At 41.7% G+C, this 288,358-nt stretch overlaps 2 protein-coding genes, 1 long non-coding RNA gene and 1 pseudogene across 9 annotated transcripts; 2 read left to right on the top strand and 2 right to left on the bottom strand.

The window, feature by feature from the left end:
* Nucleotides 1-60,826: 60,826 nt before the first annotated feature.
* EXD2 (exonuclease 3'-5' domain containing 2) lies at nt 60,827-166,852 on the top strand. 7 transcript variants are annotated; one of them, XM_037832448.1, is made up of 10 exons: nt 60,827-60,931; nt 95,123-95,488; nt 119,581-119,837; nt 123,393-123,519; nt 138,479-138,810; nt 141,077-141,183; nt 141,438-141,573; nt 142,594-142,950; nt 153,059-153,241; nt 166,110-166,852. In XM_037832448.1, exons 2-10 carry the CDS (start codon nt 95,138-95,140, stop codon nt 166,117-166,119), a joined length of 1,860 nt encoding a protein of 619 aa, XP_037688376.1. In that variant the 5' UTR covers nt 60,827-60,931; nt 95,123-95,137; the 3' UTR covers nt 166,120-166,852. The 7 variants fall into 7 exon arrangements, with proteins under 7 accessions (XP_037688376.1, XP_037688375.1, XP_037688374.1 ...); XM_037832447.1 differs by having other exon boundaries at nt 153,059-153,288; XM_037832446.1 differs by lacking the exon at nt 166,110-166,852 and adding an exon at nt 162,626-166,042 and having other exon boundaries at nt 153,059-153,288.
* On the bottom strand, nt 75,338-75,921 carry LOC119532610 (annotated as a pseudogene).
* LOC119531309 lies at nt 164,028-169,446 on the bottom strand. The gene is made up of 3 exons (XR_005216300.1): nt 169,069-169,446; nt 166,647-166,763; nt 164,028-166,518 (listed from the first exon to the last, which is right to left on the bottom strand). It is a non-coding gene; the product is annotated as an uncharacterized LOC119531309 (long non-coding RNA).
* A 6,230-nt stretch (nt 169,447-175,676) lies between these two features.
* GALNT16 (polypeptide N-acetylgalactosaminyltransferase 16) lies at nt 175,677-284,016 on the top strand. The gene is made up of 16 exons (XM_037832452.1): nt 175,677-175,848; nt 176,291-176,580; nt 253,698-253,855; nt 257,343-257,441; nt 258,158-258,225; nt 258,811-258,876; nt 261,036-261,157; nt 263,289-263,376; nt 264,803-264,887; nt 265,170-265,273; nt 269,634-269,760; nt 271,127-271,219; nt 272,553-272,636; nt 277,204-277,345; nt 278,059-278,181; nt 281,678-284,016. The coding sequence occupies exons 2-16, from the start codon at nt 176,404-176,406 to the stop codon at nt 281,813-281,815; spliced, it is 1,674 nt and encodes a 557-aa protein (XP_037688380.1). The 5' UTR covers nt 175,677-175,848; nt 176,291-176,403; the 3' UTR covers nt 281,816-284,016.
* Nucleotides 284,017-288,358: the final 4,342 nt, after the last annotated feature.

Here is a 288,358-nt window from a genome sequence, read left to right as displayed (position 1 = left end):
AAAAAGCCATATTCTTTGATGCAGTCTTGTGGGGGCAGATGTATTAGTGTTGATTAAGTTGGAACCTTTGGATTAGGTTGTTTCCATGGAGATGTGACCCACCCAACTGTAGGTGCTAACTCTGGTTGGGATAATTTCCATGGAGGCATCGCCCTGCTCATTCAGATTGGGCCTTGATTGGTTTGCTGGAGCCCTATAAAAGCTCAGACAGGAGCTTATAGCTAGCTGGAGCTGAGACAGATATTTTGAAGATGGCCATTGGAAGGTGATTCAGACATTTTGGAGGATGCCATTTTGAAACAATGTGGGAGCAAGCAGATGCCAGCCACATGCCTTGCTAGCTAAGAGAGTTTTCCAGATGCCATTGGCCATCCTTCAGTGAAGGTACCCAATTGCCGATGTGTTACCTTGGACACTTATGGCCTTAAGACTGTAACTGTGTAACCAAATATAACCCCTTTTATAAAAGCCAATCCATTTCTGATGCTTTGCATTCTGGCAGCACTAGCAAACTGGAACAGATTTTGGTACCAGAGAAGTGGGGTTCTGGTGCTGCTGAGCTTGCAGATAACAAACATGTTGAAACAGCTTTTTAAATGGATAAGGGGAAGATACTGGAAGAATTGTGAGGAGCTTGATAGAAAAGGCCTAACTGCTTTGAAGAGACTGTTTGTGGAAATATGGACTCTAAAAGATACTTTTGATGAGGCCTTGAGCAGAAATGATGAATGTGTTGTTCCAAACTAGAAGAACAGTGATCCTTGTTTTAAAGTGACAGAGAATTTGGCAAAATTGAGTCCTGGTGTTGGATGGAAGGAAGAATTTGAGAGTGATTTGGGATACTTGGCTGATGAGATTTCAAAACTAAAAGTTGTGGATATAGCATGGCTTCTCCTTGCAGCTTATAGTAAAATGCGAGTGGAGAGAGATAAACTTAGAACTGAACTCTTGGGTTTAAAGAAACCGGAAACTGATGGTTTGGAAAATTCAGGGCTTCCAGAGGGTTGAACCCCAGAAGCTACAGCCCGACATGAGGATTTAACCAAACATGGAACCCAACCACCATTTCAGTACAAGCCAGGATTGAAGATGGAGTTATCCAGAAAGGGTTTGTGGAAAATCCTATTGTTTGACAGCTTTGACCCCTGTGTACTTCATGCAAAGCCAACAGAATTTTTGCCAGATCTTTATGGATGGAGCCACTGCCAGTCTGGACTGGAGGATACAGACAAGGAACAAAATGAAGGAAAAATTTCTTCAAAGACAGAGCCATGGAGGTTGAGGTCTGGAGTCAAGATGTTTCAGCCTGGGAGAGCAGAGTGGCCCACATGCATGGAAAGGGTGAGTTTGCTCCAGAGGTCAAGGGTGGGCCTTCCACATTAATGATGAGGAAGATTTCTGCCACCCCAGGCTCCAGAGAGGGTGGGGCAGATTCCCAGGGGATTGGGGATAGTCTGGCTGCCACCCTACTGTTCTGAAAAGGTTGAGCATGTGCCCTGGAGATGGAAGAGAATCCGGGTGTTGCCCCAATGTTTGAGGAGGGTGGGGCCGAGAAGGTGGTCTCCCCAATGTGTGGATATGTTGGAGCACTCATCTCAGCATTTGGAGAGAAAAGGGTTGCCACAAAGGCCCTTAGGAAGGGTTAGACTTCCACTCTCTCAAGCCCCAAGGATAAATCATTATTCAGTAAATGACTCTCAGACTTTGAAATCTAATGGTTTGCTCTGCGGGTTTTAGGAATTGTTTTGATCCCTTAAACCCTCTATTCCTTTCAGCTTCTCCTTATGGCAATGAGAATGTTTATCCTATGAATGTCCTTCCTTTGTATATTGGCAGCAGATAACATGTTCTAAGTTTCACAGATCCACAGCTAGAAGGGGAATTTTGCCTCAGGACAGACTATGCCTGTAACTGATTTTGATGGGGTCTTGTACTTAACTATTGTTACTGAAATTATATAAATTTTGTGATATTGTGATGGGATGAAGGTATTTTGTATTTGGAAAGAATACGTTTTTCTGGGGCTCAGGGGTGGAACGTGCCAGTTTGTATATATTATGTCCCCCAGAAAAAGCCATATTCTTTGATTCAGTCTTGTGGGGGCAGATATATTAGTGTTGATTAAGTTGGAACCTTTGGATTAGGTTGTTTCCATGGAGATGTGACCCACCCAACTGTAGGTGCTAACTCTGGTTGGGATAATTTCCATGGAGGCATGGCACCACCCATTTGGCTTGGGCCTTGATTGGTTCACTGGAGCTCTATAAAAGCTCAGACAGAAGGGGCTCACAGCTAGCTGGAGCTGAGACAGACATTTTGAAGATGGCTATTGGAAGGTGATGCAGACATTTTGGAGGATGCCATTTTGAAACACAACCTGGGAGGAAGCAGATGCCAGCCACATGCCTTCCTAGCTAAGAGAGTTTTCCAGATGCCATTGTCTGTCCTCCAGTGAAGGTACCCAATTGTTGATGTGTTATCTTGGGCACTTTATGACCTTAAGACTGTAGCTGTGTAACCAAATAAACCCCCTTTTATAAAAGCCAATCCATTACTTGTTTTTGCATTCTGGCAGCATTAGCAAACTGAAACATTTGGTTACAAATTTACAGTCCTAAGGCCATAAAAGCATCCAAACTAAGGTATCAACAGGAAGATATCTTCACAAAAGAATGGCCAATGTTGTCCAGAACACCTCTGTTAACTGGGAAGGCACATGGCTGGCTTCTGATGGTCTTTTGTTCCCAAGTTGCATTTCAAAATGGCTTTCTCCAAAATGTCTCTGGGCTTTTGTCTCTCTTAGTTTCCCTCAGCTCTTTGCTTGGTTCTCCTGGGGCATTTCTCTCTATGCATCTGGGGGTCCTCTCTTAACTTTTCTATGGCAAACTCTATGCCTTATCTCTTAGCTTAACATCTCCAAACGTCCTTCTGTCTGCATCTCCAAGCATCAGCATCAGCATCAGCTCTTAATTTCTCTCCAAAATGTCCCTCTCAGCTTCTCTGAGCTCCTTCTGTTTGTGAGCTTGTTTATATAACTCCACCAATTAAATCAAGACCCACCCTGAATTGTCAGTGTCCATATCTCCATGGAAATAATTCAACCAAATGTTTTGTCCACAGTTTATTGAGTCACATCTCCATGGAAACACTCAATCAAAAGATACCAACCTAATCAACACTAATATGTCTGCCCCCACAAGACTGCATTAAAGAATATGGCTTTGGAGGGTCATAATATATCCAAACTGGCACACTTGTGTACAAAGAAACCAGAAATTGATGGTCTGGAAAACTCTGGGCTTCCAGAAAGTGAGACCCCAGAGGCTACAGCCCCACATGTGGATTTAATGAAACCTGAAATCAGCCAGCCATTTCACTACAAGCCAGGATTGGAGATGGAGTCATCCAGAAGGGGTTTGTGGAAAGTCTATTGTCTGATGGTTTTGACCCCTGTGTGCTGCATGTCAAGCCAACAAATTTTTTGTGAGATCTGTATAAATGGAACCACAGCCAGTATGGACTGGAGGGGATGGAGAAGGGACAAATTGAGAGAAGATGACTTCAAAGGGAGAACCATGGAAGCTAAGTTCTGAAGCCAAGAAATCTTGGTCAAGGAGAACTGAGCAACCCATGCACGTGGAAAGAGTGAGTGTACCCTGGAGGCAGAGGGCAGGCCTTCTGCCTTGGTGCTCAGGAAGAGTGCTGCCACCCCAGGCCTCAGAGAGGGTGGAACACATCCCCAGAGAAGGGGGAGAGACTGGCCACCACCCCACTGTTGAGAGAGGAGAGAGCCTTTGCCCTGGAGATGCAGTATCCGGGTGGCACCCTGATGCTTGAGGAGGATGTGGCTGAGAAGAACATGATCTCCCCAATCTGTGGATATGTTGGAGTACTAACCCCACATTTGGAGAGAAAATGACAGCCATGATGGCCCGTGAAAAGTGCTGGACTCCTGCTCTCCCAAGCCTCAAAGATAAAACATCATTCTATAAATGACTCTCAGACTTTGAAATTTAATGAAGTTTGACCTGAAGGTTTTAGGAATTGTTTTGTCCTGTGACCCCTGTTTTCCTTTCAATTTCTCCCTATGGCAATAGGAATGTTTATCCTATGACTGCCCCTCCTTTGTATATTGGAAGCAGATAACTTATTCTGATTTTCACAAGTTCACAGTCAGAGGCAAATATTAGGACTTTGTACTTACTTATCTATATTGTGATGGAATGAATGTAATTTTGCATTTGGAAAGAGCATGTCTTTTTGGGGTCCAGGAGCTGGAATACACCACTTTGGATATATCGTGTCCCCCAGAAAAAGCCATGTTTGTTGATGCAATCTTATGGGGGCAGGCTTATCAGTCTTTTTTACTTGAGTGGAAACTTTTGATTTGATGTTTCCATGGAGATGTAACTCACCCAACTGTGGATGAGAACTTTGATTGGATTATTTCCATTGTGCCAGCTTGGATGTATTATGGCCCCCAAAACACCATTATCTTTGATGCAATCTTGTGGGGACAGATCGGTTACTTTTTGATTAAGGTGTGACCTTTTGATTGGGTGTTTACATGGAGATATGTAACCCAACTGTGGATGATGACTTTGATTGGATAATTTCCATGGAGGTGTGGCCCTGCCTATTCAGTGTGGGCTTTAATTAGTTTACTAAAGCACTATATAAGCTCAGACAGAAGGAGTGAGCTTGCTACAGCCAAGAGGGACACTGAAGAATGCACAGAAGCTGAGAGAGTAGCTGCAGATGAGAGACAGTTTGAAGATGGCTGTTGAAAGCAGACTCTTACTCTGGAGAAGCTAAGAGAGGACAAACACCCCAAGAGGAACTAAGAGTGACATTTTTGAGGAACTACAGTCTAGAGAGGAATGTCCTGGGAGATAGCCATTTTGAAACCAGAACTCTGGAGCAGATGCGAAGGTACCTGATTGCTGATGTGTTACCTTGAACACTTTATGGCCTTAAGACCGTAACTGTGCATCCAAATAAATCCCCTTTTATAAAAGCCAATCCATTTCTGGTGTTTTACATTCTGGCAGAATTACCAAACTAGAACATCCATGGAGGTGTAGACCCTGCCCATTCAGGATGGGTCTTGATTAGTTCACTGGACTGCTTAAGAGCAATCAAGAGCAGAACCAGGTCTTGCTGAAGCTTAGAGATGCTTGGAGATGCTGACAGATGGATGTTTGGAGATGCTAATCTAAGAGATGAAGTCCAGAGTTGGTCCCAGAGAAGCTAAGGGAAGACCCCCCAGATGCTTAGAGAGACATGCCCTGGGAGAAAAAAGCAGGGATGCATAGGAACTGAGAGAGAGGAGCTGAAGCACAACCCAGGAGCAAAGGACCAGCAGACACCAGCCATGTGTCTACCAGCCACATGCCTTCCCAGCTGACAGAGGTGTTCTGGATGCCATTGGTTGTTCTTCAGTGAACTATCCTCTTGTTGATGCCTTAGTTTGGACACTTTTATGGCCTTAGGACTGTAAATTTGTACCAAATAAACACGCTTTATAAAAACCAATCCATTTCTGGTATTTTGCATTCCAACAACATTAGCACACTGGAACAATTATATTATTCATTAATTGTTTTCCTGATATCCTGTAGTTCTTTCTCTTTGTTTTCTTTTATTTCCTCAAGAATATTGGGGTCATTTAAAAAAGATCTTTGTCCAGTATTCCAAAATGTTCTTTGTTTGAGTTTTATCTTGTTACCTTATGGACCATCATTCCTGTTTCTTTGTCTTGGAGTCTCTTGTTGCTTATTGTACATTTTGTCCAGTGTATGGGCAGATAAGTATAAAATAAGGACAAAAAATAGGGTGGGTAAGAGGTATGGGATGTTTTGGGCGTTCTTCTTTACTTTAACTTTTTTGGGAGTAATTAAAATGTTCTAAAATTAATTGTGGTGATGAATGCATAAGTATATGATGATACTGTGAGCCATTGATTGTATACTCTGGATGTATTATATGGTCTGTGAAAATATCTCAATAAAACTGCATAAAAAAGATATAAAAAAGCAAACATATGACAATGACAGCACAAAGGATAGGCAGGAGGAAGAGAAAGTTTACTGTTGTAAAGGTTTTCTACCTTATGTAAAGCCATGTAATATTATTTGAAGATAGATTGTGATGAATTAAAGATGCATATTTTAAACCCTACAGATACCAAGGGAAATTTGGAAGTTGGTATAGCTAATGAGCCAATAGTGGGGTTGAAGTGAAATTTTAAAAATTACTCAATGCAAATGAAGAAAAAAAAAAGGAAAAAAAAAGATAAGTGGAAGAATTGATGGAACAAACAGAAAACAACTAGCAAGATGATAGATTTAAATCAAACTATATAAATAATTATATGTAGATGGTCTAAATGCACCATTTAAAAGACAAACATTGTCAGATTGGATAAAAATGTAAGACTCGAACATATGCCATGCGCAAGAAACCCACTTTAAATCTAAAGATATAAATAGGTTAAAAGTAAAAATATGGAAAATAGTATACCATGAAAACATTAATCTTAAGAAAGTTGGAGTGACCATATTAATATCAGACAAAGTAGACTACAGAACCAAGAAATAATCATGAATCTCACAAACAAAATGTTGAGTGAAAGAAGCTGGGTACAAACAAGTACCTACTGTGTGATTCCATTTTTATAAGGTACAGAAGCAGGCAAAACTATGTTGTTTGAATTCAAGACAATGTTCACTCTTTGGCAGGGGATGGTGATGTCTGGAAAGGAACACAAGGGGACTTTCGGAGTACTGATAATGTTCTCTTTCTTGATCTGGATGTGGGCTACACAGATGTGTTCAGTTTGAGAAAATTCAGTTAATCAAAATTTTTGATATGTGGAATTTTCTGCATGTATATTATACTTTGAGAAAAAATTTTAATGATGGAATTAAAATACACAATAACAATGTCATGTCAGTCAGGGGTAGGGGGATAAATGTGTTCTAAGGTACTTTTTAAAAAAAAAATTCATTTTATTGAGGTATATTCACATACCATGCAGCCATACAAAACAAAGCATACATTCGATTGTTCCCAGTACCATTACATAGTTGTGCATTCATCACCAAAATCCATCCCTGACACCTTCATTACCACACACACAAAAGTAACAAGAATAAAAATTAAAGTGAAAAAGAGCAATTAAAGTAAAAAAAGAACACTGGGTGCCTTTGTTTGTTTGTTTGTTTCCGCCCCCCATTTTTCTACTCATCCATCCATAAACTAGACAAAGGGGAGTGTGGCCGATATGGCTTTCCCAATCCCATTGTCACCCTTCATAAGCTACATTTTTTTTCTTTTTTTTTTTATATATACAATAAATTTTATTTTGAAATAAGTTCAATCTTACAGGAACAGTTGTAAAAACAGTACAAACCCCATACATAGAACTCCATCATACCCCGACCCCCTCCCCCTCCCCAATCCATCACCTTTAAGATCCTGTCACACCACTGTCTCTTTCTTTCCCTCCCTCTCTCCCTCCCTCCCTTCCTAACACCCATCATCTATTGCTCTGTCCTCTGAACGTATGAGAGCAAGCTGCACAAATCTTTGAACAAACAATATAATTCACATATACCTTTCCCATGGACAAGAACTTTATTTTATGCAATCTCATTAAACGCAGCTAAGAAGTTCAAGAAATTCAACATTGATATAAAGCTTAGATTTTATATTTCCTTTTTTTTTTTTTCTTGTGTCCCGTCTGTGTCCCTTTGAGCCTCCTCTCCTCTGACCTCAGATCCCATCCAGGATCATTCTTGGCATTTAATTGTCATCTATTTAGACTGTCTTATTTTTTTTTTCCATTGTGGAAAGATATATATAGCCTAAATCTTCCTATTCCACCCCTCCCTAGCATTCCATTAGTGGGATTAATCACCTTTAGAATGTTGCAATGCTATCACCTTCCAACCGTCCATTTCTAGAAGTTTCCCTTCACCCCAAACAAAAACCCTACTCTCATTTCTTAACTCCCCATTGCCCCTTCCCCCACTTCTTGGAACCCGTACTCTACTTTTCATCTCTTTGGTCATATTCTCTGATACTTTCTCTGTGTTTACCATGGGGCTTAAATTTGACATCTTAAATCTGTAACAATCTTGTTTTTCTTTGATACCAACTTAACTTCAATAGGACATGTAGACTGTGTTCCTATACTCCTCCATTCCCCCGCCTTTATGTAGTTCTTGTCAAAAATTACATATTTTACATTGAGTCCAAAACCACCAATTTATCATTACAGTTTACGTATTTTAGATCCTCTAGGAAGTAAATAGTGGAATTATAAATAAAAAATACAGTAGTATTGGTCTTTATATTTACCATGTGAACTTTACTGGAAATCTTTACTTCTTCATGTGGTTTCAGTCAATTATTTACTGTCCCTTCCTTTCAGCCTGCTTAGGACTTATCTACTGGTGATGAAGTCCCTCAGCTTTTGATTATCCAGGAATGTTTTCATCTCCCCCTCATTTTTATCCTTCAGGTGTTTGTGAATTCTCCAAGTCTCTGATGGTTATTGACTTCTATTTGTATTCCATTGTGGTCAGAAAATGTGCTTTGAACAAATTCATTTTCTTATTTGTTATTTTATTGAGGCTTGTTTTTATGTCCCTCATACAGTCCATTCTGGAGAAAGATCCATGATCACTAGTGAAGAACGTGTGTTCCAGTGACCTGGGATGTAATATTCTATTTATGTCTGTTGAAAGTCTCTATACCTCTCTCTCATTTCTTTGTTTCTCTGTCGGTAGGGCTTGCTTTAGTATCTGAAGTAGGGCATGTCTTTTATTAGCAAACTCTCTCAGCATTTGTTTGTGAAAAATTTAAGCTCTCCCTCAAATTTGAAGGAGAGTTTTGCTGGATAAAGTATTCTTGGTTGGAAATTTTTCTCTCTCAGCATTTTAAATATGTCATGCCACTGCCTTCTTGCCTCCATGGTGGCCGCTGAGTAGTCATTACTTAGTCTTATGTTGTTTCCTTTGTATGTGGTGAATTGCTTTTCTCTTGCTGCTTTCAGAACTTGCTCCTTCTCTTCAGTATTTGACAGTCTGATCAGAATATGTCTTGGAGTGGGTTTGTTTGAATTTATTCTATTTGGAGTTCACTGGGCATTTATGTTTTGTGTATTTATATTGTGTAGAAGGTTTGGGAAGTTTTCCCCAACAATTTATTTTAATACTCTTTCTAGACCTTTACCCTTCTCTTCCCCTTCCGGGACACCAATGAGTCCTAAATTTGGATGTTTTATTTTATCTATCATATCCCTGAGATCCATTTCAATTTTTTCATTTTTTTCCCCATTCTTTCTTTTGTTCTTTCATTTTCTGTTCTGTGCTCCTAGAGGAAGCTGAGTTGTTGTTCAGCTTCCTCTAATCTTGTATTATGAGTATTCAGAGTCTTTTTAATTTGACCTACAGTTTCTTTAATTTCCATAAGATCTTCTATTAGTTTATTTGCTCTTGCAATGTCTTCTTTATGCTCTTCTAGGGTCTTCTTTATGTCTTTTATATTCTGTGCCATGCTCTTCTTCAAGTCTTTTATATCCGGTGCCATGCTCTCATTGCCTGTCTGTAGTTCTTTGATTAATTCTGCCAGGAACTGTGTGTCTTCGGATCTTTTGATTTGAGTGTTTGGGTTCGGGTTCTCCATGTCGTCTGGTTTTATTATATGCTTTAAGATTTTCTGTTGTTTTTGGCCTCTTGGCATTTGCTTTACTTGATCTTTAATTTGTTAGAATTGCAGCTTGGTGACATACACTTTCTCTAACCAGCAGATGGCATCTGTGAGTCACTTATTCCCCTCAAGTCAGTTCTCCCCAACTTTGTGGTGTGTGGGGATCTGATTCTTTTGGGGTCCAATTGGTGCACTTAATTTGGATGTGTTGTCAGTGCTGTCTGCCCTCAATGAGGGGCGTGTGCCTGAGCAGTTAGGGAGGAAGGGCAGGTTTAATAATCAAACCTCCCAGGTGTTCCCAGAGATTTAAGGCTGTTCTCTGCCACTAACACAAAAGTCCTTGGTATTGGCGTAGGTTCCCTGGGATTTCCGAGTGGTTCCCCCCTCCCTGCTGTGCTTTTCCAGGAACTCTGCTGAAGGGGGGAGAGTCATGCCACGTCACAAGTGAGCGCCGGCCTCCAGGGAAGCCCTGGGCCGCCGGGCTGTGTAGGGGCATTCCCAGCCCGCTTCAAAGATGGTTGAGTGGGACACGTTAACTTCCCCCTTTCCACACGCTCCACTCTCCCAGCTCCAGGAGAATCAGCCATGGGTGTATTCAAGGCCACTGTCTACGGCCAATATTGTGTTGTGTGAGCGGTGCTGCGGGAAAGACTCCCTGTCAGGCTGGGTTTCTTGGCTCGGCTCTGTACTGTGTGTTCGGCCCCGGGCAGGAGTAGCCCCGCCCACTGGGGAGACAGCTGCAAGTCGTGCATCTCCCCTTTGCTCCCCTGGACCCGAGACAATCAGCAGTGGGTGTGGGAAGGGGTATCCTCCACCCCAGACACCGAGGCATTAGTCCAGACTGCTCCCGTCTTATCTGCAGCTATTCCCGGGCTTCCTTCTTTTTTTTTAAATGTCAACCCACTGTTTCCCCACACTGCAGCGTGGCCAAGGGATTCAGCCGACTCACTCACTCATTTCAGAATGCAGACTCCTGGTTTCACCAAACGCACATTCCCTGTGGCTTTGGCAGAACTTGTCCGGCTGGTGCTACTCTGGAAGTGGTGTTCTGGGTAACTTTCTGGTTTTTTATCTAGTGTTTTCCATGGAGGTGTTTTTTTCTCTGTCTCACCTAGCCACCATCTTAGGTTAGCTCTCCCATAAGCTACATTTTTATACAATCATCTTCAAGATTCATGGGTTCTGGGTTGTAGTTGTAGATAGTTTTGGGTATTTACTGCTAGCTACTCCAATTCACTAGAACCTAAAAAGTGTTGTCTATATTGTGCGTAAGAGTGCCCACCAGAGTGACCTCTTGGTTCCTTTTGGAATCTCTCTGCCACTGTAGCTAATTTCATTTCCTTTCACATCCCCCTTTTGGTCCAGAAGATGTTCTCCATCCCACAATGCTGGGTCTACATTCTCTAAGTTCCTTTTAATAAAGAAATTAACAACAACAAAAAATATTAACTGTGGGGTTTAGTCCCTGAGCTCTCTGGTTTTAAACTTTGTATGTAGCAAATGATATGAATGAAATTTACTTTATTGTCAGGGGGTAACAGAAACAAATAAACCAATGCAGAAAACACCTTTCAGTCTTTGCAAATTGGCTCTGTTTTGGCTGGTGCTTTCCTTCAGAGTTTAGCTGTCCTATCAGGAAGATAAGCCTGAGGCAAATGTGATTCTTTAAGTTGCCACTGTAGATGGAATTTTTTCTTGATCTCCTCCTCAGATTGTTCATTACTAGTATATAAAAACACCACTGAGTTTTGCATGTTGATCTTGTATCCCATCACTTTGTTGAACTCATTTATTAGCTCTAGTACCTTTGTTGTATATTTTTCAAATCTTTCTAAATATAGGATCATGTCATCTGCAAACAGTGAGTTTTAATTCTTCCTTTCTGTTTGGGTGCCTTTTATTTCTTTTTCTTGCCTAATTGCTCTAGCTAGGACTTCTAGCACAACCTTGACAGTGAGCATTCTTATCTTGTTCCCAATCTTAGAGGGAAAGATTTCAGTCTCTTACAGTTGAGTACAATGTTAGATGGAGGTTTTTCCTGTGTGCTCTTTATTGTATTGAGGAAGTTTCCTTCAGTTCCTACCTTTTGAAATGTTTCTATCAAGAAAGGATGCTGTATTTTGCCAAAAGCCTTTTCTGCATTGATCAAGATGATCATTTCCCCTTCCACTTGTTAATGTGGTGTATTACATTAATTGAATTTCTTGTGTTGAACTACCCTTGCATACCTGGAATAAAACCCACTTGGTCATGGTGTATAATTCTTTTAGTGTACTGTTGGATTTGATTTGCAAGTATTTTTTTTAAATTTTTATTTTATTGAGATTGTTCATATACCATACAATTATCCAAAGACCCAAAGTGTACAATCAATTGCCCCTGGTACCCTCATACAGCTGTGCATCCATCACCACAATTAATTTTTGTTCAGTTTTTAGAAAATTTTCATTACTCCAGACAACAAATAAAGATGAAGCAAAGGAAAAAAAAAAAAAAAAAAGGAAACTCAAATCCTCCCATTCCCCTAACCACCCCCCCTCCATTGTTGACTCATAGTATTGGTATAGTACATTTGTTACTGTTTATAGAAGAATGTTGAAATACTACTGACAATAGTATATAGTTTGCAGTAGGTATATATTTTTTCCCTGTATGTCCCTCTATTATTAACTTCTAGTTGTATTGTCATACATTTGTTCTGCTTCATGGAAGAGATTTCTAATATTTGTACAGGTAATCAACCCCCCCCCCTTTTTTTAAAGATGGTTTTGTTCACATGCCATACATTCCATCCTAAGTAAACAATCGATGGTTCCCTGTATAGTCACGTATTTACATGTTCACCACCCTCACCACTATCTATATAAGGGCATCTACATTTCTTCCACAAAGCAGGAGGAAGAGTCAAAGAAGGTAGAGAGGCAAAAGAAAAAGAAAAAAGAAAGAGGAAATGAAAAGAAAAGAAAACAAACAAACAAAACATGACAGCTAGGAAGCAGCAAAAGGAAAGATAAACTTAAATCAAAGTAGAATAAAGAGTCAGACAACATCACCAATATCAAATGTCTCACACCCCTCCCCTATCCCCTCCTCTTATCTGCATTTACTTTGGTATATCACCTTTGTTACATTAAAGGGAGCATTACACAATGATTCTGTTAATTACAATCTCTAGTTTACATTGATTTCATCCCTCTCCCAATGCCTCCCCATTTTTAATACCTTGCAAGGTTGACATTCGCTGGTTCTCCCTCATGAAAGAACATATTTGTGCATTTTATCACAATTGTTAAACACTCTAGGTTTCACTGAGTTACACAGTCCCAGTCTTTGTCTTTCCTCCTTTCTTCTGGTGTCCTACATGCTCCCAACCCTCCTCTCTCAACCATATTCATAGTTATCTTTGTTCAGTGTACTTACATTGCTGTGCTACCATTTCCCAAAATTGTGTTCCAAACCTCTCACTCCCGTCTTCTCCTATCACTCTGTAGTGCTCCCCTTAGTATTTCCTGTAGGGCGGGTGTCTTGTTCACAAAGTCTGTCATTGTCTGTTTGTCAGAAAATATTTTAAACTCTCCCTCATATTCGAAGGACAGTTTTGCTGGATATAGGATTCTTGGTTGGCGATTTTTCTCTTTCAGTATCTTAAATATACCACACCACTTTCTGCTTGTCTCCATGGTTTCTGCTGAGAGATCTGCACACAGTCTTGTTAAGCTTCCTTTGTGTGTGATGGATCACTTTTCTCTTGCTGCTTTCAGGATTCTCTCTTTGACTTTGATGTTTGATAATCTGATTATTAAGTGTCTTGGCATAGGCCTATTCAGATTTATTCTGTTTGGAGTACACTGAGTTCTTAGATCTGTAATTTTATGTCTTTCATAAGAGATGGGAAATTTTCATTGATTATTTCCTCTATTATTGCTTCTACCCCTTTTCCCTTCTCTTCTCCTTCTGGAACACTGATGATATGTACATTCTTATATTTCATTTCATCCTTAAGTTCCTGGAGACATTGCTCATATTTTTCCATTCTTTTTCCATCTGCTCCTTTGCTTGTAGGCTTTCAGGTGTTTTGTTCCCCAGTTCCTGAGTGTTTTCTTCTGCCTCTTGAGATCTGCTATTGTATGTTTCCATTGTGTCTTTCATCTCTTGTGTTGTGCCTTTCATTTCCATAGATTCTGCCAGTTGTTTTTTTGAACTTTTCATTTCTGCCTTGTGTACACACAGTGTTTTCTTTATAGGCTTTATCTCTTTTGCCGTATCTTCTCTAAACTTTTTTAATTGATTTAGCATTAGTTGTTTAAATTCGTGTATCTCAGTTGAAGTGTAAGTTTGTTCCTTTGACTGGGCCATAGGTTCATTTTTCTTAGTGTAGGTTGTAGTTTTCTGTTATCTAGGCATCTGACCTCCCAGGCCACCCCAATCTGGTTTTCCCAGACAAAGACAAGCTCAGGTCACAGAAGGAGGAAATATTCAGTATCCAGTTTCCTTGATGGTGCATCTTAGAGGATTGACACACCCGATGCTTGGTAACTGTCAGCCTGTCAAGGGCTGGTATAAGGGGGTGTGACCCATGGCACTCCTCCCCCAGGCTCTGGGGTCTGGTTCCAAATGTAAGGCAGGTAATAGAGCTGGGTCCCTCCTCTTTCCTCTTGGGAAGCTCTGCCCCCTAGAGAGAGGTCATTTGCATATAAATAGATTCTTTGTTTCTCTGACTCTGCTACCTCCACCCTTGTCTGGGTCAGAGTGCTGCAATTTTAAAATGGCTGAGGCTTTCTTTACTGCAAAGCACTGCGAGCTGAAAATGACTGAGACTTTCTCCACTGAGCTGCCCAGGTTGACAGAGAAAGAAAAGGACAGAAAGCTCCCAGATTCACCTGTCAGCCAGAGATAGCACCCAATCCTCTGGGCTCCCCGTCCTGAGACAGATATGTCCCCTGACTCTCCGAAGGTCAGTAGTCACCAAAAGCCTCTGTCTGCTTTTTGGGGATTCACAGTCTGTATTGAGCAGTTAACATTAAAAGTCCAGATGGAGCTGGGCTGAGGTACACTCGCTTGTTTGGAGAGTGCTCCTCTCTAGCACTGTGAGGCTTCCATGAGGGAGGGGCTCTCAGCTCTTGGTGAGGGTCTGCAGTCTTTACTTATAGATTTTATGCTGCGATCTCAGACATTTCTCTCAATTCAGGTTGGTGTGTGATGAGTGGACAGTCATGTTTGTCTCCCCATAGTTATTCCAGGTTATTTAGTAATTTTTTGATCATTTGTGAATTGTTCCAGGGGGGAGTAACTAGCTTCCACTCCTCTCTATGCTGCCATCTTAGCTCCTCCTCGATTTGCAAGTATTTTGTTGAAGGTTTTCATGTTTGTATTCCTTAGAGATTGATGTGTAATTTTCTTTTTTTCTAGTATCTTTATCTTGCTTTGGTATTTGGGTGATGTTAGTTTCATATAATGAATTAGGTAATGTTCCCTCTTCTTCAATTTTTTGGAAGAGTTTGAGCAGGATCGGTATTAATTCTTCTTGGAATGATTGGTAGAATTCACCTGTGAGGCCATCTGGTTCTGGTCTTTTCTTTTTTGGTAGGTATTGATGACTGATTAAATCTCTTTATTTGTGATCGGTTTGTTGAAGTCTTCTATTTCTTCTAGAGACAGTGTAGGCTGTTCATGTGTTTCTAGGTAATTGTCCTTTTGTTGAAGTTTTCTAATTTGTTGGCATACAGTTGTTCATAGTATCCTCTTATGATTATTTTTATTTCTGTGGGCTGAGTAGTAATGTCCCCATCCTATTTCTGATTTTATTTATTTGCATCTTCTCTCTTTTTTGTGTCAGATTAGCTAAATGTTTGTCAACTTTATTCTTCTCAAAAAACCAACTTTTGATTTTATTGAGTCTATTGGGTTTTTTGTTGTTGTTGTTGTTCTCAATTTCATTTATTTTTCTTTTTTAATCTTTGTTATTTGTTTCCTTCTGCTTGCTTTGGGATTCGTTTGCTATTCTTTCTCTAATTCCTCCATGTTTTAAGTTAGGTCTTTGATTTTACCTCTTTCTTCCTTTTTAATGTAGGTGTTTAGGGCTATAAATTTCCCTCTCCACACTGCCTTCATTGCATCCCATAAGACATGATGTGCCAGTTTGGATGAACTATGTACCCCCAAAATGACATTATCTTTGATACAATCTTGTGGGGGCAGGCTTATTAGTGTTGATTAGGTTGAAACCTATTGGTTCAGTGTTTCCATGGAGATGTGACTCAATCAACTAGGGGCAAGAACTTTCACTGGATTATTTCCGTGGAGGTGTTGCCCCATCTATTCAGGGTGGGTCTTTATTGGACCACTGGAGTACTTTAAAAAGAGCCACACAGGCCCAGATGAAGAGCAGCTGTGAGTGACATTTTGAAAAGCAGCTAAAGCTAAGAGAGGACAAAATGCCCCAAAAGAAACACTTTGGAGACTGTCATTTTGAAACACAGCCTGGAAGCAAGCAGATGCCAGCCATGTGCCTTCCCAGCTAACAGAGGTTTTCTGGATGCCAACAGCCCTTCTCCAGTGAAGGTACCTTTTGTTGATGCCTTATCTTGGACACTTTATGGCCTTAAGACTGTAACTTTGTAACCAAATAAACTCCCTTTATAAAAGCCAATACATTTATGGTGTTTTGCAAAAGGGTAGCATTAGCAAACCAGAATATCAGATATGGTTGTGTTCTCATTTTCATTAATCTTGAGATATTTAATAATTTCTCTTGCAATTTCTTCTTTGACCCACTGATTGTTTGAGTGTGTTGTTTAACCTCCATATATTTGTGATTTTTCCAGTTCTTCATCTGTTATTCTTCCCAGCTTCATCTCATTATGATCAGAGAAAGTGCTCTGTATAATTTCAATCTTTTAAAATTTATTGAGAGGACATGGACAGGGGAGGGGCAATATGGTGGCATAGAAAGGGGTGGAATTTAGTTAGTTCCCTGCAACAATTAATAAACAACCAGGAACAACTACTAAATAATCTGGAACAACTGCTGGGGGACAACTGTGACTGTCTACATATCGTACACCAACCTGGATTGTGTGGAATGGCTGAGATCGCAGCATAAAATCTGTAAGTAAAAACTGTGGAACCATGCTGGGAGCCCCCTTCCCCCATGGCAGGCTGAGATGCAAGACCTCGCTGTGGGAGAAAGCAGCATTCCTGGAGCAAGTGAATATAGCTCAGTCTAGCTCCAACTGGGTTTTTTTTTTAAATTCAGTTTTATTGAAATATATTCACATACCATACAATCATCCATGGTGTACAATCAACTGTCCACAGTACCATCATATAGTTGTGCATTCATCACCTCAATCTATTTTTGAACATTTTCCTTACACCAGAAAGAATCAGAAAAAAAATTAAAAATAAAAGTAACAAAGAACACCCAAATCATCCCCTGTCCCACCCTATTTTTCATTTAGTTTTTTGTCCCCATTTTTCTACCCACCCATCCATACACTGGATAAAGGGAGTGCGCTCCGCAAGGTTTTCACAATCACACTGTCACCCTTGTAATCTACATTGTTATACAATCATCTTCAAGAGTCAAGGCTACTGGGTTGGAGTTTGATAGTTTCAGATATTTACTTCTAGCATTCCAATACATTAAAACCTAAAAAGTGTTATCTATATAGTGTGTAAGAATGTCCACCAGAGTGACCTCTCAACTCCATTTGAAATCTCTCAGCCACTGAAGCTTTATTTTGTTTAATTTCACATCCCCCTTTTGGTCAAGAAGATGTTCTCAATCCCATGAGGCTGGGTCAAGATTCATTCCTGGGAGTCATATCCTGTATTGCCAGGGAGATTTACACCCCTGGGAATCAGGTCTCACATAGCAGGGAGGGCAATGAGATTACCTGCCAAGGTGGCTTAGTTAGAGAGAGAGGGCCACATCTGAGCAACAGAGAGGCACTCAGGGGGAGACTCTTAGGCACAATCATAAGCAGGTTTAGCCTCTCCTTTGCACTAACAAGCTTCATAGGGGCAAGCCCCAAGACAGAGGGCTCAGCGTATCAAGCTGTCAATCCCCAATGTTTGTGAGAACATCAGCAACAATCCAGGTGAGGAAGTCCAACACCTCCACATCCTCCCCCAGGTCCTCAGGGGGGGCACCAAATATATATTTTTATTCTCCACCCAAATTACTTTGGAATGTTTTGCTATTTCACTCTAACATATACAGACCCACCATATCGCACTTCCTATTCAAGGTTCCATGTAATTGTGGTGTTTGAACAAACTGACTGTAGAAGTTATATTGTTTAGAAAATATAGATCCTACACCAAATAAACATTTCTTCCCATGGTCTCACATGGATCCAACTGGGGTTTTAATTAGCAAATGTGGGCTGCTGAATACAAGCTACAAACATAGACAAAGTACGCTGAGGTCACTCCCAGTGGAGAGGAGGTGGGGCTGATGGGAAAAAAATTAGTTAAAAAAATAAGGAAAAACATAGAGGCTTTTAAAGATGACTGACCTTAGTGAGCCAGAAAATGCCTGTGTCCCAGGAAAGGGAGCCCAGAAGACCAGGTGCTCTCTCTGACCGATAGGTAAAACTGGGAGGCCATGGACTGGCTTCAAAGGTGTATTTCTTTCCCTTTTTCTCTCTCTCAACCTTAGTGGCTCAGTGGAGAGAGCCTCAACCATTTTCAGTTCACAGCACTCTGATCCTGTCAGGAGTGGAGTTAAGTGAGTCAGAGGGACAAAGGAGTAATTTAAATGCAGAAGATAGCTCCCTAGGGGGTGTATCTTCCCTAAGAGAAAGGAGGTGGGGCCCAGCTCTAGTGCCAGCCCTCCCTTCAGAACTCAGACCCCAGGGCCTGGGGCAAAACAGTCAAAACAGAAACAACCTAAATGGAGAATTAAAGGGGCCACAACTCCTTACTTCAGTTGGGAGAGACAAGCTGACAGGTGCCACATGCTGGGCAGGTTAGGAAAAGCACAGTGGCTAGAGACCTCACAGGAAAGTCTGTCAATCTCTAAGGCACACCTTCATGGAAACTTGACACTGAATATATCCCCATTCTGAGACCTGAACCCATTCTGTTCTGGAAAAATCTGATTGGGGTAACCAAGGAAATGTGATGCCTAGACAACTACGAATTACACTTGGAAAAATTAAGATATGACCCAGTCAAAGGAAAAAACTTAAACCTCAATTAAGATACAGCTGAGATACTGTTTCACTTTAATGAAACAATCAATTTAATAGTTTCAAAGAAATATGCTAAATCAATTCAAAAACCAAGTCAACAAGTTCAGGGAAGGCATAGCAAAAGAGATGAAGGATATAAAGAAAACATTGGGTAAACATAAGATAGAAATTGAAAGTTTGAAAAACAACTGGCAGAATCTATGGAAATGAAAGACACAACACAAGAGATGAAAGACAGAATGGAGACCTACAACAGATTTCAAGAGGAATAAGAAAACACTCAGGAACTGGAGAACAAGACACTTGATCCTACACACAAAAGAACAGTTAGGGAAAAGAATGGGAAAATATGAGCAATGTCTCCAGGAACTGAATGACAACATGAAACACATGAATGTTTGTGTCATGGGTGTCCCAGAAGGAGAAGAGAAGGGAAAGGGGGCAGAAGCAATAATAGAGAAAATAGTCAATGAAAATTTCCCATCTCTTATGAAAGACATAAGATTACAGATCCAAGAATCACACCATACCCCAAACAGAATAGATCTAAATAGACCTATGCCAAGACACTTAATAATCAGGTTATCAAACATCAAAGACAAAGAGAGAATCCTGAAAGCAGCAGCTGGAAAGTGATCCATCACATAAAAGGATGCTTGATAAGATTATGTGTGGATTTCTCAGTAGAAACTATGGAGGCAAGAAGGAAGTGGTGTGATATATTTAAGATACTGAAAGAGAAAAACTGCCAACCAAGAACCCTATATCCAGTGAAACTGTCCTGCAAATATGAAGGAGAGTTTAAAATATTCTCTGACAAACAGACAATGACAGAGTTTGTGAACAAGGTACCTGCTCTACAAGAAATACTAAAGGGAGCACTACAAACAGATAGGAAAAGACAGGAGTGAGAGGTTTGGAACACAATTTTGGGTGATGGTAGCACAACAATGTAAGTACACTGAACAAAGGTAACTGTGAATATGGCTGAAAAAGGAAGGCTAGGAGCATGTGGGACACCAGAAGAAAAGAGGAAAGATAAAGACTGGGACTGTATAACTCAGTGAAACTAGAGTGCTCAACAATCGTGATGAAATGTACAAACACATTTTTATATGGGGAATATCAATCTTGCAAAGTGTTAAAAATGGAGTAGTATTGGAGAAAAAATACAATCAATGCAAACTAGAGACTATAGTTAACAGAAACATTGTATTATGCTTCCTTTAATGTAACAAAGACAATATACCAAAGCTAAATGCCTATAAAGGGGGATATAAGGGAGGGATATATGACTGTTGGCATTGGTGATGTTGTCTGACTCTTTTTTTGTTCTTTAGTTTAATTCTATCTTTCCTTTTGTTGCTTTTTAGGTGTCATTTTTTCCTTTTCCTTTTCATTTTCTTTTGACTCTCTGCCTTCTTTGACTCTTCCTCCTCCTTTGTGGAAGAAATGGAGATGTCCTTATACAGATAATGGTGATGGTGGTGTGTGCATAAATATGTGATTATACAGGGAACCATCAATTGTTTACTTAGGATGGAATGTATGGTGGGTGAACAAAACTGTCTTAAAGGAAGAAAAAAACAGAAATGGGTTGATGAAGAAATCTTGAGGGCACTATACTGAGTGAAATAAGTCAGATACAAAAGGACAAATATTGTATGGTCTTACTGATATGAACTAATTATAATATTGAAAGTCATAGACATGAAATATGTTGCCAGAACATAGAACAAGGATAAAGAATGGGGAGTGGTTGCTTATTATGAGTAGAATGTTTAACTAGGTTGACCTTAAGTGTTTGGAAGTGGACAGAGGTGATGGTAGCATGTTACTGTGAGAATAACTAACAGTGCTTAGTGGTGTGTGAATGTGGTGGAAAGGGGAAGCTTAGAGTCATGTATGTCACCAGAAGGAAAGTTGGAGGTTAAAATATGGGAATGTGTAAAATAATGAATCTTGTGGTGGACAATCTCTGTGATTAACTGTAGAAATATTAGAAACCTCTTTCATGAACTAGAACAAATGTATGACACTATAAACTAGAAGTTAATAATAGAGGGTTATATAAGGAAAAATATACCTATTGCAAACTATGTACTATACTTAGTAGTATTTTAACATTCTTTCATCAACAGTAACAAATGTACTATACAAATACTATGAGTCAATAATGGAGGGGTGGTAATTAGGGGTGTGGGAGGATTTGAGTTTTCTTTTTGTTATTTCTTTTCTGGAGTAATGAAAATGTCCTAAAAATTGAAAAAAAATTAGTTGTGATGGATGCACAGCTGTATGATGGTACCATGGGCAATTGATTGTGCACTTTGGGTGATTGTATGGTATGTGAACAATCTCAATAAAATTGAGTTAAAAAAATTTATTGAGACCTGCTTTTTGACCCAGCTTGTGGCCTGTTCTGGAGAGTTATCCATGAGCCCCTGAGAAGAATGTATATCCTGCTGTTTTTTTGTATCAAGTTTCTATATCTATCTACCTATCTACCTATCTATCTATCTATCTACCTATCTATCTATCTATCTATCTATCTATCTCTAGTTTATTTATATTATTTAGGTTTTATGTTTCCTTATTGATCCTCTGTTTAGACGTTCTATCTATTGATGAGAGTGGTGTACTGAGATCTCCAACTAATATTGTAGAGACATCTATTACTCCCTACAATTTTTCTTATGTTTGCATCTGTAATTTGGGGCACCTCTGTTAGGTACATAGATATCTTTTTTTATTTAATAAAGTTTTATTCTTCAAAATGTACAGTTGGTTGGACCTGTTCACACATCTTCACCGGCAGCTGGGGCATCTCCACCCTTGGTGTTTCTGGTGTAAATTAGTTGAGCTCTGTGTTTTGAAACCAGCTTGAGAAATCCTTTACTAAGCAGCTCCTGAAGGGCTGCCCTGGCCAGGAAACCTCAAATCTTCAGTCTCTCAGAGACAACAACAGGAGTTATAAGCTTGTAGTTCGGAACTTCCTTACAGAGTTTGTCATAAGTGGCTTTGTCAAACTAGACTAGGTTATTGAGCTTGTCTCGAACTTTGCCTTTGGACCGCTTTTTTTTTTTTTTGCTTTGCCCCTGGATTTGTTCAATGGGTCTTTGTCTTTCTTGGCCAACTTTCTGGCATCTTTCTTCTTCTTGTCATCCTTGGGTGGCATGGCAAAGTTCAAAGAACAGTTGCTGCTACTGCAGCCTTGAAAAGATGTCAGACAAAAAAAACGGTACATGGATATTTATGATTGTTATTTCTTCTTGGTGAATTGCCCCTTTTATTAATATACAACATCCTTCTTTGCCTCATAACATTTTTGCATTTAAAGTCAATTTTTTTCTGACATTAGTATAGCTACCCTAGCTCTGTTTTCGGTACTGTTTGCATGGAATATCCTTTTTCAGCCTTTCACTTTCAACCTATTTGTATCTTTGGATCTAAAATGAGTCTCTTGTAGACAGCATATTGAAGAATAATATTTTTTTATCACTTCTGTCTGTTTTTGTCTTTTGATTGGGGAGTTTAATCCATTACATTCAATGTTATTACTGTAGAGGCAGTACTTACTTATTTGTCACATATTATTTTTTCTTTTTATCCTTTTAGTTACCCTTACTGATAATCTCATTTCTATACTCTCCTCCAAGCCTCTCTCTTCTCTTTTCTTTTCAGCCTGCAGAATTCCCTTTAGTATTTTTTGTATGGCATGTCTCTTGTTAACAAATTCTCTCAGCTTCTGTTTATCTGTGAATATTTTAAGTTCTCCCTCTTTTTGAAGGACAGCTGTGCTGGATAAAGAATTCTTGGCTTGCAATTTTTGTCTTTCAGTCTTTTAAATATATGGTGACACTGTCTTCTTGCCTCTGTGGTTTCTGATGAGAATTTAACTCTTAGTCCTATTTGGCTTCCTTTGTATGTGGTGATCACTTTCCTTTGCTGCATTCAGAAGTCTCTTTTTCTTTGACCTTTGACAGTCTTAATAATATATGTCTTGGAATGAGTCTATTCAGATTTATTCTGTTTGGAGTATGTTGTACTTCTTGGCTTTGCATGTTTATGTCTTTTATGAGTTGGGAAATCTTCAGCCACTAAACCTCAAATATTCTTTCTGCCCCTTTCCCCTCTCTTCTCCTTCTGGGAAACCCATGACATGTATGTTTGTGCACTTTGTGTTGTCATTTACTTCCCTGAGATCGTTTTCAAATTTTTCCATTCTTTTGCTATTTGTTCTTTTGTCTGTTCATATTCAGATGCTTTGTCTTCTGGTCACTAATCCTTTTTCTGCCTGTTCAAACTGGCTGTTGTATGCCTCAGTGTATTTTTAATTTCATCTATTTTGCCTATCATTTCCATAAGATCTGTTACTTTTCTTTGCATGCTTTCAAATTCTTCTTTATTCTAAACAAGTGTCTTCTTAATATCTTTTATCTCTTTAGCTATCTCCTTGAATTGATTTAGGAGATTTGTTTAAACATCTTTGATTAGTTGTTCCAAATTCTGTATCTCCTCCAACTTTTTAATTTGTTCCTTTGACTGGGCCATATCTTTCTGTTTCTTAATATGGCATGTGAATTTTTTGCTGAAATTTGGGCATCTAATTATCTTGATGGGTTTATTCTGAAAAGTCAGTTTCTCTCTTGTCTAGGATTTTGTTGTTGACAGGGTTTGTGTTAAAGCTCTTCTTTGACAATTGGTTCCTCAGTATTTCCGAGACAAAACAGGCCTAAGTACCTATGCAGGGGTTGCATACCAGTTCCAAAGGACCCTGAGGAGACCGTCAGGAAAGACTCCAAAAAGCCTTTTTCCCTTCCACTTACCCAAATTGCATATTCTTGGTCTGCCTAGCAGATGGCGATTTTTGGCAACCTATTCCTCTCAGCCCTATTAAGGCAGGTTTTTTGGCCTTTTGCCAGTGCCACCTCTGATGTGGTCAAATCAATGGTGCAGCTGCACCTGACTGGGATGGACTTGAAGAGCAGGATCCAGCAGTTTAAATTTGCCAGCAAATAGCTGTTTCAATACCAGGCTGTGTCCTCCTCTGTACTTGGGGCTGAGGACTCCTGTGGTTGTTCTAATCTGCAGCAGCCCACCAGGGCAGGATTGGACTGCCCAACACTGCTTGCCTCGAGGCTGAGCGATGGGTGCCTGGAGCTATGGATGGAAGCACTCACAGTCTCTGACTACAGTTTTTCAGTCTCTTCATCCTGCATTTCCCTGGATGCTGCTCAGAACTCCCCTGGTTTTAGGTGCCCCAGAACAGTTGATTTGGACAATTTCTGCCTTTCTATCCACTGCTTTTGGGAAAGAAGTGAACTCTGCAGCTCCCTCCCTATTCCTCTATTTTCCCAGAAGTCAGTCTATTGACTTTATAGCTCTACCTATTTGAAATACATTTTTGGCATTACTCCATGTGTTGCAATGTACATCCTTAACTTTTCACAGTCTACCTAGAGTTAATATTGAGCCATTTTCATACAGAATGTAGAAATCTTGCAAGTCTACATGTAAGTTTACCACTTCCCAACCTTTTTCCATAGTTATCATATGTGTTTTATCTACATGTGTGTTAAAGCCTACAAATAAATATTTGCTTTAAAATCATATATATTTTTTATTATGATGAGAAAAAAAAGTCTTGTGTATTTACCCAGATCATACCATTTAGAATGCTCTTCATTCCTTCTTGAGGATCCAGTTTTCCATCTGGAGTCGTTTCTTTTAGCACACAGAACTTTAGTATTGCCATACCTCAGAGATAGTGCTGGTTCAGTTCCATGCCACCACAATAAAACATATATTGCAATAAAGCAAGTCACACAAGTTTTTTGGTTTCCCAGTCCATATAAAAGGTATGTTTACACTACAGCATAGTCTATTAAATGCACATAGTATTACATCTAAAAAATAATGTACATATCTTAATTAAAATGTGACACAGAGACATGAAGTGAGCGTATGCTGTTGGAAAAATGGTATCGATAGACTTGCTCAAAACCACAGACCTTCAATGTGTAGAAAAACATAATGCAGGCATACCTCAGAGGTATTCTAGATATGGCCCAGACCATGGCAAAAAAGAGAATATCACAGAAAAGCAAGTAACATGAATTTTTGGTTTCCCAAGGCATATAAAAGTTATGTTTAGGCTATACTGTAGCCTATTTAGTGTGCAATAGCATTATGTCTGAAAAAAATAATGTACATACCTTAATTAAACATACTTTATTGCTAAAAAAAATGCTAACCATCATCTGAGTCTTCTACAAGTCATAATCCTTTGAATGGTGGAAGGGTCTTGCTTTGATGTTGATGGCTGCTGACTGATCAGGATGGTGGTTCCTGAAGGTTAGGATGGTGGTGGCAATTTCTTAAAATAAGACAACAATGAAGTCTGTCACATTGAGTGACTCTTCCCATCACAAAAGATTTCTCTGTGGCATGTGATGCTGTTTGGTAGCCTTTTACTCAGTGTAGAACTTCTTTCAAAATTGGAGTCAATCCTCTTAAATCCTGCTGTTGTTTTATCAACTGTTTGTGTAATATTCTAAATATTTTGTTGTCATTTCAACAATGCTCACAGCTTCCTCACCAAAAATAGATTCAATCTCAAGAAACCATTTTCTTGGCTCATCCACAAGAAGCAACTCCACATCCTTTAAAGTTTTATCATGCTATTGCAGCAGTTCAGTCATGGCTTCAGGCTCCACTTCCAATTCTCATTCTCTTGCTATTTTCACCACATCTGCAGTTACTTCCTCCACTGAAGTCTTTAACCCCTCAAAGTAATCCATAACAGTTGGAATCAACTTTTTCCAAACTCCTGTTAATGCTGATATTTTGACCTCCTCCCATGAATCACAAATCTTCTTAATAGCATCTAGAATATTGAATCCTTTTTAGAAGGTTTTCAATTTACTTTGCCCAGATCCATCAGAGGAATCATTATATATGACAGCTATACCCATACAAAATATAATTCTTCAAATAGTAAAACTTGAAACTCAAAATTACCCCTTGATCCATGGGCTGCAGAATGGATGTTGTATTGGCTGGCATGAAAACAGCATTCAACTCATTATACATCTCCATCAGAGCACTTGGGTGACCAGGCACATTGTGAACAAGCATTAATATTTTTAAAGGAATCTTTTCCTCTGAGCAGTAGGTCTAAATGATGGGCTTAAAATATTCTCTAAACCATGTTGTAAGCTGATGGGCTGTCATGCAGGCTTTGTTTTCCATTAGAAGAGCACAGATGGAGTAGATTTAGCATAATTCTTAAGGGCCCTAAGATTTCCAGAGTGGTAAATGAGCATTGGCTTCAACTTCAAGTCACAAGCTGCATTAGTCTCCAACAAGAGAGTCAGCCAGTCTTTGAAACTTTGAAGTCAGGCATTGACTTCTCTCTAGCTATGAAAGTCCTAGATGGCATTTTCTTCCAACACCAGGCTGTTTTTTTTTTACATTAAATATCTTTTGTTTAGTGTAGCAACCTTCATCAATTATCTACTACATCTTCTGGATAACTTGCTGCAGCTTCTACACCAGCACTTGCTGTTTCACCTTGCACTTTTACATTATAGAGATGGCTTCTTTCCTTAAACCTCATGAACCAACCTCTGCTAGGTTCAAACTTTTCTTTAGCAGCTTCCTCACATAACCTCTCTCAGCCTTCTTAGAATTGAAGGAAGTTAGGGCTTTGGTCTGGATTAAGCTGTGGCCCAAAGGAATGTCATGGGTGGTTTAATCTTCTATTCCAGACCACTAAAACTTTCTCCACATTAGCAATATGGCTGTTTCACTTTCTTAGCATTCATATGTTCACTGGAGTAGCACTTTTAATTTCCTTCAAGAACTTTTCCTTTGCATTCACAACTTGGCTAATTGGTTCAAGATACCTGGCTTTCAGCCTGTCTTGGCTTGTGACATGCCTTCCTCACCAAACTTAATCATTACAAGCTTTTGATTTAAAGTGAGAGATGTGTGACTCTTTCTTTCCCTTGAACTCTTCCTTTCACTTAGAAACTATTTTAGGGTTATTAGTTGGCCTAATTTTAATATGGTTGTGTCTCAGGGAGTAGCAAGGTCTGAGGATAGGGAGACAGACAGGAATGGCATTGATCTGTGGAGCAGTCAGAAGACATGCAACGTTTATCAGTTAAGTTCACTATTTTATATTGGTGGAGTTTGTGGCACTCCAAAACAATTACAATACTAACATCAAAGATCACTGATCACAGATTATCATAACAGATATAATAATAATGAAAAAGTTTGAATATTTTTGAGAATTACCAAAATGTGACACAGAGACATGAAGTGAGTACATGGTACTGGAAAAAGAGTGCCAATAGACTTTCTCAGTGCAGGGTTGCCACAAATTTTCAATTTGTTAAAAAAACAAAAACAAAACACAGTATTTGTGAAGCATAGTAAAGCAAAATGCAAAAAAAAAAAAAATGCAATAAAATAAGGTTTACCTATATTTCTCATGGAGCAGTTTTTCCGGTGATGAATTCTTACAGCTTTTTTGTTCTTGTTTAATATGAATTGTCTTTATTTTGCATTCATTCTTAAGAATGTTTAAGAATTTTGGGTTGTCAGTGTCTACTTTTAGCATTTCAAATTTTGGTCCACTGTTGTCTGCTATCCATTGTTTTTGATGAAATATCGGTAGTATTAGATTCATTGTTTCCCTATATGTAATGAATCATTTTTCTCTTACTGCTTTCAAGGTGATCTCTTCATCTCACTTTTAGCAATTTGTGTATTCTGTGCCTCATCATGATTTTCTTTAAATTTATCCTGCTTGGGAAAGCTTTGATTATAAAAATTTATGTCTATTAATGAATTTGGGAAAATTTTGACCATTGTGTCTTCAAATATCTTTTTCTACCCCATTCTCTCTCTCCTCTTATTTTGGGACTCCAGCTTCATGTACTTTAGATTTTTGTATATTGCCCAATATATCTATGAGGCCCTGTTCATTTTATTTTATTTTCAGTAATTTTTATTTTGATTCTTCTTTTGGATCATTTCTATTAATCCACCTTCAAGTTTGACTCATTCCTTTTTTCCAATGCAATAGATCAGAGGTGCATGAAGAAATAAAGATCTTCAGTAAGGGTGATTACATGAGTATATATAAAAGTAAGTACTATTTTATTTTTGGTTTGTAGTTCTTCTATTTACTGTCTACAGGTCTAAATGTCAAATGTATAAAATGTAAGGATAATTCATACATTTTATTATAATATAGAAATGTAATTTGTGACAGAAAATACATAAAAGTGAAGGGACAGAGGAGAATAGGAACATAGTTTGTGTGCACTATTGAAGTTAACTTGGTATCAAAGCAGAGAAGATTGTTATAAATTTATGATTTTAAATTTAAACCCCATGGTAACTACATGGAAAATATCAGAGAATATGCAAGCTCATAAAGACTGAAAGTAGAGTACAGATTACCAGGGTCAGGGTCAGGGGAAATGAGATATTAATGTATAATAGATGTGGGATTTCTGTTTGATGAGACGGAAACTTTCAGTAATGGGAGGTGGTGAGGGTACCACAACATAGTGAATATAATTAATCCCAGTGAATGGTGTGCTTGGGAGTAGCTGAGATTGGAAAGTATTATTGTATATATGTTCTCACAATTTTTTAAAAAAAAAAGAGGAACTAATGAGACAATGACAATTAAATACACCAAGTGACCTTGGACAAGATTCAGTAGGGGAGGAGAGAAGGCTCAGAAGGACATTACTGGGACAAATGAACAATTTAGAATATAGGCTATAAGCTTTATATGAATGTAAATTTTTTGAACTTGATAGCTGTAGTTATAATGGTATTATACCACTGTAGTAGGCCAAGTCCTCTATCTCAGGGCTTGTCCTTATGAAGCTTGTTACTGCAAAGGAGAGGCTAAGCCTACTTATAACATTGCCTAAAAAGTCACCCCCAGAGATCCTCTTTTGTTGCTCAGATGTGGCCTGTCTCTCTCTAAGCCCACTTGGCAGGTGAACTCACTGCCTTCCCCACTATGTGGACATGACTCTCAGGGGTATAAATCTCCCTGGCAACTTGGGACATGACTCCCGGGGATGAGTCTAGACCTGGCATTGTGGGATTGAGAAAGCCTTCCTGACCAAAAAGGGGAAGAGAAATTAAACAAAGTAAAGTTTCAGTGCTGAGAGATCTCAAATGGGGTTGAGATGTCATTCTGGAGGTTATTCTTATGCATTATATAGATATTCCTTTTTAGTTTTTAGTGTACTAGAATAGCTAGAAGGAAATACCTGAAACTGTGAACTGCAATCCAGTATCCTTGATTCTTGAAGATGATTGTAGAACTATATAACTCATATGGTGTGACTGTGTGATTGTGAAAACCTTGTGGCTCATAGTCCTTTTATCCAGTGTATGGACAAATGATCAAAAAAAGGGGGACAAAAAATTAATAATGAGGGGGAATGAGTATGAGATGTTTTGGGTGTTCTTTTTTACTTTTATTTTTATTTTTATTCTTATTCTTATTTTTTTGAGTTAATGAAAATGTTCAAAAATTGATTGTGGTGATGAATGCACAATTTTGTGATGATGCTGTGAACAATTGATTGCACACTTTGGATGATCATATGGTATATGAACATATCTCAATAAAATTGCATTTAAAAAGAAAAATTAAAAAAATGAAGCTATTCCATCCCACTGTCCTTGTAGTTACCATTACCATCAAATGGTTAAATATGGCAGCCACCTGGTGCTCCAAAGCACTTGCTTTAGTAGGTATTTCAACTTTACCCATTAAAGGTGATAATTTGATTATTTGTGATGCCATTTCATCCCATTTCCCATTGACAAGTTGTTCAAAATTGCATTTGTGTTTAAGGATGTGATGAAGTCAACCCCAAATCCTCTCTATCTGAAAGTCAGTTTCCTGTAACCACTTCTGGACCATTTTCTGCATTAGTCAATGCAGAAGTCAATGAAGAAACAGAAACCATAGCAGTTATCTTAACAGAGAAAATTAATAAAGATAATTATTTATCAGGTATTGGAGAATTGAAAAGGGAAAGAGGTAGTAACCCAAAGAAGTAGCTGAGGAATAAAGGGGCAAGTTTGGGATTCTTGGGACCCAACACTTGAAGGAGAGGCTTAGAGGCTGAGACCCAGACTTGGAGGACAACATACTGCCTGACTTACACGGGTACCTCAGCAACTGAGAGCAAGGCCCCTGCAGGGTTGGCATTCAGAATTCTGTGGTGTGTCGGAGGCTGGTTAGTGCTGGTGTCTCCTGAGGGAATGTGATGAGGCTCATTCTAGGAATATAGAAGGAAATCCAAAGCTGGAACCAACTGTTGCTGCTAGGTGAACAGCTGTTGCTGGGGTGGCACTGATGGAAACAGGAAACAAACAGGAAGGAGCAAGCGTCTTCTCCCTTCTCTTGGCCTTCTCATCTCCCTCCAGTGGTAGAACCCAACAGTGAGCCAGACTGGCAAAAGAAAAATGTGATTTGCAGTGTCCCAGCCCGAACACTACAGACTATAGAAAGATGGGTCTGAAGCTGAGAAAGAATTATTGTTCAGATTACATACAAAAGGATGAAGAAGAGGCAGGAGTCTAGGACATTTCACAGATTTCTAACTTTAGTAAGTAAATGGATAGTGGAGAAAGAGGTAGAATATATGTGGAGTGAGGAGTAGGGAGGAGCTAGGTGGTATGTGGAAAGATCTGTTGGGGTTGATAAATCTAACTTCAGAAGCCTGGAGTCTAATACAGTATTATTCTAAGAGCGGTCTGTGGATGGACAGGCTGGAATAAGTTTTTATCAGTCCACAATAAAAAGCTTGTGCCAAATGTAAAACAGCTATGTCATTAAGCACCTGTTTAGTTCCCTTGACATCTTTTTTTGACAAAAATTTCCCGTTACATTTTGTATGAAGATTTTTTCAATGAAGGAAGCAGAATACTGGTTTACATGGTGGAGTAAGGTCCTTATCTTGCCCTAGTTCTGCACTTTGAGTAGCACTAGTGTAGAAGGTATTTAGAGATACATTTTGGACTGGAGATTTAGGAGTCATCATGCTGTTAAAAACAAACAAACCAACCCACACCTGGACTAGAACATAATCTTTTTGCATTATGTAATTCACAGCCTTCTTCTAGGAAGATGTTTAGAATTTCTTATAAAATGCTTAAGAATATTTATAGTAAGCTAATGGATTAAAGTTTCTGTGAAATCAGTCATCCACCCACTCACATTTCAGTCCAGAGTATAGTGACTTTTATAAAGTATTCTATTCTTTCTTGAAGTATCTAACAATGGTTTTCTAACCAGTCTCTTTCCTCTAAAATATCCCTACCAAAAGTGAATCTTTGAATTGTACATGTTGAAGGATAATAGACCAAAAAAAGTATGACTCATATAGGTATGAAATGACTATGTGTCAAAGATTTTATTTAACTTATTAGTTGATGAGGGATCTGGACAAGGTAATAGTTTGTTCAAAGGAAACTCAAATATCTGACAAATATATATGCCCATCAGAAACACTGAAATAAACTTTCTTAGATGCAAAACTGGCTTCTTCCACAGGGGAGAAGGGAGGTCAATTGAAACTTCAATGAGCAGAATTTATTTTCATGTCTAAAGGCAATAATTGTTTGCATTACCCATTTTCTACAAATAAACTTCTCTCTCTATAGTGTTGTAACATATTTTAAAGACAATGAAAGGCATAAATTCTGTGGAATTTGATAAGCAGGAAGGGAATATTTTATGTGATGCATAGTTTTCCACTGAAGACACAATATTCCTTTTAAATTATTGTGGTAACATATATATAACATAAAATTTGCTGTTTTAACCATTTCAGTGGCATTAATTACTTTTATAATGTTGTACTATCATCATCATCATCTTCCATTACTAACATTTTTCATCACCCAAAACAGAAACTCTACCCTGTAAGCAATAATTCCCCATTTCCCTTTCCTCCAGCCCCTGATAATATTAATCTACTTTCTGTCTCTATGAATTTGCTTATTCTAGATATTTCATGTAAGTGGAATCATATAATATTTGTCCTTTTGTATTCTGGCTTATTTCACTCAACATAATGTCCTCAAGGTTCATCCATGTTGTAGCATATTTCAGAACTTGATTCCTTTTTATGGTTGAATAGTAGATATACCACATTTTGTTTATCCACTCATCTGTCAATGGACATTTGGGTTGCTGCCTCCTTTTGGCTACTGTGAATAATGCTGCTATGATCATTGGTGTTCAAGTATCTGAGTTCCTGCTTTTATTTTTTTGGAGTATATTACAATGGAATTTCTGAGCCATATGGTAATTCTATGTTAACTTTTTGAGGAACCACCAAACTGTTTTCCAGAGTGGCTGCACTATTTTACATTCCCAATAGCAATTCAGAAGAGTTCTAATTTCTCTACATCCTAACCAACACATGTTATTTTTTTTAAATAATAACCATCCTAGTAGGTATCTCCATGTGGTTTTGCCTGCATTTCTCAAATGGCTAATGATTCTGAGTACCTTTATATGTGCTTATTGGCCATTTGTGTATCTTCCTTGAAGAAATATCTATTTAAGTCCATTGCCCATTTAAAATTGGGTTGTGTGTCTTTTTGTTGTTGTGTTGTAAGAGTTCTTTATATATTCTGCACCCAATAATCTTTAGGTCCATTTAAACGGCTTTCACACTTCTCCCCTACTACTACTATAGGCCTTCTCCCTTGCTGCAATATGGTAGTGAAATTTTTATTTATGCTAGTAATAAAATTATCTGAAAAAGTTTCTTTAAACATGTAGCATCTAACATTGACTGCTAATGTAGGGGAGTAAGACAGGAGTCTTGTCATTAAGTACTTAATTTTCATTAAATCATCATGATTATAATATGGCATCCCTTCTCCTAACTAGACAAGTACCCTCTACTTTACCCAGTCTAGAAAATCAATCCTAAATCTTCAGATTCAGGAGGGGCAGTTACTTGGGAGCTGGGGAGGAAGTATGGTGGTCTAAGTGCTTCTGAAAGAGCATTTTAGCCAACTCTTCTGCTTTTAGCCCCAACTTCAACCACACTCCTAGAGGTACCTAGTGCTGCCAATTCTTGAGCTTCTTAGAAATTCTTTGGGACAAATCAGGCTTATTCTTGGCCTTCCCCATTGATAAATGAGGATTCTTGGGTCTGATATGTCCATTCCCACATGGAAAGCAGTTCCTTCTGCTTTCCAGATCCCAAAATGTTAATTTTATCTCCTTTTCTATTTTCTAGGAGACTATACAAGCAGACAATGGCCACGCCCTATATGACTACAGAACTCTAACCCACAACTTCTGCAGCCACCAGCCTGGGAGGCCAAACGACAGACTGCAGCAAATCAACCCAGAAAGATTAGGACTTGGTCAATGAGTGCCAGCTTCCCTATTTCTTTTCCCCTACTTGCCACACTGTCCCAACCAGAGAAAACCAAAACAAACACATAAGAAGCCCTTCTAGTTGGCTCACATCCAGCTTCCCCATGAAAATGACCTCCAATCAGAGCAAACCTGAAACCTTCCTTTTTTTTGTCACTACAAAGCTTTCCCACTCCCCAGCCTTTGATTCTCTGCCAGACGTCAAGTGATGATGGCTGACTATTAAGAGCTATAGCAAGCTCTTAATAAATAGCCTCTGTTGGTGTTCCTTTGGGTGATCTTCATTTTTCTCATCTCTTTGACCTTGAAGTCTTATGTTTATAAAATGTTTTACCATTGTCTTACAGGGATTTCAGGTGAGGATGGAGTTAAATGTGGTTCAATCCATCATCTTTAACTGGTAGTCTCTCCCTTTGCATTTTCCTGTGAGACCCAGATGTCAGCTGTCTACCCTTTATACTCTAGCTCCAGCAGTCACCAAAATAACCTCCATATTTTCTTCTTGCAAACCTGAATGCAGAATGCAATACCTTTTCAAATTCTTCCAAAGAATCTACTGGTACTAAAACATTAGAGAAAGATATAGACATTTTATTAAACCTTTCCTTTGAGAGATAGAAGATGGAGCTATATCCCACAAACAAACCCCACAGTAAACAACTTAAACTACCCAACCACTTTAAACATTTCTTTCTCCTCCAAAATGATTTATTCTTTTTCTCCCAATTAATTCCTAGCCTTCTAACTCCTCCCACATCTCAGACTGATTCCCATACATTTCTAATCCCTCATCTCTTTTTCTTTATTTTAAACTTTTAATTTTGAAATATTTTTAAACTTACAAGACATTTACAAAAATAATACAAACCCCAAACAGAACCCAGATACCGAGATCCATCAACTTTAATGTTTTCCCACATTTGCAGTATCATTCTAACGGTCTCTCCATCTATCTGTCTGTCTATCCATTTTCTGAACACTGGAGTGTAGGTTGTATGCTCCTTGAACTTCATACTGCCATATACATTTCCTAAGAACAAGGATATTCATTTGTGTATCCACCTGAAGCACAGTTATCAAGTTCAAGAAATTTAATGTTCGTTTAGAGCTTATAGTCTATATTCCATTTTTCATATGTCCCAATAATGTCCTTTTTTCCCTTTATTAGAGAAGTTGTGAGTTTATAGAACAGTCGTGAATAAAATACAGGATTCCCATACACCATCCCACCACCAACACTTTGCATTGGTGTGGAACATATGTTATAATTGATGATAGCACATTTTTATAATTGTGCTATTAACCACAGTTCATGCTTATCTCAAGGTTCACTGTTTCAGTAGTGTGGTTCCATGGATTTTTTAAAAAAAATTTTATTCTGTTACCGTATATACAATATAACATTTTCTTTTTTAATCATGTTGAGATATATATTTCAGTGCTGTGAATTGTATTCACAATGTTGTGCCACCACCACCTCCACCCATTACCAAAACATTTCCAGCATCCCAAATAGGAACACTGTACATTATAAACCTCAACTTCCTATTCCCTATCCCCTTCCTGCCCCCTGGTAACCTATATTCTAGCTCCTGACTCAACGAGTTTGCTTATTCTAATTGTTTCATATCAGTGAGATAATAAAATATTTGTCTTTTTGTGTCTGGCTTATTTAACTCAATATGATGCCTTCAAGGTTAATCCATGTTGTTGCATATATCAGGACTTCATTCCTTTTTATGGCTGAACAATATTCCATCATATGTGTATACCACATTTCATTTATCCACTCTTTGGCTGATGGACACTTGGGTTGTTCCATCTTTTGGCAATTGTGAATAATGCCACTATGAACATCAGTGTGCAAATATCTGTTCAAGTCCCTGTTTTCAATTCTTTTGGGTATATACTGAGTAGGGGAATTGCCGGGTCATCTGGTAGATCCTTAGCTTTCTGAGGAACCACCACACTGCCTTCCACAGTGGCTGCACCATTTTACATTGCCACCGGCAAAGAATGAGTGTTCCCAAAACATGTCCTTTTGAGCCTTCTCTCCTCCCCTGTTAAATCCGGTCCAGAATCACTTCTTGAATTTAATTGTCATTGTCTCTTTAGTAGCTCTTTTTTTTTTCCAATTGTTGGAAAATACATTCAACATAAACTTTCCCATCTCAACCACTCTGAAGCATACTACTGAGTTGGATTAATCACATTTGCTATGTTGTGGTAACCTCACCACCTTCTTTTACCAAAACTTTCCCATCCCCACAAATAGAAACGTGACATCCATGAGGCATTAATACCCTGTACCCCCTACTCCCCACCTCTTGCAACCTGTACTCTACTTTAAATCTCTGTGAGCTTGCTTATTCTCTGATATTTTCCCTGTAGTTAGCATATTTAAATTTAACATCCTTAATCTACAACAATCTTGTGTGCTTTGAAACAAACATCAACAGTATACACAAATTATGTTCCTATACCCTTCTGTTCCCCCACCTTTATGTAATTCTTGTCACAAATTACGTTTATGCATTAAATCCAAAACCACTGATTTCTCATTACATCTTTTTTTTTAATTTCTAATTATAGAGTTTTTATTAGAGAAGTTGTAGGTTTACAGAAAAATCATGCATAAAATACAGGATTCCCTTATACCACCCTATTATTAATGCCTAGCATTGGTGTGGTACATTTGTTGCAACTGATGATAGCACATTTTTATAATTGTACCATTAACTATAGTCCGTGGTTTAACTAGGGTTCACTGTTTGGGTTATACAGTTCTGTGGATCTTTAAATTTTTTTTTATTCTAGTAACATATATACAACTATGATTTCCCCCTTTTAACCACATTCAAATGTATAATTCAGTGCTGTTAATTGAATTCACAATGTTGTGCTACCATTACCACCATCTTTTACTAAAACTTTTCCATCATCCCATATAGACACTTTGTATATTTTAAGGCTTAACTCCTTTTTCCCTACCCCCACCCCACCCCAGTAACCTTTATTCCAGATTCTGAGTCTATGAGTTTGCTAATTCTAATTATTTCATATCAGTGAGATCATACAATATTTGTCCTTTTGTGTCTGGCTTATTTCAATCAACATGATGTCTTCAAGTTTCATCCATGTTGTCACATGAATCAATCTTCATTCCTTTTCCTTTTTTATTCTTTTTTTTAATTTTGAAATAAATTCAAAGTTATAGGAACAGTTGCAAAAACAATACAAACCCCATACACAGAACTCCAGCATACCCTGACCCCCCTCCCCTGACACCCCACTCCACCAACTTTAACATCTCATTACATCTTAAACATTTGCCTTTTAGATCCTGTAGGAAGTAAAAAGGGGAGTAACAAACCAAAAATACAATAGTACTAGCATTTATATTTATCCCTGTCATTATCCTTACTAGAGATCATTGTTTTTTCATGTGGCTTCAATCTATTGTCTATTGTTTTTTCCTTTCAAACTGCAGAACTCTCCATAGCATCTGTTGTGGAGTCAGTCTAGTAGCGACAATCTCAGCTTTTGCTTTGCTGGGAATGTTTTAATCTTTCCCTCCTTTTTAAAAAGCAGTTTTATTGAGATATATTCACACACCATACAATCAATCCAAAGTATACAATCAATGGCTCACAGTATAATCACAGAGTTGTGCATTTACCACCACAATCAATTTTAGAACATTTTCATTAGTCCAAAAAGAAAAACCCTATACCCCTTATTTCCCTGTATTATTGACCCTTAGCAATGGTGTAGTTACATTTGTTACAGTTGACAAAAGAATATTAAAATATCACAGACAACTATAGTCCATAGTTTGCATTAGGTACATTTTTTTTTTTTTACCGTATGCCACTCTATTATTAACTCCAGGTAATAATGACGTACATTTGTTCTAGTTCATGAAATGACATTTTTATATTTGTATCATTAATCACAGTCATCATCCACTACAGGGTTCACTGTGTTATACAGTCCCACATTTTATCCTCCAGTTTTCCTTCTATTGACATACATGACCATAAACTTCCCCTTTCAAACATAATCACACAAATAATTTGAAGTTTTTAGTTACACTCACCATAATGTGCTAAAATCACCTCTATCCATTTCCAAACACTTAAATTCAACCTAGTCGAAAATTCTGCACACATTAATTATCTGCTTCCCATTCTCTACCCTCATTCTATATCCTGATAAACTATATTCTAGAGTTTAACTCTTTGAATGTATTTATTATAATTAGTTCATATTAGTGAGATCATACAATATTTGTCCTTTTGTGTATAACTTATTTCGCTCAACATAAGGTCCTCAAGGTTCATCCATTTTATCAAATGCATCCTTCTAACTGCTCAATAATATTCCATCATATGTATATATCACATTTTATCCATTCATTGATTGATGGACACTTGGGTTGCTTCCATCTTTTGGCAATTGTGAATAATGCTGCTATGAACATCAGTCTACAAATATCTGTTCACATCACTGCTTTCAATTCTTCAGAGGATATACCTAATAGCAGGATTGCCAGATCATATGGCAGTTCTATACTTATCTGCCCTGGGGAACTGCCAAACTATCTTCCACAGCAGCTATACCATTTTACGTTCCCACCAAATGTAAATAAATATTCCTATTTCTCCACATCCTCTCCAACACTTGTAATTTCCTGTTTGTTTAATAGTGTCTATTCTAGTAGGTGTGAAATGCTATCTCATTGTGGTTTGATTTGCATTTCCCTAGTAGCTAGTGATATTGAACATCTTTTTATGTGCTTTTTAGCCATTTGTATTTCCTCTTTGGAAAAATGTCTATTCAAATCTTTTGCCTATTTTTAAACTGGGTTGTCTTTTTATTGTTGAGTTGTAGGATTTATTTATATATTCTGGACATTATATATCCAGTGAATATTATGTATAATGCAGTGAAGTATTATTGGAAGTGTGGTTTCCAAATATTTTCTCCCATTGATTGGGCTGTCTTTTCACCTTTTTGACAAAGTCCTTTGATGCACGAAAGTATTTAATTTTGAGGAGGTCCCATTTATCTGTTTTTTCTCTTGTTGCTTGTGCTTTGAGTGTCAAGTCTAAGAAGCCACTGCTTACCACAAGATCTTGAAGATGCTTCACTACATTTTCATCTAGGAGCTTTATTGTCCTGTCTCTTATATTTAGGTCTTTGATCCATTTTGATTTTTTTTTTTGTAAAATTTTTGAATAAGAGATAGGGGTCATTCTTTTGGATATGGATATCCAGTTCTCCCAGCACCATTTGTTGATGAGACTTTTCTGTCCCAGTTTTGTGGATTTGGCAGCCTTGCAAAAATCAGTTGACAATAATGCGCGGGACTATTTCTGAACTCTAAGTTTGGTTCCTTGATCAATATATCTATTTTTATGCCAGTATCACACTGTTTTGACTACTGTAGCTTTGCAATATGCTTTAAAGTCAGGCAGTCTGAATCCTCCAACTTCATTCTTCTTTTTCAAAATGTTTTTGGCTATTCTGGGCCACATAAACTTCCAAATAACTTTGATAATTGGCTTTTCCATTTCTTCAAAGTAGTGCATTGGAATTTTGGTTGGGATTGCATTGCATCTGTAAATCAATTTGGATAGAGTTGACATCTTAAAGACATTTAATCTTCCAGTCTATGAAAATGGAATGTCCTTCCATTTATTTTGGTCTTCTTTGATTTGTTTTAGAAGTGTTTTGTAGTTTTCTGAATACAGGTCCTTACATTCTTGGATAAATTTATTCCTAGAAATGTGATTCTTTTGTTGGCCATGGTTAACAGAATTTTTTTCTTGAGTTCATCCTCAGATTGCTCATTACTAGTGTATAGAAACACTACTGATTTTTGCACGTTGATCTTGTTTCCTGTCACAATGATGAACTTATTTTTTTAGGTCTAATAGCTTTGCCGTAGATTTTTCAGGACTTTCAAGACATAGAATCATATCATCTGCAAACAGTGAAAGTTTTAGTTCTTTCTTTTGATTTGGATGCCTTTTATTTCTTTTTCTTGCCTAATTGCTCTAGCTAGAACTTCTAGTGCAATGTTAAATTGGAGTAGTAACAGTGGGCATCTGTGCCAGTTTGAATGTGTTATGTCCCCTGTTCTAGTTTGCTAATGCTGCCGGAATGCAAAACACCAGAGACGGATTGGCTTTCATAAAAGGGGGCTTATTTGGTTACACAGTTACAGTCTTAAGACCATCAAGTGTCCAAGGTAACACATCAGCAATTGGGTACCTTCACTGGAGGATGGCCAATGGTGTCCAGAAACCTTTGTTAGCTGGGAAGGCATGTAGCTGGCGTCTGCTCCAAAGTTCTGGTTTCAAAATGGCTTTCTCCCAGGACATTCCTCTCTAGGCTGCAGTTCCTCAAAAATGTCACTCTTAGTTGCACTTGGGATATTTGTCCTCTCTCAGCTTCTCCAGAGCAAAAGTCTGCCTTCAATGGCCGTCTTCAAACTGTCTCTCATCTGCAGCTCCTTGTACTTTCTTTAAAGTGTCCCTCTTGGCTGTGGCTCCTCTTCAAAAGCCCATTCTCAGCTGTACTGAGTTCCCTCTGCCCGTCAGCTCATTTATATGGCTCCACTGATCAAGGCCCACCCTGAATGGGTGGGGCCACGCCTCCATGGAAATATCTCATGAGAGTTATCACCTACAGTTGGGTGGGGCTCATTTCCACAGAAACACTCAAAGAATTACAATCTAATCAACACTCATAACGTCTGCCCACACAAGATTACATCAAAGATAATGGCATTTGGGGGACACAATATATTCAAACTGGCACATCCCCCAAAACACCATTATCTTTGATGTAATCTTGTGTGGGCAGATGTATTAGTGTTGATTCAATTGTTATTCTTTGTGTGTCTCTGCAGAGATGTGATCATTCAATTGTGGGCAAGATCTTTCATTGGACAATTTCCATGGAGGTGTGGCCCCACCCATTCAGCATGGACCTTGATTAGTTTATTAGAGCACTATATAAGCTCAGACAGAAGGAGCGAGTTTGCTACAGCCAAGAGGGACACTTTGAAGAATGCACATAAGCAGAGAGAGGAGCTGAAGCTTACAGAGACATTTTGGAGATGGCCTTTGAAACAGACTTTTGCTCTGGAGAAGCTAAGAAAGGATAAATGCCCCAAGATCAATTGAGAGTGACATTTTGGAGAGAAGCTGAAGCTTAGAGAGGAACATCCCAGGAGAACATCCAGAACTCTGGAGCAGATGCCAGCCATGTGCCTTCCCAGCTGAGGTTTTCCGGGCACCATTGGCCATCTTCCAGTGAAGGTACCTGATTGTTGATGACTTTCCTTGGACACTTTATGGCCTTAAGACTGTAACTTTGTGAACAAATAAACCCCCTTTAAAAAAGCCAATCCATTTCTGGTGTTTTGCATTCCAGCAGCATTAGCAAACTAGACAGCATCCTTGTCTAGTTACTGATCTTAGAGGGAAAGCTTTCAATCTGACCATTGTGTACGATGTTAGCTGTCTGTTTTTCATGGATGCTCTTTTTCATGTTCAGGAGGTCTCCTTCTATTCCTATCTTTCAAAAAGTTTTTATTAAGAAAGGATGCTGGATTTTGTCAAATGCTTTTTCTGCATCAATCAATATAATCATATGGTTTTCCCCTTTGATTTGTTAATGTGCTGTATTACATTAACTGATTTTCTTGTGTTGAACCACTCACACATGCCTTAATAAAACTCACTTGATCATGGTATACAATTCTTTCAATGTGCTGGATTCAATTTGCAAGTATTTTGTTGAGAATTTTTGCATCTATATTCATTAGAGAAATTATCTGTAATGTTTTTTTCTTGTAGTATCTTTATCTGGCTTTGATAATTAGGGAGATGTTAGCCTCATAGAATGAATTAGGTAGTGTTCCTTCCTCTTCAATGTTTTGCAAGAGTTTGAGCAGGATTGATATTAATTCTTCTTGGAAAGATTGGTAGAATTCACATGTGAGGCCATCTGGTCTTGAGCTTTTCTTTATTGGAAGATTTTTAATGAATAATTCAATCTCTTTATTTGTGAGTGGTTTGTTGAAGGCTTCTATTTCTTCTGAAGACAGTATAGGTTGTGTCTTTCTAGGAATTGTCCATTTTATCTAAGTTGTCTAATTTGTTGGCATACAGATGTTCATTTTTATTTCTGTGGTGTCAGAAAGTCTTGTTTATGACTTTATTTATTTGCATCTTCTTTTTTTTCTGTGCCAGTCTACCTATGGGTTTAACAATTTTATTAATATTCTCAGAAAGCCAAGTTTTGGCTTTGTTGATTCTCTCTATTGTTTTGTTGTTGTTGTTGCTGTTGTTGTTGTGTTGTTCTTAGTTTCATTTATTTCTGCTCTAATCTGTGTTATTTCTTTCCTTCTGCTTGTTTTGGGATTAGTTTACTGTTCTTTTTCTAATTCTTCCAAGTGTTCAGTTAGGTCTTTGATTTTAGCTCTTTGTTTTTTTTAATGTATTTGTTTAGGGCTATAAATTTCCCCTCTCTGCACTGACTTCACTGCATCCTATAAATTTTGATATGTTGTGTTCTTAATTTCTTTCATCTTGAGATATTTACTAATTTCTCTTGCAATTTCTTCTTCGACCTACTGATTGTTTAAAAGTGTTGCCTATTTGTGTATTTTCTTGTTCTCCACCTGTTATTGATTTCCAGCTTCACTGCATTATGAGCAGAGAAAGTGCCTTGTATAATTTCAACCTTTTAAAATACATTGAGACCTGTTTTGTGACCCAACATGTGGTTTGTCCTGAAAAATGATCCATGAGCCCTTGAGAATGAATATTCTGCTGTCTGGGGCTGCAATGTTCTGAATATATCTGTTAGCTGTAATTCATTTATCATTTTATTCAAGTTTCTGTTTCCTTATTGATCTGTGTAGATGTTCTATCTCTTGATGAGAATGGTTTATTGAAGTTTCCAACTATTTTTGTAAAGATGTCTATTTCTCCCTTCAGTTTTGCCAGTGTTTACCTCATGTATTTTGGGGCACCTTGGTTAGGTGCATAAATATTTATGATTGTTATTTCTCCTTGGTGAATTGCCCTGTTTATTAATATATAATGACCATCTTTGTCTCATAACATTTTGTCTATTTTTTCCAATATTAGCATAGCTATCCCAGCTCTTTTTTTTGTTTGTTTGTTTACTGTTTGCATGGGATATCTTTTTTTCAGCCTTTTACTTTCAACCTATTTGTATCCTTGGGTCTAAGATGAGTCTCTTGTAGACAGCATATAGATGGATAATATTTTTTAAATCCATTCTTCCAATCTGTGTCTTTTGATTGGAGAGATTAGTCCATTAATATTCAATGTTATTATTTTAGGGCAATGCTTACTTCAACAATTCTCCCTTTTGGCTTTTATTTGTCATATTTTATTTTGTCTCTCTTTTTACCCTTTTAGTTACTCTCACTGATAATCTTCACTTCTACACTCTCCTCCAAGCCTATCTCTCCTGTCTTTTCTTTTCTGCGTGCAGAACTCCATTTAGTATTTCTTGTAGGGCAGGACTCTTGTTAATGAATTCTCTCAACCTCTGCTTGTCTGTGAATATTTTTAACTGCCCTCATATTTGAAGGACAGTTTTTCTGGATAATGAATTTTTGGCTGGCAGTTTTTCTCTTTCAATGTCTTAAATATGTTATAACACTGCTTTCTTGTCTTCCTTGTTTCTTGTATATGATGGATTGCTTTTCTCTTGCTACATTCTTTATCTTTGGCAGTTGACATTCTGATTAGATGTGTCTTGGCAGTGGGTCTATTTGGATTTATTGTTTAGAGTACATTACACTTCTTGGATATGTGTATTTATGTCTTTCATAAAAGTTGGAAAGTTTTGGCCATTATCTCCTCAAATATTCTTTCTGCCCCTTTCCCTTCTCTTCTCCTTCTGGGACACCCATGACACATGTTTGTGTGTTTCATGCTGTCTTTCAATTCCCTGAGACCCTGCTCATTTTTTCCCCTATTCTTTTCTCTATCTGCTCTTTTCTCTGTTCTTTTCAGATGTCCTGTCTTCTAGGTCAGAGATCCTTTCGTCCACCTGTTCAACTCTGCAGTTGTATGCCTCTAGCATATTTTTAAGCTCATGCATTGTGCCTTTCATCCCCATAAGTTATGTTATTTTTCTTTATATGCTTTCAAATTCTTCTTTATGCTCACCCAGTGTTCTTAATATCCTTTATCTCTTTAACCATATTTTAATTCATCTCCTTGAATTGTTTTTTTTCTGTTTCATTCTATTGTTTTTTAATATTCATTTTTAAATTTATTTTTATTGAGATATAGTCACATATCATGTAGTCATACAAAGCATACATTCAATTGTTCACAGTACCATTACATAGTTGTGCATTCATCACCAAAATTAATTTTTGAACATTTTCATTACCACACACACAAAAATAATAAGAATAAAAACTAAAGTGAAAAAGAACAATTAAAGTAAAAAGGAACACTGGGTGCTTTTTTTTTTTTTTTTTTGCCCCCATTTTTCCTTGAATTGTTTTGAGGATTTGTTTGAACATCTTTGGTTAGTTGTTTCAAATTCTTATCTTCTCCAACATTTTAATTTATTCTTTTGACTGGGCCATATCTTCTTGTTTCTTAGTCTGGCTTGTAATTTTTTGCTGGTATCTGAGCATCTGGTTATCTTGATGAGATTATTCTGAAGGTAGGTTTCCTTCTCTTGTCTAGGATTCTGTTGTCAATCTGGTTTGTGTTAAAGCTCTTCTTTAGCACTTGGTTCGTAAGTATTTCTCAGCCAGAACAAGGCCAGGGACCCATGCAGCAGGTGCAGACCAGTTCCAAAGGGCCCTAGGGAGAAGTTCAGGAAAGGCACTTCCCAAGACTGCACTTTCCTAACCTGCCCAGCAGATGGCACTCTTCAGCAACCTATTCCCTGCAGCCCTACAAAGTCTGGGTATTTTTAGCCATCTGTCTGCTCCACTTCTGATGCTGGCTGAAGCAATGGTGTGGTGGATGCCTGTCCCAAAAGGGCAAAGGCTGTGGTACCCATCAGTCCACATTTTCTGGTGAACAGCTGGATCAGAACTGTGCTGCATTCCCCTCTGTTCACAGGAAGGATGGCTTCCCTGTCCCTCCAAGTCTGCAGCAGCCCACCAGGCAGGACCTGACCAACCAGAAGCTGCTTGCCTCGAGGGTGAGGAATGGGCACCCGGCTCCACAGCTGAGTGAGTCATTAACCACTGGTCTTTAGTCTCTTTGTCCTGGTCTTCCCTGGATTCTGCATGGTACTCTGCTGGTCTCTGGAGCTACAGAACCACTGCTTTGGACAGTTTCTGCCTGTCCTCTTGGTGTTTTTTGGTGGAGGAATGAGCCCTGCTTGTCCCTATTCTGCATCTTCCCAGAAGTCCCTCTCTCCATCATTTTAGAAAGACAGTTTTGTTAGATATAGAATTCTTTTTTTTCCATTTATTTATTTATTTTTATTGAGATTGTTCAGATACCATACAACTATCCAAAGATCCAAAGTGTACAATCAATTGCCCATGGCACCACCATACAGCTGTGCATCCATCAACACAATTCTTTTTTCAATTTTTAGAACATTTTCACTACTCCAGAAAAGAAACAAAGACAAAAAAAAGCAAACTCACATCCTCTCATACCCCTAACCACGTCTCCCCCTCCATTATTGATTCATAGTTTTGGTATAGTACATTTGTTACTGTTGATGAAAGAATGATAAAATACTACTAACTGTAGTATATAGTTTGTAATAGGTGTATAGTTTTTTCCCTATATGCCTCTCTATTATTAACCTCTAGTTAGAGTGACATACATTTGTTCTAGTTTGTGAGAGAGATTTCTAATATTTGTATAGTTAATCATGGACAGTGTCCACCACAAGATTCACTGTTTTATACATTCCCATCTTTTAACCTCCAACTTTCCTTCTGGTGACATGTGCGACTCTGAGCTTACCTTTTCCACCACCTTCACATACCTTTTAGCACTGTTAGTTATTCTCACAACATGCTACCATCACCCCTGTCCATTTCCAAATATTTAAGTTCACCCTAGTTGAACATTCTGCTCATAATAAGCAACCACTGCCCATTCTTTAGCATCATTCTATATCCTTGTAACTTATATTTCATGTCTATGAGTTTACATATTATAATTAGTTCATATCAGTGAGACCCTGCAATATTTGCCTTTACGTGTCTGTCTTATTCACTCAATATAGTGTCCCAAGGTTTCTTCATCAACCCATTTCTTTTAAGATGGTTTTGTTCAAACACTATACATTCCATCCTAAGTAAACAATTGTTGGTTCCTCATACAGTCACGTATTTATGTATTGAGCACCATCGCCACTCTCTACATAAGGATATTTCTCCACAAAGATGGAGGAAGAGTCAAAGAAGGCAGAGAGGCAAAAGAAAAAGGCAAGAGAAAGAGAGAAAAACAAACAAACAAAAAAGCTTGATAGCTAGAAGGTGACAAAAGAAAAGATAGCAGTAACCTAAAGTAGAATAAAGAGTCAGACAATATCACCAATGCCTGAAGTCCCATACCCTTCCCTATTCCCCACCCCCCCATATGCATTTAGATTTGGTATATTGCTTTTGTTACATTAAGGGAAGCATAATACAATGTTTCTGTTAATTCTAGCCTCTAGTTTGCATTGATTGTATTTTCCCCCCAATCCCACCCTATTTTTAACACCTTGCAATGTTGACATTCATTTGTTCTACCTCATGTAATAACATATTTGTACCTTTTATTACGATCGTTGAGCATCCTAGGCTTCCCTGAGTTACAGAGTCCCAGTCTTTATCATTCTTCTTTTGTTCTGGTGTCCCACACGATCCCAGCCTTCCTCTTTCAACCATAATCACAGTCATCTTTGTTCAGTGTACTTACATTGCTGTGCTACTATCTCCCCAAATTGTTTTCCAAACCTCTCACTCCTGTCTTTTCCTTTCTGTCTGCAGTGCTTCCTTCAGTGCTTCCTGTAGAGTAGGTTTCTTGTTCACAAACTTGGTCATTGTCTGTTTGTCAGAGAATATTTTAAGCTTTCCCTCATATCTGAAGGACAGTTTTGTTGGATATAGGATTCTTGGTTGGTGGTTTTTCTCTTTCAGTATCTTAAATATATCACACCACTTCCTTCTTGCCTCCATGATTTCTATTGAGAAATCCACACATAGTCTTATCAAGCTTCCTTTGTATGTGATAGATCATTTCTCTCTTGCTACTTTGAGGAGTCTCTCTTTATCTTTGATGTTTGATAATCTGATTATTAAGTGTCTTGGTGTAGGCCTATTCAGATCTTTTCTGTTTGGGGTATGCTGTGCTTCTTGGATCCGTAATTTTATGCCTTTCATAAGAGACGGGAAATTTTCATTGATTATTTCCTCTATTATTGCTTCTGCCCCTTTTCCCTTCTCTTCTTCTGGGACATCAATGACATGTAAATTCTTGCTTTTCATTTTGTCTTTAATTTCCTGGAAACATTGCTCATATTTTTCCATTCTTTTCTCTATATGTTCTTTTATGTGTAGGCTTTCAGGTGCCTTGTTCTCCAGTTCCTGAGTGTTTTCTTCTGCCTCTTGAGATCTGCTGTTGTATGTCTCCACTGTGTCTTTCATCTCTTGTGTTGTGCCTTTCATTTCCATAGATTCCACCAGTTGGTTTTTTGAACTTCCAATTTCTACCTTATATACGTCCTGTGTTTTCATTATATGGATCATCTCTTTTGCCATATCTTCCCTAAACTTTTTGAATTCAATTATTATTAGTTGTTTCAATTCCTGCATTACAATTGAAGTGCAAGTTTGTTCCCCTGACCGGGCCATAACCTCATTTTTCTTGGGGTAGATTGTAGTTTTCTGTTGTCTAGGCATGGTTTCCTTGGTTACCTCAATCAGGCCTCCCCAGACCAGAATGGGCTAAGGTCCCAGAAGGAAGAAATATTCGGTATCTGGTTTCCCTGAGGGGGTGCCTTAGAAAATTGGTACACCCTCTGATGCCTCAGGTCACTGTGCTTTTCTGCCCAGCAGGTAGCGCCTGTTAGCCTATAATTCTTGACTGGTGTAAGTTCTGAATGAAAGGCAGGTAGTAGAGCTGGACCCCACCCCTTTCCTCTTAGAGAAGATAGATGCCCTAGGGGGAGGTCATTAGCATTTCAGTGGTCTCTCTCTGCCTATACTATACCCTTGTCTGGGTCACAGAACTGGGAACTGAAAATGGCTGAGGCTTTCTCCACTGAGTCGAAAAAGGAACAGAGCTAGTCCAAGGTGACCCTCCAGCTCTCCAAGGTCAGCCATCACCCAAAGTCTCTGTCTACTTGTTGGGGATTCGTACCTCGTAGTGAGCAGTTCACTCTCGCTAATTAAAACCCCAGGTGGAGCTCAGCTGAGCTATATTTGCTTGCTGGGAGAAAGCTTCTCTCTGGCACCGTGAGACTTTGTAGCTTGGGCTGTGGGGGAGGGGTCTCCCGATTTGGATCCACAGTTTTTACTTAACAGATTTTATGCTGTGATCTCAGGCATTCCTCCCAATTCAGGTTGGTGTATGATGAGTGGACGTTCACGTTCGTCCCCCTGCAGTTATTCCAGATTATTTGCTAGTTGTTTCTGGTTTTTCTTAATTGTTCCAGGGGGACTACTTAGCTTCCACTCCTCTCTATGCCACCATCTTAGATCCTCTGGATATAGAATTCTTGAATGGCAGTTTCCTTTCAGCACATTAAATACATCATCTTGCTGCCTTCTTGCCTCCATAATTTCTGATCAGAAATTGGTACTTAATCTTATTGAGGTTCCCTTGTATGAGACATGTTGCTTCACTCTTGTGGCTTTCAGAATTCTCTCTTTGTCTTGACATTCAACAGTTTGATTATATGCCACATGTTATTTGGTTTTATCCTGTTTGGAGTTCATTGAGCATCTTGCATGTGTACATTTCTGTCTTTTGCTAAATTTGAGAAGTTTCCAGCCATTAGTTTTTGAATATTCTCTTGGTCCCTTTCTCTCTTTATCCTCCTTCTGGGGCTTCCACAATGTGTATATTGGTATTATTGATTGTGTCCCATGGGTTCCTCAGGCTCTATTCACTTTTTTTTTTTTTTTTCATTTTTTCTTCTTTCTGCTCCTCTGACTGATTTCTGTTGTCTTATTTTCAAGTTCACTGATTCTTTCCTCTGCTAACTGCAATCTGCTATTGAATCCTTTTTAGGGAATTTTTTTAATTCTGTTACTGTGGTCTTTAACTCTGTTTTGTGTCTTTTCATAATTTCCATCTCTATATTGATATTCTTTTTGTGGTCATCTGCCATTTTCCTGATTTCCTTTAGTTCTTCATCCATATTTTCCATTAGCTCTCTGAGCATATTTAGGAACAATTTATTAAATCTGTGTATGTCTCAGGTCTGGTCCTCCTCATTCATGGCTTTGATTGCTCTAATCTTCTCCTTTGCCTGGGTCATCACTTCTGTTTCTTTGTGTGTTTTGTAATCTTTTGTTGAGACCTGAACATTTTTATATTTTAATGTGTAATTGCCAGAATTTAGACTCTGAGCCATCTGTTCCTTAATCTTGTCTCCAGCTAGTGTTATGTCAGAGCTTTCCTTAAATGCCAGGAACTAACAAAAAATGGGGGGAGAAAAGAAAACTATCTTTCCTAGTCTTTGCAGATTGTCCTGTATAAAAGCTCTCCTTCAGACCTTGTCCACACAATGAGTGTAGAAAATAGCTGAAAGTCAAAGTATAGGGACTGCCCTGATTGTTTCTGTATATGTATCCTGTCTTAGGCATGCACATGTGGGCCTGGGAATTCCATTTACACAGATGTAAATGTCCCCTCTTCCCTAAGAAACATTTTCCCCACTGTCCCAGCTACTGTACTATATATCCTAAAGCCAGCAATCCCTTGCCATATGCTGCCACTCAACTGCTCTCCTGCAGCATAGTATATCAGTCCTGTGAGCTGCCTTCTACACACAGGGCAAGTTATGGGATGGCAACTCCTTCAGGCCACCACCAGATAGATTGGGTCAGAGATACTGCTCCCAGTATGTGCACGAGGCTTACTTTGCTCTCTCCAGAACTGGAATTAGGAACCTGTACTGGTAAAGAGGGCTAGTTCCACACAAAGCCAGAGTGCCATGAGATCCTACTGCTTCTAAGTAGTTTTTTCTTTGATTTGGTATTTGCTCTGTATTGTATTCCTTTAACTGTTTTCCAGAGCTTTGAGAAGGAACTTTTTGTCAATTCTTGCTGGTTGTCCAAAACTTCTGTGGGTGGATTGGATGAGGCCCTGAAGCCTCTCACTCTGCCATCTTGATGAGGGTGAGGCCGCCCTCATTCATTTTTTTACCACATAAAGCAATTCAACTCAGCCTAGGGTTCTGTCTCCAAGCACACACCCACCACAGAACAAAGAGAATGCTGATTCAACATCCTCTTAAGCCCTATTTTTCAGTAAGTATTCCCCATTGGGATGTATTCTAAGAGGACTGTTTGAATTTCTTTTAAATGAATACAAGTGTCTCCCCAAAGGGGGGGGGGGTGTTATCTCCTGAGCTGCCAAAAAAAGGATATCTCTTCTTACCTGTTAACAATTTCTTTTGTTTCCAACTAGCTTGTAAGCTTCTTAAGTACACAGAGAATAACTACACATTTTTTATAGTCTACAGAGTACTTCATAATATTATGAATTTATAGAAGAGAGAGAGCAGTGTAAAATCAGTCAATAAGGATGGAGAAGATATTGAGGGATGAAAAGAGGAGTAATTTTCAGAAACAGCCTATTTAGACAGTGGTTCATTTAAGTTTTGACCTGTATCTTCAACATATTAAGCAAACTCAATAAATGTTTTCCACCTTTATTTGTGCACCTTCAGTGCTGGGCACTGTATTAAATAGGTTTTAGTTGACTGGTGTGACATGAATTCATTATTTTTTTTCTCTGTTTATCTACATTCTGTTTTTCATTGCTGTGTACATACCTGTTAACAGTATATAAAAATTATGACACATCATCTTGGTTGTACATCTTTCAGTTAACATTCAAAGTTATTTTCTGATTTAACCTAGTCATCATAATTATGTTTAGAGTTGTATGAAAAAATAGAAGATTACTGATATCATAGAATTTTCAGCCACAGCTTTTACTTCATAAGTATTTACAAGTACCAATCCATTGAAAAGAAAACTAATTTCCTTGCCTACAACTCATTACAAAACTCTTAATTCAATAGTCCCAGATCACTTCACAATCCCATATTTTAACTGAGTTCTCATTAATAGGTTATTATGCAAAACTATGAATTCATGACTGAATTGTGGGTAAAGCATTCTTGTTAGATGTTTTTCCTAGTTGGATATTCCTGATATGAATTCCAGCTGAATACTTCTTCACTCTGATTTTAGGGTTGACATTTCCTCAGTATGAGAAATTTAACATTGGTGAATAAACCCAAAGCCACCGGAGTTTTCTTCATTCTATATATACAGAGAACGACTTATAAATGTGAAACTTCACATATATTCCACACATTGCTCTGTAAGTAAAGGATTTCTCACATTTTTTATTTATCTCTTGTTCTCCTAGAGTTTTCTCCTCCTGGTAAGGACTTTTCTATCCAGTTTTCTGATTTAAGAGTTATTCCTACTGTGAGCTATGCTTGTACACCCAAGGCTGGAGCTCAACTGAAATCTATTATAGGTAATTACAGATATAGGGTTCCTCCCAGGATAGTACGATCATGTTATTTAAGGATAGATTGTAAATAAAGGCATTTACATGTTGATTACATTGACAGAGAATTGCATTTTGTGAGTTCTCTCTTTTTAAGGTTAGAGCTGTGGCTGAGGTCTCTTCCATATGCAAAACATATTTAATGAGTTCTCTGATGTTGTCTAATGGTAAAACAATGTCTAAAGTTTTTCCCACCTAGATAGCAGACATGCTTTCTCCTCAGTGTTAGTTATCTCATGTTGTCTGAGGGTAGCACTATCAGTGAAGTCTTTCTCACACAGATGGCAGACATATGGTTTCTCCGCAGTATGAATTCTATCATGTTGCCTAAGGTGAAAACATTGACTGAATGATATCCCACATACATGACATATGGTTTCTCCTCATTGTGAGTTCTATCATGTTGCCTAAGGTTACCACATTGACTGAAGGATTTCCCACATAGATGACAGACATATGGTTTCTCTCCAGTGTCAGTTCTTTCATGTTGTCTGAGGGTAGACCTAACAGTGAAGTCTTTCCCACATACATGGCACACATATGGTTTCTCCCCAGTGTATGTGTTGTCTGTGGTTAGAACCATCAGTGAAGTCTTTCCCACATAGATGGGAGACATATGGTTTATCCCCAATGTGAGTTCTGTCATGTTGCCTAAGATGATAACACTGACTGAAGAATTTCACACATACATGGCAGACATATGGTTTCACCCCAGTGTGAGTTCTCTCATGTTGTTTAAGGTGAAAATGTTGACTGAAGGATTTCCCACATAAATGGCAGACATATGGTTTCTCTCCAGTGTGTGTTCTCACATGTCGTCTGAGGGTAGAACAATCAGTGATTTCCCACATAGATGGCAGCCATATGGCTTCTCTCCAGTGTGTGTTTTCTCATGTTGTCTAAGGACAGAACTACTTCTGAAGATTTTTCCACACAGATGACCATCATATGACTTATGTCCAGTATGAATTTGCTTATGTTGACTAAAGAATGACTGATAATTGAGAGCTTTTTGAAATTGTTTGTTCACATAGTGTTTCTTTCCCATGTCAGTTAATGTGGAGTGAATGAAATATCTCCCAAATCATTACTTTCAAAGGGATCCTTTCCAGTGTAAGAAATCTGCTGCTTTGGATGATAGATATGTCCTTCTTGCAGATATGTTGCATGGTTATCATTTCTTCTTTTTTATGGTCATTTTCCTTTCCTGGACTCTGTCCTTGAAGAAATCCTGATCCTTCTCTCCATAGTTCCTCTCCTTGTTCCAACTGGGAAACCACATGTGATTTGCAGAACTGATAACCCACAAACACCAGATGATTGATATTCTCCAGCACAACAGCTCTGAAAACCTTTCTCTTTGTTGTGTCCAGCAAGGCCCACTCTTCCCCAGCAAAGTCTGTAGCTACATCATTGAAAGTCACTGATTCCAGTGGTTGAATTGTCAATAGTTCTGCCACCAACTGTCTTCCTCTGTGTGGGAACCCCATGCACAGGGCATTCACCAAGGGCCTTGAAGATTGCACACAGCAGCTTGCATGACTTAGGTCAGTTGAGGTTTGACCTATTCTCCTTGTAATATCAGATGCTAACTATAATCTATACCCAAAACTAACTCCTCCCTGAGATTCCCTGAGATACTGTTATCTCTATAATCCTCTCCTCCTCCCTGTTGATTACAATCAACCCCACCCTATGTTGCATGACCCTGCTCCCTGCCTTATGCTCTCATACCCATTGGAATGTCCAGCCCTTATAAGCAGCTTATTCAGCCCCCCGAAGTGCAGACTATTTCCACATTGTGCTCTGAACTGGGCGCCATTCAGAGCAGCTCCTGAATCCATCCAGGGTAGCCCCTGAATTCTGGGCAATGGGCCAACTTCCATTTTTTTCCCTTGTAAGTAAGCCCTGAGTAAGAAGTTCATGCCTCTGAACATGCCTGGCATCTTCTTTGGCCTCTTGGCAGCAAAGGTCCACTTGGGCCATGACACTATGGTTTTTCACTCTCAGACAGTCTGAGCACTAAGCATCCAATGCAGAACCCAAACTTTAGGAGACACTGAGGTCAATTAGATTCTGAAGTGGATTCCATAGGAAAGCAGCACTTTGCTCTTCTCCCAAAGTTCTGTACTGTCAGCTTTTTCTTCTCTGGTGAAAATCACTTTCATTATTAATATCTTTAGTTTCCTGTATCAGTTAGGGATTGGGTTCAACCAACAGTAACCAAGACATGATGGCAGTGGTGTAAAAAAAAAAAAATTAGGGGTTTATTTTCTAATGTAAAAGAAGTACAGCAGTAGGTAATCCAGGGCTACTATGGGAACTACACAAAGGCCTCAGGGATCCAGACTTCTACCACTCCAATCTACTCTTCTAAGCACCTGACTTTTATCCTCAAGGTGCTACTATGATCTCAGGGAGTTGTTGGTGTTCCAGCCATCAGGTCTTAGTCTAAGCAAGAACAAATGGAAGGTCAAGAACAAAAGGGCAAAAGAGGCCTGTGCCAGCAGTGTGCACACTTTTTTTTGCCCACAGCCATTACCTTTATTACCTTTTTTACTGTAATTGTATTGAGATATATTCACACATCATATAATCCATCCAAACTATACAATTAATGGCTTACAGTATCATCACATAGTTGTGCATTTATCATGACAATCAATTTTAGAACATTTTCATTACTCAAACAAAAATTAAAATTAAAAAGAAAATCCAAAATATCTCATACCTCTTATCCTCCCTGTTCCAGTTTGCTAATGCTGCCATTACACAAAGTACCAGAAATGGATTGGCTTTTATAAAGGGGATTTATTGGATTACAAATTTACAGTTCTAAGGCCATAACAGTGTCCAAACTAAGGCATCAACAAGAGGATACCTTACTGAAGAACAGCCAATGGTGTCCAGAACATCTCTGTCAGCTGGGAAGGCACGTGGTTGGCATCTGCTTGTCCTCTGCTCCTCAGTTGTGTTTCAAAATGGCATTCTCCAAAATGTCTCTCTCAAGCTGCTCTGAGCTCCTTCTGTCTGCGAGCTCTCTTATAGGACTCCAGTGATTTAATTAAGACCCATCCTGAAAGGGCAGGGTCCACATCCCCATAGAAATAATTTAATCAAACATTTCAACCCTAATCAACAGACTGATTAGTCTGCCCCCATAAGATTGCATTAAAGAATATGGCTTTTGGGGGGACATAATATATCCAAACCAGCATATTCCCCATTATTATTTTTTAACAATTTTATTCACACACCATACTATCCATCATAAGTGTACAATCAGTGATTCTCGGTATAATTACATAGTTATTCATCCACCACTACAATTGATATGAGAACATTCTCATTTCCTCCAAAGAAAAAAATCCCATATCCTTTATATCCCCCTATTACTGACATTTAGCTTTGGTATAGTGCCTTCGTTACCATTAATGCAAGAATACTGCAATGTTATTGTTCACTATAGGCCTTTATTTACATTGTGTTTTTCCCCATATACCACCCTATTATTAATGCCTGTATTAGTGACATACATTTGTTCTAGTTTTCTAATATTTATACAATTAACCGCCACCATTGTCCACTCTAGGTTTCACTAAGTTATACAGTCCCAGTTTTTACCCTCTAGCTTTCTTTCGTTTGATATACATGACTCTTGCCTTCCTTTTTCAACTATACTCATACACAACTTGTTAATTACACTTACAATATCATGCTACCCTCACACAGTATTGTGCTATCCATTTCCGAACCTTTACAATCAACCTTATTGAACATTCTGTACTCCTTAAGCATTGATTGCTCAACCTCTGCCCTTTTTCTATCTCCTGATAACCTGTGCTTTTGACTTTAACTCTCAGAGTCTGTTCATTATAGTTAGTTTATATTAATGAGACCATACAATATCTGTCCTTTCATTTCTGGCTTATTTCACTCAACATAATATTCTCAAGTTTCATTCAGATTGTTGCCTCTTGACTACATTCCTTTCTGCAGTTGCACAATATTCCATCGTATATATACGCCACAGCTCACCCTTCCACTCCTCAGTTGCTAGACCCTTGGGCTGCCTTCATCCATTGAAAATCATGAATAATGCCACCATATTCATTGGTGTGCCAATGTGTATTCATGTCTCTGCCTTCAGTTCTTCCAAGTACATACCTAGTACCATGATTGCTAATATAGCAATTCTATACTTTGCTTCCTGAGGAACCACCACATTGCCCTCCAGAGGGGCTGCAAAATTCTACTTCCCTACCAACAGTGAATAGGTATACCTCTTTCTCCATGTCTCCTCCAGCACTTGTAGTTTTCTGTTTATTTTTTTAACAGTTTTATTCACACACCATACAACCCATCCTAAGTGTACAATCAATTGCTCCTGATATAAACACATAGTTATGCATTCATCACTACAATCTATATGAGAACATTTCCATTTCTTCCATAAAGAAAGAAGAAAAGGAAATCCCACACCCCTCCCTTATATCCCCCTCTTATTTACATTTTAGCTCTCACTATAAATACTTTAGTTTGCACTAAAGTATTTGTCCTTTTGTTTCTGGCTTATTTCGCTCTATGCGATGTCCTCGAGTTTCATCCACATTGTTTCATGCATCATGACATTATTTTGTCTTACAGCTGCATAATATTCCATCATATGTATATACCACATTTTGTTTATCCATTCATCTGTTAATGGACACTTGAGTTATTTCCATCTTTGGGCAATAGTAAATAATGCCACTATAAACATCAGTGTGAAAATGTGTCTTCATGTCCCTGCTTTCAGTTCTTATAAGTATATACCTAGTAATGGGGTTGCTGGATCATATGACAATTCCATACTCAGCTTCCTAAGGAACCACCAAACTGTTTTCCAGAGTGGCTGCACCATTCTACATTCCCACAAACAGTAAACAAGTGTACCTATTTCTCCACATCCTCTCAAGCACTTGCAGTTTTGTTTTTTTTTTTTTTTCAAAATGGCCACTCTAGTAGGCGTGAGATGGTATTTCTTTGTAGTTTTGATTTGTATTTCCTTAATAGCTAGTGAAGTTTTCATGTGCTTTTGAGCCATTTGTATTTCCTCTTTTTAGAAAAGAGTCCATCCATGTCTTTTGCCCATTTTTTAATTAGGTTGTCTTTCTTTATGTTGTTGAGTTGTAGGATCTCTTTATATATCCCGGATATTAAACCCTTATCAGATATGTGGTTTTTGAATATTGTCTCCCATTCAGTAGGCTGCCTTTTGACTTTCTTAACAAAGTCCTTTAATGCATAAAAGTATTTAATTTTGAGGAGATCCCATTTATCTATTTTTTCTTTAATTGCTTATGCTTTGGGTATGAGGTCTAGGAAACCACCTCCTTTCACAAGATCTTTAAGATACTTCCCTAAATTTTCTTCTAAGCATTTTATGTTTAAGTCTTTGATCCATTTTGAGTTAATTTTAGTATAAGGTGTGTGATAGGGGTCCTCTTTCATTCTTTTGGATATGGATATCTAGTTCTCCAGGCACCATTTGTTGAAGAGGCTGTTCTGTCCCAGTTGAGTGGACTTGGCCACCTTGTCAAAAATCAGTTGTCCATAGACGAGAGTGTCTATTTCTGAACTCTCAATTCAATGCTATTGGTCTCTATATCCATTTTCATGCCAGTACCACGCTGTTTTGACCACTGTAGATTTGTAATATGCTTTAAATCCAGATAGTGTGCGACCTCCAAGTTCATTTTTCTTTCTCAAGATATATTTAGCTATTCAGGGTACCCTGCCCTGACAAATAGATTTGATTATTGGTTTTTCTATTTCTGCAAAGTAAGTTGTTGGGATTTTGATTGGTAAGGTGTTGAATCTATGACTCATTTTGGGCAGAATTGACATCTTAACTATGTTTAGTCTTCCAATCCATGAAAACAGTATGTCCTTTCACTTATTTAGGTCTTACTTGATTTCTTTTAGCAAACTGTTTTAGTTTTCTTTGTATAGATCCTTTATGTCCTTGGTTAAATTTATTCCTAGTTATTTGATTGTTTTGGTTGCTATTATAAATGAATTTTTTTCTTGATTTCCTCCTCAGATTTCTCATTACTATCATACAGAAACACTACTGACTTTTGCATGTTGATCTTGTATTCTGCCGCTTTGTTGAACTCTTCTTTCACTTATAATTATTTTGTGAATCCTCCACCCATTATAAAACTCATGTATTTTGAAACTCTGTTGTTAAGTGCCTACACATTTAAGGTATTTCTTTTCAGAGAACAGAATGATGCAATGCCTTCTCTATCTTTGATTCTATTTCTTGTTTTGAGGTTTGCTTTCTCTGAAACTAATATAGCTACTCCAGCCCTTTTTCAACAATGTAAGCATGGTATATCTTTCTCCAACACTTTAATTTAGGCCATGCCTGTTTCAGTTTGCTAAAGCTGCTGGAATGCAATAAACCAGAAATGGGTTGGCTTTTTTAATGGGGATTTATTAGTTTACAGATTTACAGTTCTAAGGCCATGAAAATGTCCAAATTAAGGCATCAAGAGGAAGAGACCATCTCTGAGGAAAGGCTACTGGCATCCAGGGTTCCTTTGTCACATGGGAAGGCACACGATGACGTCTGCTGGTCCTTCTCTCCTGGGTTCTGGTTTCAATGGCTTTCTCTCAAAACATCGCTGGGTGTTTTCTCTCTTTTATCCTCATAAAGGACCCCAGTAAAGGGATTAAAACTCATCCTGTATTGGCCCGGTTTCATCTCAATTATACCAAAAGGTCCCAACCACAGTAGGGCTGCTACCACAGGGATGGATTAAAAGAACATGACATTTTATGGGGTACATAACAGCTCCAAACCAGCATAATGCTTAAATCCAACATGCCTGTGAAGTGAAATCCTCTCATGTGCTTAGAAAGAGAGCAGCAAATATATGTGAACAGCCCCAATGGTACTACAGTAAGTTATAATTCTCTAGGAATACATTCATTTTATCCATTTTTTGGCATAAAGTTGTTTTTCATCTTTTATAATTTCTTAAACTGTACTTGTAGTTATATCCCCCTTTTTAGTCTTAATATTTATTTGTTACTATTTCTCTTTTATCTGGATAAATTTCACAGAAGTTTGTTTTCTTCATTAGTCTTTAAAAGATCTACTTTAGTTTGGTTGCTTATCTCTTTCTATTTTATTAATTTATTCTCTGATCTTTGCTGTCTTCTTCCTTCTAATTTTGGATTCTTTTGTTCCTTTGCTAATGATTAAGATGATCACTTATATAATTAGTTTTTAGTCTTTCTTATTTTCTAGTATAAAAACATATAAGGTTATTAATGTACCTGTATCCTGTAACTTTTGATATACAGTATTGTTATTACCACAGAAAACTAAGTATTATAAATTTTAATTGGAATTTCTTCTTGACCTTTCAGTTATTTTGATGCTATCTTAAAACTTTCAAACATATGATGTTTTAAAAATGATCATTTTATTATTCATTTCTAACTTAATTTTACTATGCCAGAGAGTGCGCTCTGTGTGATGGCAGTTTTTTGAAATTTGTAGAAATTTGCTCAATGGCTTAAAATCAATTTTCTTAAATCTTCGTTTGAAAATTATTTGTATTCTAAATTGTTGCATGCAGAGTTCTAAACATGTAATTTAGAAAAAGTTAATTTAATTTGAGACATTTTTGAAATGATTGGTGATTGATATTTTTTCGTATTTAGGAGTGATAACACTAAAAACTGATAGAAAATTCTGTATGCAAAGATGAGGCTTATTGACTGGGCCTTTGCGGCAGGGTGATTGATTATGGATCCAGACAATTTATTATGGGATTCCCCAAATGTTTATATTCTGCCATTCTAGTCTTCCATCTTCTACAAATTTATTGACATATTTAGCCAGCTATTTTCTCCTCTCCTGTGCTTTCTTCTTTGGGTTTATATACTTTATACTCCTTTACTCTCATTTTAAAAACTTCACTGGAGTCTCTATGCATTCAGAAAAGTGCCTGCAAATATGCAATTTGAACATACCCAGTACACTAGCACTGTGATCAAGAAATAGAACATTATTAGGACTTCATGAGCCTCCTCTTGTTCCCTTCCAGTCGATACTCACCCATGATTAATCACTACATTGGCCATTGGCTTCTAACAGCATAGATTAGTCTTACCTCTTTTGTACTTTATATAAATGGCATCATACAGTATGTACTGTTTTGTGTCTGGCTTCTTTTGCTCAAGATTGTGTTTGTGAGATTCATCTAAATTGCTGAGTTTAGTTGTAGATCATTCATTCTCATTTCTGTATAGAATTCCATTATGTGAATACATTACCACTGTGTGTTGATAAGCATTTGTGTCCTTTCCAGTTTGGGGCTATTACAAACAGTATGGCCATGAGCTTTTTGTACATGTCCTTTTAGTGAACATATGTACACATTTCTGCTGGATATATATCTAGGAGGGAGTGAAATTGGAACAAAGGCTTTGCATACATTCAGCTTTAGTTGATACTGCCAGTTTAACAAAGTGATTGTACCAATTTGCGCTCCCTTCAATAGCACATGAGAGTTCTGTTGCTCCACAATCTCTCAGCACTTGATAGTTTCTTTTTCATTTTAGCCACTCTGGTAGATATGTAATTATGTAATGGTGGTTTTAATTTGCATTTCCACTTTACTCTTTTTTATTTTTTTTGAGGTGTTTCAGGATGGAGCAGATAAAAATGTAGGGGGTTAATCCTCTACATTTGTCAGAATTTCCTCTTTATGGGGTACTTGTCAAATGGAACTTAGACCTTCTATTGTTGTATTGGAGGCAATATAATGAGAATGAGGCAGTATAATACAGAGAATGAGAGCTTTACAAAGAGACATACCGAGTTTATATAATCCCAACTCCAATACTTACTTGCTGAGTTACCTTGAGAAAGTTATTTAACCTTTCTCCCTTCTCTGTAAAATGGATGAAATGAGATAAGACATGCAAAACTCTCTGCAGAGTTCCTGGAACACCATGAGCACATAGTTAACAAATGGCAGCTATTATTGTACCTTACATTGGTTATTTATGCATGTCTCATTTCCCTTTCTGTTCTACACATTCCATGAGGAAGCAACAGCACATAATACACATCAGCTGCCTCACTCATAGTAATTGCTAACAAAGATTGGTTGAATAAATGATTTCATATACAAGCGGAAAGTTCTGTGGTTATTGTTACATAAAGATGGCATAAATTATTATACTGGTTATAGGATAATATGCACTGCTAAAGAGAAATATATTATTTAAATAGTGAACCTCATTCTATTTACTTTAATCATTTAACAGTTAAGAAAATGAATGTAGTAGATAAACTACCCCTGGGCTAATAAAGAATGAAAATTAGATGTCTCATATTACATTTGTGGGGATTCCAAAGGCGTCTCAGTTCAAAAAAAAGGGGGGGGGGGGCAAACAAAAAACACCACAGGAGAAACAAAAACAAAAACTCCAATTTTCTGAAGAGACGTTAAGGCTTCTCAATTTTAGCAGATCCTTTGCTAAATATTGAAGAACCTGGGGGTGGAACAGCAGGTTCCGTACAAGATGGCGCCGCCCGTTCACACAGCCTGTCGAGGGTTACGTCCTCTTGACCCGCCACAGGACCGGAAGTGATTTCGGCCCTAGTGGCTCCTGGTAGGCGCGCGCAGGTGGCTGCCGAGGTTCCATCTCTTCAACGTGAGGTGCCGTAGGTGTTCGGCTCACGTCAGGTAAGTGACGTTCAGGGGACAGTGGGGCCTTTAAGCGGGATTGTGCGTTGGGCAGAGAAGGTTTTCAGTGCGGATTGAGAGGGATGGGGAAGCTGAGACTCACGAGTGCGGGGGCCACAGGTTGCGGGGATCCTGCAGTCCCCGAGCGTCAGGGTTCTGCTCCCCACCTCTCTTCCCCCCTCTCCCGCCCCGGCGCTGCCTTCTCCCCTCCTTCACGGCGGCGGGGGCGGCTCAGTCCTTGGGCGGGCAACGAGGGCGCCACACCGGACCGCGGCCCCTCATTCCCGCCTCCTAGCCCCCTCCTTCTCCATTCTTTAGGGTCACCTACCAAACCTGCATGGTTTCTTGACTCAACCAGCTAAAAAGGAGGCATCGTCGGCAGCACCTGTTAACTCCTCGAGGTTTGCGTGTTGGACGCGTCCACATTAGCGTTCCCTCCCCATTGTTACCCATTGTTACCGCCCCTTTCCTGCCTGACGGCTTCTGCTGCTCTGGGCCATGCTGGGAGCCACGTCTTTCTTCGCATCCCAGGATAGACATAAAACAAGAACCTTAATAATTATTTATTACAAAAATTGACACCTGTTCATTAAAATACCAAGAAACCCAAATCTCTTTATAAGTTTTTGATATACTGTCGGACCTACATCACCTCCCTCAGTATATCCATTCTTGGAAACACGAAAGTATTTAGACATTATTTTCTTAGCTGTATTACAAGGCTAGAAGGAATTGCACGGAAAGGTTGGTTAAGTAACGAATTAGAAAGTGGGGGAGAAAGAGGTTTAATAGGGGAAAGGAATGATTACTTTTTGATTAAGTTGAACTTGTTTTAAAAATGTATTTATTCTAATTATAGTCCATGCACAGATTCTTGTAAAGAATTTATGTAAAAGATTTAAGCAAAACTTCCTCTTTGATCTTTTTCCATCTCTTTTTCTCTTCTCCAGTATCTTCCCCCAAAGTAACAACTGTTCCTAATGTCGCATGTATTTTTATAATTCTTTTCATTTGCATTTTTTGACAAGAGTATATACATATAACATGTATGTCATCTTTTGTGTTAAAGTTTTACAAATACGGCCTACCGTTTGTATTCAGCAACTTGCCTTTTCATACTTAGAAATGAGTCTTGGAACTTTTTCTTTGTCAATATATAGAGATCTACTGAGTTACTCTTTCTGTGTGCTTTGTAAATTCCATTGTGTGTGAAATTCCATGGATTGCTTCCATGTTTTTCACTGTTAGATACAGTGTGGCAGAGAACATTCTTCCTTGTACCTCTGTGTACCCATGTAAGAATTTCTTAAGGAAAGCTGGTGGAAGGTTATGGTGTGGAGGGACGAATTGCTGTGTGTGGACATTTAATGCCAAAATGTCCAACAGTGTTTAATAATGTCCATTTTCCCACAGTCTTTTAAACATTTTTAACATTTATTTTTTTGCCAATCTGATGGATGGAAAATGATTTCGTATTGTTGTTTTAATTTGTATTTCCCAAATTACTGATGAGGTTGAGCATCTTTACATAATTGTTGGTCACTTGTATTTTCTCTTTTGAGAAATGTCTTTTTCTATTGGGTTATTGTTTTATTGATTTATAGTATTATTTTATATATTCTAGATATCAGTCTTTTGTCACTTATATATGTTTTAAATACTTACTTGCAGTTTATTGTTTTTCTTTTATTTTAAGTTGTTGCTTGTCCTTTAACCTTATGGCATCTTTATTGAACTAAAGTTTAAAATTATATATTTAGATTTATCAATCTTATATTTGTATTTTGTGGCTATCATTCCCTACTCCAGTGGTTCTCAAATAGAAGTGATATTGCCCCCCTCAGGGGATTTGGGCAATATCGGGAAACATTTCTGGTGGTGGTGGGGAGGGGTGAAGCAGTGCTGTGGTATTTAGTGCCTAGAAACCCACATCAAAGAACTATCTTGCCCAAAATGCCAATAGTGCCACAGATGGGAACTCCTATAGCTATATTTTATCCTATAACAACTTCTTATTTGTTTGAGGGTTTTGTTTTCTTTTCCTTTTTTTTTTTTTTTTTTGATCCTTGCCACTTTAATTCCTCAGGAATTTGTGTGCGTGTGTGTGTGATTATTGTTTTCCAAACTATGTCACCCCAAATAGTAAGTCCATTCTTAGCCCATCACTCTGAAGTGCCATATTTATCATGTACTGATTTCTCACTTGCACAGAGTCTGTTTCTGGACCCTTCTTTTCTGTGACCTAATTTTCTATTTTGTTGGACCAATACCACCACGTTCTATTTTATGCTATACCTTGATATCTATTAGGGTAAATACACCTTCATGATTATTATTATTTTATTGGAAGTCATGTACTTTATAAGCTCATTTCTCCCTCATTATTTCAAAAATATTTTTTTTGGCTATTCCTACAATTTCTTTCCCAGAATAATTTTAGAATCTGCTTGTCTAAATTGTGTTTTTTTTTTTTTTTTTTTAAACATTTTCACTACTCCAGAAAAGAAATAAAGACAAAAAAAGGAAACTCAAATCCTCCCATACCCTTAACCACCTCCCCTCCATTATTGACTCATAGTATTAGTATAGTACATTTGTTACTTTCAATGAAAGAATATTATACTACTACTAACTGTAGTATATAGTTTGCAATAGGTATATTTTTTCCCTATATGCCTCTCTATTATTTTTTTTCATTTCCCTTTTTTTATTAAATTCAGTTTTATTGAAATACATTCACACACCATACAATCATCCATGATATACAATCCACTGTCCACAGTATGATAACATAGTTATGCGTTCATCACCACAGTCTATCTCTGAACATTTTCCTTACATCAGAAAGAACCACAACAAGAATAAAAAATAAAAGTGAAAAAAACACCCAAATCATCCCCCCATCCCACCCCATTTGTCCTTTAGTTTTTATCCCCATTCCTCCACTCATCCATACACTAGCTAAAGGGGGTGTGATCCACAAGGTCTTCACAATCACACTGTCACCCCTTGTAATCTACATTATTATGTAATTGTCTTCAGGAGTCCAGACTTCTGGGTTGGAGTTTGGTAGTTTCAGGTATTTACTTCTAGCTGTTCCAATACATTAAAGCCTAAGAGGTGTTATCTATATACTGCATAAGAATGTCCACCAGAGTGACCTCTCAACTCCATTTGGAATCTCTCAGCCACTGAAACTATTTCGTCTCATTTTGCATCCCCCTTTTGGTCAAGAAGATACTCTCAGTCCCACGATGCCGGGTCCACATTCATCCCCGGGAGTCATACTCTGTGTTGCCAGGGAGATTTACACCCCTGGGAGTTGGGTCCCACGTAGGGGGGAGGGCAGCGAGTTCACCTGTCGAGATGGCTCAGTTAGAGAGAGAGAGGGCCACATCTGAGCAACAAAGAGGTACTCAGGGAGACTCTTAGGCACCATTACATACAACTTTAGACTCTCCTTTGTGATAATGAGCTTCATAAGGGCAAGTCCCATGCTCGAGGATGCCTCTCTATTATTAACTTGTAGTTATAGTGTCATACATTTGTTCTAGTTCATGAAAGAGATTTCTAATATCTGTACAGTTAATCACAGACATTGCCCACGACAAGATTCACTGTTTTATACATTCCCATCTTTAAACCTCCAACTTCCCTTCTGATGATATATGTGATTCTGAACTTCCCTTTTTGCCACATTCATATACTATTCTGCACTGTTAGTTATTCTCACAATGTGCTACCATCACCTCTGTCCATTTCCAAACGTTTAAGTTCAACCTAGTTGAACAGTCTGCCTATAATAAGCAACTGCTCCCCATTCTTGAGCCTTGTTCTATATCCTGGTGACTTATACTTCATATCTATGAGTTTACGTATTATAATTAGTTCATATCAGTGAGACCCTGCAATATTTGTCCTTATGTGTCTGACTTATTTCACTTAATATAGTGCCCTCAAGGTTTCTTCATCAACCCATTTTTTTAAAGACAGTTTTGTTCACACACTGTCCGGCGCTGCCCCGCTCGGTCCCCGGTTCCCGGCCGGCGAGGGGAAACAGGGAAGGAGAGAGAGAGATGCAGACTGCGCGAACTAACCTGGTCATGAATCACGACTCGAACCACACGGCAGTTGTGAAAGCAAGCCCTTTACTACAGCTAGATGAACATTCTGTGTTACTGGTTCCCACACGGGGCACGGCGCCTCGTGGGAGAGCAGCCTCGATGTGGCCGTCAGGCACGGCTCCTTGTGGGCTGTCTCACCCTACCCCGTCCGGGTAAGACCTTTTATACACAATTAACAACCAATAAGCTTCTAGGCTAGTATCGCGTATACAGGATTTCGATTGGTAGGAGCGGGTGGCGGATACATGCGTCACTATGCGGAAACAGGATGCAGGCGCCATCTTGGCTCACTCGATGGGCGGGGGTAACTCTAGAGCAGGCTGCAGCGCATACGCTAGGCCCGATTCGGGAGGCGGCTTTCCACATCTCCCCCTTTCTTATTTATTTTTGACCCAGTGTCTCCAGTGATGAGCGTGCTCCCGTGAACCCAAATGGTTCACAACCTCTTTGGTGCTTTGGGGAGTCTGGACTAGGCCTCAGCCATCCAGCGGCGGAGCCTCTAGCACCAACCAGAATGCTCACGTCATATGGAGACCGGAGAGTCCGTAAGCTGGAAGCAACGTGACTCTCCCTGCAGTGCTTTGCCTGGCAACTGGGGAACAACGACGGGGGCAGGAACAGCAGTAACCAGAGTCGGGGGTGTCACTAGGTGTCTCTGTGCAATGGCTAGGGTCCAGTCTGGCCACAACTAGGACTCTGCCCTAGAGACCCACCTGAGACAAAATTATGACTACTGGTGTCGCCTTTTACACCCGAGAAACAGCCATGCGATTCGCTACAAATTTTGCTCCAAAGCGCCCCACCTGAGGCGACCAGGAAGGGGTATGGTTCACTATCGGGGGTAACAGAGGTGGGAGTCATAGCCATCATAGTGGTAACACGCAATTGCTGCTGCGCTTGAAACAGGCGTTCTAGCAAACATTTAACAACGACTAATCCCACCAATAATCCCACTGCAATGAGGATCCAATTAGTTAAATTGGGCCAAGAGAACCAGGAAGAAACACTGTGCAATAGTTTCTGTAGAACCTCGCCTAACCCGGAGAGATCGACTTTAACGGGTTTTAACTTGATCCCCCCAATTGTGTCTAAACTAGATTCCACCTGTTGGGAGAGATTAACAAATTCAGGAAAATATGACCTTTTCAGCCAATCAGAGACTCTGGAAATGCTTCCGGTCACGTTGGCCCTGACAGGAGTGACACAGAGTTTAACCGTAAGCCACCGGGTGTCACATGTTTGCTGAAGCACTCTCCAGAGTCCATCTATTTCCAGTCCAAGTTCATCTATCTCCGCTTGGAGTTTCTGAATGGCCTGGAAATTTAAGTTCAGCATCTGATTGTGGCGGCGTAGCACGTCTCGGGTAAGGTTGACCAAGCCATTTACCGTTTCCATCGTTATGGCGAGCTGCCGATCTGTCCATGCTTGTAGCACAGCCTGCCCGATCGTTGGGACAAACAAAGAGGAAGCTACACTGGCAGCATTCGATAGCCATTCTTTTATGCCTCTTGGACGCCTAGACTTAGAGAAGGGGATATTGTTAAGTGAAACAACTTGAGAAACAGGGCCAACCCAGTCGGTTGCCTTGACGGGGAGCCAGACATAACTTGGGCGATACACTAGGATAGCGGGGCGGCGAGGCATCCGGGTCTTTGGAACGGTTGCAGACTGTAGGAGCAAGCCCTGGAAGGAAAAGGCACCTTTGAGTCTCCTTTTTACTCAAGATCCCTTCACAAGACTGGCGGCTCTTCCCTGTAACGTTAAGAAATTCAAGCAAGACTCCCTTACTTAACTCGCCATTACCAGTTTCACAAGTAGCATTCGCCGCAACTGTGGTGTTGACAACCTTGACAGAGAGGTTAGCAAAAGAGAGGATCAGTGTGTCATTGGTGAGGGGGAAGGACTCGTTGAAGCTTGTGGAGGAAATATAGTTAAAAAGGCAGATTAGAAGGATTGCTATAGGAGAGCAAAGAACAGAGTTACCGATCCTCTTTTTGGGCAACCGCGGGGTGGTCAATCCTACTATTATCGTCTTGTCGGTCGTCGCCATCATCAGCAGGGTCGGAGGCTTGGTCTAATGGTTCAGGTTGTATATTCGTTGGCGTTTCTGACAGCTGTTCCTTGGCTTCTTCAGGTGATGTCACGGTTCTCACCAGTCTTTCCGGAACCCACACTGGTTGACGTCCTGGTTCCTGGGAAAAAACACAAACAGAGCCTCTGGCCCAGCTGAGCACCGGGTCAGGGCCTTTCCACTGCCCCGACAGGACATCCTTCCAACGGACTAGACCTCTATGCGGAGGACTCGGGGTGGTGTGTTGCAGGGCAGGTGTCATTCCTTGTGAATTTTCGTTTAAAAAATTATATGTGAGCAAGGCTACAGACAGTCGAGCTTTTGGGGACAGGCCGTGGCCTATACCCTCTTTCTGTTTTTTAAGCAAGTCTTTGAGAGATCTGTGCGCTCTTTCAATGATTCCTTGCCCCTGAGGGTTATAGGGGATGCCATGTTTTAATTGGACATCCATGTTGTCACAAAATTTTTGGAAGGATTTACTAGTGTAGGCAGGCCCGTTATCCGTCTTTAACGTCTTTGGCTTACCCCAAGCTGCCCATGCAGCAAGGCAGTGTGCAATGACGTGGGAGACTCTTTCTCCTGGTTCAGCAGAGGCAAATAAAACTTGGGAGCATGTGTCCACCGACACATGTAAGTACTTGATCTTACCATACTCTGAATGATGAGTGACATCCATCTGCCAAGTATCCCCTGGGGTGAGACCCCTAGGGTTGACCCCAACCGAGGGGACTGCTCTCTGCTCTGCACAATTGTTGCAGGCTCGGACAATATCTCGAGCAGCTGCACGTGGTATGCTGAACCGCTTAGCTAGGGTACCCGCATTGATGTGAAACTTGGCATGGAATTCTCGGGCTTGTTGATACGGTACCAGCGTCGGAAAGATGTGCAGCTGTCGAGTGGCTACATCTGCGCTATGGTTCCCCTGGGCCATAGGGCCAGGCAAACCTGTGTGGGCTCTAATATGGGTTATGTAAAAAGGGTGTTGCCTGGTCCATATAACCTCCTGTAGTTTGGCAAAGAACGTCCTTACTGTAGAGGAATGTTTAACAATGCCCACCGTTTCTAAAATTTGTACAGAGTTCACAACATAAGCAGAATCCGAGACGACATTTAAGGGCTCGGAAAGGCTTTCCAGGACTGCAATGATAACCTGCAGTTCTACCCATTGAGGCTTTTGTGGTTGGAAGAGCACTGTTTTAGGAGTGTCCCCCTCCACACAATACGCCCCTGTTCCAGAGCTGGAGCCGTCCGTGTATACGGTGGGGGCGCCTGCTAGTGGCCTAGGAGAGGTTACTTTGGGAAAAATCACTGGGTGCCGGGTGACAAACTGCAAGAGAGGAGCCTTAGGGAACTGATTGTTAATGGGACCAAGAAATGTACACCGGAGAATGGCCCATTGATCTATGCATCCGGTGAGTATCTCAAGCTGCTGGGAAGAATAAGGCACCCTGAGATTTTTGGGCTGCTGACCGAATGCTGCACAGCCCTTTTAATGCATTCTAGGGCCAAGTCTGCAACCGCTGTAGGATAGTGCTCTAGGACTTTTTTGGGGGAAACTCCAGGGTGGACCCAGAGCAGCGGCCCCCGCTGCCACAGTACCGCAGTGGGCTGTAATTCTGTCGGCAGCACGCAGGCTTCAAAAGGCTCATCAGGGTCTATTCTCTTCAATGCAGCGCCACTGAGCGCCTGTTCCACCTGGCATAGTGCTCGCCTTGCCTCTGGAGTGAAGCTTCGAGGTGAGTTTATATTAGAATCCCCCTTCAACAGGTCGAACAAAGGTGTTAGTTTGACATTGGGTATTTTTAGGTATGGACGGATCCAATTGATATCCCCCATGAGTTTTTGTAGATCATTGAGAGTGTGTATATTGTCTAGCCTGAGAGACACCTTTTGGGGGGAAACATGAGTGGGTGCGACTTTCGCCCCCAGGAAAGTGGTAATGTCAGTCATTTGGATTTTTTCAGGGGCAATCTCTAGGTTAGCTTCTCTAAGACTAAGGACTAAATGTGACAAAACTGTTTTAAGAAGATCTGTGTCTCTATGGGCTAAGAGAATGTCATCCATATAATGGATGATTTTCGCTTGAGGGAACTGCTGCCGAGTGCTAGCTAGCTTCGCAGCGACATACAGCTGGCACATGGTAGGACTATTAGCCATGCCTTGGGGCAGGACTGTCCATTCAAAGCGTTGACAGGGCTCCTCTTGATTACTAGAGGGCACAGTAAAGGCAAACTTAGGGGCAGAAGTATCAACATCATCAAGAAAACGCTGAAGGGAGCTTTTCCTGACCGAGATACCCCGTTGTTTCAAAAGGTTCTTTAAGGGAGCTAAGAGAGGTGAACTTCCGGACTGCCCCATGATTGCAGTCGGCACTATACTTCAGTCACTCGGAGAGCTCTTCCGAGTCCCCCGGGGTCACCTGAAAACCCACGGGCCCTAACTATCATGTAATAAGACGCACTCACCTTCTCGCGTTGATCAGGCGCGGGAAGTCCGCCGTAAGCTCGACGCGCAGCGCTGCTCTCCTCACAGAGGGACCGTCGAGAGCGAGGCAGGAGGAGGAGCGTCCCCGTACGGGCCACCACTTGTCCGGCGCTGCCCCGCTCGGTCCCCGGTTCCCGGCCGGCGAGGGGAAACAGGGAAGGAGAGAGAGAGATGCAGACTGCGCGAACTAACCTGGTCATGAATCACGACTCGAACCACACGGCAGTTGTGAAAGCAAGCCCTTTACTACAGCTAGATGAACATTCTGTGTTACTGGTTCCCACACGGGGCACGGCGCCTCGTGGGAGAGCAGCCTCGATGTGGCCGTCAGGCACGGCTCCTTGTGGGCTGTCTCACCCTACCCCGTCCGGGTAAGACCTTTTATACACAATTAACAACCAATAAGCTTCTAGGCTAGTATCGCGTATACAGGATTTCGATTGGTAGGAGCGGGTGGCGGATACATGCGTCACTATGCGGAAACAGGATGCAGGCGCCATCTTGGCTCACTCGATGGGCGGGGGTAACTCTAGAGCAGGCTGCAGCGCATACGCTAGGCCCGATTCGGGAGGCGGCTTTCCACAACACACCATATATTCCGTCCTAAGTAAATAATCAGTGGTTCCCTGTGTAGTCACATATTTATGTATTCACCACCATCACCACTATCTATATAAGGATATCTCCATTTCTTCCACAAAGAAGGAGGAAGAGTCAAAGAAGGTAGAGAGACAAAAGAAAAAGGAAAAACAGAGAGAGAGAGAGAAAAAAAAAACATTTGACAGCTAGGAAGCAACAAAAGGAAAGACAGCATTAAACTATAGTAGAATAGAGAGTTAGACAACATCACCATGCCGAGAGTCCCATACCCCTCCCTTATGTCCTCTTCTTATATGCATTTAGCTTTGGTATATTGCCTTTGTTACATTAAAGGAAGCATAATACAATGTTTCTGTTAATTATAGTCTCTAGTTTGCATTGATTGTATTTTTCCCCCAGTACCACCTTGTTTTTAACACCTCGCAAGGTTGACATTCATTTGTTCTCCCTCATATGAAAACATATTTGTACATTTTATCACAATTGTTGAGCACTCTAGGTTTCACTGAGTTATATAGTCCCAGTCTTTATCTTTACTCTTTCCTTCTGGTGTCCCATATGCTCCTGACCTTCCTCTTTCAGCTGTACTCACAGTCATCTTTGTTCAGTGTACATAACATTGTTGTGCTACCATCACCCAAAATTGTGTTCCAAACCTCTCACTCCTGTCTTTTCCTGTCTGTCTGTAGTGCCCTCTTTAGTATTTCCTGTAGAGCGGGTATCTTGTTCACAAACTCTCTCATTGTCTGTTTGTCAGAGAATATTTTAAACTCTCCCTCATATTTGGAGGACAGTTTAGCCGGATGTAGGATTCTTGGTTTTGGTGGTTTTTCTCTTTCAGTATTTTAAATGTATTACACCACTTCCTTCTTGCCTCCATGGTTTTGACTGAGAAATCCACACCTAGTCTTATCAAGCTTCCTTTGTGTGTGGTGGATCGCTTTTCTCTTGCTGCTTTCAGGATTCTCTTTGTCTTTGACGTTTGATAATCTGATTATTAAGTATCTTGGTGTAGGCCTATTCAGATCTATTCTGTTTTGGGTACACTGGCTTCTTGGAGCTGTAATTTTTTGTCTTTCATAAGAGATGGGAAATTTTCATTGATTATTTCCTCTGTTATTGCTTCTGCCCCCTTTCCCTTCTTTTCTCCTTCTGGGACACCAGTGACATGTACATTCATGTGTTTCATGTTGTCATTCAATTCCCTGAGATGTTGCTCATATTTTTCCATTCTTTTCCCTAACTGTTCTTTTGTGTGTAGGATTTCAGGTGTCTTGTTCTCCAGTTCCTGAGTGTTTTCTTCTGCCTCTTGAGCTCTGCTGTTGTATGTCTCCATTGTGCCTTTCATCTCTTGTGTTGTGCCTTTCATTTCCGTAGATTCTGCCAGGTGTTTTTTCAAACTTTCAGTTTCTTCCCTGCGTTCGCCCAGTGTTTTCATTATATGCTTCATCTCTTTTGCCATAATTTCCCTAAACGTTTTGAATTGATTTAGCAGTAGTTGTTTCAAATCCTGTATCTCATTTGAAGTGTAAGTTTGTTCCTTTGTCTGGGCCATAACTTCGTTTTTCTTAGTGTAGGTTGTAGTTCTCTGTTGTCTCGGCATCTGGTTTCCTCGGTTACCCCAATCAGGTTTTCCCAGACCAGAACTGGCTCAGGTGTGTCCTGTTTTTTTTTTTTTAATGGCATTATTGAGATGTAATCCACATACCATACAATTCATTATTTAAAGTACACAATTCACTGATTCTTAGTATACTCAGAATTGTGCAACCATCACCACAGTCTAATTTTAAAACATTTTCATAACCCCCAAAAAGAAACCTGTTTCTGTTAGCAGTTACTCCTTATCCACCCCTCAACACTCTAGCCCTAGCAACCACTAATCTTATTTCTGTTTCTATAGATTTGCCCATTCTGAATATTGCATATAAATGAAGTCTAACAATAGGTGGTCTTTTGTGAAAGGTGTCTTTTGTTTAGCATTATGTTTTCAAGGTTCATCCATGTTGTAACGTTTAATCCTGACTTCCTTTTTATTGCCAAATAAATTTGCATTGTATAGATGTACTAGATTTTATCCTTTTATCAATTGATGGACATTTGGGTTGTTTCTACCTTTTTTGGCTGTTATGAATAATGCTGCTATGAACTTTTGTGTGGACATAGGTTTTCATTTCTCTTTGATAAATACCCAGGAGTGGGATTGTTAGATCATATGTTTAATCATTTGAGGAATCACCAGACTGTTTTCCACAGTGGCTACACCATTTTAAAAAGCCACCAGCCTTTCTATGACTGTATGGTATATGAATATATCTCAATAAAATTGAATTATTTAAAAAAAAAAACCCACCAGCAATGTAGGAGGGCTCTGATTTCTCTACACCTTTGTCAACACTTGTTATTACCTGTCTTTTTGAACATAGCTGTCCTAGTAGGTGTGACATGGTATCATGTGGTTTTGATTTGCATTTGCCTGATGGATAATGATATTGAACATCTTTTCATATGCTTATTGGAAATTTGAATATCTTCTTTGGAAATATATCCATTCAGATCCTTTGCCCATTTTTAAATTGGTTTGTCTCTTTATTATTGAATTGTAAGTGTCCTTTATATTCTCTAGATACAAATCTCCCATACACATATATGATTTGCAACTGTTTTCCCATTCTGGTGGGTTGTCTTTTCACTTTCTTAATGGTCAAAATTGTTTTTAAAAAAGTTTTTAAAATTTGAATTTGCATTGAATTTATATATTATTTTGAGTATTTCTGTAAAACAATGAATCTCCCCTTCCTCCTAAAAAATAGGATAATTACAGCGTCTACTTCAGATGGTTGTTGTAAGGATTAAATGAGTAATATGTACCTGAGTACATTGTAAAATGTCTGGCATAGGATATGTCCTTTGTAAGTGATGGCTGCTATACTATATCTCTACTCTTCAAGTCGTCTTCTGTATCTTCAGTAAAATTGTCTACTTTTCTTCATATTGATCTTGCATATTTCTTGTTGAGTTTATTCCTAGGTTATGTCTGTGTATGTAATGGTTGTTTTATGAAGTTTAAAAATACATATATTGTTGTTTTGAATGGGATATTTCCTTCACACTTTTATATTGAGTTATTATAAAGCTATTGATTCTATATTCCTCAAAGTTGCTAAATTATCTAAGTTCTAAAAGTTGATAGATGACTTGTTGACTATTTATCCAGGCAATTCTGGTGCAGCCATTCTGTTTAAGAACTGTGATTCTTTTCCATTCTGTCTGCTTCTGCCCTGATCTGGATCTTTTTCCCCATCTTGGCTTTACTCCTCTTAGTCTTCTAATGGGTTTCGCTGCCTCTCACTTTGCCCTCCTCTGTCCAAAACCCTCATTGCCACCAAGGGTCCTTTGAAATAAGAGTCTGATCCTGTCACTCTGCTTTATAAATCTGTTATTGGCTCTCCATTACCTATAAGGCTTTGTCCTGGAGAGTAACATAAGGCCCCTTGACTTGACCCCTTTCTACGCATTCCAACATTATCTCTCACCATTCCCTTACTTGCACATTATACTCTAACACAGCACTGCCTGGTATAAATATAACATGAGCCACATAAATAATTAAAAATTTTCTGTTAGCTACATTAAATATATAAAAAGAAACAGGTGAAATTAATTTTAATAGATTTTATTTGGCCTGGTATAACCAAAATATTATTTCAGCATTAGTATAAAAAAATCAACACAGAAATTGTTAGTAAGACATTTTTTCTTTTTTTTGTTTTGCATGAAGTCTTCAAAATTTGGTGTATATTTTACATTTAAAGTACATCTTAAATTTGCTTAAACTTTTCCACATGATTCATGATGCTTTGTGCCCTTCGTATGCTTGCACATGCAGTTTCCTCTACTTTGTTTACCTGGAAAACTCTTGTTCATTTTTTAATGCCAATCTCAGATATCATCTCTCTCAGCAAACATTTCTCTGTCTCTCTTTTTTTTTTTTCCTAACAACAGTTCAGAGGCTAGAAGGCTTGCTTACTCCCAGGGTTGGTATCTTCTGGCTGGCTGACATTTTGGGGGATGTTCTGGTTTGTTAATGCTGCCAGAATGCAAAACACCAGAAATGGATTGGCTTTTATAAAAGTCTTAAGACCATCAAGTGTCCAAGGCAACACATCAACAATCGATACCTTCACTGGAAGATGGCCAATGGCGTCCGGAAAACCTGTGTTAGCTGGGAAGGCACGTGGCTGGTGTCTGCTCCGGAGTTCTGGTTTCAAAATGACTTTCTCCCACGACATTCCTCCCTAGGCTTCAGCTCCTCAAAAATGTCACTTTTAGTTGCTCTTGCGGTGTTTTTCCTCTCTTAGCTTCTCTGGAGCAAAAATCTGCTTTTGAAGGCCGTCTCCAAAATGTCTCTAAGCTGAAGCTTCTCTCTCAGCCCCTGTGCATTCTTCAGAGTGTCCCTCTTGGCTGTAGCAAGCTCGCTCCTTCTGTCTGAGCTTATATAGTGCTCTAGTAAACTAATCAAGGCCCACGCTGAATGGGTGGGGCCACACCTCCCTAGAAATTATTCCGAGTTATCACCCACAGTTGGGTGGGGCGCATCTCCATGGAAACAACCCAGTCCAAACACTCCAACCTAATAAATACCAATACGTTTGTCCCCACAAGACTGCACCAAAGATCATGGCTTTTTCTGGGGGACACAATACATAGAAACCGGCACGGGGATATGTTGGCTTTTCAACACATGGCAGTGCACATGGCAGTGTCTTTTTTCTCTTCTGGGTTTCCTTGACCTCCAGCTTCTTCCTTCTCCATGGCTTCTCTTTCTGTGTCCAATTTTCTTTGCTTATAAAGACTTCAGCCATATTGGACTAAGGCTCACCCTCATTTAGTTTGGACACACCTCAACTAATAACTAATTTTCAAAGGTCCTATTTACAAATGGGTTCACACCCAAAGGGCCAGGGTTTGAATCATGAACTTGCCTTTTGTGGGGGAAATTATTTCATCTCCAGCAGAGGGAGATAGTAGTCACTATCCAGAAGAGATGCATTTGCTTGACTCAAGGGATCTGCAGCTGGGAGATACATGAAATGATGAGGGGGATTTGATTGGAAGTGGGCTCTGTTATCCGGGGCACCCATGGAAGAGTAAAGTACATATCTGAGGGCAGAAAGTAAGTACAGCTTCCACAGACTCATCAGTGAGGTTTACACAATGTCTTATATGAATCTCCTCTAATTTCTTGGCACAAGGTCCTCTCACAAGCATGACCACACCATTGTCAGACACCTGAGTAGCTGAAAGTCAACACACTGCAAAACTGGGCAGTTTTCTCCTAATGCATGTAAGGGTACATCTGTAATATCTAAGCAACTACCCAAATCAGTGGTCTTTAGCGCCGGCAATTGAGTGTAAGAACAAGGACTCCTTCATCGGTAAGATTGAAGTATGTTTTCAAAGAAGCTTCATGCAGGTAGAAATAAGATGAAGCCACAGCTTTTATTCCTTTTGAAGTTATGGACATTCTGTTTTCTTTTGAGGAATTTGAGTTTAATTTCTTCAGTTTTCTGCAGTTACACAGGTGCAGGAGAGCAGCATCTGAAATATCACAGCTCCGTAGATCTAAAGTTTGGACTTGAGGATGTAAAATCTCACTTAATATTTAAATCTTTTATCTGCCCCTGCATGCTCATTATTTTTATCAGTCTGTCTTTTATGTTGGACGGCAAAGGCTTTTGTGATATACCTGGAGATATTCTTCTTCATGAAGCACGAAGGGCCCCTGCTGTACCATACTGGTAATTTTCAAATTAAAAGTTCCTGGTTGAGTTGTTCGCATCTTGAAATGCTCTTTCTCATAGTAGTGATTTCATGGTCTGAAGGCAGCCATTGAGGCTGTTATAACCTTCTGAAGCTTATTCCTAAACACCAGCTGCTGGCAATCCTGGACTCCTCTGTCACATGGGAAGGCACATAGTGGCGTCTGCTGGTCTCTTCCTTTTCTTCTGGGTTTTGTTGTTTTGGCTTCTTGTTTCCATGACTTTGTCTCAAGCATTTCTCTCTCTCTTTTTTTTAAATTCAAGTTTACTGAGATATATTCACATACTATACAGTCATCCCTGGGGTACAATCTGTGTCACCATTATATAATTTTGCATTCATCACCACATTCAAGTTTTGAACATTTTCATTACCATACACACGAAAAAGAATCTCCCTGGCAATGTGGAATATGACTCCCGGGGAGGAATCTGCACTTGGCATTGTGGGATGGAGAACATCTTCTTGACCAAAAGGGGGATGTGAAAGGAAATGAAATAAGCTTCAGTGGCAGAGAGATTCCAAAAGGAGCCAGGAGGTCACTCTGGAGGGCATTCTTACACACAATATAGACAACCCTTTTTAGGTTCCAATGAATTGGAGTAGCTAGCAGTAAATACCTGAAACTACCAAACTTCAACCCAGAACCCTTGAATTTTGAAGACGATTATATAACAATGTAGCTTATGAGGGGTGACAGTTGATTGGGAAAGCTACCGCACTCCCCTTTGTCCAGTGTATGGATGGATGAGTAGAAAAATGGGGGCAAAAAAAAAAAAAAAAAAAGGCACCCAGTGTTCTTTTTTACTTTAATTGTTCTTTTTCACTTTAATTTTTATTCTTGTTATTTTTGTGTGTGTGGTAATTAAAATGTTCAAAAATTAATTTTGGTGATGAACGCACAACTATATAATGGTACTGTGAACAACTGAATGTACGCTTTGTATGACTGCATGGTATGTGAATATATCTCAATAAAATTGAATTTAAAAAAAAGTTAAAGTGGAAAAGAACACCCAAAAGATCCCATCCCCCCATCCCTTCATACTATTCATTTACTTTTTGTCCTCATTATTCTATTCATCTGTCCATACACTGTATAAAGGGAGTGGGAGCCACAAAGTTTTCATAATCACACAGTCACACAGTGTAAGTTATACAGTTATGTAATTGTCTTCTAGAGTCAAGGCTAATGGGTTACAGTTCAACAGTTTCAGGTATTTCCTTCTAGCTATTCCAATACACTAAAAACTAAAAAGGAATATCTATATAATGCATAAGAAGAACCTCCCGAATGACTTCTTGACTCTACTTGAGATCTCTCAGCCACTGAAGCTTTATTTTGTTTCATTTCACTTACCCTTTTTGGTCCAAGAAGGCCTTCTCAATCCCACAATGCCAGGGCCAAGCTCATCACCATGAGTCATGTCCCACTTTACCTGGGAGTTCCATACCCCTGGAAGTCATGTCCCACGTAGGAGGGCAGTGAGTTTACCTGCAGAGTTGGCTTAGAGAGAAAGGCCACATCTGAGAAACAAATGAGTTTCTCTGGGGTGACTCTTAGGCATCATTTTAAGAAGGCTTAGCCTCTCCCTTGTAGTAACAAACTTCATAAGGGCAAGCCTCAAGACCAAGGGCTCAGCCTTCTAATTTAGTAGCCCCCAATGCTTATGAAAATACAATTAATTCCCCAGATGGGGAAATTTAATATTTCCACATTTTCCAACAGTTCCTCAAGGGGGCTTTGCAAATACAACTTCATTCTCAGCCAGAATTGTTCTGGGATATATTGGGGCTACACACTAACCTGCACAAACCAACCATACCTCACTCCCAAATCAATGCTCCATGTAATTATGTTGTTTGAATAGTCTGACCATACAAGTCAAATTATGTGTTACAAAAAATGTAGTTCTTGCATCTAATAAACATCTCTTCCTTTGGTCCCACACAGAAGCTGAAACTTCAAAAATGCTGTCAATATCATCCTTTACCTTTCAGTTTGATTTACCTTAGTCCTAACCAAGTCCATTTCGTTCATATCTCTAATTGAAGTCTGATCTCTTTTTTCAAAGTCTTTAACATTTGCTCTATGGGGTAATTCTGACATTTAGAGCTGCCAGACTCTGGCTCTGAGTCTCAGGTGTCACACAGATACCCAAAGTTCCAGGAACCAACCAAGTTATACTCAAAGAGCTCAGCCTCTCAGAGTTCAGAAATAGCCATTACAGCTCAGGACTATGTGTAAATGCTGTAAGAGCTTACAATCTAGGAACCTTTACAGTAAGCCTTCTTCTGATAACGTATGCTCTCAGACTCAATTCACAGAGTTTGCACATTATATTTAGTACATATTAGTGAGGCATTATACTATTTTTCTTTTCATTTCTGGTTTATTTCACTCAGCATGCTGTCCTCAATGTCCATTTACCTCACAACTTCACTCCTTCTTGTAGCAGTTCAATATTCCATTCACAGATCACCATTCCATTCATCAGCTGATGTACCCTTAGGTCACTTCCATCCACTGTAAATCGTGAATACTGACACCATAAACCCCACTGTGCAAATGTTCCTCCATGTCCCTCTTTTGAGTTCTTCCAAGTGTATACCCATTACCCAAGTTGCAGGACCATATGGCAGCCCTGTGCTTAGCTTCCTGTGGAACCACCACACTGCCCTCCAGATGGGTTGCACTGTTCTACTTCCCCGCCAACAGTGATTAGGTACATCCCTTTCTCCACGTTTTCTCCAGCACTTGTATCCTTCTGTTTTAGAGACGGTTTTGTTCACACACCATACATTCCATCCTAAGTAAACAATCAGTGGTTCCCTGTATAATCACATAGTTATGTATTCACCAACACTATCTATATAAGGACATAGAAGTGAGAAAAGTAAAAAGAAAAAAGTAACAACTAAAAAGCAACAAAAGAAAAAATAAAATAAAAATAAGATACGATAAAAAAGTCAGATAACACCAACACCAACAATCCCGATAACCCTCCCTTATATCCCCCTCTTATAGTCATTTAGCTTTCATATATTACCTTTGTTACAATTAGTGGAAGCATATTATAATGTTACCATTAACTGTAAACTCTAGTTTGCATTGATTGTATATTTTCTCCAATGTCACCCCATTTTTAATACCTTGCAAAGTTGACATTCATTTTTCTCCCTTATGTAAAAACATATTAGTACATTTAATCACAATCATTGATCACTCTAGGTTTCAGTAAGTTATACAGTCCCAGTCTTTATCTTCTATCCTTTCCCCTGTTGTCCTACCTGCCCCTAACCTTCTTCCCCCCACCTCACTCACAGTCATCTTTGTTCAGTATACTTACGTTATTGGGTTACCGTCACTCAATGTTGTGCTCCAAACCTCTCTCTCCTGTCTTTTCCTATCAGTCTGTAGTGCTCCTTTTAGTATTTCCTATAGAGCAGGTATCTTGTTCACAGACTCTCAGTGTCTGAGAACATTTTAAACTCTCCCTCATTTTTTTTAAAGTTTTAAATTCAATTTTATTGAGATATATTCACATACCATACAGTCACCCAAAGTGTACAATCAGTTGGTCACAGAACATCATATAGTTGTGCATTCATCACCCCAATCTATTTTTTGAACATTTTCCTTGTACCAGAAAAAGTGAAAATAAGGATAAAAAATAAAAGTAAAAAAGAACACCCAAATCATACCCCCCACACCTATTTTTCATTTAGTTTTTTGTCCCCATTCTTCTACTCATCCATCCATACACTAGATAAAAGGACTGCGATCCACAAGGCTTTCACAATCACACTGTCACCCCTTATAAGCTGTACTGCTATGCAATCATCTTGAAGAGTCAAGGCTATTGGGTTATAGTTTGATAGTTTCAGGTATATATTTCTAGCTATTCCAATGCATTAAAACCTAAAAAGGGTTATCTATATAGTGCATAAAAATGCCCACCAGAGTGACTTCTCGACTCCGTTTGGAATCTCTTAGCCACTGAAACTTTGTTTTCTTTCATTTCGCATCCCCCTTTTGGTCAAGAAGATGTTCTCAATCCCATGGTATTGGGTCCAGGTACATCCCCAGGGGTCATAGCCCACTTTGCCAGGAAGATTTACACCCCTGGGAGTCAGATCCCATGTAGAAGGAGGGCAATGAGTTCACCCGTTCATTTGGCTTCGCTAGAGAGAGGGGGCCACATCTGAGCAACCAAGAGGTACTCGGGGAGACTCTTATGCACAATTATAAGCAGATTTAGCCTCTCCTTTTCAGTAACGAGCCTCATAAGGGCAAGTCCCATGATGAAGGGCTTGGCACATCAAACCGTCAGTCTTCAATGTTTCTGAGAACATCAACAACAATCCAGGTGAGGAAGCCCAATGCCTCTGCATTTTCCCCCAGCTCCTCAGGGGGGCCCTGCATATATATTTTTATTCTCTGCCCAAATTACTTTGGGATGTGTCACTATTTCACACTAACTTATGCAAACCTACAGGTCTCACTTCCTATTAAAAGTTCCATGTAATTATGGTTTTTGAACAAACTGTATGAGTCAAATTGTTTAGGAAATACAGATCTTGCACCAACTAAACATGTCTTCCCTTGGTCTCACATGGAATTTGAGATTTTAAAACACAGTCAGTATTGTCCATTACCCTTTGGCCCAATTTGCCCTAGTCCTAACCACATTTGCTTCATTCATATCTCTAGTTGAAGTCTGGACTCTTTTTCAGCTTTTTTAACAGTTGCTATATGTTCTAATACTGACATTCATATCTGCTGAGTTCTAGCTCTGAGTTTCAGGTGTCACACAGATACCCAAAGTTCCAGGGATTGATTAGGTTATACACAAATGGCTATTTTGTTTTTTGTTTTTTTTTAATCTTTATTTTATTGAGATATATTCACATACCACGCAGTCATACAAAACAAATCGTACTTTCGATTGTTTACAGTACCATTACATAGTGGTACATTCATCACCCAAATCAATCCCTGACACCTTCATTAGCACACACACAAAAATAACAAGAATAATAATTAGAGTGAAAAAGAGCAATTGAAGTAAAAAAGAACACTGGGTACCTTTGTCTGTTTGTTTCCTTCCCCTACTTTTCTACACATCCATCCATAAACTAGACAAAGTGGAGTTTGGTCCTTATGGCATTCCCAATCCCACTGTCACCCCTCATAAGCTACATTTTTATACAACTGTCTTTGAGATTCATGGGTTCTGGGTTGTAGTTTAATAGTTTCAGGTATCCACTACCAGCTACCCCAATTCTTTAGAACCTAAAAAGGGTTGTCTAAAGTGTGCATAAGAGTGCCCACCAGAGTGACCTCTCGGCTCCTTTTGGAATCTGTCTGCCACTGAAGCTTATTTCATTTCCTTTCACATCCCCCTTTTGGTCAAGAAGATGTTCTCCGTCCCACGATGCCAGGTCTACATTCCTCCCCGGGAGTCATATTCCACGTTGCCAGGGAGATTCACTCCCCTGGGTGTCTGATCCCATGTAGAGGGGAGGGCAGTGATTTCACCTTTCAGGTTGGCTTAGCTAGAGAGACAGGGCCACATCTGAGCAACAAAGAGGCATTCAGGAGGAGGCTCTTAGGCACAACCATAGGGAAGCCTAGACAAATGGCTATTTTGGAATCTGGAGATAGCCATTACAATTCAGGAATAAATATGACTGCTCTAAGAGCTTACAATCTAGGGACCATTACAGTAAGCGTTCCCCTGATAAGCTGTGCTCTAAGGTTCAATTCCAAGTTTACACATTGTAGTTAGTCCATACTGATGAGGCATTATAGTGTTTGTCTTTGTTTCTGGCCTAGTTCACTGAAAATGCTATCTACAGGTTCCATTCACCTCATTGCGTGTCTCAAAATTTCACTGCTTCTCGTAGTTGCTCAATATTCCGTTGTATGTACACACAACCGTTCACTATTCTGTTCCTCACCTGATGTACTCTTAGGCCACCTCCACCCATTGCAAATCATGCATACTCTCTCCATAAACACCAGTGTGCAAGTGTGCATTCATGTCCCTGCTCTCAGATCCTCCAAGTAAATGCCCCCTAATGAGGTTGCAGGACCTTATGGCACCCACATACTTAGCTTCTTGTGGAACCACCACACTGTCCTCCAGAAAGGCTATACCATTCTACCTCCTAACCAGCAGAAATATGTGCATCCTTCTCTCCATGTTCTCTCCAGCACTTTTATCCCTGTTTATATTTTTCCATACAATTTTATAGAGCTATATTCACAAACCATATAATTATCCACAGTGTGCAATCAGTTGTTCATGATATCATCATACAGTTGTGCATTTATCACCACAGCACTTGAACATATTGATTAGTACGAAAAAAGTTTTGTAACGAATAATAAAAAAGAAAAAGAAAATTAAATGTCATGCAATACAATATAATAGTAGGTTCAGACAACAACACCACTACCAAGAATCCCATATCCCTCCCTATATCCCCCTCTCATACACATTTAGCTTTGGTATATTGCCTTTGTTACATTTAATGGAAGCATATTATGATGTTACTGTTGACCATAGACTCCGGTTTGTTTTGATTATATTTTTCCCCAATACCATCCCCTTTCCAGCACTCTGCATGGTTGACATTCATTTGTTCTCCCACATGCAAGAACAGTTTTATATTTGTACATTTAGTCACAATCATTGGCCACTGCAGTTTTTGCTAAGTTAAACAGTCACCGTCTTTATCTTCTATCTTTACCTCAGGTGTCATTCATGCCCCTAGCCCGCCTCTTTCAGCTTTATTCATGGACTTCTTTATTCAGTGTAGTTACAGTATTGTGCAACCTTCACACAGTATTATGCCATCTATTTCTGGATCTATACAATCAATCCTGCTGAACATTCTGTAGTCCTTCGGCATCAAGTGCTCTATCTCTACCCTCTTTCTATCACATGGTAGCCTGTGTTATCAGCTTTTAGCTCTCGAAGTTTGCTCATTAATGTTAGTTCATATTAGTGAGACCATACAGTATTTGTCCTTTTGTTTCTGGCTAACTTCACTCAACATAATGTCCTTAAGGTTCATCCATGTTATTATATGTTCCATGTCTTTGTTCGGTCTTACAGCTGCATAATATTCCATCGTGTGTAAGTACCACAGTTTATCCACTCGTCTGTTGATGGACATTTGGGCTGTTTCCATCTCTTCACTACTGTGAATAATGCCGCGATAAACATTGGTTTACAGATGTCCGTTTGTGTCTTAATTTTCAGTTCCTCTGAGTATATATCTAGTAATGAAATAGGTGGGTCATATGGCACATCTATAGTTAGCTTCCTGAGGAACTGCCACACTGTCTTCCAGAGTAGTTCTACCATTCTACTTTCCCACCAACAGTGAATAAGTGTGCCTCTTTCTCCACATCCTCTCCAGCACTTGTAATTTTCTGTTTTTTGGATAATGGCCATTCTGATAGGTGTGGGTTGCTATTTCATTGTGGTTTTGATTTGCATTTCCCTAATACCCAGTGAAGTTGAGCATTTTTTCTTGTTTTGGGGCCATTCATATTTCCTCTTCAGAAAAGTGTCCATGTCTTTTGCCCATTTTTTAATTGGGTTGTCTTTCTGTTGTTGAGTTGTAGGATCACTCTGTATATTTGGGATATTAACCCTTATTTGATATGTGGTTTTTAAATATTGCCTCCCATTGTGTAGGCTGCCTTTTTACCTTTCTGACAAAGTTCTTTGATGTACAAAAGTGTTTAATTTTGAGGAGATCCCATTTGTCTGTTTGTTCTTTGGTTGCTTGCACTTTGGGTATAAGGTCTAGGAAACCAACTCCTATCAACAGATCTTTAAGAAATTTCCCTACATTTTCTTCTAAGAGTCTTATGGTCTTAGCACTAATGTTTAGATCTTTGATCCATTTCAGTTAATTTTTGTATAAGGTGTGAGATAGGCATCCTCTTTCATTCTTTTGGAAATGGATATCCAATTCTCCAAACACCATTTAATGAAGAGGCTGCTGTGTCCCAGTTGCTTTGCCTTGACTGCGTTATCAAAGATCAATTGTCTGTAAATGCGAGAGTCTATTTCTGAACACTCAATTCGATTCCACTGGTCGGTATATCTATCCTTCTGCCAGTACCATGCTGTTTTGAGCACTGTAGCTTTGTAATATGCTTCAGAGTCAGGTAGTATGAGACCTCCCAGTTTGTTCCTCTTTCTGAAGGTATTTTTGACAGTTCAGGGCACCTTGTCCTTCCAAATAAATTTGGTTATTGGTTTTTCTATGTCTTCAAAGTAAGTTGTTGGGATTTTAATTGTTATTGCATTGAATCTATAAATCAATTAAGGTAGAATTGGCATTTTAATTATACCTCAAGACAAATGACAATGAAAGCACAACATATCAATATTTATGGGATGCAACAAAGGTGTTGCTCAGAGGGAAATTTATTACCCTAGATGCCTATATTAAAAGAGAAGAGAGAAAAAATTGAGGAATTAACTGTTCACCTGGTGGAACTAGAGAAAGAACAGCAAACTAACCCCAAAGCAAACAGAAGGAAAGAAATAACAAAAATTAGAGCATAAATAAATAAAATTGAGAATAGGAAAATGATAGAGAAAATCAACAAAACCAGAAATTGGTTCTTTGAGAAAATCAACAAAATTGATGGATCCCTAGCTAGGCTAACAAAAAAATTAAAAGAGAGAGAGACAGAGACAGAGAAAGAGACAGAGAGAGACACAGCACAGATGCAAATAAATGCAATCAGAAATGGCAAAGGAAACATATCTACTGACCCTGCAGAAATAAAGGAGATAATGAGAAGATACTCTGAGCAACTATATGCTAATAAACTAGACAACTTAGATGAAATGGACAACTTCCTAGAAAAGCATAAACAACCAACATTGACTCTAGAAGAAGTAGACAACCTCAGCAAACCAATCACAAGTAAAGAGATTGAGTCAGTCATCAAAAAACCCAGGACCAAATGGCTTCACGTGTGAATTAAACATTCAAGAAAGAATTAGTACCAATGCTGCTCAAACTCTTCAAAAAAAATTGAAGAGGAGGCAAAGCTACCCAACTCATTCTATGAAGCCAACATCACCCTAATACCAAAATCAGACAAAGATATTACAAAGAAAGAATATTATAGACCACTCTCTTTAATGAATATAGACGCACAAATCCTCAACAAAATACCCTCAAATCGAATCCAGCAGCACATTAAAAGAATTATACACCATGACTAGGTGGGGTTTATTCCAGGTATGGAAGGCTGGTTCAACACAAGAAAATCAATTAATATAGTATCACATCAATAAACCAGAGCAGAAGAACCACATGATCATCTTGATTGATGCAGAAAGGCATTTGACAGAATTCAGCATCCTTTCTTGATGAAAACACTTCAAAGGATAGGAATGGAAGTGAATTTTCTCAATATGATAAAGACAATATATGAAAAACCCACTGGTAACATCATATTCCATGGGGAGAGACTGAAAGCTTTCCCTCTAAGATCAGGAAGAAGACAGGGATGCCCACCGTCACCATTGTTATTCAACATTGTGCTGGAAGTTCTAGCTAGAGCAATTAGGCAAGAAAAAGAAATAAAAGGCATCTAAATTGGAGAGGAAGAAGTGAAACTTTCACTGTTTATAGATGACATGATTCTATATGTAGAAAATCTACATTAGAACTAATCAATGGATACAGCAAAGTGGCAGCGTACAAGATCAACATGCAGAAATCTGTAGTGTTCTTATACACAAATAATGTGCAACAAAAGGAAGAAATCAAGAAAAAAGATTCCATTTACAATAGTAACCAAAAGAATCAAGTATTTAGGAATAAAGTTAACGAAGACCACAAAAGACCTATACAAAGAAAACTACAAGAAACTCCTTAAGGAAATTGAACAGTACCTTAAAAAATGGAAGAACATACCGTGTTCATGGATTGGAAGACTAAATATAATTAAGATCTCCCTCATTTTTGAAGGACAGCTTTGCCAGATATAGAATTCTTAGTTGGTAGTTCCTCTCCTTCAGTATCTTAAGTATATCATACCACTGCCTTCTCGCCTCCATATTTTCTACTGAGAAATCTGCAGATAGTCTTATTGAGCTTCCCTTTTATTTGATGGGTTGCTTTTCTCTTGCTGCTTTCAGAATTCTGTCTTTGTCTTTGACATTTGATAATCTGATTATTAAGTGTCTTGGTGTAGATCTATTTGGAGCTGTTCTGTTCGGGGCATGCTCCATTTCTTGGATCTGTAATTTTATGTCTTTCATAAGAGATGGGAAATTTTCAGTGATTATTTTCTCCATTGTTCTTTTCTGCCCCGTTTTTCCTTCTCTTCTCCTTCTGGGACACCTATGACATGTACATTCATGTGCTTCATGTTGTCATTCAGTTCCCTAAGACACTGCTCATATTTTTCCATTCTTTCCCCATCTGCTCCTTTATATGTAAGATTTCAGATGTCTTGGCTTTCAGCTCATGCATCTTTTCTTCTGCCTCTTTATATCTGCTGTTGTATGTCTCCATTGTGTGTTTTATCTCTTGTATTGTGACTTTCATTCCCATAAGTTCTGCCAATTGTTTTTTCATACTTTCAATTCCTTATGTTCACTCAATGTCTTTTTTATATCCTTCATTTCTTTTGTCATATCTTCCCTTAACTCATTGATTGGATTTAGCATATTTGTTTGAAGATTTTTAATTAGATGTTTCAATTACTGTATCTCAGATGAAGTTTAAGTTTGTTCCTTTGACTGGGCCATATCTTCGTTTTTCCTAAGGTGAATCAGAATCTTTTGTTGTCTAGGCATCTGGTTTCCTTGATAACCCCAATCAGATTTTCCCAGACCAGACAGACCCAGGTCTCAGGAGGAAGGTTTATTCAGTATCAGATTACCCTGAGGGTGTGTCCTAGAAGATTGACAGACTTTCATGTGAGACCTCTAGATGCTATGCTTTTCCTATCCTGCCCAGCAGGTGGTGCCCCTCAGCCCACAGCTCCCCACCAGTGCAGAGAAGCGTGGTCCCCTTACTTCACAGTGTACCCAGTCCCAGCCCCAGCCAAGGGTGTCAGAAGCCAAGCTTTAAGTTGTTTCTGGTTTGTTAGTTTGTTTTCCCCCAGGCCCTGGGGTCTGAGTTCCTTGAGGGAGGGTGGCCTCTTGAGCTGGGCGATACATTTCTTAGGGAAGATACACCTCCCAGGGAGTTCTCTGCTACACTTGAATTCCTCCTTTGTCTCTTTAATTCTCTTAATTCCACCCTTGCCTGGGTCAGCTGCTGATAATTGGAAATTCCTGAGGCTTTCTCTAATGAGCTGCTTAGAATGAGAGGAAAAAAGGGAAAAAGAGCAGAAACCCATTCTCAGAGCCAGTCTCCAGCCCCTCAGTTTCACTGGTCAACTGCAGTTTGTACTCAATTCTCTGTGCCCCTCTCTTTGGGACACAGCCGCTTTCCAGTACTCTTGAGCTCAGCTGTCTCCAAGAGCCTCTGCCTTTATTTAGCCATGTATTTTTTTTTTCCTCAGCCCTGCCTCCTCTCTGGAGGGAGGGACCTCAGAGTCCTACTTGCTCAGGGCCCATCCATGCCTGCAGCTTGCATTCAGCAGTCCAAATTTGTTAAATTAAAACCGCAATTGGGGTTTGGTTGAGCTATATACCCTTTCTCCTGACAGGGACTGCTTCTTTCTTCCACAGGAAGGTTTTGCATTTCAGCCTGCTGTGTTGGGGGGAGGGGGCGCCAACTCTGCAATTTTAACTTACAGTTTTTATGCTGCGATCTCAGTGGTTCCACCCATTCCTGACTGGTGTATGATGTGTGAACAGTCACGGATGTCTCCCAACATTGTTCCAGACTATTTACTAGTTGTTCCTGGCTATTTACTAGTTGCTTTAGAGGACTAACTAAATTCCACACCTCTCTATGCCGCCGTCTTGCCCCGCCTTTCAAGCATTTCTCTTAATGATACTTCTTCTCTTTCCTCTTTGCCATCCTGTACTTGTAAATGCTTCAGTTGTTGGTGCTACCTTCTTGTATTGCAACTTGTTCATTACATGTATTTTTCCCTTGCTGAATACTTAATTCCTCGAAGGCAAATTGTGTCTTCTAACTCTTTTTTTACCCAGAGCCTAATACAATATCTAGTTTATTGAAGGTGCTATATACACATGTGTTGAATGAATCCTTTGGCTAGGGGGGAAAGAAAAACACAACCCTCTATCTGTAAAAATAAACTGATAAAAGCACATTGAAGGAAATGTCATTTTCTTTGAAACCAAGATTCACTTTTCTGTATATCATGTTAAAGTTGAGAGAACAGACACAATTAAGATGTCAGTTGGTCTCAAAGGATGAAACATTTGGCTGAAACAAGATGAAATTTAGAAGAAAATGTCAAGTTCTATATTAAGTGCAAAATATAAATTAAAATATATAAAATAGAGAACTCAATTTGATAGTACATTTTAACTTATATAAGCTTTATATGACTCAACAGTGGGAATCTACTACTAAAAATCTATTTCATACAGCACTAATAAATGCAGGGTCTAGATACTGGGAAGTAATAGTATCCCTGCAGTCCCCACCATTTAGACCATATCTCTAGTATTGAATGCAGGCCTGGGTGCCACATTTTAAGAGTTGCATTGACAAACTTGGAGCTGTCCAGAAGGACCTACCTGGGATGCTGAGGGGTGTCTATAAACTAGGCACAGGAAGATTGGTTGGATGAAGCTGAACGTACTAAAGGAAGTCATAAGAGAGATTGTCACATATTTGACAGCTTCTCAGGAGGAGGTAAACATTTTTGTTATTTTAGAGACCAGAATGAGCAGCAAAGAGAGCAGTTTCTAGGTAGACAACTTTTAAAGAATGTAAGGGCCTCTCAACAAAAACTGCCCTTGAGGTAACGAACTCTGTTACTGAAAGTATACAAGCAGAGACCATGTCAGACTTGCCATGAAAAGATTTCTTGAATTAGGTGGGAGCTGCACTTGATGCGTAATTTTTAACCCTTTGTTTCTTTGTTTTCGTTTCATAGAAATTCTGTGGTTTATAGAATCACAGTAGTAGTAATAGCTAACATTTATACATGTTAGCTATGTAATGTGCTACCCAATATGCTAAGTGATGTATGCTGATAATTCTACTTAAGCCTCACAGTAATCCTACGTGGTAGGTACAGTCTTTCCTATTTTGCAGATAAGGAAATCGACACTTAGAGAAGTTCAGGTTATTGTTCAAGTTCACATAGCAAGTAGCAAAGCCTGGATTTCAACCCAGGCTGTTTGACTCTTCTGCCCATGTTGTTATCTGCTACCTTAAATTAACTACTCCTCGAAAACTTTAACATAATCATTTAATTCATTACAATGTGATTTATTCCAGGAATATGATTATATGTCTTAAATGTGATATTTACATTGTCTCTAAAAAGCACTGTTTCTTAAATACAGTTTCATTGAGATTTATTCAGGTACCCTACAATCATCCACAGTGTATGATCAGTTATTCACAGTACCACCATATACTTGTGTATTCATCATGAGAATCAATTTTTAAACATTTTCGTTTCTCCAAAAATAATAAAAATAAAAGTAAAAAAGAACACCTAAAACATTCTGTCCCCCTCATCCCACCCTATTTTTCATTTATTTTTTGTCCCCATTTTTCTACTCCTCCATCCAGACACTGGATAAAGGGAGTGTGAGCCACAAGATTTTCACAACCACACACACATCATGTAAGTTTCATGGTTATTCAGTCATCTTCAAGTAACAAGGCTACTGGATTGCAGTTCAGCAGTTTCCGATATTTCCTTCTAGCTATTCCAAAACACTGAAAACTAAGAAGGGGTATCTATATAGTGCGTAAGAATGCCCTCCAGATGACCTCTCAACTCCATTTGAAATCTCTCAGCCACTGAAACTTTATTTCGTTTCATTTCGCTTCCTCCTTTTGGTTAAGAATATTTTCTCAATCCCAGGGTCGTGTCCCACATAGTGGGGAGAGCAGTAAGTTCACCTGCTGCCATGGGCTTGGAGGCAGGGGCGAGGGAGGGACATCTGAGCAACAAAGAGGTTCTCTGGGGAGACTCAGGCACAATTATAAGTAGGCTTAGTCTCTCCTTTGCAGTAACAAGTTTATAAGGGCAAGTCCACAATTGAAGGAAGAGCACTATTTTTAAAAAGTAACTTGTATTTTTCTAGTTATGAAAATATCCATACTCTCAGAATTTGAAATATGAAAGGTATTTTTACCTTAAGTAACAACTGCTAATAGTTTGATGTTCAATTATTTTATATGATTTTAAAAATAAAAATAGCAGATCATTTCAGTCATGGGAAATGATGAGGCATTGAAAGGTTTGGATCCCAGAGTGAGTCCTTAACAAGATTTGATGTTTCTCACTCCCAGCCTAGTATTGAACCTCACTGCCTCTTTATAGTATTGAGGCTCAATGAGGAAAAAAGAATTTGTTTTTTTTTTTTTTTTTTTTTTTTTTGCATTTGAACAAACAGAGTATTGTCATTTGAGGATAGAGACATTTGTGATGAAATGTTAACTTACAATACTTTGGATTGAGTTTCATTCTTTCAATAAATATTTATTGAATATTGTCAGCTCTGTGCTAAATTGCTGGGGATATAGTGATGCAGAAGCCAGTCTAAGTCCCTGTTCTTATGGTGTTCACATTCTAATGGAAGACAGACAATGAATGAACTAGCAGTCACTCATTTGTTTGGTCAGGCCAACAGGATAAAATCAGAAACATCCTTGAACTTTAGCAAATGCATACACCTGTGTAACCAAACCCCTATCAAGATTTGGAACATTATCACCACTCAACAAAGTTCCCTCATGAAATGCTCTCCCCCAGAATTTGGCATAACTGGCTCCTTTTTGTCATTCAGAGCTCAGCTTAAATGTCTATTCCTCAGAGAAGAGTTAACCATACTTTCCTTCTTCCCCAGAGGCAACTACTGTTCTGATTTGTTTCCCCCATAGCTTTACTTGTTCTAGAACTTTATGTAAAAAGACTCATGCAGTATATACTTTTTTGTATCTGGCTTCTTTGAAATTCAGCCTAGTAATTTGAGATTCATGCATGTTGCATGTATCAGTAGCTCCTTCCTTTTATTGCTGAGTAGTCCATTGTATGGATGTACCACATAACCTGTTTCTGGCTGTTATGTATGAATGAAGCTGCTATGAACATTCTTGTATAAGTGTTTTGTGGATAGATTTATTTTTTAATTTATCCAGCTTGGGACTCAGTGAGCTTCACCAAATCTCATCCCTTCATATCTTCTGTGCTGGTTTGAATGTATTATGTCCCCCAGAAAAAGCCATATTCTTTGATGCAGTCTTGTGGGGCAGACATATTAGTGGGGATTAAGTTGGAATGTTTGGATTAGGTTGTTTGCATGGAAATGCGCCCCACCCAACTGTAGGTGATAATGCTGATGAGATAATTTCCATGGAGGCGTGGCCCCACCCATTCAGGGTGGGCCTTGATCAGTGGAGCCATATAAATGATCTGGCAAACAGAAGGAACTCATTGCAGCTGTGAGTGACATTTTGAAGAGGAACTACAGCCAAGAGGGACACTGAAGAAAGCACAAGGAGCTGCAGATGAGAGACATTTTGAAGACGGCCATTGGAAGCAGACTTTTGCTCCAGAGAAGCTAAGAGAGGACAAATACCCCAAGTGCAACTAAGAGTGACGTTTTTGAGGAACTGCGGCCTAGAGAGGAACGTTCTGGGAGAAAGCCATTTTGAAACCAGAACTTGGAGCAGACGCCAGCCACGTGCCTTCCCAGCTAACACAGGTTTTCCGGACGCCACTGGCCATTTTCCAGTGAAGGTACCTGATTGCTGACATGTTACCTTGGACACTTTATGGCCTTAAGACTGTAACTGTGTAACCAAATAAACCCCCTTTTATAAAAGCCAATCCATCTCTGGTGTTTTGCATTCCGGCAGCATTAGCAAACTAGAACACCTTCTGAATCTTTATTTGGGTGGATATTGGAGTTTTTCAATCCATGTCTCTGATCTATTGTTTTCCACCTCTATCTCCCTGTACTACAGTCTGGGTGATTTCCTCAGATCTTTAATTGGTTAACTCTGTATGTGTAGTCTCTTTAACCTGTCTATTGAGTATTGAGGGTTTTAAAAAATTTTAATAAATATTTTTCATGTCTTGAATTTCTACTTTTTATTTCTTACCTCTGGTTCATGTTTTAGATAATATTTTCCTTGATCTCTTTGAACATTCTTTAAAATCCCTTTCAGATCCTTCTATGATCTTGTTCTGTATGGATATTTTTGTTTGATGGCCTTGGTGAGGGTAGCGGGCTTTCAGTTGTGAACCTTCTTCTAGGGAATAATCTTCCATGGACGTTCTGCAAGCATTCTACAATAACAGTTTTGTGGTTGACTCTGCTTGGAGTCAGCAGAGTTCACCAATTCTGAACCAGTTTTGATTTTAATTTCTTAGCTCAGGGTTTCCTCTTGTGAAGATAATGTGAACTTGGGTCTTATGCCTGCCCAGAGTCTCAGCCTGGAGCAGGGGGCTTGCTTATTGCCATGAGTGATTGGACACTCTTGGATCCCTGTTCATGGACAGGGCAGCACCCTCCTGGATCCCAGCTGCACCCTAGGCCTGTGGCCCAGACTTCTGTCCTGGATGGATGATATGCTCCAGCTCTGGGCTCTGACCAGCTTCATCTCCCATCTGTTGTTGGTTCCTTCTTCCATTTATGGCACATGGTGATTTCTCTTTCTTCTTTTTCAGCTTAACTGTGTATTAAAGGTTTATATTTTTTAATGTTTTCTCCAGGCTTTATATTTTTTTGGAATAGGAAAAGGAAGGGTTTCCATATCATCTCAGATTATTTTAAGCAAAAGTCTCTTTAGGCAAATTATTTAATTTCTTTAAACCTGAATTTCCTCTTCGATAAAAGTGCAGGAGAAAGTACATGTAAAGTACTTAGTTTCTAGAATAAAGTAAATATTTTAAAAACAAGATATATTATTTTATCATATTTATTATTATTATTATTATTATATTCATTATTTCATCTTTCCTGTGCAATGGCTAAATATCTCTACAAGCATGATTACAATCCAGGGTTGTTGTAAATGTTACATTATTTTTAAAAATTTGTTTTGAAACTTTTGAAAGGTGATAAAAATGATACACATCTTTGGGAAACCCTTAGCCACAGAAAAGTGTAGGCAGCTATAATTGTGCCTAAGAGCCTCCTCCCGCATGCCTCTTTGTTGCTCAGATGTGGCCCTCTCTCTCTAGCTAAGCCAACTTGGCAGGTGAAATCACTGCCTTCCCCCCATGTGGGATCTGACACCCAGGGGAGTGAATCTCCCTGGCAACATGCAATATGACTCCTGGGGAGGAATGTAGACCCAGCATCGTGGGATGGAGAACATCTTCTTGATCAAAAGGGGGATGTGAAAGGAAATGAAATAAGTTTCAGTGGCTGAGAGATTCCAGAAGGAGCTGAGAGGTCATTCTGGTGGGCACTCTTACACACAATATAGACAACCCTTTTCAGTTTCTAATGAATTGGAATAGCTAGCAGTAAATACCTGAAACTATCAAACTACAACCCAGAACCCATGAATCTTGAAGACGATTGCATAAAAATGTAGCTTATGAAGGGTGACAATGTGATTGGGAAAGCCATATGAACCACACTCCCCTTTGTCCAGTGTGTGGATGAATGAGTAGAAAAATGGAGGGGGGACCGGCACCCAGTGTTCTTTTTTACTTCAATTGTTCTTTTTCACTTTAATTTTTATTATTATTTTTTGTGTGTGTGGTAATGAAAATGTTCAAAAATTAATTTTGGTGATGAACGCACAACTAGATAATGGTACTGTGAACAACTGAATGTACGCTTTGTATGACTGCATGGTATGTGAATCTATCTCAATAAAAATGAATTAAAAGAAAAGAAAAGTGTAGGCAGGGTCCGGCAGATGGCTCCAACTTTGGACAGTATAGATTTTAGGCCAGAGCCCACAGGTGGATAGCTCAGAGCCCAGAAATGGTCTTGTTTGCCTGGCACATGTTTTAAAAAACCTGTACATTTGTTGCTAACATTTAAAAATGGTGATAGTTCACATAAAATTCAGATATCTGATGTCTCTTGAATAATCAAAATATCTAATCACACTGGGCCTTCTTCCCATACAGGGTCAATCAGTTTGTGCTGTATGGTTGCTGCCCCATATTTTCTTTCCATCACTGAGGCTGAAGGCCACTTGCCATTTATTGTCACACTTTTACTGTTGCTTTAATTGTTTGTAGTATAGAAATAATATTGAATACTCATCTCTCTATCAAAATGGAAAAACCAAAGATAGATGGAGAAAGCCACATATTATAAGGAAAATGGGAAAAGAACTATTTTGTAGTAGAAATGAAGACTCTTCTTACATAGTTAATTGGTTTTATCTGTGTCAGCTTCCTTACACTTGGTTTACTTCACTTTTTACATTACCCTACCTGGCCCTCTGGACAGTTCAACTTACAGCCTCCTTCTGGGCATGTTGGCTATCTCTCTAAGATCTGCCCTTTTCTTTTTATTTTCTGATTCCTTCCTTCCCTTCGTACTGCCCTAGCTTACCCTAAAGTTACTATCAGTTTCTATAGAGAGCTACTAAGACTTCTAGAGCAACAGAAAAGTGTTTACTCAAGCCTGTGTCCTCTAACCCTTACTCTCCACTCGTTCCAGAAAAGTAGAAACATCTCCCCACTATCTTGCTAATGTGAACTGGTTTTGTGGCTGCTGTTCTGCTTAGGGGCCTCTTGTAGGGGGTGGTTTTTTTTGGGTGAAGATGGAGTTAGAGAGGGAGTACAGAGAGTACAAAAGGGAAAAAATAAAAATATTACTGTTTCAGGTAGAAATTTGGAGGAAATATTTTAGTTTGTGGGCACATGGATTATAAGTGAAACACTTTTTTAGGGAAAACTTGTTCACACACGTATATATAAAAATATTTTTGCCATTTGTTTTGCAGACTGGGATTAGTGATATGCTTTCCTGTACAGCAGAAAATTTGAAGATGTCTAAACAGCATTTAGTGGCTTTGACGGTGACCACCCTTCTAGGCATGGGGGGGTTTGTCCTGTGGAAAGGCATCCAGCGCCAGAGGAGTAAAACAGGCCGTGTGACCCAGCAGCCTCGGAGACAGCCGGGCAGTAAAGAGCCGCCCCCTCCGGAAAAGGACCAGCTGCTCACTAGTGTCCCCAGAGCCTCATGGGAGGAGAGGATTATTGATGCAAAGGTGGTGACTGTGTCTCAGGAGGAGGAGTGGAATCAAATTGAGCCCTTGCTTAGGAGTGAGTTAGAAGATTTTCCTGTACTTGGAATCGATTGTGAGTGGGTAAGTTAAAAAGCAAAAACAAACAAACAAACAAAAAAACACACTTCTTTTCCTGCTTTTCTAGCATGGATGGTTAAGTAGAGAATAAGGTTAAAGGAGAAAGAGCTTTTTCTCAACTTGCTCGTAAATAGATTTTAGCAGGCGAAGCCACCGTTCTTCTCAGGATGGTGAGTGCTTAAATAATGGATTCCGGAATCAGAAAGACCTATTTGAGTTCATTTTCACCATCTACCATTCTGTGACCCTAGACAAGTTATTTAATCTCTGAGTTTCAGTTTACTTATTTGTAAATAGAAATATGGTACCTCCAAAGGCTTTTCTAAAGATTCAAATCAATAACCTCTGAAAAGCCTTCAGAAAAATTTTAATGCATGGTGAGTGCTTATTAAATATTAGCTAATATTAATTTTTTAATAATATTTTAACAAAGATATCATGGAGAAGATAGTTAAGACCCTCTATTTAAATGGAAATTATTTCTCAAATTAGAATATTAAAAGATAACAGTTAACATTTAAAAAACATTGTTTACTATGTCATCTACTATGCTGTTTTGCTTGCATCATCTCTTATAGTTTTCACAGCAATCCTATGTAGGAAGATATTATTATTATTCTCACTTTGCAGATAGGAGATAATAGGCTTAAAAAGGTTTAGTTACTTGTTCAAGGCCATGAAGCTAATAACCATTATTATTTTTTTTTTAATCATTTTATTGAGATATATTCACATACCACGCAGTCATACAAAACAAATCGTACTTTCGATTGTTTACAGTACCATTACATAGTTGTACATTCATCACCTAAATCAATCCCTGACACCTTCATTAGCACACACACAAAAATAACAAGAATAATAATTAGAGTGAAAAAGAGCAATTGAAGTAAAAAAGAACACTGGGTACCTTTGTCTGTTTGTTTCCTTCCCCTATTTTTCTACTCATCCATCCATAAACTAGACAAAGTGGAGTGTGGTCCTTATGGCTTTCCCAATCCCATTGTCACCCCTCATAAGCTACATTTTTATACATCTGTCTTCGAGATTCATGGGTTCTGGGTTGTAGTTTGATAGTTTCAGGTATCCACCACCAGCTACCCCAATTCTTTAGAACCTAAAAAGGGTTGTCTAAAGTGTGCGTAAGAGTGCCCACCAGAGTGATCTCTCGGCTCGTTTTGGAATCTCTCTGCCACTGAAGCTTATTTCATTTCCTTTCACATCCCCCTTTTGGTCAAGAAGATGTTCTCCGTCCCACGATGCCGGGTCTACATTCCTCCCCGGGAGTCATATTCCACGTTGCCAGGGAGATTCACTCCCCTGGGTGTCTGAGCCCACGTAGGGGGGAGGGCAGTGATTTCACCTTTCAAGTTGGCTTAGCCAGAGAGAGAGGGCCACATCTGAGCAACAAAGAGGCATTCAGGAGGAGACTCTTAGGCACAAATATAGGGAGGCCTAGCCTCTCCTTTGCAGCAACCGCCTTCCCAAGGGTAAAACTTATGGTAGAGGGCTCAACCCATCAAACCACCAGTCCCCTATGTCTGTGGTCATGTTAGCAACCATGGAGGTGGGGTAGGCGAATACCCCTGCATTCTCCACAGGCTCCTCAAGGGGGCACTACATCATTTTTTTTTCCTTGTTTTTCTTTCTTTCTTTTTTTTTTTTTTAACTTTCCCTTCTTTTTTAAATCAACTGTATGAAAAAAAAAGTTAAAAGAAAACAAACATACAATAAAAGAACATTTCAAAGAGACCATAACAAGGGAGTAAGAAAAAGACAACTAACCTAAGATAACTGCTTAACTTCCAACATGTTCCTACTTTACCCCAAGAAAGTTACATAATATAGCAACCTTTCTGTGAACTTGTTCCTACTATATCCATCAGAAATTAACAGACCATAGTCATTTCTGGGCATCCCCAGAACGTTAAAAAGCTTATCTGTTCTTCTTGGATTATTGTTCCCCCTTCCTTAATTGCTCTCTACTGCTAGTTCCCCTACATTCTACATTATAAACCATTTGTTTTACATTTTTGAAAGTTCACATTAGTGGTAGCATATAATATTTCTCTTTTTGTGCCTGGCTTATTTCACTCAGCATTATGTCTTCAGGGTTCATCCATGTTGTCATATGTTTCACGAGATCGTTCCTTCTTACTGACGCGTAGTATTCCATCGTGTGTATATACCACATTTTATTTATCCACTCATCTGTTGAAGGACATTTGGGTTGTTTCCATCTCTTGGCAATTGTGAATAATGCTGCTATGAACATTGGCGTGCAGATATCTGTTCGTGTCACTGCTTTCCGATCTTCCGGGTATATACCGAGAAGTGCAATCGCCAGATCGAATGGTAGCTCTATATCTAGTTTTCTAAGGAACTGCCAGACTGACTTCCAGAGTGGCTGAACCATTATACAGTCCCACCAACAGTGAATAAGAGTTCCAATTTCTCCACATCCCCTCCAGCATTTGTAGTTTCCTGTTTGTTTAATGGCAGCCATTCTAACCGGTGTTAGATGGTATCTCATTGTGGTTTTAATTTGCATCTCTCTAATAGCTAGTGAAGCTGAACATTTTTTCATGTGTTTCTTGGCCATTTGTATTTCCTCTTCAGAGAACTGTCTTTTCATATCTTTTGCCCATTTTATAATTGGGCTGTCTGTACTATTGTCATTGAGTTGTAGGATTTCTTTGTATATGCAAGATATCAGTCTTTTGTCAGATACATGGTTTCCAAAAATTTTTTCCCATTGAGTTGGCTGCCTCTTTACCTTTTTGAGAAATTCCTTTGAGGTGCAGAAACTTCTAAGCTTGAGGAGTTCCCATTTATCTATTTTCTCTTTTGTTGCTTGTGCTTTGGGTGTAAAGTCTAGGAAGTGGCCGCCTAATACAAGGTCTTGAAGATGTTTTCCCAAATTATCTTCTAGTTTTATGGTACTTTCTTTTATATTGAGATCTTTGGTCCACTTTGAGTTAATTTTTGTGTAGGGGGTGAGGTAGGGGTCCTCTTTCATTCTTTTGGATATGGATATCCAACTCTCCCAGCCCCATTTGTTGAAAAGACCATTATGGCTCAGTTCAGTGACTTTGGGGGCCTTATCAAAGATCAGTAGGCCATAGATCTGAGGGTCTATCTCTGAATTCTCAATTCGATTCCATTGATCTATATGTCTATCTTTGTGCCAGTACCATGCTGTTTTGGCAACTGTGGCTTTATAATAAGCTTCAAAGTCAGGGAGTGTAAGTCCTCCCACTTCGTTTTTGTTTTTTAGAGTGTCTTTAGCAATTCGAGGCATCTTCCCTTTCCAAATAAATTTGATAACTAGCTTTTCCAAGTCTGCAAAGTAGGTTGTTGGAATTTTGATTGGGATTGCATTGAATCTGTAGATGAGTTTGGGTAGAATTGACATCTTAATGACATTTAGCCTTCCTATCCATGAACATGGAATATTTTTCCATCTTTTAAGGTCCCCTTCTATTTCTTTTAGTAGAGTTATGTAGTTTTCTTTGTATAGGTCTTTTACATCTTTGGTTAAGTTTATTCCTAGGTACTTGATTTTTTTAGTTGCTATTGACAATGGTATCTTTTTCTTGAGTGTCTCTTCAGTTTGTTCATTTCTAGCATATAGAAACATTACTGACTTATGTGCATTAATCTTGTGTCCCGCTACTTTGCTAAATTTGTTTATTAGCTCTAGTAGCTGTATCGTCGATTTCTCAGGGTTTTCTAGATATAAGATCATATCATCTGCAAACAATGACAGTTTTACTTCTTCTTTTCCAATTTGGATGCCTTTTATTTCTTTGTCTTGCCGGATTGCCCTGGCTAGCACTTCCAGCACAATGTTGAATAACAGTGGTGACAGCGGGCATCCTTGTCTTGTTCCTGATCTTAGAGGGAAGGCTTTCAGTCTCTCACCATTGAGTACTATGCTGGCTGTGGGTTTTTCATATATGCTCTTTATCATGTTGAGGAAGTTTCCTTCAATTCCTACCTTTTGAAGTGTTTTTATCAAAAAGGGATGTTGGATTTTGTCAAATGCTTTTTCAGCATCTATTGAGATGATCAATTGATTTTTCCCTTTCGAGTTTTTAATGTGTTGTAATACATTGATTGTTTTTCTTATGTTGAACCATCCTTGCATGCCTGGAATGAACCCCACTTGGTCATGGTGTATGATTTTTTTAATGTGTCTTTGGATTTGAATTGCAAGTATTTTGTTGAGGATTTTTGCATCTATATTCATTAGGGAGATTGGCCGGTAGTTTTCCTTTTTTGTAGCATCTTTGCCTGGTTTTGGTATTAGATTGATGTTAGCTTCATAAAATGAGTTAGGTAGTGTTCCATTTTCTTCAATGTTTTGAAAGAGTTTGAGTAAGATTGGTGTCAGTTCTTTCTGGAAAGTTTGGTAGAATTCCCCTGTGAAGCCATCTGGCCCTGGGCATTTATGTCTGGGAAGATTTTTGATGACTGATTGGATCTCTTTGCTTGTGATGGGTTAGTTGAGTTCTTCTATTTCTTCTCTGGTCAGTCTAGGTTGTTCATATGTTTCCAGGAAATTGTCCATTTCTTCTACATTGTCCAGTTTATTGCCATACAGTTGTTCATAATATCCTCTTATAATTTTTTTAATTTCTTCAGGATCTGCAGTTATGTCACCTTTTTCATTCATTATTTTGTTTATATGGGTCTTCTCTCTTTTTGATTTTGTCAGTCTAGCTAGGGGCTTGTCAATCTTGTTGATCTTCTCAAAGAACCAACTTTTGGTGATATTTATCCTCTCTATTGTTTTTTTGTTCTCTATGTCATTTATTTCTGCTTTAATCCTTGTTATTTCTTTTCTTGTACTTGGTTTAGGATTGGTTTGCTGTTCATTCTCTAGCTTCTTCAGTTGATCCATTAGTTCTTTGATTTTGGCTCTTTCTTCCTTTTTAATATATGCGTTTAGTGCTATAAATTTCCCCCTTAGCACTGCTTTTGCTGCATCCCATAGGTTTTGGTATGTTGTGTTCTCATTTTCATTCGTCTCTATATATTTAGCAATTTCTCTTGCTATTTCTTCTTTAACCCACTGATTGTTTAGGAGTGTGTTGTTTAACCTCCAGGTATTTGTGAATTTTCTAAGTCTCTGATGGTTATTGACTTCTAATTGTATTCCATTGTGGTCAGAGAATGTGCTTTGTATAATTTCAATCTTTTTAAATTTATTGAGGCTTGTTTTATGTCCCAGCATATGATCTATTCTGGAGAAAGTTCCGTGAGCACTAGAAAAGTATGTGTATCCTGGTGATTTGGGATGTAATGTCCTGTATATGTCTGTTAAATCTAATTCATTTATCAGATTGTTTAGGTTTTCAATTTCCTTATTGGTCTTCTGTCTGGTTGATCTATCTATAGGAGAGAGTGATGTGTTGAAGTCTCCCACAATTATTGTGGAAACATCAATTGCTTCCTTTAGTTTTGCCAGTGTTTCTCTCATGTATTTTGTGGCACCTTGATTGGGTGTATAGACATTTACGATTGTTATTTCTTCTTGCTGAATTGCCCCTTTTATTAGTATGTAGTGGCCTTCTTTGTCTCTCAAAACATCCCTGCATTTGAAGTCTATTTTATCTGAGATTAATATTGCTACACCTGCTTTCTTTTGGCTGTACCTTGCATGAAATATTTTTTTCCATCCTTTCACTTTCAGTTTCTTTGTGTCCCTATGTCTAAGATGAGTCTCTTGTATGCAACATATTGATGGTTCATTTTTTGTGATCCATTCTGCGAATCTATATCTTTTAATTGGGGAGTTTAATCCATTTACATTCAACGTTATAACCGTGAAGGCATTTCTTGAATCAGCCATCTTATCCTTTGGTTTATGTTTGCCATATTTTTCCCCTCTCTCTATTGATATCCTTTATTGTACCCATACCGAATCTCTTTAGTAGTGAACCTTTCTCCAAGTCTCTCTGTCTTGTCTTTGTTTCTCTGTCTGTAGGGCTCCCTTTAGTATCTCCAGTAGGGCAGGTCTCTTGTTAGCAAATTCTCTCAGCATTTGTTTGTCTGTGAAAAATTTAAGCTCTCCCTCAAATTTGAAGGAGAGCTTTGCTGGATAAAGTATTCTTGGCTGGAAATTTTTCTCACTCAGAATTTTAAATATATGGTGCCACTGCCTTCTTGCCTCCATGGTGGCTGCTGAGTAGTCACTACTTAGTCTTATGCTGTTTCCTTTGTATGTGGTGAATTGCTTTTCTCTTGCTGCTTTCAGAACTTGCTCCTTCTCTTCTGTGTTTGACAGTGTGATCAGTATATGTCTTGGAGTGGGTTTATTTGGATTTATTCTATTTGGAGTTCGCTGAGCATTTATGATTTGTGTATTTATGTTGTTTAGAAGATTTGGGAAGTTTTCCCCAACAATTTCTTTGAATACTCTTCCTAGACCTTTACCCTTTTCTTCCCCTTCTGGGACACCAATGAGTCTTATATTTGGACGTTTCATATTATCTATCATATCCCTGAGGTCCATTTCGATTTTTTCAATTTTTTTCCCCATTCTTTCTTTTATGCTTTCATTTTCCATTCTGTCATCTTCCAGGTCACTGATTCGTTGTTCAACTTCCTCTAGTCTTCTACTACAAGTGTCCAGAATCTTTTTAATTTGGTCAACAGTTTCTTTAATTTCCATAAGATCATCCATTTTTTTATTTAGTCTTGCAATGTCTTCTTTATGCTCTTCTAGAGTCTTCTTGATTTCCTTCATATCCTGTACTATGGTCTCATTGTTCATCTTTAGTTCTTTGAGTAGGTGCTCTAGGTGCTGTGTCTCTTCTGGTCTTTTGATTTGGGTGCTTGGGCTTGGGTTATCCATATCGTCTGGTTTTTTCATATGCTTTATAATTTTCTGTTGTTTTTGGCCTCGTGGCATTTGCTGAACTTGATAGGGTTCTTTTAGGGTTTTTAGACCTATTGAAGTCCTTATCTCTAATTTATCAGATCTACAGCTTCGTGGAGTACACTTTCTCTAACTAACCAGCAGGTGGCGTCCACGAGCCACCTGTTCCCCACAAGCCAGTTCTCCCCTGCTTAGCCTTTTTGGTGAGTGGGGGAGTGAGTCTTGTGGGGCCCAATTGGTGTACCAAGCTTGCGTGTGTAGTTGGTGTTGCCTGCCCTGTATGTGGGGCGTGTTTCTGGGCAGTCGGGGAGGGTGGGTGGCCCTAACAATCAAATCTCCCTGGTGATCCTAGAGTTTTAAAGCTGGTGCAATAGTCTAATCCTTCAGTTCAGTCCTGCCACAGTTTGTCTCTGCCACTGACCCACAAGTCCTTGGTATTGGCGTATGTCTCCTGAGACTTGCAAGTGGGCCCCTCTTCCAGGCCGTGCACCCCGGGTCCTCTGTTGAGGGATGACTGTGCTATGTCACAGGTGAGTGCCGTCCCCTCAGGGCAGTTCTGGGCTGCTGGGCTGTGTAGGGAGGCTCCCAGTGTGCTCAAATGATGGCTGAATGGGGCTTTGTTAATTCACACTGCTCCACCTTCCCAACTCTGGGACAATCAGCTGAGGTTGCAGGGAAGGCTAATGTCCACGCCCAGTTTTGTGGTGTGTGCCTGTTATTTGAAGCCCTTCCATCACACTGGGTTGTCTGGGGCAGCTCTGGGCTATGGGGCTGGCGATGTGCAGGAGTGTTTCCTGTCCACCAGGATGGTGGCTGTGAGCAGACACCCCCGTTTTCTTGGGAAGTTGTGGTGTTTAGTGAATTTTCTCAGCCACTGAATTATTGCCTTTTGTCTCAGAGCTCTCTTAGTTCTGCTCTTGACTTGATGTGCCCAAATTGAAAGTCTTTGAAGCTTTCTGTATTGGGCTTCTTAGAGTAATTGTTTTAGAAAAAGAAAAAAGGATTAAAAAAAAAAAAAAAAGGGTCCTCCTCAGAGATCTAATGGGTTATTGAAATGCTAAGAGACAAAGCAACCAGGGCCATTAAGGAAAGGTCCACAGGGCAGAGAGATCGACTTTTCTTCGGGATTTGCATATGCGCCTTAGGGCCTGAGCTCCGCCCTTCCCCTTTCTGTGTTCACCAGAACTCTAAAAATCCTCTGCTTTTATTTTGGAGTTTTTCGTGTTGTTTTTTTTTTTCTATGCTTGTCTCCTCTCTGCTGGGCTGGCTGCTCACAGATTCTCTGGTGTCTGGTCTCTGTCTATCTATGGTTGGAGTCTGGATCAGTAGAATGAGTTTCCGATAAGAGCAGCCACTGCAGTTCTCCCTTCTCCTTCCCGGAGCTGACAGCCCCTCCTCCCACGGGACTGATCCTGGCAGGGAGGGGCGCGGGTCCCCTGGCCGCAAAAACTTACAGATTTCGCTGATCTCAGCAGTTCGACATTTTCGTGAGTGTTGTATGAAGTATGCCCAAAGACAGATTGCTCTGTGGTGTCCAGTCCACGCAGTTCCTGGCTTTCTACCTAATTTCGTGGAGGAGTAACTAAAACATACAGCTCACCAGTCTGCCATCTTGCCCCGCCTCTAATAACCATTATTAAGGCTTTCTTAACTACTAGAGTCTCCTACCTCTTTTTAATTTTCCTAATAGCTATTATTTTGGGGAATTGCTGTATAGTAGTGATGAGGATAATACAGTAAACCTACCATTTGGTCATTCTGGTTCACTGAGTGAACTTTAACTCCTTTAAAATAGAAGATATTATAGAAGTATAAATAAATTGTTCTTAGTTATCATCTCTTATTAATTCAGCATAATGTCTTGCCAAGATTCTCAGATATATGTCTTTTTTTTTGTTTCTAAAATACAGCCAAGAGCCAAGAAATATAGTCAAAAGAGTCCCCTAAGTGGAATAGCTGCCACAAAATCAGTTCATAGGGTGGAAGGAGGGGCTACTAGATGTCAACCAATGAAATATAGCATCAAGAAAAGACCACCTTAAAGTGTAGGAAATGCTCAGTAGCCACACAAGCCCTTACACCACAGTTACTGAGGGGTTTTCATTGAATCAGCAATAGTAGTAGTTGTTTATGCCAATGACCTTGAGCCAATACAAAAGTATTGAGTACTTTTAGTCTATTCTATATAAGAAATTATGGAAGTAAGTCATTTTAGAAATATTTACATCAACAACAATAAAAGAATAGGTTATAAGCTTTAATAGATTGGGAAAATTCTCATTTTTCAAATACTTGATTATTCCAATGAAACGAAGTGTAATTGTTGTCAGAGTTTAAAGCAACAACAGTATAGTGTGAAGTAGATAGTAACAGCAATTGATTTAATAATATATTTTAATTACTATAGCAGAGGTATGAATAATTTAAAGTGGCAAATACTCCAAAACTCATTTGACTTTTGTATAATGTATGTTTTCTTCTTTTCTGCATATGTGTGTGTGTGTGTGTGTGTGTGTGTGTGTGTGTGTGTATCAAAAAATAGAAAGTTCCCATATACCTCCATCTCACACACACAGTTTTCCCTATTATTAGCATTTTGAATTAGTGTGGTACCTTTGTTACAATTCATGACATATTATAATTATGCTATTAACTTTAGTGTACTGTTTACATTGTGTTGTACAGTTCTATGGGTTTGTGTCTGTGGTAGCTTATATACAACCTAAAATTTCCCTTTTTTTCCCTTTTCAAATATATAATTCAGCGGTGTTAATTACATATGCGAAGTTGTGCCTCTGTCCTCATATTCATTGCCAAAACTTTTCCGTCACCCTAAACAAAAACTTCATACCAGTTAAACATGAGCTTCCCATTCCCTTCTCCCTACTTGGCCCCCAGTAACATGTATTCTAGCTTCTGAGTTCCAGAATATGCTTATTCTACTTATTTCATATAAGTGAGATCATACAGTATTTTCTCCTTTGTATCTGGCTTATTTCACTCAACATGATGTCTTCAGTGTTGATCCATGTTGTAGCATGCTCCAGAAGTTCATTTCTTTTTACGGCTGAATAATTTTCCATTGTATGTATATACCGCATTTTGTTTATCCATTCATCTATTGATGGACAGACAACTGGGTTACTTCCATCTTTTGGCAATTGTGAATAATGCTGCTATGAGCACTGGTGTGCAAATATCTGTTTGAATCCCTGCTGTCAATTCTTTTGGGTATACACCAAGATGTGGGATTGCCAGGTCATATGGTAATTCTATACTTAACTTTCTGAGGACTTGTCAAACTGTTTTCAACAGTAGCTATACCATTATACATTCCCATCCATAGTGTACAAGTGTTCCTATTTCCTATTTCTTCACATCCTTACCAGCACTTGTTATTTTCTGTTTTTTGTTTGTTTGTTTGTTTGTTTTTAAATAATAACCAGTCTAGTGGGTGGGAGAAGGTACTTCATCATGGTTTTGATTTGCATTTCTCTGATGGCTAATGATTGTGAGCATCTTGTCATATATTTATTGTCCATTTGTATATCTTCTTTGCAGAAATGTCTATTCTAGTCCTTGACCCAGTTTTTTGTTGTTGAGTTGAAGTTCTTTATAAATTCTAGACATTAAACCATTATCAGATATATAGTTTCCAAATATTTTCTCCCATTTTGTAGGTTTCTTTTTACTTTCTTGATTAAGTCCTTTAATGTATAAAAGTTTTTAATTTTGATGTCGTCCCATTTATCTGTTTTTTGTTTTGTTGCTTGTGCTTTTGGTGTAGCCTAAGAAGCCACCACCTAACATAAGGTCCTGACGATGTTTCCTTATGTTTTCTTTTAGGAATTTTACAGTTTTAGTTCCTATATTTAGATCTTTGATCCATTTTGAGTTAATTTTTGTATATGGTGTGAAGTAGCGGTCCATCTTCAATTTTTTGCCTATGACTATCCATGTCTCCCATTTGTTGATAACTGTTCTTTCCCCACAGAGTGTACTTGGTACCTTTGTCAAAGATCAATTGGGCAGAGGTGTGAGGGTTTATTTCTGAACTCTCAAGTCGATTCCTTTGGTCTATGTGACTGCCTTGTGCTAGTACCATGCTATTTTGATTACTGTAGCATTGTAATTAGTTTTAAAATCAGGCAGTGTGAGTCCTCTAACTTTGTTCTTCTTTTTCAAGATGGTTTTGGCATTTGGGGTTGCTTACCCTTCCATATGGATTTTTTTTTTTTTTTTTTAATTCACATACCATAATACAATCCATCCTAAGTAAACAATCAATGATTCCCGGTATAATCACCTAGTTATGCGTTCACCACCACAATCTATATGAAGATATTTCCATTTATTCTGCAAAGAAAGAGGAAGAGGAGGAAAAACATGAGGATTAAAAAAAGTAAAAGATAGAAGGAAAATAAAAATAGAATAAAATAACATACAATGAAAAGGTCAGACAACATCACCACCACCAAGAATCCCATACCACTCCCTTATATCCTCTTATAGACATTTAGCTTTGGTATATTGCCTTTGTTACAATTAATGGAAGCATCTTACAGTGTTACTCTTAACTATAGACTCTAGTTTTCATTGATTGTATTTTTCCCCCATATCATCCAATTTTCAACACCTTGCAATGTTGACATTCATTTGTTCTCCCTCGTGTAAAAACATTCTTATTTTTGTACATTTAATCACCATCATTGACCACTCTAAGTTTCGCTAAGTTATACAATACCAGTCTTTATCTTTTATCTTTCCTTCTGGTGTCATACCTGCCCTTAGCTTTCCTTTTTCAACCCTACTCACACTCATCTTTGTTCGAGTATTTATAATACTGTGCTACCATTGCACAGTAATGTGCTATCCATTTCTGAATCTATACAGTCGATTCTGTTGAACCTTCTGTACTCCTTCAGCATCACATGCCTGATCTCTAACCTCTTTCTATCTCCAGTTAACCTGTGTTCTCAACTTTAACTCTCACAGTCCCCTCATGTATATTCGTTCATATTAGTGAGACCATATAGTATTTGTCCTTTTGTTTCTGACTGATTTCACTCAATGTAATGTCTACTGTCTACCATTTTGTCTTTTGGATTGTATGTGTCATATTTTATTTTATTTTTCTTTTCCTCTCTCTTTTTTTACCCTTACTGATAGTCTTCATTTCTACACTCTTCTCCAAACCTCTCTCTCCTGTCTTTTCCTATCTGCCTATAGTGCTCTCTTTAGTATTTCTTGTGGAGCAGGTATCTTGTTCACAAACTCTCAGTGTCTGTTTGTCTGAAAATATTTTAAATTCTCACTCAGTTTTGAAGGACAGTTTTGCAGGATATAGAATTCTTGGTAGGTAGTTTTTCTCTTTCAGTATCTTAAATATATTATACCACTGCCTTCTCACCCCCCATGGTTTCTTCAGAGAAATCTGCATATAATCTTATCAAGCTTCCCTTGTATGTGGTAGTTCACTTTTCTCTTGCTGCTTCCAGAATTCTCTCTGTCTTTGACATTTGATAATCTGATTATTAAGTGTCTTGGAGTAGGTCTGTTTGGATCTGTTCTGTTTGGGGCACACTGTGCTTCTTGGATCTGTAATTTTATATCTTTCATAAGAGATAGGAAATTTTCAGTGATCATTTCCTACATTATTCTTTCTGTCTCCTTTCCCTTCTCCTTCTGGGACACCCATGATACATATATTTGTGTGTTTCATGTTGCCCTTCAATTCCCTGAGATGTTGCTCATATTTTTCCATTCTTTTCCCCATGTATTCTTTTCTGTGTAGGATTTCTGATGTTCTGTCCTCTAGTTCATGAATCCTTTCTTCTGCTTCTTCAAATCTGCTGTTGTATGTCTCTGTTGTGTTTTTCATCTCTTCTATTTTGCCTTTCGTTCCCATAAGTTCTGCCATTTGCTTTTTCAAGCTTTTGAATTCTTTATGGTCATCCAGTGTCTTCTTTATATCCTTCATGTCTTTTGCCACATTTTCCTTCAGCTCATTGATTTGATTTAGATTTGTTTGAACATCTTTAATTAGTTGTTTCACTCCTGTATCTCACATGAAGTGTGAGTTTGTTCCTTTGACTGGACCATGTCTTCACTTTTTCTTGTGTCAATTGTAATTTTTTGTTGTCTAGGTATCTGGTTTCCTTGATTACCCCAATCAGATTTCCCGAGACCAGATGGGCCCAGTATCAAGTTTCCCTGAGGATGACACTCAGAAGACTGTCAGACTTTCCTGTCCCATATGGATTTGATGATTGGTTTTTCCATTTCTGTAAATAAGTCTGTTGGAGTTATGGTTGGAATTGCATTGAATCTGTATGTTGCTTTGGGTAGAATTGACATCTTATAAATATTTAGCCTTCTAATCCAGGAACTTGGAATATCCCTCCATTTATTTAGGTCTTCTTTAGCTTCTTTCAATAGTGTTTTATAGTTTTCCTTGGGCAGATCCTTTACATCCTTGGTTAAATTTATTCCTAGGTATTTGATTATTTTAGTTGCTATTGTAAATGAAATATTTTTCTTGATTTCCTCTTCAGATTGTTCATTACTAGTTGTCCAGTTTGAATGTATTATGTCCCCTCAAATGCCATTATCTTTGATGTAATCTTGTGTGGGCAGACCTATCAGTGTTAATTAGATTGTAATTCTTTTGAGTGTTTCCATGGAGATGTGCCCCACCCAACTGTGGGTGATTACTCTGATTGGATAATTTCCATGAAGGTGTTGGCCCACCCATTGGGTGGGTCTGAATTAAATTACTGGCTCACTATATAAGGTCAGACAGAAGGAGGGAGCTTGCTACAGCCAAGAGGGACACTTTGAAGAACGCACAGAAGCTACAGATGAGAGACTGAAGACGGCCATTGAAAGCAGACTCTTGCTCCAGAGAAGCTAAGAGAGGACAAATGCTCCAAGAGCAACCGAGAGTGGCATTCTGAAGTGGAGCTGCGGCCTAGAGAGGAACATCCTGGGAGAAAGCTATTTTGAAACCAGATCTTGGAGCAGACTCCAGCCACGTGCCTTCCCAGCTAACAGAGGTTTTCTGGACACTATTGGCCATCCTCCAGTGAAGGACCCTGATTGCTGATATGTTACCTTGGACACTTTATGGCCTTAAGACTGTAACTGTGCAACCAAATAAACCCCCTTTATAAAAGCCAATCCATTTCTGGTGTTTTGCATTCCGGCAGCATTTGCAAACTAGAATACTAGTGTATAGAAACACCACAGATTTTTGCATGTTGGTCTTGTACCCTGCCACTTTGCTGAATTTGTTTATTAGTTCTAGTAGTGTTCTGGGGTTTTTTGTTTTGTTTTGTTTTGTTTTGATGTGTATTTGAACTCATGGTGGATACCACATCTCCCTTCAGGTGCAACTAACTGCATTTCTCTGATCACTGTCACAGAAAAACTTCATGAAAATGTCATCCATCCTTCCTCTCTCCATTCCTCCATTCCTGCTTTCCTTTCTCTTTCATTAACTCTTGTGTATATGTTTGTATACACAAAGTATATGTGTGGTTATTATTGTTTATGTTCTTGTATTAAACAGTATTTGTTTAGATTTACCAAAGTGTTTACCTTTTTTTGTTTGTCAATCTTGCTTTATAGGATTATTTTCCTAAAGTCATCCTTTAGGAATTAGTTTCTTGAGGTCTCATTAATAATAGTTTTTTGTTGTTATGAACACGTTTTTATTTTGCTCTTGATCTTGAAAGATATTTTCACTTGATATAAAATTCTAGCTTGGCAATTTATCATGATTTTGAAGACAGTATTCCATTGTCTCCTGGCTTCCATTTTTGCTGTTGATGATAGAGGTCAGTTTAAATGTTGATTCTTTACAGATAATCTAATTTTTTGTGGCTTCTTTTAAGATCTTCTGTTTGAGTTTGTAGTTCTAAAGATTCTTAATGATGAGTCTAGGTGTTGTTTCCTTTCTGTAGAGATAACTGGATCTTAGGCTTTGTATCATTTATCAGTTTTAAAATTCTCTTTGAATATTGCCATTACCTTATTCTTTTTGTTCTTGCTTGCTAGAACTCTGATTGGATATATCCTAGACCTTTTTAGGCTATCCTCCAATTCAGGTAATCTCTCTTTTATATTTAATATCTCTTATTCTTTCTGTATTCTTTCTGCACAGTTTCTTCAGATCTCTCTTATAGTTTCTTGTTTCTTTCTTTAGCTTTGTCTAATCTGCTGATTAACCTGCCCCTTGAGTCGTTTTTTTTTTTTAACCTTTTTTATTGTGAAAAAACATGTAAAGAAAAGTGCCCAAAACAAAAATAAACTGTTTGGTAATTTATCTGAAAGAGAACCGCTGTGTAAGTAGAACCTGGGTCAAGAAACAGAAAATTGCCAGTAGCCCAGAAGCTTCCATTGTGTTCCTTTTGCAATCATTGTCTCCTCTTTCCTCTCTAAGGGTTACCATTTATCCTGATTTCATGACTTATACTTTCTTTTACTACTTAAGCATGCATCCCTAAGCATTATAATTTAGATTTCCCTGCATTTTTAACTTAATATAAATGGAATCATAGAGTACTCTTTTGTGTTTGGCTTCTTCTGTTCAACATTATGTTTGCAAGACACATCTATGTTGTTATGTGTGACTGTGATTCATTCATTTTCATTGCCATATAGTAGTCCTTTGTATAAGTATACCAGTTTATTCATCCATTCTATTGTTGATGGACATTTAGGTCATTTACAGTTTGGGGCTCTTAGGAGTAAAGCTGCATTGATTTTGTGCACTCACTTTTGTTGGACATACATACCCTTGAGTGAAGTTCTGGTTTATAGAGTTTATATACATATTTTCCAGTTTTTGTAGATAATGCAGATTGTTTTCCAAGGTGGTGTTACTAATTTACCCTTCTCTCAGTAGTTTATGAGTGTTCCCGTGGCTTCCTTCTGTTTTTAGGAGTAGTTCTACTAATTTAACCTCCCACCCAAACTATGTGAAAGTAGCCTTTGTTTTATGTCCTTGTCAACATTTGGTATTGTCAGATGTAAAAGTTTTAAGCATTCTGGTGGATGTGTGGTAGTATAAGGATATTGAGCATGTTTTTATATTTTGTTAGTCATTTAGGTATCCTTATTTATAGAGTACTTTTCAAGATTCTTGTCTCTTTTTCTATTGAGTTGTTTGTGCTTTTCTTATGAAAGTTGATTTATAGAAGTTCTTTCTGTATTCTGGTTATGAACCCTGTGTGAGTTAAATGCATAGTGTAAATGTCTTCTCCTTTTCTGTGGGTTGCTTTTACATTCTTTAAATGTTATCTTTTATTGGACAGAAGATGTTTTGTTCTCCCCTGCTCTGGATATCCAGTTGTCCTAGTACCATGTATTGAAAAGATCCACCTTTCTCTCACTGCTCTGCAGTGCCATTTTACCATAAATCACATGTCCATATATGAGTAGAACTGCTTCTGGGCTCTCTGTTGCTCTGTTTGTTTCTTCTTGCACCAGTGATCACGAATATCTTAATTACTGTTGCTTTATACTGACCCCTGATCTCTGGGACAGCAAGACCTCTCATCTTGTTTTGCTTTCAGAACGTCTTGAGTGTTCTTGGTCCTTTGCATTTCCTTATAAATTTTAGAAGTTTTTAGAATTAGAAGCTTTGGAGATTAGAGGTAGAAGCTATTCAGGTCCCACAAAATAAGTTTCTTGAGATTTTGATTGGGATTGCATTGGATCAATGGATTAGTTTGTGGGGAATTAACTTCTATATATTGAGTTTTCCAATCTAATGACAGCTTTCAACATTTTCATTGAGAAGTATGATATCTTGTAATAGGTTTGTTTGTAGATCCCTTTATCAGATTAACCTCATTCAATTCTGTTATTGGTTTGTAAAGAGGTTTTATTGTTGTTGCTTTTAATCATGAATGTATGTTGAATTTTTTTCTGCATTTCTTGAGATGATTATGTAATTTTTATCCTTTATTCTGTTTGTGTGGCAAAATACATTGACTGATTTTTGAATTTCTAGAATGAAACAAAGTTGGTCATTGTATCTTACTTTTTTTATACATTGCTGAGTCATTCTGCTGATGTGTTTTAAAGGATTTTTTTTAATCTGTTTGTAAGCAATATTGTCCTGTAATTTTCATTTCTTGAAATGTCCTTGTTATGTTTTTTTAAATTCAATTTTATTGAGATTGTTCACATACCATACAGTCATCCAGAGTGCACAATCAGTTTCCCATGGTACCATAATTCTGTTGTGCATCCATCACCACAATTAATTTTTTTTCAATTTTTAGAACATTTTCATTACTCCAGAAAATAAATAAAAACAAAAAAGAAAACTCAAATCCTCCCATACCCAAAACCACCCCCTCCACTATTGACTCATAGTATTGATATAGTACATTTGTTACTGTTGATGAAAAAATGTTAAAATACTACTAACTGTAGTACATAGTTTGCAGTAGGTATATTTTTTCCTTATATACTCCTCTATTATTAACTTTTAGTTATAGTGTCATACGTTTCTTCTAGTTCATGAAAGAGTTTTCTAATATTTGTGCAGTTAATCACAGATATTGTCCACCACAAGATTCACAGTTTTATACATTCCCATATTTTAACCTCCAACTTTCTTTCTGGTGACATATGTGACTCGAAGCTTCCCTTTTTCGCCGCATTCACACACCATTCAGCACTGTTGGTTATTCTCACAATAACGTGCTACCAACACCTCTGTCCATTTCCAAACACTTAAGTTCAACCTAGTTAAACATTTTGCTCATAATAAGCAACCGCTCCCCATTCTTTAGCTGCATTCTATGTGCTGGTAACTTAAATTTCATGTCTATGAGTTTACATATAATAATTAGTTCATATCAGTGAGACCATACAATATTTGTCCTTTTGTGTCTGACTAATTTCACTCAGTATAGTACCCTCAAGATTTCTCCATCAACCCGTTCTTGTTTTTTTTAAGATGATTTTGTTCACACACCATACATTCCATACTAAGTGAACAATCAGTGGTTCCCTGTATAATCTTGTATTTTTGCATTTACCACCATTGCCACTATGTATATAAGGACATCGTCATTTATTCCACAAAGGAGGAGGAAGAGTCAAAGAAAGTAGAGAGACAAAAGAAAAAGAAAAAGAAAGAAAAAAAATGATAGCTAAAAAGCAACGAAAGGAAAGATGGAATTAAACTAAAGTATAATAAAAGAGTCAGATAACATCACCAATGCCAAGAGTCCCATACTCCTCTCTTATATCCCCCTCTTATAGACATTTAGCTTTGGTATATTGTTTTTGTTACATTAAAGGAAGCATAATACAATGTTTCTGTTAACTATAGTCTCTAGTTTTCATTGATTGTATTTTTTCCCCAATATCACCCCATTTTTAACACCTTGCAAGGTTGGCATTCATTTGTTCTCTGTCATATAAAAACATATTTTTACATTTAATTACAATTCTTGAGCACTCTAGTTTTTGCTAAATTATACAGTCCCAGTCTTTATCTTTCCTCTTTCCTTCTGGAGTCCCAAATACTCCTAACCTTCCTCTTTCAACCATACTCACAGTCATCTTTGTTCAATGTACTTACATTGCTGTGCTACTGTCACTCAAAATTGTGTTCCAAACCTGTCACTCCTGTATTTTCTTTCTGTCTGCAGTGCTTCCTTTAGTGTTTCCTGTAAGTAGGTATCTTGTTCACCAACTCTCTTATTGTCTGTTTGTCAGAGAATATTTTAAGCTGTTCCTCATATTTGAAGGACAGTTTAGCCGAATATAGGATTCTTGGTTGGCGGTTTTTCTCTTTCAGTATCTTAAATATATCACATCACTTCCTTCTTGCCTCCATGGTTTCTACTGAGAAATCCACATAGTCTTATCAAGCTTTCTTTGTAAGTGATGGATCGCTTTCCTCTTGTTGCCTGCAAGGTCCAGGCAGGTAATGAATAATGTAGAATGGTTGTTTTCATTTTTTAGTACATATGAATATTCTTAAATTTCAGAGAGAAATATGTTCTTTCCCATTTTTCTTTAAACACAAGGCCTCTACAGTCTATCTTTCATTTTCCTAGTTTTGATAGAGACATGGATCTCAAGAAATGTTTCTTCATATTAGAAGAAGTGTTGTATGAGTTCATTGATAAATGGCAAATGATAATTGACCTCAGTGTTGAAAAAGACATTATGGTGAAATTAGAGAATTCATGAGTCTAGTAAATGCAATTTAAGCCAAGCGTTGCCAGATTGTTCAATTCTTTAAACAGGAATTTGGAATATGGATTTTTTAAAATGTGAACTCTACTAATTTTAGCATTCTGGTACAAGTTTTTAAATATGTGGAGATTAAAAAACAACAATGGTAAACATGTCTATAGTCCAGCAGATGGGTACATGGGCCACTAATTTATGTCCTCTAATTTACATTGTTTTCCTAAGTGATTTCATCTAATTTCATGGCTTTAAATAGCTTTTCATATTTACCTGCCTACTTCACATCTCCCCTTGCAGGTCTTAAGTCATCTGAAACTTAACTTACTTCTAACAGAACTTTTGATTTTTCTTCTTAAATCTGTCTTCCCAAACCCTAGTCTTCCCACCTTTAAGATTAAAATCTGTGAGATATCTTCCTCCCTACATGGTTGTTGAACAAGTTAGCAAAGTGAGTGAAGGCACAAACAGACAGTTATAGTGTATTAAATTTATTTAATGGCAATATATCTGGAAATTCAAAGAACTGTTTATATAAAGCAGGAAATAATGTAGCACGCTATCAATAGAGGTATGACTTTTCAGAGTTCATTGAGTTACCTGTGGTGATGTGCAACTGTGGTTTAATCACCTGTGCAAGGTGAGAGTTCTACCACGTTTTAGAAGCTATTGTTGAGTTTCTCTTGGGGAAGTGGGCGTAGAAATGTTGATATACCTTTCTTACCCCCTGACTCTTGCTTGATCTCTTTTAAAGACTCTGGCTACATACATCCTAACTTAACAGGGGCAAATAACTGGTAGAATAAAGATTGAGTGAAGTGAAGGTCCTTTTCTCAAGAGCATCCATCTGCAGACCCATGCTTTGGGCATGTCTGAGGTCTACTCTCTTATCCTTAATTCCTCCCTTCCCACTTAGGAAGTATTATCAGGGCTACCTCCAAAATGTATTTTGAATACATCCATTCCTCTACCTTTCCTTAAACTACCTCCCTAGTTTAAGCCTCAGCTATCTCTCATTTAGGCTATTGGAATATCCTCCTGACTAGCTTTGTGCTTTCATTTTTGAACCCCAGCAATCCCTTCTCCATACAGTAACCAAAGGGATCTTTCAAAGATGCATTTAAGATTATGTCACTCCTTTGCTTAAAATATTTCCATCATTTAGAATAAAATCCAGACATTTTACTTACAAGGTCTTATATGCTCTGGCTTCTCTCTCTTCCCATCCTCCTCTTGCTACTCTCCAGCCATATTGGGCCTTCATTCTTTTGCTTGAGCAAGGCAAACTCTTTCTTTTCTCAAAGGTCTAAATTTAACTGATACACAGACTTCACAGACTGTGTGCACTCCCTGCTCCAATCCAGATGATCCTAAATCATCCTCTACCCTCTGCTGCCATCTTGGGGTCATAGGAAGAATCTTGGGCATTTCCAGAAAATTTTATCAGCTCTGGATTTTAAGAACCTGAAGCTAAAATGGATTATCCATTAGCCCTCAGGAAGGAGAATTTTTAAAGCAGTGCTAAGTTAATCACTAAAGTATAGAAAACAGTATTAGAAATTTTTGATGGCATCTATCATTTAAAATTTTTATTTCTGTGTATATTTAATAATGTAAATAATACATTAGTACAGTTATATTTATATAGTTACTTTTATAGTTATTATAAATAAACTACATACATACATATTAAATGCGTATGTCCCAAACATTTTTTATGTGTGTTGACTAATCAAAAAGAAATTAGAATCATGCAGCTGCTGTGGAATGTGGTTTGGTAGTTCCTCAGGAAGCTAGGTATAGAGTTGCCCTATGATCTGGCAATCCTGCTACTCAGTATATACCCAGAAGAACTGAAAGCAGGGACACGAACAGACATTTGCACATCAGTGTTCATAGTGGCATTATTCACAATATTGCCAAAAGATGGAAACAACACAAGTGTCCATCAACTGATGAGTGGATAAACAAAATGTGGTATGTACAGACAATGGAATATTGTTCAGCAGTAAGAAGGAATGAAGTCCTGATGCATGTGACAACATGGATGAACCGTGAGGACATTATGTTGAGTGAAATAAGTCAGATACAAAAGGACAAATATTGTATGATCTCACTAATAAGAACTTTTAAATTCCTAGTAGGAAAACTTTTATTATAATGCATTGGTCCTTTTTTTTTTTTTAAATACAGTTTTATTGAGCTATATTCACATATACAGTCATCCGTGGTATACAATCAACTGTTCACAGTACCATCATGTAGTTGTGCATTCATCACCCCAGTCTATTTTTTGAACATTTTCCTTATATCAGAAAAGTAAAAATAAGAATAAAAATAGGAGTAAAAAAAGAGCACCCAAATCACCACGCTCCACCCACCCCACCCCCCAGTTTTCATTTAGTTTTTGTCCCCATTTTTCTACTCATCCATCCATACACTGGATAAAGGGAGTGTGATCCACAAGGCTTTCACAATCACACTATCACCCGTTGTAAGCTACATTGTTATACAATCATTTTCAAGAGTCAAGGCTACTGGGTTGGAGTTTCATACTTTCAGGTATTTACTTCTAGCTATTCCAATACATTAAAACCTTAAAAGGGTTATCTATATAGTACGTAAGAGTGCCCACCAGAGTGACCTCTGGATTCCATTTGGAATCTCTCAGCCACTGAAACTTTATTTTGTTTCATTTTGCATCCCCCTTTTGGTCAAGAATATGTTCTCAATTCCAAGATGTCAGGTCCAGATTCATCCTTGGGAGTCATATCCTGCGTTGCCAGGGAGATTTACACCCCTGGGAGTCAGATCCCTCGTAGTGGGGAGGGCAGTGAGTTCACCTGCCGAGTTGGGTTAGCTAGAGAGAGGGGGCCACATCTAAGCAACAAAGTGGTACTCGGGGAGACTCTTAGGCACAATTATAAGCAGGTTTAGCCTCTCCTTTTCAGTAACAAGCTTCATAAGGGCAAGCCCCAAGATAGAGGACTTGGCATACCAAACCGCCAGTCCTCCATGTTTGTGAGAACATCAACAACAATCCAAGTGAGGAAGTCCAACATTTCTGCATTTCCCCCAGCTCCTCAGGGGGCCCTTGCATATATATTTTTATTCTCTGCCCAAATTACTTTGGGATGTGTCAATGCATGAGCTCTTAAGCATAATCTAGAAACACTATTTAAAAGAAAAGCCAACTCAATATAGCTAGCTTTCATCTATATATCTAATGGATTTTAGACAATGGAACCTGACTGTAAAGGGGTAGAATGACCTGGCCTTAGAAATTTGCAGTGGGAGTTATGTCACATTAGCAGTGCTGCATATTACAAGTAGAGATGTATAACTTTTTCTTGGAGAGAGCTGGCATTAGAGAGGGAATTATTCATTAATAAAAAAGGAGATTTGGCCACAACCAGATAAATTGTTATGGAACAGGAACCAGTAGTCAAGTTTTTTCTAGGTCTTTTTGACCTTGGCAGAGCCCCAAGAAATAAATACTTTAAGAGATCAAACTGGCATGCTTTCATTTGAGATTAATGGAAATAGCCCTGACTGATAAAGCAGTGTTTGAGAATGGAACTCCTAAGGCTTTTTGTGAGTTAAAGCATGGTTTTACTCAGCATTCAAGTAGAAGCTGAGATCCAAGGCCTTCCTGAATCTTGTTCTTAGGGGCAAATTGTTGTGATCTTGACTATTTCCTCTTTGTGATTTTGGTCACCTCAACTGTGAAACATCCCTCATCTGGTTTCTTTTTTTTTTTTTTTTTTTTTAATTGAGAAATATTCACATACCACACAAACCTTCCAAAGTATTCAGTCACCAGCTCACAGTATCATCACAAGGTTGTGTATTACATCCCCATGATCAATTTAGAACATTTTCATTACTGCAGAACAGAAATAAGAACTTAAATGTTTGGGAATGGAAAGAGGGGATGGTAGCTCCTTATCGGGATCATAAGTAATAGTGCCGTTTTGTAGGTGAATTTGATTGAAAGTGGTTGTTTAAAGTCACGTCTGTCACCGATTAACACTACAAATGTAAATAAGTTCTTGCATGAGCTACTACACATTAAAATAATAATAATAATAGATGGGTATATGGGGAAAATATAGCCATTGCAAATAATGGACTATAGTTAATAGTAAAATATTTTAATGTTCTTTCATCACCAATAACGAATTTACTACACCAATACTATTGATTAACAATAGGGGAGGATAAAGGGTATAGGAGGATTTGGGTTTTAATTTTTATTCTTATTTCTGTTATGGGTTCCATGGACTTCTGTTGGGGAATCTTTAATTCCTTGAAATTTCATGTGAATTTTTTATGTGCATTTTTCTGGGGAGAACTTTCCTAGCTTTTAGCATTTTCTCAAACTTAGCTGTGACCCCAAAATGATTAAACCTAGATCAGTTAATATATAAAGTTATTTTCATCTCCTAAATGTTCAATAACATTTTCTTTATTTTATGAACAACATTTATCTCTAGAAAATGCTGAGAAAGAACTTTGTATTATCAGGATTTATTATATTGGCAAGTACCATTTATTTACAATACCTCTTTTTAAAAATCATATCTTGAGGCAGTAATAATAAGGTAAATGAGCTGACTAGCATGTACATTAGAGTTTGAATAATGAAAATAGTATGTTTATCATTTGACGCACTGCACCTTAGTCTTTTTTCCCCTAGCCTTTTAAAAGGAGCACATTTAGTATGACTTTGCCAGTGTGTGTCCCAGAGCTCCTCTGTGTCACCTGGTCACTATGGCCAGCTCACATTTTAGGCCTTTGAGTTCAGGCCTCTGTACACTTTATTTAGGCTGCTGCTTCACAGAGTGCATTGCATTTGTTTGCATAGGCTTATTCCTAGGTTTGAACACAAAACCTGGTCAGATGTTCGCTTGGGAAGATAAGGATGTACCTCTTAAATTTTAACGTGCCACAGTTTCATGTTGCACTTGGTGTGAATCTGTTGCAGGTGAACTTGGAAGGCAAAGTCTGTCCTGTGTCTCTCCTACAAATGGCCTCCCCAAGTGGTCTCTGTGTCTTGATTCGCTTGCCAAAACTGATCTGTGGAGGAAAAACATTACCCAAAACATTGCTGGACATTTTGGCTGATGGCACCATTTTAAAAGTTGGAGTGGGATGTTCAGAAGATGCCAGCAAGCTCCTGCAGGATTATGGCCTCACTGTTAAGGGTTACCTGGACCTCCGATACCTAGCTGTGAGGCAGAGGTATGGTTTGTATCTATGTTGGGTGCCTTTAGCTGTGAGGCAAATATGTTAGTAAGATTTGTAGATTACTGGGAATCATTAATGAAATATCTAAAATTTTTTTGGAATCCGGCTTCTGAGATATATATTGAATTTGTGAGGAGATAGTCCAATTTCTGAGATAACTTTAGTTACCTAGAACTGGTCTTTTTAGGAAGAATGTTCATAAGGTTTTTCTGTAAGTTACAGGTTGTAAACTGATGGCCTTACTGGCTAAATGAGGGCTGTAGGCGATTTTTTTCCCCATATGATACTTCTTTGAAATTTTTATTTTAAATCTAGCTGGGCAGTGGTTGTCCTCTTGGATGAGCATGCTGTATTCAATTTACCAGAGCCCCCACCATTCCAACTGTAACCTTAAACTATCTTGAAAGGCTTTGGTGTTTGCAAACCCTGCTTTAGTCCAAAGATGATAGTAGATCTAGACTTTGACTGGGAGGAAGAAAGATTGCCCTTTCCCTTAGAATTCTAATTCTGTGCAAATTTTTTTTGAACTTGTTTTGTTAAGGGGTCACAATTACCTTCTTATGTACATATAAGGTCCTGGTTTGTAAATAACATGGCCTGAAACAGCCTCTCTCCCTGCCTCATCTCATGGCACTGACGCTAAAAGGTTATAGGTGGGATTTGTAAACAAAGAGAAGGACTGATTAAAATCTGCATTTATCATAACTTTTTAGTATAAAATGAAATTTTAATTTGTTAGTTTGGTTTATGTAAATAAAACTCTCATAAGTGAAATATAATAAATTTTTTCAAGGAATACGTTAAAGTCATTGCTATAAAAAATTAAAGTGCTGTAAAAGTATTTGGAGTACAGAAACAGAAACCGCCTTTCATCAGGCCTCCCCTTTTGGTACCACCTCTCCACAGGTGCCCACTGGTGCTCTGTGCTATCAGAGACAGTGTGTAGAGGGCTAAGAGTCAGCTCGTGAGCATCCTGCCTGGGTGGGCATTGCCACTGACCAGCTGTGTGATCCTGGACAGGGTACTGAACTTTACTGTTCTTCAGTTTCCTTGTCTGTAAAGTGGAGATTAATACTGTTCCCATTTCATAAGATTGGTGTGGTGGTTAAATGAGTTAAACTGTGAAGACTGTTTAGCATATAGAGAGTGCTGTGTCAGTTTTAACTATTAACATATATCATCATCATCATCATCATCATCATCATCATCTTCATTGTCATCATCACCACCACCTTGAGCACCATCATCATCTGATTGGTTTACTCTTCCTGACCATTTTCTATGCATTTACAATCTGCTCTATGAATATATAGAAATTAGAGGTATGCTGAATTCTCTTTTTGGCTAAATATACAATGGCCAATTGTCGAAATAAAAATTTGGCCAAGACTGAATATTTCCATGAACTTTGCCGAACATCAGAATGAAGCTAAAATTTTATTAAAATTAAAAATTTTTTATTTTACTATTAAACATTTTAGTAAATGTTTAGTAGTAAAATTTAAAATTTTGACATGGTACAAAAAGCTTGACATCATAGTGCAAGAATTACACTTAGTACTATTGCTCCTGATGCTTGCCTGTGATAGATAGTTGTTACTTTCAACTGACTTTGGGGAGAACAAGTTAAAATTTTGTTTTTTGTTTTTGGTAATGCTGTATTCTTTTCTTCATTCTCTTATACTTTTTATTGCATGTTAATCAAAGGTAATCAAAGGTAATTTATTAAGGAGATTTTTATTCATGATTTTAGAATCTTTTGTAGTGAAATTCAGAAGTGGTAAAGTTGGCATTTTGTTTTTAATTCATCTTCAAGAGATATAAAACCTTCCCAAATATGACATTACAAAAAAAAAAAAAAAGATTAATGACCTAAGTGGAATTAAATAGCTAAAAATTAAACAGTATCCTCAGTGGGGAGAATGGTTTCAAGAATTATGGAATATCCATCGTTGGAAAACTATACAGCCATTCAAAAGAAAGAAATAAGTACATTTGTATTTACTGTCATGGTAGGAGGTCTATGATACATTAAGTGAATAGTGCAAATTGTAGAACACACACAAAAAAAACAAAAGAAATAACATAAAACTTTATTCCTCTAACAATCTGTTTATTTGTGCATAGTGTTAAGAGTGGTTATTCCTGAGGAGTGGAGGCGTGGGGTGGTAAACTTCCACTTTTCACCCATTATACTTCTCTATTTGAATTTTTAATAATAGGCATTCATTACTTTTGTAATTTTTAATAAACCAAAAGAAAGTTCGTCTTCTGCAAATCCTTAATTTACATTAATTGAACCAGGACCTTTTTGTATTTTATATGTGAATTTTACATTTACCTTTTTGTACTTTTAGTTTGTGTCATGTTTGAGGGGAAATGGTGTCAATCAGTTTATTATTGCTTTGTAAGAAAAGACTTCCTTTTTTCATCATTACAATAATTTCATTTTCTACAATATCTGAGAGAATATTGCATGTTCAATGAATGTGAACCTCCAGCTCCAAGCTTCCTGCTCTAAAACTGGTAGTCTGCTTGGTGACCAAGAAGTTGGATTCGTTTATGCATACTTTATGTGTTCGTTATTCTGCATTTATCTTTTGGTAGGAGTCTCCAATCCTTGGACAAATGAAAATTTTCACCACCCTGAAGCTGTTTGTAATTAGAAAAGTGTTCAAGAGTCAGAAAGAATAGGTTATTTGGTTTTATTGTACCTTCACCCCCTCAGTGAAAATAGCCTTATTTTTTTCAAATTTGAAACGTAATACATGAACACTAGCAGATTCAAGTATAGAAAAGTATAAAGAAGATATAAAATCACCCAAAAACCCACACTCAGAGAGAGAACATCACTGATATTTGATTAGTATCTTTCTAGTTATCTCTTTTTGCTTCCTCTCTCATACACACCTAGAATCACGTATGCACATCTGTTATGTAAAATATGTTTAACATAAATGGGACCATATTACATATTTTCTTTCACAGAATTTTTTTTTTTTTTTTGCTTAATTAATATGTCATGGACATCTTTTCACAAAAATATAGATCCACATCCCTATTTTTAATAGCTGTATGGAATTTCATTGCATGGATATTTAACCAGTCTGTTACTGATGGGCATTTAGGTTGTTTCCAGTTCTTTGCCACTATAAATAGTGCTACCATGAAGATCCTTTATGTGCATTTGTCCTTAGGACAAATTCCTACAAGTAGAATTGCTAGATTGGAGAACTTTCACGTTCAAGATTTTGATAGCTATTTATTGTTAAACTGTTTTCCATTAAAGGTTATAAATTTCACAAATTTTAGATGAACTGCCTGATTCTCCATGCTCCATCAATACTAGATACAGTTATTTTTTAAAAAAATTTTCAGTCTAATAGATGAGAAATTGTGTATCATTTTTGTTTTATTTTCTTTGATTTCTAATGAGTTTGAATATCATTTCATCTGTTTATTGGCCATTTATGTATTGTCTTTTTTGAATTGCTTGTCGTTCATGTCTTTTGCCCATTTTTAATAGATGGTTTTATTCATTTCTTATAGAAACAATTTGCACTATAACGGGCTTAGCTTGAAATCACTTGCTGAGACTGTTTTGAACTTTCAACTTGACAAGTCCCTTCTACTTCGTTGCAGCAACTGGGATGCTGAGAATCTTACTGAGGACCAGGTACTTCTTACTGGAGTAATTGAAGAATGGAAGAGTCATTGCTTCTTAAGTATAATTGCTTTTCAAAGTCTAATCCTCAAATATGATATAAGTATTGGGCTGAAATATCTTAAAATGGCTTCATTGGTCAGTGATATGCAAGATGAGTGGTCTATGATGATACAGATGCTACTTAAATAAGAGAGTAAGAGTACCTATTTTTTTTTTGAGCACTTATTATATGTTAGGCATTTCAGAAACTGTAATTTTAAAAATCATGACTACAAATGCATAATTTAAAATCCGTAGTGTTATAAGACTTATTATAATAAGACATAATACTTCCCTGTCTTAATTTTCCCCATACCTAATTCCCCTCCTTCTTCTCAAAGGCAACCATTTTTATTACTTTCTGGTAATTACCATTTCTCTCTTCTGATAAGTACCATAATATTTCTAAATTACATACATAAATTGCTCTTATTTTTTTTCAAATTTGTAGATTTTGACTTCAACCCCAGGCTCTTTAACAGAACTATAGATTTCCTCTGGGCGGGTACAGAAACATCAGTGCTGTTGGAGCCATCCCTCCTGCAGACCTCTGTCGTCCTGCTCCTCTCAGGACTGATTGAACTCCAGGCCTGCTGTCCAGCTTTCATCCTGGAAATTCCCTTTACCTCTCTTCTGTGATAGAGCCTCTGTTTTCTAGATTCCATGTCTTTTTCCTTTTTTTGTTTTGGTGGAGTACATGTATAAGAGCTTCCTGAGAAGGAAATTTGGGAGTTAATTTATGACCCTCTGCATGTGTGAAAAGGTATTTGATCTCCCTCTCTCTTCACCAATTGTTTGGTTGAGTGTGGAATTTTAGGTTCCTTCAGAGCTTTGAAAGCAGTGCTCATTACCTTCTACCTTCTAGTGTTGACATTGAATATGTGACTTGTTTTCTCTCTGGAAGATATTTTCTTTATCCTTAGCCTTTTCAGATTCGTAATGCTGTTTATTAGAGTGGGCTGTTTTTCATTCTTCGGACTGGAATTCAGCTTCCTTTCAATCTGGAAGCTCATGTCTTTCAGTTCAGGAAATTTCTCTCATATAATTTCTCTGAAAATTTCTTATCTTTCCTTCTGTTTTTAGAATTTGAATTATGTGGATATTGGACCCCCTAAAACTGATCCTCTGATTTTCTTATATTTTCTCTCCTATTTTCCATATTTATCTTCTTTCGTTTTACTTTCTAGGACGTTTCCTGAAGTTTATACTTCTATTGAATTTTTAATTATTCCTATTATGTTTTTAAGTTAGAAGAGCTCCTTGGTCTTCTCTGAATACTCATTAAAAATTTTTTTAATATAATTTATTTTGAAATGATTTCAAATTTAAAGAAAAGTCACAAGGAGAGTACAATAATTTTCTTGTCTTAAATGTGATTTCCTAATCATAAATGTTTACCATATTTTATTTCTTCTCTCTCTTTTTGTTACTTTTTCTGATCAATTTGAGAGCAAGTTTCAGACATGATCCTGTATTACCCCTAAGTATTTCACTGTGTATTTCCCCCACACAAGTGCATTCTCCTATAACCTTCGTGCAACCCTCCCAATCAGGAAATTAACACTGATACCCTACCATCTTAATCCACAGACCTCGTTCAGATTTCGCCAACTGTCTGAATAATGTCTCTTTTTTCTTTGTGGTCCAGGATCCAATCCAGCATCACACATGAATACTCATTTTTTTTTCCAAATATAATTTTATTGAGATATATTCATATACCATACAGTCATCCAAAGTGTAAAATCAGTTGTTCACAGTATCATTACATGGTTGTGCATCATCGCTACAATTTTTGAACATTTTCGTTACTCCAAAAAATAAGAGTAAGAATAAAAATAAAAGTAAAAAAGAACACCCAAAACATCTCATACTCCTTTCCCCCGCCCCCCTCTTTTTCATTTACTTTTTGTCCCCCTTTCTTCTACTCATTTGTCCACATACTGGATAAAGAGAGTATGAGCCACAAGGTTTTCACAATCACACAGTCACACCATATAAGCTGTATAGTTATGGGATTGTCTTTAAGAATCAAGGATACTGGATTTCAGTTCAACAGTTTCAGGTATTTCCTTCCAGTTTGAATACTCATTTTAAAAGTAGTTTTCTGGTTTTTTTTAGTGGATGTAATCTCTTCTCTTTTCTTTGGATATTTCTGAAGTTTTCTTCTGGTCTTTACATTGCCTCTTTTTCTTCTGAGTTCTTTTTTAAAAAAACTTGTCTTTCAAGTTGAAGCTTTTTTCAAAAGTTTAAATATTTGTCCATTCATATTTTAGAAGGAAGCATCAAAAAGCTGATTGGATCCATCAAATGATGAATGGATAAATAAAATGTGGTATATCCATACAATGGAATATTATTGTCAATAAAAAGAATACATGCTACAATATGGATGAACCTTGAAAACATTATGCTAGTAAAAGAAATCAATCAAAAAAGACCGTACATTGTATGATTCCATTTATATGAAATATCCAGAATAGGCAAATCTATAGAGACTGAAAGTAAATTAGTGATTGCCTAGGGCTAGGGGATCTAGGGAGAAATGGGAGATAACTTTTAGTGGGTACTGGGTTTCTTTTTGGGTGATGAAAATGTTCTGAAATTGATTGTGTTGATGGTTGCACACCTCTGTAAATATACTTTAAAAACCACTGAATTTTGTACTTTAAATAGGTGAATTGTGTAGTACATGAATTGTATCTCCATAAAGTTGTTAATCAAAAAAAAAGTTGATTGGAAGTGGCAGCTACATGCAATGTCTGATACTTTAATGAATCTTGAACCAGGGATCCTAAATCCTGAACCTCCTTAAAAAAGGCATTGTTGGTACCATTGGACCAATTATAGTAGACCTGTATATTAGCTAATGTTCTGTCAATGTGTTGTGTCAACATTAAAGTTCTTGGGTGTGATGATGTGATTATATAAGCGAGTGTCCTGGTTCTTAGGAGATACATGTTGAAGTATTTAGGAATGAAGTGTCATAACAGATGCAACCTAACTTCTTTGAAATGTCTTCAGAAAAAAAAAAGTGAGCATGTAGTGTATGTATTACAAAGAGATAAAAACAACAAAAACACTGACAATCATAAATGTAGATGAGAAGTATATGGGTGCCCATGTATTATTCTTTTAACTTTTCTATAGGTTTAAAAACTTTGAAAATAAAACTTTGGGGGTGGTGTGGGGGAAGCTAATTGCTACCAAATTTGAAAGCAAATTTGTGATCAATAATGTTAGAAACAGAGCTGTACCTGGAAGAAAACAAAGGCTCACCCAACTGTGGAGGAGAAAAGAAATTTATTTTCATTCTTGGAAGAGCGGGTGCATGACCAAAAGAAAATGGAATGGTCGGCGCCCTGAACAAAGGAAAGCAGCACTATATGTGTGTGTGTGTGTGTGTGTGTGTGTGTGTGTGTGTGTGTGTATACACATATATATATGTATATGTATATATAGTTTTTTTTTTTTTTACTTTTTATTTTGAAATAAATTCAAACTTACAGGACAGTTGCAAAAATAATACAAAACCCATACACAGAACTCCAGCCTACCCCAACCCCCCTCCACCGATAACCAGATCTACCACCTTTAATATTTTGTCACTTTACCATTTCTTTCTTTCCCTCCCTATCATTCATCATCTAGTGCTCTGTCTTCTGAACATATGAGAGCAAGTTGTACACATCCTTGAGCAAATAATATAGTTCACATATACATTTCCTATGAACAAGAATATTCATTTATGTAATCACATTAAGTGTAGTTAAGAAATTCAAGAAATTTAACATTGATATAAAACTTACATACTATATTTCATTTTTTTCTTACATCCCAATTGTGTCCTTTTGAGCCTTTTCTCCTCTATTCTTAGATCTCATCCAGGATCCTCTATGGCATTTAATTAATTTAATTATCTATTTAGACTGTCTTTTTTTTCAATTGTGGAAACATATATACAGCATAAATCTTCCCATTCCAACCCCTCCCAAGCATTCCATGTAATGGGATTAATCACATTCACAATGTTGCAATGCCATCACCTTCCCACCATCCGTTATTAGAAATTTCCCTTCACCCCAAACAGAAACCCTATACTCATTTCTTATTAACTCCTCATTGCCCCTTCCCCCACTTCTCATAACCCATACTCTACTTTTCATCTCTATAATCATATTCTCTGATACTTTCTTTGTGTTTACTGTGGGGCTTAAATTTAACATCCTAAATCTATAACAATCTTGTTTTCTTTGATAGCAACTTAACTTCAATAGGACACATAAACTATGTTCCCATACTCCTCCATTCCCCCAACTTTATGTAGTTCTTGTTAAAAATTACATATTTTACATTGAATCCAAAACCACTGATTTATCATTACACTTTATGTATTTAGATCCTGTAGGAAGTAAATAGTGGAATTACAAATCAAAAATACAGTAGTATTGGTATTTATATTTACTAGGTGATCTTTACTGGAAATCTTTATTTCTTCATGTAGTTTCAGTCAGTTGTTTAGTGTCCCTTCCTCTCAGCCTGCACAATTCCCTTTAGCATTTCTTATAGGACTGATCTACTGGTGATGAAGTCCCTCAGCTTTTGATTATCCAGGAATGTTTTCATCTCCCCTCATTTTTAACCTCTAGGTGTTTGTGAATTTTCTAAGTCTCTGATGGTTATTGACTTCTAATTGTATTCCATTGTGGTCAGAGAATGTGCTTTGAATAATTTCAATTTTTTTAAAATTTAGTGAGGCTTGTTTTATGTCCCAGCATATGGTCTATTCTGGAGAAAGTTCTATGACCACTAGAGAAGAATGTGTATCCTGGTGATTTGGGGTGTAATGTTCTATATGTGTCTGTTAAATCCAATTCTTTTATCAAATTGTTTAGGTTATCAGTTTCCTTATTGGTCTTCTCTCTGGTTGATCTATCTATAGGAGAGAGTGTTGTGTTGAAGTCTCCCATAATTATTGTGGGACCATCCATTGCTTCCTTTAGTTTTGCCAGTGTTTGTCTCATGTATTTTGTGGCACCATGATTGGGTGCATAAACATTTATGATTGTTATTTCTTCTTGTTGAATTGCCCCTTTTATTAGTATGTAGTGGCCTTCTTTGACTCTCCTAACATCCTTGCATTTAAAGTCTATTTTATCTGAGATTAATATTGCTCCTCCTGCTTTCTTTTGGCTGTAGCTTGCATGAAATATTTTTTCCATTCTTTCACTTTCAGTTTCTTTGTGTCCCTGTGCTTACGATGAGTCCCTGGCATGCAACATATTGATGGTTCATATTTTTTGATCCATTCTGCCAATCTATATCTTTTAATTGGGAGTTTAATCCATTTACATTCAACGTTATTACTGTGAAGACATTTCTTGAATCAGCCATCCTATCCTTTTGTTTATGTTTGTCAGTTGTATTTTATCCCTCTCTCTCTTACTGTCCTTTAATGAACCAATATTGAATCTCTTTAGTACTGAAACTTTCTCTATATCTCTCCTTTCTTTATTTCTCTGTCTGTAGGGCTCTCTTTAGTATCTGAAGTAGGGCAGGTCTTCTATTAGCAAAATCTCTCAGCATTTGTTTGTCTGTGAAAAATTTAAGCTCTCCCTCAAATTTGAAGGAGAGCTTTGCTGGATAAAGTATTCTCGGTTGGAAATTTTTCTCTCAGAAATTTAAATATGTCATGCCACTGCCTTCTCACCTCCATGGTGGCTGCTGAGTAGTCACTACTTAGTCTTATGTTGTTTCCTTTGTATGTGGTGAGTTGCTTTTCTCTTCCTGCTTTCAGAACTTGCTCCTTCTCTTCAGTATTTGACAGTCTGATCAGAATATGTCTTGGAGTGGGTTTATTTGGATTTATTCTGTTTGGAGTTCGCTGGGCATTTATGCTTTGTGCATTTATATCATGTAGAAAGTTTGGGAATTTTTCCCCAACAATTTCTTTGAATACGCTTTCTAGACCTTTACCCTTCTCTTCCCCTTCTGGGACACCAGTGAGTCTTATATTTTGATGTTTTATTTTATCTATCATATCCCTGAGGTCCATTTCGATATTTTTTTCCCCATTCTTTCTTTGGTTCTTTCATTTCCCATTCTGTGGTCCTCGAGGTCACTGATTCGTTGTTCAGCTTCCTGGTGTCTTGTACTATGAGTATCCAGAATCTTTTTAATTTGGTCAACAGTTTCTTTTATTTCCATAAGATCATCTGTTTTTTTATTTACTCTTGCAATTTCTTCTTTATGCTCTTCTAGGGTCTTCTTTATGTCCTTTATATCCTGTGCCATGCTCTTCTTCATGTCCTTTATATCCTGTGCCATGCGCTCATTGTTTGTCTTTAGTTCTTTGATTCATTGCTCCAAATACTGTGTCTCCTCTGATCTTTTGATTTGGGTGTTTGGGTTTGGGTTATCCATATCATCTGGTTTTTTCATATGCTTTAAAATTTTCTGTTGTTTTTGGCCTCTTGGCATTTGCTTTAGTTGATAGGGTTCTTTTAGGATATGTAGATTTATTCAAAGGCTAATCTCTAATTTGTCAGATCTACAGCTTGGTGGCATATACTTTCTCTAACTAACCAGCAGATGGCATCCACGAGTCACCTATTCCCCTCAAGTCACTTCTCCCCAACTTTGTCTTTGTGCTGTGTGGGGGTCTGATTCTTGTGGGGTCCAGTTGGTGCACCAAGTTTGAGTGTGTTGTTGGTGCTGTCCGCCCTGAGTATGGGGCATGTGTCTGAGCAGTTAGGGTGGGAGGGCAGCTTTAATAATCAAACCTCCCAGGTGTTCCTGGAGATTTAAGGCTGTTGCAAGAGTCTAAACCTTCATTTCAGTCTCTCCACAGATTGTCTCTGCCACTGACCCACAAGTCCTTGGTATTGGCGTATGGACCCTGGGATTTCCAAGTGGGTCCCTCTTCCAAGCCGTGCTCTTCTAGGGCCTCTGGTGAGGGAAGGTTGTGCTCCGTCACAAGTGCGCACCGTCCCTCAAGAGAAGTTCTGGGCCATCAGGCTGTGTAGGGGCGTTCCCAGCCTGCTGTAAGGATGGCTGAATGAGGCGTGTTAATTTCCTCCTTTTCACACAGCTCTGCCTTCCCAGCTCTGGGACAATTAGCTGTGGGTGCATGAAAGGCTATTGTCCGCGCCCAATATTGTAGCGTGTGCGTATGTTGCTGGAAACACTTCCTGTCACACTGGGTTTTTTGGCATGGCTCTGGGCTGTGGCTCCAACGCCTGGCAGGAGCGTTCCCAGCCCTCCGGAAAGATGGCTGCAAGGGGCATGGTTTTTTTCCCTTTTTGGCTCTCCTCTGCCTTCCTCTCTCCGAGACAATTAGCAGTGGGTGTGCGAAAGGCTATCTTCCTTGCCAGATATTGAGGCATTTGCACAGCCCGTTCCTGCCGTGCTTCACTGTGTGGTTCTCGCTGTTGTATCTGCAGCTGCTTTTGGGTTTTTAAAAAAAGACCTAGTCTGCCTCCAAACACCAACGCACGGTTTCGCCACACTGCTGCATGGCTGCCAGCTATTCAGCAAGCTTACTTACTCGTTTCAGAACGCAGACTCCCGGATTCACCAAGTGCACGGTCCCTGTGGATTTAGCCGACCTTGTCCAGCTGGTGCATTGCTGGAATTGTTCTGGGTCACTTTCTGGCTTTTATCTAGTATTTTTCAAGGAGGTGTTTTTTTGCCCTGTGTCTCCTAGCCGCCATCTTAGATTCTCCCCACAATATATTTTTTAAGCTTACCACACAAGTCCCTCCCCTGTTTCCCCATTGGCTGGGTACTCCAGAGGTTAGAGTTTATCCGAGAGAGTGGACTAACCTGCCTTTGATTATACCTTACATTTCTTCACATTTTAGTGACCTTGGCTGTTACTGGCATTAACTCTAGGCTTATGTCAGAGGCTCTTTCTTTCCCTTTAATCGCATAGTCAGTTTGTGCTAGTTGTGTTTAGCTTCTATTTCCTGTCACCTTTATGTGAAAGCTAAACTTAACCCTTTTCTTATAATAATATTGTGAGAATTATTTTAATATTATTTATTTTTATTCTAATTATAAACATATTGCTTAATGAGACTTTAGAAAATAGAATTCAAATTCGATATTAAAAAAAAATTTGATAGCATAGCACATATGGCCAGGGCTTTAGGACAAGTGGGCTTCATTGTCAGTAACTATAGGTTAGAATCAAACATCACTAACTTTAAGTCTTTTCTCTTAGGCCACTCACTTTCTTCAGAGGTTGATCTTCCAGTCTTCTGCCTGAGAGATATAAGCCCCACTGCCTGTGTTCTGGTAGCTGAGTAGGGGAAAGGGACTGGTAGGCTCATCATTCAATGTGTATACTTTCACATAATCCCACTTTTTTCATTTTCATTTCGCCCACTTCCCTTGGTCATACCTGTTATCACTGAGTCTAGGTCCTCTGTGGTTTAACTAATATACTATTTAAACTTCTTGCTTTTGGGGTAGGGAAAAAGTAATTACATGGCCCTGTGGCATAAGGGAGGAGATACAGAGTTGTAAGTGTTCTTTAAAGATCCTTCACCTAATCCTCCTGTTTTCGCCCCTGCTAGTACTCTTGCATTCAGAGGTGCCTGGTGCCTCCCATTCCTTAGCCTTGCCAGGTCTCTGTGGCTCAGATTGACTTGCTTTTTTGGCTTTTTGCCTTACTGCTCTGTATAGTCTTCTCTTGTTTGCTTACTCGGTTACCACTTGTTCATCCTTCCAAAATATTGTTAATGGAAAGATTAACAATAGTTAGTGTTGTAAAGTTTGTATTATCCTGTGAGAGAGTTTTGGATTAGGAATCAGATTATTTGAATTTGTTTTCTGTAACTATTTCTGGTTTGCTATGATCTTGAGTAAGTTACTTCTTTCATGCCTTGGTTTCTTTCTTTTTTTTTTAATGGCTTTATTGAGATATAATTTACCTACACTAAAATTCACCCATTTAAAATGTACAACTCAATGTCTTTTTATGATAATACTTAGAGTCATGCAGCCATCACTACAGTCAATTTTAGAACACTTTTATCACTCCAAAACGAAGCCTTATACCCATTAACAGTCTTTCCTATTTCATCCAATTTCCCTTAGCTCTAGGTAACCACTAATCTGCCTTCTGTCTCTATAGATTTGCGTATTCGGGACATTTCATATAAATTGAATCATACAATATGTGGTCTTTTGAGACTGACTTCTTATAGTCAGCATGTTTTCATGGTTCATCCCTGTTGTAGCATTTATCAGTATGTCATTCCTTTTTATTACTAAATAGTATCCTATTGTATGAATGTACTACATTTTGTTTATCTGTCCCTCAGTTGATGGGCATTTGGGTTACTTCCATTTTTTTAGTTATTATGAATAATGCTGCTATTAACATTTGTGTATAAGGTTTTGTGTGAACATATGTTTTCATTTCTCTTGGGTATATACTTAAGATTGGAATTGCCTGGTCATATGGTAACTCTATGTTTAATCATTTGAGGAACTGCTTTTTCCAAAGTGGGTACACCATTTTATATAACCTCTAGCAATATACAAGGGTTAAGTATTTTTACATCCTTGTTCACACTTACTACCTGTCTTTTTTATTAGAGCCATCCAAGTGGGTTTGATAATATATCTCATGGTCATTTTTATTTGCTTTTCCCTAATGATTAATGATGTTGAGCATCATTTCATATGCTTTGTGGCCATTTATATATCTTCTTTGGAAAAAGGGCTATTCAAGTCCTTTGCCCATTTTTAAATTGGATTGTCTTTTTATTGTTGAGTTGTAACTGTTCTTTATATATTCTGGATAATATTTCCTTATCAGATATGTGATTTGCAAATATTTTCTTCCATTTTGTGGGTTATCTTTTCACATTCTTAATGGGGCTATTTGAAGCACTTAAGTTTTTAATTCTGATAAAGTCCAATTTATCTATTTTTATATTATTACTTGTGCTTTAGTGTCGTATCTAAGAAATCATTGCCCAACTCAAGGTCATAGAGATTTACTTCTGTGTTTTCTTCTAAGAGTTTTATAGTTTTAGCTCTTACATTTAGGTCTATGAACCATTTTGAGTTAATTTTTATATATGGTATAAGATAGGGATCCAACTTTATTATTTTGCATGTGGATATCCAGTTGTCCCAGCACCATTTGTTCAAAGTGCCTTGTTTTCTTTATCATTTGAAAACAGTGTGTTAAAAAGTGTTCTAAACTCTTCATATGCAAGCACACTCTTCCTATCAGAGACAAATTTGGGGATAGATATGTAGATTGTTGAGTTTAGGTGGAAAATTTTTTCCAAACTTGTTTTATTCTATTATTTATAGTTTTTAAAAGAAAAAAAAAAACCTGTATTATAGAATAATAAAGATGATCATGATATATGGTTTTAAAAGCTTATAAAATCCTTACTAATAGAATTGCTTGCCAGACTTGGCTGTTAAAGGTATAAATTAAAGAATTCTAAAATCCTTAAACCTTTTTTTGGAAAAAAAGCTATTAATTATAGTTTTGACAGCTTTTATTTACGACCAGCTGGTCTGTCCCCAGTTGCTTGGAAGAATGGCTTAGCATTATTAAATAAAAAAATTCCTTGTGACTTTTTTTTTAAAACTTTTTTTTTTGAAATATTTTCAAACCCACAGGAAAGTTACAAAAACAGAAAAAAATCCCAGTACATTCCTACTCCCCCAGAAACCCAGGTCCACCAATTTTAACTTTTTGTCACATTTGCCTTATTGTTCTATCTGTCTAACTATCTAACTATCCATCTATCCATTTCTGAGCACTTGAGTGTAGATAGTATATATCATGCTCCTTGAACACTTAACATGGCCACGTACGTTTTCTAAGGATAAGGATAATCGCTTATGTAACAACCACCAGTTATTGTGATAAGCAATTTACATTGATATAAAGTCTATATACTCCAATGTTTTCGTATGTCCCAATAGTGTCTTTGAGCCTTTCTCCTCCTTTGCTAGATCTCATCCAGCATCATGTATTGCATTAAATTGTCATTTTCTCTTTAGCTGCTCTTTTTTTTTTTTTTTTAAGTTGTGGGAACATTTATGTAAACTTTCCCATTTCAACCACTGCCAAGCATACTATTCAATGGGATTAATCACAGTCACAATATTGTGGTATTCCTACCACCTTAAATTATTAAAGCTGTTCCATCTCCCAAATAGAACCCTATACCCATTATGCATTACCTCCACCCCTGGCAACCTGTACTTTAATTTCTGTCTACATGAACTTGCCTTTTCTGATAATTTCTTTGTAGGTATTTCAGGGCTTAAATTTAACATCCTAGATATGTAACAATCTTGCTTGTTTTGATACCAAGTTAACTTCAAACAAACAATGTTCCTATTGCCCTCTATCCCCCCACTGTTATATAGTTCTTTTCACAAATTGCATGTTTATATATTATACTCATATAATCAGTATAAAAGCACTGATTTATCTTTACATTTTATGTATTTGCCTTTTATATCCTGCAGACAGTAAATAGTGGAATTACAAGCCAAAAATAAAATAGTACTGACTTTTATGTATACCCATGTCATTACCCTTCCTGGAAATCTTTATTTCTTCATGAGTCTTCAATCTATTGTCTATTGTCCTTTACTTTCAACCTACAGAACTCTCTTTAGCATCTTTTGTAGGATAGGTTAGTGGTGACTAACGCCCTCAGCTTTTGTTTATCTGGGAATGTCTTAATTTCTCCCTCATTTTTGAAAGACAGTTTTGCTGGGTGTTCTGGTTTGCTGAAGCTACCGGAAATGCAGTATACCAGAAATGGATTGTCTTTTATAATGGGGATTTATTAGGTTACAAATGTACAGTTCTAAAGCCATAAAAGTGTCCAAACTAAGGCATCAACAAGAGGATACCTTCACTGAGAAAAGGCCGATGGTGTCTGGAACACCTCTCTCATCTGGGAAGGCTCGTGGCTGGTGTCTGCTGGTCCTTTGCTCCCAGGTTGCATTGCTTTCAGCATCTGATTCCAGTGGCTTTCTCTTTAAGCATCTGTGGGTTTTCACTTAGCTTCTCTGGGGCAAATTATGACCTTCATCTCTTAGCATCTCCAAACATCTGATTTCAATAGCTATCTCCAAAATGTCTCTGGGCATTTTCTCTCTAAGTGCCTTTCTGAGCTCTCTTCAAAAATGTCTCTGCCCTTCATCCTCTCATAGAGGATGCCAGTGAACTAATTAAGACCCACCTTGAATGGGCGGGTCACACCTCCATGGAAACAATCCAATCTAAAGGTCCCACCCACAATTGGGTTGGTCACATATCTGTGGAAACAACCCAATCAAAAGATCCCACTCATAATAAGTCTGCATCCACAAGAGTGGATTAAAAAAAAAAATAGTCTTTCCCAGGGTACACAGTAGTCCCAAACCAGCACACTGGGTGTAGAATTCTTGGGTAGCCATATTTTGCTTTCAGCACTTTAAATGTGTCATCTCACTGCTTTCTTGCCTCCATGGTTTCTGATGAGAAATCAGCACTTAAGGTTCCCTTATGTGTGACACATTGCTTCTCTTTTGTGGCTTTCAGTATTCTCTTTTTATCTTTGGCCTTCACAGATTGATTATAATATGTCGTGGTATGGATCTATTTGGGTTTACCCTGTTTAGACTTTGTTGAGCATCTTGAATGTTGAGCATCTTGAATGGGAAGCTTCTAGCTGTTATTTTTTGAATACTCATTCTGCCCTTTCGTCTCTTTCTTCCTTCTGAGAATTACACAATGCATATGTTGGTGTGCTTGATGGTGTCCTTTAGGCTCTGCAGGCTGTGTTAACTTTTCTCCATTCCTCATTCTGTTTCTAAGACTAAATGATTTCAATTGTCTTATCTTCAGGTTCACTGATTTCTTTATTCTGCCAACTCTAATCTGCTGTTGAACTCCTCTAGGAAACTTTACATTTCTGTTACTTCGTCTTCATCTCTTTTCTTAATTTTCATCTCTCTGTTGATATTCTCTTTGTGTTCATCTGTTATTTTCCTGAATTCCTGTAGTTCTTTGTCCATGTTTTCCTAAGCCCTTTGAGCATACTTAGGACCATTTTTTAAAAGTCTTTGGTATGCCCCAGGTCTGGTCATCCTTGTTGATGGTTTCTAATGCTTTAATCTTCTCCTTTACCTGGACCATTGCTTCCTCTTTCTTTGAATGTTTTGTAACCTTTTGTTGAAACCTGACGTTTTGATATTTTACTACATTATTGCTGAAATTCAGACTCTGCAGCGTCTGTTCCTTAAGCTCATATTCAGCTCGTGTTATGACCGAGTTTTCCTTGAATGTCAGGAGCTAACAAAAAAAAAAAAAAAAAAAAAAAAAGAAGGAAAAAAGTAAATACCTTTTCCGTTTTCCAGTTTTTGCAGATTGACTGTTTGTTTGAGTGCTTTCCTTCAGGGCTTATCTATACAATGGGTTGTGGGAGAATAGCTCCAGGCCAAAACATAGGGGCCTCCTTGGTCCTTTCTGCACTCACATCTTGTTTTGTGTGGTGTGTGTGGCCTTAGCAGTTTTCCCATTTACATGGTTACACATGTCCCTTCTTCTCTAGGAAACAGTTCCTTATTGTCCTGAACTCTATACTGTATGTCCTACAGCCAGCAATCCCTTGCCCTGGGTAACGTGACTTGACTTCTTTCCCACAGCATTCTGTAGGAGAACTCTCTGAACTGCCTTCTACACACAGGGAAGCTGGGGGACTGCAAGCCCCTCAGCCACTACCAGACAGATTGGATCAGACATCCTGCTCCCAGCATGTGCACAAGGGTTCCCTCTGGAACTGAGACCATGGATCCACACTGGGAGCACGAGCTGGAGCCAGTGAGGGGGAGAGGGACCTCCAGAGCACCACAAACCACAAGATCCTACCACTTTTAAGAAGCCTTTTTTTTTTTAGCACAGCACACATCCTGTTACTGCAGGACTTTATGTGTTTTCTGGTATCCTGAGAAAGATGTTTCTGCCAGTTCTTGCTGGTTATTCAAAACTTCTGTGGGGGGTGAGGGAGCCCTGAAGCATCTTATTCCACCATCTTGATCCATATGCTCACCAGGAAATATTTTTAACAGTTAGAAGTTTGTTTTGCTCTTCCTTCCTTCATGATATCGGGGTAAATCCAGGGGTCTCCCAGAAACTACTTGAGCTATGTGCTTCAGTTACAGTTTTCCACTGGGATCAGTCTCTTCCTTTGGAATATGTGGAGTTCAGTTTTGAGTCTAGCAGAAGTCCAAAATGGAGGAGTCATCAAGGCGATGCTTTTTCCCCAAAGTCTGTAACATTCTGGGTGCTGGCAGTTGGTGATCCTTGGGGTTCCTTCACTTGTATCCCTACCTTATGTCAGGTAGTAACGTCCTCTCCTTGTGACTTTTGATTGAGGCCCATATTTGAAACCTGTTTGTTTTCAACATCTTAATTGGTATGGCAGATCATTTATGATTGGCAGTCATACAGGCCTCTTGTTGAATCATGGCTTCAGCTGCTTTAGAGGATAACTGTCTCCAAAGTGAATTCCATGTAGTAATTGTCAGATCTTTGGTAACCACCGTCCCCTCCAAACTTGAGAAAAATCTATGTGGCTAGTTTGGCAACAGACTGGAAAAACTCACTGATTTATATAGATAAGGATTTCTTTTTAACAGAGTAATACATTGTTTTAGCTATTTTCGTTAAAATCATACACAGGGAACATGAGTTCATTATACTGTTCTATTTAGTTTTATGTAGTTTGAAGCCTTTTACAATAAAAAGTTTTTTAAAAGTGCAAGGTGCCTAGGATTTTGTACATTTTGAATTAACATCCTCAAAGTTCTCTGTCTTCGTGATTGACTTTGAAGCTACTCTCTTTGGTTTGCCTCACAGATTCCACTGATTTCTGACTTTTCTCTTCAGGTAATTTATGCTGCCAGGGATGCCCAGGTTTCAGTGGCTCTCTTTCTCCATCTTCTTGGATACCCTTTCTCTAGGAATTCAACTATAGAAGAAAAAGATGGCCACATTGGCTGGAGGAAAATCTTGGAGAAATGCCAGAATGTGGTGGACATCCCATTCCGAAGCAAAGGAATTAGCAGACTGGGAGAAGAGAGGAATGGGGAAGCAATAGAATCTCAGCAGCATCCAAGAAATAAGAGGAATAAGATTGATGGAATGGTGCCAGGCAACCACCAAGGGAGAGACCCCAGAAAACATAAAAGAAAGCCCCTGGGGGTCGGCTATTCTGCCAGGTAACCAATTTGTTCCCTGTCTAATAAGGAATAGGTAGCCCAATCTCCAGTAGAAGATGTGATGCCTCACCTTGGGCCTGGGGAGATAGCTTGTGGTAAGATAGCAGAAGCTCTCCAGGGTTTAATTTTAATGCATTTTATTGAAATATATTCATATACCATACAATCATCCAAATCATACAACAGTTGTTCACAGTATCATTATATAGTCGTGCATTCATCATCACAATCAATTTTTGAACATTTTCATTACTCCAAAAAAATAAAAATAAGAATAAAAATAAAAGTAAAAAAGAGCACCCAAACCTTCTCATACTCCTTCTCCCCCATACTATTCATTTACTTTTTGTCCCCATTTTTCTACTCATTTGTCCATACACTGAGTAAAGGGAATGTGAGCCATAAGGTTTTCACAATCACATGGTCACACCATATAAGTTATATAGTTATACAGTCGTCTTCAGGGATACTGGATTGCAGTTCAGCAGTTTCAGATATTTCCTTCTAGCTATTCTAATAAACTAAAAACTAAAAAGGGATGTCTATATAATGCATAAGCATTACCTACAAAATGACCTCTCAACTCCATTTGAAATCTCTCAGCCGCTGAAATTTTGTTTTGTTTCATTTCTCTTCCCCCTTTTGGTCCAGAAGGCTTTCTCAATCCTACGAAACCAGGTATAGGCTCATCCCCAGGAGTCACATTCCAGGTTACCAGGGAGCTTTACACCCTGGGAATCATGTCCCACTTGAGGGGGAGGGCAGTGAGTTTACCTGCTGAGGTGGCTTAGAGAGAGAGGCCACATCTGATCAACAAAAGAGGTTCTCTGGGGGTGGCTCTCAGGCACAATTATAAGTAGGCTTAGCCTCTCCTTTGTAGTAACAAGCTTCATAAGGGCAAGCCCCAAGATCGAGGGCTCGGTCCACTACACTGGTAGTTCCTAATGCTTGCAAGAATATCAGGAATTCCCCAGCTGGGGAAGTTTAATATTTCTACGTTGTTCCCTGGTCCCTCAAGGGGGCTTTGTAAATACTTTTTATTCTCTGCCCAGATTACTCTGGGATGTATTGAGGCTTCATGCTAACCTGTACAAACCAACAAGATCTCACTCCCTATTCAAGGTTCCGTGTAATTATGGTGTTTGAGTAAACCCACCATGCAAGTTATATTATATTGCCTGCTACAGAAAATTGGATTTCGCACCAAATAAACATCTCTTCCTTTAGTCCCACATAGAAGCTAAAGTTTTAAAACACAGTATCATCCTCTACCCTTTAGTCTGGTCTGTCCCAGTCTCAACGAAGTCCATTTTGTTCATATCTCCAATCGAAGTCTGTTCTTTTCAGCCTTTTTAACAGCTGCTGCATGGGGGAATGCTAACACTCTCAGCTGCTGAACTCTGGCTCCGAGTCCCAGGTGCCACACAGACACCCGAAGTGGAGCTATTCTTAAATTTATTTGTATATTTTTCTTCTTTACCCTTTCTTTTACTTTTTTTGTTTTTTGGACACTTGAAGTGGAGCTGAGGGGAGCTTTGTTAGTGACCCTGATGTGCCCTTAGATCTATAACTTCTCCAACTATAAATGGGGGTATAATTATTATTCCTTGGTTATTTTAGGATAGCTGTGAAAATGAATAGCAAAGTGCCTCATACTTTTCAGGAAAAAGTCATCATCTGATTCCTTGTTTATTTGATATTTGATTATTTAGATTGGTATCCAGCTCTAAGCCAGTGTTATTCTCTAGTCATTGGGAATGTTCCTGTACAACTTATACCTCTGTTGCGGACATAACTGATAAGTTCTTTGGAATGGAAGTTTGTTCCCTGTAGCAAAGTGCCTTTAGGTATTGGTTGATTAAATCAAAGCAAATATTACTATGAGTGAGCAATAAATCCACATAGCCCTCATTACTTTAGCTTGAACTTCCTTAAATTTAATTTATTTGGTTTAGTCCAATGATTACTCTATAGGGCAGACTTCTTGTTGCTCATAGCTATGCAAACACCTTCTAAGTCACTGCTGGAGTCCCAATCCATAAATATTAAAACTAGAGACATAAACTATCTTAATTCCTTTTTAGTCTCTTTCCTAGCCCAATGCAAATTAAGGGTTTTTTGCCTGGTTTGTATTCTTCCATAATAGTTCATTTTGACTCTAGCGTGGAGAATAGCTTGGGTCACTCAGAAGAGAACATGGGACGGTAACTGATGCCTCTACCAATAATTAAATTTTAGTTTTAGATTTCTCTCTCCCTTCTTGCAGAAAGTCACCCCTCTATGATAACTGCTTTCTCCATGCTCCTGATGGACAGCCCCTCTGCACTTGTGATCGAAGAAAAGCTCAGTGGTACCTGGACAAAGGCATTGGAGGTTTGAGATTCAACTGTCAATGTTTTATCTGTAATTAGGTGCATGTGGGTACTGGCAGAGATAGGGAGTGAGATAAAGGGAAGGGTAGATAGGAGAAGGCAGAGAGACCTTGAGACACACAAGGACTGGGTTATTCAGAATCCAGAAGTAGTGATCTCTGTCAGGACACAGTTTGGAGCAGAGAACAATTAAAGTTTTGCTTCTTACCTGAGGGAAAGGTGGGCAGTCAAACACTAAATCTTCTTTTTTCTAAGAGCTGGTGAGTGAAGAGCCTTTTGTGGTCAAGCTACGATTTGAACCTGCGGGAAGACCTGAATCTCCAGGAGACTATTATTTGATGGTTAAAGAGAACCTGTGTGTAGTGTGTGGCAAGAGAGACTCCTACATTCGGTGAGTGTGGTCTTGGGCTGCCCTGATTTTCTGCCTCAGATGAAAATTGTCTTTGTAGCCACATGCAGGGTTCTCAGGGGCCTTGGCTGAGTTTGCCCACTTTGGCTAAGAGGCTTGTCCCTAGGGGACATCTCAGTCTCTCTGAGAGCTTAGATACTCTGCCAGCCTTGCCATAGTGGCTCCTGCCCCTCTTGAGCCCAATTCTTAGTTTTTGGAGTGCAATGAATGCTATTCTCAGTAACAGTCTGCCATTGAGAGAGCAGTTCCCTTTTATTCATGAAGGGATGGAGACCAGTTCTTTCAGAAGCTCCTTTCCTCTCTGTATCCTTATAATCTTCCCTTGAGTGAGACAGCAAGCTTTCTGAGTCTTCATACCATTCACGAAGTATCTAGGTAACCTGAAAGCCTAGTCTGGGGTGAAATACTATGTCATATCAGGATCCACACACAGTAAAGGTGAGACTTCCCATTGGGCCTGGATGCCTGGAGATTTGGCTTTCTCCCTGGTTTGTATGGAGTGATTCACTTTCCTCCTTTCTCCCCCTGCAGTTGTAGCTGCCAAGAGTTTTTCCTGAAATGTTGGTTCTCCTTATAAAATAATTAAGGATCTTGTTGAACCAGGGAAATAATCTTAGAGTAAGGGATTCCTCATATGAAGGAAATTGGTTCTTCAGGTCATCAGGCTTCCAAAATTTCAGGAATAGAGGTTGCCTACTGCATGCTTTGAGAGAGTTTTTTCCTATTAGGAGTACAACCAACTTTTCCCCACCCCTGGCCCCAACCTGTAAGCAGGTGTTCTGCAAATATTTCAAGAAGAGAGACACAGAAGGCACAGGTAGATAGGTGGGTTGAGTGTGGAATAAGTATTATTGCCACCGTTTGTCTCTGTTAGGTTGTGGTACCCAAGGCTTCTCAGTCATGTTTAGGCCCAGACTGGAATCCTGATAACCTGTTTCCTTGCTCTGTGTGTGTTCTGTGTCATACACACTGATCTCTGCCTTTGGGATGGGCTTGTTTCAGGAAGAACGTGATCCCACACGAGTACCGGAAGCACTTCCCCATTGAGATGAAAGACCACAACTCCCACGATGTGTTACTGCTCTGCACCTCCTGCCATGCCGTCTCCAATTACTATGACAACCATTTGAAGCAGCAGCTGGCCAAGGAGTTCCAGGCCCCCATTGGCTCTCAGGAGGGCTTGCGCGTGCTAGAAGATGCTGAGCGCCGGCAGGTGCGTTCTGGGGCTAGGGCCCTAGTCAACGCAGAGAGCCTGCCTGCTCATCGAAAGGAGGAGCTGCTACAAGCCCTCAGAGAGTTTTATAACACAGACCTAGTCACAGATGAGATGGTTCAAGAGGCTGCCAGCCTGGAGACCAGGTATGATTTACAATTCTGGTTAGAGAAGAAATTTGGAGAATAACCCAGAGACATTAACCCTGACTACTTAGTGAGAATGCTTGCCAAGGAGTGGGCATTAGCAGCTTAGGTGCTTAACCCATTGATTGTCTAATGATTTAAGATTCCATGGGGGTGGAATAGAACAATCTATTTGAGAATTTTCATTTTGTAATGCACTTGCCTCTCATGAGGTGTCAATCCTTGACTCTTTAAGGTCATATACTTAGATCCAGTCACTTTATGATTAGCACGAGAGTTCAAATGCAGAGGAGTTGCATCTTAAATATTCTATGCAGAGGTAAATCATAAAATAAGCACATAAGATGAAAATAATTTCCGGGGAAGACAGTAGAGTAGGGAGCTCCAGGACTCAGCCCTTTCACCAAAACAGCTATTAGACAGGAACTGTCTGAAACAACTATTTTAAACCACAGAGGCCAGAACATCCAGGAAGAGTGGGAGGAAGAGGCTGATAAATTACGCTAAAGACCTGTAAATTGCTCTCTCTCTCGGTAGCTACTGGCGCCCATCCCTCCCTCTCACGGCAGGCAGCCATAGAGTTCTGTCCCTGGCTAGCTGCTGGAGGTAGAAAGGTACATAAAAATTCTCTTCTCCAAGAACAGGAATGGGCATGGCTGATAACTGATCATGGCTTTTGATTAGCAAATTCAGATCACTGGTCCTGGCTCTGCCGGCAGCTATTGTTTCAACACACCCCTTACAAAGGCAGGCGGCAGCAGACATTGTTTCAATCCTTCCCTGAAAAGGGCTTTGCCAGACATTGTTTCAACCTTCTCCAGACAGGGGCAGAGGCGGTGGGAATTTAAAGACAGAGCGCTTCCTCAGGGATGTGGGGGACATTTGCCAGGCAGGCCCGAAAAGCTCAGCTTTGGAGAGCTGTTGGAGAAGATTTTAGTGCCCTTCCTGTTCCTCTTCCCAGGGCACTTTGGAGCCAGCCTGTGTCCCCTTTGTGTGACCCTGGCCTGTGTTGGCTGGGAAAGACTGACTTGGGAATGATCTCCCTGGAGTGACCCTGGTCCCAGAATTTGCCCTCCAAGCAAGAACAGCATGAGACAACAAAAGGAGTGTAAAAAACTATAGAAGCAGACAGTCTGGGTCAAAGCCCTGCCGTCTTAAATACCCAGGAGAGGGAGATCTGTCTCTTGAGAAGCAGAGAGGGACAACCAAACTCTTGCATACAGACAAACTAAAAAATAACTAACAAGCAAAACCTCAGGACAAGACAGAGACCCGGAAAGACAGGGAAAATCCTGCACAGTGCATTTGCCTTGAGCAGACCTTCCTAATAGGAGGGCTGAAGCTCAAGAAAATCTCTGTCTTATCCCCAGCTGAGTACAAAACCAAGAAATAAACATCCTAGGGAGTAAATCCTAGAGCTAACATTTTTAAATATTAAAGTGTACAGTCTGCAACAAAAGAATACAAGACAAACAAACAAACAGGAAATGATGGCCCATCTGGAGAAAGAGGATCAAGACACAGAAAACACCAACAAAGAAGGCAAGAATGTAGACATACTGAACAAAACCGTTAAAAAAATGATCTTAAAAATGCTTGAGGAGATGAAAGAAAGTACAGAGAAAGAACTAAAGGATATCAGGAGAACAATGAATTAGCAATATGAGAAACTTAGTAAATAGATAGAAATTTTTAAAAAGAACCAAACAAAGCTACTGGAGTTGAAGACCCACAATAACTGAAATGAAAAATGCCCAGGATTTCAAGAGCAGATGGGAGCCGGCAGAAGAAAGAAACAGTGAACTTGAAGTTAAGACACTTGAAATGAGTCTGGTTGAGGAGCAGAAAGAAAAAAGAAATATTAAAAGTGAAAATAACCTAAGACAGCTATGAGTTACCATCAAACGCACCAATAAACACATTGTGGGAATCTCAGAAGGAGAAGAAAGAGAGAAATGAGCAGAAGGAATATTCAAAGAAATAATGACAGAGAACTTCCCAAACTTAGCAAAAGACATTAACGTGCACATCCAAGAAGCTCAGAGAACACCACACAGGTAAACATGAAGAAAAATACCCCCCATCATATATTGATCACACTATCAAATGCAGAGGACAAGGAGAGAGTCCTGAAAGCTACAAGAGAAAAACAATGTGTTACATACAAGGGAGTCCCAATTAGATTGAATACCATTCTCATCAGAAACCATGGAGACAAGAAGGCAGGGGGTTGAAATACATGAAGTGCTGAAGGGAAACAACTGCCAGCCGTGAATTGATTATCTAGCAAGACTCTTTCAAAAATGAGGGAGAGACTAAGATGTTCTCAAATAAACAAAAGCTGAGGGAGTACAACACTGTTAGACCTGCCCTACAAGCAATGCTAAAGGGAATTCTTCAGACTGCAACAAAAGGACACTAGACAGTGGTTCAAAGCAGCATAAAGAAATAAAAACCTATGATAAACGTAACCATTTAGGTAATTATAAATTGCCAGTTTTATTGTATTGTATTGTTTGCTATGTAACTCTACTTCTTACTTCTTCCAGGTGCTAAAAGGCAAATGCATAAAAATTAATGATAAATCTAGGTTTGGGGGCATACAGTGTACAAGGATATAAGTGGTAGCAAGTACAAAAAAATGGTAGGGGAGCAGAGGGGTATAGGAAAAGAATATGTGCATGTTATTGAAATTAAGTTGGTATCAAAATAAATACAGTATGGTTGTTATATATTTAGGATGTTAAATGTTAACCCCATGGTAATCACAAAGAAAACAGGTGAAAAATAGAAATGAGAAGCAGTCATTATGGTATAACATAAAAAAGCAAATACACACAAAAGTAAACTTTAATGAAAGTGAGAGAGAAAAGAAGTGTAAGACTTACAGAGGTTAAATACCAAAATGACAGAAGACATTCCTGTATTATGATTAGTGATTTTAAATGTAAAAGGATTAAACTCTCCAGTCAAAAGACAGAGATTGGCAAAATGGGTAAAAAACACATGACCCATCTGTATGCTGTCTGCCAGAAACTTGCCTTAAAGTCAAAGATACAAGTAGGTTGAGGGTGAAAGGATGGGAAAAAATATACCATGCAAGTAATAACCAAAAGAGAGCCAAGGTGGCTATACTAATATCAGATGAAATAGACTTTAAGTCAAAAACAGTTGTGAGAGACAAAGATGGTCCTTATATACTGATAAAAGAAACAACTCAACAGGAAAATGTAACAATTATAAGTAAACATGGACCGAACAGCAGAGCCCCAAAATGTATGAAACACATATTGACAGATTTGAAGGGAGAAATTGAGGGTTCTACATTAATAGTAGGAAACTTTAACTCACCACTCTCAATAATGGATGGAACATCTAGTCAGAAGATCAATAAGAAAGTACAGAACTTGAAAGGTACTCTAAACCAATTAGTCCTAATAGACATAGAGAACACTGTCCCCAACAAGAGCCGAATACACATTCTTCTCGAGTGCACATAGATCATTCTCCAGGATAGACCATATGATGGGTCACAAAATAAGTCTCAATAAATTAAAAAATATTGAAATCATACCACTTATATTCTCTCACCACAACAGAATGAAGCTAGAAGTCAGTAACAGAAAGAGAAATGGAAAATTAACAAATATGTGAAACTTAAATGACATACTCTTAAATAACCAATGGGTTAAAGAGGAAATCACAGGTGATGAATGTACAACTATGTAATGGTACTGTGAACAATCGAATGTACAATTTGTTTTGTATGACTGCGTGGTATGTGAATATATCTCAATAAAATGAAGATTAAAAATAAAAATAAATAAATAAATAAAGAAATAAGCGAAATTAGGAAATATCCTGAGGTAAATTAAAATAAATACAACATCCCAAAACTGATGGGATACAGCAAAGGCAGTGCTGAGAGGGAAATGTAAAGCTCTAAATGCTTACATTTAAAAAAAGAAAGACTATGCTGATTTGGATGTATTATGTCCCCCAAAACTCCATGTTCTTTGATGCAATCTTGTGGCTGCAGATTGGTTAATCTTTTTGATTAGGGTGTGACCTTTTGATTGGATGTTTCCTTGGAGATATGACCCAACTGTGGGTGATGACTTTGATTGGATAACTTTCATGGAGGTGTTACCTCACCCGTTCAGGGTGGGTCTGAATTAAATCACTGGAGCCATATAAATGAGCTGACAAACAGAAGGAACTCAAAGCAACTGAGAGTGACATTTTGGAGATAGCTGCAACTTACAGAGACATTTTGAAGATGGCCATTGAAAGCAGAGTTTTGCTGATGCTTTGGAGGTACTAGCCCAGAGTTTGCCCCAAGAAGCTGACACAGAGGCATTTTGGAGAACGCCGTTTTGAAACACAACCTGAGAGCAAGCGGACACCAGCCACATGCCTTCCTAGCTAACAGAGGTTTTCCGGATGCCAATGGCCTTTCTCCAGTGAAGGTGCCCTATTGTTGATGGCTTACCTTGGATGCTTTTTGGCCTTAAGACTGTAACTGTAACCAAATAAACCCCCCTTCTAAAAGCCAATCCATTTCTAGTATTTTGCATTCTGGCAGCATTAGCAAACTACAAATCAAAGATTAACCTAAAAACTGGAAGAACTAGAAAAAGAAGATCAAACCAAATCCAAAGTGAGCAGAAGGAAGGAAATAACAAAGCTTGGAGTAGAGATAAATGAAATAGAAAACAAAAAAAAGAATCAACAAAACCAAAAGTTGGTTTTTTGGAAAAAAAAATTAATAAAATCGATACACCTTTAGCTAGACTGACAAAGGAAAAAAGAGGATAGAAATAACGAAAATCAGAAATGAAAAGGGGTACATGATTACTGACCCCACTGAAATAAAAATGACTGTAATTGGAGACTATGCAGAACAGTATGTGTTCTGATTTGCTAATGCTGCCATTTGGCAAAATACCAGAAATGGATTGGCTTTTTTAAAGAGGGTTTATTTGGTTACAAATTTACAGTCCTAAGGCCATAAAAGGGTCCAAACTAAGGCATCAACAAGAGGATACCTTCATTGAAGAATGGCCAATAGTGTCTAGAACATCTCTGTTAGCTGGGAAGGCATTTGGCTGGTGTCTGCTGGTCCTTTGCCCCTGGGTTGCATTGCTTTCAGCTTCTGATTCCAGTGGCTTTCTCTCTAAGTTTCTGGGAGTCCTCTCTTAGCTTCTCCAGGGCAAAGTTGGGGCTTCGTTAGCATCTCCAAACGTCATTCTGTCCTCAACTCCAAGCATCTCTAAATGTCAGCAAGCATCTGAGTCTATGTTGGCTCTTAGCTTCTCTCTTAAATACTCCAGTGAACTAATCAAGACCCACACTGAATGGGTAGGGTCCACACCTCCATGGAAATAATTTAATCAAAGATATCACCCACAGTTGGGTGAGGCACATCTCCATGGAAACACTCAATCAAGAGGTTCCACACTAATCAACAGACTAATCAGTCTGCCCCCACAAGATTGCATCAAAGAATATGGCTTTTCTGGGGGACATAATATATCCAAACTGGCACAATATACCAATAAATTAGATAACCTAGATGAAATGGACAAATATCTAGAAACACACAAACTACCTACAATGACTCAGAAAAATTGAAGACCCCAACAAACCAATTATAGGTAAAGAGATTGAATCAGTAGTCTAAAACTCCCACAAAAAAAATCCCAGGATCAAATGGCTTCACAAGGGAATGCTACCAAACATTCCAAGAAGACTTAACTCCAATTATTTTCTAACTCTTCTAAAATTTTTGAAGAGGAGGGAATACTCTCTAACTCATTCTACGAGGCCAACATAACTCTCATAGCAAAGCAGGATAAAGATACCACAAGAAAAGAAAACTACAGACCGATATATCTTATGTGTATAGCAGCAAAAATCCTCAACAAAATATTACCAACTGGATCCAACAGCATATTAAAAGAATTATACCCTATGATTCTGTGGTATGTTACATTGGTTCAACATAAGAAAATCAATTAATGTAAATACACCACATTAACAAAATGAAGGGGGAAAAAAACCACATGATCATCTCAATTGATGCAGAAAAGGCATTTGATAAATTATAGCAGGTCTTGAAAAAAACATTTAGAGCACTAGGAGTAGAAGGAAACTTCCTCAGAATGATAAAGCATGTATGAAAAGCGCATAGCTAGCATCCTACTTAATGGTGAAAGACTGAAAGCTTTCCCTCTAAGATCAGGAACAAGACAACGAGATGCCCACTGTCACCATTGTTATTCAGCATTGTATTGGAAATTCTAGCCAGAGCAGTTAGGAAAGAAAAAGAAATAACAAGCATCCAAATTGGAAAGAGAGATGTAAAACTTTCCCTGTATTCAAATGATATGCTCCTATATACAGGAAGTCCTGAAAAATCCACAACAAAGCTCCTAGAGCTAATAAATGAATTCAGCAGAGTGGCATGGTACAAGACCAGCACCCCCAAATCAGTAGTGTTTCTATACACAAGCAATAAACAATTGGAAGAAGAAATCAAGAAAAAAATTCCATTTGCCATAGCAACTAAAAGAATCAAATACCTAGGAATAAAGCTTTACCAAGGAGGGAAAGGACCTGCACACAGAAAACTACAAAACATGCTAAAAGAAATCAAAGAAGACCTAACTAATGGAAGGATATTCTATGTTCATGGATTGGAAGACTAAATAGTGTTAAGATGTCAGTACTACCCCAGTAGTTTATAGATTCAGTGCAATCCCAGTCAAAATTCCAACAACTTTCTTTTCATAAATGGAAAAGCCAGTTATCAAATTTCTGTGGAAGGGTAAGGTCCTGAATAGCTAAAGCCACAAAGCCACAGTAATGAAAACAGCATGGTATTGGCTCAAGGACAGACATACAGAACAATGGAATAGAATTGAAAGTCCGAAAATCAACCCTCACATTTATGGCCAACTGATTTTTGACAAGGTGGCAAAGTCCACTCAATTGGGAAAGAAAAGTGTCTTCAACAAATGGTGCTGGGAAAACTGGATCTTCATTTGTTAAAAAAAAAAAAAAAAAGAGGAGCACTACCTCACACCATATACAAAACTCAAATTGTTTCAAAGACCTTAATATATGATCTAAACTATCAAACTCCTAGAACCTTGTGTTTGGAAATGGTTTCTTCAACTTTACATCCAAAGCACAAGCAACAAAAGAAAAAATAGGTAAATGGGACCTTGTCAAAATTAAAAATATTTTTGCCTCAAAGGACTTTATCATGAAAGTGAAATGACAGTGTACACAATGGCAGAAAATATTTGGAAACCACATATCCATTAAAGGATTATTATCCAAAATATATAGAGAAATCCTTCCACTTAATGATAAGATAAACAACCCAGTTTAAAAAATGGGCAAAAGACTGGAACAGACATCTCTCCAAAGAAGATACACAAATGACCAGAAAACACATGAAGAAAATGCTCAACATTATTAGCCATCAGGGAAATGTAAGTCAAAACCACAGTGGGGTACCATTTCACACCCAATAGAATGGCTGCTAATAAAAAATGGAAAATAAAAGGTGATGGAGAGATGCAGAAAGATAGGAACACTCATTCATTGCTTTGGCAATGTAAAATGGTTCAGCCACTCTGGAAGACAGTCTGGTGGTTCCTCAGAAAGCTAAGTGTAGGTTACTATATGACCTGGCAATCCCACTACTAGATATGTACCCAAAATAAATTGAAAGCAAGGGTTTGAATTGATATTTGCACACTGGTGCTTATAGCAGTATTATTGACAATTGTCAAAAGATGGACACAACCCAAGTGTCCATCAGCTGACAAATGAATAAATAAAATATGGTATACACATACAATGGAATGTTATTCAGCTGTAAAAAGAATGAAGTCCTGATACGTGTGACAACATGGATGAACTTTGAAGACATCATGTTGAGTGAAATAAGCCAGGCACAGAAGGACAAATATTGTACACTGTCACTGATTTGAAACAATTGGAGTAAGCCAACTCATAAGAGTCAGAATCTTAGAATGTAGGTTACTAGGGGATAGAGGGGGGGTAGGGAATGGGAAGTTGACACTTAAAATATACAGGGTCCCTATTTGGAAGGATGGGAATGTTTTGGTAATGGGTGGTAGTGATGATAACCTAACATTGTGAACTCAATTAACAGCACTGAAATATAGGTCTCAATATGATTAAAAGGGGAAATGTTACATTTTATGTATGATAACAATAAAAATTTTTTAAAAAAATCCATGGAACTACATTACACAAAGATTGAGCCCTATGGTTAAACCATGGACTTTAATTAATAGTACAGTTATAAAAATTTGTTGTTATCAATTCTGACACATGATCCGCACCATATAAGGTGTTGGTGGTGGGATGATACATGGGGATTCTGTATTTTATGCATGATTGTTCTGTAAACCCACAACTTCTCTAATAAAAAGTAGAGAATGCTTTCAAACCTCTGATATTGCCCACGAAGTATAGTATATGTAGTTTTGTATCTCTGGGAACTGAGATCAAAAGATTTATGTTTCCCATCTCACCTGCACTGAGTGGAGTGTTGGGCAGAATTCCTGTTACTATTTAAGCCATTCTACCAGTCTGTATCTTTGAATTGGAGAGTTTAATCTGTGGATTATAATATAATTTTAATTGGATACTTTTAATTGGAGAGTTTAATCTGTGGATTATAATATCTGTGGATTATAATCTGTGGATTATAATATATTATATTATATTCAGGTATTATATTGTGGTATGCAAAATCTGGATGCCTGTAATGTTTTTCTTATCAATTAAAAAAAAAACCCAAACCTCTAGTTAAATTATAATTAACAGCAGATATTCATAGCTAGACTGCATGACATAGCACCAAGCTAATAAGCTTTAGATAGATTGTCTTAATTATTTTTTGTAACACTATGAGGTAGAATTTAGATTTCTTATTAATAATTGCTGATATTATAGCTTGCATTTTTAAAATCTTTCAGGGTTTTTTCAAATTGAATTTTATTCCCATAACTATTCTTTGAGGTTGTAAAATAGATGTTATTTTTCAAGTTTTATATTTAGATACCCTGAGGTTAAAGATAAGTTACTTGTGAAAGTCTTATTACAAATTAGTGACCCTGGTTCCTTTGCCTAATTTCCAAATGTATTTCCTAAAACAGCCAAACTTCCCCTTTCAGCTATAGACCTTTCTAACAAATTCACTTTGCTGACTTGGTTAGATGAATGCTAGGCTTGGATATCTAGGACTGAGAATGACAGCTGTTCAGATAAAGATAGGCAAGTTAGTGGGAAGCTAATGAGCTAAATAATAAAATGTCTGCAAACACCCAGAATGCACTCTGCTAGGCTGGTGAGTCTTGGGAGGGAGCACTGCTAGTGGGCTGTGGGTGCTGAGGGAGTTGTTCACAGGGCAGGGTCCTTCTTTGAGAAGGGTCATCATCATTTACAGCAGGTGAAAGCCCTGCTCACCTGGTAGGAAGGAGGCAGGGAATCATCTTCCCATTAACCAGCTGCACACCTGAGCAACCATGGTAGCATTTTATTGTGACTGAAACACTTCTCATGGATGTGGTTTGGCATTCTTAAATTGTGAGATAGAAGGCATTAAAGAAATGTACCACCTCTCATTTCACATTCAGGTATTATATTGTGTTATGCAAAACTGGAACACGTGGACTGATTTGATAGCCTCCTGGAAATACTGAGCATAATTCAGAATGAATAACTTAAGGGAAAGGTAACTCAGTTATCCATTCCAGACAACTGTGGAATAAACAAACAACTGTCATTCTTCTTTATCATAAACCAGACAGAGCCCTTCTAGTGGGAGCTTAACAGTATACGGTGGCATTCCCATAAGGATGTCTCAGAACTCCCAAATGCCATCTGTTGCATTGCATGCAGTATGTCCAAACTACTTTGTAAAAAAAAAAAAAAAAAGGCATTCTAACAACTGTTCCCCGTGTACATTTGTGGAACCCCTTGGTCTGCAGCATTTGGAGCTGTCTGTGTGACCACCCTTTGCTTGTTTCTCTCAGACCTTTTGTGCTTTGTGTCTTGGCAGGATTTCTAATGAAAACTACATTCCCCATGGGCTGAAGGTGGTGCAGTGCCACGCCAAGGGCGGGCTGCGCTTTCTCATGCAACTGGAGAGCCGCTGGAGGCAGCACTTCCTGGACTCTATGCAGCCCAAGCACCTGCCTCAGCAGTGGTCAGTGAACCACAACCATCGAAAGCTGCTCCAGAAGTATGGGGAAGACCTTCCTATCAAGCTGTCATGATTCTTCTTTCCTTGTGAGTTAGGACAGTTGGGAAGCTGGAGCCATGGTTGAAAACGCACCCCTTCCCATTTTAATATATCGTTAATTGTCAAAGCCTTGGTGACACAACTCAGAATACTAACCCAGTAGTAATCCGAAACCCAAATCCCAAGGTACATCTTGTGGAGCAAGGCTCTTCTTTCTAAGGGGAGTTTGTGGTTTTGAATTTTGGTTGGGCAGGGTCAGTGATCCTTTTATCTCCTTTTATTTTAATTTTGTGGACAGGGGAGGCCTTGGCCATTATACTTAACTGTCCCTCTTCTGCTTTCCCTCTGCAAAGAGAAAATGAAGGTTTTCTGGTTTGCTAATGCTGCCGGCATGCAAAACACCAGAAATAGATTGGCTTTTATAAAAGGGGGTTTATTTGGTTACACAGTTACAGTCTTAAGGCCATAAGTTTATGGTCTGAGGTAACACATCAGCAATTGGGTACCGTCACTGGAGGATGGCCAATGGTGTCCGGAAAACCTCTGTTAGCTGGGAAGGCACATGGCTGGCATCTGCTCCAAAGTTCTAGTTTCAAAATGGCTTTCTCCCAGGACATTCCTCTCTAAGCTGCAGTTCCTCAAAAATGTCACTCTTAGTTGCACTTGAGGTATTTGTCCTCTCTTAGCTTCTCCGGAGCAAGGTCTGCTTTCAATGGCCGTCTTCAAAATGTCTCTCATCTGCAGCTCCTCTGCTTTCTTCAAGTGTCTTTCTTGGCTGTAGCAAGCTTGCTCCTTCTGTCTGATCTTATATAATGCGCCAGTAATTTAATTCAGACCCACCCAATGGGCAGGCCAACACCTCCATGGAAATTATCCAATCAGAGTCATCACCCACAGTTAGGTGGGGTGCATCTCCATGGAAACACTCAAAGAATTACAATCTAATTAACTGATAGGTCTGCCCACACAAGATTACATCAAAGATAATGGCGTTTGGAGGGATATAATACATTCAAACTGGCACAGAAGAATCCTCTGGTTAGTGACTTGTCAAGACACTCAGGTTTTTAATACTTTTCTTCTATATGGTACAGGGACACCTCTTACAGGGGCTGTCATGGGTCAGTGGTCAATCCCATCAGGATAGGAGGGGAGAAAATTTCTTGTAGAGATTAGAGATGTGAACAAGTGGTCAGATTCATTTTCCCATTGTTATAATGTCTGGCTGATAGCTTCTCCACAGCTCACGTGGTTGAGACCCTGTAACATCTGGGTCTCATTTTACATACTTGAAAATATTGACCTTTACACATCTAGGACCAAAGCAGCAACTTCGTACCATATGTTTCCACCATAACACTAGGGGAAATCCTTTTCTGGAAATAAGTCTTCAATCTGGGTGCATCAGACAGAAACATTAGTACCATCTCCCAATGGAACTTTGACAATTTGCTCAGCTTTTCCTCTCATGCCTTTTGTTGCTTGCTCATTGCAACAGGCAATTGCCTGCTCATTACTGTCCTCTGGCCCAGAACTGCAAGGTTTTCTAGCTTACTCTCTTTCTGTGAGGTAGAATATCTTTTTTCAGAATCATTATTGGGTTCCTTCAGTGTTCTATGTTCTATCAGATTTGCAAAACTGACCTTGTTTAACCACTTAATACACTCCCAAAGTCATGTGGTCAGGTTGCAACATGGAGACTTCTCCCATCTCCTCTGAAGCCTAGGTTGTCAACATCTGAAACCAGTGGCTGCTACTTAACACATTTAGATGTCCAGAATGGTGGTGTTTCATATTTCAAAAGTTAGGCCACCACTTTGAATATGAAATTAACTTACTAATGATTATTACTTTTTCTAAAGTATTAGGGAAACTCTTTTATTTTAAAGGATCTTAACAAGCTTTAAAAAGCATTTTATATCCAGAATCCAACAAGAACTCTTGGAATTGTACCCAAGTTGATGATGGCTGCTCTAACATTGATAAATAAAACCTCTAACCACAAGGCTCACTGATTTTAAGTGTAAATTTTTTTTCTTCATAACTTTGTAAAATCAATAAATATTCTTGGGGGAAGAGACTTTTATCCCACAGGTCCCTGGCCTGGGGTGGTACTATGTACGTGTGCGCTGGTTAGACTGCAGACGCACAGTGCACCATTGGCCCAGCAGCAGCAGCCCACAAACACGTGTGCACAGCCTGTAGTTTCTTCCTCTGCCCTTCATTCTCTCCCACTTGGCCTCAAACAGGCATCTCTGGCATCTAAACTAGAGATTTGTGAAAATGCATAGTACCAGCCCCTTTGGGGAATGTATATTCAGTGTATTTGGTTATTGTGGGATGTATGCCTCAGTGGCCAAGCTTCATGGAGCCCAGGCATGGAGAGGAACCTTGGAGGTGGATGGGTCAAAGATAGCCTCATACTTGGTCATGGTGTTTCATCAGACTTGCCACAAGATGGCACTGATGGATTTTGCTTTTATATTCATTCCTGATCAGAAATAGGTGACTTTATACCCATTACTGAACATTGCTCATGACTTATGTTTCAAAATTTACTTAGCTTATTTTGACTCATTTTAATAGCTTAACGAGAAATAATTCTTCTTCTGAAGGTGCTCTTTCTTGTTCTTTCCCTCTCCTCATGCAAGAGGTGAGAAAGCTGTAAAAGTTCACTTAAGGTGCTGCAGTCACTGAGGGAGGAAGGAATGGGTTCATTTGCAGTCCTCCAGCAGGGCTTCCTGCAAAGCCCAGGAAAATAGATCCAGCTGCCAAGGTAGAAAAAAAGGACTGTTTCATACAAGAATCCTTTTCAGAAGAGTTACTGTGTAGATCTGAATCTCTTTGTTCTCTGAGTCTACCTTGAACTTGAGCAGTCTTTCCCTAAGGCTGACAGTTGCCATCAACACATGGATTTTAGGATAGGTTATATTTACAAGTAAATATTTATTATTTTTTTCTGATATAAAAGAAATATATGCTTATTAAAGAAGAGTCTAAAGAAAGAATAAAAATCATCTTTCTTCATTCCATAGTACAGTTAACCTTTGCTGATGTGTTTATAACTTTCTCTTCAGTATTTAAAAATGCAAATAGTATGTATAGTATTTAAACAAAATTGAGTCATGTATAAAATTTGGATACCAAGCTATATAAATAGCTTGGTTTCCAATTTTTCCCCCCATTTAGCATGGTATCACAAGTAATTTCTTGTGTTTGTAAATAGAGTGCTAGTGGCTCTCTACCTTTTGTTATCTTTTTCCACACTGTGAAAAGTTTGGTCACATCAGATCCTTTGCTATTGTCAATAATGCTGTAATGAACATTCTTGTGTACGAATCTCAGTCTGTATTGTTGATAATTTTTATGGTTTAGATGCCTAGAAATTGGATTATGATGTGAGGAACTCATATTACTGGTTATGGTTTAGATGCCTAGAGATTGGATTATGATGTGAGGAACTCATATTGCTGGGCTGAGTACACATTGACATCACCTTTTACGAATTAGGCTGTTTATATCAGGGGAATGTTTCCCACTGACCTTTGAGCTCCATGGTCCCGGTGCATTTGCTGAGCTTCTGTGTGAGTAGTGATAAGAGGAGAGAGTCTTAGCAAGGGCCTCTCTGAATGCTCCTTGATCATTGTGTTTACAGTTCAGTCTTTTCTCTGCCTGCTCCCTGTTTCCCATCCTTTCTTTCTTGCTTCATTTCTGCCTTGCAGTTAATGTTTTATGGAAACACTTTATTTTTTAATAAAAATGTAAAAATTCAATTAAAAATAAAATTTTATTTTACAATAAAGATTATAGATAGATTTTTTTCTGATGGTCAAGGAATTAGTGATTTGCCATTCTGAAGTGACCAAGGCACAGTGTTCAGGGATTTGTTGTTGCTTGACAACGCAGCCATAAGTTACTTACTCTTATCCGTATCACCGATAGAGGTCAGGTGACAAAATGTGTTCTGTTGAAGTAAAGCCGCTTAATCCCTCATTTTAGACTCCCAGGACCCAGCAGACAGAAAAAGCTTTTGTTCAACTTCTTATTCTGCCTGTTAGTTTGGGGCCCTAGCATTTGACCATATTGTTTACCCTGCCTCTCTGAGATTTTCATTAATTCATTCATCTTTTTTACCCCCCTCTTTATTTTTTTTTAATTTTTTTTTTACTTTTTAAATGCAATTTTATTGAGATATATTCACATATCACATAATCCATCCAAAGTATATAATCAGTGGCCCACAGTGTCATCATATGGTTGTACATTCATCACCACAATGAATTTTAGAACATTTTCATTATTCTAAAATAAAGAAAAAATAAAATAAAAATAGAAAAGAACACCAAATCATCCCATACACCTTATCCCCTCTATTATTTAATTATTTTTTGTCTTTATTTTGTTACTCATCTGCCCATACACTGGATAAAGGGAATGTCAGTCACGAGGTTTTCACAGTCACTTGGTCACCCGATAAGTACTATATAGTTTTACAGTCATATCAAGAATCAAGTCTACTGGATTACAGTTTAACAGATTTAGGTATTTCTTTCTAGCTGTTCTAATACACTAAACACTAAAAAGGGATATCTATATAATGTGTAAGAATAACCTCCAGATTGACCTCTTGACTCTGTTTGAAATCTCTTAGCCACTGAAACTTTATTTTGTTTCATTTCTCTTCCCCTTTTTGGTAAGAAGGTATTCTCAATCCCACAATGCCAGGGCCAGGCTCATCCCCGGGAGTCATGTCCCACGTTGCCAGGGATATTTAGACACCTAGAAGTCATGTCCCACAGCGGCGGGGGGGGTAGAGAATTTACTTGTGGAGTTGGCTGAGAGGGAGAGGTCACATCTGAGCAACAAAAGAGTTTCTCTAGGGGTGACTCTTAGGCATAATTATAATTAAGTTTAGCACAAAGCCACTTTTAATCGGTCTGTTGAAATGCTCTTGCTTACTTTAATGTTTCCCTCTCTCTGAAAGTTCCTCCTTTATTGGGAAAGAAAAATCCCTAATTTTTTTTTTTTTTTTTTTCATAATTTTGCTCCTTCCTCACTAACTCCAATCATGCAGGTGGCCAGGAGCTCATCCTTTTCTTTTCCAAGTCTCACTATAGTCTCAGTAAACAACAGCATAAAAATTCTATTTTAAAAAAATCCATTTTTTTTCTCTGATCAGTCAGATAAAAGTTACTCCCACTCCACACGATGTTTGATGAAGTGAAATTTGGCCACACAGCTCCAACGTAATATTTGCAAATACCAACCAACTGGTTGTTTTCCAGTTGGGACTGTGGAATATATTTTCTCACAAGGAAACAATGTTATGACTAGCACTTGTCCAGTTGTAAAAATCTGAGCCTGTGAAGTAGCTATGGTATAGTACTAGAATACTAGCACTACCAGCATGGACATTACTAATTGAAGCTATGCTATTTTACGTGTTTTCTTTGAGAAAATTCATTCAATTTGCAATGTCAAAAATTGCCTTCCCAGCTGCAGCTCAGGCAGTGAAATTGGGAATCTCCTTCCTCCTACTGTCTCCATGTGACTGAAGAGGGCTTTCCACACATGGCCATTTGTGTGAAAGACACATCTATAAGCTATGAACTGCTTTAGCAAAGCTTGTAAGACTTCAAGCCAGCACCTTGGTCAACAGCATACGCTCTGGAGCATAGGGCCTGGGAATGAATCTTGAAGTTGCCTCTTGCAGTGTGACTTTGGGCAAGTTACTTAGTCTGTGCCTCAGCTTTCTCAGCCATTAAACAAGTTTTTTCCATCTTCATATTATTCCAGAGTTATTGGTTAGGTTTCCTCTTCTCTGTTACCTGTTAGTGAAACATGCTGAAACCTCAGGTTTTCTGGAGTCATGAAAGGCAAGAGTACAACATTTGGAGTAACAGATCAGTTATCATCATGGTGTCCATTTATTAGTATGAGACCTCGTGCAAGTTACTTAACTTCTCTGAGCCTGTTTTTTCATCTACTTCATAACACTGGGATGATTTAAGTGGGATACCTGAAGTTGCAGGATAAATTAGGGGTCCTTTCAAGGTCTCTTCCCATCCAAAGAATCATGGCTGCCAAGGGTGGAAGCGGCTGTATGGTAGGTCTCACAGTCCACACAAAATGTACCTTGTTTCTCTGCTCCAAGCATCTCCAATTTCTGGGTGAGGAGCTTAACAGTCTGCTGGACACTCTTGCCCTCAGCCACAGGCATCTGAGACACACAAGTCACTCCCATAGTGTCGGGTAAGAGGGTGGCAGATTCAAACATGGAAACGCCTCCCCCTTCTTTTTATCTCATCCTCGTGAGGGGTATCACTTCTTTCTCTTAAAGGAGATAGTTTCTTAGTTTGCTGGTTTACTAATTATTATATGTTTAAATGAATCCTTTCTGGTCTTTTGTTGTTTTTTTTTTTCCTATAGTAAAATGGTCATTTTTAGAGTACCTGATTCCCTCAGGATTACAGTGAGAATCTGTTTTTCTCTGATGAGATAAGCTAAAAGAGGGTGTAAAAATTCTTGGTATGATTAATTCGTGATATGAATAACATAAAAATATACATCATCCCCCAGAAACTTTTAGTTTGGAACTCAGCTATAATTTTCACATATTCACCAAATTTCCCTCTCGTGCTGGAGCCCAGTACCTTCTGCCTCTCCCAGTCTTGTGGCAGGTTCTCATTGGATGATGGAGCAGGGGTGGCATGCTGCTAAATGGCCCACTTGTTCAAAAGTACCTATTGCCTGCTAGGAGATGCATTAGTCACTCTCTTAGCTTGAGGCACCAAGGCCCTCATTTAAACGCCAACCTGTGTTTTGGGAAGGTGGGAAGTACATTAGACTTTTGTTTCCGTTTAGCCAGCTTTGTCACTGGCCAACTCTGGTTGTAGGCCACTAGGCATTGTGGGTACTAGACCGAATGAATAATTTTGGGGATGATAGTCAAGAACTGACTTCCTTTGCATTCCTTTGAATAGGGAATCTCAAAGGATCTACTTCATGCATCCTGAATTCTACCCTTTTCTAATATGGTACACACTGCCTTTTAAAAGGGTCGTTCTTTTCCCTGATTGAGAAGTGGTTTGTCTGATACCCTTCAAACAGCTAATAGCATTTGCCCTCCTTCTACTTTTCCTGATTTGCTATTAACTCTTGAATTTTTCTCTCTTGCTGGATGGCATTTGCCTGTTGCCTTTTGCCTAGCATAAGCTTCAAAAGCTTTTGAGTTTAGAGTTAGTATTATTATAAGCGTGATGTGTGATCAGAATATTCCTGAGTATTCTCCTCCTGCTTCCCAGAGATCTCCCTTCACAGGCTGCAGCATGCTGGAACAGAGTTAGGATTCTGACTATTCACACCATCAGGGTATCTATTAAGTCCTGGATAAGAATCAGAAATTTGAACTTAGTAGGCTAAAGGGGCTGAAAAGAAATGGGGGGATTGAGTCATGAGTAATTTTAAAGGGACAACATATATTTGGTCAGGGTGAAGGGGGTAGGGTGGAGTCCATGGACTTAAATTAAATTTTGTGTTAAAAGAACAGAGGAGTAGGCTGGTGACCTGGGCTTTAATTCTGACCACCAGCTGCTTATCTTCTTACCAGTCACTTAGCTCTTCTGGGCTCCTTTCTGTACCTTTAAAATTAGGAGTTTGAATTAGATGTACTCTAAAGGCCCTCTGGCTGTAGCATTCTTTAGCAGACCCCACCATTTCTTTATGTGACAGTTTCCCTTGGATATTGTGTACCTTCTGTTTTGTTGCACACGTTCATCCCGCCCCCAGGAGACTGGGAATGGAGACTGTGCACAGAAATGAGAGAACGAGGGAAGCAGGGTGCCACACCATGGCCTCTTGGCCCTCATCGACTAGGGCCATCGACTGCTCCCTCCATCTGGTTCTTGACCTGAGGTCATACCAGAGATGTGCTGTGTGTGACCTTAAGGAACTCACTCTGTCCACTATTTAACCGTAAAGAAAGAAGGGAAATCCTTATCTTTAACCACACTGCCAGTGCTGTAAGGTTTAACAAGAGGTAAGTTGTAGAGTAGAAATGAGTCAAGTTTGCCAAGTTGTGTGGATGGAAGGATAATGAGGAAAGAGAAAAGAGTCTGTTTCTCATTTTAAGGATAGGAGAAATGAACGATATACCATACAGAGAGAATTGAATAGAATTGGGTACTTGTTCTAGTTTGCTAATGTTGCCAGAATGCAAAACACCAGAGATGGATTGGCTTTTATAAAATGGGGTTTATTTGGTTACACAGTTACAGTTTTAAGGCCGTAAAGTGTCCAACGTAACACATCAACTATCAGATACCTTCACTGGAGGATGGCCAATGGTGTCTGGAAAACCTCTGTTAGCTGGGAAAGCATGTGGCTGGCATCTGCTCCAAAGTTCTGGTTTCAAAATGGCTTTCTCCCAGGACGTTTCTTCTAGGCTGCAGTTCCTCAAAAATGTCACTCTCAGTTGCTCTTGGGGTGTTTGTCCTCTCTTAGCTTCTCTGGAGCAAGAGTCTGCTTTCAATGGCCATCTTCAAACTGTCTCTCATCTGCAGCTATTCTCTCAGCTTCTGTGCATTCTTCAAAGTGTCCCTCTTGGCTGTAGTAAGCTCACTCCTTCTGTCTGAGCTTATGTAGTGCTCCAGTAAACTAAATAAGGCCCATGGTGAATGGGCAGGGCCACACCTCCATGGAAACCATCCAATCAGAGTTATCACCCACAGGTGGGTGGGTTGCATCTCCATGGAAACACTCAAAGAATTACAATCTAATCAACACTACTACATTGCCCACACAAGATTACATCAAAGATAATGGCGTTTTGGGGAACATAATACATCCAAACTATCACAGTACTTTAAAAGGAAAACATTGAACCAGGAAGGTAAAAATATTCTTTTTTTATGTTTTTAACTGCCTGTGAAAATTTAGGGAGTCCACAATATTAATGCCTTGTGAGTATTAACACACCTATCCCTTGGTGAGTCCTAAGGCATGGTCAGTTCACAGGGAGACTGGGAAAAGTCTCTGTGGCCTGTGTCTTATATAACCCTGCCTTTCCTTGGAGTTTGTCCTGATTACCTTTGCCTGGCCATCAGCTAGACAGGTGCAAAATGTAAAGTTTGCATTTTATAAGCTGCTGAAAGACATTTGTCTGTATATAGCTATTCCCTATGATCTGGCAGAAAATGCATTTTCCATTCCATCCTTGTGCTTAGAGTTTCAGTTCCAAAGAGGGTGTATTGGCTTTTTTGTGCTTATAACATAGAATTTATACCAAGTATGTGAAACTTGAAGCTCTTTTCACTATAAAACCTAGATGTAGACATGAGCCCCCATTTTCTACCAAATTGGGATCTTTTTTTTCTTTTGTTCCAGAAAAGTGACCAGAGAGCCAAAGGACGGTTCAAATACATTTCTCTGCCTGCTCCTAGATGGACCCTGACTTTAAAATTCAGACATCTTTTATTATGTCCCATACAGCCAGCTAGAGCCTCCTGACCTGTTTTCTTCTTTATCAAGATATATGTTTGGCCCTGGAGGTTTGGTAGGCCTGAGCTGTAGCACATCTGGCTTCCTCTGAGTTCCTGGATACGATGAGCAGGACTAAAGTTGGCTCAGGAAAGGAACAGAAGATGAATTGGGGTTAGTTTTTCTTTTTGAAATTTTCTACAAGTACAGTGAAGTTGGCCACTATCCCCCTCTGAAACCATCAGCAGAGTTTGACCTTGGCCAAGATTTTGCCTCATCCTCTCGGCATTTCAGCATAGAGTTGTGTTCCAGCCATGGAATGCTTAACCAAAAGCACATGCTATAGTGGTGGTTTCCAAAGAGCAAGTTTTTACAAAAAGTCCACATAGTATTGTTTCCTCAAAACAAAAGCTTTCTGTGAACCACCCACTCAACAAACTCCCAAATGGTGATTCTTTGGCTTATTTGTACGTAAGAACTGAGATTTTTTATATTACATGGAACACCTATCCTGATGATGCATGGCTTGGGTTTGGAAGGTTGTACATTCATCCAGCTGAGCAAATTACTCCAGGTCACAATGTGATGAAGACATGGTGGTCTCAGCACAGGCAGTTTGCCCCTTTTGTCCCATCCAGTGGACTTGGTGACCACGAAGCTTTATGAAGTCTGTCTTTAACAAGTTGATTTTTAAAAGTATGTAATAAGTACAATGCACACATGGAATAAAAAATGTGTAGTGAGAAGGAAATCCTCCCACTCCTTTCCCACAGCCCCCTGGTTCCCCTGCTTCAAGGTAACCACTGTTAAACTATTTACTTGTACATCCTTCAGAGAGAGATTGTGTGTGTCATGTTTTGTTTTTTTTTAAGTCAAGGATTTCCTCTCCGGTTGTTAACCAAGAATATATCTCTCCACCCCTCCTCTTCATACTCTAGGCCCTAGTCTAGGGCATTTTACTTAAAAATGTTTTGGATCCTGCAGCCTCAGTAGGACTAATCCTGTTTGTCCTGCACTGTATTCATTCTCTACAACTGTCAACTGGCTCGAAAGTCCATTTTCTCACAGGATCGGCTGTGGGTTGATAATTTTTGGAGCTGGGTTTGTTGTACTAGGGTCTCTACATTTCTGTATGTTTGAAATTTCTATAATAAAATTCTTTTTAAATTCATATTTCTCTAGCAGTAGCTCCAAGGACTTTAAGTTTTGTGTTTGTTTTAAAGTAGTGCCTAATTACAACCTTAACACAAACTATAAGTGGATATCTCGCCTCTACCCATTCCCCACCCCCCCATCAGACATTCAGAATTCCAAATTTACAAGCATGAACCAGGATGATTAGTCACATTCAAAAGCTATCCTTCTCTTTAAACATAGGATTCACCTCCAATTTATTTTGAAAAGCCAACTACTCTGACAAGCAAAATTTCGTTTGATTTTTATACTATGTTTTTTGAGAATATAAATCTCATGCAAAATAGAGGACTCATATTCAGCCTTGTTGAACAGTATTTTATACAATTTAAGGGCTCAGAAGCCAGAGAAGGAAGGACCTCTCATCCCCAACCCTCTCAGTAGGAAGAGGAAATAAAATCTGCATTGATGTCTTTCCTTGGCTGCTTCCCCTGGCTCCCAGCCTTATTATGTACTTCTCTGTGTCCGGTGGATAAAGTCCGGACTTCTCCAGGTTAGAGTTTTCCAAAGACCCACAGCCCAGGAAAAGGAGTGAGGCCCTTGGTGTTTTCCAATTCAAGTCCCTTATGGTTTCCCTAAGGCCATTTTTATCATTGATTCCCTTTCATGCTCTCTCCTTTGTCTTGCTTGTAATCACCCAAGGCCTCTCCAGTCATCCTTAAGGATATTCCCACTGGTCAGGGATCTCCCTTTGAGCATCGCCTTAGAACAGCTGTCACAATTGAGCAGCATCTGCTTTCTGACAAGCTAGAAGACAGAATGAAGGAAGTCATTGAGTCTTTCCCAGTGGAAGGGGATAACACAAGCAGCCCTCAGGGCTGTGTTCAATTTGCTGTGAGATTAGTGGCCTGGCAGGTTGTGTAGGTAGTGGTCATTCCAAGACCAGGCAAGGATCTTCATGGTCTTAGACCTGTGGCCCCAGCAGGGTCCTAATACTGGAATGGCTTCTCAGCCTTTGGCTCCTGCCTTTTCTGGGCAGGGAAGCAGATCTAGGCAAAGTGCCTGGTGTTTTTAAAATAGATTCTGCTTGCTGCAGCCAGTAAGCCCAACAGCTTGGAAAGTCAATGACCCTTCTGAGAGATTTATATTGTGCCTACAGCCCCTTGAATACTGACCGTCCTAGCCCCTCCTGTACTCTTCTCTGACCTAACTCTAGTAATGTTAGTCTTCCTCTCTCTACTTTCTGGTTTTAGTATTTATTGCACTTTTATTGCTTTTCAGTCTGTGCTTTTTCTTTCTCTGAAGCTGTTTTTTTCATGCTCTGTATCTTTTCATCTCCTGGAGTCTGTTAGTGTCTCTTCTACCAAGTGCACATATCCATCTGCTCCTTGTCAGACTCGGCCTTGCTTCTTGGTCATCCTCTTGCCCAACCTTCCCATTGCCTGCTGGGGGACAACATCCCCCCACCTTGGGCTTGTGTGCAGTTGGGGTGGCAGGAGAGGCTGCTTGTTGCCATGTTGTGCACTTGGGGCCAGTGATCTGAGGTCAGTCGGTCAAGGCTCCAGCACAGCCAGGGCACCTGGACTGATCCTGGGCAGTGTGCAGAGCTGTGTTCAGAAGGGCTCCCTCCAGCAGAGAAAGCCTTGGGGCCTCAGAGGACCAATGTGTCCTCCTCCCACCCTGTCCACAGAGACCTCTTAAAGACCTAAGAGTAATTTAAGGCTATTTTAACTTTGATCTCAAGATCCAGGAAGAGGAAAGAAGCTAATATTTATTATTTACTAGGAGAAGACTGACTTTGTGGATCCTGGAAAGAGTTAGGGTACAGGAATGGGAATTGAGGGTCAGGAAACCTACCTTGAGCAATCCCAGTTGTGGGGTAGCTAACAGCTCCAGATTGGGACATGGACCCCAACAATGGCAACTGTTTCTTGGCTGTGTGGCAGTGTAATCAGTGTGAAAACTAAAGGAGGGGGAATCAGAGAAGGGGTGACAGGAAGTGAGAGGCACTGAAGTGATGGGCCGGCACAAATCCAAGGTTACAGTCGAGGCGGAAGAGGACTAGGTAGAGGCCATCAGATGTCATGAGAGAAAAACTCAGGAACCAGCATTAGAGGAGAAAACCTGCCAGAGATGCTGCAGCCCAGCTCTGCTGAGTGGGGGCATGCGGCATGGGGGTGGGGGGCAGGAAAAGGGGAGCCTGAAGACTCGTTCTCCCCACTCATCTCTATCCCTTTTACTCTTTTTATCTTTTTAGGTTACGTTAGCAGCAGAAAGCAAAACACCAAAAAGGCTTTTGAAAGGGAATGGTGAGGTCTGGAGAATTTAAGGCTGGAGGCACTTCCACCTTTGCTAAATTCTTAGGCTCCTTTGCCCCTCTGGTTGCTGTAGCCATGAGAGCCAGCCCTTTGACTGGAAAACTCTGAGTGGAGGCCCTATACCTGCTTGACAGCCCAGCAGGAGTGCCAGCAGCAGGGGCAGCCAGCAGCAGGCGCGTGCCCACTGAACCCTCCAGGTCCACGGGTCAGCCAGGGAAACAGGGCTGTGGGCCAGCCCAGCTGAAGACCTGGGGTTTGTCTTAGGGCCTGGTCTCTTGGGCAGCTTCCGGAATGTGACTCCAGCCCCATCACCGGCTCCTATCTCCTAGGAATTGAACTGCAGAGAGCCTGTGGTAGAAAGAAAGAGAATGCAAAGCTTTTCTCTTGCTTAAAATAATGTTTTAATTGAAGAGGTAATAAATGCATATGGCAAAAAATTCAAAAGGTACAAAAGGATGTACAATCAAGTCTCTTACTCATGTTCTCCAGTCCTCATGTTCCCTCCTCAGAGGCTTCCGTGGATATTCCAATTCCTTGTTCATTCTTCCAGTATCTCCTTTTTAGGTCTGCTGTCATCCAGAAGTTTTCAGATTCTGATCAAATGGAATATTTTAAATTGTATGTTTATGTATGTATGTAATATGCGGGGGAGGCATCAAATAATAAAGAAAATTATATCTCACTTTATTGCCAATAATTCTTGCTGGGGCTGGAAATCGTCTTAAATAATGAAATAAGTAAATAGAATCCTAAAATGTTAGCACCAGAAGGGACATCCCAAATACTTTGTACCAAAGTCCTCATTATAAACATGAGAACAAGGCCCAGGTGAGTGACTTCCAGGGTTACCAGGCTAGCTAATGGTACACCTGGGACTAAAGCCCAAGCTTCTTCCTACCCTCCAATCTTCCCATTCCTCCCCCCCAACCCCGCCAAATACTAAGCGCTCCATCTTTCCTTAGTGGCATTTGTATTTAATTTCAAGAGTAGCCTTTAATTTGCCCTATGGAATTAGTTCTCTTTTAGAGCATGAAGTTATGTGATTCAGTGATAGAAGGAAAGACAATTAGACATGGATTTAGAAATTTCCTCCAATGGACACAGATACGGAGGAGGAAATCAGTAATTCCAGGAAAAACCTGAAGTCAAATTCCAACTGAAAATAGCCACATCGTGCGCGCACCACCCCCCCACCCCCCCCCCCACACACACACACCACTCCACAAATGCACTGGCAGAAAACAGCAGATAAGAGTCGGTAATGTCTATTGTCTGTTGTGTTGGGGCTCTGGGCTGAAATTCAGGGGCCAGGCAGAGGCTGTGAGAGGCAGCCCAGAGGCACCCCTCCGCGGAAGAACCTGCACCCCTCCAACAGACTGTCACTGGAGCTGCAGGCAGAGGCAAGTATTTTCTCCAACAAGAGGGAGAAACATCAACCTAGACTCGTGTTAGAGGACTGTCTGTGCATGGGCATGGGGGCGGTGATGGCAAGGCAGAGGGTAGGATGTGCCAGGCCCTGCCATCACAGAGTACTGCCACCACTGGCTGTGTGGGCACTGACAGGCTGCACCATTTACAACCATCCGCCAGGAGGAAACTTCCTGAGATTTATATGCTGATAAAACAGTAAGATAATTTTTAAAAATTCTCTGCTCTGGCACAGCTCCAGACGCTGAAGAATTTCAGTGTTCAAGCCAGATTGATGGGCCTTTTGATGGCTTCAGAGGGTGGCTTCAATAAGAAGGGACATATATGACTGTAAACACTGGCTGTAAAAACTGAATTGCTTCTGAAAAGGTAAATTTCCAGGCAATGTGGATATGATGTTACACACCTCCTGCATTACCAGCTTTTTCTCCCTGTACAATTATTTTGGTGGATAAGGGAGTGGAAATCATGCTTCAAAATATATCAGTGGATGTTTTTAGCCTTGCTGTGAGATCCAAAATATATACCAATCCCAGGCATATTCCCTTCATTTCTGCTTCCCAATTTCACAATGTAAATGACAGTATCAACTACAGGTACCATTAGCCTGAAGGAAATGCAGCACTAGGACCCACAGGTCTCTTCAATTCCAATTCTCTCTGGCCCATATCGTGACCTTTTTTATATTGAGCCAAATTTTGTTCAAGCCCTAGGTCTAAGGGTCCATCCTAATATGTACCAGATGATGAGGTCCTCGATAAAGAAATGAGTATTTCCGATCAGAGTCGAAGCCTTGAGTCAGGACATCTGACAGAGGCAGAAAATTGCCAGTTCTCTGTCTCTTCCTCTTCAGACCAGAGGCCCAGAAGTCCTCATCTCTGATGCACGTGGACTCTACTCCATGCCTACCAAGGTCCTGGGAACCTGGGCAGCAACTCAACAAGTATTTACCGCTATTGTGTTTTTGCTGTTCTCATCTCTACCTGGCTGGCCTCATGCATTCCTTTCTGAGTTCCAGACCTGGATTTGCAATTGCCTTTCTGGACTGTCCACAGAGAACTCAAGTTCAACTGAACATGCTTCTCAAACCCACCCCTCCTCCTGTATTCCCCTTTTCAGTTCATGGTTGTCTTATGCTGAAGCACTTGTCTCCAAAGCAAGAAATGTACGTTATTCTTAAATCCTTTCTCTCTTACTGCCCTAAGCCAGGCCCACAGCATTGCTTGCTTGGACTAGAGCAATATTATTCTGATCCCCTACCACTAGTCTCCAGTCCATGCTCTCCTTCCTCCCTAAAATTTATAAATGATCACATCATTCCCTGTTTAAAAATCTTGGATGGTTCTCCATAACCTACCAGAATAAACCCAAATGTCTTATGAAGGCATAGGTGTCTGTTAACTGATCCATGCCTACCTCTAGCCACATCACCGTCATCACCACCCACTTCACACACATCCACACACTCACCATTTCCTGAGCTCCCACTTGCACATCTTAATGTCCTTGTTTTGCCCCTCTTCCTGCAGTGCCCTTCCAGGTCTTGCCTACCCACATATCCTTGAAGAGTTGGCTCTTAAATCACTCCTTGTGATGATGCCTTCTCTGTGCTTCCGTAGATCTCTATGTCATCTTGTGATGATTTATGTTCCCCATTTTCAGTTACTGGGCTCCTCAGAGGGAGGGCCGGTTTTGTTCACTTTTTTTTTTCACATTAGAAAATTGATTTGATTATTCAAAGGAAAACATTCTGTAAAAAAAAAATTAGAGAATTAGATTTATAAGAGTAACTTATATATGCTAGGCTTGTTAGCAAAGGTCCAACAGGGTATAGCTCTGGATATTAGGGAGAAGACTTCCCTGGAACCCTGGGTTCTCACCCACCAGGGTTTATTAGAAATCATGAGGAAGGGAGTTAAGGCACCTTACTGATTTTTAGAACTCTCCTTCCAAAATGCACAGACCCTTGAGAGGGCTCAAACCTTAAGTTTCAATCAGTTACCATCTTCAATTTGTTACCAGCTTTGAAGGAACTTGGGGAGAGGGAGGAGAGAGGATGGAAGGGAGTCACAGATAGAAGTGAGAGAATTTCAAGGACAGGTTACTTTAGGGACTTCATACGTTTTGTTTGGACCAGCTTTGATGTCCCTATGAGGCTCTACTAAAACAGAACGGAACAAAATTATTTTCTAATGCCCCACATGCATGCCTTAGGGCACTGAATTTAAGGATGGCCAAAGAATAATCTACCTGGAATGATTTGGGGTGGAGCAGATTTACGAGTCTTTTAATTTTCCTGTTAGTCTAAAGTAAACATAAGAGAAAGAATTTCAGAAACAAATGCCCAGCTAATTGTAATGCCTCCCATGGACATCCCTTTTCCCACTGACCACTAGGGGTTTTCTGGGTTGGCAATTCAGCCTCAAAGAGCATGCTGGTGGCAAGCTGAGCTTCATGAGTTCAGGCATGAGGTGGGGCGGGTGGAGCACACAAGGCACACTACTGCAGATGAAAAGGAAACTCAGGAGTGACAAATGTGCCCAATAGAATTAAACTCCGTGGTGGAGATCCAAGACTTGCTCCATTCACTGTGTCATGGGGCAGTAAGAAAATGGCCCTGAATAAACAAATTAAATGTTACTCAACAATAGGCCCATTTCACAGGAGCCAAAAATAAAGAATTGTGTATTATCTTTTTAGTCTGCAGTTGCCAATCACCTACATTTGGGAAACTTTTTTGCCTCTAACGTTACTTTTGCTCCAGGTTTTGTTGACTTTTGTATTCCTAGTACCCAGAAGCGCCTGGCATGTAGTTGTTTAACAAGCAAAGGAAGGGAAGGGCCTGGCATACCTTTCCAATGGGCACACAGGCATTGCTTTGCAGTCTGAGTGGGCTGGTTGGTGTTTTCATGGGAATGGGGAGTCGCAGCAGCCTGACACCCTGGTATTCATTTATTCATTTACTTATTGGACAAATATTTAGTGAGCGCAGCCTTGGTGCCCAACACTGTGCTAGATGCTGACTATACACAAAAGGTGGTGGGCAGGCCCTACTCAGACAGGTAGAGACAGGCATGCAATTGGGCACCAGCCTGGCATCCTGGTGGGTTGTCTGGTCTGTTGTGGGGACCTTTGCCACTCAGCTCAGCAGATGCTCTAGAGAATGGAAAGGGATGAAAGAGAAGGCAGCAGGGACAGGAACGTCAGGGAGGCCTTGGAAAAGGCTCTCCTCTGGGACCAATTCTGCTGACCAGTTTGTTTTATTTATACATTTATTCTTTGTATGAATTCCTGGCTGTTAATAAAAGCATTTGACACATTTCTAATTAACTCCCAGCCTCTGCAATCCTATTATTCCCAAATGCAACAGCTGGGTCATTTCGTGATCAGTAATAACATTTGCAGTTCCTGCATTTATACCCCCAAATCAGGGTCATTCCTTCCCTGACTAGATGGCCACCAAGGACTTCCTCACCCCCTTATCCTGGGGAAGCAGGGTTTGGCCCTGGCCTTATGACTCGGGAAGGGAGTCAGCCGCTCCCAAGGAGGCACCAGCCTGACTGCCGGGGGACCTGAGTTACATACGATGTTGCCCCACAGTGAAGCAGACCAGTCACCCCCTTTCTCTGGGCTCAAGTCCTGCACCCATCTCTCAAGTGCTTGACTTAAGAGAGAAGTGCATGTTTCACAGAAACCCACCTTCTTTCCTCTTTCCTTCTTTCATTCCTATGGTGGTTTGGAGCTATGTACCCCGGAAAAACATGTTCTTAAACTCAACCCATTCCTGTGGGTGTGAACCCATTGTTAATAGGACCTTTTGATGAAGTTTGCTTCAGTTAAGGTGTGGCCCACCTGCCTCAGGACCCTACTGCTGAAGGCCTTATGGGGGAAGGTGACACACACAGAGAAAGCCGGAGGCAGCAGCCAGAAGCTGAATGTCAATGGAGCCTGTAAGAGAAGGGAGAGGCAAGGAGAGGCTGCCCTGTGTATTGTCACCTGACAGAAAAGCCAAGGACCAAGGATCCCCATAACACACGTTTCTGGGAGAAAGCATCACCTACATGATGTCTTGATTTTGGACTTCTTCTAGCCTCAAAACTGTGGGCCAATAAATTCCCATCGTTTAAGTCACCTGGTTGCCTGGTATTTGATTTAGCAGCCAGGAAACTAAAAGAACTCCCTTCCTTCTTTTAAAGGAATATTTAGTGAGTACATATTATGTGCCACTGCTATGTGTCAAGCACTGTTCTAAACCCCAAATAAACAGTGATGAACAAAACATGCAAGAACACCTGCCCTCATGGAGCTTACATTCTAGTGGCAGAAACTGATAAATAAAACTCCAGGGTTATCAGACAAATAGGGGGAGGATGGCTGATAAGAAGAAGTCTTTGCAAGCTCCTTTCAAAGATCCAGGTCCTTTCTACCACCTATAAACTACTCAGTTTACAGAAGCTTAACTTACAAGTAAATAGCTTTTCCTGGAGACAATAGTGCATTAAGTGGGGTCAGCTGGCAGTGGGTAGCAAACACTCCACTTGATGGCTAGGCGGCCTCCGCAGCATCAGTCTCTTCATCCGTGAAATGGAGGTGCCCGAGCCTTCCTCACGGGGTCTTTGTGAGTATTCTGAGATCATCTATTCAAATGCTCTGCAGCAGCGCCTGCTGTTTTGTAGCATATGCTCTGTTCACGTTCCTGTCTCCTTTCCTGCTTAGAGCAGACATGGAGGGTCCAGTCAGGTGCCCTCACCAGCCTTCCAGGCCCCTGCTGCAACCATAGACAGGGCAAGGGGCTTCTGAGCTGGCCCAGGGTCTCAAGGGTAACGGGTACTCTATCAGGAATGAACACCCATCAGAGACTGTGGCTCTGCGCTGCCACCTCTCCCCAGCCCAGCCCTCAGCCCACCGGGGACCTTGGGCGTGGCTGGAGAGGAAAGCAGTGAGCAGCCCATGCGTGCTCTGGGTAGACCCCTCTGGAAACCCCCTCCCCAGCAGCTGGAGCAGTGCCTGAGGGAGGGGGCCTCTAGGGGGTTGGGGTGGTACCAGGCGCTGGATTTGGCGTGTTTATTTCATCCAACATTTGCCAACAATGCTACGAGTTGAGGGCTATTGATGCCTCCATTTTGCAGGTGAGGACACTGAGGCTAAGACAGGTTAAGAATTTGCTGAAGCCACACTCCTAATATATGATTGGATCAGCATTTGAATTCAGGTAGTTCAACTCCAGAACCAGGGTTCTGAGCTGTACTTTCTCGCCTCTGATATCCTGACCCCCTCCAAAAACAAGCCCCCCCCCACACACATACACACCAGAACGCACAGGAGAGAGCTCCCTGGGGCCTCCACGTGTGCCAGGGGCAGGTGGCACTTTGCCCAGCTTACCTGGGTGCTGCTTGGACAGCCTGAGAGTGATGCTGCAAGGGACAAAATGCCCAAGGAACTTGGAAGTTCAGGTTGTCTCTCTGCATCCCTCCTTTTACAGAAGAAAATGAGATCCCTGCACACAGAATTTCTGACTACCCTGCAGACTGCCCAGTGGCCTCAGAAGTCCTGCACTGGCACCCAGTGACACATGTGAAAATGGCACAGGACTTAACCACAGCTCCACCACTTACCCAGTGTGCAACCCCAGGCAAGCCACTGAGCCTCCCTGAGCCTCAATGGCCTCATCTGCAGATGGAAGCTTTCGAGATATTGTATGTGAAATGCCTGGCATAGTTGCAGGTACCTGGTAGGTACTCAGTAAACAGTAGCTGTTATTATTTATATGTATATAAACATATTCTTATTTTCACAGCTCAGTGAATGTTAGGCAACACTAAGTCTTTTAGGTGTTGTTCTGATGGAATCCCTTCCTAGGACCAAGAGAAACAATGCTCACTCTCTTGTCTGAACACTGCAGTCCATCTCAGGGAGGGCTCTGTGCCTACTTGGGGTCAGAATCTGGAAGAAAGACCAAGTTGCAGTTCCTAGTTCCCAGCTCTACCAGTCGCTAGTCCTTGGCTTGAGGTACATCACTCAACCCCTCTGTCAGTGTCAAACTTCCGTTGGTCAAATGAGGCTGGTAATTACCTGCCTCCCTTAGCCATCCCCCATTTCCCAGGGAAGTTTCTTGTGCCCATCTCAGGAAGTGCTGGTTGTGAAGTCTGATGTTGTCTACAGAGGCTGCACCTACAGAGTTATTCTAGGCATGGGGGGCAGGGAAGCCTGCTCTTTTAGAGAGAGCTCGCAAGGAGTGACCATTTGGTGCAGATGTGTAGCATCCTAACCACTGAGTCCTGGGGAGTAAGTGGTGAGATTTGCAGAAACCCTGCCAAATTCCAGCTCCTCCCTCCTGTCCCTCATGGGGGCCTTCCTTACGAAGGCACCAGAAACCCCAAGAGCTTAATATCAGTTTGGCATGGAACAGCTTCATTTCTCTTGCCTAGGATTGGTTTGTAGCCTCTCACCAGAAGCTGATGTGATGTCTTTGGATCTACCAACATCCTCTCACCTTGTTCTCTCAAGTAGACTTGCATAGACCAGGCAGGGATGAGGGGAGCAGCCAATGGCAACAGACGACACTGTCCCAAGTCTTGCCACCTGGCTGACCTGAAAGCCTGAGTGGAAATCAGGGTTCCAGGTGGGCAGCTCCTTTACTTCAATTAGCTGACTGGAGTTGCCTATAAGGCCTTTTTCCTAAGGAGCTGGGTCTTCTCTGGTCTCCCACAGATGTCATGACCACTGGATCTGCCCCAAGGTGGTTTTCTCTGTCTATGCCAATGAACTCCAGACCCTAGTGCAGTCAGATTAAACTCCCCAGGCAAGAGACACCTGCGGTGACCAAGGCTGGGCCACTGCTCCTGGGAAGGTGCCCAAACGCTCAAGCCCTGGTCAGGGACAGCTGCCTCCTCATGTCCAGCTCCTGTTGTATGTGATTGCCACACACAGTTCATGCCTCTGACTCTCGGCTACTTATTCAGATCCTTTGTGTGGCCCTCTTTTGTGCATACCCTACTTTCAAGGCCCACATTCTTCATGGGGCCATTTTGGGACTTGTTGAGGTAGCCTTGTGGTTAGACTTTGAAGTGAGGGCATCACAGTTACAGCCAGTAGGGTTTTCTTCTCTTCAACAGAAATTTATTGAGCAACAAATTACATGCTTGGTTCAGGGCTGAGTGCTGGGGAAACAGAAACACCATCTTTTTTCACTTCTGTGCCTCAGTGTGGTGCTGATGGGGCTGGTTGGGAGAGAGCATGATGCTTCGACCTCACTGTTTACCTGATGTCTACGTTCAGCAGTACCAGCTGGAAGCAAAGTCACTGCCAACTCTGCTTCCTGGCATTCAAGGACCTTGGGAGTCCAGACTTGCCCAGCCTGAGCAACCTCAACTCCCACCTAACCTTCCCACCATCCTGGGCCCCAACAATGCCAGGCGGCCTTTCTTCCCTGCGCTAACAAGTATTTCCATCCTCTGGACCTTTGCTGAGGCTATTCATGCAGCTGATACCCCGCCTTCCCCTTCCCTTTTCCTGACTGTTAAGGGTTTCTTCATTGGCCACCTCCTCTGGGAAGCCTTCCCTAAAACTGCCTTGCAATACATTATTCCTTCCTCTGTGTTCCTTTGTTCGCTTATTTAACATCTGTTCATTGACTGTCTGCTCTATGCCCTACCTTGTGCTGGTCTAGAACTAATTTAGCCTACACTGCCTTCCGCCTTGAGTGAGAATAGTTCACAAGGATTCTCAGCGCCTCTAGGGCCAGGGCAGAATCTCAATGATGTCTGTGTCCTTGTCTTTCACCAGAGTATCGCACTTTGTCAGACGGAGAGATGACTTCTAGACTTGGCTCTGCTCACTGACTAGCTCTGTGGCCTCGGGAGAATCATCTGGTCTCTGGCCTCTTTTCTGTCTGATGAAATGGTGATAATGATACCTCAGAATTGTCAAGGGGACAATGAGGCAGGGTGGAAGAGAGCATCAAAAAAACTGGGAGCCCCGGGCCGGTGAAGAAGAGGGGTAGTTGTAGCCCCACTCTTCTTTCACTGTCTGTGAGGCAGCCAGCGTCCATTCCCCTTCGCTCTCCCCGAATGTCAAGTGCACCAGTTTCCAGTCCCTTCTCAGGGCGGGCTCTCGGGCGCCCGGGAATCCTAGGCTGCGGTGTGTTCCTGGGCAAACTCAGGACTCTCTTCCCCTCCTAGCCACCCCCCTTCCCAAGGACTCGCCGAACACACTTCGAACCCGGTGCCTGAACGCAGCCCCGAACTGCAGGTTCGTGACGCCAGCCTGGGCTAGGGGTCGCGCATCTCCAGCGGGTGACTCAGGGCCGCTCGGTCCAGGGTGGGTGGGGGTAGGCGGGACTGACCAGGGCTGCGCGGGGACAGCCCCCGAGCGCTCTGTCGCCGGGCGGTGGGAGCCGAGGCTGGCTCTGGCGCATCGCCATTCCACCGCGGGCGTCTGCCTCGCCGGGTCCCCGGGCGCGGAAGGAAGGCCTGCACTGCTTCCCACCCGCGGTGCTCTTCTCCCGGCGCGCGGCGGCCCCGGTGGCTGGCGGGGGCTGGAGCGCCGGGCCGGCACTGCGCGCGAATGAATCGGCGCCTGGGGGACGCGCGCGCTCGGGGCTGAAGGGCATTAGGACCGTGAGGATCGCTCTGCGCTCCTGTCTCTCCCTATCTATCCCCCCCACCCCACCCCTTCTTTTTCTTCTCTGCAGGACCGAGCAGCCAGGCGCGGGCGAAAACAAACAGCTGGGGCTGTGAGCGCCCCCGCCCCAGCCCCGAGAGCTCGCCGGCCCCGGCCCCCACCCGGGTCACCCGCCCGCCCACCATGAGGAAGATCCGCGCCAATGCCATCGCCATCCTGACCGTAGCCTGGATCCTAGGCACTTTCTACTACTTATGGCAGGACAACCGAGCCCACGCAGCATCCTCCGGCGGCCGTGGCGCGCAGAGGGCCGGGGGGAGGCCCGAGCAGCTCCGCGAGGACCGCACCATCCCGCTCATTGTGAGTACTCCCCGCGCTGCCGGCCGGAGAGCCGGGGCGCGCGTCCTGCCCCCGCGCGGCTGCGGAGGGCTCGGGGCCCCGCGGGGGGCTGCGTGCCGGCCGCGCCGGACCGGTTTTGTATATATTGGAGCATTCCGATCGTTGTTATGGCAACCCCTGCGGGGCTGGCAGGGCTGGGGCTCACCGATGGAGGCAGGGTGACAGCGGGTGGGGGGCTGGGAGAAAGTGCTGCAAGTTTGGTGGGCCCTGCCTGCGCGCGCGTCTGGGAACGTGGCGGCTTTCCCGGCACTGCGCCGCTGGGGCCGGGGGCCCGGGGGCTGCCTGCGCCTCGCCCGCCGGGAAGGCTGCTGGACCTAGCGCGCAGCGAGCCGTCAGTGGGACCCGCTGTAGCTGGGCGCGGAGGTGGCGGTGCGCACCCCCTCTCCAGTCTCCTGGGGGCAAGAGACGTGGGGTGGGGGTTGCGGGTTGGGTAGGGTCTCCAGGGACCGCTACCGGCTTCGCTCCCCCTCTCCAGCTTGGGCCAACTTGGACCAGCTTCTTGGGCACCGAAGACTTCCCACTAACACCCCCGGATTCTCTGATTCTGGGAAAGGTCTCATCCTGTGCGCACCTCTCACCCCCAATACAAGGGTCCACCGGGGTCGGTCATTCCTTTGCGTGAGGTCAGCTCCACGACAAAGCGGATCGGGAAACAAAGGCGGCGGGGGCCTCGACGGAACTGCGGGGCCCTGAGTGAACCCCGGACCCAGGCGGAGGCGTGCGGACCCCCTGCCGCCCTGCAGGGGGCGTTCCTGTCGCTGCCTCCGCCCGGGCCAGGTGACAGCTGTGGGGTCTGGCGGGGGCACCTGTTGAGGCGGGAGGCTCTGGGACCCGCCAAGAGGCGCGCTCAGACGCGATCTTCCGACTGGGGCAGGTGGGGGGACGAGAGCTTTGGGAGATCCTCAGGACGGACTGCTGGGCGGCAGAGAGGCAGGACGAGGGCAGGGAGGAGGGAGAGCAGAGTGGGGCCAGGCAGGGGGTGGTGGTGGAGGGTGACAATTCTGACGTGCGGGGTCAGGAGAGCGGAGGCTTGTGCGGAGAAGAATCCGAAATACTTGTCCAAAGGCATCTCTGAGCCCCAGGAATATGAGGGCTCGGTCTGGAAGTGCTGTCATATTGCCGTCCTGCCCCAGGTTGCATGGCTTGTTACCTAAGAGAAGAAAAAAGCCCCTGCAAAGGAACCATTTCCCGGCTTTGCCTGAGGAGACCTTGGGGTTTGTGGGTTTTGTCCCCAGGCCCCCAGTTCCTAGTTCCTGATCCAGATGACCACACTGGGGGTGGACCTGATTAGGTGGAGTGTTCTCTTCTGGGATGTGGATCCCTGTCCCTGGGACACTGTTTCCAAAGCACTTGGCGATGCTTGGGCAGAAACTGATGAAGAAAAATGTCCTTGTGCAAAGACCCCAGAGTGTCAGAGATCTGAGTGGGGGGACAGGTTGGAGCCTGAACTGGCCAAATCAGTAGTGATCCCCAGACCCTCAGGGAGCTTCCACACTGTGGGCTCATCCACGTGGTCTCCCTGCCCTGCAGCCCCAGAGGACCAGCCAGGTCTTAGGGTAAGTGGGCCTGGGGTCAGCGGGGGAAAGGCGGGCTGGCCAGAGGCTGGGTCCCTCTCTGCAGTGACATGATGTGACGGGAGGAGGGTCTGAGCTGGACGAAGAGGAGGAGGGGCACAAGGAGAGAAGAGAGCTCAGAGAAGCCTCTGCCGGGAAGCAGAGCCCCAAGGCTGGGTCCCATCACCTTCTCCTCTACCATAGTCTCTGCTGCAGAATGCTGACTTTGCTCGTGCACCTGTCTCCTGCTCCGGCAAGTGCCCTGTGAGATCAGCTGGGAAGGCCACTCAGGTTATGAGAGCCCCGCCATGGTGATGGGGCGCACTGGAGGGATGGAAATTGGAAGTCATGGGGAGCTCCACCGAACCTCCTCATGCCCTCTCCTTGATCCCCTGGGGTTTGGCTTGCTGCAGTTTAGAAAAGGGTGGGAGCTGAAAGCTAAGTTTAAAGCGTGAAGGAGTAACAGGGAGACACTTGGAAGCCAGGGAGAGGAGGTGCAGGAAGGGAGGGAGGGTGGAAGTCCCCAAAGAACAGTGGAGCCTTCTCTTGCCATGTAGGCGCCCAGCCAGCTCCCTCTCTGTTCTTAAGCTTTAGCCCTGGGTGTCTTTTCCACCTGTGTGGTCCCCGGTCATGCACTGCTTTGACACAGCCTTGCATTATATTCCTTCTTCAAGTCATTTCTCTTCGTGTGATTCTCAGCTGCCTGCCCTGTCTCGGCTGAACATAAGCTTCCTGTGCAAAGACCAGGCTGGAAGCTCCTTGCATCTCCACGCTGATGCACATGGCAGAACTTAATAAGAACTTGCTAGAAGAGTGAGGAGGGATGTTTGCTCATCTCTGCCTGGGGGCTTTCAATGGTCCAAGCTTCATAGCTCCCTAACTTTTTTTTTTCCCCATCTCCAACCTGGGAGCTGTGTATTCAGCATTTCTAGAGTTGAACCCTTTGTTCAACTTAAAAGTGGCAGGTGCAGCCGAGGATTTGCTTTCTCCCTGAAATTTGTGGTAACCACTCACTGTCTTTTTGCCTTCTTAAAATATTTCTCTGGCTATTTGGACCAGGATGCTGCATGTGATTTTTCGGATTCTTAGGGAATGATGTGGCCAGGCCTGCTAACAGAGGCTGAGAAAATTCAGAGAAGCGTCATCATCACTCCCTGGAGGAATCAGAGAGCTGAGTTGGGAAAGGGAGGGTCTGTAGAACAGAATGTCTGGGCTATTCAAAGCCAGCCAAGTTGCTTCTGGAGCTTGGAGAAGCTTGTTTGGCATTGTGGGGTGTCGGCATGGCAACCTCAAGGGCTGAATTTCAAAAGGAAGTCCTGATTTTTAATATTCTAGCTTGCTGTCAGCCCATGTGTCACAAATTTTGAGGAGAAATATTTGGTTATGGAATCTGTAAAACTAAAGGGAAATGCTGGTTCCATCCCCTGTGTGACTGCTTAGGATGCAGCAGGCAGAGTTGGTGGTTTTCCGTGCTGTGCTTTCTAGGCAAGGCAGTGAATTTGGGGACGTTGCCTTGAATCCACGAATGCCACTGGCACAGAACAGCAACTAAAGCAGATACAGAGCAGCCATGGCTGGTCTTGCCCCAACAGCCTCTTCATCTTCAGGCCTCACAGCTGGGGAGAATATCTGTGACTGGTTTGACTTGGGGCCCAGGTTTTTCATCTGCAGATACCAATTCTCTAACAGGCACGGGTAGGATGCTAAGGTGTGATACACAGAATTTCACTTTACATTTTTTTTTAAAAAAAGACTATCATTATGAGTATTTTCAGGATGGGTGTACTCATTTGCAACAACAGTCTCCTGTTTAGAACTATGAAAGTTTTAGGCAAGAGTTTTCCTAAACTGGAGTTTCTTATTCTGGAATTTGGATACTGCTGAGTGATCATGGGCAAAACGCTTCACATCTCTGGACCTCGGGTATTTTATGTGTAAATTGTGGCTGAAATAATTTTTAAGATTTGTTGATCCTTAGATAAGCAGATGAAAGTTTCAGTTCTAGATGCAAATAAGTGGTGTTAAAAGGATTCTTCCAAAGGGTGTTGGGAGGTTTATGGCTTCTGGAGGGAACATGCTCCTGCCAGGGAAAGTTCTGTAGTAACCTTTGAGGCCTTGCAGTGATCCACCCCTAGCAGAGGGGCACATAGATGATACTTTTTCCAGCGCTGTTCTCTGAGATGAGAGGCTTCAGTAAGATCTGAATGAGCTTATATTTTATTTATGATGTTTGCATTTTAGAACTGTGGGAATACACTTTGCCTAAATGGCAGAAAATGATTTTATATTCAATTTGTCCTGGTGCCACACATGAGAAAGAGGATGGGGGGAGGGTGACACACACACAACCACAAGTTGCTTTGCCAAAATGCTTAGATTCAAAGAGTCTGATTTCCCATCAGTGGGGTCCGTCTCCTGGGTCCTGGGCTACTTTGAGACCTGCCTGAGGGAAGTGGGGACAGTCCAGAGGGGTCAGAGACAGATAAGGGCCCTGACAGCCAAACAGTCCCCTTTCTGGGAGGCCAGGGATCCAAGGAAGAGCCTTAGGGGCTACTCATTCTCCTGAAATGGGTCCCTTTTTTCTGTTGCTGACAGCAACTCCCCCCGCCGGCTGTCCTAGGGCTTTGGGAGCATGGTTTCCTTCTCAGGTGCCTTGTCTGGCGGCTCTGCCAGCAGAGGAAGACCTCAGGTCTGGAAATGCCACTTCAGGCAGACATGGAGGGGGCACTGGCAGGCAAAGCTAGGCCCAGTTGCCCAGGGGACCGGCTTGCCGTAATAGAGGAAACCGCCCTGAGGTCAGAGGTGAGCCTGTAGCTGAGCAGTTCATTACAGTTACAAGATTGAAGATTTATACCATGTCTGCCTCTTGAGGAGACTTGAAGCACTTTACCCAAGACTAGCAGGGCAAAGATACAGGAGGCTAAATAGATGCTGGACCCGAGTCTACTGGAAAGGAGCAGGGGAGCCGAGCTTTCAGACACCAGAGTGGAGTGATGATTACACTTGGCCATAAATCTGGTTCTCTTAATCAGACAGTGTGCTTGCCTGGTACATCACAGACTGTATATGGCCTACTCTGGAAACACTTTTATGCGTCTGTCTGTCTCCTCTGAATGCTTGTGGTCTTTGATCCACACAGGTTTGACTGCCATGATCATTGTTTACTCTGTATTTTAGTTATAGTGGCTTCATTCGTTGAGCGCTTAGATGCCATGTGAAATGTTTTACAAGCTTTATCCTTTGGATCCTCTCAACAACCTAATGAGGTGCTGTTAGTAGGTTCAGTTTACAGATGACCAAACTGAGGCCTAGTGAGATTCAGCGACTTACCCCTGGTCTGGCAACTAGTAAGCACGTTAAGACCAGGTGTTTCTGACTCCAGAGCCCTTGCTTGTGCCTTCTTTCCCCTGAAGCATCTACAGGGCAAGACCCAAGTCGGATGCATCCATGTGTCTTTCCTACAGCACAAAGCTCAGCACCATGCTGTACATTTCAGTCCATGAACATTTGGTGAAAAAAATGCAAAACCCATGCAGAACAAATATTAACAGTAGGAAAGTAGGATTATAGGTTAACCAACCACCCCCTTCCACTTTTGGGCTTTTCCCAACATTTTTGTAATAAGCATGTATTAATATTATAATGGTAAAATCAATAAAGATAATTAATACTTAAAATATTTGATGACTCCTCAATTAAAGGGTACGCATCTTAACCTTGTGTTTTACTTCTGAATCCCTCATCGACACTTAGTGTCGAGCCAACAAAAAAGGCAAGAGACTTATTTAAATTATTCTGTAGGGTTCCAGGGAACAGAACTGGGGCCAGTAGGTAAAAGTTTCAGGGAGATGTCATTTCACAAGAAGGAAGACTTTCTCACAGGACCGTCCAACATTGGAATGTTCCAAAGGTTGACCAGTTTCTCTTCACAGTCCCTGTTGGCAGAGAAATGCTTCCAACAGCCAGAAAAAGCTCACTGTCCTGACACTTTATTAAGATGTTAGGCAGCTCTGAGACAGAGCTCAAAATAAGGTCCAAATTATTGCCCCACGGGAGACCTAACCCCCCGGGAAGCAGGCCTGCCTGAAGCCCCAGAGGCTGGTGAGGGGGATGACTTAAAAGAAACTCATGACTCCCCCGGCAGCTGCTGCCTTGCTTTTCCCCTCGCTGACATTCCCTGCTCCCTCCTAGGCCCTTTGGAGCTGCCAAGCAGGGAGGCAAGGAGGGGGCCAAGGCTGGCCAGGTGGAAAGTGGCAAAGTAGGAAGCATCTCTCCTGCTCCCAGACACTGAGGCCCACAAAGGTTTTCCTGCTTGGCTGAGGCCCGTTGCTTCTGACCTTTCCCATGTCAACTGCTTCTGTTCCCCTGATCCAACCCAGGTACATTTCACGAGTTGCCTGTCCTGTCTCCCCAGGGACCTGTCCACTGCTCTCCCAGGTGGCGCCCGGCTGAGGTTGCAGCTGAGATGCACGATTGTGGAGAAGGCTGGAGTCCAGGCCTGCCTGTGTCCCTCCTGCCCCTGGATTTCAGCTGCATCCTTTAACAGTACCTGGCTAGGGACAGTATGGCCACCCAGAAGGCCTTTTTAAGGTGCAACATTTGTGAGCATTTCAGGACAGATAGAAGTGGCAGGCTGGGGTATTTTGGGAAAGAGAGGGAGAATGGAAGAATCTTTTCATTGTTCTATAAAGGGAAGATGAGGCTCCAGGCAATATTTGAGGGGGCATTAGGCAAGTTTACCTCAGATGTAGCCTGTCGACTTTTCTGACCCCCTTAGGAAAAGCTTCAAGCTTTAGCTTAAAGGCACCGGGGCCTCTTTTTGCCATTCCATAAAGTGAGGTATGGCTCAACATTGATACCGTCTCAGAGCTCAGAGGCAGTGACATCTCTAAACATGCTCAAGGCTGTGAGACCTGCTATGATGGGACTCCCCTGGCTCCTAGCTGAGCTGGGACCAGTCAGAAAGGGGCAACCCAGAATGGAAACAGGTGTTGTCTGTCAGGGAGGAGGGTGTGAGGAGAGTGGAGAGAGGCACGTGACCACACTTCTAGGCTCAGTCCTGCTCCCACACGGCTGTGTGTCCTTAAGCAAGTTGCTTCTACTCTCTGGGCCTTAGTTGCCTCATCTTTCAGATGAGTGTTGAACAACAGGATCGCCAAGGTCTCTCTCAGCTCAAACCATCCTTGGCTTTGTTGAACCTCTCTGTGTAAGTGAGGTGGCCCTAAATCAGGGCTCAAGGCCTGACAGTGTTCGATTTGGGGAGAATGAGGCAAAAAAGGGAGGCGTACAGAACCCAGACCACTTGTGTTCAAAAGAGCTTGAAACCTCTAAATTCTCATATAGATTAAATGGGCCATATCCCCCCTTGAAATGCTGTCTTAATTGAGCTATGCAGCTCCCCTTCTACGGAACTAGAAGCAGAAACTAATATTTGTGTATCTGAGATTGCCCTCAGATACACAAGCAGAAGTATTTACAGGAAGACTTAAGACACCTCAACAATCCAGCACGTACCCAGAAAGACCAGAAGGAAGGTACAAAGACCCCTGAGCGGAGAAATTAATTGTCACAATGCCCACAGACTTTACTCAGAAGACAGGCATTGAATTGCACTTAGGCCAGAGCCTGGAAATTAACATTGTTTATAAATATCACTTTAAGGAGTCCAGGACATTGGTCATCCCCTGGCAACCTTCAACTGTTCCTAGGTTACAATTACCGCAGATTAGAAGAATCAGGACGAGGGAATCCCTAGGAGCTGCTGACACACTGAGAAGTGACAGCTGACAGCAAAGGACCAGCCAGGAAAGATCATGTGATGCGGGTGACACCGCCTCCCTATGCACACACTTGTCAGAAGTGCTGAAGGCATCATTAATTCATTCACTCTACAGTCATTTACTGAGCACCTTCTGTGTGCCAGAGCTGATATAGGCATCGGAGATAACAAAACAGGCAAAATCCCTGCTCTCAAGGAGCTCACATCCTGGTGGGAGAAAAGAGACCCAAACCAGATAAATATATAATGTATTAGGTGGTGACAAATGTTGTGAAAATAAAATAAAGTAGCATAAGGGGGCAGAAAAATGAGAGAAGTGTGGCCAGGAAATGCGTCTCTGATAAAATAGCATTGGAGCAGAGGCATGAATGGAAACAGTGAGCTATGCAGATCTCTAGGGAGAGAGTGTTCCAGATTGCAAAGGCCTGGGGCACCAACACAAGTGACCTTGCTTGCAGCCCAACAAGGGGAAAGCGGCTGGAGGTGAGGTCAGACATGGAGGGCAGATCACTAAGGGCTGTAGGTTTCTGTACTCAGAAACATGTCCCTGAATCATCAGGAAGTGATGAATTACATTCAGTGTATGGGCGTGGTGAGTCAGGGAACTATGTCATTTATTTCAGAAAAATTTCCAGCAAAACAGTCAAATTTATTTGTCAGTGTCAGTTCTTAAAGAGGTAAACGTAAGTTCTTTGAGAAGTGTTCTGTGGCTGGAACACTTCATTTCCTTGTAATGTGGGATCAGTGAGGTACTGGTGTGTCGTGTGTGTGTGTGTGTGTGTGTGTGTGTGTGTGTGTGTGTGTGTGGTGTGAGGCTGGTAAGGGGGGCGGGTTAGTGCTAGTACCTGAAGATATTTAAAACACAAAAGATCATGCGTCCCTTGATGAAATACTGAAGTAGGGCAGGATCGGGGAGGCCTCTGTCTTGGAAGGAGAGTTCTGCATGGGAAGAATTCTTCTAAATAGTGGTACCTGATCAAGTTCTTTTTGTTTCCTTGTCTGGTTCGTTTTGTTCTCTTTGGTGCTGTTGGGACTCTGGAGAGGATGTTTTCTGGCGATGCAGGGGCTTGGGATTCTTGCCCTTTCCCGCCCCTGGCTCACAGGCATCCCTCTGTACAAGCGGACCCCTGAGTGTCCGTGCGGGCTGAAGCCCACCAGGGCCTTCCCTCAGACGTGGAGGTGCTCCCCTGTGCAGGGACAGCACAGCCTGGCAGCATCAGGGACCCCACGTGGGTTTTTCCTCTGGCAGGAGGTGGATGAAAGGGGCTACTTCGGGGAAGGAAGAGAGTAGCTGTGCCTGAGCTGTCTGAGGCTGAGCCCACTGAGCTTTGAGCAGCTTCCCCAGGGTCCAGGTGACTGTGTGATACGGCTTCCTGTGTCTCCAACAAGCTGCATGTTTATAGCTCAGATCACACACGCTCACTTCCAAGCCCCTGTCAGTCATGCCCTTTTAGGTGCTGCTTTTCAGAGTTCAGGTTTTCATCTCTATCTTCTCACAGCGGCTCTGGCTTTTAGCTTCTTTAAACAACCTGTTGGGGAGGGTTTCTGACATTTCAAGGTCTTTCTCTTCAAGCCTCAGGGTGCTACAAAGGGAACCAAATTTGCTCTCCAAAGTTGTCATGTTGGCTTGTCAGTGCCAGGGGGGTGAGTTTCTGGCATCTCCCAAGTCTGTAACCAGATTCTTTGCTTGGAGGCTGTATTTCCCCGCCCTGTGGGAGCTGTCGCTGGGATGAGAGTGAGAGGAAGTGTGGGAGGTTTAGGTCGTTATCACAGGGTTCAGGGTAGACCAGCCTGAGGTTCAGGGAGAAAGAGCACATGATCGATTAGTAATGTCTGCTGTGGTTTTGGTGCCTTGAAGGAGTGAAGTTGTTATGGGCTGAGGCACAGCCCCCAAATAGTTCACCAATCCTTTTGGAGGAGCAAGCCAAAAGAGATTATTCAGGTAGAAAGAGACCTACCATGGTAATGTTTTAGTACAGCCTTAGTGCCACCTTGTGAGGCAAGAAAATGGCAAGAGCCTTCCCCCAAAGCACCAGAAGGAAAAGGCTAGCCCCTTGATGCACCCCGAGACTGCCAACCCCTGTTTGCATAACAGAAAATACAGCATCACCTGAACAATCCTTCCAGACAAGAAGGGTCCTGAACCACATGGAGCCAGGACTCAGGTGGGGTGGGTGTGTTCCCCAGGACTCAGGTGGGGTTGATGTGGGTGAGCCCAAGAACTGCAGAGCATCAGGCCTGGGAGACCTGAAAGCCAGTGTTGTGGCCAAGCTGAGGGCAGGCCAAACAGACAGGCCCACAAGGGCCTGGTCAGAGAGTGAAACTGGGTGTGAGGTGACAGCCTGAGTAAGAGGTTCAGAGGAGCCAGCTGATAGGGTCCCTGGAAGCCCCGAGCAGAGTCACAGAGGCTCTGATGGGAGGCTGGCATCTGCCCATGTGTGGGGAGATCCCCGAATGGTCCAGACCTGCATTGTCCAATATGTAGCCACCAGCCACATGTGGCTACTGAGCACTTGCAATGGAGGAACTGAATTTTTTAAAAAACTATTTTATTCACTCACCGTAAAATCCATTTCAAAGTGTACAATCAGTGGCTCTCGGTATAATCACAGAGTTGTACTTGCACCACTACAAGTCAACTTGAGAACATTTTCATTGCTCCAAAAAAAAATCCCATATCTCTTATACCCCCTATTATTGACACTTAGCACTGGTGTAGTACTTTTGTTACAGTTGATGAAAGAATATTACAACATTACTGTTAACTATAGTCCACAGTTTGCATTAGTTGTATTTTTCCCTATACCATTCTATTATTAATACCGTGTAATAGTGACATGCATTTGCTCTAGTCCATGTAAGAACGTTCTTATATCTGTACAGTTAACCCCAGTCATCAATCACAACTGGGCTCACTATGTTATACAGTCCCATGTTTTATCTTCTAGCTTTCCTTCTAGTGACATACACAACCCTAAACTTCCCCTTTCAACCATAATCACACCCATAATTCAGCGCTGTTAATTACACTCACAGTAATGTGCTACCATCACCTCTATCCATTTCATTTACAATCCAAACATTTTTAGTAAACCTTATTAAAAATTCTGTGCAAATTAAGCATCAGCTCCCCATTCTCTACCCTCTTTCTATCTTCTGGTAGCCTATGCTCTAGATTTTAACTCCAAGAGTTTGCGTGTTATAATTAGTTCATATTAGTGAGAACATACATTTGTCCTTTTGCATCTGGCTTATTTCACTCAACATGATATCCTCAAGTTTCATCCATGTTATTGCATGTATTAGGACTTCCTTCTTACCGCTGAATAATATTCCACTTTATGTATGTACCACATTTTATTTATCCATTCATCACTTGGGTTGCTCCATCTTTTGGCAATTGTGAATAATGCCGCTATGAACATCAGTGTGCAAATGTCTATTTGCATCCCTGTTTTCAGTTCTCCCGATTATATCCCTAGTAGCAGGATTATCAGATCATTTGGCCATTCTATACTTAGCTTTCTGAGGAACTGCCACAGTGACTACACCACTCTACATTCCCACCAGCAGTAAATATGTATTCCTGTTTCTCCACATCCTCTCCAACATTTGTAGTTTTCTGTTTTTCTTGATACCGGCCATTCTAGTAGGTGTGAAATGCTATCACATTGTAGTTTTGATTTGCATTTTCCTAATAGCTAGTGATGTTGAGCATCTTTTCATGTGCTTGTTAGCTATTTCTGTTTCCTCTCTGAAAAAGTATCTATTCAAGTCTTTTGCCCATTTTTAAATTGGGTTGTTTGCCTTTTTATTGTTGAGCTGTAGCATTTCTTTATATATTCTGGATATTAAACTCTTATCAGAAATGTTGTTTCCAAATATTTTCTCCCATTAAGTAGGCTGCCTTTTCACTTTCTTGACAAAGTCCTTTGATGCACAAAAGTATTTAATTTTGAGGACATCCCATTTATCTATTTTTTTTTTTTTTTTTTTGCTTGTGCTTTGGGTGTCAAGTCTAAGAAACCACTTCCTACCACAAGATCTTGAAGATGTTTCCCTACATTTTCTTCTAGGAGTTTTATGGTCCTGTCTCTTATATTTAGGTCTTTGATCCATTTTGAGTTAATTTTAGTATAAGGTGTGAGATAGGGGTCCTCTTTCATTCTTATGGATATGGATACCTAGTTCTCCCAGCACCATTTGTTGAAGAGACTGTTCTGTCCCAGTTGAGATTTGTCAGCCATGTCAAAAATCAATTGACCTTAGGTGTGAGGGTCTATTGTTGAACACTAATTCAATTCCATTGATCAATATGTCTATTTTTATGCCAGTACCATGTTGTTTGATCACTGTAGCTTTGTAATGTGCTTTAAAGTCAGGCAGTGTGACTCCTCCAACTTTGTTCATCTTTCTCAAGATGTTTTGGCTATTTGGGGCCACATACCCTTCCAAATAAATTTGCAGATTGGCTTTTTCATTTCTGCAAAGTAGGCTGTTGGAATTTTGATTGGTATTGTTTTGAATCCGTAAATCCAATTTGGGTAGAATTGGCATCTTATCTATATTTAGTCTTCCAATCCATGAACATAGAATGCCCTTCCATTTATTTAGGTCTTCTTTGATTTCTTTTAGCAATATTTTGTAGTTTTCTGTATAAAGATCCCTTACATCCTTGGTTAAATTTATTCCTAGATAATTGACTCTTATAGCTGCTATTGCAAATGGAACTTTTTTCTTGATTTCCTTCTCAGATAGCTCCTTACTAGCGTACAGAAACCCTACTATTTTTGTGTGTTGATCTCGTATCCCACCACTTTGCTGGACACATTTATTAGCTCTAGTAGCTTTGTTGTAGATATTTTGGAACTTTCTAAATATAGAGTCATGTCATCTGCAAATAGTGAAAGTTTTACTTCTTCCTTTCCAATTTGGATGCCTTTTATGTCTTTTTCTTGCCTAAATGCTCTAGCTAGCACAAAGTTGAATAATGATGATAGTGGGCATCTTTGTCTTGTTGGATCTTAGAGGAAAAGCTTTCAGTCTTTCATCATTGAGTATGATTGTTAGCTATGGGTTTTTGATATATGCCCTTTATTATGTTGAGGAAGTTCCCTTCTACTCCTATCTTTCAAAGTGTTTTCATCAAGGAAGTATGCTGGACTTTGTCAAATGCCCTTTCTGTGTCAACTGAGATGATCATGTGGTTTTTCCCCTTCGATTAGTTAATATGGTATATTACATTAATTGAATTTCTTATGTTGAACTATCCTTGTGTACCTGGAATAAAACCCACTTGATCTTGGTGTATAATTTTTTTTAATGTGCTATTGGATTCAATTTGCTAGTATTTTTTTGGGGATTTTTGCATCTATATACATTAGAGAAACTAGTCTGTAATTTTCTTCTCTTGTAGTATCTTATCTGGCTTTGGTATTAGAGTGATGTTGGCTTCGTAGAATGAGTTAGGTAATGGGAGGAACTGAATTTTAAATTCAAATTTTAATTGATTTAAATTTAAAAACAGACACTCGATTTAGTTATTGGAAAACTTTAAGAGTATTTGGAAGAACAGTTGGATATGTGTAATCTACTTTTTCAGCAGTGATTTTACAAAATCTAAATACAGAAGAAGTATCTCTCGTGAAAATTTGGTATCTAAGTTGACATGTGTCTTACATGTAAAAAACACACTGGGTGGGTTTCAAAAATTAGTACCAAAAAAGCATTAAAATTCTTCACTAATAATTTTTACATTGACTACAAGTTGAAATAAAATTATTTTAGATATATTGGATGAAATAAAATATATTATTTAAATGAATTTCACCTGTTTCTTTTTCCTTTTTAGTGCGGCTACTAGAAAATTTAATAGGATTACATATGTGGCTTGTGTTCTATTTCTATGGGATGGTGCCGGTCTAGACATTCGCTCATGACCCCTCTCTAAAGTGCTAAGAGGGGTCAAAGGAAGGAATTTATAAAGTGAAGAATGTGGCTACACATTCTAGTTTACTTTGACTTTAGGATGAGTCCTTTCCAGTTCAGCTGTTGCCGAGTTGTTCCTAATTCACCATCAACTGTAGGCAAGGACACGTCCCACCATGGACCCTCGTCTGCATACCATCAATAAAATCAAGGTCAATGTGTTCTTGCAGTATCTTCTCTTTTAAAAAATCCCCTCTAAGCTCTCACTGTGATGAAAATGGGTTTGAGGAGGGGTTGGAGCAGTGGGAGGAGGGAAATCATTTACTCCCCTGGAAAGGAGAGGGATTAGTTCCAGTCTATTGCTTTTGGTGTTTTGTCTTTGTCCTGTTAGAGCCAGAATGACAAATAGGTCTCAGCTTGAATGCCAACTCAGAACCCGGGGAAGTGGCAGCCTGGAGCACTGGGGGCAGAAGAATTCCAAAGCTTCGTCCAGGCTGTCTGGAAAGAGGCCATGATCGATTGGCCATGTCTGTAAGGGCTTGGAAGGCAACCATGGTGAAGCTGACTCCACTGAGTGATTTTTCTCTACTTTAGAGACCTCATGTGTTTTAAGACATTAGCCACTTTGAAGGAGTAGGGATGAGGCTTGTATTGAACAGAAGATGTGCAGAGGAAACATTGGCCATCTCCATGAGCCAGAGCTCAATTAAGGAGATGTGAACAAGAGCTTTAAAGATTGTGCAGAATTTTAGTAACCATTCCTGTTAGGAAAACTTCAATACCCTGTTCACTTACCTGATGGAGGTGAGCTTAGCTGTAGTCTGGGGCCAGCCTACTGGCAGCATAGGACAAAGTTGGAGCTGTAAACCCAAGGAGGGTCTGGGGGAAGGGGAAGGGAAAGGTACTTTTCCCTTTTCCCTCCTTCCCTTCCTCTCCTTCCCTTAAAAGCAGGCTCTGTGGATTGAAGAACATTCCCTGCTTCTTGGTGCCACATTGTTGGGTATTGCTGTGTTCCGAATGCAGCATGGCATAGTGGTTATGAGCATGGAGCTAGTGTCAAGAAGGTTCGTGTTTCAGCTCTGCCACTTATTAGCAATATGTTCTTGGGCAAGTTATTTAAGCTTTCTGTGCCACAATTTTCTCATCTGTAAAAGGAGGTCCGAGTAGTCCCCATTTCAGAGGATTGCTGTGAGCATTGATGGGTTAATTCACATAAAGTATTTAGAATAGTGCCTAGCTCATAATAAGTGCTATACACATGTTGGATGGTGTTATTTGTTAACACCTGTATTAGTTATCTAGTGCTGTGTAACAGATCACCCCCCGAAACTTAGTGGCTTAAGACAACCATAATTGCTCATTATTTTTGTGGATCAGGAATTTGGGAGTGGCATGGCTGGGAGGTTCTGGCTTGGGTTTCTCATGAGATTTAGTCAGAGGTTAGCTGGGGCTACAGTTACCTATAGGATCGATGGTGCCTCACTCACATGGCTGGCAGGCTGGTGCTGGCTGTTGGTGGGAGTCCTCAGTTCTTCTCCACATGGGCATCTTCACAGGCCAGCTTGAGTGTCTTCCACCAGGCCAGCAATTCAGGAGACCGAGGGGGATATTGCAATGCCATTATGATCAAGCCTTGGGAGTCACACAAGCAAAGGAATGATGTGATCTGGCTTACTTTGTTTTTTAACTTTTTATTTTGAAATAATTTCAAATTTATAGGACAGTTGCAAAATTTAAACAAAATCCATACAGAGAACTCCAACATACTCTTCACTCAGATATCCAGAATCTGCCAACTTTTAATAGCTTGCCACTTTTGCCATATCATTCTCTCTCTCTCTTTCTCTATCTATCTAATCATCTTCTAAACTGAGAGTAGGTTGTATATATAGTGCTCCTTGAATACTTAATATTTCCATGTACATTTCCTAAGAACAAAGATATTCATTTATGTAACCACATTAAGAAGTTATCAAGTTTGAGAAATTTAAATTGGATATAAAGCTTACAGCCTATATTCCATTTTTTCATGTCCCCTTTTGGGCCTTTTCTCCTCCATTATTATATCCAGTCCAGGATCATTTATTGCATTTAATTGTCATTGTCTCTTTAGTCACTTTATTTTAATCGTGGAAACATAATATACAACATAAACTTTCCCATCTCATCCACTCCCATGCATGTTATTCAGTGGGATTCATCACGGTCACAGTGTTGCACTACCCTCACCACCCTCCGTTACCATAACTTCCCCATTAGCCCAGTAAGAAACCTACCCTCATTAAGCATTAACTCCACATTGCCCCTTCCTCCTGCCCGATAACCTGTACCCTGTGTGCCTCTTAATAATCTGCATATTCTAGCTGTTTCCTTAAGCGGAATCATACAATATCTGTCTCTTTGTTTCTGACTTTTCACTCAACATGATATCTTCAAGATTCATCTGTGTTGTCTGTCACATGTATCAGAACTTCATTCCTTTATCACACTGAGTAATGTTCTATTGTATGTATATACCACATTTGGTTTATCCAGTCATCTGCTGATGGACATTTGGTTTGCTTCCACCTTTTGGCTATTGTGAATAATGCTGCTATGAACATTAGTGTACAAATATCTGTTTGAGTTCCTGCTTTCAATTCTTTTGAAAGAAAAGTAGGATTGTCAGATCATATGGTTGTTATATGTTAACTTTTGAAGGAACCACCTAACTGTTTTCCACACAGACTGCACAATTTTACATTCCCACCTAAGGCTCCAATTTTTTCACATCCTTGGCAGCATTTATTTACTGTTCTTTTAAGTAATAGCCTCATAGTGGGGGTGAGGTGGTATTACATTTTGGTTTTGATTTGCATTTCCCTAATGGCTAATGATGTTGAACATCTTTTCATGTGCTTATTGGCATTTGTGTATTTCCTTGGGAAAATGTCTATTCAAGTCCTTGGTCTATTTTTCAATTGGGTTGTTTATCTTTTTGTTGTTGAGTTATAGGAGTTCTTTATACATTCTGGATATTAAACCTTTATCAGTTATGTGGCTTCCAAATATTTTCTCCCATTCTGTTGGTTGTCTTTTCACTTTATTGATAATGCCCTTTGATGCATAAAAGTTTTTGATTCTGATGAAGTCCAATTTATCTATTGTTTCTTTTGTTGCTCATGCGTTCATGTAAAGTCTAAGAATCCATTGCCTAATACAAGGTCCTGAAGATATTTCCCAATATTTTCTAATAGTTTTATAGTTTTAGCTCTTATATTTAGGTAATTGATCCATTTTGAGTTCATTTGTGTAAATAGTGTGAGGTAGGGATCCACTTTCATTCTTTTGCATGTGGACATCCAGTTCTCCCAGCATCATTTGTTGAAGAGACTACTCTGTCTCAGTTGAATGGACTTGGATTCCTTGTCAAAAATCAATTGGCCCTAGATGTGTGGGTTTATTTCTGCACTCTCAGTTCTATTCCATTGGTGATCTATATGTCTGTCCTTTTGCCGATACCATACTCCTTTCATTACTAGAGCTTTGTAATAGGATTTGAAGTCAGGATATACGAGTCCTCCAACTTTGTTCTTTTTCAAGATGTTTGGCTATTCATGGTCCCTTGCCCTTCCATATGAATTTCACAACTAGCTTTTCTATTTCTGCAAAGAAGGCTGTTAGAATTTTGATTGGGATTGCATTAAATCTGTAAATTGCTTTGAGTAGTATTGACATCTTAACGATATTGAGTCTTCCAATCATGCGCATTGGATTTTCCATTTATTTGGTTCTTCTTTAACTTCTTTCAGTAGTGATTTACAGTTTTCTGCATTCAAGTCCTTTACATCCTTGGTTATATTTAGTCCTAGATATTTCATTCTTTTGGTTGCAAGATTGCTGCAGCTGCTAATTTGAGTCCAAAGAAGGGCAAAGGCAGAGCACTTTTTGACTGCCTGGTCTTTTCCAGGATCCTGTCAGTTGTTTTACATGGTTTCTTCCCCTAACCATCACAGAAGGCCTGTGAGCTGGATATTACAATGCCCATTTTACAGATGAGGAACCTAACCCAGAGTTTTGGGTTACCTGTCAACAGAGCCAGGATTTCAACCAGGCTGGCTCCAAAGATGCCAGCTTCTCAGGATGCCAGCTACCTGTTGACATGACATTTGAAGAATCTTAATTCCCTTATATTGTGAAGTCAGGACGTGGAATCTAACAGGCTGATATTGTCACAAGTCAGGCAAAGGATCTGGGTAGGAGAGGGGTGATCTCAGCTGGTGCCAGAGCTGGGGCAGGATTTGGATGCTTTTATGGACTGGAAGGATATCAGCTGGGGCTCTCCAGATTGGCAGACCCTCTAAGGTTGGTGCTCCCTAGGTCCAGAGTGTTCCATGCAGAGGGAGCAGGTCCACGTGCCTGGGATGGACTAACCATGCAGTAGTAAAATAAATGAAGTAAATCAATATATATCAGCATGAATGGAGCTTTAAAACATGATATTTGAGGGAAAAAAAGCATTTGCAGCACAAGATGATTTAATATAACCATTTGTGTAAATTAAGATAATACAAACAGTACCATATATTGTTCCTGGGTGTGTGTGTGCGTGCGTGTGTGTGTGTGTGTGTGTGTGTGTACATGTACATTTCAAAGTAAAAGAGCAGGTGAAAGAGGAAACACAGCACACTATGGTCGTGAATGCCCTAGGACCAGATGGTGGAGGGGACCAAAAGGGATTTGACTTTATTTGTAATGTTTTATTTTGGTTGTTTTTTAATGAAAGAGAGGCTTGAAGCAAATATAACAAAATGTTAACTGCTGTTAATCCGGAGGCAGTGCAGGTGATCGTATTCTGTGTTTGTACTTTTTGGAATTAAAAAAGGGTGTCAAGAGTGCTAAGTACATGTGGGAATAGAATAGTTTCCTCAACAAATGGTGTTGGATGGATGGATGTTTACGTGCAGAAGGATGAAGTTAGGCACCTCCCTCACGCCACATACAAAAATCAACTCAAAATGGATCAAGGACCTAAATATAAGAGCTAAAACAATAAAACTCTTGGAAGATAACATAGGGACGAATCTTCATGAGCTGTGACTTAGCAATGGATTCTCAGATATGACACCAAAAGCACAAGCAACAAAAGAAACAATAAATTTGTTTTTGTCAAAATTAAAAACTTTTGTACAGTGAAGGAAATTGTCAAGAAAGTGAAAAGATCTACAGAATGGGAGAAAACAGTTTCAAACCATATATCGGTAAGGGTTTAATACCCATAATATATAAAGAACTCCTACAACTCAACAACAAAAAAACAAACAACCCTATCAAAAAGTGGGCAAACACTCGGCAGGTGAACTCACTGCTCTCCCCACTAAGTGGGACATGACTCCAAGGGGTGTAAATCTCCCTGGCAATGTGGGACATGACCCCCGGGGATGAGCCTAGACCCGGCATTGTGGGATTGAAAAAAATCTTCTTGACTAAAAGAGGGAAGCGAAATGAAACAAAATAAAGTTTCAGTGGCTGAGAGATCTCAAATGGAGTTGAGAGGTCACTATGGAGTTAATTCCCTTTTTAGGTTTTAATGTATTAGAATAGCTGGAAGGAAATACCTGAAACTGTCGAACTGCAACCCAGTAGCCTCGATTCTTGAAGATTGTGTAACTATATAGCTTACATGGTGAGATGGTGTGATTGTGAAAACCTTGTGGCTCACACTCCCTTTATCCAGGGTATAGATGGATGAGTAGAAAAATGGGGACAAAAACTAAATGACAAATAGGGTGGGATGGGGTGGTGGTAGAATGATTTGGGTGTTCTCTTTTACTTTTATTTTTTATTCTTATTTTCATTCTTTTTGGAGTAATGAAAATGTTCAAAAATTGATTGTAATGATGAATGCACAACTATATGGTGGTACTGTGAACAGTTGATTGTACACCATGGACAACTGTATGGTAAGTGAATATATCTCAATAAAATGAAATTTAAAAGAAGTGGTCCAAGGAGTTGAATAGACATTTCTCCAAAGAAGATCTACAAATAGCTAATAATCACATGAAAAGATGTTCAACCATTAAGGAAATGCAAATTTAAACCACAATGAGCTACCACTTCACACTCATAAGGATAGTTATTATTAAAGATAAAAAAAAAAAACAGAAAACAGTGAATGTTGGAGGAGATGCATAGAAATTGGAACTCTAGTGCATTGTTGGTAGGACTGTAAAATGGTATAGCCATTGTGGAAGGCAATATGGCAATTCCTCAAGAAGTTAAATATAGAATTACCATTTGACCCAGCTATCCCACTTATAGATATATGCTCAAGGAGAGTGTAAACAGGGTTGCGAACAGATACTTGTACACCAGTGTTTATAGCAGCATTATTCCCAATAGCCCAAAGCTGGAAACAATCCAAGTGTCCACCAACAGAAGAATAAACAAAATGCAGTGCATACACACAATGGAATATTATTCAGCCATAAGAAAAAATGAAGTTAGGAGACATGCTGCAGCATGGAACAAACTTGAAAACATTATTCTCTATGAAATAAGCAAGACACATAAGGACAAAAATTGTATGATATCACTTACAAGAGATGACACAAAATAGCAAATTCGCAGAAAGCAGATTAGAGGTTACTAGAGAAATAAGGAAGTAGGGAGTGGGGGGAGAGGGGAAAAAGATTCTGTAAATATAAAATAAAATAAATTTAAAAACTGGTTTAAAAAAGACAATTTTCTGATTGTATAAAAAAGGAAAGGTGATTTAAAGAGAAGAAAAAATATTAAATATAAGAACATTTTAAAAGTAAAATGCATGAGGATGGAGAAGGGGGTGCAGTGGAGGATTGAAGGCAAGATTCCCGGCCCCCTTCCCTGTCATCCAGGACAGCAAAACTGTCCTCCAGCTTGTCTTCTGAACCTGAAGACAAATCCAGGATGGGCTGGTGTTGAAGGGCATGGTGGAGGAGAAAGGGCCAAAATGTTGGGGGAGCCAGAGGAGAAGAGGGGGCCAGGAGGGGGTGCCAGGGAGCCCAGGGCAAGGAAGATTGGAGCCAGGGAGACAGTCTCTTCTATAAAAGTCATAAATAATAAAAATGTGTGTTTCGTCACATCCCCACAGGACTCAGGGGGTAGCAAAGGCCTTTGGCAGAAAGGTAAGAGGTTAAAAAAAAAAAATGGTTTTTCTTGTCTTTATGATCCTTTTTCTTCCTTTAAATATAGTACTTGGTTAATATACAAAAGATAGGAAATCAAAGAGGAAGGAAATGAAAATCACCCCTAATCCCACCATTCAGGGTTACTATTACTAACAATTTAGTGAAAAAATTGGTTCAGAACTGTTTTGGGTTGATTTTTAAAAAATGGAATCATTGATTTCTACAGTTTTGTAACTTGCTCTTTTCATTTAACACCATGTCATGGGCATCTTTCTATGTCATAGTCTTCTTCCAAATATTTTTGACAGCTGTCCAGTATTTTATTGTGTGAATGTTCCATAGTTTACATAATCATAGTTCATAAGTGCTGGATATTTATATTAGATGGAACCATATAAAATTGCTGCTTTTTTAGGTCAAAAATGATTCAATATTGTCAGTTGCATATGGTTCAACCAAATATGTTTTCTAGTTTTTCTCAACAATACAATAGTGAATATCCTTGTACTTAAGTCTTTGCACATAACCCTGATTAATTCCTTAGGCAAATACCTGGAAATGAAGTTGTTGAACCAAATATCAAAATTTTCACTAAAGACAGTGTGCCAGTTTGAATGTATTATGTCCCCCCAAACGCCATTATCTTTGATGTAATCTTGTGTGGGCAGAGGAATCAGTGTTGATTAGATTGTAATTCTTTGAGTGCTTCCATGGAGATGAACCCTACCCAACTGTGGGTGATGACCCTCATTGGATAATTTCTGTGGAGGTGTGGCCCTGCCCATTCAGCATGGGCCTTGATTAGTTCACTGGAGCATTATATAAGCTCAGACAGAAGGAGAGAGCTTGCTACAACCAAGAGGGACACTCTGAAGAACATCCAGGAGCTGAGAGAGGAGCTGCAGATGAGAGATAGTTTGAAGATGGCCATTGAAAACAGACTCTTGCTCCGGAGAAGCTAAGAGAGGACAAACACCCCAAGAGCAACTGAGAGTGACATTTTGAGGAGGAGCTGCGGCCTAGAGAGGAATATCCTGGGAGAAAGCCATTCTGAAGCCAGAGCTTGGAGCAGATGCCAGCCACATGCCTTCCCAGCTAATAGAGGTTTTCCTGATGCTATTGGCCATCCTCCAGTGAAGGTACCCAATTGTTGATGTGTTACCTTGGACACTTTATGGCCTTAAGACTAACTGTGTAACCAAATAAACTCCCCTTTATAAAAGCCAATCCATTTCTGGTGTTTTGTATTCTGGCAGCATTAGCAAACTAGAACAGATGGGATCTGATAGGGCTACGATTAGGATGAGGTGAATGAGGTGAGTCATAAGTGCAGGGTCCGATCCAATCATTGTCTAAAACTTTAATATTTTGTTCATTATAGATTTTTCACATTCATTTTGGTTTTTAAAATATTTAATTAAAATATTATTTGTCTTAAGCCCCCTTGAGGGACTGGGAAAAAAATGTGGAAATATTAATCTTCTCCACCCGGAGAATTGCTGATATTCCCACAAGCATTGGGGGCTACCAATTTAGAAGGCTGAGCCCTCAATCTATGGGCTGGCCCTTATGGAGCTTGTTACTGCAAAGGAGAGGCTAAACCTACTTATATTTGTGCCTAAGAGTCACTTCCACACAACCTCTTTTGTTGCTCAGATGTGGCCTCTCTCTGTAAGTCCTCTTGGCAGGTAAACTCACTGCCCTTCCTCCTACATGGGACATGACTCCCAGGGGTGTAAGTCTCCCTGGAAATGTGGGACATGACTCCCGGGGATGAGCCTCATCCTGGCATCGTAGGATTGAAAAAGCCTTCTTGACCAAAAAGGGGAAGAGAAGTGAAACAAAATAAAGTTTCAGTGGCTGAGAGATTTCAAATGGAGGTGAAAGATCACTCTGGAGGTTATCCTTAGGCACTATACAGATCTCCCTTTGTAGTTTTTAGTGTACTGGAATAGCTAGAAGGAAATTACCTGAAACTGTTGGACTGCAACCCAGTAGCCTTGATTCTTGAAGATGATTGTATAACTATATAGTTATATGGTGTGACTGTGTGATTGTGAAAACTTTGTGGCTCTCACTCCCTTCATCCAGTGTATGGACAGATGAGTAGAAAAATGGTGACAAAAAAAATGAATAATAGGGAGATACGAGGGGATGGGATGTTTTGGGTATTCTTTTTTACTTTAATTTTTATTCTTTTTTTTTTGGAGTAATGAAAATGTTCAAAAATGAATGCACAACTATATGATGGTACTGTGAACAACTGATTGTACACTTTGGATGATTGTATGGTAGGTGAGTATATCTCAATAAAATTGAATTAAAAATATGTATTACTGGTCTTGATTGTTGAGTGTTTTGGTACCTCTTTACTTTTTGCATCTAAGGTGAACACCTCACTTGCCTCATCCTACTCCCAGCCCTGAATAATAGTAACTCCCTTTTAGAGTTGTTATGATGAGTAAATGCTTGTAAATTTCTTAGAACAATGTACATAGTAAGCGTGTAATAAATGTTATATACATATCTCCACTCGGAAAACATTTGTTTTCTAATGTGTGACAGGCCCTAAGTTTGAAGCTGGGATACAAGGATGAATAGGACCCAGTTCCTGCCTTCTAAGGGACCCAAATAAGTTTGGGGCAGTGTTGTGGATGCCATAATAGGGCACATGCTGAGTGCAGTAAAGTCCTGGTCAGCGTCACTGAGGAGGTGATCACTTGAGCTGAATCTTCAAAGGTGAACTTTGCTGGTCAGATACAGAGAGAAAGGAGTATCAGGCCATGCCGATGACAGGACACCCCAGCTTAGAACCATCCACTTACACTCCCAGAGGTGCCACCTTCCCTGGGTAACAGAAATAATGAGGACCTTGATGCCTAACATTTATTTGTTCCCTTTATTTTTGCCAGTGCCTAGCACAGTGCCTACCCCTGATAAGTGTGCAGTGAACATTGGTTGATACTGGATGAGGCTCATGGAGCTTGAGTAACTTGCCCAACGTCCTACAGCGGGTGGATTCAAACCCAGAGGCCAACACTGGAGGCTCTTAATCTCCAGGTTGTAGGGTTCCTTGACTTGGTTCCTTGAGAAGCCTTACTCTCCCTTCTCTCCTGGCAGAAGCTGAGGATCTAGCCTTTAGGGGAACCCCCTACCCTTTGCTGCAGAAGTTGCAAAGTTTGCCATTGACAGTTGTGACTCTTAGGAAAAGAAAGGGACAGGCAGGTTGCATCTTCAGTCAACTGATTTTGGGAGGAAAGCATCAGCTTGGGCTGCTCATGGCTGATGAAATTGCAGGGTCTTCACCCCTTACCTGTGCCACACCCCAAGTAACAGGGCAGCTGTCTTAGAGATTGCTTTTCGTAATGGTTCCTTGCATACCCAGTGGACAAGGTCAGCATTTGTGCTTGACCCCCACAGTGCTTGGTATATGGTAAACACTCTGTGACTCCGGAATGATTGAACCTACAGGGCATCTCATTTAATCTGAGCCACAAACTTGGAGCCAGGGACTGTCAGTATCTCCATTTTATAGGTGAAGAAACTAAGGCTTAAAGAGCGAGTAATTTGCTTGATGGGTCAGTCACTCCCAGTGATGGGATACAAAGCAGGCATCTGGGCTCCCAACCACATGGTCATATAAGGAGGAGGGGAAATCAGTTCAACTCCAGACCTTGTTAGGTTTGTGGGGTCCCACTCAAAGCCCCCAGTAGAACCCTGGAGTGAAAAGGAAAACAAGGAAACTAGGAAGACAGAAAAGAAGGGCAATTGGACCTGAGGAAGTAGACCCCAGCCCCCCGTTTTCTGCCCGTCCCTTTTCCAGTGTTCCATGAGCTCTGGTGGAGGAGATTCCTCTCTTTTGTTGCAAGGGGGCTGCAGTCGGCATCTCTGTGTAGTCATGACGCCAGCCCAGCGCGGGTGTGCTCATGTGACCCTGGGGAGAAGTGGCTTGTTCAACCACACTGACATCACTCTCTCTTCCCCACTAGGACACAAGGCCTGTGGCATTTCTGAGACTTGATACGTCACAGGCCTGGGGAGCCCAATACAGTCTCCCACTTATTCCAGACATGGTCCTCTGCCTGCAGGTGGAGGATGCTGGGTAGGAGCCTGAGCCTGTCCCCAGGGTCCGACTAAACCTGGAGCGACTACACTGGACATTAGAGAAATGATGTTTGTTCTGAAATTGCTTCCTGCTGGCAAGTACTTGCATATGCAGAGCACTTCAAAGACCAATTGTTAGGATTATTAATTTTCGTAAGTTAGGTGGTAGGGATTGCCCCAAAAGACCTCTGAGAGACATCAGCATTTGCAAAGATTATGCCTGCACTAGTTGGATTTTATTCATTTTTATTTATTTCTTTTTGCTCTCTGTGCTGACAGTCATGCTGCATGGTGAGGTTTCATCTCCTTCAGAGGGGCTTGTCACCTGGGGCCACCCTCATTGTCCTTGAGAGGCAATTTCTCACGTATTTCCCTTGCAGACTGCTGCTCAGACAGTGTTGTTTGGCCTTGGAGCACACAGGGCTAGAATCAACCAGGCTGAAACTGGAATTCCCCCAGTTTCTTGATCCTTTCCTTTCCTTTCCTTTCCTCTCCTCTTTCCTCTCCTCTTCTCTTTCCTCTCCTCTTTCCTCTCCTCTTTCCTCTCCCCTTTCCTTTCCTTTCCTTTCCTTTCCTTTCCTTCCCTCCCCTCCCCTTCCCTCCCCTCCCCTTTCCCTTCCCTCCTCTCCCCTCCCCTCCCCTTCCCTTGCCTTGCCTTTCCTTTCCTTGCCTTTCCTTTCCTTTCCTTTCTTTTCTTTTTTTGCCATGCTTTATTTTGTTTATTAGAAGAGAACTTGTAGGTTTACAGAACAATCATGCATAAAATACCACCTATATACCACCCTATTATCAATACCTTGCATTGATGTGGTACATTTGTTAAAACTGATGAAGCATGTTTTTGTAATTGTACTATTACCTATCATCCAGGGTTTAGCCTAGGGTTCACTGTGTTGTGCAGTTCCATGTTTTGTTTTGTTTTAAATTTTTTATTCTAGTAACACATACAGAACTGAAAATTTCCCCTTATAACCACATTCAAATATGTAATTTGGTACAGTTAATTTCATTCACATGTTGTGCTACCAACACCACCATGCATTACCAAAACTTTTTCATCGTCCCAATAGAAAGTTTATACACTTTAGGCCTTAACTCCCTATTCCCTACCCTATCCACTAAGAACCTATAGTCTAGATTCTGACTCTATATGAGTTTGCTTATTGTAATTATTTCTTATCAGTGAGTTAATACAATATCTATCTTTTTCTGTTTGGTTTATTTCATTCAACATGTCTTCAAGTTTCATCCATGTTCTTGCATGTTTCAGAACTTCATTCCCTTTTACAGGTGAATAATATTTTGTTACTTGTATATACCACAATTTATTATCCATTTATCATTTTATGGTCACTTGGGTTGTTTCCACCTTTTGGCAATTGTGAATAAGGCCGCTATGAACATCGGTGTGCAAATGCCTGTTCAAGTCCCTGTTTACAGTTCTTTGGGGTATATACCCAGCAGTGGGGTTGGGGGGTCATACATTATTTATATTTAACTTTCTGAGGAACCACCCAACTATCTTCCATAGCAGCTGCACCATTTCACTTTCCCATCAGCAATCAGAGTGTTCCTATTTCTCCATATCCTCTCTAATACTTGTCATTTTCTGTTTTTTAAAGTAACCATTCTAGTGGGGGTGAAATGGTATCTCATTGTGGTTTTGATTTGCATTTCCCTAATGACTAATGGTATTGAGCATCTTTTCATGGGCTTTTTGGTCACTTGTATATCTTCTTTGGAGAAATACTTATTCAGGTCTTTGTCCATTTTTTAATTGGGTTATTTGCCTTTTTGTTGTTAAGTTGAGGGATTTCTTTATATATTCTGGATATCAAACACTTATTGGATATGTGGTTTCCAGGTATTTTTTCCCATTGTGTAGGTTGTCATTTTACTTTCATGATAAAGTCCTTTTAGGCACAACAGTTTTTAATTCTGAAGAGGTCCCATTTACCTATTTTTTCTTTTGTTACTTGTGCTTTAGGTGTCAAGTCTAACACAAGGCCTTAAAGATGCTTCCCTACATTTCCTTCTAGTTTTATAGTCCTGTTTTTTAAATATATATTTAGGTTTTTGATCCATTTTGAGTTGACTTTTGTATATGGTATGAGGTAGGGCTATAGCTTCATTCTTTTGCAAATGGAGATTCAGCTTTCCCAGCACCATTTGTTGAGGAGACTATTCTTTCCCAATTGAGTAGTTGTGCTGGTTTGGAGCTTTTATGTACTCCAGAAAATGTTATGTTCTTTTAATCCATTCTTGTTGGAGCAGACCTATTGTTGGGTGGGACATTTGATTAGGTTGTTTCCATGGAGTTGTGACTCACCCATTTAGAGTGGGTCTTAATCCTTTACTGGAGTCCTTTAATACAGTGCTCAGAGAGAGAGAGCTTAGGCAGAAACTCCCTGGGAGAAACAAGCAAAGATCCATAGGAGCTGAGAGAGAAACACCCAGAGACATTTGGAGTCGGCCATTGAAACCAGAACCAGGAAAGAAGGACCAGCAAACATCACCTCTGCCTTCCTATGTGACAGAGGAACCCCAGATGCCAACAGCCTTTCCTCAGAAAAGATATCTCCCTCTTGATGCATTAATTTGGACATTTTCATGGCTTTAGAACTCTAAATTTGTAACCTAATAAAAACCCATTGAAAAAAGCTAACACATTTCTTGTATATTGCGTTACGGCAGCTTTAGCAAACTGAAACAGTAGTCTTTGGCCCCTTGTAAAAAAATTGGCCATAAATGTAAGGGTTGATTTCTGAAGTCTCAGGTCTATTCCATTGATCTATATGTCTGTCCTTGTGCCAGTACCATGCTGTTTTGATTATTGTGACTTTGTAATAAGTTTTATGGTTGGGAAGTGTGAGCCCTCCAACTTCATTCTTCTTTTTAAAGTTGGCTTTGGCTATTCGAGGCCCCTTAACCTTTCATATATCCTTATCCTGCTGATTGGATTTCCCATTTCTGCAAAGAACATTGTGGGAATTTTCATTTGGATTGTGTTGAATTTGTGAATCACTTTGGGTAGAATTGATATCTTAACAATATTTAGTTTTCTAATCCATGAACATAGAATGCCCTTCCATTTATTTAGGTCTTCTTTGGTTTCTTTTAGCAATGTTTTGTAGTTTTCTGTGTACAAGTCCTTTACATCCTTGGTTTTATTTGTTCCTAGATATTTTACTTTTAGCTGCTACTGTAACTTTGCCTTTTTTTTTTCACTTGAATTCTTCTTCCAAATGCTCATGGCTAGTATAGAAACACTACTGATTTTTGGTTGTTGATCTTGTACCCTGCTACATTGCTGAATTCATTTATTAGCCCTAGCAGATTTGTTGTGAAATTTTCAGGATTTTCTGCATATAGGATCATGTCATTTGCAAATAGGGAAAGTTTTACTTCTTCCCTTCCAATTTGGATGCCTTTTATTTATTTTTCTTGCCTAACTGATGTGTCCAGAACTTCCAATAAAATGTTGAATAATATTGGTGACAGTGTGCTTTCTTGGCTTGTTCCTGATCTTAGAGGGAAACGCTCAGTCTTTACCATTAAGTGGGATGTTAGCTGTGGGTTTTCATATATGCCCTTTATTGTGTTGAGGAAGTTTCCTTCTATTCCTAATTTTCTCAGTGTTTTTATCGAGAAGAGGTGCTGAATTTTTTCAAGTACCTTTTCTGCATCAATTGAGATTATCATGTTTTTCCTCCTTCATTCTGTTAATGTGGTGTGTTATATTAACTGATTTTTTTATGTCGAATCACCCGTGAAAACCTGGGATAAATCCCACTTAATCATGATGCATAATATATTTTATGTGCTGTTGAATTTGGCTTGCGAGTATTTTGTGGAGGATTTCTGCAGTTGTATTTATAAGAGATATTGGTTTGTAATTTTCTTTTCTTGTGGTATCTTTATTTGGCTTTGGTATGAAGATGATGTTGGCCTTGGTAGAATGAGTTAGGAGTGCTTCCTCCTCTTCAACTTTTTTTTGGAAAAGTTTGAAAAGGATTTGTGTTAATTCTTGGAATGTTTGGTAAAATTCCCCTGTGAATCCATCTGGTCCTGGGATTTTCTTTACTGAGAGGTTTTTGATTCAATCTCTTTGCTAGTAATTGGTTTGTTGAGATCTTCTGTTTCTTCTTGAGTCAGTGCAGATGGTTTGTATGTTTCTAGGAATTTGTCCATTTCGTCTAGGTTATCTAATTTGTTGGCATACATTTGTTCATAGCATTCTCTTATATTCTTTTTTATTTCAGTGAGGTAGGTATCAATGTTCCCCTTTTCATTTCTGATTTTCATTATTTGAATCGACTCTATTTTTTCTTTGTCGCTCTAGCTAAAGGTTTGTCAGCATTATTCATCTTTTCAAATAACCAACTTTTGGTTTTGTTGATTCTCTCTGTTGTTGTTTTTGTCTCTATTTCATTTATCTCTGCTCTAATCTTTGTTATTTCCATCCTTCTGCATGCTTTGTGTTTAGTTTGTTCTTCTTTTTCTAGTTCATCCAGTTTTGAGGTTAGGTCTCTGATTTGAGATCCTTTTCTTTTTTTAATGTTAGCATTTAGATACATAAATCTCCCTCTCAGCACTGATTTTGCTGTATCCCATAAGTTTTGGTATGTTGTATTTAAATTTTCGTTCACCTCAAGGTATTTACTAATTTCCCTTGTGATTTCTTCTTTGACCCATTGGTTGTTTAAAAGCATGTTGTTTAATTTCCACATATTGGTGAATTTTCCCTTTCTCCCTCTGTTATTAATTTCTAGCTTCATTCCAAAGTGGTCAGAGAATATACATGATTTCAATATTTTTTAACTTATTGAGACTTGTTTTGTGACCTTAGATATAGTCCATCCTGGCCAATGATCCGTGTGCACTCAAGAAGAATGTGTATTTTGTTTTTGTTGGATGATTGGTTCTATATTTGTCTGTTAGGTCAAGTTGATTTAGAGTATCATTGAAGTCTTGTATTTCCTTATTGATCTTCTGTCTAGTTGTTCTATCCATTATTGAGAGTGGTGATTTAAAGTCTCCTATTATTAATGTAGAACCCTCACTTTCTCCTTTTAAATCTGTCAGTATTTGTTTCATATATTTTTGGGCTCTGCTGTTAAGTACGTATATATTTATGCTTATATATATATATTATATTTTCTTACTGAATTGATCCATTTATCTGTATGTAATGACTGTCATTGTCCCTTGTAACTGTTTTTGACTTAAAGTCTATTTTATCAGATATTGGTAGAGCTATCCCAGCTCTCTTTAGGTTACTACTTGCATGATATATTTTTTCCGTCCTTTCACTTTCAGCCTCCTTATGTATTTGAATTTAAGTTGAGTCTTTTGAAGATAGCATATAATTGGGTCATACTTTTTAATTCATTCTGCCAATCTCTGCCTTTTGATTGGAGAGTTTAATCCATTTACATTTAAAGTCATTACTGATAATACAGGACTTTCTTCTGTCATTTTGGTCTTTAGTGTTTTTAAGTCCTATACCTTTTTTTGTCTCTCAATTTTTCTGTTAATGCTTCCTTCTATATTTATTTGATTTTTGTATTATACCATACTGAGTACCTTCTCTTTTCTATCTGTATATATTCTTGATATATTTTCATTATGTTACCATGGGGTTAAAATTTAGCATCCTAAATATATAACAATTATATTTGGTTTGATACAAACTAGACTTTAGTAGCATACACATACGCTTTTCCTTTACTCCTCTGCCCCCTACATTTTCTGTACTTGTTACCACTTTTATCGGTATACATTGGATGCCCCAAAACATTCATTTATCATTACTTTTTATGTATTTACATTTTAGCACCCATCAGAATAAGTCGATTTATATACCAAACAGTACACTACAATACACTGTCATTTATAATTACCCACATGGTTACCTTTATTGTAGGTCTTTATTTCCTTACGCCACTTTGAACCACTGTCTAGTGTCCTTTCCTTTCATTCTGAAGCACTCCCTTTAACATTGCTTGTAGGGCAGATCTAGTGATGATGAACTCCTTCAGTTTTTATCTGAGAATGTCTTAATCGCTCCCTCATTTTTTTATGTTTTCATTTTTATTTTTATTGTGAACTTTAACATATATACATAACAGTGATAACTTTCAAAGTACAATTTCACACATTGTTAGCAAGCAAATTTCAAAGAATGTATTGGATCACAGTTCCACAACTTCAGCCATTTCAATTATTGTAAAATATAACATACATACAGAAAGGTGTCAACTCTTGATGTACAGCTCAACAAGCAGTTATATAGGTAATTTCGAAAATTGTTATGGGTTACAGTTCCACAGTCTCAATCCCTTCCCTATTATGACATACAAGGTATACACAGAAAGGTGAGGATCTTCAAGGCACAATTCAATGAGCAGCTATAGAGAAAATGCCAAAGGATGCTATAGGCTACAGTTCCACCATGTCATTTACCTCCTTCCAACCATTCCAACACCCCAGCATCCCAAAAAATATATATAATTATATGAAGTTTCAGTATTCATAGACCTTTGTTAAATCTTGTTTGTTGCTAACCCTTCCTCTCACGTAATCTCTTTCTCCATCTTCAGGTGTGTCTAGGCAGTGAGCACCCTAACTTGTTCATATTGAAAGGGGATGTCAACAGTATGGGGAAGGGGGCTGCATCATAATTGTTGATCTTAAAGAGGCTGTTGCCTCTGGGTTTTAGGACTTGTCTGGCATAGGAACACCCTGGTGGATTTAAGTTTCTGAGAGATAAAACTTAGTGAGTGAATCTTTTATAGAATCTCAGGTAGGGACCTAGGTATTTGGGAACTACTTTTGGTAAGGGCATGGCATACTGTGATCATTTGGGATGTCTAGCTGGAGCTTACATAAGAGAAACCTCCAGGATAGCCTCTCGACTCTATTTGGGATCTCTCAGCCACTGCAACTTCAGCTTGTTACCTTTCTTTTTCCCTCCTTTTGGTCAAGTAGGCATTTTCATTCCCTCACTGCCAGGGTGAGAGTGAGCCTAGGGAGATTCATTACCCGGGCGTCATGTCCCTCATGGGTTAGGTGGGGGAAGTTGTTAATGAATTTATTTGCCAAGTTGGGCTTAGAGAGAGAAAGGCCACATCTGAGCAACAAAAGAGGTTCCCTGGAGGTGCCTCTTAGGCATAACTATAGGAGGGTCCAGCCTCCTATTTACAGCCCTAAATTTCACAAGAGCAAGCCTCAAGTTGAGGGCTTAATTTATTAAGTAGTGGGTTCGTAACTTCACTTAATATATATTCTATCCCAAGATAAACAGTTTCTTATATTATCTTCACTTAATTGTACAATCATCATCACTCTCAACTTTAAACAATTATCATAACATAATACATACCAGAGCTCTTATCAGCTGCCAATTCTTCATCCCTAGTATTAATGTAGATTTGGCAAGATATTCCTATTAAATATTGTCTTTAGTATGCAGTGGGTAGTTTTTCCATACCACTCTGTTGTTAGCCCTCTGCACTAGTGTCATACCATATAAGTATATCATGCTAACACTTATTTAAGTTTGTGGTGTTACTCTGTGAGTTATATACCTTTTAACAACCATTTACAGACATGTTCACCTTCAATACGTCACTGATACTTAAAATCCCATTAACCATAGTCTCCCTCATTTTTGAAAGAAAATCTCACCAGATATAAAATTCTTGGTTGTTGATTATTTTCTTTTTTGGCACTTTAAATATTTCAACCTACTGCCTTCATGCTTCCATGGTTTCTGATGAGAAATTGGCACTCCATCTAATTGGGACTCCTTTGTACATAATACGTTGCTTTTCTCTTGCAGCTCTTAGAACTTTCTCTTTGTCTTTTGCATTCAACAGATTGATCAGGATGTGATGGGGTGTATTTTTCTTCAAATTTATCCTGTTTGGTGTTCTTGGATGTCATATTCATGTCTTTTGCTAAGTCTGGGAAGTTTTCTGTCATTATTTCTTTGAATATTCCTCTTGCCCCTTTCTCTCTTTCTTCTCCTCTGGACCTCCCTTAAGGCATGGATTGGTATGCTTGATGGTGTACTAGAGGTATCTTAGGCAGCTCACTTATGACAAATGCCATGGGCAGGAAACTTATTGCGGTGCCTTGTGCATTGCTCTGGGGCTTCCACTGAGCACCTGCTCAGGCAGATGAGCTTTGCACCTGTACTATCTTCTACATTTGCATTTTAGCTGGAGCCATTGTGGTTTAATGGAGGAGAGGCCCATTTAAGTTACCTCAGAAAATGGTGATTTGTTGTAAAGATACCAGAGAACTGGAACTGCAGCTAAAAACTGGAAATGGAGGCCCTCTCTCCTGTCTCTCCCCTATGGACTGTGTGGCCTCTCACACAGAGTCTCTGGGTACCCCATACCCCTCAGGGGCCCCAGCTTCTCCATACCTCCCTCTGGCATGTGGCTAGTAATCATAGCCACCAGATCTGTCTCATGACCCTTCAGCTCCATGTCCTTGCCTAGCCAGCACAGTCTCCCAGTTTCCCACTTCCTGAGACAGGCTCTGATGGCCCAGCTCATCCTGCTGAGCCAGGCCACAGAGGGTGTAGGTCACTAGCCAACATGTGGAAGGGCCACATTTGGATCAGGTGCCCATCCTGATTAAACAGCTGCAGCAAAGCACAGAGTTATGGGGCACAGAACATGCAGGTTAGTGCATAAGGGATTGGGGATGGAATATGGGCAGAGTCCCTTAAAGAGGTGTAGACCAGGGAACCTTCTAGAATGATGCTGATGTTCTATTTGTTGGTAGGGATTTGGATTACACAGGTGTATGCATTTGTCAAAATATGTCAAAAGTTAGTCATAAGACTTGTGCATTTCCCACCTTAAGCAAATATTGATCTCTAGTTAATAATATGCTTGTTGAAGTGTTTAGTGGTGGGGTGTACTGAGGTCTGTAGCTTCCTTTGCAATGCACCAAAAAATTAAGATGGCTTGATTGACAGATAAAAGGATGGATAGAGGCATAAATATATGATAAATCAAATGCAGTAAAATATTCATGGTAGAATCTAGGTAGTCGATAAAATTCTTTCAACTTTTCTTTCTAAAAATTTTCATAATCAAAATGTAAAGGTTTTACTTAAAAAAAAAAAAAAAAAGAAAAGAAAAGAAAAAGGGACTATGAGTGGGCAGGCTTTGACTGGCATCTCAACACGATTCATGTTTTTCCAGTCAAAAACACAGGAGATTTGAGGCCCCTGCTCATTACAGAATGCTCAGCATCTCCTTGACCAGTATCTAACTCCTGCAAAAAGCTGAGATGAGTCAATGAATAATTGAGAGAGACCTCAGGATCTGTGAGTCACTCATGAGTCACTCGCCGGGCTCCTGGTTTTCCAGATAGGTCCCCACATTAAATCAGGTAACTGTATAGTGGCATACCTGGCTGTGATTTGTGAGTTTTAGCTGCTGTTGGAAAGTCTTTGTAGAATTACAATTCTGCATCACGCTCTTCACTTTTACAGAGCCCCTTTCAGCATCTTTTGTATGATCACCATTGACATCTTTGTCCTATTTCCACTGTGTGAGAATCCTGAAGATAAAATCCGTCAGGGTCCCTGAGGATCTGGCACCTCTTGCAGGCCCAGGCCCCAGCACAGTGGCTGCCCACCCCAGATGCTGGGGAAATGTTTACTAGCTTAATGCAAGGATGAGTGAATTGTAGAATTCAGTGCAGGAAAAAAGCATCTCTTTTCTGACTGATGTATGGTAAGCTTTCTTTTAGCAAACAATGAGAACGAAGCAGTAGTTTTGTGTTTCCCTTTTGGTGCAGCTAGAAATTTAATATAGCAATTCCAACTGCTCCTGTAGCCTGGGCTCTCTCACTGGAAGAGAGAGAGGCCCCAACTCCCTGCCCTACATGACTCTAGATTTTTTTGGTCCACCTGTGTCTAATGGTAATAGAGAATACCTAATAAATGAATAGAAGTCATCAAGCCCAGCTCTTTCCTTTTGTTGGAGAATTAAACAACTTGGAGAGGTTGAGTTGTAACTGAGAAATTAAGATTTAACAAATAATTATGAGGCCCTGACCTGAGTCTGTCTGTTCAGTACTCCTGAAATATGTTGTAAAATAAGTAATCTAACAATTAATATTTAATAAAATTAAATACTGTCTGTTAAATTAGTGTCTGTTTAATTGTTAATTGGTGTTACTTAGACATATAGTAAGCATCTGTTTAAATTGTTAGTTGATGTGTTACTGCATTTATATTGTTCAAGTGTTCCTAATTGGTTACTGATTACTGAAACTTTAAAATAGGGAATTCTAATTCTAATAGCATTCCTGAATGTAGCCCTTTGGGCTGTATTTTGAAAAATTGGAAAGATTTTAGTTACAAGCCTATGAAAAGACAAAAAATAGTCTATTTAATACAGTCTGGCCTCAATATAACTTAGAATCAGGAGAGAAATAGCCTGAGGATGGCTCTATAGAAAAGAACACTGTATTGCAGTCAGAGTTGTTCTGCAAAGGAGAGCAGAAATGGGACGAGACAATGTATGTTCAATCCTGCATTTTCTGTAAACAATTAATGTTGATGAGAAAATGAAAATTTTTACCTGTAAAGATTAGTGAAAAGAACAGTGTCCATCTTGATTCAAATCTGGAGGATCCAACAGAGCCTTTATCCACTCCTTCATCTGCTTCACCTCCACCCTGTAACTGAGGGGCCAACGGATCAGGAAAGGAGGAAGCGCCCCTCCCTCTTCCTCCTCTGTACCGCGCTTGACCAGAGTTAAAAGAGCCTGAGATAGAAACAGTCTCCCCGTTCCACACCCACCAGGGTACTCAGTTCAGCCAGGGCTGCTCTCTAAGACCAGCAGCTGAGCCACTGGCAAAACCTCTCCTTCAGCAAGTGCATACCAGAGCAGACAGGAGACCCAAGAGATTTATATATGTAAATACCCCATTCTCCACATCAAATGTATGCAACTGAGGAAACAATAACCCATTCTATAGAGAAGACCCAAAAAGAAAGCTTAGTTGCTTCAATATTAGTAACCTATAACCTAAATTGGGCTAATACCTAGGCCTTATTAAATACCTTAATAACAGGAGAAGAAGAGAGAATGGTAATAGAAAACGCCAAAGCAGGAAAAAGATAAAATAAAATAAAATAAAATAAAAAAAGAAAAGAAAAAAGTCCTGACAACCCAGTGTATGCTAAAGCAAATTTAGCAGCACCAGTCAGAGATCCTGAATAGAATCCAAATATTGTAATGCTAATGACTGGGCTAAATTAGAGCATTATAAACAATTATAGTATTGCAAGTCAGCAAAAAAGGGCCCCTAAAACTATAAGCTTACAAAAATAATAATAATAATAAAGAAACAATACAAGAACCAAAGGAAAGTCCTTCAGCTTTCTTTGAAGGAAGTTACGCTACTTACCATTAATACACTAATATAAATCTGGAAAATCCAGAGAACACCAGAAATTTAAATATGACCTTTATTACTCAGAGTTTGCCTGATATAAGGAGAGAGCTACAGAAAATAGAGCACTAAGATTACCTATCTCTGAGTTAGTTAAAATCACCTTTAAAGTTTATTACAACAGAGACCAAGTTAGAAAACGATTGGTACATCAAAAAGCAAACAGCACTTCCAGGGGCTCTGTTTAAAAAGAAACACCACTTCTCTCAATCTCCCATCAGGAGCCTCCAGTGACAATACAGCTGGGAAAACAATGAATTGACTTTCTTATTAATACAGGAGATTAAATAAACACCTAATATGTTTTCCAACCAATACTAAAATGTCCAGTTCCCTTACTAGGGAAAAACTTGTTAACCAAGTTAAATGCCCAAAGAAACTTTTTCTCCAGATTGTTGTTCAATAAAAGTACCTCCAAGACAAGCTTGTGCATTGCAAGCAGCACTGCTGTTAGTGCAGAAAAATAGGCAAATTACCCCTATCCCAGAAGAAATCTTGAAAGCTATAAAACTGGAGGTGTGGGCTGACAGAAAACCGGATGTGCAAAAATAGTAACACTGATTTAAAAGAAACTCCAACAGCCAGATATGTACATCATATTAAATATCCACTTAAACTAAAATGCTCCATTAATACAGTATATAAATGATATCTTAATTGCAAGTCATACCAGAAAAGAATGAAAAAGTATGGTTCAAATTGGTGAGTTTTATATTTCTATGGGTCCACGTTTTGTGTCTAACTTTCTATTTGTGTCTGTTTGTTCAGTGTATATTTTTCTATCTCTGGATTGTAATACCAAATTAACAAACAAAAATTCTTAAAAGAGTTCTATCTGAATTGCTTAAAGATAAATAAGTGTATATATATATATATATATATATATATATATATATACTTGTTAACCAAGTATATATATACTTATTATGTGTGTGTGTGTGTGTGTGTGTGTGTGTGTGTGTGTGCACACTCCTGGAGTCCCAGAAATTAAAAAACAAAATAAAACTCGAGCATCTAGTGCTCTTTAAACTCCTGCTGCTTTCCCCCTATCTGTCCTGGCTTAACCTAGACCTTTTCACTCTAAGTCCAGGAAGACTCAAGAGGCAATATTGTGTAGAAGTTTTTGAGAGCCTGGGCTCTTAATTCAAAGCCCAGCTCTGCAAGGACTGCTGGTGAAGGTCACATAAAAATCTAAATAGACAAAACTATTTGAAGAAAAAACCTCTAGGCACCAAGGTACAGGGCATTAGTCCTTGTAATTTACTGTAAACAACCTGGATGTTGGAAAGAAGACCCTGCCTGGAATTTCCCGAAGGTAGCAAGATCTCCCCCCTTCCCCATTGCAATGCTCTGCCCCCTAAGAAAGCAAAGTGCTTTTCAGTGTAACTGCTGGGGCTGCCTCAGGTAACAACAAAGACTTTTCCAATTTTCCCAATCACATCTTTAGAGGAAATACATCTGATAATTGGAAACAATTAAAAGGCAGACATAGGAATTCTCATCAATACTAAGGTCATCTTATAGGTCTTAAATCCCACGTTCTCATTTGAAACCTTTAAAACCAAATTCAACAGACCAGGCCTCATTCTCTCTGCCCCACCTATCCCTGCCCTCAGGGCCTCTTAAACCTTGACAGATATGAATGAACCAGCTAAGACAGCCATAGGGGAAGGGTTGGGTGCAGAAAGATGGGGGTGGTGTGGGCTTGGTTTAGAATTCTGTCTACTGGGACTAAAGATCAGGACTGGTAGGCACAGGGGAAATGTTGGGGAATAGGCCATGTTTGTTCTGAGATAATTCCCCAATTTAAAGTTGCTTTTTTTCCGATATTACCTTTGCAATGGTAACCACAGTAAACAAATCATTATTAAAACATAAATAGCCTTGAGATGGAGGTAACTGAATAACATCTAATTGCCAGATTTCAATAAGTAAAGGCAAATGTTCTTGGGAGCTATGGAAAAGTCTCTCTGGATTTATGCTTGGGACAAATTAAACACTTGTAGTGTGTTCTCCACAGCTTGATAAGTCAGTATGCTTTTGAGTTTGTTCATAATTTTAGGATATTATGGAAAAACAAGAAAATTTTTTAACCTCAAAAAGAAAAACAAAAGCAAATACAGTTGCAAAAAATGCACTGACAAAGTCCAGTCTTATTCCTGTTTTTATGATGACTTTTCAACCAAACAAATACAATTTTATTTTACTTGGGTATGTTCTCCCTAAATTTATGCAAGTTAGCTGATAAAATAAGCTAGCATTATATCTATTAGATCTTTAAGATGGTGAAAAATATAATTTTTTGTTTAATGAAATTGTTATTTTGACACTTTAATTTAAGAATAATTATGTTTTGTAAGATGTTTAAAGACAGTTCCAAAAATCCTTTTAGTAACTTAAAATATACAAATGTAAAGTATGCAAGGTGTGCTTTGTTGAAAGTAGTAGAATAACTAGTTTTCACAGAATGAGAAGTGGAAATATATCAGACAAGCCCTGAATAAATATAGAAAGTTATAGAGAGTTTATAAATGGGAATTTTGTTTGTTGTAGCCAATGCTGACTAAAATTTAATAAGCTTATTTAAGAATGTGGTTTTGTCCTTGTTCTGGTTTGCTAATGCTGCCATTTTACAAAACACCAGAAATGGATTGGCTTTTATAAAAGGGGTTTATTTGGTTACAGAGTTACAGTCTTAAGGCCGTGAAGCGTCCAAGCTAAGGCATCAACAACAGGTTACCTTCACGGAAGAGTGGCCAATGGCATCTGGAACACCTCTGTTGTCTGGGAAGTCACATGTCTGGCGTCTTTTTCCTTTGCTCCCAGTTTGTGTTTCAAAATGACTTTCTCCCAGGATGTTTCTCTCTAGGCATCTGGGGGTCTTCTCTTAGTTTCTCTCTAGGCAAACTCTGGAGTAGAAGTCTGCTTCCAATGGCTGTCTCCAAAATGTCTATCATGGCTGCAGCAAACATCTTGGCCTGTGTGGCTCTTTTAAAGAAGAACAGATAAGCTATCACAGGTAAATTTAACGTTCTGGGAGTGCCCAGGAATGACTATGGTCTGTTAATTTCTGATGGGTATAGTAGGAACAAGTTCACAGAAATGTTGCTATATTAGGTAACTTTCTTGGGGTAGAGTAGGAACATGTTGGAAGTAAAGTAGTGATCTTAGGTTAGTTGTCTTTTTCTTACTCCCTTGTTATGGTCTCTTTGAAATGTTCTTCTATTGTATTTTTTTAATTATTTTTTTTATTTTTTTATTTTTCATACAGTTGATTTAAAAAAAAAAAAGGGGAAAAAAAAAAAGGGAAAAAAAATGTAGAGCCCCCTTGAGGAGCCTGTGGAGAATGCAGGGGTATTGGCCTACCCCACCTCGATGGTTGCTAACATGACCACAGACATAGGGGACTGGTGATTTGATGGGCTGAGCCCTCTACCACAGGATTTAGCCTTGGGAAGACTGTTGCTGCAAAGGAGAGGCTAGGCCTCCATATAATTGTGCATAAGAGCCTCCTCCCAAATGCCTCTTTGTTGCTCAGATGTGGCCCTCTCTCTCTACCTAAGCCAACTTGAAAGGTGAAATTGCTGCCCTCCCCCCTACGTGGGATCAGACACCCAAGGGAGTGAATCTCCCTGGCAACATGGAATATGACTCCCGGGGAGGAAAGTAGACCCGTTATCGTGGGATGGAGAACATCTTCTTGACCAAAAGGGGGATGTGAAAAGAAATGAAATAAGCTTCAGTGGCAGAGAGATTCCAAAAGGAGCTGAGAGGTCACTCTTGTGGGCACTCTTACACACAATATAGACAACCCTTTATAGTTCTAATAAATTGAAATAGCTAGCAGTAAATACCTGAAACTATCAAACTACAACCCAGAACCCTTGAATCTTGAAGACGATTGCTGAAAAATGTAGCTTATGAGGGGTGACAATGGGATTGGGAAAGCCATAAAGACCACAGTCCCCTTTGTCTAGTTTATGGATGGATGAGTAGAAAAATAGGGGAAGGAAACAAACAAACAGACAGACAAAGGTACCCAGTGCTCTTCTTTACTTTAATTGCTCTTTTTTACTTTAATTATTATTCTTGTTATTTTTGTGTGTGTGCTAATGAAGGTGTCAGGGATTGATTTAGGTGATGAATGTACAACTATGTAATGGTACTGTGAACAATCGAATGTACAATTTGTTTTGTATGACTGCGTGGTATGTGAATATATCTCAATAAAATGAAGATTTAAAAAATAAATAAAAAAAATAAAAAAATAAAAAAATAAAAGTACTCCAGTAACCAATCAGGATCACACCCTCATGAAATTAATCCAATCAAAGGTATTACCCACAGTTGGGTGGGTCATATCTCCATGGAAGCAACCTAATCCATAGGTTCCAACCTAACCAATGCTCATATGCCACCACAAGATTGCATCAAAGAACATATTGTTTTGGGGGACATAATACAACCAAACCAGCACAGTCCTAAAGTAAAATAACTGGTTTTCACAGAATGTAAAATAAAGACATATAAGGCACAATCTAAATGAATATAAAAAGTTATAAAAAAAGTTTATAAAAATGAATTTTATTGTGGTCAATGTTAACTATGATTTAATAAAAAGCTTTTATATCAAACATTATATGCATGCAAAACTAAAATTTAGCTTTCTCTCTGTTAAAGTAAAAAATTTTCTTAAACTGTTAGTCTGTTCTTAACAGTAGGTTATAACAGTTTTTCTTAACCATCTGAGCATTCTGTCTAGAAGACAAAGTTGCTATGTCATATCAGAATAATATTTCATTGCTGCTTATGTTGACCTTATCCTTTATTGGTTTTGGAAGACAAGTCTTCTTACTTTTAAAGGAACTAAGTCTTTTTCTTACAATCATATTAACTCCTATTTTACTCTTTTGTGTCACTTTGACCAAATAGGGAACCATTTCTTTCACAGTGACCCATTTTTCTGCTTGACATAATATCCAAATCTGACAACTTTTGACATTTTGTCTTCCCAAAATCAAGTCCTAAATGATATCTTTTTATTTCAAACTGTTGCAGAGGATTTGTTCTTTCACCTTGTAAAAGTGAGGTGCTAAAAATAGTTTAACATATTACACTGGAAGTGTTTGGGAAGTGTCATAAAAATTAAGAGGGATTTTCTAAGCTTCTGTTGATTAGACTTGTGTGGGTGAAATGTTATTCATATACATAGAGATTGTATAAAATTCCTAAAGAATTGAGAATGTTCTCACTATGCATGTTATATCCTGATACTGATCTGCATGATGTTAGACAACAGTATGATGTTAGTCATAGTTTTAGTCATTCTTAGAAGAATGTTAGATATCATGGGGATGACCAAATTTCCTTGTCAGTTATACTATTTTGCTCTAATGCTTCTCTAAAAGTGCATGCAGTCAGCTACGGGTCAGAACTTCATCTTCAGCAAAGAGGAACTTTAAAAGAGGGTCAAGGTGGAGAGATGGAAGAAGATGGTGGCATAGAGAGGAGTGGAAGTTAGTTAGTCCCCCTGAAGCAACTAATAAAAAACCAGGAACAACTAGTAAATGATATGAGGAACAACCATGACTGTCCACACATTGTGCACCAACCTGGATTGGGAGGACTGCCTGAGATAGAAGCATGGAATCTGTGAATAGAAACTGCGAACTCGAGCCAGGGGCTCCCTCCCCCCATGGCAGCCCAAACTGCAAAGCCTCGCTGTGATGGAGAGCAGCACTCTCTGAACAAGCAAATATTCCTCAGTCCAGTTCCAACTGGGGTTTTAATTGGCAAATGTGGACTGCTCAATGTAAGCTACAAATCCCCAAAAAGCAGACAGAGGCTTTCAGTGATAGCTGACCTTGAAGAGCCAGCAGACTTCTCTGTCCTGAGAAGGGGAGCCCAGAGGACCGAGTGCTATCTCTGGCTGACAGGTGAAACTGGGGGCTGTGAACTGGCCCTGAAAGGGGGCTTTCTGTCTCTTTTTCTCTCTCTCAACCGGAGTGGCTCAGTGGAGAAAGCCTCAGCCATTTTTAGTTCGCAGCAGTCTGACCCAGACGAGGGTGGAGGTAGTAGAGTCAGAGAGACAATTAACCTATTTAAATGCAGATGGTAACTCCTGAGGGAGTGTATCTTCCCTAAGAGGAAGGAGGTGGTGCCCAGCTCTACTACCCACCTTCCATTCAGAACCAGACCCCGGAGACTGGGGGAAAACAGCCAAAACAGAAACTAAGTGGGCCACACCTCCTTATACCAGTCTGGAGTGACAGGCTGACAGGCGCCACCTGCTGGGCAGGTTAGGAAAAGCACAGTGGTTTGAGGCCTCACAGGGTGTGTCAATCTTCTAAGACACACCCTCAGGGAAACCTGATACTGAATATTTCCCCTACTGGGACCTAAGCCCATTCTGGTCTGGGAAAACCTGATTGGGGTAACCAAGGAAACCAGATGCCTAGACAACAGAAATACAACCTACACTAAGAAAAACAAAGTTATGGTCCAGTCAAAGGAACAAACTTACACTTCAACTGACATACAGGAATTGAAACAACTAATGCTAAATCAATTCAAAAAGTTTAGGGAAGATATGGCAAAAGAGATGAAGCATATAATGAACATAAGGTAGAACATAAGGTAGAAACTGAAAGTTTGAAAAATCAACTGGCAGAATCTGTGGAAATGAAAGGCACAACACAAGAAATGAAAGACACAATGGAAACATACAACAGCAGATCTCAAGAGGCAGAAGAAAACACTCAGGAACTGAAGAACAAGACACCTGAAATCCTACACACAAAGAACAGATAGGGCAAAGAATGGAAAAATATGAGCAACGTTTCAGGGAATTGAATGAAAACAGGAAATACATGAATGTACATGTCATGGGTGTCCCAGAAGGAGAAGAGAAGGGAAAAGGGGCAGAAGCAATAACAGAGGAAATAATCAATGAATATTTCCCATCTCTTATGAAAGACATAAAATTACAGATCCTAGAAATGCAACATACCCCAAACAGAATAGATGTGAATAGGCATATGCCAAGACACTTAATAATCAGATTATCAAACATCAAAGACAGAGAATCCTGAAAGCAGCAAGAGAAAAGCGATCCATCACATATAAAGGAAGCTTGATAAGACTATGTGCGGATTTCTCAGTAGAAACCTTGGAGGCAAGAAGGACGTGGTGTGATATATTTAAGATACTGAAAGAGAAAAACCACCAACCAGGAATCCTGTAGCTGGCTAAACTGTCCTTCAAATATGAGGGAGAGTTTAAAATATTCTCTGACAAACAGACACTGAGAGAGTTTGTGAACAAGATACCTGCTCTGCAGGAAATACTAAAGGGAGCACTACAGACAGATAGGAAAAGACAGGAGTGAGAGGTTTGGAACACAATTTTGGGTGATGGTAGCACAGCAATGTAAGTACACTGAACAAAGATGACTGTGAGTATGGTTGAAAGAGGAAGGTTAGGAGCATTTGAGACACCAAAAGGAAAGAGGAAAGGTAAAGACTGGGACTGTATAACTCAGTGAAACCTAGAGTGCTCAACAATTGTGATAAAATGTACAAATATGTTTTTATGTGACAGAGAACAAATGAATGTCAACCTTGCAAGGTGTTAAAAATAGGGAGGTATTGGGGGGAAAAATACAATCAATGCAAACTAGAGATTATAATTAACAGAAACATTGTATTATGCTTCCTTTAATGTAACAAAGGCAATATACCAAAACTAAATGCATGTAAGAGGGGGACATAAGGGAGGGGTATGGGACTCTTGGCATTGGTGATGTTATCTGACTCTTTATTCTACTTTAGTCTAATGCTATCTTTCCTTTTGTTGCTTCCTAGCTGTCATGTTTTTTTTCTTATTTTTTTTTCCTCTTTCTTTTGTCTCTTTGCCTTCTTTGACTCTTCCTTCTTCTTTGTGGAAGAAATGGAGATGTCTTTATATAGATAATGGTGAGGGTGGTGAATACATAAATATGTGGCTATACAGGGAACCATCATTTGTTTACTTAGGATGGAATGTACGGTGTGTGAACAAAACCGTTTTGAAAAAAATGGGTTGATGAAGAAATCTTGAGGGCACTATACTGAGTGAAATAAGTCAGACACAAAAGGACAAATATTGCAGGATCTCACTGATACAAACTAATTATAATATGTAAACTCATAGATATGAAATATAAGTTACCAGGGTATAGAACGAGGCTAAAGAATGGGGAGTGGTTGCTTATTATGAGCAGAATGTTCAATTAGGTTGAACTTAAGCATTTGGAAATAGACAGAGATGACAGTAGCACACTGTGAGATAACTAACAGTGCTGAATGGTGTGTGAATGTGGTAGAAAGGGGACGCTCAAAGTAACATATGTCACCAGACAGAAAGTTGGAGGTTAAAAGATGGGAATGTATAAAACAGTGAATCTTGTTGTGGGCCATGTCTGTGATTAACTGTGCAAATATTAGAAACCTCTTTCATGAACCAGAACAAATTATAACTAGAAGTTAATAATAGAGGGGCATATAGGGAAAAATATTGCAAACTATATACTACAGTTAGTAGTATTTTAACATTCTTTCATTAACAGTAACAAATGTACCACACCAATACTATGAGTCAGTATTGGAGGGGGGATGGTTAGGGGTATGGGAGGATTTGAGTTTCCTTTTTTCTTTCTTTGTCTTTATTTCTTTTCTGGAGTAATGAAAATGTTCTAAAAATGGAAAAATTAATTATGGTGATGCATGCACAGCTGTATAATGGTACCAGGGGCAACTGATTGTACACTTTGGATGTTTGGATAATTGTATGGTATGTGAACAATCTCAATTAAAAAAAGAGAGAGAGAGAGTCAAGGCAAGTATATAAATTACGTCCTACCTGTTAATTAACATAACTGATAAAAAGGTAAATGTGAGACAGGACAAACTTATGAAATTTTCTGTGGTTGATGCCCTCAATATAATTTAATTGTCAAATGCTTTTGTTTCCAGAAATAGCTTCTTTTGGGAAATGATCGTAAGAAAATTGGGACCTAGATTGTAAGCTCTTGCAGCTGTCACATTTGTTCCTGGGCCTTGGTTATTTCTAAATTTAGAGGCACTTTGCTCCTTTGCTGTGTGAGCTAGTAGCAACTTGGATCTTTGTGTGTCTGCGTGATACGTGAGACTCAGAGTTAGAGCTCCCCAGCTCTGCAGGTACTAAAGGAGCAACATTACTCCAAATAGCAATGCTTACAGAAGCTGGAAAAGGGATCAAAATTCAATTAGAGCTGTGAATGGGGCTGTCTGGTTAGGACTAAGGTGAATTAGAATACAGGGTAAAAGATGATATTGTCTGTATTTTAAGACTAATTTTTGTGTGAGACCAAAAAAGGAGAGATTTATTTTGTCCAAAATTTAAATTTTCTGTGGCACACTATCTGATTTAACCTGTCTGGTCAGTTTATTTGGACAACCTAATTCAGCTTTATGTGGCATGGAACCTAGAATAGTGAATGATATTTTGGTATACTGTACAAGTTAATGTAATGCCCTGATATTTTTCAGTGTTTTAGATATAAAGTAAAAAAACATTTACAAAATTCCTAGAGGGGATGGAAAGAGAAAACATAAAACTACTAAACCTCCCCACCTGGGAAATTCCTGCTATTCTCTCAAACAGTAAGTGGCTCCCAACATATTAAGACACTAATCAAGAAACTTTGCAAAATCTAAATCTAAGATTTACTCTTTTTTGAAAAACATAAATTATCCCATTTAAAGTTGAAACACGGAGACTTATAAAAATAAATTCTAAAATATAAGTCCTGCTTAATAAAAAGTAATATGCTAATAAGCCAGATCCTTGATCTTAAGGCTTGTACTTATAAAACTTATTTCTGTAATGATGTAATACCTAAGAGTGACCCTCTGAAAATCTCCTTGTTGCTTAACTGTGGCCTCTGTCTAAGGTAAACTCTGCAAATTAACTTCCTTCCCCTACATGAGACCTGACTTCCAGGGGCAACCTCTCTGGCACCATGGGATTAGCAATACTTTCATGATCAAAAGGGGGTAAAGAAATAAAATAAAGTTTCAATGGCCAAGAGATTTCAAATAGAGTTGGGAGGTCACTCCAGAGGTTACTCTTTATACAGGCTTCGCCCAGATATTGCCAACACAGTTCTTGAAAACACTAGGGAACACTCTGGGCTCCATCTAAAAATCTTTAATAAATCACCTAATCATAATCCTTCTACTCTTTTCATTTAAACCTGTAATTTTTGATTTACTTATTAAGTTTATTTTCAGAGACTTAAAGCCTCTGTATCGTTCTTTTGCCAGTTAAGCCCTGAAATCCAAAGATACCAATCTCTCCAGGAACAACCAGTTTAATTCCTCTATCCCAACAGTTATACCCCTTTTCGACCTGAATAAGTCAGAGCAGTCATCACCCAGCTATCACTCAAGATTGAGGAATGGACAAAAACAAAAGGGAGGAATTTAACCAAGAAATTAAGATTTAACAAATAATTATGATGACTGAATCATTATATAGATGTCTTTTTCTTACTTTCTTGTATATTATAGAATAACCAAGAGGAAATACCTGAAATTACTGAAACTCACTGAATTGCAAATTGTAAAAACCTCATGACTGGCTCTGCCTGTACCCCCTTATCCTGTTTTATAATTCTAGAGTCTTATCATCACAAAGACAACCCTCTAATGTTAATGAAGGAACTTGAGTCAGTTCAGAACTAACTACTGACTACAGTGAAGTTACTTGTTATTATAGTGGTATTCTAGCTTAGCTCCACTCCTTTACATTTGTAGACTGTGGTTACTTCTTATTGCAATGTCTATTATAGCTTAGTTCTAGCTTAGCTCTGCTCCTTTACATTTGTAAATTGTAGTTGTTTATACTTGGTATAATAATGGTAACAATTCCATCTCCCCTTGTTTGAATCCATAAAAACCCTAAACTCCTTAGACTCTGGGAGACAGATTTTAGGCCCATAGGCCAAATCTATTCTCCTTGCTTCACTTTGCAGTAAACTCTTTCTCCCTTTGAAACCTTGGTGTTGTAGATTGGCTGTTATGTGTGTTGGGCAGAGAACCCTCATTTGATTGATATCAAAATGACTTGCCCAAAGGCAAACAGCCATCTGCTCAGCTGCAGAGCCAACAGGAGAGCCTGCCTTCCTGCCTCCCAAACCGTAGTTCATTCTCCTAGACTCCACTGCCCCTGCATTCAGATCTGAGGCAAAACCATAGCTTGAAAATGATGCAACTGTCTCCAAGTGAGATACGCAAGCTGAAAATCCTAACGGTAGCACTCAAATCCAGTAGGAAATTCCCCACTTGGTCCTCTTCTGGGTAGAGCTCAGAGAAAGCTGTCCACAATACCTGGAGCTCTGAATTTCTTCTGCAGTCTCTTGAGTCCTGAAAATCCATGGTACTAGGAAACCAAAATGTTCCCTGAGCTCAGTGATGCACAAAGTCCAGAGCAAACTAGCAAAGGTATGTGCCTCTGCCTTTCTTGCATCCACATACTTTGCTTTTCCATGGAGCTGAAAGATGGACAGGTGGAATTTGAGGAAATGACCTGGAAGGTCACCTAGTGGCCTGATTTACAGAGGATGAAATGAAGGTCAGAGACAGCATCCCTTGTTTAAAGTCATACAGCTTCTTTGGGCAGTTGAGGGTGGAATCCAGGCCTCCTGGCCTCCCAGCAGCAATTCTTCCTACTGCCCCAGGCTGCCCCTTTAAAAATCCACAGGACATTTGTTCCACATTAGGGTAAACTAGAAGGCAGTGGAATGGGCCGACAGCCAGCTTGGAAGAAAACTCTGATGCAGTTGGTGGTGAGTGAATGTTAGTAGGGTTGCTACCAGACCTGACCCCCTCTTGAGCCTACAGCTCCCCCTGCCAGTAATCCTGGCACCAGGGCATCCCCAAGTCCCTACTGGGGCCAGTGGCATTTCTTTCGTCCATTCTGCATTGAGTGGGCAGCTGAGCCAGGCCCCAGGCCAGTGTATTGTGGCCCCAGACCTCAGGAGTTTATCACCTGGAATCAAGGAACAGAATGTCCCAGTAGGTTCTGATCAAACCCAGAACCCTATAGAATGGAAAACAGATGATCTCTGCAACAGTAGAAAGTAAAAAACTCAACATGGAATCTGGAAATTTAGCACTTAAAGAACGAGAGCACGTGCTGTGGACAGGACTCATGTTTGGGTCTGATATTGGGGAGAGCTCTCCTCCTGGCCAGTGGGTAGGGGGCTCTGATTGTTTCCCCTTTTGGGGTCTTTGAGGGATGCTGAGGTGCTGGAGGCCTCGGAGCAGCTGAATATGGCTGAGCCCATGTGGAAGTCATCATGTGGTTGTAGTCGCCAACACAAAACTGTGTAAGGCCCAGTGAATCCATTTTGTTCTCTGGTTATAAGTGACTCCAGCTAACTTAAGCCATAGGGCATGGGTTGCTAGGATATGGGGGGAAGCTGGGTACCAGCAATTTAGAACGTCTCTGTAGTCAAAACCTCTGAAGACTTCACCTTTCCAGGAGGCTCAGACGCTGCACGTTCCATTGCTGTCTCAAGCTCAAGGCCCGAGAGGGCCCTGTTGGCCCAGCTTAAGTCCTGGGGCTGCCCTTTGGGAGGAAGAGTCAGGATGTCTCCAAAGAGACCTTCAAGGACCCCTCCGGCTCCCATGGTGGTGGCAGTAGTGGAAGGTGGACACTTGGCTTTACCCTCCCAGTGAGGTTGCACACAGAGACAAGAAACAGTTTCCTTAAGGGAAATCAGGGTGCTCTTTGGAAGGGGAAAGGATGTTAGGCCTCCCAAAACAAAGCCTGTCCTCCAGACCCATTGTAGAAATTGTTCTGGGTTATTTTTGTTAATTAATTTAATATGAACCTCTGCTTTGTTGGTCAGGATCAATGATCTAATATGTAAGATTTTGAAACGTGAGCGACAGGGCTGCCATGACAGTTATCATTACCTAGCCACATGTGCGTCTTTATCATCAGAACCGATGTTTGTTGGTGCTCTCAAGTTTGTGCTTTCACCCATGTGATCTCTCCTGATTTTTGCAAGGTTCCTGGAAGCAGTTGTTTCTTTCTCAGATTCAGTGCTCCCAGGAGGAGAACCCTTTGCCTGAGAAAACCAACATCTTGGATGGCCTCGCAAACAAGCGGGAAGGCAGAGGATGAGAAAGCTTCCAGGCATGAGAATTGAACCCAGGAGCCTGCGGCTGGGAACAGCTCTGCAGGGGCAGACTTCCGGCATTATCTGTCTCTGGTGCCTCCCGAGAGGAGCTGAGACAAGATGTCAGTGTGGGCCTTGCCCTTTGGTTTCACTGTTGATGATTTTAAATAGACAGGAGCAAGTAAAAAGGTTGTAAACGACAGTAAGGCTCTCACTGACCCCAAGATGCTATGGTGGAGAGTGAGAAAAAGATTCACATTAATAAGGTGTTTCTTGAGAGCACCTTCCGGCACTCAGAAGATACCCTGGACACCTCACCTCTGGGCTCAGAACAAAATCTTAGCCCAAATGGCAATGGACTCAGAAAATTACCAGCCCTTGAAAATGAGGGTGGAGAATGACACTGCTATTCCAGCCCCACCTGGAAAGAATGAAATGCCAACCCCTCCATCCAGGTTCTAGTACTGATGACAGTTTAACTGTTGGAGAAATCCTCTCCTGGGAAAGCTCCTGGCAGCCGTCAGCAGCCACAGGGCTCTGGCACGTGTGCTTCCTCGGGGGCTCTGGAGCTCATGAGCAGGTCAGAGAGACTGTTTAGAAGCAGCTGTGCATGTGTCAAGAAGGTTTCCAGACCCAGTGGGGCTCCATGACCCTCTTTTCATGTTTAAATTCTCAACCTCCTTGGCTGATATTTTGGATTGTGAGATTGGGGAGCTTCTTTTTGGAAGAGAGTGATCTTTGATTTTCTATGCCTTGATGTTGAAAAAGTTTTACATGGGAACGTTTGAGGTTTGTCCCTTATGCCTCCTGGGAAGACTTGGCTCTGACTTTCCCATGTCCCCACGTTGGGTGGCCCCAGGTAGACCAGCCGAGCAGACAGCTGGGTGGGTGCAGATGGGGTCCGGTGAGACCAGGGCCTGCTTCCCAGCCCTCCTGCTCGTGGCCAGGGTGCTGGGAGGGGACGCTCCTGCCATAGACATGGGCCAAACCCAGCCCTGGCCCTGGCCCACCAGGCCTCTCTCCTGCGTTCACTGACTCCAGAGCACAGAAGCTCAGAAAGGAGAGCCAGTGCCATGGGCCAGGACAACCCCTCATCTCTGCCAAGAAGGCTCAAAGTGATGTAGGGCTTGGAGTCTGAAGCCCTGGGTTTGGATCTTGATTCTCTAGCTGAGTAACCTTCCTTGACTCCCCTGGTTGTTGTTTTTTTTTTTTTGTCTGTAAAATGGCTGTTATGATAATACAATACTCACAGGCTTATCAAATGAGAGCTCAAATGAGATAGTGCTTATGGACGTGCTTCACAACGTGGCAAATGCCATAAAAGCATAAGAAACTGTTTTCCTTACTGCAGGCCCGAGTCCTGTCATGGGCGTGGCTCCACAGGCACCGCTGACTTGGGACGGGTTTGGATGCTCTGCTGGGCACAGATCCCATGGCATCCTGGGTCCCTCTACAAGACAGGAGACTGGGATGGGAAGGAGACCTCTGGAGAGCTTTGTTTCTACCTCACCCCTGGCTCAGTAATAGCTGCTATTTATGGTGTATTAACTCCATGTCTTATACCATGCTAAGTATTTTACACACATAATCTCATGTTCTTCTCCCAACACCCCTGTGAGGTAGGTACTGTTTAATTTCACCATTTTACAGATGAGAAAACTGAGGCACAGAGAGGTTAAGTAACTTGCCCAAGGCCACACAGCTAGTAAGTGGTAGAGTTGGGGGTTCCCACCAGGTTGTCTCATTCCTAGGCCAGCACTCTTAGCCAGTAGGGCTGGACCACCTCTTTGTTTCCTTTATGACCTCTGTCTTGGGGGAGGAGGGTAAAGGGGGAGACAGCTGCTTCTTGGTGCTGCCTCTGCTGGGCCTAGCTCCTCCTGGGAGAGGAGACTGAGGCCAGTGCAGGCAGGACGGGGTAGGAGCACAGTCCCAGAGCCCAGCGGCACACATCTGACCTTCCCTCGGCTCATTCCCCCTGCTCTGTGAGGACACCAGGACGTTCTTTCTTCCACACCCTTTGCTTGCACACACAGTTGGAAATTCCTTCTTTATGCCTGGCCCAGCTGTCCTCCTGCCCCAGGCTAGACCCAGTGGCTCTATCTATGCAATCTGGGGAGATGGAGAATGACCATTTCCATCCTACTCATAATATCCTCTCTTAGACCTAATTCACCATCAACTTTACAGAACCTCTTTCTTTTCCCATTCATGGAGTGAGGCTGGCTGCCCCCGGCCCATCTGGTATGCGGAGGACCCTGCGGAGAGGCTGGCGAATGCCTAGCGGGGACAGTGGCTGCAGTGCCCTCCGGGCAGATGACAGGGTTGGCCGGGTAGACTTGCCACTCTGCAGAGAGCACAGCACAGCGCTGAGAGCTCAGGAGGTTTGGTTAATCGTCCTTTACAAAGCACAACACTTCCCTAACACCCTGCAATGGGAAATGTGTCTGCAGGTAACAAGAAAATGAGGGAGAAGACAATCACTTCCATCTATTAACCCTAAGTGGGTGCCGGGAAACTATGCTCCACATAAATGGCAGTATCTAATCCTTACAATCCCCAGGCAGGAACTTTAACTTTATTTTATTCTTTAACAGATGAAGAAGCTGAGAATTAACAGAAGTTAAGTATCTTGCCTCTGATCAGATGGCCAGGTTTACGGATCAGTTAGGATCAGACCCAGCTCTGTCTCGCCCCAAGGCTGGGTTCCAGACTTTTCAGCACATCCCCTCTCTCCTCTGCAAAGAAAGCCAGGCATTTATGTACACATGAGGAAATCTCTTGATTTCTCTTTACTCTCTCCATTCTTTAATGCCAAGATCAAACAGAGAGGGATTTCTTTATGGCTGCTCTGTAGACTTTAGCATTTTTCTTTTAGACAGACCATTTCTTAAACAGCCTCTGTTTTTAATTCTCCCTGAACATTTCGCAATACAAATGGACAAACCTAAGCCATTTGAATTAGTAAGACAGTGGTTTCCTCCCTGGCTAGCACTTATTGAGCACGTATGTGTGCCAGACTCTTCAAAGTAATGATTTTTATTTAGTTCTCATAACAATCTGGAGTTAGGGGGTGTCATCATGAGGTGGTGCGATCCAGAGCCAAGCACTTGAGAGCCTGCTCTGTGCCAGGCATTGTGTCGTCGTATTAGTCCTTGCATTCGTTTGATGAGATTGGTACTATGCTCACCCCATTTTACAGCCAAGGAAGTAGGCTCAAAGAAGTTGAGTAATTTTCCTAATGTAAAACAGGTACACAAGTAAAGGAGCTAAGACTAGGACTCATCTATGTGAATTCAAAACTCCAATTCCTGGTCACTGCACTATACTTCACACCGGAGACATTCCAGACTGGTTATAAGAAACAGTCTTTTCTCTCAGGACTAGTCAGGAGGGCACAGGAATTGCAGCCCTCCACGCCAACACCAGCTCCCAACGGCCCCCCCTGCCTCAGGCTGGCGCATGCCCAGTGCCCTTCATCTGCGTTTGCAGGATTCTCTCCCGACTATGTGTGGCCCTCACTGTGCTCCTGGAGGGCCGCTGCCTCCTTCAGCTTGCAGAGGGTGGCTGATGGGGGTGGGAGGTGTTGCAGAGACGTGACCTCCATCATAAGAAGATGTGGGGACCCGTCTGGCACAAGTCATTTTACAGCCCTCCCAGCCGCAATCTGTTGGTGGAGAATTACAGAACAAATCCCAAAGCACGGAATTCTCCACTTCAATAACACCTTGTCATTCCCTCTTCCCCGCTTCCTATGTCCCCCTCCTGTGTTCCAGATACTTTGGGGGTATCTCCCCCTGTGGTTTGCCAAACCAAACAGCCAGCAGGAGGCTCCTGGCTGTTAGCTAGAACAGTGGGTTGGCTGCTTTGTTGCCGTGGCAACAGCTGTTGTAAGTAAGTGGTTCTTGTGGCAGAAGACGATTTAATAAACCAAATTTGGGAGCCCAGTGGGAAGATCTGGTAGAGGCTTTATTGGGTATCTTCTGTGATGCTGAGTTGCAGGCAGGGGCTGGAGTCTGGGGGGAGGTACGAGTCTGAATTTGTCTGTGGGTTGGGGGCTTTTTTGCACAGAGGCAGGCCCAGTGATGAGATGCATCATGTGTCCTCCATGATCCAGCTCAATGACTCAGCTCTAGACATCGCCCAAGGCTGAGACTTGCCCTTCTGCTTCCAGCTATGACGAGCCAGCTTGTATCAGACTAACCCTCCGGCTGAAAACAACTGGAAAAGCTGGATAGAGCATAAAAATCATCTGTTTGAAGTCAAAACTGAGGTGCACAGGGCAGATGTCCATACCCAGGGGCAGATTTTGGTGCATTTAGTGTCCCTGGGGAAACAGTTTGCAATTTCTGTGTCTCTGTGACACAGGTAAAATAGCAGAACTCCTGGAGGCATTTGTCTTTGCTTGCTGTTCTTTCTTGAATCCACTCCAATCAGGATTTTACCCCTATCACTCCTCCAAAACTGCCCTTGTCAAGGTCACCAAGGACCTCCATGTGACTAAATCTCCTGGTTAGTTCCCAGTCCTCATCCCTGTTTCTATCAGCTGCTACGAACAGTGTTGTCACTCACCTCTCCTTGTCACTCGTGGCTTCCGGCAGACCACACTCGCTGGTTGCCCCCTCCCCTTCCCTCTGGGGGTGCAGATCCTTCAGCTCAGGGCATGATCCTCTTGTTTGTTCTATCTCCACTCGCTGCTGAAGGGATCTCACCTAGAGTCTTAGGTTCCCAGGAAACAGATTGAGATAAAGAGTTACATGCTGCAAGTTTATTGGGGAGTGCCCTTGGGCTGAACACCCATAAGGGGAGGGTTGGAGGGCTCTAGGGCTGGGTTGGCCTCAGTCCAGAAGAGGAGTAGGATCTGGGGAGTGCCGGACACTGTGCTTTCAGAGCATTATGTCACCAAATCCTCATGACACTCTTGGGGAGGAGGTTCTGTCTCCACCCCATTTTGTAGATGCAGTGCTGAGGCTTGGTGAAATTGTACAGCTTGCCTTCTATGGGATGCTGGGGCTTGCCTGGCTCTGGCTGCCTCCCAGAAGAGTACGTTTGGTAGAACCCCTGGGCCTGATCCCTAGGAGGCCTTCCCAGGGCCCGAGGCTCTCCACTTGCTCCGTCATGAGTGGAGCCCTGGAGTACAGCCCTGGGTGGACCTTCACACCACATTCACAGAGCTCCTCGGGCCTGTCCCCAGAGCCTCTCACCCCACAAGGATCCCTCCAGAGGTCTGGGCAGAGCCTGAGGCCCCACAAAGCTGTAGGAATCCCTTGTCTGGTTTAAAGATGCCTGAGAAGTTTGCACCTACTTCTTGTTTAACAGAAAAGTAGTGTCCTCTCCTCCAAATCTTTGAATGAAAGGAAAATGCGCTATGTTTATCTCATGTCTTTATGCATCCCATGATGACTCACCTCGTATCTTTGAGGCTCATGGACACTGCTTTGCAAAGCACAGATATAACCCCTTTATCTAACAGATATGGGGGCCCAGACCCAGGGCAGGCCAGCAGAGCCCCCCTTCCCACCTCCTGGGCTTGGAGCACCCTAATTCTTTCCTTTCCTCCCTGATCTTCAGACTCTGTGTCTCACGCCCCCCTGGACCTCCTGACAAGGACCCCCAGCTTCACTGTGGGCTGGCAGGCTCCAGGGGGGGATCCTCAGGCTTTGGAAGTGGCACCAGAGGGGCCGCCTCGGATTCTATCCCTCTCCTCCTAAGACACCGAGGCAGTGTGTCAGGGCCTGAGGGAGTTGCTCCCAGATGTTGCCAGAATTCCAGCTGCCCCAAGACAAGATGAAGGCTAGAGGGCCAGGCCTTTCTTCCCCAGTCCCCCAGGAGCTGCTTTTACTGCATGCACGTGGGTGCAAACTCCAGGGAGGGACGTTTCCTAGGGTGCTGCCTGCTTCCCCACAAACAGTTCTCAAATTTGAAAGAAAAAAAGTCAATTCCAAAATATGCAAATCTCTAACTGTTGGGGTGAATGTCTCTGTGCCTCCCTAAAGAGCTTTTATATTTAAGATGTATGCGTGCAAGCCATACTCACACAAGCAAACCTGCATGCGTACGCAAGTATACCCTGATGCCCAGAAGCAGGCCCACATCCATGCAATAGTATGCTCATGTACATCCATAAGCATGCCCGTGCCATCCACCCACACACACGCAGGGGTGTGCCCGCATGCTTACACAAGCATGCCTGCATACACACAGGTACGCCCTGATAAACAAAAGCATACCTGCGTGCATACTTAAACGCGCTATGTGCTCACACAAGCATGCAGACCTGGAACTGGAAGCCTCGAGCGGAGTGGGGGCTGGGTGAAGCTCTTCCTGCCCTTGCTGCTGCTGGGGATGGGGCTATTGGTGCTGCTATTGCTACCAGGGCCACCTCCAAGAGCTGCTGTTTCCCCAGGAGCAGAGGCAGCCATCTTCCATCTTTCAGAAAACTACTCTTGTTTTTACCCACTCGGGGCCCCAGGGTGATGTTTGAAGCTTGCATGAGTAGCTTTGAATGTTGATTTGGAGAATGGCCATTGAGGCATATGCAGAATTTTCACAGGGTAAACTGTGGAGCTGGAGAGAGGCAGTGGGGTGGAATGGCTTTAAATGGGACCTCCTGGGTTTTGCTGGCTTTTGAAGTGCTGGGGAGCAGTTCAAGGACCCAGGGGAGGAGGACTGAGGACCGGGTTCTTAGTGGGTGGCAGGAATTGGAAGTGGAGGAAAGAAAAACACGGGTCAAGAATGGAGTCCCTCCAGGTGAGATCTTGTCACCTGGCACCTACCAAGACAGAGGGAAGGGAGAGAGTTTCCAGGGGAAGAGGTCAAAAGTGTTGGTTGACCCATCCCTGAGTGGGCCAGTTAGCAGTGCTTGGTTTAGGGCTGTGGGATGTGCCCCCAAACTTGGTACAGCCAGAGGACCCAGGAAGGACTGGAGCCTCAAGAGACCGAGGGTAGGTTTGGGGGTGGAGGGAGGTGAGTGTGGTGGGAGGAGAACCCCACAGAGAATTGGGAGACTCCGGCAGTCCCAGTTCTGCTACCTCCTTCATGGCCTCCAATGAATCACCTCAATTCATTGGGCCCCATTCCCCTGTGGTTGCTGCCTGCCACCTCTGGGACCGGCTCTGCACACCGTTACTTCTTTGAATCCTCTTGAGAGCCTGGGGTAGATAGAGTGTGGGTGACGTCACCATCTTCCAGCCAGAATGTCAGGTCAGACAGCTCATGAGGGGAAGAGCTAAGCATTAAAGCCCATGTTCTTTCTTTTTAAAAAAATGTATTAGAGTTTTAAAAGTTACATAAGGAACACATGCCTGTTTCAACAAATCATATGATGCAGAGCTAGCTAAAGAAAAAGTTAAAGCTTTCTCTCCCTGTCCTCTACCACTGCCCCCTCCAATCCCATCTCCCAAGAGAAACATTAACATCCTGGCATGTATATTTGTATTCTTTTCCCTGTGAGCATAGAAACATATACACACATATAGCTAGTGTTCTCTCCTTTGCTCTCTCTTTACACAGAAAATAGAACCTTACGTTATAAATTATTCTTCAACTTGCTTTTTCCTCTTAAAATATTGGGGACATTTCTCCAGGACCATATGTATGGATATAAAGCTCACTCTGTAGAATAGCCCTACCACAGTTTGTTTAACCCTTCCCCACTAATGGACATTCAGCGTGTTTCAAGTCTCTGCCGGTATATACAACGCTATAATAAACACCCTTGTACGTAGGCCTTTACATGCTCATGCTTTTATTTCTGTTAGGTAAAGTCCCTAAAGTGGGATTATTGCTCAAAATTTGTATAGTTTAAATTTAAAGACATATAGCTAAATTATTTTCCCTGTCAACCATTTCATATGTTCATTGGCAATCTGCACTTCCTCTTTAATGAATTGGCCAGCTCCTTTGCCCATTTACTGTTTGGGCTGTTCTTCTTCTGCATATCATTTTGGAGGTGTTCTTTGTGTATATTTTGGAGATTAGCCTTTTATCTGTCAAATCTGGTGCAAATATTGTTTCCTAGGATGTTATTTGTCTTTTGAATTTGTTGATGGTATTTCTGCCATAGGAAAATCAGTAATTTATATCTACCTTTTTCCTTAATGGCTTGTAGTATTTTCTGTCCTCCTTAGGAAGTTCATGCTTGCTGTTAGGTTATCCTACTCAATTCTATTCTAATATTTTAATTTTTTTTTATGTTTCATTTTAAATTTATCTGTAATTTATTTTAGTACCTATTGCGTGTTAAGGACCTAATTTTGTTTTCTTTCATATGAAAAGCCAGTTATGCCAACGCTGTTTATGCCAAACTATTTTTTTCTCACTGAACTGGAATGCCAATTTGTCATATGGTAAGTTGCCATATATACTATTTCTAGACTATATTCTGTTCCACTGATCTGTTTGTGTTTTCCTCAGCCAATTCCATATTGTCTTTACTTATAATTGCTTCAGAGTTAGTTTTAATAACTGGCAAGGGAGATGTCTTCTAGCATTTTTACTTTTTCTTTTTCTTTTCTTTTTTCTTTTCTTTTTTTTTTTTTTTGGTGGGGAGGGTGGGAAGGAAAAAAGGACAGGGTTCTTTTCAGACATTTGTTCTTCCAAATGAACTTTAAAATCTTTTTGTCAGGCTGAAAGCAAAGTGAGAGAAAACCATGGTGTTCTCATTGTAAGAGCATTCATATGTCAGGATTACCTGAATTTGGAAGCCCATACCCCTCCCCCTGGACAGGCCGTTGAAGCACTTACCTTGTGATCCTGTGTGACTGCAAGCGAGTGGCAGAAAAGGTCAAGGCAGCTTTAGCCCGAACTGGGAACTTTCCTGTGCAGAACATCGCTGTTTCCCCTTTCCCTCTGCCTTCCCCCTCCCCCACTACTCCCTCCCCCCTCCTCTCCCTGTCAGTCCCCCCTCCCTCTCCCTCTCTCAATGTGTGTGTACACACGCGTGTGTGTGCACACACTCAATCCACATGCGTTTATACAAACTGGAATCACGCTGATATTTAAGGTGGCTTTTTCCTACTTAGTAATTTTATCAGCACTCTCTCCTGTTGTTAAATAACTTTCTAAAACAGTGTTTTCCAAACACCTTTTAGTAATGGAACCCTTATTTCCAAACCAAATCTTATGCAGAAGTCTAAAATATAAAATAAATACAAAGTGAGAAATTCTGGCTAAATCACCGGGAGAGAAGAAACCCAGTTTGAAAGGCACGGCCCTAAAGCCAGGCTTTAATGACTACATAGTATTCTAGTCTATGAACAGGTGGGGTTGCCAGAGGGATTAAATGAAAATGAAGGTCCCCAGTTAAATTAGAATATCAGATAAATGAAGTATTTAGTATACATATGTCCCAGTTTGAATTTCAGATAAGCAATGAATAATTTTTTAGAATATGTATGCCTCATGCAATATTTTGAACATATTTATATTAAAAGTTATTCATTGTTTATCCGAAATTCAAATTTAACTGGACCTCTTGAATTTTGTATGGTGACCCTGCAATTTTTCATAGCTTTATTTTTCTTGCCAACCCCCCATTGTTAAGCATTCAAATTATTTCCAATGTTTTACTAGTATAGAAAATATTGAATGGTATATCTTTATACACAATCTTCATATACTTATGAATCAAAATTGCTAGGTTGTCAAGGGAAGAGATGTTTATTTGGTACAGGATCTATATTTTCTGCAGCACACTAAATAATTTAACTTGTACAGTTTATTCAAACACCATAATTATATGGAAATTTGAATAAGAAGTAGGATCTGGTAGGTTTGCACAGGTTAGTGTGAAATCCTGATACATCTCAAAGTAATTTGGGCAGAGAATAAAAATGTATTTGCAGGGCCCCCCTGAGGAACTGAAGAAAAATGAGGAAATGTTGGGTTATTACTGACAGTCTCACAAAAATTGAGGACTACCGATTTAGTAGGCTGAGCCCTTGATCTTGGGGCTTGCCCTTATGAAGCTTGTTACCGCAAAGGAGAGGCTAAGCCTACTTATAATTGTGCCTGAGAGTCTCCCCCAGAGAGCCTCTTTGTTGCTCAGATGTGGCCTCTCTCTCTGTCTCTCTAAGCCCACACAGCAGGTTGAACTCACTGCCTGTTCCTTATGTGGGACATGACTTGCCAGGGGTGTAAATCTCCTGGCAATGCAGGATATGATTCCCGGGGATGAACCTGGACCCAGTATCATGGGATTAAGAAAATCCTCTTGACCAAAAGGGAAAAACAAAATGAAACAAAAGAAAGTTTCAGTGGCTGAGAGATTTCAAAGGGAGTTGGGAGGTCACTCTGAAGGCCATTCTTATGCGCTATATAGATATCCCTTTTTAGTTTTTAGTGTCTTGCAATAGCTAAAGGAAATACCTGAAACTGTCGAACTGCAACCCAGTAGCCTTGATTCTTGACAATTATATAACTATGTAGCTTTCATGGGGTGACAGTGTCATTGTGAAAACCTGTGGCTAACACTCCCTTTATCCAGTGTATGGACAGATGAGTAGAAAATGGGGACAAAAACTAAAGGGTAGGATGGGGGGATGGAATGCTTTGGGTGTTCTTTTTTACCTTTATTTTTATCCTTGTTTTTATTTTGGGGAGGTGAGGAAGATGTTCAAGAATTGATTGTGGTGATGAATGCACAACTCTATGATGGTAGTGTAAACGATTGTATACTGTGGATGGTTGTATGGTGTGTGAATATATATCAATAAAACTGAATTTTAAAAAACAGAAAAATTGTTAGGTTGTACCATTTTAAAGGCTTTTGATACATTTTGCCAAATTGGTTTTCCAATATACTCCCAAGAGCTGTGTGTGAGAGTGCCTGTTCCAAGAGAGGCTAAATGTGCATGGATACATTATTAGAGCCTTGGGTTAGCTTGTCTTTCTTACCCAGCAAGGCCCTCAGACATTAAACTTCAAGGCAGGTTAAGTTTTATCTGTGGTCCGGATAAAACTGGAAAGGAGTGGAGCCTAGGAAGTGCCAAAGAGCCCGAAGGAGCAGGGAGGAGGGCCGGGGAGGAGCCACTTAGCCAGACAGCAACTGGGTGCTTGGGGTCAGGGGTCAGGGCTGATAAGAAATACGTGTAAATGTGGATGAACTTGAAAACTTTATGCTGATTGAAATGTCATACACAAAAAGACAAATATTATAGGACTCCACTTACATGAAATATCTAGAATAAGCAAATTCCTAGAGACAGAAAGAAGACTAGAACTTACCAGGAGCTGGGAGCAGTGGGAATGGGAGGTTATTGCTTATGGGTAACAGTTTTTCTGATGAAAAAGTTTTAGTAATGCATGGTGTGATGGTAGCACAACACTGTAAAAGACATTAATGCCACTGAAATGTATACTTAAAAATGGTTAAAATGGCAAATTTTATGTTATGTATATAATACCACAATAAACATTTTTTTAAAAAGTTAATTAACCCCCTACCAATTAAACCTATGAGAGAGAGAGAGAGAGAAGGAGGGATGGAAAAAGAGAGGGAAGGAGGGAGGAAGGGAGGAAGGAAGAAAAAGGGAAGAGAGAGATGGATGGACAGGCCCCTAAAAGAGGAAGGAGTCCCTGTGGTAAACTTCACCCAGGATAAGTAAAAGTAAATTATAAAGAACTAGGCACACCACACATAAGGCTTTATTTTTTGGTACCCAGTTTGTTTGCCACAGAGACACCATTTCAAGGTGGGAGGCTACAGAGCGGAAAGTCTTAGAGGGCTTTTTCCCACTTAAAAAAATTGAAATTACATAAACATAATAAATTGAAAGTACAGAGGGTCACCCATAATTTCCCCATCATAACAAATCACAATTTTTGTTTTGTTTGTACCCTACTTGTCAAGGTCCATAATTTTAACACACTGCAGTCACAGAGTGTATGCAGTTTTTATCCTGTCCCTTTCCTCTTTTATTTTGCAAGCATTTTTCTGTGCTGCTGTAAAGCTTTCATAGCCAATATTACTAATGCTATTTTTTCTGGATTTCACAGATAATAATTATTTGTTAAAATAAATTAGAACATCTAGATAAACAAAAATGGAGTAACTGCACATATTGATTTGTAGCCTGTTTTTTTTTTTAATTAAATTCAGGTTTATTGAAATACATTCACACACCATACAATCATCCATGATATACAATCCACTGTCCACAGTATGATAACATAGTTATGCGTTCATCACCACAATCTATCTCTGAACATTTTCCTTACATCAGAAAGAACCAGAACAAGAATAAAAAATAAAAGTGAAAAAAAAAAACCCAAATCATCCCCCCATCCCACCCCATTTGTCCTTTAGTTTTTATCCCCATTCCTCCACTCATCCATACACTAGTAAAGGGGTGTGATCCACAAGGTCTTCACAATCACTGCCACCCCTTGTAATCTACATTATTATATAATTGTCTTCAGGAGTCCAGACTGCTGGGTTGGAGTTTGGTAGTTTCAGGTATTTACTTCTAGCTATTCCAATACATTGAAACCTAAGAGGTGTTATCTATATAGTGCATAAGAATGTCCACCAGAGTGACCTCTCGACTCCATTTGAAATCTCTCAGCCACTGAAGCTATTTATCTCATTTTGCATCCCCCTTTTGGTCAAGAAGATACTCTCAGTCCCACGATGTGGGTCCACATTCATCCCCGGGAGTCATACTCTGCGTTGCCAGGGAGATTTACACCCTGGGAGTTGGGTCCCACGTAGGGGGGAGGGCAGCAAGTTCACCTGTCGAGATGGCTCAGTTAGAGAGAGAGAGGGCCACATCTGAGCAACAAAGAGGTACTCAGGGGGAGACTCTTAGGCACCATTACATACAACTTTAACCCTCCTTTTGGTAATGAGCTTATAAGGGCAAGTCCCATGCTTGAGGGCTCAGCACATCAAACCCAGTCCCAATGTTTGTGACAACATACGCTAGGGGATCAGCATCTCAAAGTTTAGAGATAGGCCTTACAATTCAGGGATAGGTTAACTGCTGTAAGAGCTTACAATCTAGGGACTATTACAATTATTGTGTCCACGTTAGGCTATGTTCTAAGATTCAATTCTGAGTTTACACATTGTAGTTAGTTCATATTGGTAAGGCATCATGCCTCTCACCATGTTTTCTCCAACACTTTTACTCCTATATATATATTTTCCTACAATTTTATAGAGTTATATTCACATACCATACATTTATCCACAGTGTACAATCAGTTGTTCATGGTATCATCATAAAGTTGTACATTTATCACCACAATCAGCATTTGAACATACTGATTACTACAAGAAAAATTGTTTTGTTTTTTTTTAGCAATAAGAAAAAATGATAAAAAGAAAAATAACATGTCATACAATACAATATACTACTAAGGACAGCAAATAACACCACTACCAAGAATCCCATATTACTCCCCTATATCCCCTTCTCATATACATTTAGCATTGGCGTATTGCCTTTGTTACATTTAATGGAGGTTTATTACAATGTTACTGTTGACCATAGACTCCAGTTTGCTTTGATTATGTTTTTTCCTGAATACCATCCCTTTTTCAAATTTCTACATGGTTGACATTCATTTGCTTTCCCACATGCAAAAACATTTTTATATTTGTGTATTTAGTAACAGTCATTGGCCACTCCAGTTTTTTCCACGTTATACAGTCCCAGTCTTTATCATCTATCTTTTCCTCTGGTGTCATACATTCTCCTATCCCACCTCTTTCAGCTTTACTCACAGACATCTTTGTTCAGTGTACTTACAATACCGTGCTGTAGCCTGTTTTTAATTCACTTAGTTGTGTATGTTTAAAGTACATTTCTACATCATATTTAATAATTGCAATGTATTCTTTCAAAGGGATATACCATTTCTTGGTCCAGTCCAACAATATTGAACTAATTCCCTATTGGAAATCTAGGGGTTTCTTTTCTACAGTATTTTGCAATTCTAAGGGGGACCCATTGTTAGTCATTTCCTTAGGACAAATTCCTGAAATTGAATCATATGTATATAGGTTTTTCACATTCCTGATACATGCTGCTAAATTTACCTCCAGGTTTATACCACTTTATATTCCCACTAGCAATGTATAAGAGAGTACTTACTTCCCCACAGCCCCTAAAAATGTATAATATTATAAACGGCTGCAAAATATTCTATTCAAGTGATAGCACATACTTTGCTTATTCTTTTTCCTGATGATGACTTTTAGATTGTTTTCAAATTTTCATTCTTATAAACACTACCTTTGTGAACATCTCTGTGCCCAACATTTATCTGTAACGAACCATGATTACAATAGGAACCAGGCGAGAGAGCATGTTGCCACATTATCACTTCCTCTTTGCAAAACTTAAATTTTAATCTCCTGGGTATGTGGGAGATTTGGGGCCCACTTGGCCTCCTGCCATGGCTAGGGAAAGGTCATGGTCAGAATAAATCAGAAAAGGCCATGTGCCGAAGGATATAGCACTAGAAAGGTACTGCCAGACTGTTTTCCAAAAGGATACTAATTTAATAACAAATCTGGTGGCTTAAAAACAATTTAATATAATACTCAAAGATATTAGGCAAGGAAGAATAGCACTATCTATCATTAACCCGTGATAATGTTGTTCCCCAGAGAAGATTCTTCAGCCAAAATAAAAACAAACAAACACATTTCTGTCCCTCCCTACCCCTCAGCCAGCCCAGGAACCTCCAGTGGAGCTAACAGGCTGACCCTTTCCAGTGGCTTCCCCATTCTAGAGCTCCCTGATGTTTTCACTCTCTGTGCAAAGCCTGAGACCCACAGGGGAGTGAGTAGCATTTTGATGACACTTAATCACAGCTGCTGTCCACTCCTCCAGCTCCGCCAAAACCCACGTCTCTGTGCACAAAATAAAACATCTCTATGTGACAAACACCCCTGTAGCACATTCTGGGTGTCAAGCACCGTGAGAGATCACCTCAAAGAAGCTTTCAACTCTTTGCAGCCTTGTCTAGAGACCTGGTCCTCACTGCTTTAACATTTGCTCCATGAGCTGCGATAAATATTTATTGCAGATGATTGGATGCTGTTACAGATCATTTAATGTTCGAGTTGAAAGAGGCTGCGGAGATCATCTGGCTCAGCCTTCTCCTTTTATACAGTCATTTAGTGAGAGCATCCCATGGACCAGACGCTGATGATTTTATTTAATAGGCTCGACATCCTTGGGCATAAGTATCATTACCTCCTTTTGCAGCTCTGGAAATTGATGCCCTAGGAGGTTCACCCCCTGCCGCTGTGGACTCTCGCCCAAGGACTCGCCTGACAGCTCAGTTCAGCTCTCCTTGGCTGGCCGCCTCTCTCGACTAAGTTAAGCACTCAACACCAGGCACTTAGAAAAGGTTAAAAAGAAACAGAGAGGTGGGGAGGGAGAGAGGGAGGGAGGGAAGGAGGAGAAAGGAAGGAAGGGAAAGAGGGAGGGAAGAAGGAAGGAAGGAAGAAAGAAGGAAGGAAGGAAGGGAGGAAGGAAGGAAGGAAGGAAGGGAGGGAGGGAGGAAGGGAGGAGGAAGGGAGGGAGGGAGAAAGGAAAGCCTAAGACAGACATAACAGAAAAGGAAAGGGCACCCATCACTCCTGTCCCTTCAGGGTGTTCTGTGGTCTGTGCCTGCAGTGTCCCAAGGTTAATGGCCACTGACCAGGGCTTAGCTCCCTGCCTTCCCTCCGTGTTTTAAATTGTTAGGCTTGTGCTTTGGGGAGAAATCAGGAGAAGTCACATTGGGTCTCCAAGCATCACCTGTGCAATGAATGCACCTGCAACAGCCCCCTCCCCCCTGGGGCTCATCCCCCAAACACTCCCCACTCCCCTGGCTCCACCGCTTCCCTGCCCCCCTCCCATCCCTCAGGGGTAAGCTGTTCCTGCCTGGGACCTCCGCCTCCAGATGTCACAGCAGGGGAGGGGTGGACTTTTCATTGATTTATTTATCCCCGAGATTCATTCTGAGGAGGAGGGTAACAACCACAATAGTTAATGCACCTCCTTAGGTAGAGAAGAATTAAGGTTCATCTGTTATTTTAGAATTTTATTATGAAAGAATAAGCGCTTGTTTATTAAAAAAAAACAGACTTGCATGAAGAAAAAGGTAAAAATCTTCAGTCCTCCAGCCTAACTCTCATGCCACTTTCTGGTTGTGACTACTCTTTAGCAGTTCAGTGTGCATTTTTTCCAGATTATTTCTCTGCATCTATATATGCATGTATTTATGAAAGTTTTTATACAAAATGAGACACATTAGATATGCATAACTTAGTCTTCCTAACACTCATTTAAAATTCTACAGTAAGAATAAACCATAATTTATTTAATCAGTCCTCTACCGATGGACATTTATTTCCAGCATTTTTATTACAAATAGTGTTGTAATTAATACATTCTTACATTTTACACACTCATTTGAGTTTAATTGTAGGGGTTAATGCCTAAAAATGTAAGGTGATCATACTATCACCTGAATCAGGACAAATGCTAATCCAGGGGGGCCTGCTTGGAGAACAGGTGTGTACCAGGTGTTACCTAAAAATGGAACTTCTCTTCAGTCAGTGGGTAACATTTAAAATGCTGCTGTTGACCCCCCACCCCCACCCTGAGGAGCTGGGGGAAGGTGCAGAAGTGTTCCTCACCTGGACTGGTGTTGATGTTGTCACAAACATTAGGACTGGTGGTTTGATGTGCTGAGCCCTCTATCATGGGACTTGCCCTTATGAAGCTCGTTATGGCAAAGGAGAGGCTAAACCTGCATATAATTGTGCCTAAGAGTCTCCCCTTGAGTACCTCTTTGTTGCTCAGATGTGGCCCTCTCTCTCTCTCTAACTGAGCCACCTCGGCAGGTGAACTCATTGCCCTCCCCACCACATGGGACCCAACTCCCAGGGGTGTAAATCTTCCTGGCAACGCAGGATATGATTCCCAGGGATGAATCTGGACCTAGCGTTGTGGGATTGAGAATATCTTCTTGACCAAAAGGGGGATGCAAAATGAAATGAAATACTTTCAATGGAGTCGAGAGGTCACTCTGGTGGACATTCTTACGTACTATATAGATAACACCTCTTAAGTTTTAATGTATTGGAATAGCTAGAAGTAAATACCTGAAAGTACCAAACTTCAACCCAGCAGTCTGGACTCCTGAAGATAATTGTATAATAATGTGGATTACAACAGGTGACAGTGTGATTGTGAAAACCTTGTGGATCATACTCCCTTTATCTAGTATATGGATGGATGAGTAGAAAAATGGGGACAAAAACTAAATGACAGAGTGGGATGGGGGGATGGTTTGGATATTCTTTTTTTACTTTTATTTTTTATTCTGATTCTGATTCTTTCTGATGTAAGGAAAACGCTCAGAAATAGATTGTGGTGATGAATGCATAACTATATGATTGTACTGTGAACAGTTGATTGTATACCATGGATGATTGTATGGTATGTGAATATATTTTAATAAAACTGAATTAAAAAAAAAATGCCGCTGTTGTCAAATAGCCTTCCATCATAGTTTAACCAATTTATACTCCCTGCCAATGCATGAGAGCTCCTGTTTCTTCAAACTCTTAAAATACTGACATTACGTTAATAATTATTTTTGAACTTTGCCAAACTAGCAAGAAACTGTGTCTCGTTTTAATTTGCATTTATTTAATAATCACTGAGGTTGAGCATATTTTCATTTATTTTTGGCCATTTGTAGTTCTGTTTTCTATGAATTGCTTGTTCATATCCTTTATGTCTGCATTTCTTTTGAATTTGTCCTTTTCTTATTGATTTGTAAGAGCTCTTTGTATATTAGTTAGTCATTTGTCATACAGTTGGCTAACATACTCATCCCAGTATGATGTTTGTATTTTGACTTCATGTCCGAGATTGTAAAAAACAAAAAGTAACCATTTTTTTCCCTTATAATTTTAACCTCCTTTTTAAATTTAAATTTTTAAGCTACCTGGAATTTATTTTGTTTAAGATATGAATTCAGCTTTATTTGTTTCCACATTGTCTAGTCAGTTTTCCTAACATCATTCACTGACTAGCTTGTCTCTTCCTCCCCGCGTTGATTGGAAATACAATCTGTATCTTATGCGAATTCTCTATATGTACTTTGGTCTATTTCTTGCCTCTCTCTTTTCTTCTATTGATCTGTTTAGGATACCATTAGTATCCTGCTGTCTCAAGTCTTACATCTTCAATCTTAATATCCGATAGGTCTGTTTCCCCATCTTCTTTAAACTTTTTCAGATTTTCTCTGATCATTCTCTTATGCTTAAACTCTTTCATCTGAACTTAGAATCATATTGAGAGATTCCCCCCAGCACAGTTGTTATTTGACAGGATTGCATAGAATTTGTAGATTAAGTCAAGGAGAATTTATATCTTTACATCAGTAAGTCTTTTTCAAGAATAAGCTATATCTTTCCTTTAAGGTTCAGTTTAACTAGAGGGAGGCCATAAAGGAAAACATGGATGAACAACCATAGTAAGTGGCTTATTTAGATTACATTATAATACATGGTCCAGTCAGCGTGTTGCTGCTCATCAACAATGTATGGCTCAGTGAACTGAGCAAAACTGTATTTACATACAGATGCGGTATGCAGAGCCACATTTCCATCAATTCCTGCACATTCGTCTGTGATACACTGCCTCCCATGAATTGTGTATTTGAGTTTTCATAATAAAACTATGCTAAAGCATATTCCAGAAAGAATTATCAAGGGAGTCCTATATTATTATGCATTGTATTAGTTTCCTAGGGCTGCCATGGCAAAGCACCACAAACTGGGTAACTTTCAACAACAGAAATTTATTGTCTTACAGTTCTGGAGGCCAGAAGTCCAAAGTCAAGTTGTTGGCCAGGCCCTGCTTTCTCTGAAACTTATAGGGGAGAATCCTTCCTTGCCTTGTGTAGCCTGTGGTGTTTGCTGGCAACCCTTGGCATTCCTTGGCTTATGGATGCATCACTCCAGTGTCTGCATCTGTCTCCCTGTGGGTCTGTGTCTGTGTGTCCTGAATCCTTCTTATAAGGACACCAGTCATATCGGATTAGGGGCCCACACCACTCCAATCTGACCGCATTTTAACTTGCCCAATTCCATCTGTAACAACCCTATTTCCAAATAAGGTCACCTTTGCAGCTACCAGGGGTGAGGACTCCAAGATATCTTTTTTGAGGGGACACAGTTCCACCCTTAATAGTTCTGAAAGGTGTTATCAATCAAGATGACCAGCCGGTGATCGGGATCTTGCCAAGTTCTAATGGGTTGCATTTGATCCTGGCCCAGTTGGAGGCAGGAGGCAGGAGGCCATCGCCACCCTTGCCGTGGTCACAGTGTATGCATTCTGTCTGTTACATGGCCCAGTAGGGCTTTCATTTTTCTTGTCAATATCTGACAAGTCCCACATCAATAGATTCTGAATGTGAAGCACCCGATGTGCCGTGATAACACACTTGTGTGGTTAGAGCAGAATGCAGTGGTGACCTGCACTGTATGATGCCACGAGGGTGGGTCTTAGGGCCTGGCGAAGCTGAGCTCACTCCTCCCCGCTCCCCCAGCAGTTCTTTCTGCTGCCCTCCTCTGCCTCAGTGTGGCCAGGTTGTTTGGGGTTTGAGCAGGAATCGGCCTTGTCTCCCCTTTGGCAGGACTGTAGCCAAAGGTCATCAGGACCCTGAGGATGTCCCTGGCCAAGAGGCCTAAGGAGGGCCTGGGCCGAGCCAGGGAAATCTGGTTATGTGCTGTTTTGGTCTGAGTAACACAAACTTGTACTTTTCCTTTCTTCTCCGTTCTTTCGAGCCAGAAGCAGAGAAGCGTTTCCAAGCTCATGTACAGGCCAAGAGATGACAGCGTTGGACAAGTCCCCATCTGGGCCGTGAGCTGATGCTCTGATCCCTGAGCCAAGGACAGAGGCAGCCTCCCAGCCTGCACTTGTCAGGGCCTGTTTATGTGCTGGGCACCAGAGGCCAGCCTGCTTTGTTCTGGAGCTGTCAGAACTGGAAGGGGGTGCCAAGCACATCTGGGCCCTGGAGTAGTCTGGAGGCGCACAGAGAAAGCTTTGTGCTCACGCTCTGTTGCCAGACAGCCTCAGTCCCAGTGCCAACCCAGCTTCTCAGCAGCTTTGTGACCTTCAGCACATTACTTTACCTCTCTGGACCTCAGTTTCCACCATGGTAAAATGAGGACACGAAGGGCACCTAATTTAACTTGCAGGACTATTTGGAAAGAGCAATAAGCACCAGCAAAACACCCAGTGCACGTAGACACTCCATGAGCGGTCAGTATCTGCTCAATTCTGTAGAAGATGCCTAATTTTCCCCCGTACCCTGGGCTGCCTGGCTGGGACTGAGAGGGGAAGGCAGGGCTTTGGTACTGCTTTGCAGACCTAGGAATGCCCTACTAGAGCTGAGTAAGCTGATGAGGAGAAGAGAACTGAGCTATCACATCACACATCCCTGCCATGGACCATCCTCAGAATCTCTTCCTCCCCAGGTGGCCTATGGGCTGGGCCAAGGGTAGGATATGGAGACCCGGAGAGCCTGACTGGACTGGCCACCCTCCCTCACCCCCGATCTGAGCAGAGATGGGAACAGTGGGCCTGATGCCTTGTCCTGGCCTTGAATGGAGGACCCTGGTTGTCTCAGATCCCTAAGGGAATGGGCAGTGGGACCACCCTCTTTCATGGGGAGACCACTAAAGCTCATGGCCGTGTGCTCACAGCACCCCGGAGGAGTCAAATTACTGGAAGACCAAGATGGCTTCCCCAGGCTACCCCCTACGTGTGCTCCTTGCTATATAATTGAATTGCAGAGGCCCCCAAGCCTGTGGGGTGGAATGTTGGCAGGGTGGTGAGTTTCCGTAGTTGGTAACCATGGGGGATCTAGCCGAGTTGCAGTTGGCTCTGTAGATGGTGAAGCTCCAGGTCAGTACAAATAGAGACCAAACATCCTGATTCACCAGGAGTTTCCTTGGGAAGAGGGGTCAGGGGAGAAGGTTTCTAAGGCCCCTCCTAATTCCAAGGTCCTATGATTTGCCATCATGTGTTGGTGTAAAGCAGTGGTTCTCGACCTTGTTTGCACATTGGAGCTCACTGGAGAGCTCTAGGAACTCCTGATGCCTGTGTCCCACCTCCAGAGATTCTGATTTAATTGGCATGGGGTATACCCTGGGTATTAGGGATTTTAAATCTCCCCAGGCGATTCTAATGTGGGCCAAGGTTGAGAACCACTGGTAAAAAGGCAGGTGAAGTAATAATCATAACCACCATTTATGTGCCAGGCACTGTGCTAAGCCCATTATATGCATTATCTCTTTTCATCCTCCCAATAATCTCCATTTTCCAGATGACGAAACATGCTTAGAAAGGATAAACAACTTCTGAAGGCCTCAGACCAGTGAGAACTGGCATTCCGCTCTGGGGCTGTCAGATTTCAAAGCCCAGGCTAGTAACAACTATAATAGCAGCTTCTGAAGCAAGGTGAAGTGGAATACGGGGGCATGTCTGGGGTAGGATACTCTGGATAAGTTTCCCCTATACCCACCCCAAGGCTCCCAGTTCTCTGCTGCCCCCGGCATCTCATCTTTTTCTGTTGGATAAGAGTTGGCAGGCCAGGTGGAGTTGGCTCCATCCGGAGGCAGAACCCAACAGGTTGCAGGGAGGCCCAATGGGATCTGTCTTGTCATTTGGGGGAGGCGGAACCTGAGACTGGTGCGCAGAGATGTTGAATCATGTGCTTAGTTTCCAGCTCTTGTAATGATTGGCAGCCTTTCAACTGGGGACTCAGCATTGGATGGGATTTTGCTCCCAGGGGAGTGGGGAGTGCTTGGGAAGCACATTCAGTTCCCCAGGTGTTTTTGGTTTATAACAGACTTAGAAGGAAAAAAAAAAAAAGTCGGGAGCCATCCATGAAACAAGACCAGAGCCTTTTTATTTGTAATTTAATTAAAATTTAGTGAAAGGCAAACCCAGCAGGTACCTGTTTTACTGGCAGTAAAAGGAAATTGGGCAGCAGTTATTTAAATGGAGTTTGAGTTGTTTAAATCTAAAATGTAGGGATATGTGTATGTCTTAAAACAAAGTTTACAAGGTGTGGAGATTTGGGCTGAAGTGTTTTTGACAAAAATGACATGGAAAATATTTTCCTTACTTATTTTAAACCTTCCCCTTTGCTGTTCAGTTCCTAAATTTAGCAGTCCAAGAAGCAGTAAGCAAATCTAGCTGGGAAAAAACTGAAGCAAGTCAGGCAAGTTTCAAAGTTTAATCAAAGTGATGGACTGAAAATAAAACCCTTGAAGATGAGAAGTAACTCTTCCATTTTATAGAGCAAAGTCATTATTTCGGCTTAAACAATTTCAGATGTGATTGATCTTACTGGACATGGAGGTGCCAGATCTGGCACTCCCTTGAAGGACGAAGTCTGGGAGAGGGGTGACTGCCAAGAGCTCTCTGCAGGAGGCGGGAGGGTTGTGGGAGGCTCAGAGGGCTGTCACTCACCATCTCCCAACCCTCATCCTTCACCATGGAAACTCAGGGGCTTAAGCCAGTGGTCCAGATGGAATCCTGCCCCCCAACCCCTCACCCCCCACCCCAAAAAATGCTGAGCAGAGCCCTGCCTGCCGGGGAAGGCTGAGTGTGCCTCACCGAGCTCTGGGCTCAAGACACTTGGACCGCATGCCAGAGACAGCCTGAAAGCCTGATGGCTTGGAGTGAATGGCTGCCTGCTCCATTGTGTCATTGCCATCAGCGGCTTGTTTGTTGGTTTTTGTTTTTATTTTTGTTTTTTACTTTTGAGAAGTATGTTTTCTATTTATCGAAAGGACTGGCATCTCTGCAATTCTGGTAATTAGAGAAGGACATCCAACTCAAACAAGTTAAAGAAGGAGAGAAAGAAAGAGAGAGAGAAAGAAAAAGAAAGAAAGAAAGAAAGAAAGAGAGGGAGGGAGGGAGGAAGGAAGGGAGGGAGGGAGGAAGAAAAAAGATAGATGATAGATTATGTGGATAGAAGATAGATAAAGATAGATGGATGGATAGATAGGTAGAGGATAGATAGATGATAGATGATAGGGAAGGAAGGAAGGAAGGAAGGAAAGGAGAAAGGGAGGAAGGAAGGAGGGAAGGAAGGAAGGAAGAAAGGAAGGAAGGAAGGAAGGAAGGAAGGAAGGAAGGAAGGAAGGAAAATTTGGACTAGTTGTGATTGGCTCCAGGGACCCAAACAATATTGTTAGAGCTCTCTTTCTCTTTCCTTTTTGTGGCTCAGATTGTTTCTTCTTGGTTTCATTTTATAGACAAGGTTTCTCCATGAGCAAGAGGATCTCACCTCCCAAGTTTATCAGTGCTGATAAAAAGAGCTCATCCTAGAGAAGTCTCAGGGAAGATTCTGTTGGCTCTTGTTGAGTCAAATGGCCATTCCTGAACCAATCACTGTGTCTACAGGTGCAGTAAGGTTGTCCTGGCCTGGGTCTTGGGGTGTTGCAGGGCAGGGAGACAGTGACTGACAGCCCTCTGAGGAGCCTCCTGCCAGGAGAGGGGAAGAAGTTCCCCCAGGCAGACAACTCCCCCCTCCACCTCCTTGACCACCTCAGTTTCAAGTTTGTCTTTAGCTTGGTGCAGGGTGGGGGGAGGGGGTCTGCAGGTTGAGAAATGGGGACCCTTGAGGTCACGCTCACTTATCACTCATTTGTTCATTAACCACTGATTTTGAATGCCTGTGCTCATCCAGGCACTGTTCTCAGCTTTGGGATCCAGCATTTAGCAAAACAGACAATTCCTGCCTTTGTGAAGCTTGTATTCTCATGGGGGAAAAACAGACAAAAAAGATAAAATAAGTAAAGTACGTGAGAATATCAGATGGTGATAAGTGCTATAAGGAAAAATAAAGCAGGGTAGAGGGCTAGGAAATGTGTGTGTGTGTGTGTGTGTGTGTGTGTGTGTGTGTGCAGTTTTATGAAGGGCAGCCAGAGAAGGCTCAAAGAGGAGGCAAAGTCTGAGCAAAACCCTGCAGGAGGTGAGGGAGGGAGCCATGCAGACATCTAGGGGAAGAACCTGCCAGGCAGGAGGCAGAAGGAGCAAAAGCCCAGAGGGGGAGGATGCCTGGCAGGTCCAAGGAACAGCAAGAAGGCCAGTGTGGCTGGAGAAAACAGTAGAAGCTGAGTTCAGTGACATGGCCAGGCCCGCCTTGGAGGACCTGGCCGGACACTATTTGCTCGGGGTCCTGTACTCTGAGGGAGAGAGAAAGCCGAGAAAGGCATGTGGTGTTTCAGAGGATCCCATTTGTTTGCTGTTGTTTTCTTCCCTGATTGTAAGTAACTTAATTTAAATTTTCATTCATTCATTCCTTCATTCAGCAAACACCTGTTAAGGGCCTACTATGTGTCAGGTGCTGGGAGCTCAAAGATGAGGAGCTCAAAACTGAGTGGAAAAGAAAGAGAAGTAAACCACAAATTTCATTGTGTGTGATATGTGACACCCCAAAAGCCCAAAGTGCCCTCTCCCCTTCTGGAAAGGGCAGCAACGCCAAGTCCCATCCATTTGGCTGTGTGTGGCTCCAAGCCCAAGATCTCGGGCCACTAGGCTGGTCCAAGCACAGCTCCTCAGGGTCCTGCAACCTAGGCCCTAAGGATGCATTTGCCCCAGCTGATAGGCTTAGGGAGCAGTGCTGATGGGTAAACAGGAAGGCGGCAATACACTTCCCCTTCAGAAGAGGGGAAAAGAAACAGCATTCACTGGCCACCAGTGCATGTGACATCTCCTGGTCAAGAGCAGCCGGGACCCCATCCCCAGCTGGAGTTTGGGGTGGGGTGGGGTGGGGTGGGGTCCCATGGTCAGTCCATCCAGCTACCCCGCCTGTTCTCTCAGGTTCAGGGAGGAGTTTTCTTCTCCATGGTCCTCCATGGCCACACTGGAGTGGGATGGGTAAGGGAAGGGACTAGACTCCTAGATTCCTAGATTCCTCTTCCAGGGATCACACTGTTCTTTGTTTATTTCCATATTCCCAGCCTCTTGCACAGTACCTGGCACACAGTAGATTATCGGTAAATGTTTGCTGCTCGAACACCAATGTATGCCTTTAGGTCAGCGGCTATCAATGCCCAGAGGTCTGGATGGGGCCGTGGAGCATGGCGGAGGGCATTTGTGGCTTGGAGAACCAGGAGGATGGAAGTGCTTGTCTGCAACAGGGCACACAGGAGAAGTACCAGCTTTGGGGTGAAATGAGGAATCAAGTTTGAGGTGTTGAGCTAGAGGTACCCATGGAATCTTCAAAGTTCTGGAAGTTTCAAGAGCAAAGAACAGAGCCAAGGGGAAAGGGAGAGTTTGAGAACTGGAAGGAAAAGAGTGTGGTCTGGGCAGGTGAACTGGGGTTACACATCAGAGATAGAACGGTCCTGGGTGGTGACTGGGGTGAGGCCAGGGAGGGGCTGTGGAGAGAGAAGTGAAGTCCTGGGAGCTGCAGAGGTCATGGCTTGACCGTGGGCCGAGTCTCCCCCTTCCTCAGTACCCCCTCTCCTGGGCTGACCCAGGGCCAACTGGCTTCTCAGCTCCCAACACCAGGGACTACTGAGTCGAGTGAGAGAAGAGCTAAGACCTTGGGAGGAAGCAGGCCTGGTGTTTCCGTGGTGCCTTTCTTCACATGTTGTCTCCCAGGGGAACGGTCCTATCGCAGACCTTGGTACCGTGTTAGAGGTGGATTGGGCCGCTCGCAGGCCAGGGGTCTGTGGGAGGGAGCAGCTGAGTTCTCCTAACAGCATCTTTATGGATGGCTAACTCCGATTCGAGGCCTCGGGAGAGCCTTGGCCTGAGCAGACACTCCTCCGAATCATTTTCTATGGGCCTGAGGAAGCTTTGGATGAGGTGCAGCGAAGTGGCAGACTGGAGATGGGGGGACCCGTCTTGGAAACATTGCTGCCACTTCCTGGCCCTAGGAGGTGCTTGGCAGAGCTTTGTTGAACGAACGAACAAACGAAAGAATGAACGAATGAATGAACAAATGAATTCAAGGATTCATAAACAAGTGAATGAATGGCAGGGTGATCCTTGGAGCTCCCAGAAAGGGCACCCCAGCACCTAGTACATGGTTGACTCTCAATAAAAGTTTATTTGGGGGGTAGGATGAGTATAGGATGAGTGCTCAGAGGTTTCCCAAAACCCGCAGAGTGGCCATAATTCCTAAATAAATAAACTTGGTTATGACCCTCGGTTGACTTGCAGGATAATTAAGTGGCATACTTCCTTTTGGGAGCTTGAAAAAATCACCCCTCTGCCGTTTTTCTCCTATTTCAGCTCTATAGCCATCACCTGGGGGCTGCTTTCCATCTCTCTGCCTTGACATCCCAGCTGGGAGAAGGGTGGGGGCAGAGTTAGCACCCAGACTTACTGCGTGTGAAGAACACAAAGGATCTCTCTTTCATTCTCACTCTCAAGGTTAAACAGCTCGGGCTGTTCTAGAAATCCAGGGTTCAAGCCGGCACATTCCCCCTCTCCCGCCCTCCCTCCTTCCTTCTCTCCTTCTTTCCTGAAATGGATTTCATGTCCATGGAGGTGGAGTGGTGCCACATCTGTTCCGTCTCTGGCACCAACTCTGATTACAGAGCAGCAGCTGCAGCAGTTGTCACCACCCTAAGACACCCTGAGTGTCTGTGTCTACATGGGGTCAGGCCCAGTGGACTCAGGGAACTCTCCCTCACTGGCTCTGACCTCGGGGAACTTCTGACTGGCTCTTAGGACAGGATGCAAGCCCAAGAGGGTAATGACATGACAGTGTGACAGCAGTAAAGATAAGAGCCCCTGGAGCCTTCAGTGTTCTGTCTAGTGAGGCTGGGAGCTAAGCTCTCAGGGGAGTGTGCAGGCTCTGGGCTGCTGGTGGATATTCCCCAGCCTCACCCCACACATCAGTCCCTTCTGCAGGTCCAGCCATTTTGCTGGGACCATCTCTCTTAGGAACCAGGCCCATCACGGAGCCCCCATGCAAGGGTTCTGCGAATGGGCAACCCTACCCCACCTTCCTGTTGCCTCTGCAGGCACACGGGTGGCTCCGGCCTGGGGCTGCTGACTGAGTGAGAGGGTTGGAGTCAGGATGCACCCACAGTTGATGATATTTCATGGCACTCTTGGGAACATCCGGCCAGCGGTTTGGTTCAAGTCATGAGGTGTCACGATCCATCCATGCATCCCCAGTGTCTCTGATGGGGGTCTCTGAGGTCGAGGCAGAGGGAGGAGGGGGCTGGGCCATGGCATCTGTCATCCACTACTCCCCAGCACTTGCACCAGTTGAGCCAGTGGGTTTGCCATGGGGCTATTTCAGCAACAAGCAGTGGTCCCTGAGGAGATGCTTCATTGTGTGTGCATTTGGGATCAGCAGCTCTGGCTTGTCCCCATGGGTAGTTCTCTTTTTGGGAGCTTGTCCAAGCCCTGGGTACTTTACTAATCAGGCACCTCCTGCATGCCTAATCCAGTGCCAGGCCCAAGTTCAGCCCGAGGAGACTGTCAATCTGCATGTTACTTGGCAGCCTCCAGCCTGGTTTGGGGTTCCTTCAGGACACCTCATCTTGGGGGTGTCTGGTGCACTGCAGGGGTCACTTTTATTACATCTGGCAAAGAGCACTGATCAAGAGTGTGGGCTTGAAGAGCCAGAATGACCACTCTCTGAATCCAGACTCTGGGACTTACTAGCTCTGGCCTTGGGCACTATTTTTTTAGCCTCTTTGAGCTTCAGTTTCCTCATCTGTGCAGTGGGGGAGTAATGATGTCCTCACAGAGTCTGGGGACGGTACCAATGAGGCAGCACAGTTGGCTCGCGCATGGTCTGTGTGGATTTCTACCACGCTGGCCTGCCTGCGGCCCCTCTGATGCTGACCCTTGTTTCAGGTGACAGGAACGCCCTCCAGGGGCTTTGATGAGAAGGCGTACCTGGCCGCCAAGCAGCTGAAGGCTGGAGAGGACCCCTACAGGCAGCACGCCTTCAACCAGCTGGAGAGTGACAAGCTGAGCCCCAACCGGCCCATCCGGGACACCCGCCACTACAGGTATGGCCTCCCCTGTGCCCACGGAGAAAGAAAGGTGGGGGGAAGGCCCGTGCCCTTTCACCTGTGTTCTTTCAATCGTGTATTTAAGAAAGGAGGAAGATTTCCTCAGACTCAGTCTGGTTACTGAGGTGGTCAAACCCTCACCCTCAGTTGTTTTAATTTGTTTCTTGGACCACCTGAGGGCCTAGACTCGGGACCTCCTAACCAGGCCAAGCCCCTCCATCTGCCAACCCAGCAAGAATGACCCTGCCAGGGGCCACAGGTGAGCCGAGAGTACCTGGTGCCTGAGGTGATGAGAGGCCACCAGCCCCGCCCGGAGCAGACAGTGGAGAGCTGGGCACCAACCCCTTTGGCATCCCTTTCCTTCCTCTCACCCTGCCCAGCTCCCCAGTCCTCGCTCCTCCCGGGAATGCTTCCCAAACTTGCTCTCAGTTATCCTGATGTGTTGAGGTAGGAAGCCTTCCTCTGCCATCCCAGCATCCTTCACCCAGGATCTTGTCGTGTCCAGTCTTTCCTCTTCCTGCTCTCACATGTAGGAACAGTCCGAGTGCCTCATCCTGAAGTTCAAGCCACCCTGCCCCCTCCCATGACCTGCCTGGTCTACCTTCCCAACCTTATAACCTTATCTACCCCTCATCTGGCACTTAACGCTCCGGGAATCCTATGCCCCTCTTTCCCAGCTTCCTTGTTTTCACACATGCTGTTCCCTCTGCCTGGACACATCCTCACCCCCGCCCACCTGCATCCCTCACGGCTCAGCTCAGTGTCCCTTCCTCCAGGGAAAGTCTCTTGCTGGGTCTGGGCCTCCTCTGCCCTCCGCGCAAACATCTGACAGCAGCAAGGGCATTGGAGCTGATTCATGGCGCGTCTGCAGCTCTGAGTGACCTACATGAGCTGGGTGGGGCCCAGCTCTGTACCCGGATCTAGACCAGCTTCTATCTGGTCCTGGTTTGAGGGTAGATGGGAATGACTCCAGTCAAGAATGCTTTTGCTTCGTTTTATGTCCAAAGCAGCCACCCTGCAGGGCAAAGGATGACTGTGAGATAAGGGTGCAGTTGGGGAGCCTGGTTCTAATGCCCACCTTGTCTCACGGGGGTGTGCCTGAAATTCCGTCGGCTTGGCAGCCTGTGCAGGGGGAGACAGGCACAGGATCGGGGGAGCCCAGGACTGTGGCCTCACTATCCTGTACCCCCAGCACTGTCAGCCTCTGGAAACCACTCATGCCACCAAATAAGGCAGTCATTCTGCTCCTCGGGAAGGGGCCCCACCCAGGTCTCATGGCCAGTTCCAGGCCTTGGAAAGTCTTTCTCAGTCCTGGCGTTCTCTCCCCATCTCCGCCTAGGCTGTGGGGCCTACGAGGTCATGTCCACGTAGCTCCACTTAGAGACCTTTCCTGCACAGGCCATGGCCGACCTCATCCCCAGGGCCCAGGGGATCTGCTGAATCAAGTCTCTGAACCAAGTCTCTGCCCTCCCTTCCCATCCCACCCCCATCTTGAACCTTCTCTGGTATTTGCTGAGAATCTAAAAGGGGAGCTTCCTTACCTTTCTAAGTGAGACTCTAAATCCAAGGTGGGGGTGGGGTGGGGGTGCTGTTGTGAGCCCCACTCCCCTCTTTGGTCCTCCAAGCTGCAGCTTCTGCTGGACTTGAAACTGTGCGGCTAGTTCCTGGTCCAGCCCTCAATCTAGGGAGTCCCTCCTCGAGGGAGCAAAGGGACCTAAACCACGTAAGATAGAGAAAACCCTATAAGCCCCAAACCCACGGCACAGGTGGGAGATAAATCCCTTCAGAGGCTCTTGGCCCCGATAAACCCTCATCCTCAAAGATGTAAACCCCAGAGAAGTGCCCAGTGCAGAAGGGAGGAGAGGGTCGGTGGGAGGAGGTCAAGCCCATCCTCCAAATAAGGGGCTGGCCAGCGCCCAGTTTGCCACCTTGCCTTCCAGATCCCCTCCCTCCGGGGCACCAGATGGTTGGGGGATAAGGACAGAGAAGTGGGGGGCCCTAGAGGCCAGTGCTGGGAGGCTGGGCGCCCAGGAGGTGCCTTGCTCTCAGCATGGAGCACCCACTGTCTGCTTCTCCCAGCGCTCCCCATCCCAGCCACCAAGCCCACTCCTGCCCCCAAGTCCACAAGCCTTTGGGACGACATGCCCTTGGAAAGTACGGCTTCTAGGGGAGCAGGAAAATTTCCTTCTCCTCCCCAGCTTCATTTTAAAGCCTCTCAGGATTTCCCCCATGGGAGTCCCAGGCAGATGGGACCCCTGCCTGCCTGACCAGGTCTGCTCTGCAGAGCAGGAAATGGGCCTGGGAATTCTCGCCAATGGAATAAATGCCATAATGAAAAAATAGTCACTGCCGGAATAGTCAGAGAGCAATTGTAATAAAGAAGATTGCCATGAAAACCAGAGGCTGCAGCAGCCTTCCAGCCAGCCCCAGGAGCGCGAATAAACGCATTCGCAGGGATGACAGGAATGGATTGTTTTAATTCTCTTTCCAGAGGAGTGGGGAGGGAGCCAATGAGCCAAAATGGGGTGTCTGTGGCCAGGGCAGCACCCATCTGGTCAGGGAGGGAGCCGACTGGTGGGAGATGCCTTTGGTGGCCTGTCAGCTTCCATTTCCTCCAGGAGGCCCAGGAACCTGCAGGAGAGAGGCTGCCCCCCTGTTGGTAGCTCCAGTCAGCGTCAGTGTCTCTGCAGTAAGGGCAGAATCAGCAGGTGGGCAGGAGGAGGGGGGTGAGTCCTCTCCAGAGCCTTCCAAATATTAGGGCAGGCCATAGGCTGGAAACTGCAGTAAAGATGATGTTGACATCTTGAGTCCCAACTCCCCCAAGGAAGCTGGCAGGCTGGAAATTTGACAAGGCTCAGTGTTGAAGTCTTGGGGCAGGAATTCTTCTGACCTTTGGAACCCTCAGTTCTTGCTTGTTAAGACCTCCGACTGATTGGATGAGGCCCACCCACATTGCTGAAGATAATCTCCTTTTTATTTGAGGTCAACTGGATGTCGATGCTGATCTCATCTATAAAATACCTCCACAGCAACAACCAGGCCAGTGTTTGACCAAACAACTGGACACCATAACCTAGCCAGGCGGACACATAAAATTAACCACCACACAGTGGCAGGAGAAAATTGAGGGGCTGTTTTCCCTCCCACCTTCCTCCCCGTTTTGCCTTGTTTGGTGTGCTGGAATGTCAGCTCCAAAACTGCAGGGAGTTTTGTGTGTTTGGTTCAGTGCTGTACCCTGGGGCCTAGTGCAGCTCCTGCACTCAGCAGAACTCTACTAAACAATTGAACAAATTTGGGGCTCCAGTAAAGAGCTCCTGGGTCTTTACCAGCTGCTTCTCTCAGCAGATTCCAGGCTGGGTGGGGTCTGAGAATGGGGCCTGAGTGAGGTGTTCTCAGGGGCAGCAGACCCGGACAAAGTCAAGCCTGGAGACTGGCCCGAGGATGCCCCCGCAGCCGGCCTCTGACCTCCCTGCTCCCTCCACAGTTGCCCATCTGCATCCCATTCCTTGGACCTGCCGGCCACCAGCATCATCATTACCTTCCACAATGAAGCCCGCTCCACCCTCCTGCGCACGGTAAAGAGGTAAGCCGGGCCACAGGACCTCTCAGAGCACTGCCCCCGAGGCCTCAGGGAATCCACTGAGCCTCTGGCCAGGGAGGGCATTATGAGAGGACAGCTGGTGCCTCAGGAGGGTGGATGCCAGCCCAGTGGGCACGTGTTTGCAAAATCAGAGAGAGGGCCCCTTCTGTCCTCCTCCCCAGCTTGGCCCTGTGGCCGAGATGAAGCCCCACTCATCATGCTTCCTCAGTGAACCTAGACAAGAATGGAATTTGGAAAGGAGTTCCCAGTGTTAAACCAGAGACAAAAGAAGCTTGGGTTTCCTTTCCTAGGGAGGGGAGGAGGGGCAACAGTGGAAGGCCAGGAGTGGAGGGAGATCCCCGAGGTCAGCCCTTCTGACTCGTTAGGCCAGAGAGAGTCTCACTAGCCTTCCAGGCGGGCAGCTCAGGGCTTACCACAGGCTTGTTAAGTCTCAGGCTGTAGGAGCAGCTGCAGCTCCTGCCGCCCCCATGTGTAGTAGGGCAGTGCCCACCCTCTTATCTGGGGTCAGTCTCAAATGTCCAAGGGAACACACTGCATCTCAGTCTCGGATCAGGGTCTGGAAAGTTTGCAGGCAGCTGCCCGTGGCCAGTGCACTGGACCCCCAGCTGGGTGGTGGGAGAGCCCCATGGCACAGGGAAAGCTGAATGGGAGGTGGCTCCTAAGGCCAGGCTCCTTGTCTGTCCCTACCACTGCTCCAGTGTCCTGAACCGAACTCCTGCCAGCTTGATCCAGGAGATCATTTTAGTGGATGACTTCAGCTCAGATCGTAAGTATTCACTTCCTTTCCACTCTCTATCTCATCCCCCATTTCCCCGGCACATTAGGGCAAACATTCTTCAGGTTGTCCTGGCCATCACCAGACTGACCAGGAGTGCCCCCAGCAGGAATCCTCAGTCCTTTCTAGGTCCTTTCCTGGCCCTTCTCCCTGGTGCCGAAGGAGGAAAGAGAGGTGTTGCTTTGGATGAACATCAGGGAGATGACGTTTTTAGAAAACTGAAACATCAACAGCATCCTTCATTGTCACAACTACTGTACCAGAAGATTGTCCTTTCAAGCAAGCCCTACAAGAGTTGGGCTGACAGCAGAGGGGCTGATGCTCTCTGGCACCCTCTAGGGGTCACACCATAGGCACAGGCATTCCTTGGACAGTCTGGCCTGGGAGTGGGGGGCAAGGGGTACCCTTTGGCCCGTACAGATAATCATCTCCCTCCATGCATCCCCCATCCCCAGCCCTGTCCCTGGTCCTCGTATGGGACGGCTTCTTGGCAGTTCCAGTGGTGGCCTGACCACTGTGTTCTGATGCCCCTATCTGAGTGAGCTTGCCTTCCTTCTCCCCAACCCCCTTCCCCAGCTGAGGATTGTCTGCTCCTGACCAGGATCCCCAAGGTCAAGTGTCTGCGCAATGACCGGAGGGAAGGTGAGTTCTTGGGCCCTGTCTTGGTCTCTCTATCTCTCTGTACTTTCCACTCCCTTTCTGTACCATACCATCCCAAGCCAGTGTGGCCCCACTGCATCCCTGAGGGGCTGGGTCTGCAGAAAGACCCTCTCACTATCCCGGGTCAGCCCCTGTCACAGCACAACTCTAGGCCAGTCGTTCTACTTCTGAATGCCATGGTTGTCTCTTCTGAGAAATAGGGGTAATAATAGTACCCTTTCTGCATGCGGGGTTGTTGTGAAGATTAAATGAGATAAACTATGTGGAAATGCTTTGAGAAATTCAAAGGGCGGGATAATGCAAGTGTAACCTCACTTCCAATCAAGAGGTGTTCTGGAATATTACTGATGGCAGAACATTGTACCCAGCATGCTAGGGGACATGCCAGAGGTGCAGAATCTGGCCCTGCCCTCACATAGCTGAGGAGCCAGCAGCCACCACAGCAGCAGGCTGATTATAGCCCCATGTGAACGATGCAGACATCACCCGAGAGGGAGTGGAAGAAGAGGTGGATGGTCAGGGAGGGCTTCTTGGAGTGGGGGGTGGGCTTTGATGAGGGGGTTTGTGGGACAGGTGAAGGGAAGCAAGAGCTAGGGGCATTCCTGGCTTCCCTAAGAAAAGGCATTGGTCAGGGAGGAGTAGATATGTAATAATCATTACCCTTTTTCTCAAGTGCTCGTCTTGTGCCAGGCATTCACTTTGCCACCTCCTCTCATTCACTCCTCATAACAGCCTGTTGTCCCCATTTTGCAGATAAGGAAACTGGGGTTTAGGGAGGGTCAGTAATTTGCCCAGGCAGATGAATGGAGGAGCCAGGATTCCAACCCAGCAGGCCCACCCCAAAGCCTAGCCTCATAACTTCCCTCCACTTATGCACCCTTCCAGTGAGAAATGGGGCTTTATCAGCAAGGTAGAGTGAGGTTAAGTGACAGAGAACCTTGGAAGCCACAGGAGGACATTTAGACTTGATAAGACAGCAGGGAGCCATTGAAGGCTTTAGAGTGAGACAGAGAGAGATTATGGACTTAAGAAACACCACTGGGGCCAAGGGGCCATGAGGACATTGGTGAGGGAAATCTTTAAGCTGGAATGGAAGTGTCCAAAGATAAATCCATCCTCAACACAAAGAGGGTGGCTCGTGGGTGCTACCAGGCTTGAGGATATGCTGTTCCTTAGGGTTTACCCAACAGGGGATGTAAAGTTATGATTAGGTATTTTATAGATAATTACAGATTGAAGGATGGATGGACAGATGGATGATTAGTCATATGGCTAGATACAGAGTCCTGGGCAGAGGTGTGGCCAGGGAATTCTCTCCAACAAGCAACTTGTATTCAGAGCTCTTAGGGTGAGGCCCTTCCCTCCCCACTGGGCAGGGCCTGCCCCACATCACAGGGCACCAACAGCCTGACCAGGCATCCCTCCAGTCCTGAATAGAGAGCTGCTCAAAGTGAGGCCCTTCTTTGATGGTCGATGAGCTGTCAGCAAGGATTTTAGGGTCATGGGGGTGGAGGAAGAGCAGACTCTAATATATGTAGGCTTCTCAGGAACCAGGCCCTCTCCACGTTGTCTTGTTGGATCCTCACAGCACCCTGGGAGGTAGGCGTTATTTTCTCCCTGCAACTTATGGATGAGAAAACTGAGGCTCGGGGAAGACAAATTACATGCTCAGGGCGAGTGAAGGGGCTGGCACAGAAACTCAAGTCTGTTTTAGTCCAGAAGATTCTCTCCATGTCACACATGATGGTGCAGCTGGAGGGAACCACCCTGAAGATCTCAGGGGAAAAAGTTTTGGTTTCTGGTTCTCCTTCAATACCAAACTACACTTTATTGCCATTTTCATTCACCAAACTGTGACTATTCATAGGTGTTTGCCCAGAAAAGTGCCTGGCACATGGCGGACACTTGGGGAATGATTGATGAATGATTGATGGATGAGAGGAAGAAAGAGAGAGGGGAGGGATTAAGAGAGGAAGGAAACAAACAGAAGTACAAAGTGAAGTTCAATCACAATAAGTCAGATGAAGCCATAGCCTCTGAAGGGGCAGAAGCCCCAGGGCATGGAGGGGGTGGTTGGGAAGCAAGTTGGTACCAGCTCACCCCCCAGTCCAAGCACCAACCCCTGTCCACTCCCATTGCAGGGCTGATCCGGTCCCGGGTCCACGGGGCAGATGTGGCCACTGCTGCTATCCTCACCTTTCTGGACAGCCACTGTGAAGTGAACACCGAGTGGCTGCAGCCCATGCTGCAGAGAGTGAAGGAGGTGAGCCCATCTGTCCCTGGGGGAGCTGGGTGTCCTTCTGGATGCATTCACCATGTTCCCGGCATGAGGGTTTATGGAACGGGCTTTGGAATTGGGCAGGCAGCATTCGAAGCCCAACTCCTCTGCTTCCCTCTGAGTGACAGCATCTCATTGAGCTTTCTCATATGAAAACAGGAATAATTGTAGTATTTGTCCTGCTAGTTGTTGAGAGATTAATGAAAGTCTGGGTGAGCTGTAAAGCTCCTGGGAGGAAGGAGTCCTGTGCTAGGGACACTTTGGGTCAGGCTGGGACACCCGAGAGAGAGGGAAGAGTGGATGATGTTCTCAAGGAGCAGAGAGGGCAGGAAGGGCCCCTACCATTCTTTTCTAGAATGAGGAGGATTTGGACAACTGGCAATTACAACTCAGCCATAAAAAGACAAACAATGCAACTTGAAAACAGGCAAAGGACTCGAACAGACATTTATTCAAAGAAGATTTACAAATGGCCAATAAACATAGGAAAAGATGCTCAACATTGTTAGCCATTAGGGAAATGGAAATCAAAACCACAATGTGATACCACTTCACACCTGCTAGGATAACTATAATAAAAAAGACAGACAATAAGAAGTGTTGCTGAGGAAGTGGAAAAATTGGACCCCTCTATCACTGCTGGTGGGAACGTAAAATGGTGTAGGCTTTGTGGAAAACAGTTTGGCAGTTCCTCAGAAAGTTAAACATAGACTTACCATCTGACCTAGCATGTCCATGTAGGTATATACCTAAGAGAAATGAAAACATGTGTCTGTGCAAAATCTTGTACAGGAAGGTTCATAGAAGCATTATTCAAAATAGCCAAAAGGTGGGAAAACCCTAAATGTCCATCAACTGGTAAATGGATAAACAAAATATGTATGTCCATGTAATGGAGTATTATTATTTATCCATTAAAAAGGAACAAAGTAGTGCTACATGGACAACATGGTGAACCTTGAAAACATAATATTGCATTAAAGAAGCAGACACGCAGGGCCACGTATTGTGTGATTCCATTTATATGAAATATCCAGAACAGGCAAATCCATAGAGATAGAGAGCAGAGCAGTGGTTGCCAGGGCCTGGTGGGAAGGGGGAATGGGGAGTGACTGCTAATGAATAAGAGGTTTCTTTTGGGGGTGATGAAAATGTTCCGGATTAGGAGAGTGGTGATGGTTTCACAACCTTATGAATGTACCAAAAAAACCATTGAATGGTGCATTTTAAAATGGTGAGTTTTATAGTATGTAAATTATATCTAAACTTTTTGAAAAAGTCTATAAAAAGGATGAGGCAAGTCTGCCTGGGAGGAACCATGGATGGCTTCCGCAGATCAGCCACACCAGGCTGGCGTTGTCCCGGGCTGTGTGAGCCAAGGGAAAGAGCTGAAATCCCAGTGCAGACAAGGGGATTTGAGGGTGGGAGCCGAGTCGGGGAGGAGAAGAGAGGAAGAAGAGGCTCTGTTCTGTGTCCCACCACGGAAGGAGAGAGCAGAGAGGGTCAATGAAATGGTCATTTTTTGCTATGTGATAAATGACGTAATCACCACCTGCTGCCCCCAAATAAAGAAATGTTAGTAAAATCGACATGAGACATGACTCAACAACGTTTTGGAGTCAGATCTGTGTGCTGGGAGGTGACGAAGGGAGTGGCGAGTCCGACCTTGAAGTACTGTGGCAGGAGTGGCCCCTGGTCACATAGGGAACACAGGGTCCCGGCCCTTGAGCTGCTGGTGGTCCAGGTGGGAAGACTCGACTCAAACAGGTACAGCGGTAAATGGCAATCAGTAAAACAGCGACCGAAGAGCCCCTGCTTCACTGTCCGGGGACTGTAATTGTGAAAGCAGTTTACAGGAGGGAGAAATCCTTGCGGTCTGCAGCAGTCAGGGAGAGAGGCTGGGGGAGCATGTGTTCTCTTGGGGTCATGGGGGGGACCTTCCAGGAGCCTATGTGCGGCTGCAGGACAGCACCCGTGACCTGGAGCAGCCCCAGGATCACCCCTCAGGAAGTGCCAAAGCCCCAGTGCTTCAGTGCAACTTCCCCAGAGCAGCCTCTGGGCCTTTTCTCCGCAGAGAAATCCCTGGCCTCATGCCGTCTCGCGTCTCCTCTCCTAGGACCACACCCGCGTGGTGAGCCCCATCATCGATGTCATCAGTCTGGATAACTTCGCCTACCTTGCAGCATCAGCTGACCTGCGGGGAGGTGGGTCCTGCTCCCTGGGGAGGGTCCCTAGCAGGGAGAGGGTGGGCCTGGGTCTCAAGCTTGGTGAGTGCCTCACGCCCCTCACCTCCAAGGAGAAAATGAAGAGGGATTGGATGGGACCCCGGGGTTGGGGACAAAGAATTAGAGCGGGCAGCTGCAAGCTCCTGGCGCAATTGGTGGCAGAGCTAGGGCTAGACTCTAACTTCACCCTCACCTTTGACACATCCTTCCCAAATGCTGCCAGCCCAGGAAACAGGGTTACAAGTCCTTGCAGAAGGGCATAATGACAGCTATCTTGGGTTGTGGATGGGAGAGCCCTCAGCCTTGCAGTTTATCTGATAAGAGTTCCTCACATGTACACCCTGGTTACTGTCTAGACCCTGTATTGTCTAATGCAGCAGCTACTACCCACATTTGGCTATTGAGATGTACTGTAAGTACAAAATATACACCAGGTTTTGAAGACTTAGTATAACAGAGAATGAAATTGCTCAGAAATTTTTTTATATTGATCACATGTTGAAATGATACTGTTTTGGATATATTGGGTTAAAATTTACCATTAAAATAAATGTCACATGTTATTTTTGCTTTTTTGGTGTGACTGCTAAAACACTTCAATTTATGTAGGTGACTCACATTTGTGAATTGCATTATATTCCTTTTGGACAGCTCTGGTCTAGACTCTAGGGCTGCACTAACCAATACAGTGTAGGCAGAAGCCACATTTGGCTATTTAAATTAATTAAAATGAAATAAAATTAAAAATTTGATTCTTTAGTTGACTGGCCACATTTCAAGTGCTCAGAAGCCACATGAGTTAGTGACTACCATATTGGATGGCACAGAAACAGAACATTTCCATCATTGTGGATAGTGATGTTCTAGAGAATCTAGAGAATCTGCTGCTGTAAACCTGTAGCATGATGGGTTACCGACTTGGGGCCTGAACTCCCAATAAATGGACACAGCTGTTAGATAGTTCCCTTGGGTAGGATTCTAAAGGGAGCCAGGCATTTCCCCTTTGAGAAATCACTCCAGGGCCTTTGCACATGCTGTTCCCTTTTCCTGGAATTCCCTTTCCTCGGGTATCTGCACGGACCGTCCAGCACTCAGGTCTCTACTCAGTGTCACCTCATCAGAGAGCTTTTCCTGATGACCTTTACCAAAATAGTGTAATGTATTTTAACGTACCACTCCTACTTATTTATTTATCTTTATAGCCTCTATCTCACCCTTTAGATTGTAAACTTTATGAGGGCCGGCACTTGTCTCATTCTGAAGGAAGGAATGATGTCTGAAGAGTCCAGGGCCTTCTGCAAGCTGGGGCTCTGATCAAGGGAGACTGTGAGGGGCATTAGAGGGGGGTTCAATGGCCCAAGTAGACTCTGCCTCGAGCCAATCCTTACCCTGCTCTGTCCCTTAGGATTTGACTGGAGCCTGCATTTCAAGTGGGAGCAGATCCCCCTTGAGCAGAAGATGACCCGGACAGATCCCACCAAGCCTATAAGGTCAGTGCTGCTGTGGGCTCCAGGGAAACACCTTCCTTCCCTGGGAGGCTGTGTCAGTGACCTGGACTCATGAGACACGCTGCCTAAGCCTGACTCTGCTCTGCAGGGACAGAGGACAGAGACCATGGGAACAGTGGTGAGGGGCCAGGAAGCTGGCCAGACATCCTGTCCCAGTGACGCTGAAGGCAAAGGATTCTGGGGAAAGCAGCTCAAGTCCTAGAGCCATCGAGGCTTCTGAACGCTCAAGCTCTTATACTGCCTCTTTCTTCTGCTTTCTCCTAGGACGCCTGTCATAGCTGGAGGCATCTTTGTGATCGACAAGTCCTGGTTTAACCACTTGGGGAAGTACGATGCCCAGATGGACATCTGGGGAGGAGAGAATTTTGGTAAGTTGGGAAATAATAATAATAATAATATTAATATTAATAATAATAATCGTTAACCCTGATTGAGCACTTCCTATGTAGGAGGGCCCATTCTAAGGACTTTATACATATTAATTCATTTAGTCCTCAGTACTATCCTATGAGGTAGGTACTATTAATAGCTCCATTTTACAGATAAAGAAACTGAGACACAGAGAGGTTAAGTAATTTGTCCAGAGCCACACAGCTAGTAAGCAAAAGGAGAACACCCAGACTATAATGTGCACTGCAGCTTAAACATGCAACAGCTTCTCTACCCACATCTGCTCGCTACCCGAAAGGCTTGGAGGTGTGCAGTAGAGTGTGAGGTTAGTGCAAGCAATGAGGTCAGGTAGTCTGGGTGTGGATCCTGGCCCTACCACCTACAAGCTGTTTGGCCCTGGGCAGGTTAAAGCTTCTGTAAGCCTCAGTTTCCTCAAAGGATTGTGATAAAATACATAGCACAGTGTTGTCAGTCATTATCACGTGGCGGCAAGGAAGTCTCTAGACCCAAAGGAGAGGGAGGCTGGCCCTCCCCTCCCTGAAGCAGCAGTGAAGGAGACAGAAGCTGGGCAGAATGTCTCAGTAAGGGACCTGGAGAAGGCTGGAGCTGGATTTGTTGCCTGCATCCCCATCCCACTTCTCTGCATATCTGTGTAGGGGCTGCAGAGCATTATGGAAAGGTCATGGGATGGGGTTGGAGCCGGACTGCAGATTCCAGTATGTATGAGCTGCATGTCCGTGGGAAAGTCACCTTTTTGAGCCTGTTTCCATTTGCAAAATGGGAAGTGAAGAGCACTAGTCTCCCAGGGTGGTTGAGAGGTTTAGGTTAGATAAAGTGGGCATATCAGTCAGGGTCTTGGCAGGATACAGCTGGCATACCCAAGGTGGGTAATTTGAGGAGACTTTATTAAAGGGACTATTTCCCAGTGAGGACAGAGTATAGGGAGCCACAAGGGATAGTGTAGTACCCCTGGGAGGGGTAAAACCCCTGGGTCTGAGTGAGCTGAGTGAAGAAGACCCCTGACAGGAGCTGTGGCCCTCAAGTGTGTGCAGCCCTTATTCCCCTTTGATCCCCTGCTAGTGCCTCCTGCTGCTAAATTTGTCAGCCCCTGCAAGGAAGCTGGTGGTGCAGACCCCAATGGCAGCCACGCAGAGCAGGGTGGAGAAGGGCGGGGAGTGACTCCAGGAGGTCTCCAGCGGTGTGGTCAAGAACTTTGTGGGCAGATAAAATACCAAGGTCTGTTCTTGCTCCAGCAATGGACCCAGTCCTTTGCAGAGCCCTTTCCCACTGTTTTCCTTTTTCATCCTGGCCATTTTCCCTGTGACTAAGTAGGGCTGGTGGTATCTCACCCATTTGACAGGTGGGAAAACAGAGGATGGCGTTGGATCTCAGTTAGGCAGCTCCCCATCTTACAGGTGTATGTAGCTCATTCACCAGAGCCGCGTAAGTGTGGTGGGTGTTATCCAAGTCAAATTCTGTGTCTCTGAGAAGCTGTTGGGAGCAGACATCTTTATCTTCTCTCTCCCTGATTGGGAAACACATTAGCAGTGGGACTTAAAACAGGCCTGATCCCATCTCACAACCAATGATAGAGGAAACAGGCAGTGGATTTTCTCCTCTTTGTAACTCGCCCTTGGGAACCATTTCCAGGCAGGCGTTTGGAAGAGCCAATCCTGGGAACTGGGGTGCAGTGACCCTCTCGTGTGTTTGGGGCCTACGTGACCTCCTTTGTGTCCTCAGTCTCGGCTTGCAGGGCTTTGGCAACGCTGGTTTCCTGTAAAGACTTACAGGGCTGGGAAACTAACTGTCTCTCCCTCCCTGGATCTGGAGGCTTTTTTCGTTCAGGCTGGGACTGACTGAGAAACAAGTGAATGATCAGAGAGCTAACTTCAAACCCTGCCTGAGGCAAGGGCTCAGCAGACTGGGAGCTTGAAAGGTGAACTGTGGAGTGGTTCTGGGGAGGCTTTTGTTTCTTAGGAGAAATTCAAAGACACTTCTAGGCCAGCCTTGGTGCTCAGATGTTCAGCTGCTGAGACCAGTTTTCAGCCGTGAGACTCCTGGCACTGGTGGGTTTGAGCCTTTCATTTGATTCCTTTGTCGAAGGCAGGGAGATGCCCAAACTGAGGCTGTTTCTGTGTCCCTGGAGAGATCCAAACCCAGGAGCCCAGAGGCTGCCTTGAGCGTGGGGCAGGGGTGGGGCTGGGGTGGATGGGGGGTGGCTAAAATCTTTGGATTTACATTCAGGATACTTTTAAAACGTAGTCAGGTCATGTCACTCCTCTGCTTAAAATCCTTCAAGGAAGTGTTATAATAAAGAAAGCTGGCGGGGTGAGGGGGAGGAACACTATTTTCTGCATGATTTTTCTGTAAACCTACAAGTTTTCTAATAAAAATAAAAATGTATGAGGGGTTACCCTTCAAGGGTTCCCATGTCACCCAGAGCAAAACCCAATGTCTTAATGCTGGCAACTAGGTCCCACCCAATCCGCTTCCCCCACCTCAGAAAACACACACCCTTACATCTGCTGCCCCCTGCACCTGCCAGCCGCGCTCTTACCTTTGGGTCTTTGTCCTTGCTGATCCCTGTGCCTGGAGCACTGTCCCTCAGAAAGCCAAGTGCCTGCCTCCCCACCTCCTTTGGGTCTTAGCTCTAAAGTCCCTTTTCAGTGAAGACTTCCCTCAAGAGCCTATTTAAAATCATAGTTCTCCCCATAATTGCAATGGAGAAAAATTAAGCCAGTCTTCAGCTCTCTACCCAGGCTTAACTTTTCTCCATTGCAATTATCCCCAACTGATTTACTAAATATTTTCATTTTCTTATGTATTTATATTTCTTATTCCTTACTTTAATGAGTCCTGTCCCCTCCCACTAGAGTGTAAGGGTTTCTAGAACAGCGTGTGACATGTAACAGGTACGAAAAAAATTTTGCTGGATATACTAAAGAATCTGATTCAAACAGTGCAGCTTGCTAGACAAACTGTGAACTTTACATTGCAATTCTGCAGCTGAGCATTTGGGTGACCTTGGAGAGGTTCTTTAACATCTTTGAGCTCTGTGGTCCTCATCCTGATGATAATGCCAGCTTATAGGTGCTGTGAGAATTCAGTTCGACCTTGGCACACAGTAAGTTCTCAGTAAATGGATGACGGTAATAGTTACCACTACTGCTGTTGCTGTTGTTGATAATAATAATAATAGTTAATAATAGAGTGGAAAATATGGGCCAAGTGGAATGAAGTAACTTAACTAACTTAACCACGTTAGTTCGGCAGAGGTGGAACCAGAATGATCTTCTGTCCCCTAGGTCTGTGCCCAGAATTGGAGGAGGGACAGCGCCCCAGGAGGCTGTGGGTAGACCTAGGAAAACCCGTTCATAGACCCAGCCTGTGTGTGTGGGTTCAGCTATGCTTAATGTCCAGTCCTGCCCCCCAAACCACATCTGGGCATCCCTGGTGCACCCAGACTGGCCAGAAGGGGGGTGTTAGTCCTCCTCCCGTTGCTACTCACTGGGAGGGCCCTGACCAGTCCTGCCGGTGAGAGCCCCCACACCTGGCGAGGAACCATGAGTGTCCTTGTGGCAAGTAGAAAGGACCAGGTTAGAACACGTGAGAGAAAGTCTTATTTTTTAAAAACATTAAAAAAACCAAATAACAAAAAACAAGGGTTATGGATTTTCAGTGCCCAACTGTAGGACTAATATGAAATGAAATAGGAAATTGGAAGAGATTGGGTGAGGTTCCGCCAGCTGCCAAGGTGGTTCCTTGCCAAGAATGACCATCAGCGAGCAGAGAACAGAGTAATTTATAATGTCAGTTCTTGCACACCCAGATACGTCTGGGGGCCACCAGCATCTGCAAAAGCTCAGTCAGCTCTCTTGCCACCATCAAAAGGATGCTTGTCTCGAGAGGGCCAGCAGGTAGCCTGAAATGGAGACCACCTGGGCCAAAGGGAAGGTCTGGGTTGACCGATAAGCAAACATGTTCTTCCTTAGCTCGTACCTAGATGGGGCCTCCTGGGTAGGGGCTAGAAATGATGCTGCTGTTTGGTTCGGTTCTCCTACTCACAGTCCTAATATTCCTTCAGAGCTTTTCTCCCTGCTCTGCTGGGGCTCAGACGTGGGGAATGTGTGTTTGTGTGTGTTAGTGCACACATGTGCTCATGATGGGATGAGCAGTCAGGCATGTGTTAAGGAGTGGCACACATCACTTAAGCAGGCCCAGGAGCTCCAACCCCAGCATGTACCTCCCATGAAGGGCCAAAGAGAGGGGAAGCCAGCCCCTTCCCACTTCACTTGCCCAGGGGCTTTCCCCGCTTCTGATGGCTGCCATCTCCTGCAGAGCTCTCCTTCAGGGTGTGGATGTGCGGTGGGAGCTTGGAGATCGTCCCCTGCAGCCGTGTGGGCCATGTCTTCAGGAAACGACACCCCTACAACTTCCCCGAGGGCAATGCCCTCACCTACATCAGGTAGGTCCTAATGGAAAGAGCACTGGACTAAGAGCCAGCGCACCTAGGTTCTAGACCCCAGCTCTGCCAACTGACTCCTCAGCATGTGGCTTTGGGCAGCCACCCCACCTTTTTGAGCCTCAGTTTGCCCATCTGCCCCCTCTCGGGACTTACATTCTGAGACTTCAGGTACTTTCAGGGATGGGAAGGTGAAGTTGGGAGGATTGCCGCCAGGTCTCTCTGGCCTTTGGGAAACTGGCCACATGACTGACCGTGTGCTGCCTCCACTCAGTGAGTCTCAAGTACCGGCCCTGGATGCCAGTGTCCCAACCCTGACTCAGTCAAGCATCTGCCCATCCACACCCCTGGCTACAGGGTGCACTTGGTTTCAAGGGGGAGTGGGCAAGGGCCCTGGCAGGCCGCCCCAAGACTTGCTCCTTGATGGGGGTGGCAGTTAGGGAGTTGTCATCATCCCTTCCTTGCAAAGATGATTTTTAACCTCGTCAGGCCTGTGCTTATTTATGCAGCGTTTGAAGCAGCTTAGAACAGCGCCTACACAAGTGCAGCTAATTGAATGATTTACTGTTTTGTTTTGCTTGCCCTACTCCATTTTTACTGTTTTTATCATTATAAAAGTAATACATGGTCATTGTAAACATTCAAACAGTACAGAAATATGTTATATATATTCACATATCTGTGTAAAGATATGTTATATTGTATTATTCTTTATATTATATCCAGAGAAAAAAGAGGAAGTCCCATTTTACCCAGTCTTACTCCTCTGTACCCCACTTGTCTCTCCAGAAGTAACTACTGTTAATAGATTGCTGTTTATCAACTCAGGTCTTTTAATACATTTTCATATATAGTTTTTACACTTGAAGAGAGACAGACAGACACACCATAGATTTATGTTTTGTTTTTTATATAAATGGAGTCATGCTGGATGTGTTTTCTTCAGTGTGCTTTTCTTCCACTCAATACTAAATTATAGCCATTGTTCCATGTCGGCACAAAGAACCTTGGCGTTGTTTTTCCGGAGTGCTTAGTGCTGCATCATGTGGAGGGAGTTAACTGTTCTCCCACTGATGGGCCCTTAGGTTGTTGCCCATGTTTTATTAAACAAATATCCCTTTTGCCCACATGCAGGTATTTGGGTAGAATAGATTCCTGGAAGAGAAGCATCAAGGAATGTACATACCTACAGAATCAATAGGTATTGACAGACTGTCCTCCAAAAAGTTTGCACTAGCTCATACCACTCAGTCAGTACTGCTTTGCATGCACTCCTGAGATTTTCATTGCCCTGTACTGCACAAGGCTAATCTTGATCCTAACCCTGTCACCTCCCTGGTGACTGTTTTTGCTCTTTCCTTCCTTTTAGGAACACTAAGCGCACTGCAGAGGTGTGGATGGACGAATACAAGCAATACTTCTATGAGGCCCGGCCCTCGGCCATTGGGAAGGCGTTCGGCAGGTAGGCCCCTCCAGCTCCCCTGCTTGCCTCCCTCCACCCACGTTAGCACAACCTCAGCAAAATACAAAATGGTGCGTGCACTAAGGAAGCACTCCCAGTCTCGTTAGGGACTGTGCTCCCACTCTCGTGGGTCTCCTTGGTCCTGGTAGGGTGTGGAATGCCGAGACGAGACCCTGGTCCTCCAGGAGCCTGTGGCCTCATGGGGAGAGAGAACCAGAGAAGTCTCCCCCAGGAAAACACTTGCCCTTCCACAAGCTGCCTTCAGGGAAGGGGGCGTCTGTGGGAGTGCTTAGGGAGGGGCTGCCACAGAGAACACGTGGGGCTTGCCTCCACTCCCTGTTGTTCAAAATCTGACTGCCTGTTTTCCTGTCACGCTATGACTACAGTCTAGTTAAGCATTTTCAAAATGCACATAGGTTGCAAAATCAATTTAGTGGGTTGTGAACAGAATTTAAAAGAGAGAGAGAAAGAGAAAGAGATTAGATTAGTACAGAACAGAATAGAAAAAAACCCAGAGTTGATTGCAATTTCAGGTAAGTATTGTGTGAAATTCTTGGTTCTGTTATATATGAGAGAGTGTGCCTATGTATGTATGTGGTGTATACTAGGTCCCCATGTAAGATGTATTCCTTTCTCTCTTAAGGTTGTGGCCAAAAGAGTTTGGAAAACATCATTTATATCAAATATAGATATGTATTTATATCTATCTCTTAACATATAGAAAGCAAGGTCACTGGATGTTTCTTTTAATGGGAACTAACATTTACTGAGGCCCTACTCTACACCAGGCCCAGGGTTAGGCACTTTGTACCCCTTAATTCATGGGGTTCTCGCAAAAACTTATGAAGTTGGTGGTTCCCAGATGACAGGAGCAGAAACCGAGGGTCATGGTCAGTGGGCATCAGTCAGCGTAGATGACCCAGGGAGGAGGTCGTGGTGGGCCCCAGGGCGCATCAGATCGTTCTCGTTTGCCAAAATTCCCCAAATGTTTAAAGATTGCTTTTCTTGTTAGAGCCTTTCTCCTCGAGTGGAACGTAGGAAGGGGAAAGTTCCGGTTCCTTAAGGCTCTGCTCTGTAGGAAAATAAAGACCAGTTTATGGTCTGCTAAGTGACTCTCAAGGAGTGAGAAGCCCAGAGTAAAGAGTAAACCCCGTGGGCTGGGTTCCTCCCAAAGGAGAGCTCTGAGCAAGAAACTGAGAAGAGGAGGGAGTAGTGGCAGGGAGACCTGGGGTCAGCTGATGGCGCAAGGCGGCAGCCCAGGGGGGCAGGGTGGGGGGTGGTGGCTCCCGGTCCTTGCCCCAGGACCCTGCCTGAGCCTGGCCTCCTCCTCCAGCGTGGCCACACGGATTGAGCAGAGGAAGAAGATGAACTGCAAGTCCTTTCGCTGGTACCTGGAGAACGTCTATCCCGAGCTCACGTGAGTGCAGCCCTTGTCTCGGGCATCTGGGGTGGGGGCTGAGGCCTGGGGACCCCACCAGCCTTAGAGTGCCTCACTCCAGATGGTCTGGCTCATGTGAAGGGTCTGGGGGAACTGAGGGGGTGTTCTGAGGAGTTATAAATTAGGAGGGGTAGGAAAGGAATTGTTAGCAGACAATTCTGGGTCTAGGTCTTAGAGCTAGAAATGGACATTGTTCCTTAGAAAAGCTGCACTGCATTATGTAGCAAAGGCCACAGGAACATTTATCACCTTTTGCCCTGTTCTCTCCCTCCTGGGAATGTATCCTTGGAAATAAAGCAACCAAAGCAAAAAGCCGTTGGCAAGTGGAAACATATGGCAGCCTTTTCTGCTGCTGTGAAAAAAACAAGAAGCAACTAACAACAGAGGCTGGGTTTCACGAACCACAAACATTGATTTAAACAAATATTATGCAGTCGTTAATATTATAATCATAAAGACTGTGAGAAGTGTTTGCTATAGCAAATGAGGAAGCAAAATACAAGTGGTGTGTACAGTAGAGCTGCAGCTACCTATAAATATATGTGCGTACCAAAGAGGACTGTGGGTAAAAAGCAATAATGGCTGAGAGGGGGCAAAGAGGATTCTTTTTCTTATTTCAAAATCCTTTTCAATGTCTTGGGTGATCTACACACCTCATTCCTCACATCCTTCAGGTCTTGACTCAAATGTCCCCTTCTTAGGGACACCTTCCCAAACATTTTAAATTGGCAGCACTGTGCCCCTCCCCACCTTCTCTGCTTTATTTTTCTTTATAGCCCTTGTCAGTATTTAACATTACATATTTGGCCAGTTAACTTTGTGGTCTGTCTCCCCCACCTGACTGTAAGCTCCATGAGGGTAGAGGTTTTTACCTGTTTTCTTCACAGCTTCACCTCCAGGCTCTAAACCAGTGTCTGTCACAAAGTAGGCAGGTGCTCAAATAATGTCTTGGAAATTAGCATTCTGCCTGCTACAGCTTCACCTTGAGGAACTGAGGTCATTCCACTACGGCCAGCTTTCTCCGAGGATGCTGCCATGGCTTCCCGGAACACTCCTCTTTCAGAGTTGCCCTCAGAGCCCGCATATCCTTGAGGGAAGCAAATCTTTGTTCTTTGAGGGCAGTACTGATTTTTGGAGAACAGCCATAGTTAGGCTGTAGCCAAGTCCAGTGAATAAACTAGATGACTAACCCAGATAATACAATTCTGGGTCCTAAATACAGTGTGATTCTAAAGTAACAAGACTTAACGGACTCCGGTAGCAATTTCCAAGGAATTCCCCCAATGATTTGAGTAACGGCAGCAACATTGGAAGAGAGTTGGCAACTGAATAACCCCAGCTACCCAGGTGATAGCTGTGAAGGAAAGAATATTAAATTTTTAAAAATGTAATAAATAACTTCCCAAAGCTACTGCTTTTAAGGGGACAGTACTCATTCAGATGTGTTCTTTTCTTAGACCCTGAGAGAAAAAAGAAGCTGTTTCTTTCCATTCTGTGGAAGTTCACAGAACATTTGGAGGGAGCCCATAGACTAAGCTCGGGGGCAGGCGCTGGGAAGGGGTGGGGAGCCTGTGGGAGGTGTCAAGGAGGCCTCGGAAGTGCCCTCCCCTTCCACACCCCTTCCCCTCCCACACGTGGGGGCCAAGCATCGCCTGAGGACCTGTAACTATCAGAAACATGGCTCAATCACAAGGCAGAGAGTGGATGAAACCGGCTGTTAAATGAGGCGTGTAAGCCACCTTCTGTTTGTTCTGTCACTGTGTCAATGTTTTTTTTTAATGTTTAATTTGTGTTTTGTTAAGATAGAAACCCCATACTTCTATCTTATCAAGATTGTTCACCCCCAGCTAACTCAGTCATGTTCTGCCTCCGTGCTCAGGGTGAGGGACTGGGATTTTGGTTAGAAAGGATGTCTATGGGTGCAAATGATAGCAACTTTCCTCCAAATGAGGATCGCAATAGTTGCCCACACTTGGACTCGATCAGCGGGAAGTCTCTTTGAGGGGGCTGAAGGAAGAAGCCTTGGCAACCGTCTTGCCAGGGCTCTAACCCTTCTCCAGGATGGAGCTCTGCAGCTGGCTTTGGCAACTGTTAATTTATTACTTTTGTTAGGACTGCCAGGAACCTTGTCGTGGTTGTGCATTGCACAACCGCGCACATCTGGGAGGGTAACAGTCACACAGTAGACATTGTTTATTACAGCACTTCCTGGCAGATGGCAATAAACTTTCTTCTTACAAAACCCATATATTATGACCGTTTTCTAACAGATGGAAGAAAAGTATCTGGAGGAAGGGGTGTCAATTGTATTTCTACAAAGGTGGTGTCAGGGCTAATGGCTGACTTGCCTGGAGATCTGCAAAGAGGGGAGTGGATGGAGACCCAAGAAGGCTACCTACAAACAGGGCAGCTGAGCCCAGTCCTGCTGGGGAACTGTGGAAGGGTAGTGGTGATGGCCATCCCAGCTGCCCCTGTGCAGTGACCACACAGACACCTCCGGAGCCGCATCTGGTCTTGAGATTGCTCCCCATAAGCAACAGGGGTGGGGAGATAAAAAGAGTAGCAGGGCCTGGAACAACCCCTAGACCCCTTACCTTATTCTCCCAGAGCGTAGTTCTCAAACAAGCCTCAGGAGGCAGGGAATATTTCTTGATAGAGGGGGGAAATATAACAGATATCCCCTGGATGAAGCAGAGAGGGTGGAGCCATTGCTTCTTAACACCCTTGCAACTAGTAGAGGTTGCAAACTGAAGCCCTTATAGTGGTCAGACAGGTAATATAAATAAATAAAGTGGTCAGTGGAGACAATAAGGAGTGTGGGGACTGTGGCAAACTGGGATGTCAAAGCCCCACCCAGAGGGGGCAGCTGCTACTGACTACAGTGGATTAATGTCAGGCAGGTATGCAGACTCAGTGTAGTCTCTTCTTCCCATTTTCCAAAAAGAAGCTGGAAATTCAGATGTTTCTGCAGAATGTCCAATTTTAAAATTTTTTTTTTTTTTTTTTTTTTTTAGTATTACCAACTAATTAAAAGCAACAAACACCACGTTTTGTCCATCAGATAAAACATATCTGGGGGTTAGATTGAGCCTGAGGGCCAGTGGTTTGCAAGCTCTGCTGTAGAGCTGCTCGATCTGGTGCGGGGTCTGGAGGAGGCATACACTGCAGCCAGGAGTGTGGGAGAGAATGAACGTGTCTCCCCGAGACCCCGTGGGAGCAGATCGGTTCTGGGGTTCCATGGGCTTCCAGCCAGCCCTGAGAAAGGAGACCTGGTGTGATTGAGATCCTGCAGGATGTCCACATCTAAGAACACCAGAAACTTTATGAAGGCTCCCCAGCCTCAAGTTCTCTCCCCAACTGAGTTAACAGGAGGCCGATAAGATGAGGCACATGGTCAGACTCTTGAACCCCTCCTGGTTCCCCGTTACCTCTGTGGACTACATGGGGGTGTAGTCCAATAACACAGATAACCTTCAAGGATATAAACTTGTGTCTGTTAGGGCCAACAGTCTCCTTAGGTTTGTTATCCACAGGGTAAGACAGTGTTTATGTCATTGTCTGTGCACATGTGTGTTCAAGCATATTTCCCTGTGTATAAAATATTTTGAGAATATAATGTATAATATTTTGAAACCTAACAGTATGTTGTGAACCTTTTTTCCATGTTATTAAATAGCCCTTCACAGAGTGATTTTTAATGGCTGCAGGATTTTCCATCCTATTTACTTAGCCCATCCCCTACTGTTGGTTATCTAGAAATTTCCAGTGTTTTCAGTAAAATTAACCACACTGAGGTAAACACCTTTGAAACGAATACTCTGCACACATCTATAATTATTTCCTGAGGATAATAAATTCTCAGAAGTGGGATTGTTAAAGGTGTGAACATTTTAAAAAATAATACCACATTGCTCTCCAGAAAACTTGGGCCAATTTATGCTGTCACTGGCAGGATATGAGAAGAGTGAGAAGACGAATTTCACAGCTATTGCCAATGCTGAGGGTGATCGTTTTTTTAAAAAAAACTATCTATACCCACACACATACACATTACCTGAAAAATAAATACATAAACATAAATGGTAAACAGTGGTGACTCATTTAGTTTGTATTTCCTTGATCATTAGTGAGTTGAACACAATTTCATATTGATGTATTTTAAATTTGCTTCTTCAAACTGAGCCCTTTCCTGTCATTTTGAGATTGGTTATAGCCTGTTTAGACCCCAGCCTCCTCCCAGGCTTTCTTTCCTCTTTCTGCACTGCGGCACCCTGTGTTTCTCACCTGGGCTCTCTCCCCATAGGGTCCCCTGTGTCTCTGGCCTTGGCCTCCAGAGCAGTCCTTGGAGCTTCTGGAGCAGTCCCTGGGGCTCTTGGAGGCCCAGGTTTCCCAGAGGCTGCTCCTGTTCCCGCAGCCTCTGCAGCTCACCTCTTCCTGCTGGCCAGGCCTGCCCCGGAGCGTCCCTTCCCATGGAGAACTTCGTGCCCAGGTGATGGGTCAGCCTCAGGTGGGCAGAGGATGAAACTGACACTGTCTTTTCTCTCAGTGTCCCAGAGAAAGAAGTACTCCCTGGCATCATTAAGCAGGGCGTTAACTGCTTAGAATCCCAGGGCCAGGACACGGCCGGGAACTTCCTGCTTGGAATGGGGATCTGCAGAGGGTCAGCCAAGAGCCCACCTGCACCCCAGGTAAGCTGCTTGGGACCTCTGAGTCCAGAGACAGGGTGGGAGAGGAGCCAGGGGCATCATCCAGGAGGGGCGGAGGGTTTCCCTCTGCTCATTCTCTGCTCCTTCCTCATAGTCTGCTCTTGGGTCAGTTCCTGCCACACTCCCAGCCTGTTTCCAGCCTGTCACATGGTTGCCCCTGTGTGCACCACCTGCTTTCTCCTTGCAGAGGGAGAAATGCTGCCCTCACAGTGCCCAGTTCTCTCCTGGGACACAGGTGGTCAGCTTGTATAGCAGGAGCAGTGTCCAGACTGCTGTGTGTGAACACATGTGCAGGCATGTACACACGTGGGCAGCATGTGAGAGTCCATGTGCCCACATCCAAACTAGACCAGGTCATGGAGACCCCAGCCTGGTCCAGCTCCCTGGCTGCCCTGTCCCACATCCTGTCTCTCTCCCATTCCCCAGTGTCCCTTTGTGCATCCTTGATTGCCCTCTGGCCAGCTCCAATTCAACTTCCCCTGCCACCCACCCACCCCACACACAATATTTTTTTCTGGAAAATTTCAAACATATTGAAAAGTTGAAAGAATTATACAGCAAACACCCACATACCCACCCCTAGCTTCTACCATCATTAGCAGTGTGTTATGTTTCCTTTATCACTTATCTATCAGTTTATCCATCCATTGCTGATCTTACTGTTTGACCCAGCCCTTCTGGTCCCCATCTTACAGGAGTGGCTGTTCAGTGACCATCTCATCCAGCAGCAGGGAAAGTGCCTGTTTTCCACCTCCACCTCCACCACCCCTGGGGCCCGGGTCACGCTGCAGGTGTGCAACCCGAGGGAAGGCAGGCAGGTAAGACTCCCCGTTCTGGGAACACTGCAGCCCCAGCCCCTGGGGACAGGGCGGCCAGCAGTCCCAGAAAGATACTCAGTGGGTGCAGCAGCCCCTGGAGGAGAGCTCCAGGTTGAGACATTTAGACCCAGAGAAGCCCTCCAGGTGAGGATCTGGGGTCCTAAGCTGATATCCCAGCCAAGCCTATTACTTCACTGATGAGGAAGTACTTCTTCAGGTGAATATTTATTTAATGTCTGTCTCTCCTGCCAACCTGTGTGCTCCATGAGGGCAGAGACGATTTGTCTTAACAACTGAATCCCTTGCCCCTGACAACTCCTACAATGAGAATAAGTGTTAGCTTTTACCAAGAGCCTGTACTGGGAGTTTTACATAGATGGTCTCATCTAACCCTCCCAGCAACCCAGTGGTGTGGTCCTGGTACTATCCTCATTTGATAGGTGGATCCACCAGGCTCACTGGATTTAAGAAATGTGTGTTGGATCACACAACTAGTAAGTGGAGGGATTGGGATTCAAACCCAGATCAGTGTGTGTGACTCCTAAGCCCACTGTTTGAACCCAGCACATAGTAGATACTCAAGAAGTATTTTGTGGCTGTCTGACTGAGACATGGAAATGGTGATTTCTCGGCTGTCATGGCCCGACATCTCTGAGGTAAAGCCTCCCGCCCACCCTCACCCCTCCTTATTGAGGCCAGAGGTAGAAAGTAGCTCCCAGGGCCAGACTCCACTCAAATACGTAGGGGCCGAAGCATCCATTTTCCACTTTGTGCTGGCCCAGCCTACAGGGCTTGCAGGAATTTCCTTGGGCCCTATTCCTTCCGCTCCTAAAAGTCCTGCCAGGCCCCACAGCCCCTGGGATGGCTGTGCCCCTTCTCCTCTCAGGAGGACAGGATGAGCAGCTCTCCATCTGCCCGATGCCTTCTAGAATCTGGGCCTCCCCTCTTGGTCCCCTTTTGGCCTGTTTCTGAGGCTACTTGGCCTTTACGGGTCCAAGAGGCTCCTATGAACTGGAGCAGGTATGATGGAACCACAGGTCCCAGCTCCGCCACTTCCCCCACCTCTCTGAGCCTCAGTCTCCCCATTTATAAAATAAGGGCTCCCTCCCCTGCCTACCTTGCAAGGAATATGCAGGAACTGAAAGAGTTTGTGGAGCTGGGAAGTACTGGGAAGTGATATTGTTTCTCTGGCCAGGCCCAGAATTGAGTGGCTCCAAGCTTGTGCCTGCTGACTCTGGTGGGAAGTGAGAACCTTGCAATTTGGGGAGCACCTCCTAACAATTGGGTGACTGATTTGTTCATTCATTCATACTAAAATTAACATTTTATGGGGGGGCTGCCTTGTGCCAGACTATGTGCTGTACACGTTGGTGGCAGGATGAAAGAAAGACGTGGTCCTAGACCCCAAGGAACTTATGGTCTAGTCAGGCAGGAAGGGACAGAACAGAGGGCCAAATGCTGGGGCAGCACTGGGCATGGGGCTTTGGAGGCCGAGGAGGGCCCTGCACCACACCCCCCACCAACCGTGGTCAGCAAGACCTCCCAGGCAGAGGATGGCTGCACACTCCCCAACTGATGGTGCTTGGAGGTTGTTCTGGTTTGCTAATGCTGCTGGAATGCAAAACACCAGAGATGGATTGGCATTTGTAAAAGGGGGTTTATTTGGTTACACAGTTACAGTCTTAAGGCCATAAAGTGTCCATCAACAAAGGGCACCTTCACTGGAGAAAGGCTGTTGGCATCCAGAAAACCTCTGTTATCTGGGAAGGCACGTGGCTGGAGTCTGCTTGCTTCCATGTTGCATTTCAAAATGGTGTTCTCCAAAATGTCTGCATCAGCTTCCAATGGCCGTCTTCAAAACGTCTGTCTCAGCTCCAGCTTGCTATGAGCTCCTTCTGTCTGAGCTTTTATAGGGTTCCAGTGAACCAATCAAGGCCCAAGCTGAATGGGTGGGACCACACCTCCATGGAAATTATCCAATCAGAGTTATCACCCACAGATGGGTGGGTCATATCTCCATGGTCACTGAACCAATAGGTTCCAACCCAATCCACACTAATACGCCTGCCCCCACAAGAATGCATTAAAGAATATAGCTTTTTCTGGGGTACATGATATATACAAACCGGCACAGAGGTCAACGTCAGGGACTAGAAGAGCGCAGAGCAGTAAGAGTCCCAGAGCTGCCAAGGCTGTCTCCCACCCATTCCCCCTGCCCTTGATGCCAGGGACCCCTCTCTGCTGGGGCCACAGGGGCCCAGAGGGGCTGGTTCTCACCCCCCACCCAGTGGATGGCTGTGTGCACCTCCATGTTGGTTCGCCTTCCTGGCCCACCCCATGGCCCCCAGCAGCCCTGGCCCTGGCCCTGCTGTGGATGCAGCTCATCTCCAGTGAGAACACAGACCCCTCCCCCTCAGAGACCTCTAGGCTCAATCCCTGTGGTTGCCAGCACCCCCACCATTGGGAGAAGAGAGGACAAGGTGGTTATAGGAAAACGGGAGAGGGTGGCGTGAGACAGAAGTAGGAGAGAAGGCAAAAATAGATCCGTCTCACTGTTTGTTCTTCCCTGAGCCTTGGAATCATCTCCCACATGCTCCAAAAACATTTCTTCCTCCCTCCAGGCACTTCCAAAGTGTCCTACAGGCGCAGCTCTTCTCCTCCTTGTCAGACCTGGGAGAGGTGAGGCCCCCAGAGGTGAAGGGGCTGACCCAGGAGCCCCTGCGTGACTCTGTGATAGGGCAATTCAAGTCCTCCCCCCATCCACAGGCCTCACTCTTCATCTCTGCAAAGCCAGTTCCCACCAGAGGCTGTCAGCAACTGGCCTCGTGGTTAAAGCCAGGTCAGAAGCTGCAGGGAGAAGAAGTCTTGTTTGAAGAAGTAAAAGATTCATTTTGGCCAAGGCTTGCAAACTCAATGCCTGCAGGGGGCTGGTGGGGGAACCCCTACAGGAGTGCAGTAGGGACCAGAAAGAACTACAGACATTTTGGAGCAAGAGCCCCGTCCAAGGCCAGGAGCAAGTGCTTGGCCCAACCAGCCGATATCACCAAGGAAACAGGCCCAATGTTTAATGAGAAGCTAGAAATGAAGAATTTTATGTGGCCACAAAGCTAAATTTTAAATAAACACTGTGCAGGCCAAACAAAATATATCTCTGGATTAGATTCAGCTCATGGGCCTCTGTTCTATCTCCTCTGATTAGATAGTAACTTCATGCAAACTGCAGAATCAAGAGCACCATTGGGAGGGGTGAGCTCACCTGTGTCGTGCACACATGTGTGTTTGTGTGTGTGTGGATGGAGGCAACTGTCGCTATTTTGAGCCAGTGAGTACTGGGAATTTCGGAGCCTCTTCTATGTGGAACACAAAGTCCGTTTTAAAGGTCTAGGTATATACAAGACAATTTACACACATGTGAAATGAAGGTATAAATATATATATTTTTTAATCATTGTTTTCTTGTTTCTCTCCTCACTCTTTCCACTCCTGTGCCCCCCAGAAATGGAAGAGGAAAGGATCTTTCATCCAGCACGCGTTCAGTGGCCTCTGCCTGGAGATGCAGCCCACCCAGCTGGTGACGAAGAAGTGCCAGGCCGATGCCCCGGCCCAGCAGTGGCAGCTGCTGCCACACACATGATGGTAGCTCGGGGCCTCCTGTACCTTTTGCATGAGACTTTGGGACTGGAAGGGGGTTAGGGTGGGGGAGTGTAAAGCGGGCCGTTTCCATCTCCTCACATTCCTGCCAGAATCATCAGCAAACACCCCTGCCATGACACACATTTCTCCAAAGCTTGAATTGGGGAGGGCATGGGGGACACATCCCCATGCCTGCTCTGCCACCCCAGCTGTGGCATGGGAGCGGAGATGGTCAGGATGCTGAGCTGCTGTTGCAGGGGCAGAGACTGGGCAGGTGTCCCCTGCCCTCTGCCCTCTCCCTTGCCCTTCCTTGGGGCCCAGTGGTGATTTGTGGGCCCTCCCCTTGTTGGCTGGGAGAACGAGGACAAAAGTCTACCTGGGGTCCCAGCTGGGCCATGCGGCCTGCCTGTGGTAATGGGGGTGGGAGGAGAAAGTGGGCAGCTGAAGGCTGGGAAGAAGCGGGGAGAGGGGCAGCCTGCAGAGGCAGGCAGAGAACAGAAAGCGGAGGAGACGCAGTGACCACATCGGCAAGATGCCAGGCCCAGCTTGGCTGGGGGAGGGATGGGGTCCTCGGGACAAAGGATGGGTAACCTGTGGAAGAACACGGTCAGAGGAGCAGCAGAGCATCGAAAGAGCAAGGTCTCTTCCCCACGAGGTAGTTTCTCCTCTACTTTGCTACTGAGGGTCTGAGCCCGATTCTGTGCCTCCAGTTCTGCTGCTGTGAGTCCCCAGAGTCTTGGCAAGAAGGCTGCAGAGGGCTTTTAGGAGACACAGTTTATTAAACAGACCCCACTTCTGTTTGGCCATGTGCTAGGCCGAGGCCCCTGCCCCTGGCCTGGAAGGCCAGCTGGTGCCTGTCCCACCTGCCTTGGCCCCTGTGAGGCTCCCGTGAGGACAGGCAGCCACCTCGCACCACAGACCAGCCCCCGCGTCGTTCTTATTTTTCGACCCCTGCCTGCTCAAAGGTCTTTGCCTCTGTAAATATAGCATCACGGTGGTGGGGCGGCCAGTAAAAATGGGATCTCCTTTCTGGAGGGAGAACATCACCTAAGTCATTAGAGGGGCCTCCAGGGTAAACCTAGTCCTCATTGCCCTCCCCGCTCTAGGAGAGAGTCCCCTTGAAGGGTCAGCTATGGCCGTGGGCCAGGAGGCTGGCTGGTAGCTTGTCTTTGTGTAGAGGACCCCCAGGGCCTTCTCACGTCCACTGGGCCTCTTTTCCCAATACCCTATGACCTTGTCTTGAAACTGCTTCTGCTCTGTCCCTTTCCCCTTTCCCCCTCCCACTGCCCACAGACTCAGGCTGTGTGATCTTGGGTAAAAACAATGCTGGTACCAAGGCCTCCGGGGGTCCCCCACCCCCACCCCAAAGCAAACCAGCCTGGGATGGACACATCTAGCCCCAGGAGCTCCCAGTCTTTCATTGACCAGCAATCCACAGACCCCAAGGAAGTTCGTGGACTCCAGAGGGTCCAGGAATCTCCTAAAATTGTCCCCCCAAATATTGCCTGTGTGTGCATGAGTGCATTTTCCTGGAGAGAAGTTCTGTGGCGTTCCTCAGCTTCTTAAAGAAGTCCCTGATCCCCAGGGGACGTTCCGTAATGTTCTGGATTGGAGCCACCATCTACCTATGCTGTGAGCCCAAACCACCTTCTTCCTCTCCCTCCACGTGGTCGTTGGGGCTGGAGCAGCACCCACCCTGGAGTGCTTTCCTCACCTCCCGACTCACCAGCATCCTCCCAGCAGTGCCCCTGCACCCACCGCCCGCCCCGGGCTTGCCAGTGTGGGGTCCGCTCCCTCATGCCCACTTCTCCTGTCCTTCATTGTGAGGTTTTCTCCATCTCCATCTCCACTGTTACGTGTCTACCTCGGCGGGCAGCCTCACAGGCCTCGGGTCCCCCTGTCTGCTTGGGAAATCTCCTGCCACAGCTTAAGATGGAACTGGACAGGGATGAAGGTGAACTGAAAGGCCTGGGCCTGGAGGACACGGGCTCCTCTAGTTACGTGGAGGAGGACTGTGCCTGGGGATCCTTTGGAGGGTCTCTGCCTCATGTCGGTGGGCTCAGGCAGGCTCTGCTGTGGGGACTCAGCCCTATTCTGTTCTGCTTTTCCTCCTCTTGACCAAAGCATGTGCCACTAGCTGTCCTCGAGGACCTTGTCTTTATGGAACACACCCCTGGAATAAAACCACTTCTCACACACTCACGTGCACCGGCGCCTTCCTTTCGGACTCCAGAGCCGAGCCCTGCAGAACTACCCTCCCCTGCTGGGAAGGGACAGTGAGACCTCCTTTCTGTAAAAGTGAAACTGAACATGTTCAAGTCTTACCTGCTCCTGTCCCTGATGTCTTCTTGCTCCTCAGCCTACATGCCCTGTGGGTCCCCAGGGACGCCTGGGCAATGGTCTGGCTGCTCTGGAGGAAGCCAGCAGGTGGCCCTGCCACCAGGGCAGGCCTGGGGCCAGGGCTCAGGAGCCAGCCTGTGTCCGACTGGGCCAAGGCTCCTATTGCTTCATCACAGCACCCTACTTAGGCTTAGGAACGGGAAACAAAGGGGCTTCATCGCTCTACCACCACCCTGGCCTTCAGCCATCCCTCTCTCCTTTCCTGGGAGCCCACCCTGGCCCCTCTGAGCTGCCGCTCGCCCCTCCTGCAGGTGGGCCCCGCTATGTGTCACACAGGAAGGCAGTGGTAAAATTCATGGGGGACAATCTTCTTGGGGAAAAACAGCAACATAATTCCAGAAAGAGTCCTACCAGCCCAGCCTTGCTTGATCTGGTAGCAGATGTTCTGCCTAATGTTTCTATGGAAACCAATGGAAAACCCTTACCATTTCTGTGATCAGAAGCTGAACCTACTCAAGTAAAAATAAATGCTGTTTCCATGCACAAACGAACTACTGTCCACAGGCCAGGGATGACTAAGCCTTTCCTGAACCCAGCTTTCCCACCCCCACCCCCACCTTATCTTAGAGCTGCTCATCCCGGATTCCCCAGAACTTCTGACCTCCAGGCCGGAGGCACCTGAAGCAAAGCCGTGCCTCGTGGCAGTTCTGAACACACAGCTTGGCTATTGAGTCCAGCTTGGTTTGGGCTGAAGAGGGAAGTTACTGCAGAAGGCCCTGGCTGGAGTCACTTCTTCTGTCCATCCGTCCTCCTCAGGGAGCACAGCCCTCTGCCCATTGCCTTCTTGAGCCTCCCTCCTGATCAGGCTGGACCAGCTTTCCACTTTCCATCTCTTTTCACTCCCAGCCTTGAAGGACTCTGGTGCTGGCTTCTCCTGGGTCATTTTCTCATTTTTGCTCATCTCCAAACCTCCTTCTCCAGAGGCTCATTTTCTTTCCCACCCCCCCTTTTCCCAGGTCTAAGGCTGTTAGCCTTCAGCCACCCCCTGGAGGAATCACAGAAGCCCTTGCACTGGCCATTAACCATCCACGGGCCTTACACAGTGCAGCCCAAGGTGGGGCGAGAGGGGTGACAGCACTGGGCCAACCTGTTTGCCCAACAGGGAGGGGCTCCTGGAACCCCAGATTTCTGTGTCTTGGCTTCAATTTCCACAAAGGCTTTCCCCCTGATCCTTCAGCAGGGGTCTCCCCATTTGCTGTTGAAGGAAATAACCCAGGCAACATCACTATCCTCTCCAGGGTCCGGCACCCCAAGATGCAGCAGGGAATGTTTTCCAACACGGGATGGGGAATATGGCCTCCTGGAGAATGAGAAAGGAGAGCTGTGACCAAGTTCATCACGTCTGCAGTTTAATTACTGACAGTGTTCTCAACATGTGTTTGGTATTTCTGGGTGTCCCCTGTGATGGTGTGAGTTGGCCTCATCCAGGAGGGAGGGGCACCCAGGCAAAGATGTTCTCATCTTTAAAGGTCCTCACTGCCAGGGACATTGCTACCTCGGGGTGGAGGGGACTGCTCGCTGGCCTGGTAGCGGATCGAGGCTCCAGAGCCATCTGAGGACAACCCTCTCCTGTTGAGCTTTACTCCGTGAAGTGCAGGGAAGGGTGCACTAGGAGGGTGGATTCTAGAAACCCAATGAGCTGAGTCCATCCCTGCCTTGCCTCTAGCTAGCCATGTGACCTTGAATTAGTTATTTCACCTCTCAGCCTTGGTTTCCTCATCTGTAAAATGTGGGTTCTCACAGCCCTAGAGGGTTTTGCAAGAGCCAGTTTATATAATGACTGCAACACATCTAGCCCTTTCTAGATGCTTAGTGATGTGTATTAGTACTATTATCATTAACATTTTCTCAGTGTCTGCTGTGTTTGGGGCACTTTGCTAAGGATGCTGACACAAATGTAAGTAAGACAGAAATGGGCCCCTGTCCTCAAGGAATTTACACTCCAAGAGGGGAGATGGGAAAATAAAGAGACAACCACAATACCACCTGATAAAAGCTACAGGGGAGGGCAGAGACTATGGGAGAGACACGAGGGATCTCCTACTGTGACCTGGGGATCGGAAGATGCTGCTTCCGGGCAGGACGGCTTGATTGACACTGGGCAACGCCTGCCTCAGGCTGGATAATGGGTAGTTCAGTGAGGTTGGGGGAAGTCAGCTGGCTGGCAGCTGAGCGGGGACCTTGCTGGATGTCCCCAGTCTTTTACCCAGTGCACACAGCATCCTGGTGACATAGACTAGTTGGTAACCTCAGAGGAATTCTAGGAGGTTATGGAGGCTACTTAAACCCAAACAGAAATGCCCTCTGCTTTTTGAGCAAGGGACCATTTCTCCAGGGCTGAGTTTTCTCCATTTGGGGACGGCAAAAGAAAGGGTGGGACAAGATGGCCCGGGAAATTTGAAGGTTTTTGCCTGGAGAGAATGAATAAAAATGCTCAAGAGGTGTTCCAGGAAGGACTTTTTTGACGGGACAATGGCTGGGCCTTTTTCTCCTCCCTCCTTGCTCTCCAGTTACCTCTGTCCCCTCAAGTGTTCACCAAGCTTGCCTTTCAATAATTTGTCTTTCAAATAAGTGTTTCTCAAGGTATGGTCAGAAACCTGCCCAGAACCACGTGAGGGGCTAGTAAACACATATGTCCTGGGCTCCACCCCAGACTTGCCAACTCGGGATTTCTGGATGTGTAAGGAGGACTTCAGATGATACGTATGCACACTTAAGTCTGCAGCCCTCCAAACCAGGAGGGGAAACTGAGTTGGGGGGAGACCAGGCTCTGGATTGAGTGCACCTCCACTCCACCCCAACCCACCATGCGAATTTGCCAAGGAGAAAGAAGGCTTCCCCTGTGCTCCTTACCGTGTGTCCACTGGGAGCCAGACGAATGCGGGAATCAGATCTAGGAGCCAGAGGTCCAAGCCAGAAGTGGTGCCCAAGGAGGACTGAGGTGGTGAAATGCTCCCAGCTAGGAGACCCCCAGGCCTGGCAGGAGACTCAGTCTGGGGTTCTGGGTCCAGAATAAGGAGGTAAGAGTCTCTGGAGGTGGTTGCTAAAGGGCCACTCCAATCGGGCCTCTGCCTGAGCCTCCCCAATTGTCTGAGTCAGGGGGTGGCTCCCAGCATGGCAGGTGGCTTGTTACTGTCCAAAAAAGGTGGGTGGGCCGTGGGTCCCACAGTTGTCTTGGGCAGCTGCAGAGCTCCATGTTCCCCTGCTCACGAGGGCACCTCACCCCAGGGTGACCTCGTGGTCCAGAAACTTGTTCCCCACAGGGGTGGGGGACAGTTACGGTCCCAGTGAGCAGTGAGTGCAGCCTGGGGGCAGCAGGTGGAGCAGCAGCATCACACTGGGGACCCTGGCCTGGGTGTGCTGTGTAACCTTGGCCTATCTCGTGACCACTCTGTGAGCGTGTACTGCCTCTGTCAGGTGGAGGGCAGATGGATGCTGGGAAGGGGAGAAGGCCCTGGGCAGCAGTTTGAGCTCCTGGGGATGCACCTTAGGGAGAATGCAGACTCCCAGACCTGCAGCAGCAGCAGCCCATACATCTTCAAGCCAAGGAGGGTGTGAGCACCTCCCTCGCAAAGGGCATGGAACAGGCTCCTGGAGGTGCCCTGTAAACACTGATGGTCAAGGCAGTCGTGGCCTGACACCAGTTGGCCAGGCCAGCCCTGCTCCCACTCCTCCCTTCCTCACCAGACTAGCCCACCAACCTGGTCTGCACTCTCTGTTTTCTCTTGTTTGTGCTTTTGCTGTCCCTTTTGCCCCCTGCCTTGTTATCTCCATGGGTCCAAATGCTACCCATCTGTCCAGAGAAATACTGCCTCCTCCAGGAAGCCCTCCCTGATCTCTCGCCTGTTGGAAAATCATCTTTCTGGCCTCTTTCTTCAGCATTTTGAATGCTCCCCTGCAGCTGCTATGATCACCTGCCTCCTTATGCCATACTGTGCACTAGTCTTCTCTGGTGTTTGTCTTTGCTTTCCTGTTAGACAGTAAGCAACTTGGTAAGGGAAATTGTTTGCTGCAGCTTTTTACTTTCCAAAGCCACTGCACAGAGACTAGCATTTAGACATATAGTAATGTTTGCTTCCTGAATGAATGAATGAAAAGATAAAGCATTCTAGCTTTTTTTTTTTTTTTTAAAATGATAAAGCAG

The sequence above is a fragment of the Choloepus didactylus genome, chromosome 4 (assembly GCF_015220235.1).
Source record: "Choloepus didactylus isolate mChoDid1 chromosome 4, mChoDid1.pri, whole genome shotgun sequence".
Classification (NCBI taxonomy): domain Eukaryota; kingdom Metazoa; phylum Chordata; class Mammalia; order Pilosa; family Megalonychidae; genus Choloepus; species Choloepus didactylus.
Note: the sequence above shows the minus strand (reverse complement) of the source record. Positions and strands in the feature narration are given on the sequence as shown.

Excerpts from the sequence above, each read along its gene's own strand:
- GALNT16 (XM_037832452.1), top strand. The coding sequence starts at position 176,404 with ATGAGGAAGATCCGCGCCAATGCCATCGCCATCCTGACCGTAGCCTGG. Across the intron at positions 264,888-265,169 it reads GATCCCACCAAGCCTATAAG|GACGCCTGTCATAGCTGGAG; the intron begins GTCAGTGCTGCT and ends GCTTTCTCCTAG. Across the intron at positions 271,220-272,552 it reads ATTGGGAAGGCGTTCGGCAG|CGTGGCCACACGGATTGAGC; the intron begins GTAGGCCCCTCC and ends CTCCTCCTCCAG.
- EXD2 (XM_037832447.1), top strand. The coding sequence starts at position 95,138 with ATGCTTTCCTGTACAGCAGAAAATTTGAAGATGTCTAAACAGCATTTA. Across the intron at positions 119,838-123,392 it reads TACCTAGCTGTGAGGCAGAG|AAACAATTTGCACTATAACG; the intron begins GTATGGTTTGTA and ends CATTTCTTATAG. Across the intron at positions 123,520-138,478 it reads AGAATCTTACTGAGGACCAG|GTAATTTATGCTGCCAGGGA; the intron begins GTACTTCTTACT and ends TTTTCTCTTCAG.